At 28.0% G+C, this 284,957-nt stretch overlaps 35 protein-coding genes, 1 long non-coding RNA gene and 3 other non-coding genes across 79 annotated transcripts; 24 read left to right on the top strand and 15 right to left on the bottom strand.

Annotated features, from left to right (window-relative positions):
- Positions 1-4,391: 4,391 nt before the first annotated feature.
- Positions 4,392-12,440, top strand: LOC130669294 (U2 snRNP-associated SURP motif-containing protein). 4 transcript variants are annotated; one of them, XM_057472093.1, is made up of 17 exons: positions 4,392-4,690; positions 4,775-4,891; positions 5,004-5,418; positions 5,727-5,810; positions 5,910-5,974; positions 6,620-6,785; positions 6,869-7,032; positions 7,575-7,634; positions 8,278-8,321; positions 8,541-8,645; positions 9,335-9,562; positions 9,641-9,883; positions 10,424-10,797; positions 10,885-11,104; positions 11,192-11,348; positions 11,429-11,583; positions 11,667-12,440. In XM_057472093.1, the coding sequence occupies exons 1-17, from the start codon at positions 4,667-4,669 to the stop codon at positions 11,953-11,955; spliced, it is 2,910 nt and encodes a 969-aa protein (XP_057328076.1). In that variant the 5' UTR covers positions 4,392-4,666; the 3' UTR covers positions 11,956-12,440. The 4 variants fall into 4 exon arrangements, with proteins under 4 accessions (XP_057328076.1, XP_057328075.1, XP_057328078.1 ...); XM_057472092.1 differs by having other exon boundaries at positions 4,393-4,690; positions 11,189-11,348; XM_057472095.1 differs by lacking the exon at positions 5,727-5,810 and having other exon boundaries at positions 4,394-4,690.
- A 77-nt stretch (positions 12,441-12,517) lies between these two features.
- On the bottom strand, positions 12,518-18,200 carry LOC130669295 (glutamic acid-rich protein-like). 5 transcript variants are annotated; one of them, XM_057472096.1, is made up of 10 exons: positions 17,940-18,200; positions 17,357-17,398; positions 17,026-17,223; positions 16,196-16,935; positions 16,050-16,116; positions 15,727-15,801; positions 15,114-15,311; positions 14,699-15,046; positions 14,347-14,534; positions 12,518-12,826 (listed from the first exon to the last, which is right to left on the bottom strand). In XM_057472096.1, exons 1-10 carry the CDS (start codon positions 17,989-17,991, stop codon positions 12,812-12,814), a joined length of 1,923 nt encoding a protein of 640 aa, XP_057328079.1. In that variant the 5' UTR covers positions 17,992-18,200; the 3' UTR covers positions 12,518-12,811. The 5 variants fall into 5 exon arrangements, with proteins under 5 accessions (XP_057328079.1, XP_057328081.1, XP_057328080.1 ...); XM_057472098.1 differs by having other exon boundaries at positions 15,114-15,308; XM_057472097.1 differs by having other exon boundaries at positions 12,519-12,826; positions 14,347-14,531.
- Positions 18,201-19,334: 1,134 nt separating this feature from the next.
- On the bottom strand, positions 19,335-31,193 carry LOC130669540 (ras GTPase-activating protein 3). Of its 2 annotated transcripts, XM_057472493.1 has the most exons (13): positions 31,043-31,193; positions 28,086-28,206; positions 27,356-27,970; positions 26,942-27,277; positions 26,668-26,869; positions 25,587-25,805; positions 25,385-25,509; positions 24,211-24,342; positions 24,108-24,149; positions 23,865-23,971; positions 23,525-23,768; positions 23,072-23,413; positions 19,335-22,497 (listed from the first exon to the last, which is right to left on the bottom strand). In XM_057472493.1, exons 1-13 carry the CDS (start codon positions 31,095-31,097, stop codon positions 21,948-21,950), a joined length of 3,090 nt encoding a protein of 1,029 aa, XP_057328476.1. In that variant the 5' UTR covers positions 31,098-31,193; the 3' UTR covers positions 19,335-21,947. The 2 variants fall into 2 exon arrangements, with proteins under 2 accessions (XP_057328476.1, XP_057328477.1); XM_057472494.1 differs by lacking the exon at positions 24,108-24,149.
- A 9,633-nt stretch (positions 31,194-40,826) lies between these two features.
- Positions 40,827-44,775, top strand: LOC130670117 (tetratricopeptide repeat protein 27). Its single transcript, XM_057473326.1, has 5 exons — positions 40,827-40,979; positions 41,049-41,910; positions 41,990-42,056; positions 43,290-43,622; positions 43,717-44,775. The coding sequence occupies exons 1-5, from the start codon at positions 40,925-40,927 to the stop codon at positions 44,773-44,775; spliced, it is 2,376 nt and encodes a 791-aa protein (XP_057329309.1). The 5' UTR covers positions 40,827-40,924.
- Positions 44,776-44,876: 101 nt separating this feature from the next.
- Positions 44,877-46,030, bottom strand: LOC130670126 (uncharacterized). Its single transcript, XM_057473337.1, has 4 exons — positions 45,878-46,030; positions 45,650-45,794; positions 45,161-45,232; positions 44,877-45,017 (listed from the first exon to the last, which is right to left on the bottom strand). The coding sequence occupies exons 1-4, from the start codon at positions 45,934-45,936 to the stop codon at positions 44,898-44,900; spliced, it is 396 nt and encodes a 131-aa protein (XP_057329320.1). The 5' UTR covers positions 45,937-46,030; the 3' UTR covers positions 44,877-44,897.
- Positions 46,031-49,794: 3,764 nt separating this feature from the next.
- LOC130670119 (uncharacterized) lies at positions 49,795-60,250 on the bottom strand. 3 transcript variants are annotated; one of them, XM_057473328.1, is made up of 5 exons: positions 58,624-60,250; positions 57,177-57,491; positions 56,670-56,884; positions 51,667-51,880; positions 49,795-50,450 (listed from the first exon to the last, which is right to left on the bottom strand). In XM_057473328.1, exons 2-5 carry the CDS (start codon positions 57,223-57,225, stop codon positions 50,035-50,037), a joined length of 894 nt encoding a protein of 297 aa, XP_057329311.1. In that variant the 5' UTR covers positions 57,226-57,491; positions 58,624-60,250; the 3' UTR covers positions 49,795-50,034. The 3 variants fall into 3 exon arrangements, with proteins under 3 accessions (XP_057329311.1, XP_057329312.1, XP_057329313.1); XM_057473329.1 differs by having other exon boundaries at positions 59,696-60,250; XM_057473330.1 differs by lacking the exon at positions 58,624-60,250 and adding an exon at positions 58,267-58,602.
- Positions 60,251-60,697: 447 nt separating this feature from the next.
- LOC130670121 (NADH dehydrogenase [ubiquinone] flavoprotein 2, mitochondrial) lies at positions 60,698-61,938 on the bottom strand. Its single transcript, XM_057473331.1, has 4 exons — positions 61,778-61,938; positions 61,607-61,669; positions 61,033-61,491; positions 60,698-60,961 (listed from the first exon to the last, which is right to left on the bottom strand). The coding sequence occupies exons 1-4, from the start codon at positions 61,811-61,813 to the stop codon at positions 60,788-60,790; spliced, it is 732 nt and encodes a 243-aa protein (XP_057329314.1). The 5' UTR covers positions 61,814-61,938; the 3' UTR covers positions 60,698-60,787.
- A 3,472-nt stretch (positions 61,939-65,410) lies between these two features.
- LOC130670116 (protein sprint) lies at positions 65,411-93,398 on the bottom strand. 4 transcript variants are annotated; one of them, XM_057473322.1, is made up of 12 exons: positions 92,910-93,398; positions 81,005-81,191; positions 80,828-80,901; positions 76,680-76,806; positions 76,373-76,579; positions 75,659-75,843; positions 72,214-74,180; positions 71,760-72,078; positions 70,753-70,988; positions 66,733-67,568; positions 65,682-65,877; positions 65,411-65,597 (listed from the first exon to the last, which is right to left on the bottom strand). In XM_057473322.1, the coding sequence occupies exons 2-12, from the start codon at positions 81,089-81,091 to the stop codon at positions 65,494-65,496; spliced, it is 4,338 nt and encodes a 1,445-aa protein (XP_057329305.1). In that variant the 5' UTR covers positions 81,092-81,191; positions 92,910-93,398; the 3' UTR covers positions 65,411-65,493. The 4 variants fall into 4 exon arrangements, with proteins under 4 accessions (XP_057329305.1, XP_057329306.1, XP_057329307.1 ...); XM_057473323.1 differs by having other exon boundaries at positions 72,214-74,177; positions 92,910-93,397; XM_057473324.1 differs by lacking the exons at positions 80,828-80,901; positions 81,005-81,191; positions 92,910-93,398 and adding an exon at positions 77,524-78,561.
- On the top strand, positions 83,160-88,073 carry LOC130670123 (uncharacterized). Its single transcript, XM_057473334.1, has 7 exons — positions 83,160-83,311; positions 83,405-83,486; positions 85,629-85,717; positions 85,790-85,904; positions 87,421-87,444; positions 87,554-87,621; positions 87,690-88,073. The coding sequence occupies exons 1-7, from the start codon at positions 83,243-83,245 to the stop codon at positions 87,705-87,707; spliced, it is 465 nt and encodes a 154-aa protein (XP_057329317.1). The 5' UTR covers positions 83,160-83,242; the 3' UTR covers positions 87,708-88,073.
- Positions 88,031-90,349, top strand: LOC130670122 (uncharacterized). The gene is made up of 5 exons (XM_057473332.1): positions 88,031-88,223; positions 88,298-88,388; positions 88,555-88,643; positions 89,891-90,029; positions 90,116-90,349. The coding sequence occupies exons 1-5, from the start codon at positions 88,170-88,172 to the stop codon at positions 90,208-90,210; spliced, it is 468 nt and encodes a 155-aa protein (XP_057329315.1). The 5' UTR covers positions 88,031-88,169; the 3' UTR covers positions 90,211-90,349.
- Positions 93,399-95,121: 1,723 nt separating the features above from the next.
- On the top strand, positions 95,122-96,789 carry LOC130670124 (general odorant-binding protein 83a-like). The gene is made up of 6 exons (XM_057473335.1): positions 95,122-95,327; positions 95,906-95,984; positions 96,059-96,147; positions 96,259-96,373; positions 96,466-96,533; positions 96,605-96,789. The coding sequence occupies exons 1-6, from the start codon at positions 95,247-95,249 to the stop codon at positions 96,620-96,622; spliced, it is 450 nt and encodes a 149-aa protein (XP_057329318.1). The 5' UTR covers positions 95,122-95,246; the 3' UTR covers positions 96,623-96,789.
- Positions 96,790-98,586: 1,797 nt separating this feature from the next.
- Positions 98,587-103,357, top strand: LOC130670553 (uncharacterized). The gene is made up of 12 exons (XM_057473971.1): positions 98,587-98,746; positions 98,824-98,902; positions 98,958-99,046; positions 99,336-99,450; positions 99,542-99,609; positions 100,819-100,826; positions 101,477-101,642; positions 101,736-101,814; positions 101,883-101,971; positions 102,043-102,157; positions 103,055-103,122; positions 103,200-103,357. Exons 1-12 carry the CDS (start codon positions 98,675-98,677, stop codon positions 103,215-103,217), a joined length of 966 nt encoding a protein of 321 aa, XP_057329954.1. The 5' UTR covers positions 98,587-98,674; the 3' UTR covers positions 103,218-103,357.
- Positions 103,358-103,598: 241 nt separating this feature from the next.
- LOC130670125 (uncharacterized) lies at positions 103,599-105,591 on the top strand. Its single transcript, XM_057473336.1, has 5 exons — positions 103,599-103,755; positions 103,868-103,961; positions 104,089-104,177; positions 105,091-105,211; positions 105,296-105,591. The coding sequence occupies exons 1-5, from the start codon at positions 103,702-103,704 to the stop codon at positions 105,379-105,381; spliced, it is 444 nt and encodes a 147-aa protein (XP_057329319.1). The 5' UTR covers positions 103,599-103,701; the 3' UTR covers positions 105,382-105,591.
- Positions 105,476-109,723, bottom strand: LOC130670118 (mitochondrial ribonuclease P catalytic subunit). Its single transcript, XM_057473327.1, has 5 exons — positions 109,573-109,723; positions 108,657-109,505; positions 108,293-108,542; positions 106,622-106,758; positions 105,476-106,553 (listed from the first exon to the last, which is right to left on the bottom strand). The coding sequence occupies exons 2-5, from the start codon at positions 109,502-109,504 to the stop codon at positions 106,211-106,213; spliced, it is 1,578 nt and encodes a 525-aa protein (XP_057329310.1). The 5' UTR covers position 109,505; positions 109,573-109,723; the 3' UTR covers positions 105,476-106,210.
- A 2,350-nt stretch (positions 109,724-112,073) lies between these two features.
- LOC130669325 (signal recognition particle receptor subunit alpha homolog) lies at positions 112,074-118,947 on the top strand. Its single transcript, XM_057472133.1, has 6 exons — positions 112,074-112,350; positions 112,806-113,184; positions 114,390-114,431; positions 114,503-115,331; positions 116,609-117,023; positions 118,812-118,947. Exons 1-6 carry the CDS (start codon positions 112,234-112,236, stop codon positions 118,935-118,937), a joined length of 1,908 nt encoding a protein of 635 aa, XP_057328116.1. The 5' UTR covers positions 112,074-112,233; the 3' UTR covers positions 118,938-118,947.
- Positions 118,948-119,055: 108 nt separating this feature from the next.
- LOC130669327 (ammonium transporter Rh type B-B) lies at positions 119,056-125,630 on the bottom strand. 2 transcript variants are annotated; one of them, XM_057472138.1, is made up of 10 exons: positions 125,005-125,630; positions 124,580-124,802; positions 123,688-123,874; positions 122,239-122,389; positions 121,961-122,108; positions 121,496-121,714; positions 119,864-119,946; positions 119,650-119,793; positions 119,400-119,565; positions 119,056-119,302 (listed from the first exon to the last, which is right to left on the bottom strand). In XM_057472138.1, the coding sequence occupies exons 2-10, from the start codon at positions 124,773-124,775 to the stop codon at positions 119,139-119,141; spliced, it is 1,458 nt and encodes a 485-aa protein (XP_057328121.1). In that variant the 5' UTR covers positions 124,776-124,802; positions 125,005-125,630; the 3' UTR covers positions 119,056-119,138. The 2 variants fall into 2 exon arrangements, with proteins under 2 accessions (XP_057328121.1, XP_057328122.1); XM_057472139.1 differs by lacking the exons at positions 124,580-124,802; positions 125,005-125,630 and adding an exon at positions 124,023-124,227.
- An 89-nt stretch (positions 125,631-125,719) lies between these two features.
- LOC130669326 (connectin-like) lies at positions 125,720-134,880 on the bottom strand. 3 transcript variants are annotated; one of them, XM_057472135.1, is made up of 7 exons: positions 134,621-134,880; positions 133,977-134,210; positions 131,857-132,455; positions 131,213-131,706; positions 127,543-127,731; positions 127,290-127,423; positions 125,722-126,598 (listed from the first exon to the last, which is right to left on the bottom strand). In XM_057472135.1, the coding sequence occupies exons 3-7, from the start codon at positions 132,435-132,437 to the stop codon at positions 126,359-126,361; spliced, it is 1,638 nt and encodes a 545-aa protein (XP_057328118.1). In that variant the 5' UTR covers positions 132,438-132,455; positions 133,977-134,210; positions 134,621-134,880; the 3' UTR covers positions 125,722-126,358. The 3 variants fall into 3 exon arrangements, with proteins under 3 accessions (XP_057328120.1, XP_057328118.1, XP_057328117.1); XM_057472137.1 differs by lacking the exon at positions 134,621-134,880 and having other exon boundaries at positions 125,720-126,598; positions 133,977-134,205; XM_057472134.1 differs by lacking the exon at positions 133,977-134,210 and having other exon boundaries at positions 125,723-126,598.
- Positions 134,881-135,515: 635 nt separating this feature from the next.
- Positions 135,516-149,334, top strand: LOC130670374 (glycogen synthase kinase-3 beta-like). 13 transcript variants are annotated; one of them, XM_057473770.1, is made up of 10 exons: positions 135,516-136,730; positions 136,919-137,663; positions 141,211-141,419; positions 141,870-141,953; positions 142,308-142,346; positions 143,352-143,462; positions 143,578-143,815; positions 146,199-146,392; positions 146,621-146,677; positions 148,320-149,334. In XM_057473770.1, the coding sequence occupies exons 2-10, from the start codon at positions 137,576-137,578 to the stop codon at positions 148,707-148,709; spliced, it is 1,410 nt and encodes a 469-aa protein (XP_057329753.1). In that variant the 5' UTR covers positions 135,516-136,730; positions 136,919-137,575; the 3' UTR covers positions 148,710-149,334. The 13 variants fall into 13 exon arrangements, with proteins under 13 accessions (XP_057329753.1, XP_057329752.1, XP_057329754.1 ...); XM_057473769.1 differs by having other exon boundaries at positions 135,516-137,057; positions 137,129-137,663; XM_057473771.1 differs by having other exon boundaries at positions 135,517-137,660; positions 141,229-141,419.
- A 7,782-nt stretch (positions 149,335-157,116) lies between these two features.
- Positions 157,117-159,129, top strand: LOC130669479 (proteasome subunit alpha type-3). The gene is made up of 4 exons (XM_057472417.1): positions 157,117-157,274; positions 157,374-157,456; positions 157,670-158,061; positions 158,735-159,129. The coding sequence occupies exons 1-4, from the start codon at positions 157,254-157,256 to the stop codon at positions 159,001-159,003; spliced, it is 765 nt and encodes a 254-aa protein (XP_057328400.1). The 5' UTR covers positions 157,117-157,253; the 3' UTR covers positions 159,004-159,129.
- A 142-nt stretch (positions 159,130-159,271) lies between these two features.
- Positions 159,272-171,333, top strand: LOC130669478 (blue-sensitive opsin-like). Its single transcript, XM_057472416.1, has 6 exons — positions 159,272-160,694; positions 160,780-160,874; positions 167,709-167,819; positions 167,879-168,138; positions 168,418-168,536; positions 169,580-171,333. Exons 1-6 carry the CDS (start codon positions 160,518-160,520, stop codon positions 169,781-169,783), a joined length of 966 nt encoding a protein of 321 aa, XP_057328399.1. The 5' UTR covers positions 159,272-160,517; the 3' UTR covers positions 169,784-171,333.
- A 192-nt stretch (positions 171,334-171,525) lies between these two features.
- Positions 171,526-176,023, top strand: LOC130669477 (UDP-glycosyltransferase UGT5-like). Its single transcript, XM_057472415.1, has 7 exons — positions 171,526-172,130; positions 172,196-172,471; positions 173,090-173,288; positions 173,734-173,910; positions 174,220-174,537; positions 174,769-174,997; positions 175,782-176,023. Exons 1-7 carry the CDS (start codon positions 171,903-171,905, stop codon positions 175,924-175,926), a joined length of 1,572 nt encoding a protein of 523 aa, XP_057328398.1. The 5' UTR covers positions 171,526-171,902; the 3' UTR covers positions 175,927-176,023.
- A 728-nt stretch (positions 176,024-176,751) lies between these two features.
- Positions 176,752-183,175, top strand: LOC130670552 (dynein axonemal intermediate chain 2). Its single transcript, XM_057473969.1, has 8 exons — positions 176,752-176,946; positions 178,517-178,678; positions 178,750-179,008; positions 179,473-180,079; positions 180,176-180,311; positions 181,564-181,710; positions 181,805-181,999; positions 183,035-183,175. Exons 1-8 carry the CDS (start codon positions 176,752-176,754, stop codon positions 183,101-183,103), a joined length of 1,770 nt encoding a protein of 589 aa, XP_057329952.1. The 3' UTR covers positions 183,104-183,175.
- Positions 177,334-177,452, bottom strand: LOC130670652 (5S ribosomal RNA). The gene has a single exon (XR_008990374.1). It is a non-coding gene; the product is annotated as a 5S ribosomal RNA (ribosomal RNA).
- Positions 183,176-183,241: 66 nt separating the features above from the next.
- Positions 183,242-188,513, top strand: LOC130669906 (jouberin-like). Its single transcript, XM_057473056.1, has 3 exons — positions 183,242-185,124; positions 185,190-186,285; positions 187,230-188,513. Exons 1-3 carry the CDS (start codon positions 183,363-183,365, stop codon positions 188,428-188,430), a joined length of 4,059 nt encoding a protein of 1,352 aa, XP_057329039.1. The 5' UTR covers positions 183,242-183,362; the 3' UTR covers positions 188,431-188,513.
- A 235-nt stretch (positions 188,514-188,748) lies between these two features.
- On the top strand, positions 188,749-194,057 carry LOC130669463 (protein disulfide-isomerase TMX3). The gene is made up of 9 exons (XM_057472390.1): positions 188,749-189,004; positions 189,374-189,462; positions 189,602-189,765; positions 189,879-190,062; positions 190,725-190,869; positions 190,945-191,185; positions 191,266-191,458; positions 193,314-193,521; positions 193,600-194,057. Exons 1-9 carry the CDS (start codon positions 188,962-188,964, stop codon positions 193,629-193,631), a joined length of 1,299 nt encoding a protein of 432 aa, XP_057328373.1. The 5' UTR covers positions 188,749-188,961; the 3' UTR covers positions 193,632-194,057.
- A 20-nt stretch (positions 194,058-194,077) lies between these two features.
- On the bottom strand, positions 194,078-196,898 carry LOC130669467 (programmed cell death protein 5). Its single transcript, XM_057472399.1, has 4 exons — positions 196,686-196,898; positions 195,451-195,559; positions 195,195-195,358; positions 194,078-194,282 (listed from the first exon to the last, which is right to left on the bottom strand). Exons 1-4 carry the CDS (start codon positions 196,749-196,751, stop codon positions 194,238-194,240), a joined length of 384 nt encoding a protein of 127 aa, XP_057328382.1. The 5' UTR covers positions 196,752-196,898; the 3' UTR covers positions 194,078-194,237.
- A 78-nt stretch (positions 196,899-196,976) lies between these two features.
- Positions 196,977-205,030, top strand: LOC130669468 (uncharacterized). Its single transcript, XR_008990193.1, has 5 exons — positions 196,977-197,226; positions 200,097-200,433; positions 200,515-200,625; positions 202,120-202,310; positions 204,912-205,030. It is a non-coding gene; the product is annotated as an uncharacterized LOC130669468 (long non-coding RNA).
- LOC130669461 (uncharacterized) lies at positions 197,710-207,966 on the bottom strand. Its single transcript, XM_057472385.1, has 6 exons — positions 207,201-207,966; positions 199,991-200,431; positions 199,535-199,917; positions 199,206-199,468; positions 198,538-199,133; positions 197,710-198,475 (listed from the first exon to the last, which is right to left on the bottom strand). The coding sequence occupies exons 1-6, from the start codon at positions 207,233-207,235 to the stop codon at positions 198,025-198,027; spliced, it is 2,169 nt and encodes a 722-aa protein (XP_057328368.1). The 5' UTR covers positions 207,236-207,966; the 3' UTR covers positions 197,710-198,024.
- On the top strand, positions 201,037-201,118 carry Trnal-aag (transfer RNA leucine (anticodon AAG)). The gene has a single exon. It is a non-coding gene; the product is annotated as a tRNA-Leu (tRNA).
- Trnaa-ugc (transfer RNA alanine (anticodon UGC)) lies at positions 207,053-207,124 on the top strand. The gene has a single exon. It is a non-coding gene; the product is annotated as a tRNA-Ala (tRNA).
- Positions 207,887-211,896, top strand: LOC130669464 (uncharacterized). Of its 2 annotated transcripts, XM_057472391.1 has the most exons (9): positions 207,887-208,185; positions 208,936-208,983; positions 209,115-209,432; positions 209,512-209,601; positions 209,749-209,892; positions 210,234-210,428; positions 210,547-210,729; positions 211,154-211,261; positions 211,758-211,896. In XM_057472391.1, the coding sequence occupies exons 2-8, from the start codon at positions 208,960-208,962 to the stop codon at positions 211,217-211,219; spliced, it is 1,020 nt and encodes a 339-aa protein (XP_057328374.1). In that variant the 5' UTR covers positions 207,887-208,185; positions 208,936-208,959; the 3' UTR covers positions 211,220-211,261; positions 211,758-211,896. The 2 variants fall into 2 exon arrangements, with proteins under 2 accessions (XP_057328374.1, XP_057328375.1); XM_057472392.1 differs by lacking the exons at positions 211,154-211,261; positions 211,758-211,896 and adding an exon at positions 210,886-210,990.
- A 1,038-nt stretch (positions 211,897-212,934) lies between these two features.
- LOC130669462 (probable beta-hexosaminidase fdl) lies at positions 212,935-233,323 on the top strand. 4 transcript variants are annotated; one of them, XM_057472388.1, is made up of 7 exons: positions 212,935-213,305; positions 213,484-213,536; positions 222,918-222,966; positions 225,803-225,946; positions 226,393-226,655; positions 227,311-228,652; positions 229,510-233,323. In XM_057472388.1, exons 4-7 carry the CDS (start codon positions 225,813-225,815, stop codon positions 229,655-229,657), a joined length of 1,887 nt encoding a protein of 628 aa, XP_057328371.1. In that variant the 5' UTR covers positions 212,935-213,305; positions 213,484-213,536; positions 222,918-222,966; positions 225,803-225,812; the 3' UTR covers positions 229,658-233,323. The 4 variants fall into 4 exon arrangements, with proteins under 4 accessions (XP_057328371.1, XP_057328370.1, XP_057328372.1 ...); XM_057472387.1 differs by having other exon boundaries at positions 212,935-213,536; XM_057472389.1 differs by lacking the exons at positions 212,935-213,305; positions 213,484-213,536 and adding an exon at positions 217,408-217,917.
- Positions 219,229-224,005, bottom strand: LOC130669466 (uncharacterized). Of its 5 annotated transcripts, none has more exons than XM_057472398.1 (5): positions 223,353-224,005; positions 222,207-222,330; positions 222,017-222,089; positions 221,646-221,799; positions 219,229-219,945 (listed from the first exon to the last, which is right to left on the bottom strand). In XM_057472398.1, the coding sequence occupies exons 3-5, from the start codon at positions 222,079-222,081 to the stop codon at positions 219,652-219,654; spliced, it is 513 nt and encodes a 170-aa protein (XP_057328381.1). In that variant the 5' UTR covers positions 222,082-222,089; positions 222,207-222,330; positions 223,353-224,005; the 3' UTR covers positions 219,229-219,651. The 5 variants fall into 5 exon arrangements, with proteins under 5 accessions (XP_057328381.1, XP_057328378.1, XP_057328379.1 ...); XM_057472395.1 differs by having other exon boundaries at positions 222,224-222,330; positions 223,353-224,001; XM_057472396.1 differs by lacking the exon at positions 223,353-224,005 and adding an exon at positions 222,887-222,985 and having other exon boundaries at positions 222,224-222,330.
- Positions 233,324-234,492: 1,169 nt separating the features above from the next.
- On the top strand, positions 234,493-240,389 carry LOC130669455 (vasoactive intestinal polypeptide receptor 2-like). The gene is made up of 6 exons (XM_057472375.1): positions 234,493-234,960; positions 237,179-237,495; positions 237,566-237,826; positions 239,503-239,787; positions 239,867-240,097; positions 240,195-240,389. Exons 1-6 carry the CDS (start codon positions 234,891-234,893, stop codon positions 240,387-240,389), a joined length of 1,359 nt encoding a protein of 452 aa, XP_057328358.1. The 5' UTR covers positions 234,493-234,890.
- A 15-nt stretch (positions 240,390-240,404) lies between these two features.
- LOC130669453 (chitooligosaccharidolytic beta-N-acetylglucosaminidase-like) lies at positions 240,405-243,623 on the bottom strand. Its single transcript, XM_057472370.1, has 4 exons — positions 242,802-243,623; positions 241,177-242,544; positions 240,954-241,084; positions 240,405-240,874 (listed from the first exon to the last, which is right to left on the bottom strand). The coding sequence occupies exons 1-4, from the start codon at positions 242,954-242,956 to the stop codon at positions 240,642-240,644; spliced, it is 1,887 nt and encodes a 628-aa protein (XP_057328353.1). The 5' UTR covers positions 242,957-243,623; the 3' UTR covers positions 240,405-240,641.
- A 278-nt stretch (positions 243,624-243,901) lies between these two features.
- On the bottom strand, positions 243,902-244,902 carry LOC130669460 (mediator of RNA polymerase II transcription subunit 10). The gene is made up of 3 exons (XM_057472383.1): positions 244,744-244,902; positions 244,357-244,440; positions 243,902-244,216 (listed from the first exon to the last, which is right to left on the bottom strand). Exons 1-3 carry the CDS (start codon positions 244,863-244,865, stop codon positions 244,027-244,029), a joined length of 396 nt encoding a protein of 131 aa, XP_057328366.1. The 5' UTR covers positions 244,866-244,902; the 3' UTR covers positions 243,902-244,026.
- Positions 244,903-244,933: 31 nt separating this feature from the next.
- LOC130669457 (epimerase family protein SDR39U1) lies at positions 244,934-251,095 on the top strand. The gene is made up of 6 exons (XM_057472377.1): positions 244,934-245,103; positions 245,219-245,328; positions 246,901-247,177; positions 249,870-250,135; positions 250,218-250,331; positions 250,691-251,095. The coding sequence occupies exons 1-6, from the start codon at positions 245,082-245,084 to the stop codon at positions 250,814-250,816; spliced, it is 915 nt and encodes a 304-aa protein (XP_057328360.1). The 5' UTR covers positions 244,934-245,081; the 3' UTR covers positions 250,817-251,095.
- Positions 251,096-252,032: 937 nt separating this feature from the next.
- LOC130669458 (autophagy-related protein 101) lies at positions 252,033-254,835 on the top strand. Of its 5 annotated transcripts, XM_057472379.1 has the most exons (3): positions 252,033-252,122; positions 252,197-252,636; positions 253,199-254,835. In XM_057472379.1, exon 3 carries the CDS (start codon positions 253,207-253,209, stop codon positions 253,861-253,863), a length of 657 nt encoding a protein of 218 aa, XP_057328362.1. In that variant the 5' UTR covers positions 252,033-252,122; positions 252,197-252,636; positions 253,199-253,206; the 3' UTR covers positions 253,864-254,835. The 5 variants fall into 5 exon arrangements, with proteins under 5 accessions (XP_057328362.1, XP_057328365.1, XP_057328361.1 ...); XM_057472382.1 differs by lacking the exon at positions 252,197-252,636 and having other exon boundaries at positions 252,039-252,122; XM_057472378.1 differs by lacking the exon at positions 252,033-252,122 and having other exon boundaries at positions 252,129-252,636.
- Positions 254,836-257,441: 2,606 nt separating this feature from the next.
- LOC130669456 (prolactin-releasing peptide receptor-like) lies at positions 257,442-261,175 on the top strand. Its single transcript, XM_057472376.1, has 3 exons — positions 257,442-259,526; positions 259,658-259,931; positions 260,125-261,175. The coding sequence occupies exons 1-2, from the start codon at positions 258,555-258,557 to the stop codon at positions 259,901-259,903; spliced, it is 1,218 nt and encodes a 405-aa protein (XP_057328359.1). The 5' UTR covers positions 257,442-258,554; the 3' UTR covers positions 259,904-259,931; positions 260,125-261,175.
- Positions 261,176-284,957: the final 23,782 nt, after the last annotated feature.

The raw sequence follows: 284,957 nt of genomic DNA, 5'->3' as shown, positions 1-284,957 counted from the left end.
TTGACTTGCAAATTTCGTCGGATGACGATATTCATCCGACGAAATTCGCAAGTCAATGGGCTATAAGAATGGAAAACTTTTGAAAACAATGGTTCGCAAACAGCCGAAAAAATTACATGTAGAAGGATTTCATGCTCTATATATTAATAGAAAAACTATAATTGTAATGAAAGACAACAAGCCCATACGGCTACTCCCGCGCCTCCCCGAGTCGAAAAATAATACCGGATTTTGGCCTCAACGGTGGATTTTGGACTCATTTAGGTCTCATTCGGCAGTTTTTGTCGGACATGTCTCAATTAAGCCTCAACAGCTTAACTAATTGGTTAAGCCTCATCTTGGTCTCACCTATCAGAAATATATATGTGAGGTTAACCTCATCTTGGTCTCATCCATAAGAACTATATGTGAGATAAACCTCATATTGGTCTCATCGATAAGAAATATATACATGAGGTTAACCTCATATACTTCTGAAAGTTGCAAAAGTCACACAAAATGAGACTAACCTTATCTCAGATTTATATGAATTTTAAATGGTGAGGACAAACTGAGGCAAACCTCAAAATCTTGCATTTGAGGTCTAAAACCGGAATTATTTTTCGACTCGGGTATACCTCGTACCTCGTCGATATACTGGATAAAAATAATATTCACACCGACAATCTACGAGAATGGCTTACATGGCGATCAAAAATAGTGGTCGTAGGAAAAATGCGGCGTATTAGCGAATCAAGGCTTATATTTGTTAAACGTAATAACATTATCAAAGAAAATAATTATCACTCAACGAACATACGGTTGGCAAATCTAGTTAAAAGAGGCCGGTCACATTTACGAGAATCAGTAGAGGAAATGGCTGACGTAGTTAAAAGTAGTCAAAAAAAAATATTATAGAATATTAAAGAAATAGATATTTCCAGACTTTACTGAGGATGATTCCCCTTATAAACAAAGGAGAATTAAAACCTGAATTCGAACCAATTTGATTTAATCCGATTTCTCAATTCTTTTTCGGATCGAGAAGAATTCGAATCCTCCCATGCTACGGATTCAATGAGATTCAATATTACGCTTTTTTTATTTTTAACAATTTTATTATTCAATAAATTAATTTTATTTTTAATCAACGAATTCCTATATTTTACACTAATCAAAAAATTTTTTTTTTTATTAAATGTTTAAATCTTTTGCAATATTGTGAATTAATATAACTTTGTAGTCGGAAGTTTAGAAAATTTGAAAATTAAATAAAAACAAGTTTGTATTATTAATGTGGCTCATTTTGCGTAATATTTACTTTGAAATAAATGCTTTTATTTAACAGACAAAAAGGTATCAACATCAAAATAAAATAAGTCAGCAAAATGATAATCTTGATAAGCTAAACTTTTCATCATAAATTATATAAAAACATTAATAAAAGTTCAGTTTTACATAATACATACATGTTTATAAGCTTTTTAAATCATTTTCTACATTTAAAGAATTAGTTCTTATGTTAATTAATACCAGAGTTTTTAATTAGAGATAGCTTGTAAATTTTCGTCACTTTCTGCGTCAACAATATTTGTAAATGGACTTATTACATGATTATGTAATCATGTAATGTCCATTTACAAATATCATTTGAACGATTTATCATTGTACTAATATCATCTTTATTTTTTTTTTCTTATTCATGTTAATTCCATCTTTCAAATCGGTTATTTTTTTAGAAATTTATGTTAATATATTCTTCCCTGATTAAGAAATCTAATTTGGAATGATTTAAGATTACGTAACTCTTGATTATTTTGGAAAAATTCCAAATCGACTAAATTATTTTGCTTTCGAGTATAAATTCGGAGTGAATCATTTTAAATCATTTTGAATTACAAAATAAGGAAATATTATTTTATGATTTAAAATAATTTAAAATGATTTTAATTGTTGAATCAGTTTGAATTGAATTGAATAAAAAAAAATTTAATGTGAGTGAATGAGTCAAAAAAATAGATCGATCAAAAAGCACCCTCAGCGCTTTCGCGCTTGAATATAAAGATACCTATACGTTTAATCTATACACTATTCAGTATTAATATTTGCGGCGTTGCCACATTTATTATACTCAGCAATGTGATTGTATGTGAGTGTGTATCTGTATATTCAAAGCTAAGATGTATTGGATACAGTCGCTCACAAAAATAAAATATTCTGGCAATCTTTTTTTGTAGTTACGATAACGCTATATTTTGAGCTCGAAAATAGCGGGAAGTTTTAGGGCTGGCCTGCAGTAGGGTCAGGTGGTTTTTAGATTTTTTTTTTTTTTAATTAATTGATAAAATTTTGATACGTTTATGACAAAAAGTTTTAAAAATAATAAAATTTGAATTCTTTTCAATACCCAAGTAGCACACTCGCTTTTGTGTCATCCATAAAAAAAATCAGTTTTTTGACAGATCGATAAGCCACTGTCATGTTGACAAAATAATCAGAAATTTATGTCACCGAAAAAATATCTACTGAAAAGACTTGACACAAGTGACGACAGAAAGTAAATTACAAATAACTGTAAAATAAGTCATCTAAACGACTTTTTAATTGACATGTCTTTTTTACGACAGGAAAAACGAAAATTTTCTGTCTCCTAGGACCAAGATCCACGTGTCTTATTTATACCAAAAAAAATGACTGAGACAAAAAAAAAATTTGTTTTATCCTTTGAAAAGACATCTTAAAGTTGTCTGTGTGTTACCAACCCAAGTCTAAATACTTTTAATACTTTTCAATTCCTTCTCTTATGGAGCTTTAACATTAGTTAACATCGTTTTCAAATCTTTTTTTAAATCTGGGACAGTTGAAAATTTTTAAAAAGTGGGGGGCACTGTCTGAGAATGACCTTAACAGCCATCCATTTGTTTTGGAAAATCTATAGATTGCTTCAAGCTACTGCCGCATTCTAAAGCCAATTTAAAAGAAAGTGTTAGAGAGCAAGCAGTTACGGGCAGAACAAACCGAATTTTCGAATTTTACTTTTCTACCTACGTTTGGAATAATTACGTCACTCGAGTGATGAAAACCTTCCGAAAAAGTTTGTCTTACACATTTTTTCGGAAGCTATAAAAATTCCTGTAATAACAATTGATTAATAAATTAAATGAAAAGTAAAATTCAAAAAATCGTTTAATACGGCCCAGCCTTAAGTTGACAGTAAATTGTCTGATTTGAATTCAATTTGACTACAAGTATTACTGCCAGACAATGACGTTAAGTTGATTTCAAGTTTCATTTCAAATTGACAGCAAGTTTTTATATCAAATTACATCCAGATGACGGCAATAGATTTGCATCAACTTGCACGCAAGTATTATCCAGCCGAGGCTTACCAGAAACTCGTCGTTAAGGCTGGGCCGCACCTAACGAAATCTCGAATTTAAGAATTCTAATTATTTATTAAATAATTATCATAACAGCAATTTTCTTAGCGTTTCAAAGCAGAAGACGAACTTCCTCGAAAGATTTTCATCATCCGAGTCTCATAAATATTCAAAAAGTAATTAGAATTTTTAAATTCGAGATTTCGTTAGGTACGGCCGAGCCTTAAGGGGTAACGGTAACCGATTTTTAATTCAATTTAATTCACAGACAAATACTAGAAACCTAAAATAGAGAGTCTTTAGCGTTTTTTAAACCCTTAACAAAGAACTAGAAATTTCGGCAGATTGCCATGTCTACTCAGAACCTAACTACCTCGTACCAACTTTATTCAAAAATCGTTAGCCCTAATAGCTCAGCTCAAAAATTTCTTGATTCTAAGATTTCTTTACTCCACTAAAACATTATTCCAAGACAACTCTACCCAAATTTCTGAGAAGAAGAAAGCATTTTCCTGCTTACTGAATTGTTTACTTTTTTTCAAAAGTTTAGGTAGAGATGTCTTAGAATAATGATGTAATGTAATAAAGAAATCTTGGAATCAAGAAATTTTTGAGCTAAGCTATTAGGGCTAACGATTTTTGAATAAAGTTGGTACAAGGTAGTTAGGTTCTGAGTAGACATGGGAAATCTGCCGAAATTTCGTATTTTCAAAAATTCTAATTCGTCTCCGAGAAAAATTGTTTTAAAATTCTCATTTACTTTACGAGTGCAACAAAGACAGTCAGCCGTAAATGTTTCACTGCAGAACTTGCTGAGTAATTATATTTAAAGTGTAGCTATCAGGGAATTCTCATCTTTTCATCAACATCGACGCTACGTTACCATCATGGCGCCACGTATCCTCTTCCTGAGCCAGTGATCCTCAAATTTTCCTATAAACATTCGACATTTTTTAATTTTTCTAAAATTTTAGTGTTGGTAGCAATGATTACATGAAAGTAACTAGCTTCACGATCAATTGAAAAACATAAAGAGTAAATAGCGATGAAAAAAAAAGTATAAAAAGAGTGTCTTCAAGTCAAGTGTCTTAGTAAAAATATATAATTTTTTGTAACATCATAATTTTTCGTTTATCAAATGTGATTTTAAATTGATGTTTAGACTTATAATACAATTAAATTTTTTAAGTATTGATTTTAAAAACAACACTTGCTGTATATTCGTCTTAACTTCCATAATTAATTGTTAAATTTAATGTTTTATCATGATGCTCACATTGTAGGTTAGCTTTTTAGATTCACCGAGAATGGCGGAAAAAGCAATAATGAAGGTACTGATTTTATTTTATATTTCAACTAAATTTATTATTTTAAACATAGTGTTAATTAATTAAAACTTTAAATTTTATTAACAGCAAATAAATGAGCAAAAATTAAAAGCCTTTTCCATTGGCACAATGGGGAAGCGACCGCAAAGTAAAAAAGAATTAGAAGAGCAAAAAAAAAAAGAACAGGAACAAGCAGCAGCCCAAGTAAATATTTTTTCAAAATTTTTATTGTTATTTTATATAATTAATTCGTTAGTAATTAATATTTTCATTTATTTATAATGATTAATTGTTTGAATCGCTTTTGAATTTAAAGGCCTTCGAAGAATTCGTAGCAACATTTCAAGAAACCCCAAATAAGACGACTAGTAAAATATGGATAAAAGCTGGTACATATGATGCTGGAAAAAGACAAGAGGACACTAAAGACAAAGGAAAATTGTATAAACCACAGTCTAAAATATCTGAATTAGTTGATAGTCGTTCGTCAGCTGAGCAAGCGCAGGAATATGCTAAATTACTTGGTTCGAATGAACGTAAATTAGATAGACTTGGAAAGAAAAAGAAAGAGGGTGAAAAAAAGAAAAGTAATTTAGAATTATTTAAAGAAGAATTGAAAATGATTCAGGAAGAAAGAGAAGAAAGGCATAAGTATAAAGGTGTTGTTAAAAGTGTTGTTATGTCACAGTCAGCTGAAGATCCTATGATGGCTGCATTAAAATCTGTTGAGGGTATGATATTATTAATATTGTTAATTTATTTTATTTTCTTTTTTTTTTTTTTTTCATTATCGAAATAAGAAATGCAATTTTTTCTTACGAGTGTGAATGTAGCAGGCATCAGACGAATTTAAAATTATAAATAAATAGAGTAAATAATTTAAAAAATAGGATTTATAAAAAATGCACTTATTAATTTCAAAATTTTTTAAATGCGCTTTTTTTAAATTTAATTTTACTAATTATTTACTCCATTTATTAATAATTTTGAATTTGTCTGATGTCTGCTCCACTCACACTGATTTTTTTCTTTACATCAGGCACTAGTCCTAATTTTCATGATTCACGAAAAGCTCTACGAAATTATGTCGATGATCCTCGCCTTTTATCTATGATTTTTGAGGGTAATCCATTTTATCCTTAATCCCTTTTCATTATTACCCTTTTTTTTATATTTAAATAAATATAAAAAAACAATATTCATTTTTATAAATTATTTTTAGATGGTTCTTTTGACAATGGCGACCCAAATACAACAAATTTATACTTGGGCAATTTAAATCCTAAAGTAAGATTTACTATTTTAATTATTTAATTATTACAGTCGACTATCTGTCATAAGTCTGGTCTAAGGAATGTAGGGGAAATTTTTCTTGAAATTTCAGTCTTCCCACTAGCGTGCGTTTAGTTTTGTTCCCGACAACTCGTTATAAGCCTGTTTTATTTTATATGATTTCAAAGGTCATATTTACGTTTTGTTACTTACGTCACTATCTCGATTTGTCTAGTGCTTACAGCACTAAAATTAATACTTATCTTTTTACACTAATAACAATTGTCATGCTCAAAAAACTTTTAAATTGTAACAGAAGCTGTTATTGTAATTAATGATTACAATTATGAACAATTAATTATATTTTACTTAATATTTATTACATTATTATCCGCGAAACATTGATAGTAAATTTTCATCATTAATTTGATATTTTTTCCTGTTGTTAGTTTATAATTTAGACAATTTTGACGGAGGCTTATAACGGGATGTCAGGTAAGAAACTCCTTAGAGTGATTAAGTAGGGAAGAGCTGTTCGGACTCAGTATCTGCCGGTTGCGGGGAAGAGGTTTATAAAGGGCAGGCTTATGGAGGGTAGTCGACTGTAATTTAAAAATATTATTATTTATTAATTTACTAATTATGAATGTAATTAATTAGATAACAGAGCAACAATTGATGGAAATCTTTGGTAAATTTGGTCCATTAGCAAGTATTAAAATAATGTGGCCAAGAAGTGATGAGGAAAAAGCTCGTCAACGAAATTGTGGATTTGTTGCATTTATGAGTCGTAAAGACGGTGAACGAGCATTGAAAAATTTGAATGGTAAATTTTAATACAAATATTTAAAAATTTTTTCTATCTGGTTAATTGATTTGATTATTAAAATTAAAAAATAATTTATACAGGACGTGATATAATGCAGTACGAAATGAAGTTGGGTTGGGGCAAAAGTGTACCAATACCACCATATCCAATATACATTCCACCAGCACTGATGGAGATAACGCAGCCACCACCACCTTCTGGTTTGCCGTTCAACGCACAACCTCATCGTCGTGACAGACACAAGGTACCCCAGTCAAACCACTCCCAGCGCGTAATTAATAAAACGCTCAATCACTTCTTCAATCAAATATCGTTTTATTACTATTTAATATTTTACCCCTTATACATTAATTAGATTTATAAATGTTTTGATTTTTTTAACATCAAACACCTTCAGTATTAAATACAGTTGTGTCTATTATTTTTCAAATAATATTAGGAAATTAAAATGTCCTTTTTCGTTTAGTAACTGATAATTTACTAGGATTTAAAAGATAAAAAAAAAATTGCGGCAATTGCTGTAATTTAAATAATTTATCATAATTACCAGCGATCCCTCCTTGGATTTTTTTGCTATAAATTTTTTTTAGTGCGACATTTAGCACTAAAATATAATTTTAACTTTAATATTTATAATATTTTAATTACTATAAGTCATCATCAACATATTTATTATTTTTAAATATCGTTGTTAATTATCATTTATATTTATTCATTTTTTTTTTATTTTTTTTTTTATTTAAAATTTTTGAACCGTATAACCATGTTTTTGAAACGTAATCTCAGATACCACGTATCCGCAACCTCCAGAGCGCGGACCCCCAGGAAAAGGAAAACTTCGAAAAGGTAAAATTAATTTACTTCTGTTAGAAAAAAAAATATATAAATTTATTTATATACAAAACAAACCGGTTAATCATTCAAACGAAACAAAGTATACAAAAAAAAAGTCTTAACTTTTTTTTTAATAATTAACTACATCGTGAGCTCATCAAAGGTCGATATATAAAATTTAATTGCTTGGTTTTATTACACGTTTAAATTATTTTGGATAAAGTGAACAAGTTAATTAAAAGTATAAAAAAAATTAAAAATTAATAAATAAGATAAATTAAATAAAATTTAAATGATACTAGACTTTAGGTCTATACAATAACTCGGTAAGTGTGAGACTGATGTGCTGAAAAAAAAGTAAATGAGTAACAAAGTAATATAAAATGAAATAATAAATAATAAAAGCTACTAAGTGGCAATGAAGATGTTAAATCCTTGACTATTTAATTGTCAAATGACAAATCTAATCCACGTTTACAAATTGTGTTGTTGTAATGACTTCTTGTTGGCGTACGTTCTTGGGGGCACACGAACGAATTTTGGCATACGAAACGGGCTGGCACAACACCAACCCCAAACTCAATACTGTGTCTATCAACTTTACCAAATCTGTCTGACAAACTCTCTTGCACACTGTGATCTTGGACCTTGACAGATTTTGCAGAATGCCGTTGTCAAAGTGGTTATTCCAACGGAAAGGTATTTGTTGATTTTTTTAGTTATGTACTGAAACATTTTGTAAGTATTAAACGCTGTATTATCCTTTCCATCAACACGTGTCCACTGGATGGAGATTGACGTGTGAAGGAATTTTATATTTAAAAAAAAATGATAATAATTAATACTAAAAAAAAAAAACACAGTTTTTTTTCTACAAGTTTTATGGGCACATCTTTCAATTTTCATTGTGCGTTATAGGAACTTAGTCATGTTGATACATAGAATGGTGGAATTTGTAATCCGTGAAGGCCCTATGTTCGAGGCAATGATTATGAATCGTGAATTGAATAATCCAATGTTTAGGTAAATATATTTATTTATTATTTTAAATTTTTATTTTAATTTTATTTATATTTTGTTGTTTAATTGACTGGCAAACATCCGATCTCTTAAAGTTTTTTATTTATTTTTTGGTGATACAATCTAAAAAATTTGCAGAGTGAACGCGGAGTACATGACTTTTTATTTATTTAATTCCTTCGGGGTGAATTTTACTCCGAAGGAAAGTTCCGGAAAATATGAATTATAAAAAAAATCAATAATACATAGTGAACTTAGGTCTTTGATATTTTGACATTTATATTGAGTACGATAATAATTAGGAGCTCTCTTTCCATATATTCACGCTGAATGATTTTTAAAAATTATAAGCAGCTGATAATAAAATAATAAAAAGTCAAAAACTCAGTTTAATTATTAAAATCTGAATGAATTATTTATTAAAATAATTATGTTTCTAATTAACAGCTGTTTCTATAAAATATAAATTTTTTAAGTATTAAAACTCCGGACCGGAGTGAGTGCGGATTGAAATAAAATCCGCGTCACTCCGAAATCACTCCGCCTACGAAAAAATCCCTATTCACTTCGGATAGACATTTAAAAATTTAAACTTAAAAATTGTTTTATAATTTCGTTACTATTAACATTTTTTACAACTTTTTTGTACTTACATTTACTTTCGATATAAATAATTTATTTATTATCAACAGATTTCTATTTGAAAATTATTCACCTGCACATACGTATTATCGTTGGAAATTATATTCAATATTACAAGGAGACGGACAAAAAGAATGGCATACAGAAGATTTTAGGATGTTTAAAGGAGGTAGTGTTTGGAGACCACCGCCTATGAATCCTTGGACTCAAGGGATGCCTGAAGAATTAGTTGAAATTGAAGAAAGACAAGAACCAAGAAGAGGGAGTCTATCTAATAGGTAAGAAAATTATTTTATTGTACTTTTTGAATAATTATTTATAATTTTATTTAATCTAATTTTATATTTTTTATTTAGTCAACGTGATAGATTAGAAGATTTACTGAGAAACATTTCACCAGAACGTTTAAAAGTCGCAGAAGTAATGGTATTTTGCATTGAACACGCAGAAGCTGCTGAAGAAATATGTGACTGTATTTATGAATCATTGTCAATATTACAAACACCAGCTAATAAAAAAATAGCTAGATTATATCTTATTTCTGATATACTTCATAATTGCGGTGTTAAAATAACAAACGCTACAATCTATAGAAAAGCGTAAGTATATTTAATTTTTATTAAAAATATAGTTTCACAGACCTCAAGAACATTATTATTGGTAAACTTTTGAGCTCTTCGAGATCAACAAACAATTGGACCGAAAAGTAATTTTGTTCGACGATATCTTTGGAATTGAGACTTAGATTTGATCAAACTTAGAAATAAATCGGCCAAGCGATTTACGAGTCATGTTTTATTTTTATTTTTCGTATAACTTGTAAACTACTCGACGAATCGACTCCAAAATTTAATCAATTCTAAGTCTGTGTTTTGAAATTAGGCAGCCGCCCTTTCGATTGCCGCCAAAAACGTTCAAATCGATTGATTCGTTCCAAAGATAACGTCGGACAAAAAAAGTTAACACACATCCGCGACCGGACGTCCATCCGGAAGTAGTCAGAGTAGCTTTCTAGGATCTCAAGATCTGATAAGAACTCGATTTTCGAAAATCGGACCGAAACCAATAATTTTTCTTTTTTGAAAATTTAAATTTTCATAGCGGGAAGTTAAAAATCTATAATTGATTTTTTTTTATAGATTCGAGGCACGGTTATTAGAAATATTTACTGAAGTTCATCAAGCCTACACGCACTTCGAAAGTAGATTAAAAGCAGAAGGTTTTAAAATTCGTGTAATGCGAGTATTTAAAGCATGGGAAGACTGGGCAGTTTATCCACGAGAGTTTTTACTTAAATTACAAAATACATTTCTTGGCCTCGCGATTAATACTGAGCCAGAACCAATCAACGATGATGATATTGATGGCGCTCCGTTGTCTGATGTCGACGGAGATGTTGGTGAGGATTTAGATGGCGTACCTCTAGACGGCGCAGCACTTTTAAAAGGCGCTATGAAGCTTGGACTTACTCCTCAGCTCAGTAGTAATTACGATGACATCGACGGTGTTCCAAGTAATTTATTATACTTATTAATTAAAATACTTTATATTAAATTAAATTAATTTTATTTAGTATACTATATTTATTTTATTTCTATAGTGGATGATGATATTGACGGCATTCCGATGGAAGACAGTCGTACACAGACTAAAAATAAAATGAATGATAAAAAACCCATAATGCCCGCGGGTTTTGTACCATCCCGATGGGAAACTGTTGATCCCGATCAAGTTGAAGCACAAGCTATGACTACCAGTAAATGGGAAGAGTTGGAACAAAATGATGACTCAAATTCACAAGACGCTAGTATGGATTCTAGGTAATAATTATTTATTAAATTATTATTTTAAAAGAAAAATATAAATTATTATTATTGTTAATTTATTGAATCATTTATTGATAGCAGTCGAGATTATAACGAAGAGAGACGCACAAGATTACGAGAAATAGAAGTTAAAATAATGCAGTATCAAGATGAATTGGAGAGTGGAAGGAGATCGTTGAAATCAGGGATGACTATTCAATCGCAGGTCGAACATTACAGAAAAAAACTTATAAGAAAGGTAATTATTTATTTTGATAAAAAAAAATTATCTTATTTTGTATGAATTTAAATTCTAAAATTTTTATTTATATTTTTAAGAGTGAGAAAGAATCAAAAGAATCAAAAAATGAAGAAAGAGACGACGATAGACGAAGAGAACGAAGACGTAGTACGTCAACGGATTCACCTGTTCACTATAGAGATAGACGAAGAGTTTCACCGAGCCCTCCACCAAAAAGTAGTAGTCGATACAGGTAAATAAAAAATATTTTTTATTACAAATTATAAAACATTTTATTTTTGATGATAAATTATTTTTATGAAAAATATTATACAGGTCGCGTAGTAGATCGCCAAGAAGTAAACGAAGATCACGATCGCCTTATAAAAAACGTGCTCTCATAACTCCATCACCCCCGCGAATACGTACAACCCCATCCCCGGTATTTTCGAGCGCCCGATCTTCACGAAGATCATCACCACAAAGTGAAAGAAGCGAACGTAAAAAACGCGTACGTTCGCCTTCAATGTCACCACCACCCCCACCGAGAAGTTCTGCTAAACATCGACTTAGCAGCCCGCCCTCGCCGTCACCCAGAAAACACAGACATAAACATAAATATTAAATAAAATCTTAGTTATTTTTTTTTTTTTTGTTTTTGTTTTCTACATCTATCTTATTTTTTCTTATTAATTATTGACACTTGAAATAATTTTATTTTGTAATGCCAATCAAGACAACTTAATTCTGTTATTATTATCCTATAATATGTAAAATTAATTTGAGATTCTACTTAAAAAAATCAATAATTGTAAAGAATCATTAGTTAACAGTGTCAGTAAAGTCAATTATGTTTAATTTATATTTAATATTGTATATGCTCTTCCAATACAAAGAGCAAAAATTAATAAAAGGCTAATACTAGTATGTAAATATTTAAAGCAAAAAAAATTTGTTTATTATCAATTGAATCAAATAATTTGATGATCACAATTAAATTGATGCGTTATAAATAATCTTTTTTTTTATTGTATCAAATAAAACATGTAAGTTTTAATCATTCATCATTGTATAAATAATAAATTTAAATAAATGACCTCATTAATTACATTTTTAAATTGTTAGATATTTATTTATTAAAATATATTTATTTTTTACTTATATTACAAATATTTTTTTTATTAACAACAAAAAAAAACTTTCCTCTTATGAAAATATTCATTATACAGTACATAAACTATATTTATTTAATTATACAACATATTTTTCTTTATATTACTGAGCAATATCTGAGCATTTTATTTTTAAATATTTGTTAATTATTTTAAAAAAATAAAATCAATGCTAAAAGCAATTATCTAAAAATAATTTTTGTATTTAATAAAATTTAATCATGCATAATTAAAAGAAAAATATATTTTCATAAACATATAACGTTTTTTTATATATTTAAACAATTTTAAAAAATTATAATAATAATATTAATTATCTAAATCCTGTAAAAAAAAGATAAGTATTATTGCTTATTTATTTTCAAAATATCCCGCGTCAAAAAAATTCGTTCCAAAAATGTTCCTGACACTGAACTTTCAAAATTGAGACAATGGGTGCATTTCGAAATGCACTGCGAGCAGCTTAGCGTAGCGCAGCTTAGCAGCAGACCGTGCAAGTGCAGCGTAGTAGCAGCACGATTTTTGCGCAAAACACTTGCGTGTTTTTTTTTAACTATTTTAAATATTTCTATCATATTCTGCCGCCATTTCATTTTGATTCACGATTTTTAATTTTTCTCCCATTTCTAATAAGTTATTTTTCGAATATCAAAATTTACCGCGCAAGTAATCAGGATAATTAATAAATTATTCATGAAAATAAAAAAATTCGAGTAGACTTTTAGTCTAATTAATATAATTATTGACACAAATAAATTTCAATAAAAATAGTAAATTTCAATTTTGACATTTCGCGCCAAGTTGGCGCTACTGCGTGTCAATGTATTCAACGTTCAAATTTTTGCTAAAGCGGGGGCGATCGAATAATTGCAAAATCGATTGCTTTGTATCAACTGGCGGTCCAATAGCGTCAGTCAGTATCATCGACAAGGGCAGTAGTAGTCCAAATCTTTCTTTACGTTTAAATTGAAACACAGTATTGCAGTTAATTCGCGGAGTTATCCATAAATTTTTTTGCTCATAGTCATTGTTTAATTAAAATGTGCGGTGTTTGTAAAATTTAAATTGTGCAAAGTGACTGTGGTGTCGTTAAGTGTTGAGTATTCGGTGCTAGTGTAAAGTGTTGCGAATTGCTGATGCTGATGACTTCCAAGTTTCTGAGCAAAATCATCTGGCATCGTCTGGTGGGAAATAGCAGTCAAGTGCAATGGACTTGGAGCAATTTAAATTAAATCTCCAAGTGTATTAGGACACCCTTCTGCATATTATTTCCCCACCAAGGTTTGTTCGAACACTTGCGTATTTTTTTTTAATTTTTTAAATATTTTTCTATCATATTCTACCGCCATTTTATTTTTACGTACGATTATTAGTTTTCTCCAATTTCTAATTAATTTATTTTTCAAGTAATAAGAATAATAAATAAGGGTGCATTTCGAAATGAGCTACACTACATCTGCTCGCAGCGCATTTCGGAATGCACCCAATTCCGAACTTTGTTACAAGGATATATTAGTTGTTATTAATTAATGTTTATTATGACCATCATACTTTGGTACTTGAAAAAGTTGGGAAACCAACGAAACGTTGTATGATGGCTATAATAAACATTCATTCATAACAACTAATATATCCTTGTAACTGTGATTGAATTTATAATCATTTTTTTTAACTTTAAAATAATTAAAAGTGTGAAAAACACACAGAAAAAGCCGACATCAATTGCAAATTATTCACTTTATAATTTTTTCCAAGTTTTGGAAGTTCACTGTCATGAACGTTTCTGGAACAGATTTTTTTTTAACACGGAATACTAATTTAAAAGTTAATTGGTAAATTCTTACCCGCGCTAACCAGTGTTCAATTTCATCTTGGATATTCACATTATCATAATCTCCAGGATGAATGGATTCAAAAGCTTGACGACCACCTCGAGGAGGCGGATGAACTTGACGTTCTCTCGCAGATTCTTTTTCTTTTAATTTTTTATCTTCAACACTAGAATACACTGCCTTCGGAGCATTTATACCTGCTGACATAAAAAAGTATATTATTAAAAAAAAAAATTGTTAATTAAATTTAATAAAAATGATTTTAAAAAAGATCCTCCATGCTGATTATAGATAACATACAAAAAACTTAAAATTTATAATTAACTAAATCACCTCTAAAATTCACAAATAATTTATTATTTACGTTTCCAATCTCCTTCGTCGTCTTCCTCTTCTTCTTCTTCATCTTCGATTTCTTCTTCATCCTCCTCCTCTTCCTCTTCTTCGTCTTCTTCTTCTTCTTCACTCTGACTCGGAGTAGGCAGTTTTCCATACTTAGCTTCCAATTTAGCAACCAATTCGGTGTCATCAACTTCTTCAGCTTCAATGTCTTCCTCATCATCCAGTTCTTCTTCGTCTTCCAAATCTTCTTCAGCTTCTAAATCATCATCCAAATAATCTGACTCGATTTCAGTCCCAGAAAATCGTTCACTTTCCGAAGTATAAATTTCTTGTGGTTCATTTTTTGTTTTTGAAACATTTTTTTCCACATCTACCATAATAATTTTAAATCAATAATTATTATTTAATTACAAAATAAAAATTATTATTTTTGTTACCTCGTAAATTTTCAACTGAACTCAATGGTTTATTAACCCTCTTAATATCTTGTTGCAAATTTGTATATTTAGATTTTAAATCTTGATAAGTTTTTGCTTGTTGTTGTTTTTTATTACTATCCCCAGTTACAATTAATTTTTTTGGTATTGTTGGCGGTACAATACTATTTCTTCTTTTTAATTCCATTGTTTCTTCTGCTTTTAATAAAAGAAAAAAAAATTAATATGTAATATTTTATTTATTATTAATTTTAAAAATTAAAATTTAAATTTACAACACAATGACGTAAAAAAATTACAATTGATTATTTTTGTATGTTCCATTTTATATACTTACGTTTTCGGTTAGTTGATGATCACATAAAACATGCTAACATGTATATATTATTTGCTCAAGCACACTAATTAATAAATTATTAAAGAGCAAAATGACGTGATATTTCTTTAAAAAAAAATTCCCCGAGCTTTGTTTTTGTTTGCAATTAATTTATAATGAAGATCATAATTAATAAAATGATAATTGTTAATACGCTTGCGACAAAGATATGAATTAACATTTACAGGAGCTTGTAAAATAACTTAAAAACGAAAAAAAAAAAAAAATTACAATTACCATTTTTCCACCTTCTAACCAGAACAATATGAGCGGCAATGACTAGTGCAACACCAACTCCAAATTTCACTGGCACTGCAATCACCATATTATATTTTCCGCAATTTATTTATTTTATTAAATACATTCTATTTTTATATATTATTATATTTATTTGTTTATCATATTTATTAACAATAATAATAATTTCCTACTTTATTTAACAATACAGTGATTTGTAATAAAATAAATTTTTTTAAATTAAATACTATCTAAAGCATGGAGGACCTTTTAATTATTCTTAAAAAGTTTTTTATCTAAGGTATAAAAAAAAAGTGACTCACCACTTGTTTCGTCTAATACGTCTTCGTTTTCTTCTTTAGGTACTTCGATACCTTCAACTATTTCCATCTATTAACAATACAAAATAATAAATTATCACACATAATTAACTCGTGGCAATCTCATATGCAATAAAAATTAAATTTACTTTTTCAAAATCCTCTTTCTCATGAATTCCTGGCATTCCCATAAATTCATAATCTGTTTCTTCATCTTCTTTAGAGGGCGAGTGTACGCCCTCTACACTAACATCTACATCAGGCGCTGATATATTAGTTATATCATCTTCATCTTCTTCATTATTCTCATCTTCTTCCTCATTTTCATCATTATCATCATTTTCTTTATCTGCAGATTCATTTTCATCTTCTAATTCATCAGTTTCATCAAGATTTTCATAAGTTTCATTATCATCATCTTCAAAACCTTCATCTTCATCATTTTCAACTTTAGATACATCGACTTCATTATCATCTTCTTCTTCTTCCTCCTCTTCTTCTTCCTCTTCATCATCCTGAATATCTTCTGAATTTTCTTCTTCATCATCTTCAATATCTTCTGAATTTTCTTCTTCGTCGTCTTCAATGTCTTCTGAATTTTCCTCTTCATCATCTTCATCCTCTATATCTACAGCTTCTGATTCATTTACTTCATCATCATCTTCTTCATCTTCCTCGTTATCCTCTTCTTCAGATCCAATACCTTCATCTTCATCTTCATCATCATGATCTTCTTCATGACTTTCTTTATCATGATCATCTTCGTCCTCATGCTCAACTTCTTTACTATTTTCTTCTTCATGCGGTTCATTATCATGACTCGGAAGAATATCATCTACCCATCCATCAAAAATCATCGCCCATTTTGATGAACTTATTGGCGTATCCACTACATAAAGAAACACTCCATTAATACCAACAAATCAATTAAAATAAAAAGTTTGTTAAATTAATTTTATAAATAAAAATAGCTTCTTACCGTCAGTAGTACCTCGATGCTCTAAAATAATGACTCCAACAAGACCAATCAATACTGAAAATAATGCAAAAAATATAATCTTCGCACACCAATGACCTCCTGTTGATCCTTCTTTGTAGACATGTATCGTAACATTATCCATTGCATGCTCAGCTGGATTTACTAATTGCGGGGGTGGAGTTCCTGAATCTTCGTCTTCTATATCAAAGAAAAAATAATAATCCATTTTTACTACTACACATTTTTAAAAATAAACTCAACAATAATAATATAATATATTGAGCTAAAGATTATTTCTTCAATGAAAAAAAAAAAAAAAAAAAAATCATACCAACGAGAATTTGTATCCTTTGTATGTGGTACTCTCCCTCAACTAAAAATTAACGAATATATTCAAATATTTAAAACTTTTTTTTTGTTAAATTTTTCTTCAGTACTTTTATAATTTTTAAAGATAAATGCTTTTGAAGCGGCTCATACAAATTATTCTATTTTTGTAGCTGAAAGTTTCGTCTGACAAAGTATCGAAATGCATTATTTTTTCTATTCTTAACTTTGCTTTCATTAATAATATTAATTAATTAATTGAAACTCAATAAAAAAAAAAATATAATAAATAATCAATTTATTTATTTTTTTCTTTTTAATAATAAAGCTTTCAAAAATATTTAATGAATTTTGAAGAAAGTTGCGTTTTTGCAATAAATAGTTAAAAATTTTAAAAATAAAAATATATTTAAATATATTGCAAAAAAATCTAAGTATTAATTATTTATTTAATAATTAGAGTTAGTAAAATATAAAAAAAAAACTTTTTCTTCTATTTTCTGTAAAGATAAAAATAAAAAAATAGTTATTGCTAAAAATATCTTACCGCAGTGAGAGCGTGTTACGAAAGATAATCATTTACTTGCCTCTTTTACGTCTTTTTTCTTTACGTTTTCTCGGTTGTACATCACCAGACATTATTAAGTAATTAATTAATTAAATAATTATATAAAAAAATATAAAGCTAAGAATGATTAATTAACAAATAATTATCTTTGCTTAAAGTTACTAGTTTGAATAAGAAAAAAAAATTAAAAAGATTTACTTAATGATAAAAACACAAACTTAGAGAAGAAATTTTATTTTACGACTGCTGAACATTCTGATGAAGAACTGCGTAAAGCAGTGCAACCTATTTCAAATTTGAAATCCCTACTGTAATCTAGAGTCACTAGTAAACTATAAATAATAATAATAATTATAGGAGAGAGGAGGGCAAAACGGGGTACCGTCAAAATTTTATAAAAATTTTTATTTTTTTTAAATATTTTTCAAATATTCCAAATTCACTTTTGAAAATATGATTGAACATAATTTTCAATTTTTTTTCAGTTTTGGAAAAATTTTGTTTTTGTAAAAAAGTAGTATGAAATCAATTTGATTTTTTTTTCTTATCAATTACAATAAAATAACTCCCAGGGTCAAATTACTTTAGATGTATTCAATAATCAACTCGAAAATATTTACAATTTTTTACATTTAATTAACTTTTAATAATTTTTTGATCTATTACTTTAAGCAGTATATAAGTGCTTCTTTAAAAATATCTTCTTTGGAATTGAAACTATTTAAATCTTTAACTTTGAAGTTAATAATAAATAGTGATTAACAAATAAAAAATTAATAATTTAAAGTAGGTAGTTAAACTTTTTTAAAAATCAAAAGTGTCAGTAGAAAAATGTTAATGACTTTTGTTTTATGGTAAAAACTATTAAAAATTTTTTTTTCTTCCTTTGCATCCAATAATTATGTGAAATTGAATTTTTCTTTATGTCAATCCTTTACAAGAAAATTTAATTTAATCAAATTTATTTAATATTCAGAAATTTTTTTTTTCACCTTTTTCATGAGTGTGAATGCAGCAGACATCCGACAAATTTAAAATCATTAATAAATAGAGTAAACAATTAATAAAATAATATTTACAAAAAATGCACTTATTAATTTAAAAATTTTTTAAATGCGCATTTTTAAAAAATTCTATTTTGTTAATTATTTACTCTATTGATTAATAGTTTTAAATTTGTTTGATTGTTACATTCACACTCATCTTTTTTCAGGGGGTGACCCAATTTGCCCGCAAAAAACGAAATTTTTTTTTTAACGGCAGCTGAAACTTTTTTCTATTTACTTTGAATATCATTAGAAAAAAAGATTTAATGTATTTGAGTCCCCGAAAACTTAGTACCCCGTTTTACCCCCTGTATATAAATATCCATATTATATTAAAAAACATTTTAAATAAATAATAACAAAATAAGTAGAGAAAACATTTGTTTTTTATTGCGTTTATGGTATGTACAATATTATGATTCCAAAAAGAAATAATGTTTAATAATAATCGAGTATTATTTTACAATATTTTAAAAAATAAATAATTCGAGATTATCTACGTGTAAAACAAAATTTATTAACTTTTTTCGTTTTACATATTTTATTTTTTTTTTTAATTTTCGGTCATTTGATTGATTCCTTAATGTGGGTTTTATTTTTCAAGGCACAATCTATCCTAAGAATTTACTAAGAGACACAACAATAGTAATTTCATGAACACAACAAAAAAGATGATGTACAAAATCATTACTAAATTATTAATACATAATATATATATTTTAATATAAATAATACCGTTGATAAGTAGAATTATTTTTTAATTATTAATTATTATCATACATGTATATTATATATGTCTAGTCGCATTTTATTTTTTGTTAGTCTTGTTCAATTAATGATTTAAAAAAACAAATTAAATATATTACGGAAGTTTCTTTTTTAATTTTCTTAAATACAAAAATTGTAAATCAAGTTTGTTTTTATTTTTAATAATTTAATCTCTTGGGTTCATAAATTTAAATACAGATGTATAAATAGTTAAAGTATCGAAAAAAAAGTAAATTGGACCTCATTGTTAATAAACAATCAATTCAATATAATTAATAAAATCAAGTAATTTATTTAAACGCAATAGCGTAATGTAGATATGTGCATTAAGATTTTTGTCAAGACTAAATTTAAATAATTTATATTATTAGTTTTTTTGTAAATTTTTATCAATTATCTTATAATTATATAAATCTGTACACTAAATAATATTTAAACACTAACGGACAATAAAAATTATTACTTATAATTTTTTTTTAATTTAATTCTACAATATTAATAATAATTAAAATAATCATAAAGAGAGACAACGAAATAATTTGTTTAGATCTATATAATAAATCTATATATCTGGACATAGATGAATTCTGTACACTGTACATTTATTGGATCAATCTTATAAGTTTTTCTTTTTTTTTTTTTTTAATATCCAATAAGTTATAATAAGATTTATATTAATTAATAATATATTGAAAATTAACGACAACTTTTTTTCTTGGTATTATTAATTGGTGTTTTACAATTCACAATTAACTTATTTAATATCTCAAGGCTAATTATTAATTAACGCTTACTACAATGGAGGGATTCTACACCGATTTTTTAAAAAATATTTTTCTAACGACACAAAATTTATAATTTTCATTTTAATTTATAATTACAATTATCAAGCCTCTTTTTTTATTTCACTTTACGTCAACTACTGCTTCAACGTATTCTCAATCTTCATTATTAAAGATTTATTGTTATACTTTTTTTAAATTAAATTTTATAAAAATAATAAATGCAAATATTTTTCAAATTTTTTAATTAAAAAAAAAATATCTGCAATTATAATCATAATTACAAAGAAAATATATAAATAAATAATTAGTCTAGATTTTATGTCATTTAAAAATTTTTGTTATCTACTTTTATAGTCGAAAAAAAATAATAATAATAAATTAGACTACATTAGAGACAATTTGTAACAGCTGTTCATAAATTGTTTATCTTTGTGCTCAGTAATAAAAAAAAAAAATTGCGCGACGTATCGTAAAAAAATTATCAGATCCTAATACCTACAATCAGTTCAAAATTAGATCTTTTTATTTAATTTAAATGTAATTAGAATTAATGAATAAAAACAACTTATCAATTCAAGAGATCGAGCTTGATTATGTAGTAGCAAATAAATTGTATGAATTTTATTTGCTATTTATTATTATTTTTTTAAATTTATTTGGTCTTATCGTTAAATAAACGAAATCATTTACTTAAAAATGAATTTTTTTTTTTTAATGACTCATTAACTCCAGTAAAAAACTTCAATGAATGAATGATTGAAAGAAAAATATAAATTGATGATATTTAATTTTTTTTATCAAAGTTAACGTTGCGTTAAACTCATTAATTAGTTTAATTGAGCACCATTATTATCGTGATCATATAAAAGATAAACTTTGATAAATTGAGATTACGTTTCTTTTTTTTTTTTTTTTTTTTTTTATGTAGTCCATTGACACTTTAATAATCATCAGCATTATTGAATTTACAGTTTCTTACACTTGTCACGTTTTTAGAAGTAATAATAATTAATAGTTAAAAATAATAATAATAATAATAATAATAATAATAAATCGTGACAACTTTTAAAATAAATAAAAATAAATAAATAGTAAAAGATTTTTTTATAAATAACATTCGTTATGTTTTGTTTGTTTTTCCTAACACTTAAATTAATTAATAAAGTAATTAATATCAATTATACAAATGTGCGTATTAATAATAATTATAATATTAATAATAAAATAATTAACGTAATAATAACAATAATTGTAAGGGATGAAAATGAACAGATGAGTTATTAATAATTGATGATTTAACGTATAAATTTAAACAATTAGCATTCAAGTGCGACATACATTAATTCCATGGAAGAGAAGAATATTATTTTCACTGGTTTTTGTTATATTATTAATTAATAATAATTAAATAATGAATAAAAAAAAATTTCAATTATTTCCACGACCACTCATAGAACTAGATGATATATCAGACGCATCATCTCTTATTCTCCACGATAATGAACTGTCATTATTTAATTTTTTAACATTATCATAATTACTCAATTTCCTAGACAATGAACCCGATAAACTGACACCCTCAATGCATAATAAATTATTCATTTCCATTCGCCTATGATTTTCTAAATTTTCATTACCATTTCTTTCAACAACTCTATCTGACTTTAATGTATTATTCAAACTACGGTCAAATTTATTGAGATCATTTCGTTCTGTATTACTCTCATAGAGTTTTAATGTATTATTTTCATTTTCGTACCTACGATTTATTGAATCTGAATCCAAACACTTTCGTAATGACTCATCGTATCTACGATCCGTCTCAATACGACGTGTAAAACCGTCATAGAATCCCGCTTCTATGCATCGTTGATTGAGGCCATCAGAGTCTGTATAGGCAGAACGTTTCGTAAGCTGATTATCAAATCCGGCTCTTGCAGCTAAGTGGAGGTAGTTGTCATCACCAATTGGTGCTTGTCTATGTAACACAAAAGTTAATTATCACTATTTAAATAATCATAAATAAACTGAATCGGGATGGCCACAAAGAAATGATTTCAAAATTCCCTGATATTTCCCGGTTTTCCAGTAAAGTTTTTCACATTTTTCTCTGATTCCGAAATTTTATTCGTATCTGGAGTATCTGGAGTAATCAAAAATCAATTATAATTATCGAAAAATTTTATTTAAGCCCGAAGACCGTTTTTAAGACGAGCAAAAATTTTGAAAATTTTTTTAGGATTACTTCAGGACCGTGCATAATAAAAAATTTCAAGATCAGATCTAAAAACTAGACACTTGAAGCTACAATTTGTTTTTTTTTTTTTTGTACGACCATTTTCCTTCTAACATCCTGTCGAAAATCACTTAGAAATTTTCAATTTTCTCAATACCCCTTAATTTTTGTGACTAGTGTATTATTGAAAAAATTTTAAATTTTTAACTGTGCCAATTAAAGTCCCGGATACTTTTCGAAATTTCCTGACGTTTCCCAATATTCCTGGTTTGTGGCCACTCTGTAAATGATAAAAATAAAATAACAATATACTCACTTGCTCCCATATTTGGTGTCACGAGCTAATTTCCTAAAGTAAGCACGATGTTCATGTTGCAATGCAAATGCAGCCTCTCTTAATGCAGTGAGAGTTTTAAAACACGAAGGTACATCTTCAATGGGTGAACCACCGCCTGGTAAAACACACATTTCACTGGCACCATAGACTGCTTGACATTCACATGCACTCATCAGTGTCTCTAATCTCGGCATATTCGTGAAGATAAGTGAATGAATCCTCTGAAGATCGCGGTCTGGATCCAGGACCATTCTCAAACCTGCTTCAATGCCTGGAGACACTTCACTGCAGCCTGGAGCTACTTCAGAAATTGCTCGACAGCTAGAGAAATTAAAATTATTACTTAATATATTTGTATACCCAATTTATTCTAATATGTCTATATAAATATATATAGCAGTTATTTATGGTAAGAAATAAAGCACTTCTTACCACAGCCAGTGGCCGTTGATGTAAGCGCTCGGATGATACCTCTCTAGTCTGTTACTGTTTGTATGACAGATTTTAGTAAGTATGTCAATCCATTCTTTTTCCTCAACGCAATTACCAGCTTGTACATATAATGCACGTTGTGGTTGTACTATTTGAAACATATTTTTCATTTTAAATGAGTCTTCATGTAATCTCTCCACAGCCAATATTTCTTCCAATAATATTCTACACAATGGCTCCTTCCCTATTTGATTATTTTTAAAATATTTTAATTTAACAGTTGTAATTATCATAATTAATTTATTGATAATTAAATAAATAAATAAATAAATATGATTACCTTTTGTTTTTGAGTAGGTCAAATCTTGCGTAGTCAGTCTAAAATATCTTTGTTTAAAATTCTTACGTCCAAAACGTTTACGACCTTGTGCTCTTTTGATCATTACTCTAAAAATAATATTTATCATTTAATAAATAATTCAATCAAATAAAATTTATTGGATTTTCATTTAATCTAATTAATCAATTGATTGATTTATCAAAAAATTATATTAAGAGACACAGGCGATATTTGAGTACCAACCTCTTGCCACAATTTGTAGAATGCGTAAAGAGAAAATTTATACTATTAAGAATACATAATTTAATATAAATAATAGTTATGATAAATGATTACAGAAACTCACCCTTCTTTTAAAACTACTGGTTGTTCTTGAAGAATTGTCGGTCGTTGCCGAGTCATGCCACTACTACTACTAGTTGAAATTAATTCTAAAAATTGTTTTACAGCTTGTATATGTTTTTCTGTATAAAATTCTCTGTAATTCAATTTATAAATATTTAATAAATAATTATAATTAAATTTACGGACAATTAACAATTTTCAGATTTTTTCTTCAAAAAATCAATTACAAAAAATATGCACATTAGGGTGGTCGTTAAAAATTAAAACTTCTCAGACGTCCCATAAAAAGCTTCTTTTTAGTGAAAAATACCCGGGGAATTTGGTTTTTTCTTTTTAAGTAAAAAAAACACGTGCCTCAGGACGATCAAAGTTCATTTCTCGATACAATCGCGGTTTTTTTTAAATATCTCATGAAATATGTATGCAGATTAAAGAAAAAAATCATAGGGACAATTTTGTAGGAAATTAAATTCTTGAAAAAAAATGTCACGTTCATTTTTTTAATAAAATGTGTATTTATGAAGATATTTTTAAAAACTTTTATTAGATCTTATGAATTGAGCGCTTTAAGGATTAGAAATATTGAAAATAACATTTTTCCAAGTATATAGAAATTATAACAAGCATTAATAAATGATATGTTACGAGTTACGAAGTTGTCTATATTTAAGAAAAAACGTTATTTTTAACATTCGTAATCCTTAAAATGCTCAATTGATAAGATCTAAAAAAGTTTTTTTAAAATATCTTCATAAATTCACATTCTATAAGAGAAAATGAATACGATCTTTTTTGTCAAGAATTTAATTTCCTACAAAATTGTTCCTATGATTTTTTTCTTTAATCTGCGTATTTCATAAGATATTTAAAAAAAGCCGCGATTGAATCGAAAAATGAACTTTGATCGTTCTGAGGCACGTGTTCTTTTTACTTAAAAAGAAAAAACCAAATTCTCCATGTATTTTTTCACTAAAAAGAAGCTTTTTATTAGGCGTCTGAGAAAATTTAATTTTTAACGACCACCCTAATGCACATGTAGAAAAAAAAAATAGGCGCAATTTTTTTAAATATTTTTTTTTTTATAAGTTATCGTTTTAAAAAAAATCTAAAAATTATTAAACGTCGGCTAACTTGAGTATAATTTACAATTATACTTAAATAATATTTATAATTACCTATACACGCCTTCCATGTACTCTTCTTTACAGACACTTCCAGCACCACCTCGACAACTAACCAAATTTCCTAAGCTCTGGATTGTCTTTGAAATAAGCGTTAATGTTCTATTTGTTTGAGAATCCTAAATAAAAAATATATAATTAAATTTAAATCTTTAATCGATTTAAAAATACAATAATGATAATTAAAAAAACGTACAATTTGTTCAGTTGTTATGTCAAATAATCTTGGGCCTAGTATCGCAGGAGCGAAAAACCTGAGAAATATAAATCCACTGATAACCGAGTATCGCACTTCTTTATTCTTTGGGAAATAAGTAGCAGCAAGTTCTCTCAAGCACCAAAACATTTCACACATTAATGGTGGACACCTTACGCCTGATGTCGTTATTGCTGTAAATACACGTTCTACGTACTCCTAAATTTAAAAAATAAATAAATAAATCAACAATACTCATCCAAATAGTAAAAACAATTAACCCTTCGTCCGTCGCGCTATAGGCGCAGCGCTGCAATTTTTATTTAATGACTATTCAAAAAGAAAATAAATTTCCTAGTCTTTTGAAATTTAATGAGTTCTTCTATACTTTTTAGTATCGAATCAGTGAATGATAATTTTTTTATCGTATATTTTAAATATTTAAACAAAGCGGTAATTTGCCGCTGACGCGAGTAAACGGGCGTTGAATTTGTACGGATATTTTAGTAAAAAAATTCTAAAAAAAAATACAATAGAGAAATTGCATGTTTTGTAATTAAAATTTTTAAAGGTTTTATAATAATTGATTACTCGGTTAATTTTTAAACTAAAAATTGTTTCTTAAAAATGTAAATTCAAACGCTAGTGACGTCATTATATCGGTTCCGCGCCATATTCCATATTTACCCTATCAGAATCACAACAAAAAGAAAAGCGTAACTTTCATTGGTTCTCATCTCCAACAGAGGTAATGACGTCATAATCAATTACAAGCCGTTTATTTTGCGCCAAAATTTATTCTTTTTTTATAATTAATTTATAAAAAAAATGAAAATTTTGTCTTTAAAAAAAATGATTAAAACATATTCTAAAAAAGTTGCTCTTTCATCGACAAATTTGTAATGATAAAAAATTCAATTCATGCAACGTCTGTATTGTCTAGTCGTATAAGCTTGTGGTTTGAATTTTGAAAAATCATAATTATGATTCATGGCAACACCACAATATTAAATACATGGCGGCGCGACGGACGGAGGGTTAAAATTAAAAATAAATTCCAAAATAATTACAATAGAAATACCTTTAAATTAGCCAAATTAGTTTGAATTGTATTGGCATCTTTAACTCGCGTAGGATCTATTTCACATGGTTTTTTTTCGAGAAAAACCTGCTCCATAGCTGGCCTCAAGGTACTATGAAGATAATGAAGTCCAGCTAATCGCATACCTTCATCCATCATCTTACTGACCAGCGTATTGCCACGGAAAATTGTCGTGGGATCCCTAAATATAAATATTAAATAATAAAATTCATACCATAAATTAAAACTACTAATTAAATAAATATAAACTCACGTTAATTTTGAGATTTCATGACTAGCTAACGCTCTCATAACAGATACTAGTTGCCCATGATGTACCAAGACCCTAACCAAAGGTTGAGCAGCTTCCATTTTACTGGCAACTATTTCGCCAAGTATATAAACCGCTGACGACGTTATCGGTTGAATGTTAACACTTTGTAACAATAAACTACGTAATCTATCATACATTTCAGACGGAAATACATGGTCTGCTGTGTAATGTATCTTCAAACGTAACGACCCAAGATCTGGTAGCGTTCCCGGTGGTGTTGAATTCTGTGTTATTTTACTTGGACGGTGTTTGGCTGCCCGCGGTTGCAGGAAATACCTGCAGAAATCCACAGTAAATTATTTAATTGAAGCCCTATGCTAAGTGTAAATAATAATTTTCTTTTTCTCAACTTACCAAGCAGTTGTTGTGCTAGTGGGTTGTTTTTTCAATCCTCTTAAAGTAACGCGAACTTCACCAAGAAATGCTGATTGCTCACCCATTCCTGGCGAAGCGTGCCAAAGCCCTACAACAACTTCACCAACTTCTCCACCGTCAATAGAGTAGTGGGAAACATCTTTGTCTTTTGGTTCAATCAATTCCGGTTCAAATATAAATATTTCATTAAAGTACGGCGACACAGTCTTTTTTTTAACTTTTGTACGTTTACTTATTTGTTTACCATTACTGTAAATCACCGTAACAATTGCAAATGGATCACAACCACCATTTTTAATAGTCAATTCACTACACTCAATAACTCGTACTGTTAATTTAGGCTGTGCGTGATTAACTTGGGGCTGTAGTGCAAGCTCCAGATGTGCTTTACCCTGTACTTCTGAGTCAGCATCAACTGGCCTCAATGGAAACCAATGCTCTTTGTTATGGTACGTTGCTAAATCTTCACGTTTAATCGCCACTTTTCCCAGGATCTTATCTTGTTTCAAGTGTCTGTCACGGTCATAAACGTAAATACCGAGGTAGCGGAACTTTCGCGGCACCTCAAACTGGAACTCTTCACCAAAGAATGGACTGAAATAAAAAAAAAAAGGTTTAAAGTTCATGGATTGTAAATAGGCTTTTTAACGTCACCCATTATTCATAATTTATTGACTTGTTTATTAGATAGTAAGATTATAATAATTACTTGAGAGTTCGTTCCATCGTACTAGTGCGAAAGATTTCCTCCTGATCAAGTGACAGTGCACAATAGACATCTCGTGTTCCTGGGGATCCATGGCCTCGACTTAAAAGATTTTTTACCTCACCTACAAACAAAATACCCGACATTAAAACTTGTACTCTTTGATAATTAAAATCCTACTAATTATACATATTAATGTTTTTTCTATACTTAAAACTCATTAGCATACATTAGCAATTAATAATAATAATTGTAACGATAATTACTAAAAAATAAATGTCTTTTTCCTCATAACGTTATCGTTAATTACGACCAATTTAACTTTGTTAACAAACAAAAAACCAAGAATATCTTTTGCTACTAAGTTCTCATTCATTTATTGATAAAAAATATAAGCTTTTATTCAAATCTTATTTTTTTGTAAATTTCAATTCAATTATTTTGTTCATTCTCATTACTATCTAATCTTACTACTATTGTTTATTATTATTTTATTTGTTTATAGTTTCAAAATATATATGTTTGTTAAAACATTTATATTTGTTTTGATCGCTAATTAAAATTTACAAATAATTAAAGGCACATCCAATCCATATCAATAAAAATTATTTATCAGTAATATTTCACTGGTATTATGCACCAGCATCTTCAGAAATCTACAATATTTAGTATTTTATTTTAAAAATGCGTTCAACTTATATAAAAGATTTTTTCTTTCGATTTAAGGGTATTCTCAAACAGTGTCCCCACTTTTTAAAAATTTTCAATGACTTTCAACTGTCATAAGCGTATCAAAATTTTATTACTAATTGAAAAAGAGTCAAAGCATTAATTGAAAAAATGACAATTTTGCTAAGATGTAGAATTTTAAAAAAATTACTTACGATTGATATCAATTGGGAATTAAACGAAATTTGGAAAATGAATTTCAGTAAATCTTGATGTCAATTTTATAATTCGAATTTTTAAATTTTGCGGGCTAAAATTTATTCAATTAATTTCGTTTATCTTCTAATGGATATCGACTGTAAGTAATTTTTTTTTTAATCTACACCTCGGCGAAATTGTCCGTTTTTCAATGAAAGTTATAGTTTGTATTTAATTAATTGATAAAATTTTAATACGCTTCTGACAGTTGTCATTGAAAATTTTTAAAAAGTTGGGGGCACTGTCTGAGAATGCCCTTAAAAATTGTAAGTAGAATATTTATAAACAACTTAGTATTACAATTTAATATTTAATACATACATTAAAAACATAAATTATGTAAAATTTGTCAAAAATTTAAAAAAATAAAATACTAATATTGTAGATTTGGTCTGAAGATGCTGGTGCATATAAACCAGCGAAATATTACCAATAATTTAAATAATTTCTATCAATTTGGATCGGATGTGTCTTTAATTATTCTCAAATTATAATTATTATTATTTTGTTTATTTTTATTGCGACACGAATAATCTTGCATTCTTAAACGTTCCAATTTGAAATTCGAATAGCATTCATTGATTGAGCTATTGACAAGTCTCGACACTGAGTCACAGTTCACAGATGCTCCAAACGTGCGTTCATGAATGAAATTATAATCATATATAATAATGTGCATCAAGAATACTCAGTGTCATAAAAGTAATATCAATAATATATACAAATATTTTCTTTTTCACCTGTCAATATTATAATCTCCAATCATTCTGTTTTACTAATAATCAATCGTCAATCATTCATTATCATTATCATTCAAGTAATAAAAAAACAATTAATACAAAAATAATTATTCATTGTTACTCAAATCTATACATTCATAAAATTGTAATTCACGTTAATATTAAATGAAACAAAAAAAAAACCCAAACCACAGAGTAAATCCCTAACTTTTTTCCGTCTTCCACATAATTTTATACATTTACAATTATTATATATAACATATATGTATATATTTTTTTTATAATAAATTTTTTCACACTATCAATCATTGTACTTTAATTCTTTTGATATTATAAATACGTTATACAAGTTGAGAGGAAAAAAAAAAATGAGCACATGCTCGATTAAATATCCTGTGGGCATGCACTACACCGTAATATATACATATATACATATATATTTATGTGTAAAGGTGGAGTATAGTTTAGTTGTATCGAGACGATGACGAGGGCGAAGAGAAGACGTAAGAGGGAAGTGAGTGCGATCCACGACGACGCGTGGGAGTGTAGAATCAAGAGAATGTACGTTTACGCATTTTATTCTGCACGTCTTGCAACATTTTTATATTTATATAAATATACTTTTTTCATCACCGCCATAACAAAATTCATCTATTAACATTTAAAATAATAATTACTAATATTTTAAATCACCAGTCGTAAAGTTTAAATTCAAACAAATTCATCACGAGACCTTTAACCGTAACTACAAAAAATATTTATTAATTAATATAAAATATAATTTAAAAAAAAACAGTAACAATAAAAATTTATATATATGTTATATTTATAAATGTAATATAAAAGTCAAAATATTTTTGAGTCTTCCGCCCAGGCAGCACAATCGAGAGAGGAAGAATGAGAGAGGATGAGAGCGTGTGAGTGAAAGAGAGAATGATAAAAAGAGTGAGAGAACCTCTGAGACTCCATTGAACTCGCGTGAACACTTTTTTTAATTTTTAAATTAAATTTATATATATGTATATTTGTAAATGCATGCGTACATACGTATATCTGTGTATAATGTATATATATATATATGTGTGTCTGAGTATGTATGTATAATATTTATATACTTCTAAATATGTATATGCATGTATACATATATGTATATATATTTGGGGTATGTATATGAAGATAGAACATTGATAAAAAACACTTAATAACACAGTGATATAGATACACAAGTACACAAATAAATAAACTATAATATTGTATTGATAAATGAAACACAATAGTGAGTAAAATTCGTACCGATTTTAATTTTTAGCCTCTCCTCAACGCGAACTAGGCGCGTCTCCTCGGCCATGTTACCTCCATGACACTACTGAGTGACTACACGAACAGAACGCAAGCAACCAGCGGTTCGTTCATTCTGTGAATGGGTTTCGTACAGGGACGTAGTATTAAATTGTCTGTACCCAACGACAAATTGTGTGTGGGGACTGGATAGTTCCCACTAGCTCTTTGTAAATATATATATATATACAGTAATACACCTATATTTATATATATGTATATATTGAAACACCGCTTATTCTACACTACTCTTACTCTATTTCCTCTTTGCCTCTCGCTCTGTCTTCCTTTAAAATTATCAACTTCCGTATAAACTGGCAAAAAATTAAACAATCCCACTCACGAAAATTTCATATTTTTTAAAATTATAAATTGTAATATAAGTTATATCCTATTTTAGTTACTATGTTATTTTTATTTTACGTAATATCATTGTTTTAATAACTTCCACATATTTTTTAAATAATTAATAAATTAAATTAAATTATATTATTAGAGAAAGCGTTGAATTTTTACATGATCATTGCGGTAGAAATAATTTTAAATAAATATATTTTAATTTACTTTTTTAGTATGACATTTTTGGAGTTTTTATTTTGAACGTTAGGATAAAAATTAGCGGGGAGCTTAAAATTGTATGATCTCGCGCGAATTCTCGCGCGGTTTACCGATGCCAATAACTACTGCTAAATTAACAAATATACCTTATGTATTGTTAATATTCATATATATACATAAATATATATATAAATGTATGTATGTAGTATTAGAATTTATTGTTGTCTTAAAAAAATAGGTAAATTCATTTGTCGGCGGACACAACCTGTAAGAGTGGTCGTATAACCATCATATATATATAAATATATGTATGGATACATGTATACATATATATCCACAAACTTATACATAGCACAAGCCATTTCCTGATGGCGCAATGGTCCGCTTCCTCTCCTAACTCACTCGCTCGTTCGCTATCTTTTCTCTTTCTCATATTTTACGCGACTCTCTCTCATATTTTATATATACGATAAATGTTAAATTATTTAATTCCATAATAAATTTTTTAAAAAACCCCTAAATGGCATTATACATACATAAATTTAATAAATATATCATATACAATAATAATAATAATAATAAATGAAATGATACAACTGAATCAATATATAATAAATGAATTTTTTTTCAATTACAGACTACAGGTGAAACAAATATATTTTTAGAATAATAATGTTTTAAATTTAAAAAATTTAATTGATAGTCGTAAAAGAACGAGGTGAAACAGCTGCATTGACCTAATGCAGGAGTAGTTAGACGTAGTAAAGTAGTAATGTAAAATGTAAGATTATTATGTATGTATGTAGTTAATAATGTAAGTCGCGTGAATGGAGCAGTCAACAGTAACAGAGTGACGAAGATGACGGGTACGACGGCGACAACTACTGACGAACGACGACGGCGATGTACAACAGCAGTGTGGCCGAAAGGGGAAAAAAATATGAATGAAATTGCGGCGTGTTTGTGCGACAGTTGGGCGCCAACGAGAGAGTGTGGTATATATGTATATATATATTGAGCATATATATTGAACATATAAAAGGTAAAGAGAGTGAACAGGAGAGAGTGAGATGTATATATGTATATATATGTATACATGTAAAGATGGTACACATAGGAGTGTGTCTTAATATATGTGCGCATGCGTTACATATATGAGCACGTGTGCATTACTTTCGTGCCATTCAACGTAAAATGTAACAGCCGATGTGTATAGATGATGGACGGACGGTTGACGAGAGTCAATAATATGTGGCGTGTCTAGACCCCACTGGGATTAAATTTATAGCTAACTCCAATATATACATACGTTGCACACATATATTATGTACGTTAGTACATATGAATACGACTTACTGCAAGTTTATTATTTATGACATACGACAAACCTTTTTTAAACCTGTTTGTTGATAAAAATTTCATTGTTTTTTTTTATTAACCACATTTAAGTGTCTTATTGTGATTACTGATAATTAATGTTTTCGAATAAATATAATTAAATTTATAAATGAGGTATATTTTAGCCTTCAAATAGCGGCATTTACATTTTAAACTTCCTCACATCTCTTTTTCTAACGTGCACTACTTTTCCGGCTTGATTCTAAATATAAGAGCTATAAACATTAAGCAGAACGTAATGCAAACTTGTGTGGGTCATTTGATCCAAGTTAAATTGAAAATACTTTTTTTTTTAAACAAATTTATATTATTACTTTTTTTGTCATTAATGATATGATTAGAAGAAACATTTTAATATTTTGTTTACACTCGTAATTGATGTAGTGATTTTGAATACTAATATTTTGTGTGTTGAGTTGAAACGGAAGCCCAAAGTTGATATGTGTGTTACCGTATACTACGATCAAGTCAGTATAGATATTTATTGTACGGTACACATGTAATATTGACTGGTAACGTTTTATGTTATGAATAAGAGGGGGAGAGAGGGGGGTAAAGAGAGTATAGTACACATATGTATACTGGGTGTAGAATATGCGTGGGCTTGCATTACCACCTCAGGGAACACGTGGGTGTCACTGAAACGCATGACTGTCCGATTGGTTTACGGTTTTACGTTTGCGTTTAGTTGTGTTCCAAGGGATACGAGAAGGACGCGTCCTCGTAGGCGGTTCACGGCGACCAACACTACGAGAGAGAGTTATCTTCAATGCCTAGTTTGACTTCTTTACATTTAACATTTTTTTATCTTTATTATTTTTAATTTGTTTTTTTATATTTTATTCTTCTTCTTATGCTTTACACATTATAGCTTCTGCTTGGCTTAACGCGTTGACAAAGTTCTTATTTGGAAGTTTAAAACAAGTAAAGGGACCGGAAATTGTGTAGGTGCTGCTTCTTACGGTTGATGATGGGCGTTTAAAAAGAAATCTGGAATGTATAATACATGAAATTAAAAATAAAATAAGTATGTAAGAAGATATAGAAGACGTTAATTTATTAAATTATTTAGGTGTGTATAGTGATAACAATAAGGCTGTAGCCTCTTCGTTGAGGTTAATTGGCATGACCAATTTTTATTTTAAAAAAAAGGGCAATGAGAAAAAAATAACATTACATACAAACGATGTACGAAGAAGTTAATTAGCTGCCCGAGTTTGGATTTTCCTACGACATGTAAAACAATAGAAGATTATTGTCCTACTTACGCAATTCTCAGATGACGTTCTTTACTGTTTTCTTTTTTTACGCTAAAATAACGTGTGTATGTACACACGTAGGTTTTGATTATACTCCCCAAGTTGTGGAGTAAAAGAGAGTCAAGAAGGAAGAGAATCAACGCACAATTACTGCTTTGTCTTTACCACTGTTTCCTCCGACCTCTATTGCTCCATGCTACATTATTATTATTGTTATTATATGCTCTCTTTTTCGTTATCCACCTCAAAAACTCTCACAATTTCTCGATGTTTTGTAATTTTCATCCATTATAATAAAATTATTATTTGAGTAATGGATCGGTTGCAATTGTGAGAAGAAAATTGAATATACATTTTTTGTTGGATTGTATCTTCTTATTATATGTATATATTTTAAATAATTTATCAAAATTTTAATTTATTTGAAACTAGTTACAAAAATTAAGGGATATTAGAAAAATTCCAAATTTTTAAGTGATTGTCAACATGCTGTAAATTAGAGGAAAATGGTCATCCCATGCGAAAAAAGTATATCCGGGCAAATCTGCATGTATGTGACATATATAAAAACATGTCTCATATATGCAGATTTGCCCGGAAATATACGGATATGTATTTTTTTGTATGGGATACAGCCAAAAAAAAGCAAGTTGTAGCTTCAATTATCTAGTTTTCAGATCTGGAGTTGAAAAATTTTTGTTATGCACAGTTTCGGAGTAAAAATTTTTGGTCCCCTTAAAAACGATCGATGGGTTTCAATAATTTTTTTTTTTGATAATCTTACTTTAAAGTTTTTTTTAGATAATTTAACGCTCTTTAATTTGCCGCCCTTTAAAAATCGCTGCGACAATTTGGCGGGGACTTATTGCCGATCAAAGCAAAAAAGTCCAACTTGAATTTGACAACCAATAACTCGGAAATATTAACCGTGCAGGGAATAGAAGTGGGGTTTTGAAAACTGCCAAACATTCTCTATAAGACACGATTCGTAGCTTTTAATGAAAAATTTTTTTTCGAAGTGACAATGTTGATTGAAAATAAGGTAAAAATTCGCATCAATATGTTAACCGTGAATTACAAATTTATGTCAAGATATTATTAAAAATTAGCAATTAACAAATTACCTGAATCATTGGTATAAAAATATACAACGAGAGTAATTTAAATTTTGATCGTAAACCAATAATGACACTTAATTGTATAACAATTATTGGAAATCTAGTAATCTTCTATTATACCGCATGTGTTGATAGATATTCGTGTGGAATGTACAATTAAAGAATTAAGCAATTGTGGTTTAAATACTGAAGGATCATTTATATTAGTTGCCGTAAATTATTTGTAATGAAACCACCAGTCTATTTAGATGATTTATCAGATGTTATTGACGGTAAATTTTTATATGAGTCATTATGTGTCATAACTCAAATAAGAAATATTGTAATTAGTGACATTACATCAAACTTATTTTTGTTGAAATGCTGTACAGTGTTTGGTAATTTATACGATTTTATGTATTTAAAAAATATATACCCCAAAAATTTGATTAAAAAATTAAATTTTATTTGACTACCAAATTTTTATAAAATTCACAAAAACTCCAAGTTTCAGAGCAATACGAAATACCCGGGGCAAAATAGGGCATCTGAAGAAGTAGGTGTGGAAAAAAATTAATTTGTTTTTATCAATAAAAATTTATTTAAATAATTTTTTAGAGATATTCCATTATGAAAAAAGCAAAAAAAAAAACTTTTTGATTCGAGTTATTGTACACTGTAAAAAAATTGCGCAAGAGGAGTTTATTTTAATATTGAAACTTCGGTTTGAAGTGAAATTAACACCTAAAAAAGTATATTTTAATATTAAAATTCAAAATCAGCATGAACGCGGATTTGAAAAAAAAAAAACCCAGATCACTCCGAAATCACTCCCGGTTTTTTTACAGTGTAAAACCATTACACATTTGTTTGAAATGTGTTATGAAGATGAAAACGAATTGCATTAGAACCAGTAACTTGGTATCCTCAATAAATAAATTTGATAAAAAATTTATTTATTTCTTCTATCTAATATAGTAGAGTTAGTTTCGTCGACTCTAACAAAAAAAAATATGAGTATATTTTTCTCATTATTCATACAATTGTGTAAAGAAGCATTTGAAATTTGAAAAAAAGTTTAATAATGACTTCATTAAGATTCATTGATTTTACTGGTTATTATTATAATGATAAATTTGTAATAAAAGAAATTTCTAGATGCAAAGTATCCAGTAATAATCATTATCGACGACCTATTCTCTTAATAACAAAACCACCGAGCGAAAATATCTCGGATGAAAATTTTGAATCTTATCAACAGTATTATAACGAATATGGAATTGAATGGAATACTGGGTTCTTCGAAATAGATAGACTGCGTCATGGATTAAATGATATGATAAACAATAGTCAATATTTTTATGTAAAAAATAGTATTAAAGCTCAACAATTAATGAATTTTCTGGATCTACCAGGAATGCATGACAATATCAAAATGTTAGATGATATAGGTTTTAATGAAAATTCTCTACTCACTAACGGATGTCGTTATCATAATAATCAACGATTTAATTACTGTGCACGAGATAACGTTATAGAAATGACATTTTGGTTTTTAAGAATGCAAACAATTTCATATATTGTTATAGATTTTAGTGGGTATTACTTGAGCAACAACAAATTTATCCTAAAAGAATTGAGTATTAATGGTTTAGATATCGGTGGATCAACAGCGTACCAAAATTTATTTGTAATATTTCCACCGACAGAACTAAGTAATTCATCGGACGTGATTGACGAGTATAATAGAAACTATTTTAATAAATATGGTATAGAATGGACAAAAGGTTCTTATGAATTATCATATATTAGAATGTTATTAAACAACTTTATAAAAATATCTACTTCCAATATAATTTATGTATTCGTTAAAAATGAAATTTATAAAAATATTTTAATAAGGATTATTGGTAATTCACATGATATTTTATGTTTAAATAAATTTAATTACAATGAAAGAGAATTATTATCAACTACGAATTGTTCTTATCATACACATGAAGATGTTAATAAAAATATATGTGCCGGTGATAATGTTGAGAGGATGGTTGATTGGATTGTGGAAAAAGAATATTATAAAATCGAAAAAATACTTGCGAAACTAGCAATAAATAAAATATTACAGCAATCTCGCTACTTAAATAAGACTAAATATTAATCATAAATTCACAAAACCAACTCCCTGATTGAAGATTCTGGTTAAATCTAATGGAATCTAATTGAAACTCAATCGGATTTCTATATCAGATTCAATCGGATTCAAAGATTCAATCGAAATTGCTCGAGAGCTTTCCACAACTCTCATTGAATTTTACACTGTGAAAAATTGGAAATGAACTCGGAGTGATTACAGATTTTATTTTAATCCGAATTTATAAATTCGTAGTGTCCCTGGTAACATACTTATTTCAGAAGTTATATATTCTGATTTTGAAGCATTCATGGAACGTGTTACACGCTGAATGTCAGCAGAGAGATGATAATCCATTTTTGATAGTAATATAGGGATATCCTGTATTACACTATGACATTAATGTTTTCTTGAACAATTTTTGTCAAAGTTCAAAAAAAAATATGTGTTAAGGAAATCAATTATTTATTTTTCTAAAAAACTCTAAATGACTCTTTTGACAACGGCACAAATTTTCTACTGAGAGTTTTAATAAGTCAGAAAAACTCAAAAAAATTCTTCTTATAGTAGCACAAATTTTTATAAGAAACTATTTTAAAGTATTAAGAAGTCTTAGTAACTCTTCAAGTAAGTTCTATTAACTCAGAATAACTCTTCTGGAAGAATTCAAAATCTTTGAACTGCTTTGACTTTATACGTCAAATTAAAAGTTATTCCGAATTTATAAGACTTTTTCAAACTTTTTAAAAAAAAGTAAAAATTTAAGAACTGTTATTCGGACTTATAAATCATTATTTTCAGTTCTTACAGATAAATTTTTCCACAAGGGTACTCCGTTACTCGGAGCTCCAGAGTTTAAAAAAAAATCACTCCGCATACGGAGTAAATAGGGAGATTGTTTTCTTAACGGATTGATTTTGGAGTAATCTGGATTTTATATCAAAATCTGCATTCTTTTAGGAGTAAATTTTACTCCGTACCGGATTTTCAATATTAAATTAAACTCCACTTCCGAGTGAATTTTACTTTGAGGGTATTAAATAAATAAGCAATCATTCACTCCGCATTCATACCAAATTTACTTCCCGTTTACTCCCCTAATTTTTTACAGTGTAATCGGAAAATAGTATATTTTAGCTTAGATTAATATTTTACATATAGTAAAAGTCGAAGCTTTAATTGAAAATACACAATATTGATTTTTCGATTTTTTACTGTCAAAGATATCGTTGAACTATGAAACATATTGTTGTTAAAAAAAAATTAAAACATTTATTTATGTTCTATTTTTCATAAATAAATAACTGATTGCAAAAATATATGCACATGTTTATAACATTATTTTTACATACTCTCTCGAATAAATAAAATTAAAAAAATATTTTTTTTTTAACAAGAAATATTACTTTTCGTTTTTTATCATTAATAAATGTACAGATAATTTATAATTTTTTATTTACATTTGAAATAAATTTTTAATATTGATTTAGAAATCCGAATTTCGGAATCTAATCGGAAATCGAAAAATGATAAATTTGTTTGGCACTACCACTAGGTGGCCAAAATTTCAGTTTTCTCGCAAGTACTCCTTCTCATGGTTGAAGAGTATATATAAAAGTTTTTACCTTCACTTTTCGTCAAATCATGTTCACAGCCAGGCAAATGTAGAAGTGTAGCTACGACTGAAGGAACAGCACAGCGTTGTGTTGATGTCCACTACACAGTGAGACTTCAGTCTCACAAAATTTTTTGAACATCCTATGATTCTTAGAGTAGGCATACTTATATTATTTAATTTATATAATTAAAAAATTTTTTTTTATTTTTTTCAATTGTCACGCTATCTATATTATTATTATTATTTTTTCTATAAATATTAATACGCTTCTTATTCAATGATTTATGACGTTAATCGTGATCATCATTCAATGAAAAAACACGATCATTTATATATTCATTATAAATAAATATATATCAATAAATGAGGGGACGAAATTTTTTTGATAAATATTATTTATTGCATTGTTATATTTATCAACACTTTTATTGAATATTTAATTTAAATAATACTAATCTATAATTTTCAAGTTCAAAATATCAAATGTTTGATTGAAACATTCAGGCTGTTGGTATTAGCCAAGAATTTCCTTTACTATCTATTTAAAATCTTCCCGCCAATATTCGAATTTAAAGAAAACACGGTTTTTAATTTACCGATATAACTGATGGCCCTTCAAAATAAATTAGCAATAATAATAATAATAATAATAATAATAATAATAATAATAATAATAATAATAATAATAATTATAATAATAATAACAATAGTACAATATTACAAATCCCTCCCTGATAGCCAGTTGAGCTCAACCAGCAATCAAATTGATCGTAAATTTGACGTCAGATTAAAGCCGCTACTTGACGTACTCGAGACATCAAATGAATCGTTTATTTGAGAAACCCCATAAGTCATGTTTTTTACGAAATTGGGTTTTTTGCATTTTTGGGTTCTTTGGATGTCCCTCCATAGAAATCAATCAAAATATGCATCAAATCAGCGTTTAAAAAAAAAATCTAACCGGGTGACAGCAATTTCATTAAATTGAGAAATCCCATAAGTCAATGACTCAAATGAATATATGCAGTTTCAGTTTTACAGAAATAATTTTTTTTTATTTTTTATTTAAAATTCGCGCTTTTTTGGGAAATTAATTTCAAATGTTGTTTTATTGTTGACTGATATATGACTAATTAAAATGTTTAAATTAATTATAATTTTTTGTAATTTCTGAGTCTCAGAGTTCAAATACATGTTTAACACTTCACTTTATCAGTGTAATAAATGATTTGAGTGGAAACATTTAAAAAAACAATGATTTTATAACTTTTTTTTCCGTTTGGTTGAGAAATCCCATAAGTCAATCAACTTTAAATAATTTTTTTAAGTAGTTTCAGTTAAAAAATTAAATTTTTCTTGTTGAAATCTTTTTCAGAAACGCTAACATTATTATATTCAATTATTTATTTATTATTTTAATGTCAAGCTTTTTCAAAAAAATGTCTTTTGTGTTTCCTGAAAAATTTTGTTTTCTTGACTTATGGGGTTTCTCAAATAAACGATTCAAATATTGAGTAGCAAAATTTTTGATGTCTCGTATACGTCAAAGAGCGGCTTCAATTTGACGTCAAATTTACGCTCAATTTGACGTAGGTTGAGCTCAACTGGCTATCAAGAAAATTTTTTATGTCTACTTCAGTAGTTAAGTTCAATCCTCTTATTACCGACAGCTTAAAACAATAAGTTTTTTTTTACTCCATAAAAAAGCTATAACCTAATTTTTATATCACGCATTCCATACGTTTTACAAAAATATTTTATGTTAAAAAAAAGTAAATGAATAAAATGGATTTAAAAACTCTGTACTCTCCAGAATTTATTTTTTTAAACTGTAAGTTTTTTTACTCTAATTTACAATTTATCATTTATTTAATTCATAATTATTTTTTATTTCCTGCAGCTTCAATAGACAAAGCCGACGTTTCAGACTACAGTAATTTATTAATTAATTTGTGTAATCAACTCGATTTAAAAAATCGATTGGAAGATGACAATCTGCGTACAACAGTAGATAAAATAATAAATAATGATCCAAATAATTATACTGATTGGTTACGTCTAGGTATTGTTGCTCTGCATTTATTTATTCAACACAATTGGACTGGGCCAGCAATAAGTTTTGATGAAAATATTGACTGGTTAGTTAACAATAAAAATGAGGAAGCATATCGAGAACTTACACTCGGTGATCAATGTAACGATAATGCCGAGTATTTAGAGCTCTTATATTTATCAAAAATAATATTTACGAGTCAAAAACTCCAGCAAATTTTACCAACATCACTGTGGTGGGCAATACGGTCAAACTACGTCCATCAAATGATTTTAGATGAGGAATCAGATGTTCTACTCAATGAAACAGAATTACTTATTGATAAAATGAGCAAGCTTGATGATTGGAATAACGATGAATATAAAAGTTTTGAAACTTTATTTTATATTGAAGCATTACAATTTACATTATTATACAGGAGAATTAATGACTCGGAAAAGTATTTGAAGCAAGCGCAAACTATTGCCAAGTTAACTTTAGAACTCGGTGGAGCACAAGGAAAACGTACAAAGTATCAGCAAGAAGAAAAACCACAACTTTTTCTAGACATTAAAAGGGAAAAAGAAATATTCCCTTTTGAAGTATGTCCTGATTTACCTCATTCCGTTCATGTAATGGATGATTTGAGACTAGACTCAGTTAAATTTTCAGAAGAAATAAAACCAGTTGAACTGGGATCTGTTGAAGAAGCTGTTGTTTTAGCTAAATGGTAATAATTTATTATCATAATTGCAATCAAAACTTTTATTTAAGTACTTAAGCTCATTAGTATTCATTTTATTTTTTAGTAATCACCTTCAAATTAGTCTACCGACAGATGACTTTGCGATGGAAGAAACGATGCCGTATTTAAATGTAAAATTACTTAGATTTAATACTCATTTTTTTTTTTAATTGGAATTATTAAGGAATATTAAAAAATTGCAAATTTTTAAGTGATTTTCGACAGGATGTAAGAAGGGAAATGGCCGTACAAAAAAAAAAGACAAATTGTAGTTTCAAGTGTCTACTTTTATAATCTGATCTTGAAATTTTTATTATGCACGATCCGGAGTAATCCTAAGAAAACCATCGAAAAAAAATTTTCAAAACTTCTGCTCGTCCTAAAAACGGTCTGCGGGCTTCAATAAATTTTTTTCGATAATTATGATTGATTTTTTATTACTCCGGAACCGTGGATAATAAAAAAATTTCAAGACCAGATCAGAAAACCAGACACTTGAAACTACAATTTGTCTTTTTTGTTTTTGTTGTACGACCATTTTCCTTCGCGTTACATCCTACTGAAAATCACTTAAAAATTTGAAATTTTTTTAATATCCCTTAATTTTTGTGACTAGTGTATTTTGAATTTATTTTTATCATAAAATTTCTTATTTAATATTTTAACTTACATATTTTTAAAATCGAGTAATCAAAAGTAGGCCATATTAATTTATTTTATTGACTTTTTTTTGGTTTCTCACATGATTTAATCATCAGATTTAGTTACCGACAATGAAAATATAATCAAAACTTTGAATGTCTTAATGATACGAACGAAATTTCTAAATCAGGGAAAAATGTGAAAACATTTACTGGAAAACCGGGAAATATCAGGGAATTTTGAAATAATTTCTTTGTTGCCACCCTGAACAGGAAGTTGAATCGTCAAAAAATTATTATGCTGCACTATAATTATTATCGTGAGCCTCCAAAAATTTTTTACTTTTTACTATAATTCCTAATTTAGACAAACAATATTCATTAGAATGTATCAATAAATTTTAAGTGTAAGGTAAAAGACCTAGTACTTGATCAGAGAACTAATACCCGATCACTCCACGTATCCGTATAAATATATATTTAGCAAATATAGATATACAAATACATGGGTGATCGGGTACTGGGTCTTTTACCTTGTAATATTTTTTTTAGTATAGCATAATAATTTTTGGCAACTGAATTTCCCATTTCCAGTTTGCCCGACAGCATAATAAAAATTCATAAATTTCTTAAGCCCATTTTCCTCCGTCTATTAAGATAATAATAATATAATTAACAACTAAAGAAATTAAAATTGATTAATGAGTAAAACAATAATTACAGACAATAATTGGCGGTACTAAAAATTGGGCATTGAAAATGGAAGCATTACGACAACGCAGTATATTCGAGATGAAAGATAAGCGAGGAATAGAGCGAGCTTTATCCCAGTCTGAAAGCCTCGTGGGACAATACAGCCAATCAAAACCAAGTGTCTTTCATAGAACAAATCTTCTTTTTGCAAGTGGTATGAAGCCCATCTGGATATTCAAACAAAACTTGGCAGACGCTATGTTAAATTTAGGACTGGTAAAAGGCGCTCTGGATCTTTATCTAAATCTAAAACTGTGGGAGGAAGTTATTGTTTGTTACACAATACTAGATCTACGTCACAAGGTAAAATTTAAAAAAATTCTCATTGGTTAACTAGGCTTAATTACTATTAATTACTACAACAGTGAGTATACTTTTATTTTTAATTTAAAAACAGGCTGCAGAAGTTATTCGACAAGAATTGTCAAAGAAACCAACGGTAAAATTATGGTGTCTTCTTGGTGATGCTGAACAGGATACTAGTCACTATGAAACCGCTTGGGAATTGTCTAATAGAAGTAGCAGTCGTGCACAGAAACATTGGGGATTTTATTACTTCGAGAGAAAAAGATATTCCGAAGCGATACCACATTTAGAATTGTCTGTTAAATTGAATAATATACAAGAAAATGTATGGATTCGTTTGGGTTTCGCTGCATTGCAAAGTGAAAATTGGGAGCTTGCAGCTCATGCATATCGACGTTACTGCGAACTTGAACAAAAAAATTTCGAAGCTTGGAATAATTTAGCTAAAGTTTATATCAAATTAGGAAATAAACCACGTGCTTGGCATTCTCTTAAAAATGCTGTTAAATGTGATTTCAATATATGGCAAGTTTGGGATAATTTGATGGTCGTTAGTATTGATTTAGGATATTTTTCAGATGTTATTGAATGTTATCACCGTATTTTAGATTTTAAAAAGTCTCCACATATTGATCATCAAGTATTAAGAATATTAACCAATGCTATTTGCAATAATATCAATGATAATGAAGGACAGCCAGCTAAAAATAATTACGACAAAGCTCTGGCGCTCTTTGGACGTATAAATGCGTCAGTACCAAACGATCCTGAATTACTGCAACTTTACGCAGAACTGACTGTTATTCAAGACACAGACACGGCTATTAAAAAAGCCTCTGAATATTTACAGAGAGCTTATCGTTCATTTGTCGTCGATTCACGGTGGCACCAAAACATTTCAACTACTAAAAATGTTTTACAATTGTGTTCAAATCTTGCAGATACTTATTTACGTTGCTGCGAAAATACTGATGATATTAAAAAAAAATCAATGCTAGGAAGTGCTAAATTATCTCTGCAGTCTGTTATAACGAAAGTAAAACAAGAAAATTTAACAGATTACCAAGACATCATGCAAGCTATTGGAGAACTTGAAAGTAAATGGGAAATTATAAACAATGAGTTGATGAAAATTAATAGCAGTGGATAAAAAAAAATATTAATGGTACTCGTAAGCCGGTTTTTATTGCCTGGTTTCTTTTTTACATGTGATACTATCTTAGTCTTTGACAATATTCACAAAAAAACATCTATTGAATTAAATTTATTGAATTATTCTTGAGTATCACCGCATTGAGTTGGTTTACCTTCGTGACAACAAATTGGATTAGGAATTTTGAGTCCTGAGAATTTCCATGCATTTGCGTCGCAAATTCGTGTATAAAGACCCACCTGCAATTTCATTTCGTATTGATTTTATACATAAGACTTAAATAGAAAACTCATAAAAGATCAATATATTATTGAATGTTTTTTTTTTATACATATTTTAATAATATAACAATAAATAAACGATGAAAAATATTTTTACTTACATGCATATTTGATACATGACCCATTAATTTATCACAAATCAATTCCGGACCTTTATCTTTGGCAGCGCTTACCTATAATATATCAATAAAAATGCATCATAAATATATATATGTATTTATAAATTTATACTTTTTTACGCTTTTTCAAAAAAGTTAATGTATGGCAGAAAAACAATTTTCACCAAGTTTTACATCAAGAATAAAAGTATAAGAGATCGCTCAGTAATTTCCAATACTTGGAAAAGTTTAAAATTTTTATTGGCCTTTAAAATTCATAAAGTGAAATTTTCAAATCATTAATTTTCTGTTATAAAATTTTCCTTAGTGAGAAAAAAAACTATGGAAAAAAGTAAAAAGTCGATTTTCTTTTTAAATTACAAATTTTCAAAATTTTTAATTGACTTATTAAATTTAAGTTTTTTAGTTCAAACTTGCTGAGCTTTTTTTACCATATATATATACTAAAGATTATAAAGTTTGAAGACTTACGAGAGCAATGCATAGACGTTCACATTTATCAATGCCTTCCTCATTGCACACAACATTAAACTGAAGAGATTGTTCTAAAATGGGTTCAAAACCTGATACTTCAATAGCTGCACAACTACAATTACCTTCTAACTCCAATTTACGCCTAGAATGTTTGATGTAAGTGTTAATAATATATATAAAACAATACTTGTTACTAATTAAATTAAAATAATTGAAATTTCTTACCCTAAAGCTGTTGATGAGACGATCATCATAAGTACAATTCTTACGAATTTATAATTCATTTTCAATTTTAAAAGAAAACTTAAGATTGCCAATAAAATAATATTTGAATTATTGAATCAGGAAGACGATTGTCATAAATGAATGATAGGTAATGATCGATGATCTTTATATAGAGGCAATCCCTACCACCCACGAAGAGTCTTATTACTTTTATTTATTCATGTACAGTCTCAATTTTACTGTCGCATACACAACTCGGATCTCGGATGTCAAATATTTAAAGAGGAAACATCCGGTAGCTTTTACATATTTTTTAAAACAAAGTCAAGAAAATAAAAAACTTAATCTTTAAATTTGTTATGATATTCAAAGCTTTAAATTTAATAATTAATTTTTTAAATAAAACAATAAAATAAATTTACAATATTTAATTTAAAGTTGATATTTCTTAGTAGATATCAGAGGTGTGCGAATCGAATAATTCGAATTTTCTAATTATTCGAATGAATCCGAAACTTTTCGAACAACTCGTAACTTTTCGAATTTTTGTAACTTTTCAAATTATTCGTAAATTTTAAAATTATTTGTGACCTTTTAAGGGTGCATTCGTATTTAAGCTCTATTTACCTCTGACAAAGATTTGAATTATTCGAAAAAATACAGTTGACTACCCGTCATAAGTTTCTTCCCCGCAATCGGCACGTACTGAGTCCAAACAGCTTCCTCCGCTTAACCACTTTTTTGAGTTTCGTACCCAAAATATCAAAATTAATGATGAGAATTTACTATCGATGTTTCGCGGATAATAATTTAATGAATATTAAGTAAAATATAAATTATTGTTCATACACTGTAAAAAGAGCGGTGTTAAAAATGGACTCATTTTAACTCCGCCCGGCGTTAAAATAAAATTACACCGGTGTAGGAGGAGTAATTCACCGGTGTTAAAAATACAGGTGTTAAATCAGGGTAACCGGTGTAAAAGCGGAGTAAAATCGGTGTAAAAGCGGGGTAACTGGTGTAAAAACGGAGTAATATCGGTGTAAAAGCGGGGTTACCGGTGTAAAAGCGGAGTAATACCGGTGTAAAAGCTGGGTGACTGCGTCCGCTTGGAGTATAAACTTTAAAGATTATAAAACACAAAAAATGTCAGTTCTTTATGAAAATTAATAAAAAATATCATTTATTAACAATTATAGTGATCGAGTAAGTACAAATATTCACAAAGTAAAATATTTTGACACCGGTCTAGAATATTTACACCGACAGCGGTGTTATTTTAACACCGGAGAATTTTAACACCTACACCGCTTGGACTTACCCCGGTGATTTTTTACAGTGTAATTGTAATCATTAATTACGATTACAGCTTCTGTTACAATTTAAAAGTTATATTGAGCATTATGTTCATCAATTAAATTATTATTCTCATTACTATAATTAATACCGTTGTCATTATAACTTTTTGCATTACAATGATTATTAGTGTAAAAAGATAAGTATTAATTTTAGTGCTATGAGCACTAGACAAATCGGGATAGTAACGTATGTAACAAAACGTAAATATGACGTTTGAAATCATATAAAATAAAATAGGCTTATAACGAGTAGTCGAGAATAAAACTAAACGCACGCTAGTAGAAGACTGAAATTTAAAGAAAAATTTACCCTACATCCCCTAGACCAGGCTTATGACAGGTAGTCAACTGTATTACAATTTTATGTCGCTCGAAAGCAAATTTTGGAATTATCTGTAAATTTTCAAATAATTAGAGAATTTACGAATAATTCAAAAAATTCGAATTAGTCAAAAGTTTGAATTATTTGATATTCGAAGTTCAAATTTAATAATTTGATTCGATTCGATACGAATAATTCGTAAGTTCGAACTATTCACACAATCCTAGTAGATATATTTAATATGATTAAATATTGTTCGGAGTATCAGTTGGATTAGCCGCTAACATGAGCACCGCGATCGATAAGTAGCGCAACGAAATGTTTTATATAAAAAAATAAATATAAGAAACAAACAAATAAAATGATTGACACAGGTATTGAGTATTGGAAAAATTTAATATCCGGCTTCGAAATCTTTCAATCTGTTATTTTTAATATTTTTATTTTGTTCTCCTGTCTTCAATCGTGAATTTCGCGTTGTCATTTTCGTTTACTTTTTTTTTTTATTTCATTTATTCTTATCGATTAAAGTCAACAGATATTGATTAATTACCAAAATAAATAAACTGTCAAATAATCAAATGAGTTATCTCAATTATAATTTAATATTATCAATCACTCAAGCAAATTAACAGTCAACTTATTTATTGGATCAGTAAATCTTAAGCTTTTGTTGCAAACTAATTGAATAATAAAATAATTCTCGTGATATTAATAACTGTAATTATTAAACAATTTAATCAAAATTTATTTTCGTAAAACGTCATCTAAAGAAGACAAGAAGATTAGTATGGAATTATATTGACAGCAATATAATAAACCAATTAATGATTTTATCGGTTATCGGATATATTTCTTATTTAACTGGTTCAATTATATTGACATTAAATATTCTCGTTGGATTTTGTTCCGTCGGGGCAAATTTTTAATTAATATATATCATTTTTTATTATAAAGTCTTTGAATCAAACAATAGAATTAATATTGAAGAAATTAAACAAAGAGGTTGAAATATTTAAAAAAAAAATGAAGTCATTTTTTAATGTGAATTCCAATGTCTTGCAGAGATTAAAATATAGTTGATAAAAAAAAATTTAATTTAGCTTTGCATCATACGCTTTCAATTTAAAGACTTAAATCCATGAAATATCATACCTGACATATCATAGTTTTTTATCACCTCATATATCTTAAAAAAAAAAAATTTAATATTAATATAGGTATATATTTTTTACTTCCCGCCATGAAAATTCAAATTTTCAAAAAATGGGAAGTTATTGGTTTCGGTCCGATTTTGGAAAATCGAGTTTACCGATTTCGACGTTTTTAAGTCCTAGGAAGTTATTCTGACTATTTCCGGATGGACATCCGACCGCACGTATGTCTAAACTTTTTTTGTCCGACGATATCTTTGGAACAAATCAATCGATTTGAATTTACTTTGCAGTAATCGAAAAGGCTCATTAAGACCTAGAACTGATTAAATTTTAAAGTGATCGGTCAAGTAGTTTACGAGTTATACGAAAAATAAAAATTGAAAAAAAAAATTTTTTTGGTTTTTGTTGCATAACTTGAAATTTCCTCGACCAATCGTTCAAATCAACAAACAGCGGGAAGTTTTGGAGTTGGCCCGCAGGGTCAATCTTTTTTCAGATTTTTTTTCATCAGTACGTTTTATTAATGCCCGAAGTAATGGTCATGACAGAAGATAATGTTTTGTCACGTCGATTTTCACGACGCGGAATCCACAATATAAATAGAAATTTACAACAACTTAGTGGTTGTTTTAGTATTGCTGGGTAATTGTTATGTTTAAAAACAAAGATAACCATTTTAAATCTACTCATGCAATCTTAGAAATAACGTCAATTGTGCTTACGTGCATTATCCCTTTGTCGGGGATCACAGTATTCTCAGCCGTTAAATTGAACAGTTTTATACGAGCTGTTATCTGAAAATTTATTCACAATTTTCTCGGAATTGCTTGTTTCTTCAGTGGCATGCTTGCACAATTCTATGGTTATAATAAAAATTGGTTTATTAAAAATGCCGAGAAGGAAATAGCAACTTTGTGCATCGTGTTCACTGGCGTAATATCATTTATCAATATAATACGGCCTCTGAAATCACTTTACGGCTAAATCAAATCAATTTTATATTAAAAGTAAAAATAACATTAGCATAAAAAAATCAGTATTTTTAAAAATTAAAAACGTTATTACAATTATTTAATTAATTATTTATTAATATAGTACATACGTGCGAGATAGTGGTTTAAAATTAGCATTTAATTATTATATATTTACATAACACGTTTAAGTAGAGGTTGCGGTATTATTATTTAGCTGTTGTGTCGGGAAATAAAATGAAATTAAATAAAAAAGGGCTTAGCTAAATTTAAAAAAATTAAATGCAGATGAGTCGAGCAGAATATATGTAGAAAATAATAGAGCTGTGGGTGGATGTATGTGTGGTCATTAAAAAATTCTTAGTCGCGAGTAAATAGTAGTTTGGACGGCGGAAATGATGAGCCAGGCAAGTGTGGCAAGAAAAGTTGATCGTCCTGACGCAAGACTGTGTTGCATCGCCGCTGGATTGTCACCATTAAATATGTGAACATAAACACGTGCTTTCTCGGCGTTACTTGCCTCGCAGGTGTAATTTCCGGAGTGTCTGTCTAATGCTCTTGGTACTTCGAGCCAGCTTTCACGATTCGTCAGATCCGTACTGACATTTACTCCTTGATCGACGTCATAGTTTATCATTCGGAAGTTGTGGTACCAAAAAAAATATGATGGCACTTCCGTTGATTTTTTAACTTGACAATGTAGTTGAAGGGTACTGCCTGGACGAACAAATTTTTCTGCCGGACCGTCTATTTCAGCTCTTGCTTCTGTAAATTATTTGTTTGTCTAGTTAGTACAAATTGGTATTTACTCAAGAGAATATTTGTTTGATACACTGAAAAAAATTAACTTTTGGAAAACAACATTTTCGAAAGTAGTAAATCAATAAAAATTGTTACATTATTAATTCTATAATTAAGTTGAAGAATGATTTTTTTGAGAGAAGAAAATCGGAATTTATTTACAATACTTAAAAAAAAAGATCAGGATATCTCGAGCTGAGCTCAGATTTCTTCGATTAAGAAAATAATTTTTAATGAAATCTTCAAATTTTTGCATTAAAAATATATTGGATTGAAAATTTTCAATAGCATAATTTCTTGTAAGAAGTATATACAATATCTCTAAAAGTTATTTTTTCTCTCAGTGTAATGGGGATGTTTGAATTGAATCGAATCGGACGTAACTATTTGATTTGAAATTCGAATTTTCGAATGAATCGATAAAACCGAATATTGAGAAATTTTTTGAATTATTTGTAACTTTTCAAATTACTTGATTCGAATCGAGAAAATTCTGATCAGATTTCAAATTTCAAATATTAAATTTTTAATTAATGGAGAGTTTAGTTATTAAAGTAAACAAAATTAATTTTTCCGTAGATTCGCGTCTATATATCTCTGACAAAAATTTGAATTATTGGAAAAAATATTACAATATTAAGGCGTTCAAAAAAAAATTTACAAATGACTTGAAAACTTACGAATAATTCGAAAGTTTGAATTATTCAATCCGAAATTCTATTTATCTCTGACAGAAATTTAAATTATTGGAAAAAATATTACAATATTAAGTCGCTCGAAAGAAAATTTTGCGCTATTCGTAAAATTTCAAATAATTTTGGAATTTACGAATAATTCCGAGTTTCAAATAATTTAAAAACTTACGAATAATTTGAAAAGCTTTGAATCATTTGAAAACTTACAAATAATTCGAATTTTTTAATCCGAAGTTCGATTAGATTTAATACGAATAATTCGTAAGTTCAAACTATTCGCATCCCCTATTTAAAAATTTTATATAAGTAATAGTTAAGATAAACGTTATACAAAAAAAAAATGATTAAGTAAGGATTATTTTGTAAGCGTATATACTTGTATAAAACATATAAATATGATTTTTATGACTTTATATGAGAGAAGATACGTAAAGCAAGGGTAGACAAACAGCCATCAGCCGTAGAGTCCATTAATAAATTCTTACCAACGACCTCGAGAAACAGAAATACACTTGCGGGTGGATGAGTGGACACTTGGCACTCATACATCCCAGCATCTCTAGACTGTACGTATTTTATTTGAAGAGTCCAATCTTCACTGTGATGAAAGTGGATCGCCTGAAAACGTCCGTCGCTTGCATATGTCGTCAGGCCAACTGTTAACAATTGCTGTACTGCTTTCCTTCTTATCCAGCTTACCTAAAAAGCATAATAAAAACAAAAATAAAAATAATAATAAATAAAGTTCAAGAGGAATATTAAAATTATCATATTACATTAAACGTACAATAGTTAAATTTGTTTGAATGCATTTTTTTTTAACTTTTCTACTCAGAAAGTTTGAAAGTTGTTGAGTTTAACATTCATTTTCTAGTTTTTTTTATCTGTTTTAATCAGTTTGCAACGATTTCCATGAGTTTTTTTTTTAATACTCATGAATTTACTGATGAAAAAAAAAAAAAAAAAAAAAGTTTTAGTTTGATTTTTTTGATAAAATTTTGTATAATTGAATTAAATATGAGAGTAAATGGCTCTGTGGTTAAATTAAAAATTAATCGTTTAATTGAAACTGTTGAAAATGAGAGCTCTCATTTATTGCGTTAAATGATTTTTAATAAATGAATTTAATTATTTGTGAAATAATAGTTTTAATTAAAAAAATTTTTTCAGATCAATATAAAATTAATATTTTAAAATTTAATATATTTTAAAGTAACAGTTAATAACTCAATAAATTTGAATAAAATATGAATATAATTATACTTTCAAATTATTAAATTCATTACTAGTTTTATTATTAATCTTCTTATTTTCTTCGATAAAACTTGATCTATAAGTATTCTTATAGATAAACTTTAAATTTAATTCTATTCTTATGATTTATTTTAACATTAAAATCTTTTGTTGAAAGTTTAAGTTCAAGTTTTAATAAAATTTGATAAATAATGTTACAGCTATTAAGAAAGGATTATAAAAAAAATTATCCAAGAAATAATAGAGACCGGAAAAAAAAAACTACTAAATTTATATTAAAATTTTTTAAAAAATTATTTATATCGTCCAAGTTTTTAGCTTTTTAAAAAAAACTTTACTATTATTCGCGCCGGGGAGTGACTGGCGACTCTTAATAACAGAATTTTTACCCATGGTGGATTGGCCTGGGGGTAAAACTAGTTAAAACACGGTTGAGTTTATTACCTCGCGAAACACTCAAGCCATAAGGTACAATAGTAACTCAATTTTCATGGCTGGGCAGATGGGGTACTGCTATTCCGCTCTTTACTTGTTACATTGTAATATACGTCTAAACTTTATCTACCTCTGGTACTCCATTTGGTAGTTGCTCATTTCATTAATCTTCGCATACCATAATTTAAGTATTAATTCAAATTTAAATTCAAAAACAATAAATTTCTATTTAATAAATAATTAAATACATAAATTATTTTATATTAACACAAATTTAATATAATAATAAAATATTATCTTTCATATATATATATGTATATATATATATATAGGTACATAAACTTTGTAGACTTTCAAGGTAATATGTATCATATGCGTATAATACTTGGTAATTTTCACGAGTATTAAATTTCGCGGCACTCGATGTGTTCAAGCTAAAATTGTTTAAATCATTATCGTATATATTTATATATATGTATATATACGATACAACCACTACACAACTACTGAAAGTACCGCAATAGTTTAAATGAAATCAAACTATCGCTTTTAAATTTCTACTCTCGGTTAACGCAAAAAAAAATTTAAAAAAAATACAACAGAATTTCTACTCAGTGAAACGATTTATTAATTAACGCAATGAATGTTTTCCCATTGAAATACCGGGCAATATTTTATTCCATCATTTATTAAATAGTGAAAAATGAAAATATAAAAATTTTATTGTGTTACACAAAGAAATTTAAATTTTAATATTTTATCTCAGATATGCATAATTAAATTTTTTTATGCTGATATTTTTTTTTTAATTAAAGGTACACCCTAAATTAATATTAAAGTGTGTAACAATGGTTTTTTTAATTATTAACCAACGATTATGAATATTAATTTGAATTATTTAACGCGCTATTTGATGTTAGATAAATATGTCAAAACTGTTGTTGTTGTTATTAACAATATTATTATTATTATTAATATCATTATTGTTATTATTATCATGTAAATTTTGACCTAGAAATATGTAACTCCAATTATTTTTATTATAACGATTCATATCAGCCTGCAATTTTTCATAACGTCAAATAAATTACCGACGCTACATAGTACACATTCTCAAATGAATATTTTATTTTATTAACAAATTTTAATAATTATTTATTTGATATTAAATATAGATTATATTTCAATACGAATTATTGTAAATTAAAATCGCAAGGCAGTAATAATTTAAATATGAAATATATATGATTTAATTATAAATGATTAAAATGTATTATTGCGACGACTGTAAGGAGCTTATCATAAAACCAGGAGATTTTCGTAGTTGTTCTGTTCTTTTATGGGAAACCTTAAACACTTTACATTTTTTTTTATCACTCATTTTAAAATGTATACTTTTTTTAACAATATATTAAATCGTAAATTTTTTTATTCCAAGTGATTATTTGCCATAATAGGTCTCCGAACTGACGCGTTTTGTGAAATTAAAATTAAAAAATGTACTTTTGTGATCCGCATTAGTAAGGAATATTACATTTTAATTTAAAAATCATAAATTAATAACTAAGATAATAAAGGGAGATTATATTTTTTATTTCATGTTATTGATAATCACAAAAAAAGTTTGAAAAAGTATTTTTTGATTAAATCGGTAGGCAAAATAAATTTTTAAATTGTTGGTACGATTATTTAATTGATAATTCCACAGTAATCTCATTTAATCTTTTTAAAAATTAATAAAAATCATTGAAAAATCGCAATTCCTAAAAATCATTTTGCGATAATTAAAAAATTAATTAACCAATTTTCATAAGTCACACAAATAATTACTGTTAGTTTATTAATGAGTACAACTACAATAAGCTCAATAAAAGACGATAAGTTAAAGTTTTCCGGCTACAGAATTTTCAGACGTTCACTGACTCATTTCAACGCAAACAAGAGTATACTCTTTCAAGGGTTTACTGGTTTTCTTCCAGATTCATCAAATATCAAAAGCATTTACTTCGAAATTTATCTAATGTTTCTGATGTCGTAACTTGGAGCGGAAGCGAGTTCCCAAAACTGCAACCCTTTGATAAGTTGTTGTGTCAGCAAATGAAACTAGAAGAGTATCCGTTTGAGTGAAATCACGACGAGATACAACATTGGGCCTAAGTACTAACTGATGTTTAGAAAAACTGATCGCATAAGACAGAGCTTTAAAATTCACACGCAACAAGGTGTGAATAATTGGATGATGCTTTTACTTTCTGAATGATCTTTAAATTGGAAAAAGTTCGATTTTGTCATATTATTTTGATAATAAAAACTTTCCACAAATTTTTTACTTCCCGCCATGAAAATTCAAATTTTCAAAAAAAAGGGAAGTTATTGGTTTCGGTCCGATTTTCGAAAATCGAATTTTCATCAGATGTCGACGTTTTGAAATCCTAGGAAGCTATTCTGACTATTCCCGGATGGACGTCCGTGTGTATGTGTGTGTGTGTGTGTGATCTTTTTTTTGTCCGACGATATCTTTGGAACGAATCAACCAATTTGAACGTTTTTTGTGGCAATCGAAAGAGTTCTCCGAAACTTAGAATTGATTAGATTTTGGGGTAGATCGATTATGTAGTTTACAAGTTATACGATGAATAAAAATGAAAAATTTTTTTTTGTTTTTGGTTTTTTGCGTATAACTTATAAACCACTTGCCTGATTCACCTCAAAATGTAGTCAGTTGTAAGTCTTGTTGAGTTCTTTCGATTGCCACTAAGAACGTTCAAATCGGTTCATTCGTTCCAAAGATATCGTCGGACAAAAATTATAATATTTCAGTGAAGGTATGGTTTACCGGCCTAACAAGCTCGAGGAGCTCAAAAATTTACAAGTAATGAGCTCCCTGAGCTCGGAAACAGCGGAAAGTTTTGGGGCTGGCCCGCAGGGTCAGGCGGTTTTCAGATTTTTTTTTTCACGAACTAAAATTTTGAAAAAAACTTTTTTGTCGTCAGTTTAGTAAAAAATACCTTTAAAAAAAAAGTAAAACAATGACCACAATTCGGTAACTGTGATTTTAAAAACTAATAATTTAGTACTTTAAATATTACACTGAAAAAAAAAAAGTAAATAAAACTTCAAGTAGTAAATCAATAAAAATTATAATATTGATTTCATATCTATTAGATGAAGAATAATTTTCTTGGCAGAAGAAAATCAAAATTTATTTACAACGATCCCAAAAAAATGAATATCAGCAAATCTCGAGTTGAATTCAGAATTCTTCAATAGATACTTAAAATGTTTTCAAGTGAAATCGTAAAATTTTTTCACTATAAAATAAATTAGATTGGAAATTTCTAACAGCATAAAGCACGAAGAAAATATAATACTTATAAAAGTTATTTTTTCTTTCAGTGTAATAAAACAAATGGTTACTTAATTAACTACTATAAATATCAAGTTTCATTCCTTTAAAATAATAATTTATAATTTATAAAAAATATTTACTCACAACGAAATTCTGAAACGAGAAATTTTTTTTACCGTGAATCCATTAGGTTTTACCCTAAATTGAGTTTGAAAAGTCTTTTTCTACCTCACGTATAAAAAATAAAAATATAAATATATATATAATAACTTTCGATTTAAAATGAAAATTTCTAGTCTCAATTTTTAGCTCCCCTTTTATATTTAATAAAAAGAAAGTATATATGTAAGTGAAGAAAACTTTTAAAAAGTTATTTAAAGTAGTAATAATCGATCCGAAAAAATATGAGTATTCATATAAAAGAATAAAACCACAAAAACTAAAACTTACTGTTCCGTCGCCAAGATTGTGTATAATACATGGTAGTAATGCCGTCGAACCCGATTGTGCATAAATAATAGTTGAATTTTCGGTGCCAAAGATCATTGGTAAAGTTGGTGGTAAGTCAATATCTGATATAGGTTTTGAAGTTGGACTTTTATCGATAGAATTGACACCCAATCGTTGCTGAAGCATTTCAGCGGTAACTGTAGCCGACGGGTAGTCTGAAAAGTAATAATGACAAAAAAAAAACGAAAAAGGTATAAAAAAATATATAAAGTTGGATTAACTTGTTGTAATTTATAATAGAATAAGAAACTGATGAAAAGATAAGAAGAATTTCCGATAAACTTAAAGTCAACTAAAAGTTATATTTAATAATAATAATTATGTTGGCTTAAATCAGTGAGCAGTTAGAATTACGTCTATAAATTTAATTATCACATTGTAACATAAATTGTATAACTATACAAAATAATATATATCTATATATATATGTATGCACAATTAACTTACTGGTTTGTATTGCGATGTTTAGTAGTAATGAAAACACTAAGATCTTCATTGTACAATTAAATAGTACAATAGTAGGAGTTAAATTGTATGATGATTACTATTTGTTCATATCTTTATGTTTTATTGTGTGTTAAATATAAAGTATCTTCATTTGGAGTAACTTCTATTTTAATTTCTTCTTTAATCATCTTCACTATCATCTTCTTTTAAATAAAATAATACTCGACTCTAGAGATTGAGATTAATACTCCGGCGTTAACACGACAGTTATCTACTACTCTTTCACTTGACGACTAATTAAAAAGCTAATTAAATCTGCAACATAATTGTAAATAACTCCAGATTCATACTTGATTACATTACAATGTTAATTGTTCCATGCATTTAATATCATTAAATTTGTAGCTCATAATTAATTCAATAATAATATAATAATTTATTCCATGATCGAATAAAATTCAATTGCAAGCATCAATCAATCATTTAATAATTAAACGAGGTGATAACGATAACTACGCTTTCATTATAATAAAATAGTTAGTTAATTTCACAGCTATAAATTTTAATGATTTATGTAAAAGTAAAATATTATACAAAAACTAATAGAATAAAATTAAATGTAATCTGTGATATATCTTTCGATATCATTCAATATTCGCTGAAATTTAGTCAACGCTGATGAATACAAATTACAACTCAATATCAATCTACCGCAATTGCATTGGGAAATTTTTATGGCAAAACGATCTCTGCATCAGCAAATAAAAAATAATTTATACTTAAATATAAAACAGGTAAAAGTACATAAATCCACAGAAGAAGAAGAAGAAGAAGAAAAGGAAGAAAAAAACAAATAATTGTATATAATTATTATTAAATAAAACGAATAAAATAAAGCGCTCTTTTCATTCTCTCTATCATTCGTCTAAAGTGCTTTCATCGCTTTTAACGCCCATTGCCTTTTCATTCTCAACACTCAACACATCTATCATTCCATTTCTCGTGTACTCTACAACTCTTGATCATTCTCTCATGACTTTACATTAGCTTTTACCCCTTTTTTTTTGTATGTTAACGTTTTTTTTATTACCCGATGATACGAACTGAAACAAGTACTCGGCTATTGTAGGTCTTGACCGTAAATCAACCGCTAAAATTGTCACGGATCTAGTGAGTTAAATTTAATGGTTTAGTATTAACATGACAAAAAAAAATATATATAAAAAAATAAACCGTATAAATTTTATCTCAATGCCGAAATCAGGGAATTAGTTTTCCGAGTGATTAACTAATAGGGTATATGTATGTATGTATATATTTATTTACATGTGTGCAAGTATACAGGTGTGGTTTTTAGGCAACACACGACCTCAATTTCGTATCAAGATAAACGATCAATTTTATTACGGGCAATTGCAATTACTACACAGATGAGGCTATACATTACCCTGATAAACATCCTGAGATTAGGCAGATCGCTTGACTCCAGTATGTAAACAAATTATGTATTCTATACTAAATTTCACTTAATATTTTTTAAATTTAAATTTGAATAATAATCAATTTTATTCTCTACTCTATTTGTTAATTAAATATTTAAATAAATAAAGTAAAATAATTAGCTAAGTAAATAAATTAAAAATTATTAAAATAAGATTGCGTGTAAAGTGATGAATGATCGTCAGTTTATGTACGAGGGTGTGTTATCATAGTGATAATTTAACGGAGCGGTTGACATCAATCTGGGTAGACGATGTACCGCGAACTAACGCCTCAGTATTGGATGCTGTGCTCTCTCCCTACGACGGGGGTTGAAAACTAGAGGACTTGTACAGGGAGAAAATGAGAACGTTATAGTGGGAGGAATTGTCTATATATATGTATACGTACATATATATGCAAAAGAGATAGACAGAGAAAAATGAAAGAAGACGATACATTAAAGCGCCTGCGTTCTCTTTTAAAATATATATTTTCTTACTCTTTTTATTTAGTATTTAGTAAACTTTTGAGCCACAAGTAAAGACAAAATTCACCTCTTAATTACTATTCTTAAAACTTTAACTATTTATCATGCTTGTTCATGTTTATCACGTACTTATTTATCATCTTTTTACTTTATTATTAAACTTTTTCATATTCTTCTTCTTTTACGTCATATTCATTTTTATATTTATTTATTATTTTGTTTTTAAAGTCATACTTATTATATACAAGAAGTAATACGATACTCGATGATAATTTCAATGGTAAAATGATCACAAGTCGATTCGAATTTCATGAGTAATACCGTAGTTATTCCGTGACAGAAATATATTTTAAAAAGATGTACCTCATGAGAATACTACTCATACGTTTTTTTTTTTTTTATTTTACATCAACGACATGGATATGTATACACATATATGTATATAAACAGTTTGTAGGATAACGCAAGCGCGAGAAATTCGAATAAATAAGAGAGCCACAACCCCGCCCAATAAAATCCAGGGGATCAAAAGCTGTGCGTAAGATCTCACCTGAAAAAAGTCTTGTGTAATTCTTTTACTGGAGTTGTTTCTTACTTTTTTCTGTATTTGTATTTATTTATTTTCATTGGCTTTTTTTATTTGTTTTGTTTTCTTACTTAGGATTAATGTAACAGATGTTTTCACCCTACATGTGTATTTTTTATTTATTTGATTTTATATTTTTTTCCCCTCATTCTTCATTGCGATATTTATCTTGTAAAAATTGTCGCTGGTATGAAACCCTCCTTAGAGAAATAAATCCGCGACATTTATGACCCTTAGAGACTTTATTGCTCGCTATGGTGTTTCCCGTCAAAGAAAAAAAAACACAAATCCACTTGGTCGTATGTATTATCATAAATCTTTCGAGCCTTTTTTTATCCTATAATTTTCTATTAAATATTTTTTATTATCTATTTTTTTTATTTATTATTATTACCGATAATTAAAATTCCCGCAGTTTTTATGAGTGTGAATGTAGCAGACATTAGACGAATTTAAAATTATAAATAAATAGAGTAAATAATTTAGAAAAATGCGCTTATTAATTTTTTAAATGCGCATTTATTTTTAATTTTATTTTATCAATCATCTACTCTATTTATTAATAATTTTAAATTCGTCTGTCTGCTACATTCACACTCGTCAGTTTTTCCATATGTTTGGTAATTTAATATTTTAATGTATGATATATTAAATATAAAATTTTACATCCGCGGCACATTCGGACGTGATAAATAAATAATTATTTACTTCTAGTATTAATAAATTCGGGATTACTGCATTTGAAAGGAATATGTCAACGTTCTAATTAGCAAATTTTTTTTTTCATCGAAAAATTAATTCCATATCTAGTATATGTACAGTATTTTTGTCTAGGTTACTCAAATAATATTTTTTCTTACTATTGTTATCTGAAAATTGAACAGAATCACCTTCTAAAAAATATGAAGTTACATAATTTGCTAATTAGAACATCGATATATAATTAATAAATGTGTACACTGATAATAAATATTCATAAATGTTATTTTTTATAGATACCTATATATGTAATATAATAAAGAAGACTAACTTTTTTATAATCTAATTGATTATTTATTACAAATCACTTCGTACAAAATCACCAGGTCCAGGTGGTGGTGCTGTTAATGACGTAAGCCCACCAGCTGGATCTGCTGCAAATCGTTGAGATTTTTGTGGACCTGGTGGTGGTCGTTCACCAGCTTTTAATTTATTTATGATTTCTTTTGTTGTTTCTGTTGTTAAATCCTCCTAAAAAAAAAAACAATTATTAAATGATGAGTAATAGTTAAAATTAATTAAAAAAAAAATAATTAACATACATAGTAGTCATCATTAACTTGTAGCATTGGAGCATTAGCACAAGCTCCAAGACATTCAACTTCGGAAAGAGTAAATAATTTATCAGCAGATGTACCACCAAGTTTACAGTTTGTTGCTGCTTCAACAGCTTCAACGATTGAATCAGAATCACGTAGCCAGCATGGAGTACATGTGCAAATTTGTACGTGATATTTTCCCATTGGTCGACGATTGAACATTGTATAGAATGTTGCAACTTCATAGACTCTCATGTTTGATACATTTAAAATCTCAGCAACTTTGTGCATAGCAGATATTGGTAACCATCCATGTTGACGCTGAGCTAGATCTAGCAGAGGAATCATTGCGCCGCGTTTATGACCTTCTGGATAAATTCCAAGAATGGCTTCCACTCGTTTTTTATTTGCATCATTAAATTCAAATGGGATGTTTGGATTATCTTGCTCTGAGTCACGATGCTGTAATTTTTTGACAATCATCAGATGTCAGATAAGACTGTCATCAATCAATAACTACTAAATTGGACTGGTTACTTCATCTAAATGTTTGATTGTTTTTTTTAAATATACTTACGACAAAAAGATGATCGGATGCACGAAGAGCTGAGGTTTGAATCTGTCTAATATTTCTCAGTGCCTGTCAAATAAAAAACAATTTGTAATTTATATTTATTACATAAGATTTTAGGTTAAAATTATTTATGTAGTTTTGAAATGATGTAATTTTTGAAATTTCAATACTTACGGTTGCATTGCATATTTTTCCTAATGTAACAAACATTTTTATATTAATAATTGTATTTAAATTATGTTGTAAACAAGAATTTTGTTAAACAACAATATGCAATCTCTTCAACAATCAACATAACACTGATTATTTTATTCGGATAGAGGGCGGTCTTTTTCGCGCATGTTTTTTTTTAAATGACGCGGGTTTTTTAAATTTATTGAAAGCCTGTGTAATAAAAATTCGTTCCGAAAATGTTCATGACTGAACTTCCAAAATTGAGACAATTCTGAATAAGTTGAACTTTTTTGGAACTGAAAAAATTTGAAAGTGAAAAATTATAAACGTGTAGGCTTTTCTTGTGCGTTTTTTTTTATTTTTTGAGCAAAAATAATTTGATTTGACAATTTATTAATAATTTTTTGATTTTTTTTAAACGATAAATTATAAAAAAAAAAAAGATATTTGAAAAAATTGCACCTGTAGTTTTTTAAATTTTCTACAAGTGCATAATTTTAGTTTTTTTTTTCTTCAAATTTAATTATTGAAAAAAATCCAAAAATTGTTAATTGTCAGCTAACTTCTCAGAATCATAATCAAAAGGAATTAATTAGGAATTACGAATATTTACAACTCTTACGAGAATTATTCAGGTAGGAGGTAAAAGAAATACAAATGGTTTGAAAATATTTGTGAACATTTTTTTACTTTTATGAGAAATTGTTGGGGATAAATTTTTTTCATTTTTCGTGCTCATTCAAATATAGTTCAAAAAATGAGTGATTGGAACTAATTATGAACAGACAAATTTGTCAATTCAAATCACTTTTGCTTAAAAAATTAAAAAAAAAAATCTGTCTATCGGTTGATCCTGCGGGCCAGCCCGAAAACTTCCCGCTATTTTCGAGTTCCTTGAGCTCGAAAACATTGTTGTGAATACGTTTTCGAGCTCGAAAATACTTTTGGATGCTGTTGTTTTAAAAAAAAACGCTTTTTACCATTTTTTCTCCAACGATATCTCTCAAACGAATTGATCGAGTGAGACGATTAAGGTTGCAATCGACGCGTTTTATTGAGTTCTAGAGCTGAGTAGATTTTGAAATCGATTGATTCAATTTTTTTGTAAATATTCGTAAAAAAACGTTTTTCACTGTTTCTTTCGTCAACATATCTCTCAAACGAATTGACCGATTAAGACGGTTGAAGTGGCAATCGACGCGTTTTATCAAGTTCTAAAGCTTATCAAATTTTGAAATTGACTTATCCAGTCGTTTTTGAGAAATTTCAAAAAAACTAAAAAAAAATTTTTTTTGAATTCTTTCGTCAACGGTTTCTCTTGAACGAATGAACCGATTTTGATGGTTGAGGTGACATTCGACGCGGCTTATAAAGTTTTAGAGCTGATTAGATTTTGGAACCAATCCATTAAGAGAATTAAAAGTTATCAAAAAAAAACATTTTTGAAAAAATTTTATTTTTTAAATATCTCCGAACGCACCCTATTGATTAAGCTCAACTTTTTACAGCTTCTAGATATCAAGAAGCCGCGCCGAATGACACCTCAATGATCGGTCTATCCGTTTAAGAGTTACAGATATTTACATACATACACTCGGACATCATCTTGAAATTAGTCAGAATAGCTTCCTAGAATCTCAAAACGTCGAGATCTGATAGAAATTAGATTTTCGAAAATCGGACCAAAACCAATAACTTCCCGAATTTTTGAAAATTTGCAATTTTCTCAGCGGAAAGTTAAAAAAATAGAAACCCTCAACACAAGTCCACACTAGTTGAAAATATTTCACACTTCTAAATATTTCTAAGTTCAGAATTGTCTCGATTTTTTATGTTCACTGTCAGGAACGTCTTTAGAACGAATTTTTTTCACATGGGAGGGTAAAATTACATTATTTTATTTTTTTTATAATTGTGACGAGAAAAAAAAATGTACTTTTGCATAATTATAATAAAATAAATATAAATAAAAATATGATAAGGTAAAAGATCTAGTATCCGATCACTCCATGTATTTGTATATCTATATTTAGTAAACTTAACTAAATATAGATATACAAATACATGAGTGATCGGATACTGGGTCTCTTATCTTACTGAAATAAGCCAACGTCTAATAATTTTTGGTTTGTCTTTGAAAATGATACATTTCGAAAAAAAAAGTTTTTAAAAAATTGCACCTATCGTTTTTTTAATTTTACACACATGCATTTTTTTTTTTTTTTTCAAATTAAATTTTTAATCATCTGCTAACTTAAGGATCATCTAAAAATATATGAATAAAAATGTACATCTATTAATTTTTTTTTTTTTTTTTTATATGACTTAATAAAGTAAAAGTTTTCTTTTATAATTAATTTAAAAATATGAATTAATAATGAAGGTTTTAAATATATTAATAATCAGGTGACAGGTGATTAATTTATTTATAAACATCATCAATAACGAGCTCTTAAAGTAAACTTCGACGTCGCAAGTAAGCTATAAATAAAGTATTATTTCTAAAAATAAAAATAGAACGGTCTTGACTTTTTTTTTATAGTAGAAAATGTTTATTGAGCATTGTTACATATAATTATCGTAATAGTAGTGACGATGACAGCGATAAATAATTAACAATTTGATAATAACTCAACAGATAATAATTGATGTGGTTATAAAAAATTTTTTATTAAAAAAAAATCTTCTCTTTCGTGTCTGGTTGACTAGCATATTAAAAGCAAATTAATTAATAACAATAATAATAATAGTAATTAAGTCAATTAGTATTGTCATAATACGTGAATAAAACTCTTACGTTTTATATTAAATTAATAACGAAATTTTACAAATAAATTAATTTTCTTTTATCCATTAGTCGGGTGATTTTATAAATCGATAAATCACAATTATTAATATTATTATTATTTTATAGTTTTAATTATACGAACAATAATAAATCTAGTTATTGATGAGATAAATGATACGAAATCGTCATAAAACTAACAGTACAATTTTATAATCGTTATTATAGAGAAATATATGTTTTTATAAACTTCAATAAATATGTTAATTTTATCTGACAGATACATTGCTTATACATTTCATACTCTATTATTTTTATTTTATTTTGATTATATAAAATAATTAAAAATAGATCGTGTAATTTGAAAAATTTTAAATACCTAATTAATTTAAAAAATTTAATGTTAATATTATAATTATTACGTTTGATTAAAAGTTTAATTGCTTTTAATGTTATTTTGACACGTTAAATAAATAATTTTATAATTAATTAAAATAATACATAATGAAAAATATAAATGAACGATAAAATAAAAAATTTTACGTATTTATGGGTTAATTTTTAGTGATAATTAAATTTTATATTTAAAACTTAAAAATATCGCAGTCATTTGATCTGAATGGATAAAAAAACAGCCATAAAATAATTTTTTTTTGTTAAAGATCGAGTATACTGCATGCTCTGCATTCAAATAATTGTTTATAACAATTATGTTTTTTTAAATACAATATATATATGTATAAATCGATTATATCATTATCAAATATTCTGTGTGAAAAGTTAAAAAAATTTTGGTCTCTCCAAAGTCTTGATGAAATTATTGTTTATAATTTCATGCGATAAATTGCTTATTTTAGTTTTTTTTACTTTTAAAAATATGCATTTGAGCACTTGGTATTAAATACCACTCATGTTTTATTTATTCAATTATTTAAGATGTCGTTTTTGGCCAAGCTATTTTAGCGTCAATTCTTTTAAAAGCAAAAAGGCAGTGTGATAGCTCTTGAGGGCACTCGTGATCTCCCAATAATGTTTCTAAAGACAGAAATAAATATATATCATTATAATTTATAATCAGGTAAACTTAAAGTGTTTAAATTTATAATTATTGCTATTTACCTTCGCCTTGTACTAGTTTATATAAACCATAGTCTTGTGGATTTGTGCATCGTGTTTTATGCGCAAGTATACGGCAAATCTCACGGGTGTTCATGTTTGGTCTGACGGGTAGTGTTCTAGTATTTAACGATCCATGAATTTCGTCTGGTACAAGTACCCGAAGTACTGAAGAACAACATTCAGGAGTTCCACAACCCTTTAATTAAATATAATTATTATTACTACACTGTAAAAAATTGGGAGCAAATTGGTAGTCATTACGGATTCTATTTGAATTCAAATTCACTCGGAGTTCTGGAGTTTTCAAAAAAAATCTTAATATTAAAATCTTAATGTCAAAATATACTTTTTTTAGGAGTGAATTTTATTTCGAACCGGAAACTCAACATTAAAAGGAACTCCCGTTCGGAGTGAATTCAACTCGGAGGGAATTAAATAAATATATGGTTTATTTATTTAATTCTCTCCGAGTTGAATTCATTCCGTCACTCAGAGTTCTGGAGTTTAAAAAAAAATCACTGCACATAGAGTAAATAGGGAGTGATCTAGATTTTATTTAAATCCGCATTCACTTTGATTCGGAATCTTACTATTAAAATAAATTATTTTTAGCCGTGAATTTGACTCCGAACCGGTTCAGTTCAATATTAAAATGAACTCCTCTTGGGAGTGAATTTCACTTCAAGGGAATTCACTCCGTTACTCGGAGTTTTGAAGTTTTGAAAAAAAACTCACTCTACATACGGAGTAAATAGGAAGTTTTTTCAACAGAGAGATTTCGGAATGATCTAGATTTTATTTGAATCCACATTCACTCTGATTTAAAGTCTTAATATTAAAATAAACTTCTTTTAGGAGTGAATTTGACTCTGAACCGGAGTTTCGATATTAAAATGAACTTCCCTTCAGAGGAGATTAAAAAAAATAAATATTAATCTGCTTCGCATTCACTCCGGATTTACTCCGCTAATTTTTTAGTGTATAAATAAGTAAATAATAATTAAAAATAACAAAAATTATTTTAATAAAATGAATATATAATTATATTTACATTTGTAGTTGACATAGTTCCTTGACTAGTCTTGAATGTTTTTAATACATGAACGGCACTTGATAGCGTAGTTAAATAATATCCACCCTCGCCAGTAAGAAGAGACGGATGAAGTAGACCCCACATAAATTCAGCTTCTATTTCAGCATCGACCACTTTACCACGTACCAGAACCCACACAAGTAGCGGCAATAAATCATCAGCGCCCAGAGTTACGTGTTTATCGCAATTAGAATGTTTAACAGAATTAAAAATAGTCGATATGGCAGACAATAAATTCTCCAATTTGTCCAATGGTGAATCTGATTTTTGCAAACGTTCAATGTATTTTAATATCAGGTTCAAATTATTATCTGACGGCGGTATTATAGTCGCTCGTACGCCTAATTCTTGTATATGTTTACCATGAGCATATTGAATACTGTCAGCAAGGGTATTAAGTGACCCAGTTGCACCGTAATGTTCAACAAATAGTTTGTATACATGTTCACGTAATGGACGGACAACAAGCCTCATCATTACGCCCTCAAGTATTGCATCTAAATTAAGAAACTCATTGGCTTTTAATTTAAGACGTTCTTTTTCAACTTCTTTTTCAAATTCACGCTCGCCGTGTTTGACTAAATAATTTTTCATTCCCGACATAAATTGTCGAATATTTCTCATTACAACATGAGGACTCGCTTCTTTACCTTCCATTGTACATTGAATGAAATTATCAATATTTTGTGAAAATACAGTCGTTTTATCAGCCGCTAATAGTAATGCGTAAGCCCTTATACTTGATCCAGTTCCACTGGCATCACGATTTTTCAAGGCTTGAAGTCGTGGGGGAGCTATCAGACAAAGAAATATATATATTTTTATAAATTTTATCATATTTATATTTATCTAGTATAATCTGTTTATATTATATTATCATTGGTGTTTCAAGTATCATTATTATTTGACTTAAATTGTACACGAGTGTTATCACGTGTAATCATTATCAGAAAAAGAGATTTTGTAATTTAAAAAAGAGAAAAAAAAATTTATATCAAATAATTATTTTACTATAAAAACTATATATCTTTGAATATAAATATTAGGGTGTGACATTTAAGGGCAATTTTCTTTTTTCAACGCACCACCAGTTTCTATACTGGCAGGAAGGTAAAATAAACTGCCTGTTAAAGGTAGAGCCCTTAATATTAATATCAGCAGGTGGCTCATCGCGATTTTCTATTTCCCATTTAAATAACATGGGAAAAAACTTGAAGTTTGAATTTTATACCTCGGCAATGGCTCATTGTACAGATAAACCCAGGATACATTTTCGGAGGAAATTTGACGCACTACAAAAAAAGGCTCTCATCATTTTTTGATAAATTCATCTGTTAAAAAATTATTGGAGCTTGAAGTCAAATTTATAGTAAATTTCGAGATCTTTTTACTTTTCCGGCGAAACTATCAGACTTATCACAAAATGTCTTAGAATCTTTTTTGTAGACAATTTTATTTCCTACAAATTATCTCGAATAAAAATTTTTCGGATTCCGCATAATTTCTAGTTATTTCCAATTTAATGTCAAGATCTTGAAATCAATCGACTTTTTTTGTAACACGTTAAATTTCCTACGAAAATGTATCCTGGGTTTATCAGTACAATGAGCCATTGCCGAGGTATAAAATTCCATACTTAAAATTTTTTTTTCTATGTTATTTTAATGAGAAATAGGAAATCACAATAAGACATCCTAATATTTATTATTAGGGGCTTTAATTTTAACAGGCATCTTATTTTACCTTTTGCAAGTATAGTAGCTGGTGGTGCGTTGAAAAAAAGTTGCCCTAAAATGGCACACCCTAGTAAATATATAAAATTTTAAAAAATTCTTTTTAATTCTTACATTTAAATATAACAGTAGTACGTTGTACTTTTCGACAAAAGCATCGGAACCATAATCTTATTTTTCTAAACATTTTTTTAGTATAAAAGGTAAATTTTTTGCACTCTTTATCAACACCCACTGAATTATCAATCATTATAATTAAAATAATTTCAAGTATCACAATTACTCACAAATGATAATAATTAAATCTTTAATTTTGAAGTTACTTTTAAATAATTTAATCATTGTAGATTTTCAATGTTAAATATCGTACGATTATCAATATACTAAGACTATAAATACACTGAATCTCTTCGGTTAGTTTTAGCTAGTACTTTATCTCTGATAGAGAGAGGAGAAGTAAGAGGGAGAGATGAAGCTAAAGATAAGCGCGTCTGTCAAGAGGATGAGTTAAGTAATATACAAGACAAACTTGGACAATACCGAGTGACAATCATTGATAATCCCACGAATGAACCATTGTCTCGAGTGCATATGATATTCATAGATACAGATTAATCATTGCGCATAGTCATTATTTTTTTTTTGTTTCAAGTATTTTCAAACTAATTATCATTATCATCAGATTGCGATATATTATGCTATTATAATCTATAAATTTATCATATAATTTATAACTCTTTCTTTCCGTGTCTATAATTTATAAGGATTAATTATACATAAATTATAATGAAAAAAATAATAAAAAGAAAATAAAAATAATAAGACTATTAGTATTATAATACGACACATTTATATAAAAGAAAAAAATTTTTTAAGTGTTACAATTATTTTTAAAATGAATTTAATTTGTTTGAATTAGATTTAGCCTGATAATAATGTTGTGCTGGCGATAAAAACGTCAGGGTTGTTAATAATAAAAAGTTGTGTGAAAAATAAATAAAAATAATTCGACTTAAATATTCTAGAGATATATTTTTAAGATAAATAATAATTTATTATTTATATTTGTTTCAATATATGTATGTATATTTTTTTTGATAAGTGATAATTATTTTAAATTTTAATTACAGGCAAATCTGATTTCTCTTACAGTTATATTAAGAGAGTGAACTCAGTGATTTTTCAATGAAATGTTTTCATAGATCCAAAGACCCAAATCATTAAATAAAATATTTCATTTGATGCGTAAAGTTATTATTTATTGAATGAAATACTTCTCGTTTGGGAATTTCAGTTTATATCTGAGAATGGCTCATTTGAATTTTCCATTTGCTAATGCAAGTGTCACAAGAACCGTTTCGTTTGTTCAAATGTGTGAGAAGGAGAATAGATGTCAAATTCTCTTAAATAAATTACGTGAACACGGAATTAAATTTTTAGAGGTGTGCGAATAATTCGAACTTACGAATCATTCGGATCGAATAATTCGAGTTTTTCGAGCCTTTTGAATTATTCGTAAACTTTCAAATAATTTTAAACTTTCCGAATTAGTCGTAAATTCTCAAATTATTTGAAAATATACGAATAATTCCACAATTTTATTTTAAACGACTTACTATTGTAACATTTTTTTGAATAATTCAAATTTTTGTCAGAGGCAAATGGAGCTCAAACACGAATCTACGAAGAAATTATTTTTGTTACTTTAACAACTAAACTCTTTATTAAATAAAAATTTAAAATTTGAAAGCTGATCAGAATTTTCTTGATACGAATCGAGTAATTGGAAGTTACAAATAAATCAAAAACTTTCGGATAATTCAAAAATTTTCTAATTATTCGATTTTATCAATTTATTTGAAAATTAGAATTTCAAATCGAATAGTTATATCCGATTCGATTCCATTTGAATACGATTCGCACACTCCTATCAATTTTAAATTGAATTTTCTATAAAATCAATAAAATTTTTTTTCCATTTCCGCGGTCCATCTCGTAGCAATAAATAAATTTGATTATTATTATTTTAAATGTAATAAAGACAATGACATCTAGTTTTACCCTTGCAAGTATTTATTATGCATTGTTTGAGTTAAATTGCGTAGTTGTCAAAGTAATTATTTAAAACACTTTCGTTCTATTGTACATTTAAATCTCATCAGTATTGCTTGTGTACACCTGCCATAGACTCTTCCGTACTAGTACTTTACTATAATAATATTTATTAAAAAAACTTAACACTTACACAGAAGAGGATCCAATCGTTCTTTGAAACTAGCTTTTCGTTTTAGTCTCTCATGATCACTGTCATCTGTATCAACATTAGTTTCCCATTCGGATGGTTCATACGTACGATCAGCTTCCCAATCTGACGGTGTTGTTTCTCGGATTTTTCTTTTTTCAATATTACTAAGCGTCGAATTATTATAATTACTTTGTAATGTATCTGTTGCATTTGTTGTTTTTATTAACTCTGGGTACCTGTTGAATAAATAATTATTTTATTGGTAAAGTTATACATCAGTAATAAATCCATTTAATGACATTATAATCAAAGTCTTTTATGATCACAATTTATTGACATGAAAAAAAAATTTAATTCAAATGTAGACATATTTGTGGTGTCAAGACTAAATATCCTGTTTGAACGCTCTATATATTTATATTGGATAAGATATTTTTGGACGGGTTATTTAGTCATATATTCTCTAAAGTATTGTAGCAAAAATAATACTTAGTTTTAAGTTTACACTGTAAAAAATCGGAAGTGATTACGAATTCTATTTAAATCCGCTTACTTCGTTACTCGAAGTCCTGGATTTTTAGAAAAAAAATCACTCCGAATACGGAGTAAATAGGGGTGATCTGGATTTTTTTTAAATTCGCATTCACTCCAGTTCGGTGTTTTAATATTAAAATAAACTCCCCTTCGGAGTAAATTTCACTCCGAACCAGAGTTTCAATAATAAAATAAACCCCCTGGAGTAAATTTTACTCCAAGGGAATTCAATAAATACACCGCTACCCGCTCCGCATTTACTCCGAAAATTTTTTACAGTGTAATTAATTTATTTAATTATAAAAAAAATAGTTGGCTTAATTTATATTATTGATAAAAGAAAATTAAATACATAAATTAGCGATAGCCAATAAATAGTGATCGTCAAAAATTAGATTATAATATGTATCATTAAATGATTTTAATATTATTATTTAAGGAATATATTAAGTATATATTTATATTAAAATTACCGTTGAAAAATGATACTCTGAACCGTAAGAGAATTAGTTCCATCATCTTTGTTATAGCTATCACGTGGAAATTGTCGTAATAAAATATCACTCATAAATTCAGGACTATCCTCAAAGTCAGTTTCATTTTCCGTCTTAATAACATCACTCTTATTATCACTTCCGTGTCTGTTACCATTACCATTTAGCTTTGGGCTTTTGTGTTTACCCTGACTACGGTCACTTTCACTACTATATTTATCCTTCTTGTCATCTTCATTTTCATTCTCTCCTCCTCTGCGCTCAGCTTCACTACCGCCTGTATCATCTCCTTCATTTCCTGTTATTAATAAAATCAATATTACCAAAATTAATTTAATAAAAACATATCTAAATAAATTGAATTAATAAAGTGAATTGCTGTTGACTGTGGGTTGAATAAATCCCAGCAGCATAAATAAAATAATAAAATTACCAATAAATTCCCAGCTTGAGTCGACTGTCCAGGAAGTATCATTTGATATTTTAGGTTTAACTTTTGGTGGCTGAACTGGTTTAGCACGTGGATATATTTTTTTATTTTCTTTACCACCAAGACGATTTGAAGTAAGATTATCTACGGAAGACGATATAAGTGGTATTTTATCTTCTATTTCTTCAGACTCAGTCCAATCAATAGGATGCATTTGATGAGGATTATTACCACCCGGCATTTGAAACCAACCAGGTTCACTGTGACGATATTTACTCGTTATTCCACTGTTATTACGATTTTTTCTCCGAGGTACAAGTGGTTGAATTTGTTGTATAGCGTCAGCAGGTTCAGCATAAAATGGACTGCTCTGTTTAGATTCAGGAGTCATTGGGCTATTACTCTCAGACTTAGTGAACATCAAAGCTAGTTTATTTTTAACGGGAGTTATGGCAGTGACGTTTGGACTATTTAAAGAATTTGCGCTACAAACTCTCGACAGTAGATCTGGACGTTTTGGTATTCCACCAATATCTTCAGGCGAAGTTGAACCTCTTGGACTCTTTGAGCAAGACTCGGCGATTGGTTTAAAGCTACTGAATTCCGGACTTGCTATTTCCATGTAACTTAATTTTTCCCGTGATCGTGATGATCTGTCATTGCGCAACAGCATTACACGATCAGTACCAGCAAATGGATCTTTTATTAAATTTTCACTCGGCTGACTTGGACTGAGAGTATTTTCACTACGATCATGTGGCGACCAACTAGAATTAGATCTGTCAGTTGTATTCCAAATGTCTTCGTAGTCGGAAATTTTGTCAGCTGGCGAACTACGGCAGTAAGATTCGAGTATATCTGATTCTTGGTAATGTTGAGAATTTTTTCTCGCTTCACGATCACGACGTCGACGTGATTTATTTGTGCTTGATGGGGTCGTTGGTGACAAGAGATTCGGCGTTTTCCTTCCATTTGAGACTAGTTTTGATGAAGGTGATAGTAATGTTGGTGTACTGGGCGATAAAGTAGATCTGCTTGTAAAATTTGATGAAAATGATTTATTTGATGTTATACTTTGTGGGCTCAACATTGTCACGCTTTTATCTGATGATGTGACAACTTGTTGAAATGAATCACCAGTACCATTACCAATTTGATTAACATTCAATGAAATAACAGTAGTTGTAGTTGTAACAGTGACGTTGCTATTTTGACATTGACTTGCTCCTGGTTTAGCCCAACGTGGCGGTGGTGTAGGCGGTGTTTTAATATTATTTATTTGTATAACACCAGCACTTTCTTGACTTTCAAATATAATATTTCGTGTAATATCTCCTGACTGACTGTTTGGTGAATTAGCATTTGTTAAATTTGGGGAATTACTATTTATATTTTTAATTAAATTTTGTGACTCATTATTTAGTTTAGATTCGGTGGGTATAAGTACATTACTCTCGACATTATGAACAACAGGTGAACGACAACGAATACTTTGAACGAGATTTGGTGAGATTAATTTTTGACTGGGTTTTTCACATGGCAAGATACTATCTTCAATCCGCTCGTTCTTTTCATCAAGAGGTTCGTTAAATCTTTTTAAATTGAGAGTATTTGGCGGAGTAGGTCGTGGCAGTCTTGGCTGTTGTGATGTAACGAATGTACTAGTAGTTACGGATTTTATTGAGTGAGATGAATCTTGTGATGTGATCGGAATTAAATTTAGTATTATACTCTTGTCTCTAGATGATATTATATTATTGTCATCGTGTGCTATTGGATCATTTCCAGTATTAAAACTACCTAAGCTTGATGCATTACTACTACTGCCACCACTTTCTGGTGGTTTTGGATTTGCCATTGGGTATCTCCAAAATTCCTGACCCAAAAGAGCAAGTGAGGAAAGCTGCTGTCGATTTTTAGCCTCACGCATTGCTCGTGGTAACGTCAATTGGACAGGTAATTCGTCGCTGCTTGACAAAATAAAACAGACAATTTTTTTTTTCAATAATATAATTATAAGTATAATTTTATTATTTATTTTTGATTGATACACTGTAAAAAATTTGCGGAGTGAAGGCGGAGGGGATGACTTTTTATTTATTTAATTCCTTCAGGGTGAATTTCACTCCGAAGTAGAGTTTCGGAAAATATTAATTATAAAAAAAATTACTAATACATAGTGAGCTTAGGTCTGATATTTTGATATTTGAATACAAAAATAATTACGAACTCCCTTTCCATATACAGTCGACTACCTGTCATAAGCCTGGTCTAGGGAATGTAGGGGAAATTTTTCTTGGAATTTCAGTCTTCCCACTAACGTGCGTTTATTTTTGTTCTCAACTAGCCCATTTTATTTTATGTGATTTCAAACGTCATATTTACGTTTTGTTACATACGTCACTATCTCGATTTGTCTAGTGCTTATAGCACTAAAATTAATACTTATCTTTTTACACTAATAATAATTGTAATGCAAAAAATTATAATGACAACGGTATTAATTATAGTAATAAGAATAATAATTTAATTGATGAACATAATGCTCAATAAAACTTTTAAATTGTAACAGAAGCTGTAATTGTAATTAATGATTACAATTATGAACAATTAATTACATTTTATTTAATATTTATTAAATTATTATCCGCGAAACATCGATAGTAAATGTTCATCATTAATTTTGATATTTTGTTCCTATTGTCAGTTTATAATTTAGACAATTTTAACAGAGGCTTCTAAAGGGGTGTCTGGTATTAAACTCAAAAAAGTGGTTAAGAGGGGGAAGCTGTTTGGACTCAGTACGTGCCGATTGCAGGGAATAGGCTTATGAAGGGCAAGCTTGTGACGGGTAGTCGACTGTATTCATGCGAAATTTATAAAAAAAATTTTAAACAGCTGATAATAAAACTTGAACAAGTATAATTCTACTGAGTCACAAACTGCCGTATGACTTACATCGATCATACCACGAGATATTTCATATTGTAACGAAATATAAAATATTCCCATAAAAACTATGTCACTATAGCTATTCAATAATTTAATATCTTCACTATGTATTATATATATAAAACTATAATTTAGTGAGTTACTAAAACATTTTATAAATTAAAAACATTATATTTTAAGTTTAATTATTAATATCTGAATTAATTATTTATCGAAATAATTATGTTTCTAATTGACAACTGTTTCTATTAAATATAAATTTATTTAAGTATTAAAATTCCGGACCGGAGTGAATGCGGATTGAAATAAAATCCGCGTTACTCCGAAATCACTCCGCCCATAAAAAATCTCTATTGACTCCACATGCGAAGTGATTTTTTTTTAAACTCCGGAACTCCGAGTGAAGGAGTGAATTTAGATTGAAATAAAACCCGTATTCACTCCCTATTTTTTACAGTGTAAATAAATTAGAACTAATAAATTTTTTTATACTCACCAACACTGAGAATAGTGAGCAATAAGTGAGGGAATGTTGTCAAATCGATTGTCACTAGTTTCTAAGCTCAGTTTACCCTTATTTGCTTGAATTAGATAGTGCTCAATGTACGGCCCTTTTCCTGCGGGCAATCTCACTGACAATGCCATTGTATCACTTTGACTCGACTGTCGTACCACAAAATTCTAAAAATATAATTTATTATTATACACTAGTCTATATATTTTATATAAATTGATCGTTCATTAACAGTTTAATTAACTCGTTAAAAATAAAAATAGTCGATGAAAAATTCATTATTTACAATTTATAAAAAGATTGTCAAATAAAAAAATGTATAAAAAATAAATGACGTTTGAATTTTTTTAAAGATATTTATAAATCAATTAATAATGACAGTGTCAGATTTAATAAGTATGAAACTTTCTTTTTAGCAAGACAGCAAAAAAAAAATTAAGCTTACTAAAATAAAAATAGTTAAAAATAGCAAAACTCGCGAGTCGTTGGTCAAATGTACAATTTTTAATTTAATCTAAATGCAGAGTTGATGTTTCTAAGAGAATTTCAATCACTGGCAATATTTTTAAATTTCAGTAATCAGATTTTGAAATAAAATTTTTATAAAACTCTTTATAAAAATAATTTCAAAATATTTTTTCCATTTTATAATAGTATTATAAAAAAATATATTAATATTTTATATTAAATACTAACCCCTTCTTCTTTGCCTTGCAAGAGATGAAAGGCGCCGGCTCTTTGTATACCCGGAAGGAACCATATCGGATGGGAACGTATGAGTCGTTCTATAAGGGTAATGTCGCAAGCAACTTCACTCCCCGAATCAGAATGTGATGCTGAAGATTCTGCAGCCGATGTACCATGAGCTGAGGATTCTCCTTCTGACGAAAGCGATTCCGAGCTCTAAAAAAAAAAAATATTTAAATCTTGTGATAAAAATTTTTCCAATCACTCAAAAGAAAATATTACATATATTTTTTATATAATAAATAAAATAACTGACCTGGACATGATGTAAGTGAGCAAGCTGATGCTGCATGAGTGGGTTCGGGGGAGGTGTGTCCGGTGAACCATCAACTTCACTAACAGTTCCATGCTGCTGGAGATACGGTTCCAGGAAGACGTCACTCCTAAAAAAAAATACAAAATTTTCGTCATTATCAATATTTTTTATCATTATCATTGTCACTATTATTCAAAATAATTTTAAGTTCCACAGTCTAGATGCTCATATCAGGATAAATACTAGTCTAGTAGTCTACTAGTGTGTCTATAGGGATATAAAAGGTGTGATAAAGAAGAAGGAGATAACGATAACGAGAATGAGAGAGATAAACGATTAGAGTATGGATGGCTTCCCTGTCTTTGTACGGGGGTTGCTATGGCAATTGGAGGTTCTCAACACGTGCTCGGTATTTTCTCATTTCCTTGCTACAACTGCTGCTCCTATTCAACCACCTACGACCGGCTTTTTTTTACCCACATTATTTTCAATGGGTTTTTATACCAGCTTTAGATTTTCCAGCTTTTGCCAATTTAACCCGGAAATGAATAGAGTTAATGTGTACTATACGTGAATCGTACCTTTTTATTTAACTCAACTCACATAAAATTACTCTCTAGTTATTGGAGCAAGAAGTACAGGAGTAGCGAAATCGAAGCCGAATAACGTCGCTTGAATTTCACGATGGGAGTCAGACCGAGACAAGATTAAGTTACCATCTCATACAGTACAATTTACTAGACTACATGGGACATGAGTTTTAAACTTCTTTATTTAATTATACTAGTACAAGAACTAGTAAAGAAAAAATATAAAACAGCAACTAAATTCGTTTATCATTTACCTTCTGATAGATATTTCAGCATATCGACCTCGTGTTGCTGGACTTGGTGCATTTCTCTCATGCGTTGGGCTCGCATAAAATGTCAAAACACCACCATTTATATTTGTCAAAAATGGTGGCAACATTTTACTATTTTTTTATTTATCTTTTATTATTTATAACTTTAATTTAAATTAATTTTAGTAGATTTATATATATTTTTTTAAATTTTATTACATTGTCATATGTAAAAAATTTATTTTTAATACTGTATTGGGTGGAGTTTTAATGCTTGTTAAACATTATTATATTATCAGTAGTTTAATAGATGGTCTCTTCGGTTAAATGCACAAACTAAGAGAAAAACATTACGCAACGTTATCATGTTCCAAGAAGAATTGAAGCGTGACAGTGAACTTAATAACAATTCTTGTTTATATCAATTAATCAGTTCTTATTATTTTTAAATATAAATGCATATATATTTTATCCTTCGATTTATAAAACAAGTTATTAATATAAATATGGTGTAATAAAAAAAATAATAAATATATATTATATGACAATTGCACGTATGATGACTAGTAAAATGTTTTGTTATGCCTTAGCAACCGTCGAGGACAACAAATAAAAGTAAATGGTGAATCTCAGCGAGTATAATTTTTCGATAAACCTTTGACACAATTAATATATTTATATTTATACTCAATATTATATTTATTTATAACATTTTATGAGTTAATTAAAGTCTTCGGTAAACCCACTGACACACTTGTTCACTCTCTAATGCAAAGAAATCACTATCGTATCCGTCCTATCCATACTATGCCAGGATAATTAAAAATAAATAAATTTTTTACATAAATAATTACTGTCCTTTAAATAATAAATAAATAAAAAATATATTATCAACAATTTTTATATTATTATGTATATATATTACTTTTTTTTTTTTGATAAATACTTAAAACTATTATTTGATAAGCGCGAGAAAAAAAAAATAAATAAAGTAAGCTAGTGCACAAGGAAGAGAACGATTCTAGACACCGGTCGACGGCGCACTGACTAGCGTCCAAGGCGTCGGTGGCGACGACGGTGACGTAGGGGGCGTCGCGACGCTCTGCACTTTTACTTGAACCCACACACACACAAATTATAGGATATCAATGTAACCGTGTGTTAAGCAAAACGGCATTTTTAATCTTTCATCTTTACTTTGCGTTTCGTCTGAAAAGCATCAGCGATTCTGCGTCTCACAATCACTCGTCAAGGTCTGGGGTCAAAGTCTCCCCAAACTTAGCAGCTTTTATTCATGTTTATACATGCTTATAATATACATATATATTTTTTTATTACACGAGATGTAAAAATTAGTAGTAGTAGACTAAATTATCAAGTGGAGAGACATGTGGTTTCTTGACGTTTTGATCCACTGTCGTATCCAACAAGACTGTGTACTACTTAAATATATATTTAATTGCCACGTGTATTTTAAACACATATATGATTTAATTAAACATTTCCTTGACATAAAATCAATTTATATTAACTAATTACTTTATAATTTTTATAGCTTTGTTTATCACTTTGTATTTTCCGTTTGTCCATTTATACATTTATATATTTAGACATATTTCGACTAGACATAGACATTTATCAGTTCATTTTAATCATTTATTATTTTTTTTTTTTTTTTTAATAAAAAAATTGATTTAAGAAAGTAATAAGCTATGATTGAAGTCTTTTCATTAAACCTGTACCCGAGGGCAATTGATATGATTTGTAGGTTCTAGTAAAGTTTCTAATAACACTTGCTCATCATCAAAGTACTGTCAAGTGCAATAATCATAATAATAAAAAAATACAGGCACAGAGTGTCAGCGGGTGTGCGGTATCGCGGGTAGAGAAATATACCCGCGAGAAACGAGATGATAAAATTTTTAAAAATAATGTTTTTAATATTATAATGGATGTGGCGAAAGTTTAAGATATTGTATATTTATATTTATGTAAAAGAATACTATAAAGTGAAATGATGTTTCACCAACGGTTCTTAATACTTGTATCGCTCTCATCAGCGATTCTGGCAAGGAAAATTCTTGTCCTTTCTATATTTAGAGCTCATATTTCGTTGGTTGGCATTCTACTTATACTTTAGCGAGGGCAAACTCGTACAGCAACTGTGTACTATATAGCGTACATATATATATATACATATAAGAAAAAGGGGAACACAGAATGAAAATGCTTCTCGAGCCTATTTGACAGTATAAATTTTTTTTTATCTTGTTCTTCATTCTCATTTTGTTTTTTATTCTCAAACTTTTTTCTTTATTTATTTGCCTTTTGCTAACAATATTTATATTTTCTTTTTTTTTACGATCTACTATGGAAGTAAAAGTCAACAGTTTCATAACTCTCTGATTTTTCACATGATCAGACGTCGACAGTGGTGTCGACAACAACAACCAGGAGGATATGAGCCATACTAGCAACGGGGTAGAATTTTAGTTTGACCCCTCCGCAGCATTTTCAGAGGGATACACCCCATACACTAGCTGGTGGCTGGTAGCTGGCAGCCATTGTCTGGCACCGCTTTTACCTCATCCTCTTTACTGGTGATATTGTACAGTCTGTCAGCGGGTAAGCTTTTATCTTCTCGCAAGCGTTACCGTAATACTTTTCTTTATGCACCTTAAAAGTTACACATACATATATGTATAAAAAATATATACATATATTTATACCTATACATTGTATATGTATGAATAAAAAAATATTTTCAGTGTAAAAATAAATGAGCAAGATAGATTACAATGTATATGACAATCTCCTTGTGCACCTGCTCACTTAACCGAAAAAAAAAAAAAAAATAATAAAAATAGCTCCGAGGCAATGTTAGTAAAGCCAAGCGAATCAATTCAATTTTTCCGAGGATCATGACCCTTGAATTTTTATATATTTCATTTTACGCTTCCCCATTCTTATTTTTATTACTCATATCATTTTATTTATTAAATATAATTTTTTTAAAATAATTCATTGTATTATTTATTGTTGGCACGTGTCGCTGAGGAGGTTCTGTTGGTTGTTCTTGTTTATTTATGCGTAATCGTTAGCATGGTGTCCGCGTGACTTTAAACGACAGCTGCGAACACACATAATCGTTGGTCGTTTGGTTTGCTTAATAAAACATTTGTTTCTCTTTCTCTCGTTCTCGTTATTTTTTTATCGATCTAGTTTGCTATACTTTTATTTTAAATTACATAGATAGCTGGACGTTAATTTGGCTGTGTCCTGTACTGTACATAAATATTTAACGTACCTCTGATAATCATCGGCTGGACTACACAACTCATTCAACATACAGTCCAAATCGTTGGCCAGTGAATTAAGTAACTGGAATTAAATAAATTTAATTATAAATATATTTATGTATGAGGGCTTTTTTATTTGTTTTACTTTATTTTTTTCGTTCGAGATGAAATAGTTAAGTACTTACGAGTAAGTAGCTGGACGCATTACTGCTCGTTGATTCTCTCTTCTTCTGATTATGAGACACACAGTCCCCACTGAGAAGTGACATCATCCAGTTCGCATGTTAGTCACCGCTTCCTAACTACTATTTGTATTATAAGTGAAGTTTATCATCCCACTCTACTCGGCAATCCAATTCAGCAACTTCATTCCTGTAATCACATAAATAAACTTCGATATAATACTTTATTGTCACAAGTTTTACAAATATATCATTATTCTATTACAATCTTTGTTGATGCTGAAGATTTTATGTATTTATTACTTTCCAACTCTTAGTAATTAATATTATTATTATTATTATTATTATTATTATTATTATTATTATTAATAATTTGTAAACGAAAGTTTTGATCAATTATTGTATTTGTCATTTTTTATTAATGACACTTCTTAAATATATAAATATAAATACAGACTATTTGGATTACTGATATAGAGTAAGATTGCGTAATATTTGTAAAACAATATATTAATGTTAAATAGGGGAGGGGGGGTCAAAATAGGATAGGGTAGGCAAAACGGGGTACTCCCAAAATTTTATAAAAAAAAATTTTATTATTTAAACGTTTTTTAAACATTCGAAAATCACTTTTGTAAATATAATTGAGCATTATTTAAAATTTTTTTTGTTAAACTTTTTCAAAAATCGATTGTCAGTCGAAAAATATTAATGACTTTTGTTTTATGATAAAAACTATTTAAAAAATTTTTTTCTTCCTTTGCATCCAATAATTGTGTAAAATGTAATTTTTCTTTATATTAATTACTTACAAAAAAATTTAATTTAATCAAACTTATTTAATATCCAACATTTTTTTTTTTAGCTTTTTTAGGGGGTACCCCATTTTGCCTGCAAAAATGATCATTGTTTTTTTAATCGCAACTGAAAATTTTTTTAGTTTAAATTTTAGAGTAAATTATTAAAATGTAAGCAGAGTAAAAATTAAAAAATGCGTATTTAGATGAATACAAAATCCGTACGTGGATTTTGTTAAATTTCATTATTTCATTAATTTATTCATTTATTTGAAATTTGTAAATTTGGTATCAATGAAAAAAAATAGATTAGACGACTAATAATAAAAAATTTACGGTGTGTAGATTTTTTTTTAAATCCCTTGATTATACAATCATCAAAATCATAAATTTTGGGAGTTAATGATGAGATTTGTTTTATTAAATTTCAATGATAATAAAAATAAACAATAAATTGTTGAGTAGAGATTTTAATAAACAGTTAAATTCAAATTATATTTTATAAATTTGGCAGTAATATTAGTGCAGTTACGTAGGGGCTGCGGTTGTTTGTTTTAAATTATTTAATCAATTTAAAAATCGAAAATTTGTTGAAAAAATATTGTATTGATTTCAAATTAATTATTTTACTGTACAGTGTATGAATATAATAAAGTTTAGTATGAAAATGCTTTAAGAGCAGTTGAATGGATTTTAATTAAATTTATTTTACTTGATTAGTCTGTGATGAAATTGAGTCCTTATTTAATTTGATTTAATTAAATTTTTTATTGTAACGAATAATGAAATATTATTTTTAAATAAATTTATTAAATGCATCATAATTATATATAGGGTTATATCACTCAGGTCTGATAAGATCTAATTATTTTTAGGACTATATATATAACTACATATGTATATGCTATTACCAATCAAACACGAGGTGATCCAATTCTATACAACAGTATATATAATTATATATAGGATTATATCACTCAGGTTTGATCAGATTTAATAATATATAAGACTATATGTGACTACATATAAGCTGATATCAGTCAAACATGATCGGATCCAATTAAATACGAATTTATGTGTATATATAATCATATATAATTATATATGACCAGACAAAATTATTTTTTCCTGAAGTATTCATAAAGATTTTTTTTTTTTTTTTTTTTTTTTTTCAATTCTTACGATATTATATGATCTGTAATAATACAGAATTTATTGAAATACGTTGATTTTAAGGAAGTTAGGTAATTTATTGGGTATATTGATTATAATGCGATGAAATAATAAATAGTTGAATAGTATAAACTTACAGATTATAGGTAAGCAAAAATATAAAAGGAAATTTATAGTATTCTTGTGAAGTTGTTTTTTATTTGGCTGCGTACGGCGCACAAATCTCGAATTTTCCTTGTTATATTAAATATATGAATAAATATTGTACAAAATGAGAACAATTATTAATTTAACTTTCGCTGCGGCTATTTTTATGACATTTGATATCGATTATATTGAGGTTTAAGCATTATTTCTAATTTAATACTAATTATAAAAACTGTATAAATAAAAAATTTTAATTCTAATTAAAAAAATTTTTTTATAAAAAAAGGGAGGAATGACTGTCGACCAAATTAAATCTTTTATGAAACCAATAGGTAAAAAATGTCGTGAAAAAATTGGGCTTGATCCAGGTATGGAATAAATATTTTTACATTGTTTTACACTGTTCAGCAGCAACGTGGGTTGTTTAGGGCACAGATAAATTTTTTGTACTCAGTAATTTTACAATGCAACCATAAATAGTGATCGCTAGTCATTGTAAAAGATTTTAAGGTAAAAGGATCTTTGTGTCCAAAAGGCGTTAGACTATCTTATCATATTTTAAAACAGGAACCTAATATAAGTGCTGATATTTAAAAAATGCAAGCTGTTGACCCTGTAAAATCTTTCAAGTTTCACAATCATTGAAAAATGTTGTTCTTTTTTTTATTAAAACATTTAGTAAAATAGAGTAAAACATTAAAGGTTACGATAAGAAATCGGACAATGAAATAGATCATGAGATGACTAAAATCAAAGTTTATATAACTGACTGCTGTAGTTTGTTCAGACATTAAACGAACTATAATTCACGTCTTCCATATTATTATAGACAATAAAAATTTATAATTTATGATTAAATTCATTTTAAATCAATTTCAATTAATTATCAAATTTTTAATGCATTTTTTAATTCAATTTTATTGACCAACAGAAAATATTTTTTAGTATGAACAAAACGCCCGAAAATTACTCAAGACTGTTTAAATAATTAAAACATAAAAAGAGTATTGAGTAAATTTGAAAGAAGATATAGGGGAAGGGGGGGGGGGGCAAAAAAGGGTAGGGTGGGTAAAACGGGGTACCCCCAAAATTTTATGAAAAAAAAAAATTTTTTTTTTTTCGTCTGATTAGTATAAATCCGATATATTTGCGCACTTTTAGCCCTACGCATGACACCTGAGGCAAAATAGACCAGCCGAAAATCCTGAAAAAATGATCCTTTCAAATTTTTATCGTTAAATTACAAAAAATTTGATATATTTCCGCATTTTTAGCCCTACCCATAACACCTAGGGCAAAATGGACCAGTCGAAAATTTTTAAAAAATGATTCTTTCATATTTTTATCGTCAAATTGAAAAAAATATAATACACTAATCCATTTTTCGGCTGATTTGTTATAGCTGGGGCAAATTTGGCCACTAAAAATATTCGAAAATAATATTTTATTTTTTTATTGATAAAATATTTTAAATAATGCAAAATAATCTGCAATCTAAAAAATCAAAAAACACGTTTTTTGGGTTCGAAATAATGACAAATAAGAAATACAGAATTGTTTTTTTTTATTAAATAGCAATTAGTAATTCAGCTAATCGAGGGGAAACGATTTATTACACTTAAAAAAATTTTTCTTGAGTATTATATAACCAAAAATAGTTGTCAAGAGAAAGAAATACATTCTTAACAATGAAAACAATTTAAAAAAAAAAAAAAAAAAAATATTATTTTTTGGAGGGAGGCCTCTCTGCCCCACAAAAACTTTTTTTTTTGCCTTCGTGTCCACCAATGATGTGAAATGTAATTTTTCTTTATGTATATTACATATAAAAGATTCAAGTAATAAAATTTGATCAATTTTCAGAAATTTTTTTTTTCAACTTTTTATAAGGGTACCCCGTTCTGGCCGCCAAAAATAAAAATTTGATTTTTTAACGGCAGCTAAAAATTTAGCGTATTTTAGTCCTCGAAAACTTAGTATTTCCTTAGGTACCCCCTTTTGCCCCCCCCCCCCCCCCTATGTCTTAATAAATACAAATTCTGATATTTCATTATCTTTAATTTTGTTAAATTTATGTAATTACAGCACCGCATATTTTTATTATAAAACAGTTTTTTAAACGTTAGTGGTTAAAAAACTGTGTCAATTGTTACCTTAAACGTCAAAATCGGTTCATTATTTCAGAAGACATTGGTGATATAAAACGAAAAAAACAATGATTTACATCAATTTTTTTTTTTGTTAATTATTATTTATTACTTAAATTTTCGCAATAGAAAGTGCAACATCATTATTTTCGAGCTTGAAGAGCTAAAAAATGTGTTAACAATACAGCTCTTGAGCTCGAAAATAGCGGGAAATTTTGGGGTTGGCCCGCAGGGTCAGGTGGTTTTCAGTTTTCTTTTTTAAAATTGACAAAAAAATGCCAATTACTCGATTGTTTATTGTCAGAAATAAATGTAGCCGTGACTTTATATGTTTACCTTAATTTTTTTTTTTAAATTGTTTAGAGCTACAGGCAGGGCAACATAGAGGAGAGTTCCCAGAAGATGAAAAATTAATGTGTTACCATGCTTGTCTTTATGACACAGTAAAAGTTGTAGGTACTTTCGTTTTTATAAGAATACTTATTTTATGTCAATTGACAACATATAATTAATAATTATTTCAGACTGATAAAAACGGTGTAGCTAATGCTGATGTGGTAATTAGACAAATGGAGATAATGTTTCCAGAAGGTATTAAACAAATAGGAATAGCAGGAGTCAAAAAATGTAATGAGCAATGTAAGTATTCAATTTTTTGTTATTATGAGCTTATCATAAGGACGTTCTTGCGTGAGGCTCACTCAATCAATAATTGTCGTTCTTGAAAATTTCAGTGTATATTATCAATAATTTGAAAAAGTTATAATCGATTAAAAATCAAAGTTTTAACACAGAGGTTTATGGGAAACTATAACTTTTTATCTTTCAACTTTATAAAAAAAAATACTATTCGAATAGACAAAGGGACAAAAAATGTTTCAAAATATTCTTTAATTTATGCAAATGAAGTAGTCGTTGTAAAAAAATAGTACTATCGATCATTTGAATTATTTATTAATAGATATAGTTAGTAAAACTGAAAATAGTACGTCACGTCATTGGGCATTTTAAAAACCGACAACGGCGCACGATAAAAAAAAATACGTTTGTAAACATAGAGAAAGGATTTCAGAAAATTATTAGAGATTATTTATAAATTTTCAAAGTCTTTAAGTTATTTGTTTAATCACAAGTGATTAAACAAATTAGTTTTTAAAATATTCATCATCATTTCTCATATTATAATAATTATTCTTATTATCATTCACGATGTGGGTTAATCGTATATTGACATATTTATTTATTTATTAGTTTTTATTTATTTAAATATACTTGTTTAGATCTTTGATCTTTTACAAGTGACCTGAAGGTCCTTTTACGAAGTACATACTATATATTTTATTAAGTTACATTAGATTTTGGTTAAGACTAGATCAACGTATTCATTGACTACAGCGGGTTTTGAACTCATTCAAACAACAATACGAATTACAGCGGCAATCAGTAGGGTTACAAAATTCTTTAGGATTATTCTAACACATGACTGTTAAGTTAGATCGGGTTGCTTTAAACGTTAATTTTCAGATAGCATGAATGCACGCAAGGTCAAGCAGTTCTTGATGAAGTAGCACAGATTTGTAGCTTCTTGAGTCGTCTTAATCATAAGGATATCGGGGAAGAGTAGCGGATTAAAAGCCGTTCTGAAGTCCGTGTACCTTAGGCATCTACAGAAAATGGGTTCGAAGGTTTCTCCCTCCTCAAGGTTGCAGATCATACATAGGTTTTGGTGCCGATTTCATATTTTATGTTTTTTATTCTAATTGAGATTCGTTCCTGCCCAGCCAGTCTTAGTTGTGCAATGATTCTTATTTTGTATACGTATAGTGACATATATATGTATATATTGAGATTTAAAAATTGCGATATTGCCGGATTTATTATGACAAAAAAATCTAAGTCAAAGTAATGTCTAATTAAGAAATTTACATTTTTTACAATAACTATTATATAAATATTTTCGATAGTTCAAAAAAATTGATAAATTATTTAAAAATTATTGAGATATTATCAAAAATTTAATAGCCTCGGAATTAAATTTGAAACAGTTAACCCTCACTTGACTCACGAGTCGCTCAAGAACGTCCTTATATAGCTTTACTTTTTGCAAATTGTATTGTAAAAAGTGCAATTGAGTAATTAAAAAAATTTTTTTTAGTTCATGTTGACGACACTTCTGTCCGTAAGTAATTTTTTATTCCTTCTTCTTTAATTTAGAGAATTTTAGAGTTTTTCTCTCCTTGTTTTTTTTTTAATATAAGTAATTAAAATAATGATTTTTACTTTTCTAGTGACCCCTCAAGAAGTTTGCAGAGCTAATTATAATTACATGAAATGCTATTACATGGAAGCACATGAAGTAATTTGAATAATTCAAAAAAATTTTATTTTTTCTGATAAATTATTAAAACTTTTTTTTTTTTACAGGCATTCTTCTTTCCATAAGAAGACAAAATTAATATTATTAAATAAATATAAAAATTATTATAACAAATAACATATAATTATATTGTATTAATTAATTTTGAGGGAAACTGATAAGATTTTTTAGAATAATAGATTATTGTTACTGATAACGTTTGTTATTGCGATTACGTAATAATAATAAAAAAATCTAACGACATTAAATTGTATTAAAAATATATGTATATGTATACATAAACAAAATAATAATTGTAATGATAATAAAATAGTAACGTAACATTTATATCAAATGTAATTATCAAGGAAACACATCCTGTCATGTATAAAATCATCTAAAAGACATCAAGTAATTAACATCTGCAAGTGCATAAATCTATATAAATATAAGGCGTAATTCCATTTTATTTAATTCCATGAGCAAAATTCATCATTGCTATACTCGCGTTAGAACAGTGTTATAATTTTTATAATTATAAAATAAAAATGAGGTACTTAGTATTCGTTTTCGTAGGAATACTTTTTACATTTGTCATCACTGTAAGTTATTAAAATAATAATATTTTATTTAAATTATTGTAATTAATTAATTGATTAAATAAATAATTATTTAGTCTGATGCTGAATCAAGTGCAGAAAAAGAATGTCCACTAAAAAAAGCTTTTCAAGAAAGTATCGACGCGTGCAAGGATAAATTATCAGAAGGTTAGTACGTATTAATAAAATGAAATGATAAATTATAATCAATAGTAATAAATTACTGTTATTAATATAAAAATGTTGAAAGTACTTTGTGATCTTGTTACTCATCATACATTTTTGTATAACGATTGGATTCTTTGAAACTTTTATCGTTTGCTTACTCATTCAGAAAACCTGGCTCTTCTGGAGAAAGATGAGAACGCTGACAATGAGGATATCCGATGTTTCAAGGCATGCATTTTGAACGACGGTGGTGTGGTATGTAAACAATCCATAAATTTTAATATTTAAATTTATTTTTTTTCCCATATTTTATTATTTTGAATTTTAATTTAACTCTGATAGAAATAAATGTTATTGCTTTGAAAATATGTTCTTGGCTCGATAATCAATTATAATTTACTGTTTACACTGTAATAAATTTTCGGAGTGAACGCGGATTAAATCCGGAGTGAATTGGAAACGGATGACTGTTTATTTATTTAATGCCCTTGGAGTAAATTTTACCCCGAAGGGGAGTTTATTATAATTTTGAAACTCTGGTTTGAAATCAAATTATCTTCTAAAGGTAGTTTATTTTAATACTAAAACTCCGAATCGGAGTGAATGTGGATTTAAATAAAATCCAGACCACTCTGAAATCACTGCGCTGAAAAGATAAACTCCCTATCTACTCCATATGCCGAGTAATTTTTTTTCAAACTCCGAGTGACGGAGTAAATTCAGATTTAAATAAAATCCGTAATCACTCCGAATTTACTCCCGACTTTTTACAGCGTACATACATAGAAAAAAAGTATTTCTTGGTACAGGAAATATTTCGCATCATTAATTGAATACAAAAATTTTCGTACACTGTAAAAAATTGGGAGTGAATTCGGAGTGATTACGGATTTTTTTCAAATCTGAATTCACTTTGTCACTTGGAGTTTTTGAAAAAAATCACTCGGCATACGGAGTAAAGAGGGAGTTTATCTTTTCAGCGGAGTGATTTCAGAGTGGTCTGGATTTTATTTAAATCCGCATTCACTCCGATTCGGAGTTTTAATATTAAAATAAACTTCTCTTCGAAGTAAATTTCACTCCGAGGGAATTAAATAAATAAACAGTCATTCGCTCCGAATTCACTCCGGATTTAATCCGCGTTCACTCAGCAAATTTTTTACAGTGTAAGACTAAAGAAAATTTCTTAGCTCAATAATTTTTTTCTTGCCCCAAAAAATTTATGTTTTCAATTTATAGTGCAAAAGTTTTCTTGAAGCAATTAAAAATTTTTTGCGCCAAGAAATTATTTTTTTCTGTGTACGTTCAGACTAAACTCGAAATAAATAAATAATTTTGGCCCGTGTCAATGAATTCTTGAGACTAAAATATATATTGTAATAAAGTTGTCAAGAAATTAATTGCTTCAATTGATAAATATTTCTTAGTAAACGTATTATTTTTTTTCAGTGGATATTTAATATGATTTTATTATATTTTTTTTTATTTTTATGCTGGTATAGATGAGTAATGGTAAAATACAGATTAATAAAATTGAAGAAGCAATCAATGCTGCTATTGAAAATGTAAAAGAAGACGAAGATAAAGCTAAAGAAATTGCAGAATCTATGATTAACGGTGCTAAAAATTGCGCTGGACCAGGTAAATATAATTTTTTAATTAAAAGCTTTTCAACAATAAAATAAGTTGAATTGTACTTATTGTTCTTTTTTCTATTTCAAATAAAGCTGAAGAAGGTGAAAATGAATGTGAAGTAGCACACCGTTTTATTACATGTCTTAAGGAACATGCAGATGAAGAGAAGAAAAAGTATAATAAATAATAATTTTGTGAAACAAATAGATAAAATATCATTTTGACGACTACTGAGTTTAACGGACATGTATTTTATTAAATATTTTAATTAAATATTATTTTTATTGCCATGTCAACAATATTTAATAAATATTTTATTTATTTTATTTTTTTTTTGAAATATCATGTCATTTATCTTGAAGCTTCAAGTTGACAAACAATCGTATCTCTATTTAAAATTTTTCTATACCTAAATAATAGATTTCAATCATAAAAATTCCGACTTCAGATTTATCTCCATTACAGAAATATCTTTATACCCTATCATATGATATATTTATATAAATATATAATATGATAGAATATATATCTCTAATACCAAATATTTTTATTTCTTCATTCCTTTCATAGCATCATATCTCCGTAAAAAAAATATATATTTGAATTGTTATTACATTTAAAATAATAAAATACCATTCAAAAATTCCCGGCATATTTTTTATAAAAACGTGAATGAATAATGTGGTATTAGAGCACGATTAAAACTTTTAATTTATCAGTTATTGACTTTATAAAAATAACCGTATTAAGTATATTTATATATTTTATCGATAAGAGCTATTATTGATATATAGGTATATATATATAAGAGCAATGTACTCCTTTAGAGCAATGACAATATATATATAGGGCATTTACCCTCGCGTCTGTGTCTCAGCAGCCGTCGAATCGATTTTAAGCATGGGAGCATGGACCATCGGATCTTGCTGCCGCAAAGCTTCATAGTTTATATATATGTGTATAAATTTACGCCCGTATCAAAACCTCTTGGTTAATTTATTCCAATTTATTCATCGTACAACACAATAGACGATACTTGTGATCCTAACAATGAGTTTACTCTTCACACTTTATACATTAGTTGACTTGTTAGTAATTTAAACAACCAACTCATGTAAACTAACAAACCATTGTTTCAATATATTATCCACTATAAATATACGTTTTTTTTTTTTTCTCATTGTTGTGTATACAGATACAAGTACATAAAATATGTACACACTGTTTCACTACGTGTACTCTTTAATGTATATGTATATATTTATGAATACACGTATGTAGTAAAAATATTGAAGGAAAAGAGTAAGGGAAATCCATGGTCAATCGAGATGCCGACCAAATACGTAAAGTGCGTGGGTTTGTTAATACTTTTATTTTAAAAAATTTTGTTCACTGCACCTACACGAGTTTAAAACGAAACCAAACGGGTTTTAAGAATATATATAAAGCCGATCCCACTTGATGAACCGAATGAGTATCGTACATTGGTCCAGTATAGAAACAGCAAATTGTATGTTAAATATAACACACAACCGTTCACTTTCGCTGAATAATTAAATTAATTGGCGCATTCATCTCAAGGACTTATTTTTTAAAATTTATATTGTTATTGTATTATACTTCAATCAATCATGATTCATTAGCCCACAATAAAACTTTTTTTTTCGTTTAAAATTGTCGTATAAATTAACATAAATCGTATCATTGATATCATTCATATATATTTGATAAATATCATTTGTATTTTGATTCAAGTCCCGTATAATCTTTTTTTTGTCATTCTAATTTATTTAATTTCTCTTGGGTAAACTTTATGCCGGATATTTTTATATTTTTTATTATTCTTATCCTTCGTCTTTTCATTCTGTATAACTTTCATTGTTATTATTCCCTCGGCTGTACTCTTATTCTTTACTTCAATGATCTTTATTATTATATATATTACTTTTTATTATTATTACTTTTAATAATTTTAAATGCGTGAGCATATTTACTCAATATGGCGTATTTTAATCCAAGATACAAAAGTATCTTCTGTATATTTATAGTATCTTAATTATATTTATAGAATTTATATAGACGTAAAAAATAATATATTATCTATTTATTTATTTACAATCCAATAAATATAATGGAGATTATTTAGATCTAACGATGTTATGAGTGTGAATGTAGCAAACATGAGACACATTTAAAATTATAAATAATTAAAAAAATAATATTTATAAAAAATGCACTTATTAATTTTTAAATTTTTTAAATACACAATTTTTTAACATTTCATTTTATTAATTATTTATAATTTTAAATTTGTCTTATATCTGCTACATTCACACTCATAAATAATTGATAAAATGAAATTTTAAGAAATTGCGCATTTAAAAAATTTAAAAATTAATAAGTGCATTTTTTGAATTATTTACTCTATTCATGTATAATTTTAAATTTGTCTGATGTCTGATACATTCACACTCATAACGATGTTTCGTAAATAACGACATATTTTTTTTTTTTTTAAATTAATGAAAGATCTTGGGGTTAATGGAGCTAATGAAAAAGAATTGTCGCAATTGCATAAAGAATTTATGCTGGAGATGTGTATTCATATGTATGTACTACATATATGTAGGAATACATGACATGAGATCGTGACTCAGAGAATATATTATCTGACAAGATGCACACATGGTTACTGAGAATTTTTTTTTTAAGCAACGCGTGAATCAACAGCTTCATGATCTTTAAAACTATTAATACTTACATACAAATATATAGATATATAGATATTTATCCTTATATTTAAATCACTTATATTTGTTCAATCATACCTGTAGTGACAATGAAATTAAATTTTTTAAAAATAGATTGTAATAAAATAAAATTTACCTTTGAGTTTTTTGTTTTTATAAAAGTCCAATATTGTAATTTTGATTCGCTCTTTGTTTGTTATCACACATTTCTTGAGACACACAAATAAAGGCACTTTATTGACATACGTAAAGATTATGATTAAATATATTTATAGTATGAAAATTATAAGTAAAACAAAAATTCGTCACGGTTTTAGTCCGTTACAATCGACAGGAAGTTTAAATTTCCGGCTCGAAAAACAAAAATAAAGAGAACCAACAAAAGACTACACTGCACACTTAGTAGTAGTAGTAGTTGTTCTTTATCACATAAAGAAAATAAGGTAAAACGTGAAAGAGAATTTAAAAAAGTTAATGTAGAGAGACACACAGAAGCACATCACCTGTTGCCCCTTTCTCTCGTTTGTGAGATTGACAAAGACAACACGAGTCAATATACACAAGACACAATATACTAGTGGAGATATCAAATGAAATGGAATGCGCGTGGAGGTACACGCGAAACCAGCGGCGCGGGGTCTACTGCATGCCGCCATATTAAACGCCAGCTTGTGGAAAAAATTTCAAACTTTCGGCGGGAATTTTGAATTGCGTTTATAGAAAATTTTTTTGTTAAAAATATAATTTTTAACTATTGAAAATGCATTTATAATTTAAAATAAAATTAGGGTAAGAGCACCAATACTCAGTCCCAAACCACCCGGGTCACAATATCAAGCCTCAATCCAGCCTCACTGAGTGAGAAAAGCATTTTGAGCCTCAAATAATGCTCACAGAGCCTCAATGAGCCTCAAATGGTGATCAAAGAGCCTCAAATAATACTAATCGAATTTAAATTACATTGTCGAGACTAGGTTCATTTGAGGTTCATCGAGGCTTATTGAGGATCTTTGAGCATCATTTAAGGCTCTGTGAGCATTATTTGAGGCTCAAAATGCTTTTTTTACTCAGTGAGGCTGGATTGAAGCTTACTTGGGTTCGATGAGGCTAAATTGAGGCTAGATATTATGACCCGGGCAGTAGCCAGCCACTTCTAATGTTAAATTATATCTATATATATTTTGAGCCAATGTTAAAATATATAACCGGCTGGATACTGGTTAGGGGCTGGGTGCTGTGCTCTTACCCTATATCTTTTTTTTTGTTCTGATTACAAAAAGAGAAATTAAATAAAATTAACATTTAAACAAACTTATTTAATTAGTTCTGGAATTTAATGTTTTTACAAGTATATTGTATGTTATATTATGTTTATTGTTTGAACGATTAAGTTAAATACAGTCAGACCCCGTTAAAAGACTTTTCCCTTCAAAACTCGCTCAGAAAGCTTCCCCCACCAACAACTCAATGAAAATTTTTTTTGAACTTGTTACGCGGCGAGGTCCGTCTGTTTAACCAATTCTACATAAAATTCCCTTTAAATTGATATATTTAATTGGTGCCGTAAGATGGACGGTGGTGGTTGCTTAGGGTCATCTAAGTCATAAAGTAGGGTCATAAGGTCGGCTACTTTATGCACCGTCAAAGTATCGGTCTTTAAGAGCTTGGGTTGAACTTGACGGGGTCCGTCTGTTTAACCGATTCTACATAGAATTCCCTTTAAATTGATATATATTTTTTTTCTTTTTCGAACGCAAACTAATTTTTAAATATAGCGAAACCTAAACTTACAATTAACCTTCTCAATAAGACAATTTATAGATAAATTGAGAAAAATATAGATAGCCCAAATTGGGATTCGAACCCAGACCATGTCGGTATCGTGCGTTTCCGATTTCGCGATCGATTTTCGAAGTTCGAACGCGATTTCAAAATCATATCGTGAAACTTGAAAAACTGGTAACGATTAGGGTTTGAATTTTAATAGTCTGAAATTTCGATAAAAATTTTAAGATGTTTTTGGAGATTTAAAAGGCACGACATTCTAGCAGTCTATGGATCGTATATCTATTTATCAAATGAAACAATAAATCGCTTTTAATAATAAATAATTTTCTTGATTTTTTTATTACATCTATTGACATTTCCTGCACCTGTATTGTATAACAGACGATAGTTACCTGTTGACACATTGCTTGAACTCTATGTTTTAATATTACGTAAAATTGTCGATGAATTGACAATTATTAGAAAAATAGGATAAAATTCATTCAGATATTGATTATACAGAATGAGATAGTATTAAAACTTCGAATAATCATTGTATATAAGCTGATGGACAAATGTTGTTTCCCTTAATTCATCATACCGAATACTATAATGCAAATCGAGTAGTTGCATCCGCGTTTCATTAAAAGTACAAAAAATAAATATATATATATATATATATATAAATAGATTAGTAATTGTAAAAATGAAAGGCATAAATAGTATCCCTTCAATAGCAATTGTCGCTTTTTGTTGTATCTCATTAAATTTTTTGAATACTGAAGCTGTAAGTGTTACTATTATGATTTTACAACAAAAGAGTAAACCAACCAACGATGAGAACTTTAAAATCCAGTCATTAGATCTAATTTTGGTCGATTGCTTTTTTACTTAAAGTTCTGATCGTTGGAAGCTGCTAAAAATCAGTGTGCACTGTGAAAAATTGGGAGTGAATTCGGAGTAATTACGGATTTTATTTAAATCCGAATTCACTCCGTCACTCAGAATTTTGAAGTTTTAAAAAATCACTCTGCATATGCGGAGTAAATAGGGAGTTTGTTTTTTCAGCGGAGTGATTTCGGAGTGATCTGGATTTTATTCAAATTTGCATTCACTTCGATTCAGAGTTTTAATATTAAAATATACTCCTTTTAGGAGTGAATTTTATTCCGAACTGGACTTTCAATTTAAATTAAATTTCCCTCCAGAGTAAATTTCACTCCGAGGGGATTGAATAAATAAACAGTCATCCGCTCCGCATTCACTCCGGATTTATTCCTTGTCCACTCAGCTAATTTTTTACAGTGTGTTTATTTAAGTTTTGTGAAAAAAAAAATGTATTTAAAAAAAATTTTCCATTGATAGACTATGACTGTCGACCAAATCAATAATATGATGAAACCACTGGGTAAAACGTGTGTATCAAAAGTAGGGCTCAGTCCAGGTACACTTTTTTATAATATTTTTTGACTCGATTATTACGATATGTATTTAATTAATAATGTAATTACTTTTCAGAGTTACAGGAGCGACATAGAAATAGAGAATTTCCAGAGGATAGAACTTTCATGTGTTATATGCATTGTATGGCAAAAATGACAAAAGTTGTATGTATTTAACAATTTAATTTATTATTAATTATTTATATGCTTTGTTAAAATCATTTCTAGTTGAGTTAAAAAAAAGTAGATCAATTTTCGCGTAATTTATTTTTCCAGTTCGACAAAAATAATAATTTCAATTTAGAAGGTACATTCAAACAATCAAAATTAGTATTGCCAGAAGAGTTATTAGAAGATTCATTAAATGCCTATACAACTTGTTATCCTAAAGGTGAATTTGAAATTTTTTTCTGTTAAATTCGATTGTTTTTAAAATTTTTTAATAATATTAATAACAATTATTAAATTTAATTCTTTTAATAGCCACAAGTGATGATCCTTGTGAAAAGGCTTATCAATTTGGGAAATGTTATTATGAAACGGATGGAAAGGTATAATATTATTTTCTTATTTTGAGTTACATTGATTAATAAATAGCTACTAATTAATTTATGGATTACAGAGTTACTTTTACCCATAAAAATCGAATTATTGGTAATTATAAACTAAGGCTGAGTTGGATACATTGCTGTCTATACACTTTATTTCACTTGCACTATCTTAAGTATAACAAGAAATAAGAACTTATTGTAAAGACAAATGTGTGTATAATAATAATGATGATAATAAATTTATTTTATTACATTCCCACTTATATTGATAGTTGCGATTTACTTATATCTTAATTCATATTGTTTTTGTTTCAATTATTTTTTCATGTTTTATTTTTGGGTAATTAAGCCTAAATCCGTTTTGAATTTTCATCTACTTTTCTTGGAAAGTTACAAATTTATTTGCTTTTAACTTCTTCTCTCATCATCATATGAGCCAATGTCGCTTGGCCTAAAGTTCCACATTTTGATGGTGCTCATATTTCCTTATTCTTTTTCTAATCGTAATCAGCTCCATTCGGCGGACAGTGTAATATATATTATATACTAGTCACAAAAATTAAAGGATATTTACAAAATTCCAAATTCTCAAGGATTTTTAACGGGCTGTAACTTGGAGGAAATAAGGATTATCGCTGAATAAACACGTTTTGAAATTGAAAAAATGAATTAAAACTGAAGAATTGCTTATTACGCAATTTTTGGCGAAACTGATAAATTTAAAGCTTCAGGGCACTAAGAAAAAAAGATCGCCTCGCTTCGAAATTTTCTAGGATCCTTCGGAACACTTTGGTGTTGAAAATTACCGAGGATATTCTTAGTTCATCCGTTATATCCAAAGTTATACTAAGTTATCCAAATATCCTTAAATACGCGAATTTTTACTTTTTTTTCAGTCAACTTGTCGTATTGAAAAAAATTTTTACATCAAAAGCCACTAATTTTATCTTATAGAAAGTGTTTCCCACTTTTCAAAACCCCACTTCTATTTCGCGGACGATGATTTTTTTGTTTTAATCAGCGATAATTCCGCGCTAAATCATCGTACAAAATTTAATTACGGCAAATTAAAGGGCATTGAATTACTTAAAAGAGCATCATGATAAAATTATTAAAAAAAATTAATTGAAGATTGTTTTTTTGGTGGTTTTCTTAGGATTACTCCGGAACCGCGGATGATAAAATTTTTAACACCAGATATAAAAACTAGATACTTGAAGCTACAATTTGCTTTTTTTTTCTGTACGACCATTTTTCTTCAAGTTACAGCCTGTTGAAAATCACTTAAAAATTTACAATTTTTTTAATATCCCTTAATTTTTGTGACTAGCATATATATTTTGAACCAATGGTATTTTTCGGTATTACGCGACAAAAGAAAGCACATGGAAAAATTTGATAAAAGTTGCGACATGAGACCTTTTACAATAGTTATATTTTCGAAATAAATATGCTGTAGAGATACCGATTTTGGCCTAGTTTTGGACATGTCAAAAAATAATGTGCGCTACGACATAATTAATTTTTCAAATGTGTTCATAGATACTTTTATCACACTATTACAATGTCAGTTTTTTATACTTTTCCGTCGATTCAAATAAAGTATTAAACGTCTAAAAATGGAGCACTGGCCACAAATTGTAGATTTACCCTACATAAAAACGAATTTTACAAATAGAATATTGATAAGATTATATTTGAACACTTTTTTCAAATCATCCTGAATCTTATGTTATGGATTCCATTTAACTTTATTTCGTAAGCAAGATGAATGAGTTCGTTTTAATGCAAAAAAAAATAAAGTTTATTTGATGAATATATTATTTTTTATTTCTAATATCAATATTACGTAACAAACAATAGCTGTACGTACTAAGACAATTAATAATTAGTGATTTGATAATACGTAAATATAAGTTGCTGAATATTTGACAGCTGTAGGTGTATAACATAAATTTTGTACCGATTATGCTGTCACTTATGACAAGATGTTATTAAAAGTACAGATGATAGAGAAGCAAAAGTATATAAGATGATGTGAATCTAGTTTTTTTTTTCATTAAATATTTAAACTGGATAGAGTACACCAAAGTAGTGAGTGTATTTAATTGTCGTATCAAATATAATAATAAATATACAAAATGAAGAATATTATTATCTTTACAACTGCTATAGCTATATTTACTTTTATAAATTTTTCTCCAACTGAGGCTGTAAGAAAAATACTTTTATTTAATCTATTACTTATTACTACAAATATAAAATATTTTTTCATAATAAATGTTGACAGAGAATGACTATGACACAAATTAGAAATGCTATGAAACCACTGGGTAAAACATGTCTAGGAAAAACTGGTCTTAGCAAAGGTAATTTTTTTGGTTAGATAATTTAAATATTAAATTAATAATAAATAATTTTTAGAGGTACAAGCCGGACAACACAATGGAGAATTTCCAGAAGATGAAGCTCTAATGTGTTATCATTCGTGTCTTCTTAAACTGGCAAAAATCGTAAGAATAAATTCTCTAGTAATGATAATTTATTAATTAAATGCTTTAAGAGAATATAGGGTAGAAGTACCGTTTTTGGCCACTTAGAAATTTTGAATAAAATAATTTGTAAAATACGCAACAACGTAATTAATTTTTTTAAATGTGTTTGAAGATATTTTTATCACACTATTGCAATGAAATTTTTTTTTAATACGGTTTCATTATTTAAAATAAAGTATTAAATGTCCAAAAATGGAGCAGTGGCCACAAATGGTACTTCTACCCTAGTAAACATTTTCTTTTTCAGTCTGATAAAAGTGGTAACATTAATTTGGATACTATAAACAAGCAAATAGATTTAATGATGCCCGAAGATTTAATAGCTCGTGCAAAAGCTGTAACTGCAGATTGTTTTGGTGAAAGTAAATATATTTTTTTATTGAAGTATTATTTATTATCCATAGCCGATTAGTATTAATTGATACAATTAATGATCAAATAATTATCTTTTAGTTAAATCTACGGAAATTTGTAGAATGAGTTTTGAATTTGTCAAATGCTATTTCTTAAATGGTCCAGAGGTAATCTTATAAAAACATTAATTTTTATTAATATATATATATATATTATATATATATATATATATATATATATATATATATATATATATATATATACACTGAAAAAAATTAGCGGAGTTAATCTGGATTAAATCCGGAGTGAATGCGGAGCGGATGACTGTTAATTTATTGAATCCCCTCAAAGTGAAATTTACTCCGAAGAAAAATTTTATTTAATAATGAAAATCTGGTTTGAAGTGAAATTCATTCCTAAAAGAAGTTCATTTTAATATTAAAACTCTGAATTGGAGTAAATGCGGATTTAAATAAAATCCAGACTACTCCGAAATCACTCCGTTGAAAAGACAAACTCCCGATTTACTCCCCATGCGAAGTGATTTTTTCTAAATCTCCGAAACTCCGAACGACGGAGTGAATTCGGATTTAAATAAAATCCGTAATCACTCCGAATTCACTCCCAATGTTTTACAGTGTATACATATGTTTTTTTTCTTTTACAGATTGTTTTCTTCCCATAAAAATATAACTATTCAATCTCCAACAACAGCAAAATAAATATGATATATATTTTCAATTTGAATATATTAATTATTATCTTTTGCCGTAATTTTTTCTCACATTGATATTCACACAAATATATTTTACAAATGTATATTTATGTTATTTGAAAATATAAAAATACTGAACATATTTTGCGTTACGTTAATTTTAAAAAGTCGTAGCCCGAAAATTTTCTAATATTATTTTTTTTTACAGTTAAATTTATAGAAAATTTTTCAGCAGAACGTTTAATATATTGAGTAGAATTTAATTCCATACATGTTTTCTAAGTATTGTTATTTTCTATTGTTCTGTATATTTATCTGCCATCATATTTTCCAACAGTTATCAGTATTTTCTTAAAAATTTTCAAGATAATAAGACTCTACTTTACAAACTGAGGTAACGTTTCACAATTCTAGTAATTGATATAAAAATACATTTTCCATTATCAAAATTTATTATTTACTTAACTAATGTACTTATAGAATATATTACTGATTTCCTTCGAAAAAAAAAAAAAAAAAAACAATAATAATAGATAACGAGATTAATAAGTTAATTATGAAGGAAACGCTTCCTTTTGTGTCGACGTCACATCTGAGATGAGAGGGTATAATTTATGTCTGACATTGAATTGTTTTGATGTACTTCCAGTCAATCCAATAGGCAAAATCGTAACTCGAATTATGGTTAAAAAAATAAACACAATTTAATTACTACAATTAATAAAATAATGTTGAAAATATTTGATCTTTTAAATTTATTTTACGCTATTGCATAACAGAATTTTTTTCAATTTTAATTTTTTTGCTTACTCATTTAGAAAATATGATTCCTTCATAACAAAATCAAATCACCCGATGACAAAAAAAATTCACATTTTTTAAAATTTCATATAATCCATAAAATGTTAATTTTTTTAATTTTTCAGACTAATAAATGTTGAATAAAAAAAATTTGTTGAATAAATTGCATTTATAGATATATATTATTTCCTATTAGTTTGTAAAATAACAATATTTCTTTCGAAAGTGCACTAACGGAGCGCAATAATTATTGTGACCATTAAATTTTAAAATTTTTACTAATAAATAAAAAAAAGGAAATTTTTGATTTTTTGATTTTAACACCTTCTGTATTACATAACTACCTAATAAAGTAATATACATATAGTATATGACCGATGTTTTAATGTTACATAAATACGTCGTTAATTTTGAGGAAGCAGATGAATAGGGTAATTTGTAATTTGCATTTAAGTATTGATTATACTGTAGTAAGTAATGAGATATAATGTTGAGAATAAAAAACAGAGTTGCTAAAGTATAAAAGATGTAAAAATATTTTTACGCAACTCATTATGCCAAATAGTGATTGACAGTCATCAAGTGAGTGTGTTAAGTGCAAGGAAATACAAAATGAAAAATACCCTTTTCTTCATCCTTGCTGCGGCTTTTTTATTAGGATATAATATCCCACATGTTGAATCTGTAAGCTTCAATGTTTTTATTCTAATAATGATTAGTATACGGGCTGTAGAAAATTTACACCTATGTAATTTTTTTTTTTTTTTTAATAAATAGAGAATGAGTATGGCACAAATAATAAACACTATGAAACCATTGGGCAAAACTTGTGCAGCCAAAACTGGACTTAGCAAAGGTAATTTTTAAAAATATAATTATATATTTAAAATAATTAAATTTTTTATTTATTTTCAAATTTATCAGAGTTACAAGACGGACAACACGAAGGACAATTTCCAGAAGAGGAAGCTCTTATGTGTTATCATACATGTTTGCTTAAGATGGCTAAAGTTGTAAGTGTTTAATTATTTATTTTAATATTAATGAGAAAATTTACTAAAATAAATGTACGTTTTTTCTGAAGGCTGACAAAACTGGAAAATTAAATATAGATGCGATGGTTAAACAAATCGATATGTTGCTGCCCGAAGAATTGGTAGACAAAGCAAAAACAGCTTGTTCAGGTTGCGCCGATGAAGGTAAATGTCTAAATTGATTTTATTTTAATACATAGGGGAGAGGGGGACAGAACGGGGTACCCCAAAAATTTTATAAAAAAATCTTTTTTTTTAAATATTATTTAAACATTTCAAAATCACTTTTGTAAATATAATTGAGCATTATTTTGAATTTTTTTTTTTCAGTTTGCGAAAAATTTTGTTTTTCTAAAAAAATAGTATGAAATCAATTTGATATTTTTTCTTATCAATTTACAATAAAAAAACTCCCAGTGTCGAATTACTTTAGATGTATTTCAATAATCAACTGGAAAATATTTACAATTTTTTAAATTTAATCAACTTTTAAAAATTTTTTTATTTATTACTTTAAGCAATCTATAATTGCATTTTTAAAAATATGTTCTTTGGAATTGAAACTAACTTAAATCTTTTACTTTAAAGTTAATAATCAATAGTGATTAACAAATAAAAAATTACCAATATAAAGTAGGTAGTTAAACATTTTCAAAAATCGAAAGTGTCAGTCGAAAAATGTTAATGACTTTTGTTTCATGATAAAAACTATCAAAAATTTCTTTTTCTTCCTTTGCATCCAATAATTATGTGAAATGAAATTTTTCTTTATGTAAATTACTTGCGAGCAATTTAATTTAATCAAATTTATTTGATATCCACAAATTTTTTCACCTTTTTTAGGGGCTGGCCCATTTTGACCGCAAAAAATGAAATTTTTTTTTAACGACAGTTGAAAATTCTTGCTATTTACTTTGAATATCATTAGAAAAAACAAAATTTAACGTATTTGAGCCTCCAAAAATTTAGTATTTCCTTAAGTAGTCCGTTTTGCCTTTTCTATCCCCTATAATTATAAGTTTTATTAAAATTAACACTATTTATTTTCAATAATTTATTTAGTTACAGCTACTGAGGGTTGTAGACCGAGTTGGGAATTCATGAAGTGCTGGTACGGTAGAGCACCAGAGGTAATATTATAGTTTAATATTTACTTTTTTTAAAAATTGAATGTAAATTTTATTTATGTAACTTTTCTTATTTACAGTTATACTTCTTCCCGTAAAACAAAATCATATAAAAAAATGTAATCTATCAGTAATGACATGAAATTAAAAAAAAATTGTATGATATTCTATAGCATAAAGACAAAAAAATATGTATTTATTTTTACATAAGTATGATAATAAATAAATTTTAAAGTAACACTGTAATTTAATTTAAAGTAATTGATTTTTCAGAAAAGTCGGTAAGATTTATTTCAGTGATAAATGATTATTGTTAATTATTGTAATTATTTGATAATTATTCAAGTTTTAATAATAAATAAATAGTGATAACGAATGTATCAATAGTGATGATCAAGGAAATGCTTCCTTTCGTGTACGAAATTGTTTCAAAGACACAGTAATTGGTACTTACCATTGAATTTTTTTCATATAAATACAGAGCGTACGTATGTTAATTTAAGTCATTCTAATTCTAACAGAAAATACATCAATAACTTTTTTTAAAATTTCAAATAGTGCTTCAAAAAACAAACAACCAAAATGAAGTGCTTCACATTAACTGCTGCAGGAATTTTATTCACTATCCTCATTACTGTAATTATTTTTTAAATATTTCATTACATTTTCTGTTAAATTTATACTTTTCAATTATATATATATTTTTTTTCACGATTTAATTTTTATATTTATTGAATTAATGATGTAGGTAAATAACGCTAGGTCGGATTTAAATATAGAGGAACTTATGAAAAAATCAATGGAAGAAACTTTTAAGGCATGCAAAGATAAATTAACACCAGGTAAGTACAAATATAAACCTATATTAAAAAAATTGGGACAAAAAATATGAGAAGTAATTTGAAATTTATGTAAAAAGTATTGGTTGTTATACTTTCAATTTATAAATATTTTTTTTTAATAATTTAGAAAATTTCGCGCTTCTTAACAAGGATCCACATGCTGATAATCAAGAAATTAAATGTTTCAAAGCATGCGGTATGAATCATGCAGGTGTTGTAAGTAAAAAATATATTAATTCTACTTGGTATTTAAAGGTATATATTTCTTATGGAAATATAGATGTTATAGAAGATCTCATTTCGCAATTTTCAAATAATTTTACTGTAATATGTTTTATTTTGCCGAGAAATTCCGAAAAATGCTATTGGTTCACAAGTTTAAATATGTATGTACGTATGTATATGACGCGCCATGTCAGATTGATACTGGCTACAATTTTTATTGGATCTTAATGAAACTTGGTACACTTGTTCTTTGAGAAATTACCTTGATCAAGTTCGAAGATGAGCAAAATCGATCAAATAGCTTAGAAGATGCGGGTGTTTTAAATTTTTTTGATTGTTGTAAAAATATCATTGTTTGCTTTATCCTTAAATAACTTTTGAACCGAAAGCGATAACTTAATTTCGTAAAATGCATCTTGACGTTCGTGAAATTAGTTTTGATTTTCACTACATAACTTGTGTTTTATAAAAATTTCTTCTAACAAATTGATGACCTCGAATATTTAAAAAAAATTGAAATAATTTACTTTCGCAGCTTCATCTTCTCATAACTTCTGAATGATAAGACATAAGTGAAATTCGTAAATTTTATAGAGTAGCTTATGAAATGAACATCAATTGAAACTATTATGAATTTATTTTTTATTTATTAGTTCATTTTCTGTGGCGTTTCGAAGGTACCAGAATCAATATTATGAGATTGAAATTAAGCCTACACAATTATTTTAATTTTTTGAAATGCATGTTATATTTTATGGAAGAAGCTTTAATTAATGATTTTAGAACTTCATATTTAATTGATTTAAATAAGAAATATACCTTTACATTCCGGGTATGGCCACATGGCCCTTTTTTATATTTCATTGAATTTATGTCTATTTTTTTATTTTTTTATTTACTGTAGATGGCTGACGGTAAATTACAAATTGATAAAATGGAAGAGAAATTAGTTTCTTTGTTGGGAGAAGATAAAAAAGACTTTGCAAAAGTTTTAATTGGAGGTGCAAAAGCATGCGTCGAAGAAGGTAAAATTAATAAATATTAATTATTTAAGTAAAGAAATATATAAAAAAAATGAAATTAATGAAAAATATTTTCAATGTTTAAAGCTAATAAGGGTGAGAATGAATGTGACGTAGCAGCCGCTTTCGAGGCATGTTCACAAAAAGCTATAGCCGCTAAATCCGGTAATTAAGAGAAAAAGTTGTATGGAAAATAAATTTAGGATAAAAATATAAAACGACTACGGAATTCCATGGATTTGTATATTGAACAATTATCTTCGAAAGTTTTATATTATTTTAATTTAATGGTCAGCAACACATGAGCATTTTTTATTTTTTTTTTTAACATTTTGTAATTATTAAAACTGTAAATCGATTAATAAAATAGCAAATTTTACCTACTTCATTATTTTTATTTTCATTTACCACTTTCAATAAATAAAAAAAATGTATATCACAGTATAGTGACAGGACAGTGTTACAATTCTACTCACATCATCTCTACTCAAGGGAAGGTAGCTACAACTTTACTCACTTACAACTTTACTCAGCCTCAACTCTACTCATAGTTTTTTTTACTCAGGTTTAACTCTACTCATAATAGGGTAAAATACGTGAGTACAGTTGTAACTGAGTAAAGTTATCGCTGAGTAAAGATATAGCTGAGTAGAGTTAAAACTGTGAATAGAATTGAGGCTGAGTAAAGTTGTGAGTGAGTAGAGTTGTAGTTACTTCCCTTAAGTAGAGATGTTGTGAGTAGAATTGTAACACTGTCTAGATACTGAACATTTAATTTTTACCACTAATTTTTTGGATCAATTTACAATAAAGCTTTGGTAGATATTTATAATTTTTAATCCAATTGATTTATTATCATTATTAAAAATATAAAACAAAAATAATTAACGACATTTTTACAATTTTAATAAAAAAAAAAAAATGTTTTGTAAGAAAGAATACAGCAGAAGTAAATTATTTTTTTTCTTTGTACTTTTAACTAAAAATATGGACGATTATCAGTTAATTTCTTCTAAGGCAAATCCAGGTCTGAGGTGGTTTCGGAATATGAAGATCGGGTGATTTTAGATCTGGATCATCAGAACATGGTAGATGCCAGCCATGTGAATTTTTTTGGGCAACTGGAAGATATTTGGGAGGATAAATAAGTAATAATGTTCTATGGAAATTTGTTCCAACGTATGTAGGAAAGATCTGCCGGCTTATCTGCCAGTGGCGAAATAATTGTCTAGTTTTATCATCCTGTAGGTCGAATTTATGCCGACGCATTAAGTCTCGAGATACGAAATATGAATTTATACCACTGGCAAGAGTTGCGTAGAGTAAGAATGGGTCATCTTGTGATCTAAATAAATTAAGAACAAAAAAAAATCAATAAAAACTCAGTATTAATACATGAGAATTTATACTTACAAATTATTTGCAAAAAATAAGTAGCAGTGTTTTCGTATGTAACTCATATGTTTGGCCGACCATTTATTCATATGCTTGCGTCCTAATATGAATACTTTTTTGTTTTGTGAAACGAATTTTTCAACAACTGTCGCTAGCTATAAAATTAATTTAATTATTTGAGTTTCATTAGACAAAAATTTAAAAATAATCACACTGTTCTCTTTATAATTTAAGTTCTTAATTAGAAATTATTTCCATCTGAAAACTCTAGAATCTTTTGAGACATTAAAAAAAATTCTAAAACTTTATAAAACATCCGTTAAATTTTTAAAAATGATTAAAACATTTCAAAAAGTTTCAGAGCTGTCTAGAGTGAAATAAAAATCTGAAAACCAGTTGACCCTGCGGGCAAACCCCAAAACTTCCTGCTGTTTTCGAGCTCACAGCTCAAACGTTATTATTTGTTCGACGTTATCTCTGGAACAAATCGATCAATTTGCTCGTGATTTGTGGCAAACGAAAGAGCTTATTGAGACTTAGATTTGATCAAACTTAGAAACAAATCGGTTAAGCGATTGAAAAAAATTTTATTCTTCGTATAATTTGTAAGCTAATCAGTTTTAAGTCTTAATGAGCCCTTTCGATTGCCGCAAAGTAAATTTAGATCGATTGATTCGTTCTAAATATATCTTTGGACTAAAAAAGTTTATATACACACGTTCACCCACATAGACAGACGGACGTCCATCTGACAGTGATGAGAAGCTTCTTAGGACCTCAAAACATCGAAATTGGAAAAAAACTCGATTTTTGATAATCGGACCGAAACCAATAACTTCTACCGGGAAGTTAAAAAAATTATGAATCACCAGCGAATTAACATCTCTACCAGAAACAGGTTCACCGAAATTAAAACTCCATCCGAGTGAACTCTACTGAATAAAATTAAAAAAAAAACTCTCAACAATAACCTATTTATGACAGAGATATAAATTTGCCAGAACTATCAGACGGTGGTATAAAACCCACACGGGAAAAATCGAAGTAAGGTAAAAGACCCAGTGCCTGATTAGAGAATCAGTATCCGATCATTCCGTGTATTTGTATAGATATATTTAGTAAATATCGATATACAAATACATGAGTGATCGAGTACTGGGTCTCTTATTTTATATAAATTGAAGAACGACAAATAATATAATGATAAAGTGATCCGTACCTACTATCATTCTAAATAGTAATTCTTTCATTTATGATTAAAACGTGAAGAATTATAAAATAAGTATTAAAATTTATTGTCTATGCAAGAAAAATAAATATTTAAACTTTAAAAATCGCAACTGGAACTTAAAAAATTCATGATACGTATTATAAAATTTGTTTGGAATCTTAAAGTTTCCTGTGTTAATATCCAGGTTCCGGGTTATAATTTCAGACACGAATTTTTAAAGTTTATTTTTTCGGTGCAAATATGAATTAATAATAATATAACTAAACTTTTAACTGAATAAACACGTGAATTTCCATGTTAACTAACATGTTTTCTCAGTTAGAGATGTTTTGGAGCAATCAGTTCAAGGATAGTTTTATTTTACGATAGACATATTTTAGGTAGAGACATACTATAGAGTTGTCTGAACATAGAGAGATATTGGAGCGACTTGTTATAATGCTAAACTTTTCAATTACCTCTTGGCCTAATGACGATTTTTGAGTTCGACTGAGGGTATAGGCCGCGTTAAGTCCATCAATACAAACATCATAAGGTTTTGTTGAGTCAACAAATTTTTTAAACTGCTTCAACTCCTCAGGAGTCGTTTTCCCGTAAACATCTCCACCAATTAAATTTTTCGATAACACAAGATCTGACAAAGCTTGAAAATCTTCTGGCTTAAGATCTAAAGGCTTCAGTGCTTGACTACAATGTTCACATGTACCACTGTTGAATAATTGTAAAAATATGTCATTAGCTGTTACACATTCAATTAAAACTATTGAGTATAGAATAATTTATAAAGTCACTCATTAAAAATTAATTATACAACATATTTACTCTTTTCCAATCGATGTTTTTCTAGCAACCCATTCGCCGGTACTAACAAGAAGATCAACTATTGCCGTTATAACATCTGAAGGCGCTAATACGTCATTTGCTTTCCATAATTCAAATAATTTATTAATAACATACTCCAATTCTCGTGAATTATTGGACGTTCTCGTGCAATATTTTAAAAAAGAATCATAGGCACGTTGACTTGGTTGTAATCGTGGGAACATTTGTGATAAAAGCTCCCAACCAAATTTAAATTCGTCATGATCAAAAGCTGCTGATATAATTGACGAAAAAGAAGCACTATGTGACGAACTTGTTATTGTAATCATATCTAATAATTCAACACATTCTCTCCATCTTTCAGTCAATGACAAACCCAAGATTAAATATTCTGCAGTAATTGCATCGACAATTGGATACTTTGTCCTTATTTCATCATACAGACGATAAACCTCTTCAATTTCTTGTGAATCCAATACTTTTTTACTGTCATACAGCAATTTAAAATATTTACCAACAGTAGCAAGATTTAAATTTTTATTTTCATTTCGTATTAAATGTTGGACGTAATTTAATCCCAAATTTTTGTTGTCTGATTCTCTGCATGTATCAATAATAATACAGTCAACATTGGCTTCATTGATGCCTGCACCACTGTCAAATAATTCTTTGCGTATTAATGACCATTGGTCATCAGCAAATTTTAATTCTCCATCGAGTAATTTATTTATTGTCAACTCTTTAAAACTTCTTACTTGGTGTATATATGTTCTTTTATTAATTATTAATTTCTTAGGTGTCAACATCAACCGACATATATTAATCCAAGGGAATTTAATAATAGACATGCTGAAATATAAAATTAATTTTTATTCTATAATTTAGTGTAAATATTATTATAATCAATTATTATTACTTGAAAATTAACCGCAGATATAATGATATTTTTTTATAAGTATTTTAAATATTACTATTAAATGATATATCCAATTCCATTATTTAATGTCTATTTTGTTTAACGCACATGGTTATCATGGATCTGTTTTTTTTTTTTTTTTTTTATTAACAGCAAGTTTCTGTTGACTGTAGAGGCGTCAGTTTAAAGTTCTGACATTTTCCCGCCATTTATTGAACATGAAAATGAAAGCAAAAAATATCTGTCAGTTTTATATTTTTTTATATAAATAAATTACATTATTATTAATAATTATTCGAAATCATGTACTTACATATATGAAGATTTCATATACATTTTCAAAAATATTTTTGTTAATTTTTATTTTTGACATTTAGAAACAAAAAAATTTTTCGAGTCTGCTGCTTTAATTATTCTTAGAGTTAATTACATCAAATTGTTTTATTTTTCTTCAAAATATATTTCACCAGCTACAAATATATATCGCGGTACATGAGTGTGAATGTACCAGACAATTTGCGCTTTTTTTTCAATTTCATTATTTAGAATTTATGAATTGGTTCATATTTGCACATTCACACTCATTCCCGTTACTAATTCCGAAAAGGTGTATAATTTTTTTTTTCATTGCCAACCGTCTTGTAGACTTATTTTATAGCTAAAAATTGAAAAAAAAACATTTTCAGTCTTAGAATAAGTCTTCATATGATTAACAATTGAATAAAAAAATTATACGCCTTTTTGGGTTTAAATTGAGTGACTAAAGCCAAAAAAACATATAAAAATATAAGTCCTTTTGGAATGAAGACATAAGTGTGAATGTAATAGACATGAAACAGTTCATAAATTTTGAATAAACAAATTAATGAATTCAAATAATGGAGGGTGGATTCCGAAATGTGCTGCGAGCAGCTGTACCGAATATTTCAAAAATAAATTACAAGATATTGGAGAAAAATTTTAAATCGTACGTGAAAATAAAATGGCGGCAGAATATGATAGAAAAATATGTAAAAAATAAAAAAAAAACACGCAAGTGTTTGAACAAACCTTGGTGGGGAAATAATATGCAGAAGGGTGTCCTAATATACTTGGAGATTTAATTTAAATTGCTCCAAGTGTATTGCAGCTAAAATAACGTCACTTAACTGCTATTTCCCACCAGACGATGCCAGATGATTTTGCTCAGGAACTTAGAAGACACCAGCATCAGCCATCAGCAACACTTCACGCTAGCACTGAACACTCAACACTTAACTACACCACAGACACTTTGCACAATTTGAACTATACAAACACTGCACATTTTAATTAAAGAATGACTATGAGCAATAAATTTTATGGATAATTCTGCGAATTAACTGCAATACTGTGTCTCAATTCAAACGTAAAGAACAAAGATATGGACTACTACTGCCGTTGTCGATGATACTGACTGAAGCTATCGAACCGTCAGTTGATACAAAGCAATCGGATTTGCGATTATTCGACCGCCCCCCACTTTAGCAAAAATTTGAACGTTGAATACATTGACACGCAGTAGCGCCAACTTGGCGCGAAATGTCAAAATTCAAATTTAATAATTTTATTAAAATTTATTTGTGTCAATAATTATATTAATTAGACTGAAAAGTATACTCGAAATTTGTTATTTTCATAAATAATTTATTAATTATTCTTATTACTTGCGCGGTAAATTTAAATATTCGGAAAATAACTGATTAGAAATGGGAGAAAAATTTAAAATCTTAAATCAAAATAAAACGGCGGCAGAATATGATAGAAATATTTAAAATATAAAAAAAAAAACACGTTTTGGGCAAAAAATCGTGCAGTTACTACGCTGCACTTGCAGAGTCTGCTACTGAGCTGTGCTACGTTACAGCTGCTCGCATCGAATTTCGGAATGCACTCTGATTATTTTAATTATTTAATTTTTTTTATATGTAACAGGAGTTATTAGATATTTTCGGCTGAGTTTTTTTCGGAAACAAAATCTCTAAATACAAAATGCAGACCGCACATTGATGCACTACTGTCTAATGTAGCGAAGTGCGCTTAAATTGTTTGACAATATTCGTTTGTTTAAGAGAAAAACTCGACCAAAGTTTCCATTTACTGCACAAGTGCAACAAAAATAGTACCGTTCGTGGACTTGAGTGTAATAGAGAGAAAAGTGCGAACCCCTGGTAATTGTCTTATGTCCTCTACATTTATACTGATTTTGAAATTAGTGACGCGATATATATTTAATAATAAACATATTGACAGTATTGTGATAAAAAACAAAAGCAATTTTTCAGTTTTTATTTTATAAAAATACTGAATTTTTATAAAATAAAAAAAAAATTTATTTTAAAAATGTCGATAAAGAAAATGGTTTTAAAATCAACGCCATCTTTTGATTATAAAACGAAATAATTTTCTTTTGATAAGAAAAATTAAAGAAATCCTTTCTCTCTCTTCTTTTTACAGTGACAACTTTATTTCCGGTAATCTGACGTGTACAAAAAAAAACATATGGTTATACACAACACACATTTATTGTGAACAGCTGTAGGTTAGCTACATTTATTAGACATTTAAATATATATATATAAATAGATAAACAGAAAAAATATATAATTATTAGTTAAAAAATATAAAATAATATATTTAAAAATGTTGGATTTATTTACAATATTTAGTAAGGGTGGAATTGTTCTTTGGTGCTTCCAAAGTACATCACAAATATTTACTCCAACTGTTAATGCACTTATAAGAAGTGTCATATTGCAGGTAAATATTTTCATATTTTTATTAAATCAATAACATATAAATAAAAATAAATTTAATCAGTTTAATTTGTTAAATAAATGACATAAAAAATGAGTGTGTGTAGCAGACATCAGACATTTTATAAATTTTAAGCAAATAAATAAATAAATTAAAATAACAAAATTTTAAAAAATGCGCGTAATGATTTTTCATTGATCTAAATACACATTTTTTTTATTTTTATCCTGCTTTCATTTTATTTATTCAAAAATTTTAAAAATTCCTACTTGTCAGTGACATTCACACTCATCATAAAAAAAACATGTATGCAAATAAAATACGATAATTTAAAATACTCATTATTTACATAATTCATTAGAAGTTAGAATTGATAAGAAATTGACTTGTCATATCGTATAATTATTACATAATCACAATAACAACCAATTAATGATAATTTATTATTATTATTCTAGGAACGTACTGGAGTTAATTCGTACGAACATGAATCTCTACGTTTGCAATATAAATTGGATAATGAATTTGAATTGATATTTGTTGTTGCGTATCAAAAAATATTGCAATTATCTTATGTTGATAAATTTTTAAACGATATCCACTTAGAATTTCGTGATAAGTTTAAAAATCAATTGAATAACTCTGATTGGTTTTATAATTATAAATTCATTGATGATTTTAAATATATATTAACAAACGCGGAGCAATGGGGTAAACAACAAGCTAAATTACCTAAGCAAATGCGTACTTTCGATGAAAGTTTTAAATCGAAAAAAACTGTAGCTAGTATGATTGAAAGAAAAGATGATAAAGATAATAATAAGAAACAACAGCAAGGTAAAAATTTAACTTTTATATATCGCGCCACTAATCAGTTGCCCAGTTTCAAAGCACAGTAAGAGAAAACTTTTTTTAAATCGATTTTTTAGTTCTTATCACCATACCTGCGCCGAAAGTTTAAATTCCTGTCCTGTTTAGAGGGAAGAAAGTCGTACAAGAAAATAAATGATAAAAAGTAGCGCATGTGCCACTATTCCTATAAACAGAAGCAAAAATTTAAACTTTCAGGTGAAGGTCTGATGAAAAATTGTATACTCATCACAGAGGGACGGACGTCCCAATCCCAATTATACACGTGGGTTGGAATGTCCTACTTTCCTCCTTAGGTTTGTAATATACTATTTTGTTACAGTGGAGTCTTGTGAACATGATTCAATTCATATTTCAAAAATTCAACTTTTGTCAGTTACTGTGTTTTGAAAATGAGCAGCCATAATTCCAAAAGGACATATTTTTATACGTCCCTTTGGGTTTAGTCACTGAGTTTAAAACCAAAAGGGCGGGTAATTTTTTTTTTTAATTGCAAATCATATTGTAGACTTATTCTGTAGCTGAATATTTGTAAAATGAATTTTGAAAATCTAAAGGGCATATAATGTAAACTGTACGCCCTTTTGGCTTTCAAATTTTTTTTTTTTTTTTTAATTTTTAGCAATAATATAAGTCTACAAGATGGTTGACAATGAAACAAAAATTTTACGCTCTTTAGAGAGTTTTCTAAAACCAAAAGGGTGTAAAAAATTTAAGTCCTCTTGAAATTAGGAACGCGATGTAGAGTACAAGTACCGGTTTTGGACACTACTTAATTCGTAGACATTTTATATTTTATTTTGATAAAAATTTAAATTAATAAAAATTTTATTGCATTTCTATTAAATAATGTCACCTTAGTCTGAAATGGACGTAACCCACAAATTAAAAAAATTAAGTCAGTATATTTTAAAAAATTTCACGCTTCTTTTAAAATTTTTTAAATATGGGTCACATCTTTCAAAACTGAGGTATCGATATGAAAGTAATAAAAGATATTGATACTGTAATAAGTGAAATTAAAAATTTTTTTAATATGATCAAAAATCTGTCATATTTTTAAGTATCTTATAAATCACTATCAGAATTTTTTAAATATCCAGAACTGGTAGTTTTAGCCTGCCCATATATTATTTAATTTGTACTGATAAATAATGAAATTATTTTTAAAGGAAAGAAGAAAAAACCTAATGCAGGAAGTGATGAAGTTCCAGGTAAAGAAACTTTTATTTATTTTTCTGCTTAAAATTTACGATGTAATTAAATTTATTACTTAAAATTTTAGCTAAAATTCAAGAAATTTTAAAAGAAAATAATGATGTCAATTCAAATGTAAATAATGAAGAAGATATGGGAGATGATCCATTGGCTATAAATCGTATAAAGTTGGCGCAAAGATTCAACAGTCAAAAGAAAAAACCGGAGAAACAAAAAAGCCCGAAAGAAGAGAAAGCAGGAAAGAAACCACGTGTATGGGATCTTGGTGGTACCAATAAAGATTTACCAAATCTTGAACGCACTAGAGATAAAATATCCGACACGCCAGTTTCTGTCCAAGCTAATACTGCTCTTGTTGGTCAGATGAAAGGTGCGATTCGTGATTTAGAAGTCGAAAGCGATTCTGAAGATGAAATAAACAATAAAACTGCAGCAATGAGCAACAACAATAAATCACAAGCAAATAAATCATCTGGAGGAATGTTTTCAATGTTTAAAGGTCTTGTTGGTAATAAATCATTGACCCAAGAAAATTTAGATCCGGTTTTAGAGAAAATGAAGGATCATTTGATTATGAAAAATGTTGCTGCTGATATTTCAATGAGTCTTTGTAATTCTGTACGCGCTAAGCTCGAAGGGAAAGTATTGGGAACATTTGAAAGTGTTGCAAGTACTGTTAAAAATACATTGACTGATTCACTTGTACAAATATTATCACCTAAACGTAGAGTTGATATACTCCGTGATGCTTATGAAGCAAAAAAGAATGGACGGCCATATGTTATGTCTTTTTGTGGAGTTAATGGTGTTGGGAAATCAACAAATTTAGCTAAAATATGTTTTTGGTTGATTGAAAATAACTTCCGTGTATTAATTGCTGCATGTGATACATTCCGGTAAATAATATATATCTATATTTTATATTAAAGGGGGAAATAGGTGTAGGAAGGCATATTTTTAGAGATTTTCATCAATTTTTTAACACAAAAAATATATACATTTTATTTATACCTCGGGGTCATTTTATACATATATTTATTTATTTACTTTACATAGACTCAACAGCTCACGTCATTAACAGGCTCACTTAATATAATACATTAATCAGGTGTCAGAGCGTGTAGTTACAGTGATGTTATAATACATAGAAGTATAATTTTATTATTCGTATGATATGTATCAATTACTTATATATTGATTTATTGATGTTAATTGTCAGAGCTATTATAGAAAAAAATTGAATATTTTACATGGAAAATAAGAGTAAAATCTATGCTCTTAAAGATATAATGGACGCTAAGTGATTAGCCGATATAGGCTGGTTAAACCCAAACAAATCAAGTACAAGGTCACTGTTGTTTATTAAGATATTACATATATTCATCAATCTGTATAAATATATAATATCTATAATATCTCTTGAATATAATATTCAAGAGTATATTCTAAAATTTCCTAACATTTTCCAAAGTCAAGTTTTTTTATATAAATAAGACATACGGATGTTGGCTCTCGGAGTCACAGGAAATTTGTTTTTTTTTCCGTCTTAAAAAAGTCATTTCAATTAAAAAATCGTTTAGATGACTTATTTGACAGTTATTTGTAATTTACTTTTTGTCGTCACTTGCGTCAAATCGTTTAAGCAGATATTTTTTCGGTGACATAAATTTCTGATTATATTGTCAATATATTGGTGCCTTATCGATTGATCAGAAAACAGTTTCAAAACTTTTGTCTTATAGATCCCAAGTAGCAGACGTGACTTTGCGACATCTATGGTGACAAAACGATCAGAAATTTATCACCGAAAAAATATCTGCTTAAAAGACTTGATACAAGTGACGACAAAAAGTTAATTACAAATAACTGTCAAATCACAAAAAAAAACTCTACTTTAAGACACAAAAAAATTTGTCTTGTCCTTTTAAAAGACATCTTTATGACATCTTAAAGTTGTCTCTGTGCTACTTGGGATGTCAAAAAGCCAAGTGTGCTACTTGGGTAACTTTTAAACAGCTTGGAAATTTGTTTTTAAATTTTCAGAATATATTTTTCAATAGTTCTACAATCGACTTATGAAAAAAAAAAAAAATTGAATTCTTTGAAGCCTTTACATCTATTTCCTCCCTCCAAAAATAAAAAAAATATACTTATTAATAAAATAAAATTACAGAGCTGGAGCTGTTGAGCAATTACGTACGCACATGCGTCACTTGAATGCTTTACATCCACCAGAGAAACACGGCAACGTTACAATGGTTGAATTGTACGAAAAAGGATATGGTAAAGATGCTGCTGGAATAGCTGCTGAGGCTATTCGTCATGCTAGAGATACAAGAATTGACATCGTGCTGATTGACACTGCCGGAAGAATGCAAGACAACGAACCGCTGATGCGTGCACTTGCTAAATTAATTAAGGTCAATCAGCCGGATCTTGTATTATTTGTTGGTGAAGCACTTGTTGGTAATGAAGCTGTTGATCAATTAGTTAAATTTAATCGTGCACTCGAAGATTACAGTAATTCGGAAAATCCACGTACTATTGATGGAATTGTTCTCACCAAATTTGATACTATTGATGATAAAGTAAGTTTTAAATATAACAATATAAAGGTTTTTATATAGAAGTGGGGCTGCACAAATTTTTCAGTGTTCCAAGTGCTCGCACTTTAAATTTCTATAATTAAACTTTTTCTACGTGTTTGGTTACACGGCGGATTAAATTTTCTGTGTGTCATTTCGCCTTTAACACAAGATAACTATCCGGATCTTGCACCTCAAGGGGAAAAAATGATGAAAATAACATGAAATCTTACAAATCTTCCAAAATAAATTTTTAAATATATAATTGTAATGGGGTTCTGTTTTGCCAAACTCCTCCGTTTGAGAGCAGCATAATAGCGAATTTGGTCGAGCGCACATTTTTAAATGTCAAATTTAGGAAAAAAAACCCAAGAAATTTTCAAATTTATAATCAATTATATGATGATTTCCATAAATAATATAAATGTCAAACCATAATAAATATACAGTATATTTGTCAGTTACATATCTGTTTTGGAGTAGCTACAAGACTCGCATGATTATCATATATATTCGATATCAGAAAAATTAAAAAATTATACAGAATATGGGTAAGTGTTGTGTTCCATTTTGTAAAGGAAAAGCAACTTTCACTTTTCCCAAAGATTAAAAACGTCAGGCCCTTTGGGAAAAGACTATAATTGTAAATTTTCGGTTTTCGAAATCGTCGAGGTCCCTATATTCGGCAACATCTGGTGTCCAAAATACTTCATCAGGGTTTTGCGCATGCAACTGGAAAACATCTTTATTTTCATCGCAAAATATCAAGCTAAATCACGAATAATAATTATTTAAATTACTAAAATAAAAGCTTCAATTAATTTTTCTTCATCGAATGAGTTATGATGCTGCCTCCTGGGCCTAGTTTGACAAAAACGGAACCCCATTTTTATATAATACCGTAAGATGGATGGTGAAGTTTTGAAGGTCGATCTAAGAGCTACAATAATTTTGGAGCTCTTGTAATACTTGAAAATTGGCATATTTTTGTTATTTCATCACTGTTACGATGTACAACAGCTCACCTAAAATTGAGATGCAAGTAATTTGGACGGTATCCGCCTCCCTCTACTAGTATAGTGTCGAGCGAAGCCCGCGATACGGTTTTAGCTCGTTTCGTACTAGTATAAGACGTAGTCCAAGGCAAGAGTACGTTAGCATAGCCCTGCTGATGAGACTCTCAAAGCTGTGCCATACCTAACAAATTTTCGTATTTTAGATTTATAATTACATTTTATATATTTATGGGATTCGAATGATGAAAATCTTCCGAGGAAGTTCGTCTGATGCTTTTTGTCGGCGCTAAAAAAATCACTGTAACGATAATCAATTAATGAGTTAATAGAAATCTTAAATTCGAAAATTTGTTAGGTACGGTCCAGCCTTAACGTACTCAGGAAGAAACAACTACCCATGATGGCACATAGACATATAATTTAAATTTTGGCGTTGACTTACGAGTCAATGCATAGAAAAATAAGGAAATTATGTTAAATAGTAGTGTGGCACAGAACTATAAAATTTCAAAGACAACCTTGATATTAATCATAAATTATACCCTTTGTATAAACTTATAGAACATTGATTCTTATATGACATCTAATTAAGCAAATATATTATCAATGTGCCGACAAATGTTAGCTGGTAAAACTGGATTCAAAGCAATATGTAAAGAATTTGTTCTTTGATTATCAAAAGTGCTAGCAGCCACACTTCTATATATAATTAATTACCCAATAATAATAGTACCCTAGTAATAATAATAATAATAATTTATTTTTATTGTCATAGGTTGGTGCAGCTATTTCCATGACTTACATTACTGGTCAACCAATTGTTTTTGTTGGCACAGGTCAAACTTATACAGATCTAAAGACATTGAATGCCAAGGCTGTGGTTCATGCTCTCATGAAATAAATTTTTTTTTTACAAAATTTATAAAAAAACAAAAGAAAAAAAATATATAAATATATTAACTAGCCTTGAATTAACTAATTTGTATATTTATATAAGAGAAAATGAATAATGCTGTTGATTAAAATTATTTAAAAAAGTTTAAACTAATTTTTAGCAAAGATATAAATATAATTAAAATCATATTTAATTATTGATAGTCATCTATATATGACTCATGGGAACTTGCTCGACTACTCTAGAATTATTTTCTCGTGCTTTTCGTGGTATCTCTTGTTCATTATCATCTTCAAGTTCCCAATTTAATGCATCATTAAATTTATTTACTTCAGATACGGTACCACAAATATCAATACGTAAAAAAATTCCTAAAAATAAATAATTAATTTTGTTAATTAAAGATTAATATATTTAACACGAACAAAATGTGATGCAAAAATTAAAAATGTTAAATAATTGCATTACCAGTAATTACTCCAGAAACAATAGCAGTTATAAATGTGACAGCTAGTGCGAGTAACTGATACGCGGCTTGTTGACCAGCAGTTCTATCAATGCCTGCGTTTATTCCTAATTCACTTTTCAATTCAGCGAGTCTTTCACCAGAACTAGGAGCTCTTGCCGGGAATATCTTATGAATTATATAAACAAATTTATAAAAAAAATAATATATTGATTGTATTTTGACAATGAAGATAAATAAATAAATTTTTACCTGATAAAGTGAGTCACTGTACATATCTTCTGAAGCAATTCCAGCCATTAAAGCACCAAATATTCCTGCAACCATACCAGGCATCCCATGGAGATTATGAACACCACAAGTATCATGAATTCTTAATTTTTTTTGGATCAATGGCTGAAATAAAAAGACATTCGTAAATTGGTTTTATAAGTAATTTGTTATTGGTGATGATAAATTTTAATACAGATAAATATTTATATCCCAAGACACTTAGACTCCCAGCAAAACCACCGACAATTAATGCTCCGAATGGTTCGCACATCATTCCTGGACAAAAATCAAAAACATTTTCATGATCTTAGTTAGTAGACAATTAGCAATTATCGGGTTTTTTTTCAACAAAATTACAAAAAAAAAAAAAATACTAAACTATGCACATTAGGGTGTGCCATTTTGAGGTGACTTTTTTTTTCAACAAAAAAACAGGCTGAAAACTTTAGAGAAGGTGAGAAAAGAAGCCTGTTAAAAGCGGAGCTCTTAATATTAATATTTAAAGGTGCCTATTTCTAATTTTCCATTTTCCATTTAAATAACATGGGAAAAAATTTTTTTTATTTTTTTATTTTTCTAGCTCGGCATTCGCACCTCATATAAATAAGCCCATAGCATAATCTTGTAGAGAATTTAACGCTCTACAAAAAAGGTCACTTATCATTTTTTGACAAATCCATCCATTCGAAAGCTGTTGGAGCTGGAAGTCAAATCTATAATAAATTTCCAGATCTTTTTACTTTTCCAGCAAAACTATCTGACTTATCAAAAAATGTCATAGGATCTTTTTTATAGACAATTTTATTCCCTACAAATTATTCTCAGTAAAGTTTTTTGAAATTTCGCATTGTTTTCTCGTTATTTTCATTTTAATGTTCAGTTCTCAGAATAGATTAGAAGACTATTATTTTTACGAGCTTGGCATTAAAATGAAAATAACTAGAAAACAATGCAGAATTTCAAAAAACTTTACTGAGAATAATTTTTAGGGAATAAAATTGTCTATAAAAAAGATTCTATGACATTTTTTGATAAGTCAGATAGTTTTGCTGGAAAAGTAAAAAGATCTGGAAATTTATTATAGATTTGACTTCCAGCTCCAATAGCTTTCGAATGGATGGATTTATCAAAAAATGATAGAAGACCTTTTTTGTAGAGCGTTAAATTCTCTACAAGATTATGCTATGGACTTATTTATATGAGGTGCGAATGCCGAGCTAGAAAAATAAAAAGTGAAAAAATTTTTTTCCTGTGTTATTTAAATGGAAAATGGAAAATTATAAATAGGCACCTCTAAATATTAATATTAAGAGCTTCGCTTTTAACAGGCTTCTTTTCTCACCTTCCCTAAAGTTTTCAGCCTGTTTTTTTTGTTGAAAAAAAAAGTCGTCTTAAAATGGCACACCCTAATGCACATGTAGGAAATTTAAAAATCTATAGGTGTAATTTTGTATATTTTTTTTTCTATACTTCATCGTTTTTAAAAAAACCCAAAAATTTTTCAGACGTCAGCGAACTTCAGTATCATAAAATTTTTAGTGAATGTAAATGTAGCTGACAATTGGCAATTAAAAAAATTTTTGAATTAATAAATAAAATGTAAATGGATTAAAAATAAAAAAATGCGTATTTAGATAATTAAAAAATCAGTACGCGCATTTTTTTAATTTCATTAATTTGTTTATTTAAAATTTATAAACTGTCTCAAATCTGATACATTTACATTTATAAATTTTTAAACAATTTTGAAATTTTATTATCATTTATATTGTATTTTTATAATTAAAATAAATGATCACAAGCTTGACATCATATGGTATCTTACCTGCAGCTGTTCCAATAGCAACCCCACCAGCAAGCGTTGAATTCTGTATATGAACCATATTAAATTTACTTTCATCCGAGACTAAAGCAGAAACTGCAAAAGCAGCCACGCAGCTTGCTGATATTGCAAGCAAAGTATTTATAATTGCTCGTTGTTGATCATCATCTTGGAGCAAAGCGCTATTGAAGGAAGGCCAGAAGAGCCAGAGAAAAATTGTACCTGCATAAAAAAACATCTCCAGCACTACTGTTCATAATTTTGAAGTCAGCAGACAATTAAAAATTTTCCGATTTATTTTTCAAAGGCTCAATTAGAAAAAAAAAAAAAAAATATGCAGATGTAGAAAATTAAAAAATTTATCGTTTTTAAAAAATTAAAAAATTATTAGACGCTGGCTAACTTCAATATCATGTTGTCACTCATTTAAATAAATCGGATGATTTAAAATTGATGAAAAAATTTTACCAATCATAGCAAATATATCTGATTGATATGTTGATCCCTCTAGATTATGCTCCTTAGGTTTATCTTTTATACCAAAAGCGAAGCTTACAGCCAAGCCAAAGTAAGCACCAAATACATGAACGAACATACTTCCTCCAGCATCGATTGCCTATAATTCAATAACGAATATAAAAAGGAAATCGTTTTTTATTATTATTATTTTTTTTCTTTAGTGTCAGAATTAAAATTTAAAAGTAATAAAAAAAAAAAAATGGATATAAAAGAAAAAGGAAATAAACCATAAAATAATGTTCTCCGATATATTTGTTGGCAGTGTAAATGGCCAGCTCAATAATCCCCATTACGATAAGCTGCATGTACGTAGTCTTCCCTAGAACAGCCCCCATTGAAATTAGTGGAGCGGCAACAGCAACATCGGCATTCAAAAGTCTGCAAAGGTTTTGTAAATATAACTTTATTTGTCATCTGTTCTATATCTTAAGGGGGACCACTGGTGTGAAATTTTGAAAAAAACATTTTTTTTTCATAGTTCGATAGTCTATAGCTTCAAAAATAACATAATAAAATTTAAAGTGCATTTCTCAAATAGTTTTTTTGAGTTACAGCCATTTAGAGCAGCCGCTCGTCGGCATTCGAAAATACATTTTTAAAAATTGCTGCAATTATAACTCGAAGACAAATCATCCGATCGATTTGATTCTTTTTGCAACTTCTTTATGTTTCTCCATACCATGAACCTCCAGTTTTCCGATCAAATAGAAAATGTAATTTTGGTAGGCCAAAAATCATCAAATTTTCGCAGGAAATTTGATACTTGTTTTAAAAAGTCCACCATTTTTTTTAATTTTAATTTTTCCTTCCGATCGAGGGCCATGGTACAGACAATACCTTCTAGTTTAATAAATTTTTTGGTTTTTTTTTATTCCAAACACTATGACGGTCGCTATCCCTGGACTGGGGAGACTTTTTTTTGAAACCTTGAGAAATTGCGAATAATTCGCTGAATTTTCAATTTGTTGGTCCAAAAATTTTATCATGTATTTATTATATATCCACAAATATATCATTAGACATTCAAAAATTCCATGCATTAGTTTTCGTTAAAAAACATCCAAAAATCATCTTTTTTCAGGTGGTCACACTAGTGGACCCCCTTAAGTTGATAATACATATTTTTTATTATTTAGTTATTATTAAAATTACAAAGTTAAATTTTAGAAATTTTTATAATTATATTGTAGTTATGGTCTGAGGATTCGAGTAATGGCCTCACGAAATATCACCAAATAAAAAACTTTGAAAGAGATCGGATGTTGTCAATTAAATAAATAACAATAATTATAACCGATCAAAAAGATATATATCGCGTCACTAATTTCAAAAGGATTTATATTTTTATACGCCCTTTTGACTTTTGTCACTAAGTTTAAAACCAAAAAGGCGTATCATTTTTTTTTTATAATAATTCATATTGTAGACTTATGCTAAAGCTGAAAATTTGTGAAAAAAATTTTCACCGATAAATTAAGTCCACAAAACGATTGACAATGAAATAAAAATTATACGCCCTTTTGGCTTCAGAGTTTCCTAAAGCTAAAAGGGCGTATAAAAACATGTCCTTTCGGAATTAGTAACGCGATATATTGAAAATTTCTTAGAAATAAAAAATCTATATTTAAAAAAAAAATCAAAATTTTAAATATTTATTATTTCCAAATATTTTTTACCCCATTAAAGAAAGCGGTACTTTGCCATTCTCGCCGATGTTAATGACTCCGTCGAAGAGTAAAGCCACTTGAAGAAGAACAGCTCCCACAAGGAATGTCAACCCAACGGCACTGTATCCATAACGTTTCAGAAATGTCATCAAGAAACCAAAACCAATCCATATCATGACGTGAACATCTTGGTACACTTAATAAATTAAATTTAAAAAAAACGATCATTTATTTATATATTTTTATCCATCATACAGAATAAATATATTTACTATTGTGTTTATTTATTTTTAGAGACTCAATTGTACAGAATGAAGTTGAATGAAAATAGTGTGATAACTCACGTGAATAATTGTAAGGTAATGAAACGTTTTTTCCAAACGAATAAACCGAAAGACTATGGGCGGCATTTGCTTCGGGTGCATATTCGAATGTCGCTAAAAAACCGCAGATTAAAAATGCTTGAAGGAAACAAAGAGCAATCCCGAGAGCAAAACTCGTCGTCATTGTATTTATATTTTTTTCAAAAAAAGTCAATAGCAAAAGGGGTAAGTTGATATTAAAAATATTTAATTAAACGTATAAAATATAAGTACTTCTAATATACTTGGAGTTTTATAAAAGACTACAGAATTCAGCGCACAAGTCGTTCATGACCTCAACGCAGGACAATAAAATTAGCATTAGTTTTCATATCTCATCTGACAATCTCTATTTAAAAACCCACAACTGTCACCGTATGTATGTACAAACCCAGTCTATATACATATAAATGCTACATATATCATGTTACATTAAGTTTTGTATACAATTTTACAGTTATTTATGATGATCATGATCTTATTTATTTCCCTCAAAAAAAAAAAACTGTCTGGATGTATATAAGCCATATGAAACTTACTCGCATAGACAGATGTGTCTTTTTGTAAAATATTAGACTTGCTCGTAGTGGACACTTGGTCGCCCTTGACCGATGATCTACTAGCTGACGGCACCGCCTCGGGTCCGTAGGCTGTGAAGAATCCCATCAGCACCATCAGGATGATTTCAATGGCGATAAGACGCAGCACCTGGTACTTTTTTGACCACTCGTACATTGTCACCAGCAATCGTTGAATTAAAAACTTTAATAATTGTTATAAAAAAAAAAAATATTTTATGATGGAAACTCTACCGGAAGACTTGACGTTTAAATGGTATTTTTAATGATACGATAAAAATAAAATAATAAATAGTAATTCAATCGGTTTTATTAAAGTTTCGATTGAATATGGACTTTTATTTTTTTTTTCTATTATATTAGGTAGAATAATATAGAAAACCTACGCGTCTATCAAAGAACTCTCTTATAAAATCACTCGAGCGGATATACGCGATTCAGTTAATGCCGATACTTCCGATGCACGATCAAGCTCGTTGTCCCTCGCTAATGCACTGAGCTTGTCGCATGTCATGTATGCATAACTATTTATCTATTCCTCTTCTCTATACTGTTCTTATAATATATGTACACATGTACTTTAATATATAATATATATATTCTTATACTTGCATCCCGATCACTCTGCACATAAATTTATGTCCTTGTGACATATAAATTTTATAAATAACAATTCATCAATCAATCCGATATGCTCATTTGTATATACGTGAAAAGTGTCAGATTTTTACATTTATATGAATGTAAATATATACATATATATAGAATATAAATAAATTGATAAACGATGAACTGAAGAATATTCTAGGTCATATTGATTATTAACTGATTTTGTTTTCCTTTATGTGGACCTAGAGGTTGTTTTATATGACACGCGATGACCAATGACTGTTCAAATACGTACATTTAATAAAACAGTTACTTTCAAATAAAATTGATATCGACATTTGGTTAAAACTTTGACAAGACATTTATCAATTATTTACATTAAAACAATTGATATTGAGCTTTATACCACTTTGATGACTTGGACTTTTATATAAAACTATTTTTTAAAAAAATAAAGGGTAAATTTTCTTTCTTGTTCAAGTGTTAATATAATTTATTTTGTTACAATTGAATTATAAAAACATTATATATTATATGTATAAGTAATACATTAATTAAACAGCGAATCAATCCGCATGATAAATTATCAATTAGGATTATCTTTTAATCCTAGTAATGGACATTGTACTGGTTTTTGTGAATTAATATTAATTAATTAATTAATAAATAATTATTATTATTATTGATTATCGTGAAATAATTATAAAATAATGTCCTTATATATATACTTATAAATTACAAGTGAAATGAAGTTTGTGAAAATTGAATTCTTTATAATTATTATAAAGTTCAATTAATCAATGATCTTATTAAATAAAAATATGACACAAGCCAAGTGAAAAATATAACTATAAATATACTGAGTACAACTAAACATATACAATGTCAATTTAAATACATACTTAATAACATTCTTACTTATAGTATGTATCAATTTTTTTTCAATTGAGCAAAAAAAAAAAACATTAAGTAAAAAAAAAATTGCTCTTACAATTTTGTTAATGTGTTTACTTGTAGTTCTTTTATCATACTTTTTTTTTTTTTTTTTTATATATAATATTTTTGGTATTATATGTGCGCGAAGATTGATTGAGGATTGATGATCCTTTGAGGATGATGAAACAGCACATTTTAGACGACTATGATGACGAGTAACAACGATGTTAGATAGTAAAGGCATTGACCCATCGTGGTTATGTGTTGTACATAAGTAGTAGAAGCCTTGGAGGTTGCGACAGCTGCATTTTCCCGTCGATTTGAGGGCTCCTCGGATGCCATTGGATCATCCCTAGAATGTTCAGGACACGGTTTTTCTACTTTCACCTCAAAGAGATGCTTTATGTAGCCCATTCTTCCGTCTACTAACTGGAGCTATTGAGAAACAATCGAAAAATGTTTCAATACACATATAGATTTTTATAACTGTACACGGAAAAAAATAAACTTTAAAAATTAGTGTGTGAAATTATAATCCGGAACCTGGGTGTCAATATGGGGATTTTTAACATTCAAAACAATAAATTTTATAATACGTGTCGTCAATTTTTCAAGTATCCGTTGCGACTTTAGTTCAAATAGTAATTTTTCTTGTATAGACAATAAATTTTCATACTTATCCTGTAATTATTTACGTTTTAATTATAAATGAAGAAATTACTATTTAGAATGATAGTATTTACTGATCATTTTATCAAGATATTATTTGTCGTTTTCAATTTATATAGTTCATTTTTTTCCGTGTATATATTAATCGAGGTTCTAATTAGCAAATTGTCTGACTTAATGTTTTTAGTAGGTGATTCTGTGCAATTTACAGATAGTAATAGTCAGATAAAATATTATTTGAGCAACTTAGACAAAAATATTATACATATACTAGATATAGAATTAATTTTTAGATAAAAAACAAATTTTTAAATCAATTTTTTTCTCGTATAAAAGGAGGAATATTTGAAATGAAGTTATTTGAAGTCTCCTAGGAGAATTTTATTTAAAAATAGAGTTGAAAAAATATGTGTTTATATATATATAAAAATATAAAGACAATTTATCTATACAATACCTTTCCATTGAAAAATTTAGATGTAGAATCGGAATAGTCGCGATCATAATCATTATCATTATCATTCATGTAGTTGTTGTTGGCATCATGTATATTATGCTTTCCCCTCGACTTATTGACGTCGAGAATTTCCCCTGAAAAGCGAATATACATGAATTATTTCATCGTTAATCACTACTGTGCCTGTAATGCTGATATATATACAGTAGTGTGTAAGTCTAATATAACAATAATGATAAAATTTCTCACTCACCAGTCTTGAATTTTCCTGACGCTACACGAGCTTTATTATTTTCAATAGCCTGGCTTGCGTGATGGGTATCATTCTGTACTTCAAGGAAACACGTCAACAAGTCAAGCGAGTCTTTAAGTTTTTGATTGATTGTTTCATTTCTCAAGCCTTGTATCCATGCCAAATTACAGTCACAAACCAATTTGTTATCTAAAACAAAATTATTGTTTATTACACTGTAAAAAATTGGGAGTAATTACGGATTTTATTTCAATCCAAATTCACTCCGTCAGATTTAAAAAAAAAACCCCTTTGCATACAGAGTAAATAAGGAGTTTGTTTTTTCAGCGGAGTGATGTAGATTTTATTTGAATCCGCATTGACTCTGACTCAGAGTCAATAGTAAAATAAATTCTTTTTAGGAGTGAATTCTATTCCGACGGGATTAAATAAATAGACAGTCATCTGCTCAAAATTCACTCCAGATTTACTCCGCTAATTTTTTACATGTAGTAAGCACATGATACAGTATATATGCGATATATGTATAAAATTAAAGGGGTTGATTCGATAGAAACACACAATTGTGAGGTCATTGTACTTAATATCTACTTCCATCATCATAGAGTATTAGTTTAATATTTTTAGAACACTCACTGGTATTCTAAAAATACTATTAACTAATTAATAATTACTAAAGCGTCACTGGATACTAGGGGTGCTAATTTTAAAAAGCGGCAAGTGATTGTATTAAAAAAAAAAAATATTATAAAAAGAGTATTATTATTATTATTAATGAATGAGGAATGAAATACAATATTTTAGCCGAATTGTAATTGGTGTAAATAAAAATCGATAAGAGAAAAAAAATGTATATACACAAACTGAAAACGATATATATCTATCCTTTTCAGTTTATGTAAATATGTGATATATAATATGAATTTAAACAGTTTATTATTGATAAAAAAATATAACAGATTAATTTATACGTTATGATTATCATTATTTAGTGAGTGAGAATCATAATATATATTAAATGAGTACGCTTTGATGCCTTGTTAATGAGACTTCAGAGTTTAAAACATTAAAAGCATTCATTAAATTAAAATAGTAATATATTCTCCGATATTTCTCTATTTCATATATCTACAGACAAAGCGATCCAAATAATAATTAAAATTATTTGCATAGCAAGTAAATATTTTAAAAAGTAAAAAAACATTGAAGGAAAGTTCGTGGGAATAAATTAAAAAATAATATTTAAAAAGATAATTAAATTTATAAAAATGTAAATATGAAAGGTCGAATAAGCATGTAATGTTAAAAAAAAATTTGTTTGATATAATTGGCAATTGCTTGAACGAATCCTATTTATTATATATGTATGTAGGTAATGCTTTGCGCCCTTGCGGCCTAGGTATTTCCTGCGTAAGCCTCCCTGCCTATGTAATACTGCCCTCAGGCTCTTAGAAATTTATATGGCGAGTGGCAGAGCGTTGACGCATCGAAGCTCGCCGACCGCCAAGCAAAAGGAATATATGTATAGTACAGAAGCAAGGGAGAGAACGGTAAAGTAAAAGCGAAAAAGAAAAAAAAATATATAATATAAAAATAAAATCCCGAGAGAAACCTTCATCTCTTCTTGAATCTTTTCCAGGTAAATGGCAACGGTGGACAAGTATTGTCCCTTGAAAAAATGTGTCCAGGTGGTCTTTTTTTATTTTTCTTTCCAGGTTCCTTTCTAATGCTCAAATCATGCAGCATTAAAGTCTTTTATATATTTTTCTATTTTAAGAAAAAAAAATTTTTTTTTTCATGTTTACGGTGAGTTGTATACGACATGAGCAAGAGAATAATACATAAATGTATACATATAACAATAATAATAACAGGAAAAAAAAAACAATCCGGTGTAACGGTTAAGATGAGACACATACCAAAAGTCCATTGAATTATTAAATGAGAAAGATAAAATGATACAGCAATGCCTTTGGCATCAACTTGGGACTTTGCTTTTGGGTATACACTATACACTGTACAGACTTATCCTCGAAGTAGCTGATGCTGCGGGGGTTGCAAAAAGATAGACAGGACCAAGCTTTGCAGACAGGAAGGGGTGTTCCCGGTAGGGCTGTAGACTACCACGCCTACGACCCTGAAATTTCATCCCCTAAATGATTAAAACCTAATATACGGGGCACGCCTACAAAGCGATGGAGCTTGCTGAAAAGTTCACCCTATCTCGCGTTATTCCGAAAACAAGTTCACTTTCTGTCAAATTATATCCTACAGAATCAACAAGCAGATTGACAGAATTATCAACAAAAAAAAATAAAAAATAACAACACAACACTGTCTAGAAATTTTAATGGAAATTTAATAACCAAGAGATAGCCGGCTAAGCGGTTCTTTAAAATAATTTATTTAAAAATAATGTCATATATCATAGCAACTCATAAATATTTTGATTATATGCGTTTATTAATGTTTGTCAAACTACAAAAGGCAGAAGATTCAATTGGGTGTGGTTGGGTACAAGGTCGAGAGTACTTGTGTGTATGAATCGTAAACGAAATAAAATAAAATAAAATTATGTACACACACGTATATGTGTATGTATAATATAAAAGTGAGTGTATATAAATAAAAAGAGAATAAGCGAAAGAGAAAGATAATAAATAAAAAAATTAAAAAAAAAAAAAATGCGGAAAGAAATGAAGGGTTAGTGAATTCGATCCCCCTTGGCGAATGCAAAATCAACGGGTTATTGTTCTTCTATACTGCATGCATCGTATGGGGTCTTACAGGGTTCTACTCTAGTCTTTAGAGACCGGTTTGTGTACCAATGATAATTCTATATGCACAGTTATGAATAAAAACATATGTGAATGAGAATAAACATAAGATATTAAAGTATAGATTGCTATCAATAGTAATAAGAGTACATAATAATATATAATACGTATACACAGAAAAAAATAATATCGTGGCGCAAGAAATTTTTTTTACTATAAATTGAAAACAAAAATTTTCTCAAGACGAGAAAGAATTTCTTGGTTCAAAAAAGTTTTTCTTACTCTATGAAAATTTATTCTCGCTTCAAGAAATTTTTAATTTTCAATTTATAATACGAAAAATTTTTTGAGGCAAGTAAAAATTTGTGACAAGTAAAAATTTCTTGCATTGAGAAATCATTTATTTCTGAGTATCTAGGGGAGAGTGGGTGGGGGGCAAAACGGGGTACTTAAAAAAATACCAAGTTTCGAGGACTCAAATACGCTAAATCTTTTTTTTTAATGATATTCAAAGTAAATAGAAAAAATTTTCATTTTTGCGGGCAAAATGGGGTACCCCCTAAAAAAATTGAAAAAAAAAAAAAAAAAAAAAAAAAAAAAAAAAAAAATTTCTGGATATTAAATAAATTTGAATTAATTAAATTTTTTTAAAATACTGAATGCAAAGGAAGAAAAAAAATTTTGAATAGTTTTATCATAAAACAAAAGTAATTGACATTTTTCGACTGACACTTGATTTTTGAAAAACTTTAACAAAAAAAATTCAAAATAATGCTTTTGGAATGTTTAAAAAAAAATTCATTTTTTTTATAAAACTTTGGGGGTATCCCATTTTGCTTCCCGTCCCCTTAATTTGAATAAATTTATCAAATAAAAAAAATAAAAAAACTTACCATCGAGAGATAAGTAACCAGAATCACCGTACAAGTTTGTAACAATTGGTTTGACAGTGTCAAATGTAACTCTTACGAGTGAGTTGTTTTGTAGATCAAGATAATTAATAGATTGGGCGCCGGTAAAAATATCTGATGCTAAATGTGTTATTTTATTGTTGCTCAAAACTAGTTTACGTAAATTGCGCATTTTTTCAAATGCATTGACATTTATGTAAGAAATTACATTATTATCAAGATCAAGCTCTTGTAATTCTGGCATTTCAATGAATGTCCGTTCACCGAGGGCTGATATTTTATTTGAACGTAGTATCAAACGAACGAGTGATTTTAATCCCATAAAGTGTTCAGTTGTTATCACTTGTAAATTATTGTCACTTAGTCCAAGTTCCTGAAGTGATGTTAAATGCTTGAATGCCCGATCGTGAAGAGTTGTAATATTGTTATGGTTCATAAAGAGCTTCTTTAACACCGGAAGATTGACAAAGACCTCCCTAAAAAACAAATTCATTCAACCATTAATCTCTATCCTCTAGTTATTTTTATTTTTTATTTATTATTTATTCAAGTGTAAAAATTTTATTTTTTTATGGATCATAAAAAATATCGCAAGTAAATGAATGGAGAAAAAAAAAATTTCTTACCTATTGATCTCGACGATTTGATTGTCGTCGAGATTGATAAAATCTAGCTGAGTCATGTTTACAAATGAATGTTTTTTCAATTGCATGATACCGCACTCAGCAATGTCAACAACAGTAACGCTTGGTTGGTTAGCAAATGCACCCTCACTTATTTCGTCAAAATTAGCATATCTAACATTTATCATTTTCAATTTTGTCAACGATTTAATTATTTTACTCGGTACATAAGACATGAGACCACCAATTCTGACTTTCATTGACAACTTTTCAAGTGATACTTGTGACATAAAATAATCCCATATTGTGTCATCGGGTTTTGTTGCATCCAATACAACACAATTAGCCTCAGTGGCATTACCAATTTTGCTGACATCGCAATTACAAATAATCGGTTCTTCAAGTTGTTCAAGATTACAAATATTTATTTGTGGGCTTTTTTTTCCTTTAATATTATTATTATTTTTTATTGTCGATGAACTGCTGTGGCTTATTGTTTGCACAGACAATTGACTAGATGGCATAGAGTAACAGCCATAAGCAAGTAATTGTATCATAAATATCAATTCCATCAGTTTCCTCATTTTTATCTCTTTTATTGTCTGCAACAAAAAACAGTAAAAAAAAAAAAATAATGTTAGACTTTTTAATCTCTTTTTTCTCGCATAAACGAGTATGCGTCGGAGAGAAAGATACAGAAAAAAATGATAACATAAAAAAAAAGTAAATAAATAAAAAGTAAAGGGTAGACACAAAGACGGTAATTGAGTCGTTGTTGGTGGCGCTAGATGGAAAAAAAGTAGTCCTAAAGGTGGTGAGCTTTGAAAGATTACCCACAAACTGGAAAGCTCGAGGATGTGTCTCTACAACAAAAGACTTGGATATTTCGAGCAAAGTTTAATATGCACTGAATCAATGTCTATGAATAATTAATATTGAAAGTACCGTCTGCGCATTTATGTGCTCGTAATGCGCACCTATATACATATACATATTGTCTTTCTTTATTTCTTAGTACGCGATATCAGGTATTATAATATACATTATACATCTATTTATATATTTACAATACTGATACTTTTTTTGTGTGTTTAAATAGAGCGAATAGATACAGCCCCTCAGCATTTACCCTCTTACGATCTGGCGCGTTGATTCGTCATCCCGCATTAACCGTATGACTGAAATGCCCATTGGATTTAAAATAATTCATGTGTGTTTACTGAGTGAGTGAATGAGTGAGTAAGTGAGATTCAGATGGCCCGCACGAGCGAAGAGAATCATCATCATCCCCTAACACTACTAATGTATTATATATAAATACATTCACATATATACATATATACGTAGATATGTAACTATTCTCACGATGTCACTCGCTCTCTCTGACCCATGTCTTTGATTTGAATGAAAAGCCGCTCATACAATTGTCCCCTTTTTGCCTTTTACTTCTGCCCGCTTAGCTCTCATTACATTAGAATAGTGATCACTGCATCATCACCATTATCAACAGCCTAATAAATAATTAACGTCAGAGATTACACGTTCTTTTATTATTATTATTACTACTATTTTTTTTTTATTACAGTTATTGTAAGGATGAGAAGTCAATGCACGAGATGACGAGATTGTTACATATATTTATACAAAAAATTTATACTAAGTATACAGTATAGTATTACTGATGTGTATACATCGAGGAGGAGCCAAGATTCAGCATAGGGTCACTCAGTGGGCTCATTCGATCAACTCAACGGGGTGCTTGACAAAAACCATTGTTGTTTCAACACAGCTGTCGAAATGAGCATGTAGGTACTACATACTATATATGTTCACCCTTATAAAGTAAAGATTCGAGGCAAGCGCCAGTAACCAGTAACCAGACCAGGATGAGAGTGTGTACCAGTTGAGTACATACTTGAGTAAATTTAATTCTGATTTTGCACATGCTTAATACTCATGTTTATTACATACTTCAATGAGCATTAACTTTTTGAGGACAATTAATCAAAGGATTAAGCTTTGGACACATTCTGTATTATATTTAGAAATAAATGTATTTATGTATATAGATATAGTAGTAGTAGTAGTAATAATAATAATAAAAATAAAGGACGCGGATGTACCTGTCTCAGATATTTTTCGAAAGACTCAGCACTTAATGGATTTACACAGCGGCATACTATTGAAAGTTTACTTTTGACGTGACGGAACCTGACATTTCCAGGATAATTTAAATAAAATGCAGGTGCAAAAATGTCAGGCACAAAGTATGACGCGGTAAATTTTCTTGGATCTGTCCTTGTTGGATGTAGTCGTTTCAGGTAGTAGTAGTAGTGACAACAGTGTAAGGTTTGAGGCTGCAAGGTATAAGTGTGTTAAGAAATTTTAAAAAAGAAGAGTATATAAGTATAGTCTGTACGCGTCTTTTAGTCTGTATTTTAACGAATATGAATAACTGCCTACCGGTCTTCTGCCCAAGACCAACATCCAAAATCATTCAGGTAGTTTTTGTACCTGCGGTATTTCTTACAATCCCTCGCGCGTCCTTCTACCGTTTTTTTAGCATTCATAAATCTCGAATATTTTAAGCGCAATAAATTTACTTTTTTTATATTTTCGTTGTTTGGTTTTGCAAAATTTTCGGTATTTACAACTTTCACTTTTCCCTACGATGCATTCATTATGTACTAAACTTTCTATCATTTTCCTTAATATTTTTTATTGGAAATAACTATTGATATTTTTTTTAAAAGATAAAAATACTTACGTATTATTTTATTTAAAGACGTAGATAATAATAGAAAAAAATTCACACTAACACTTTGGCACAGTCTATAAAAACACAATAATTATTATAAAGTTTAATTATTAATTAACACATTAACAATTGTAGTATTAGTATTTTAAAATATTTGTAATTTAATAAATAATTTTATTAAAAAAAAATCCGCCGCGATAAAAGGAAGCTTCTTCTCTCAGGATACATGCGCAGCGCGTGGCTTCCAAACTGCAACTTAAACAAGATCCCGCGTTTCAAAACGACGAACCCCGCGGTCATAAAAAAAAAAAAATTCCAATAGACATTCCTTCTCGTCTTCCAGATGTCACTCATTATCAGTCATTATATTGCATGTTTTTTTTTATTTTCAATCGATATTTAAACTTCCTAAAATACCGACGTCACTCTATCGATAACTTATCAATTACATGCGCAAAAAAAATGTCAGTCAAAATTTTATAAGCAAAAAAAAAATTTTAATATAAAAATTATATGAATTATCGATTTATTTATTAATCCGCAAAAATAAAAAAAAAATTAAATATAAGAATTTGAATTTACCGCGAAAAGTTTGAATGTAATGCATATTACATTCAAACTTATCAATTAGATGCGCAAAAAAAAATATTTTGTAAGCAAAAAAATTTTAATATAAAAATTATATAAATAAATTATCTGTTTATTTATAAATCCACGAAAATAAAAACAAATTTGAATTTAGCGCGAAAAATTTGAATGTAATATGCTGCCGCCATTAGGCCACTAAAGGAAATGAAATTGAAGATGATCCTTTTACGTGGAAGGGATAAAGTAATCGTTGACGTCATAGTCGTGTAATCTCGTGGAAGTTCGAGTGGCCCGATATCGCCCGAACGGGTCAATGTCTGAGAAGGCTTCGAAAAATCGGTGACTGTAGTGTGTGGTGTTCCCGAGGACTAGAATAAAGACATATAAATAACGACGAGGAGTTTTAATACCGCGTTTAAATAACGCGGCCAATACGTCCATTAATTGTGTAACGACTTACTACATATATATTTAAATAATAATAATAATATTAATATATAAAAATATAATTGACAGTGTGAATGACAAAAACGGTCGTGACGCCGCCCACACGTCGTCGTCGTCGTCGTTAACGCGAGCTTGGCTTTCGTCGTCGCCCCCGCGGGAAAATGGTCTGCACGACGACTAATTATTAAGTTTTAACTGATGATAATATTTTATTTTAAATAATAATTATTATTATTTTAATAATTATTATTAATATTTATTACAGAATTAATATTAACCCCAAAATGATAATCATAAAACAATTATTTCTCTATCAGTGAGTACCGTTTAGTTTGACAATTATAATACGAGATTTAACGTGACGTGAAAGACGAGCGGAAGAGAGTGCGAGTGGTGTTGAGGTAGGAGAGTAAGTCTCCAATCGTGCGTAAGCTAGTGATAGAGAGAGATATCATATACTTATACAGTTAAAAAACTGGTGTTTAAAAATTTAACAGATAAAAATTTGAAAATTTTAAGTCAATGTGAAAAAATTGAGTGGGAAATTTTATATGGTACTCGGAATGGAGTAAAAAAACGGTTATCATGTCAATTTAGGTGCAACGTCGTAGTACATTAATTTGAAAATAAGTAAAATCGAAAAACCGAAGTAGTGTATTGCGTTACTTCGAGAGAAAGAAGTAGGGAAAAGGTGCGACGTGGGCGATCAGAATTGAGTACGTCTGTATAATCTTTTTGATACAGTCTATTAGAACACGACAGTTGTATTGAGTTAACGCACCATCATAGTCACGGTTAAGTGTTTCAGTGCCCTAGAATTCTAATGTATCGGAGAAATTTTTAGAGGAAAAATAAAAGAGAAAATAAAAAAAGAAAAAAAAAAGTTGAGGAAAAGCAGAAGAAGAAGAAGAAGAAGGCAATCTTCATTGAGTGTGTGTGGCTATATAATTGTCGTCGTTATCATCGTATAGTAGGTTGTCCGTGCGCGGCGCGTTACTATAAACCATTCTAAAAACGTTGATTCATTCTGCTGGTCTTCTTTTTGGTATCTACTGCAGCACCCTCTTGCCCGCTGGTTCTCTATGTATGTGTAGTTTCTTGATTATTAGCAAGTGCGCTGTACCGCGGTTTATTATTTTTATCGTTGTCAAGTACCGATGATTATAAAAAACGTACGACAACGAAAACAACCACGACAGAAATTAAATATACAATAAAAAAAATTTTTGGTATCTGCAAGGAAATTTAATTTTAAAAATATTATTTTTAAAGACTATCAGGACGAGTGCTACGAGGATAAAAAAACCAGAGGTATTTTTGCCTCAGTACTGTAAGACTAGATTATCAATAATAACCAGCAGGTACAACAGAAACTGATCGCGGAAATACAAATCCTCAATTGCAGAGAAAAGTAATTTTATTTTATTGTTTTAAAATTAGTTAAAAATAAAGATTTAGTAAATTTATAGTTTCTGTGTTTAGGAGTTGACGTTATATTTAATTCGTCGTTGCTGTTTTACGTACGACTAAATTAACTGAAGTACTACTCTACCGATTGAGTAAAGAAGAGCGTGTCAACGGAGAGACAGAGGCTATATCATAATAATAATTTTCATCAGCAGTTATCATTGGTAAAATAGCTGATGGGTACGCGATGTGATATTGGCTGTCATTGATGTACGTGATATTTAATACAACAAGTTGGATTAATAATTATTATTGTAATAATAATAATAACGATAATAGTAACAATAATACTATTAAAATTACTACGAAAGAGTTTGAATCATTAACATCAAAAGTTAAAGAACTAGTGTTGTGTTTTTTAATAAAATTGTCATTGTCAAGAGGAAGATATCACAGGTCGTACGAATTTGATTTAGTAAAAGCGGAAGAGACAAAGGTGGAGGTGGTGGGTTGCAATTCAGAATGAGCGGCCGTCCAAGGACCACCTCTTTTGCTGAGGGGACTAAACCCCCCGCGAATCCGCCCCTGGGCGGCATGAAGATCAGCAGTGAGTAGTTTTACCACGCCATTCCATAACCTAACCTTTCTTTTCTTCTTTTTTTATTTTTTATACCTTTTCCTGCTCACATAATCACTTTTTTTTCCTAGTCCCGTTCATACTTTGTTTTTTTTCTTCTTTTTTTTTTAAATTCATTTCTATTTTATTTGTTTTTTATTTTTCTTAAAAATTTTTCAATGTGTCATGTTCACGTCATTGGTAATTTTTTATTTCAAATTTAAAATATACTTAAATAATTTTTTTATTCTGACGTATATTAATAAATTAAACTCGATGATAAAGTAGCTGCAGATAAATGAGGTATAAATTTAATTTAAGGATTAGAGTTTGAAATTTAAAAAGTAGCCCATTAAATAAATTTTATTTTCGGCCCTGAATGGCCTTAAACGTCAGCAGCACTCGTTTTTCTTGCGACATTTTATAAATAAATCATTTTTATTTTTGTTAACAGATTGATGTATATATTTATAGATCATTATTAATTTTGAGTATTGATATAGATCATAGTTGAATGATTTTTCAAGTTCATATGCTCCATGTTCAACTATTGTCTATCTCATGTTAATATCATTCTATTTCTCCATTTTTTTTTTTAAATATTTTTCTGTCATTTCGCGGTTAATTTAAATTTTTAAATTTATCATTACCGTCTGCGGCTTATTTATCACGAATAATTTCAGTTGCTAATTATTTAATTGATGATAAATGGAAGTAAAATCGACGTTATTATCATATATTAGGCTTAATTTAATTTTTTTTTTTTGTTCGCTTGACGATAATGAATAATGTGGTGCGCCCGCGCTCGCGCCAGCGCATTTGATAACTTTATACCCACCTGACGACTGAGGTAAAGGTTGTTCATTAAAATTTGTCTATTGTATTGTAACCATTGGCTTCTTGATTAGATTACATATTTCCCACCTTAATTTTTTCGATCCAGACGATGAGTAAACTAAAAAAAATATATCCAACAGCCAACAAAAAATAAGAGAAAAAATATTTAGATTTGGTCTATTGATTCAACAAACTTTAAATATTAATATCTTTTTTGTATATGTTAGGACTCTTACGCTAAAAAAAATACACATATATTCATGAATAATTTTCTAAATAAATAATATTTATTTATTTACGCCAATGGGCTTTATACATCTTATTTAACTATAACAAAGTAGTGTTTAATCAAAAACTCTACAGAACAAGAATATAATATAATATACTATTTTATATTAGTGACGTGGTACAATATTTTTTATTTTTGTTTAAAAATATGATAAAGAATCAACTAAAAAATTTATGGAAGCACAATAATCGTTAACTGAATTCACTATCCTGTTCCTCGGTCCATAGTGCAGATGATTTTTGATAATTGAGTTGTACTCAACAACCTGTATGATCTTATACCTGGTTTACAGACAAGACCAAATTATAATATTTCTGGGGAGCCCATGTGGCCATTAATGGTTTTGTAGAAAAATATAAAATCAGTAACTTCTCTACTGTAGGAGAGTTTGTTGATCTTAAATATAAATATAATTTTTCATTCAAGATGGAGATAAAATTTAAAAATTTTGATAATTTACTGTTATATATATTTGAAATCTATTTATTTGTTGACAAAATGATAAAATATATGTTCATAATATGAACTTAACTTTGTAACTGGACACGACAGTCATTGTACGGATATATCTATATTTATATTTACTTATTTATATATAATAAATGATAGGAAAATCTAATTGTTACGCATCATTGAACTTGATAACATTCGTAAGACTATTGAAGGACGCAATGCGACATTGATGACGACAGTGTCGATGAGTTGTCGACGACACTCTATTGTAATGTAACATTTACTTTACAATAGACTTTGACGTATGTTTGTTATCATTTAAATCTTCGGTTATCGGTTAAATATTTTTTTAAAAATTATATAAGTCATAATTCCGGTAGTTGAGTAAAAATATTCCGCTGTCAATATGCAAATCATGAAGAAAAAAAAAAGATATTTATTAATGTGGGATTTAAAGAAATGACAGGTGTATTTTTTTAATTTGATTTAAAAATATATATACGTATATATTTTTTTAAAATTTAAATTCTATATTTAGTTTAGAAGGTACGATAATTTTAATTAGTAAACAATTGTTAGATATGATAAGGCCGAAAAAAAAAAATTAAAAAAACCAATTAATGTATAGATGTATATAAATTAATATGTATTAAGATTTGCTGGAGTACGTGACTGATATTCAAAACAAGTTAGAGAGTTGACATAAAGTGTGAGATCGCTTATCCGTTTGATTGGTGCGCTGGCGCACTACACTAGTTAACTTTGTTAGTGCGTTATCTTCTTACGTTGACTAAATATAGCGCGAAACATTCGACGAGTTAACGTACAAGTAAACGCACCGAGTTATCGTATTTAAGTATATGTAGTTAATAATTTATAATATATTATTACAATTTATATTACATTTTTATAAAAGTCAATTAACAGTTTCATTATTTTTTTAAATATTCGAATCCATATTTTTTATATTTTTTTTATACTAATGATTTTTGTTTAAAAAATCTAAATAAAACGACAACTATTTACGTTAACGAAAAATAACTGAGGGTACAGAGAAATAATTGAAATTATTTTTCAAAAGGTCTTTGTGTGCTTAAGTGTTATCACTTATTATCGTGGTTAGTATGATGATTAGTAATCATATCATTATAATATAAAATTACTGAAAATAATTTTATTCCATCGTGTTTTATTGAGCTTTTACTTTACTTTTATATTTATGTGTTAAAAAAAAAAAATTAATAAGTGATTAAATATTTTTACACATTAATAGTGTTATAAGTTACTTGTTCACTTACTTGTAGTTAAATACAAGTAAAAGATTAACATTGAACAATTTATTTAGTAATAAATTTAAGTTAAAAATTAAATTTAAAAATAAAAATGACTTCGTTGACTGCTCTGAATTGGTCAGAACCACGTCAGAATTGGAGATATCCAAAAACAAGTTTACGAAATATTAATAGCAATAATGACATTAAATTAAGTAGTTTTATTATTGATAGTGATAAAAATAATCGTATCAGCGATAGAAATAATAATAGTAATGGTAATAATACTAAAGTGGGTGATAAAAATAGAAAAATGTCATTCAAAAATTATAAAGGAATTCGTAACTTATTTACGAGGTTAACAGCAACTAAATGTGAGTAATTACTAATTACCAACAATGTGATATGTTATAAGATTAACAAAACAATCAACTGATTAATGTAAAGAATAACACCATTGACGTGATATATTTCCATTGTCTAACATTTTTTTTCTTTCCAAGTAATTGAGACTATAATTGCTGTAATACATTTGAAATTTTATAATTACAGTAGTCAATTATTTATTTATTATTTTGTTTACTCATTTTACTTTTCTTTTATCCTTGTTACATTTTTTTTTCCTTTTTTCACTTTTTACGTTCACATAGCACTGTAGCGTTTTCGTATTTTTCGCTTGTTTCTATGGGTGGTGCAATGTGCAATTCAGGCAAGGATGGCAGTAAAGTGACCACTGTGGTAGCAACACCTGGTGCTGGTCCAGATCATCCACAGGAGGTATCATACACTGACACTAAAGTTATTGGCAATGGGAGTTTTGGAGTCGTATATCAGGCTAAACTCTGCGACAATGGTGAAATGGTAGCAATCAAGAAAGTACTTCAAGATAAAAGGTTCAAGGTTAGTTGATAATCACAGCATACTATTTATTTTAAATGATCCTGAAATTAACAAGATTGTGAATGCAGCAGACGTCAGAAAAATTTTAAATTATTAATAAATAGAGTAAATAATTGGTAAACTAAAATTAAAAAAAAATGCGCATTTAAAAAATTGAAAAATTAATAAGTGCATTTTTTATAAATATTATTTTTTCAATTATTTACTCTATTTATTTATAGTTTTAAATTTGTCTGATGTTTGCTACATTTATACTCATAAATTAGCAGACAGTAGAAAATTTTAAAAACTACAGGTGCAATTTTCTGAAATATATTTTTTTTTTATATTTATGGTTTTAATAAAAATCCAAAAATTATTAGACGTCGGCTAATTTCAGTATCATTCATTTTAATATTTATTTATTTATTTATTACAATATTAATTATGTTGTTTTTTTTTTTCTTACAGAATAGAGAACTCCAAATAATGCGACGACTGGAGCATTGTAATATTGTTAAACTTAAATATTTCTTCTACTCTAGTGGTGATAAGGTAATTTATTATTATATTTTTTTGTGATAAATTATTATTAATATTAATAAATAGAACATGTTATTAAAATAAATATTTTATTTAATAATTAAAATCAAACAGCACACAATGAATTTTATTGTTTATAGATAAAATTTTATCTTTAAAATTTTAAATATGATATAAATATTTTATTATTCATTAAATTTAGTTTATTGACATGTTCTTATAAAGAGGAATGTCAAAATTGAGCATTTAAAAGATAAAGTGATTACAAATGGAAATTAATTTAAAATTGAAATTAAAAAAAAAAGTTGCATTAAAATGTCTTTAGATGAATGCATGCACTATTGTTGTTCCTCTATTATTTTGTAGAACGTCTTAAACTCAACTAATCCAGTTTTTCATGTGTCCGTAAGTTACAAGCGAACCCAAATGTAGATTTTTGTTGAGTGATTTCTCTTACGGAGTTTTAGGCTAAACATGCTTTCATTTTATTCCCCCAATATATATCTATATTTATATAAGGAATAGTGGGGCAGGATGGGATATATAAGATAGTAAATACATTAGTCGAAAATTTCATGTCAAAAAATGTCTGAAAATTTATTTTCTTTTACCAGTGTCTTAACTAAATAGATTTTTTTCTTAAAGAATTTTTCAAATATCAACAACGTCAAATTTACTGTCATATCGGTTTCGTTTATCGTGAAAAAAGTTTTTTTTTGTTCACTTGAAAACTAGTTTAGATAAGAGTTCAAAACTATCAGGATTTGAGCTTTTCAATGATAACCTTCACACCCTGAATTTAAAAAAAATTCTAGCGTCCTGTCATACCCCACCTTTCCTTATATTAATTATAATTTAATACAACAAATATATTCTCTTCACTCTATCGATTTTTTTTTTTTAATTTTTATAAAGATTTTATCACGATTGCTAATGTGTTTACATTTAAATAAATGTTCAATAAATAAAATTAATTGTTAGTGTGACATGTAAAAGAAATCATCTAATAAATTAAAAGCTTGCAGAATAAAAAAAAAATTATAATAAAAATTATGTAGAAAAGGCAGCTTGATTAGTTTATTTATAGTCATAGTTATTTATATGTGGAAATTGTTTCGTGTCAGTTGATAAACGTTCACGATACAACAGCCACAGTGTCATTTATTCGTGATGGTATTTTTTGCAAATTATAACGTGGCAAAAAAAATGAATGTCATAATCATTTAAATGTTTTAGAAATAATTTTTTTTTGCTAACAAATTATTTTGAAATTTTTAAATCTTTATTTTGTAACTATTATTATTACTAGTAACGTTGATTATCTTTCATAATATTAATTATAGTTATCCCATTTTGGGATATTTTTTTTTTTATTTTATTTTATGTTTTTGTTTTCATCACTATCTTTAGAAGGATGAAGTTTATCTCAATCTTGTGCTGGAATATATACCGGAAACAGTGTATAAAGTTGCGCGGCATTACAGCAAGAGTAAACAAACGATACCTATGAGTTTCATTAAGGTAAATAATTTATTTATAATAATTTTAAATTCAAAATTTACTTAATTATTTAATTTAATTTTTTTTATCTTCAATTTAATTTAATTGTATTGATAATAATTTATTAATATTTCAGCTTTATATGTATCAACTGTTCCGATCGTTGGCATATATTCATTCATTAGGAATTTGTCACAGAGACATTAAACCACAAAATTTACTACTTGATCCAGAGAGTGGTGTATTAAAACTCTGTGACTTTGGTTCAGCAAAACATCTCATTAGAGGAGAGCCTAACGTGTCTTACATCTGTAGTCGTTATTATCGAGCACCAGAACTCATTTTTGGCGCTATCGATTATACTACAAAAATCGGTAAGAAATTAAAGAGTTTATTATTTAAGGTAGTTGTCGGGTGATAAGCATAGTGTCAGAAAATTATAAAATTTTGTATACTTATTAAGGGTATTAAGATACGATTACCATTAAAATTTGAAGTCGATTGACCATCGCTAATTCGAGATATTTATAATCAAAGCTTAGATCATTAATATTGCGAGCTATGGAGAGTATGCGTTTTAAGTCGCGTTCGTGATTCTAATAAAAAACTTATAGTTAGAAATTTTTAAAAAACTAACAGGAAATTAATGAATTTGTCGTGATTTAAAAAAAAAAAAAAGTATTCACCGTATCATTATTGAGATACAGCAATACAAAGCAATACAAAGGTAAACAATAAATGAAAAAATATACTTCGGTGAGTAGGACAGAAACAATAAATCTTACTACGCCGTACGCGAGTATGGACAGTACTATTTGAGCGGTAAATTTAAATAGATGCTCAGTACACTATCCAGCAACTGGTAGATCATATGTGACGTTGTCAAATTATAATTTAAGAAAATGTTTAATAGTATTTGCGTACACTGTAAAAAAATTCTGAGTCAGCGGTGTGGTGTGAAAGTTACACAACGCACAGTTAAATTTTTAGCTGTGTGAATTAGAACGATCACATTATCAAAGGTTAATGATTTTTTTTCGTTTGCTTTGTTAATTAGGTACCGTCACTTATTATCCGAAGACAAAATATTTGCGACAAAATATCCGAAGAACAAAATATCCCCGGACTAAATACTCGATAGATAAAATATTCCCGACAAAATATCTTATAATATAAATAGTACGGTACCCTTTTATCAAAAATGTTTAATATATTTGCACATAAAATTTGAGTGTGTGATATTAAAAATAGATCAACACATATGCTTGATATCGTACTGTGCCCTTTTTTCACAGATTTTGGGTGGGTATTATTTTGGAAATAGGTCAACACATATGTTCGGAATGGTACGGTACCCGTTTATCGGAAACCATTAATTATTTTTTCACTTGAAATATATTTTTATGAATAAGATTTATCGACAGGATATTTTGTCACGAATTTTTGTCTCTTGAATATTTAGTCCGGGGATGTTTTGTCTATCGGATATTTTATCGCGGATATTTTGTCGGGGATATTTTATCCGCGAACTACAAGTCGTGCTACCGTTAATTATATATCATTTGTTTTTAGTAAAAAAAATCTGTCATTTTCGGTTTTAAAACTGGTGAAAAATGATCAGAACACGATTTTTCTCAAGAGAGTTTTGCACTTTTTTCTCTATTACACTCAAGTCCACGAACGGTGATATCTTTGTTGCACTTGCGCAGTAAATGGAAAATTTTGTCTGAGTTTTTTTTTAAAACAAACGAATATTATAAAAAGAAAAAGCACACTTCGCTAGATTAGACAGTATTGCATCAATGTGCAGTCTGTAGTTAGTATTTAGAGATTTTGTTTAAAAAAAAAACTCAGCCAAAAATATCTGATTACCCCTAATAAGAAATTGACATTAAAATCCAAATAACTAAAGAGCATTGCCGGATTTCAAAAACCTGGTAGAGGACAATTTATTGGAAATAAAATGGTCTATCAAAAAAGTCCTACAACATTTTGTGATAAAACTGATATTTTCGTCGGGAATAACTTTTGAAAGAGTAAATTTATCGAAAAATTATGAGAGACCCTTTTTGTAGGACTTTAAATTTTTAGCAAGAATATGGATTGACCTATCCGGTACAATAATTAACTGGTGAGTTATAAAATTCCAAATTAAAAAAAAAAATCCGTGTTATTTGAATGGGAAATAGAAAATTGCAATCAGGGAGTACTTAATTTTAATACTAAGGGTTCAAATTTTAACAGGCGTCTTCATTTATCCTACTGAAACTTTTGAGTGTGTCCTTGAAAAAAAACAGTTGATTTTCTTGAATCGGTCTAATATATATTCATTTTAATAATAAAAACAGTAATTAGGTCATCTTTAACTACAGATTATATACATGACCGGACAATATTTGAGCTAATAACACCGAAGGGTGTGAAAAATAACACTCACACCATGTTAAAAGTCCATCTCTTGATAATTCACATCGAGGACACCCTGTAGTCCTCGAAAACCATTTTCACACCAAAAATTTTTTACAGTCCACGTATATATGAGTACTGTGTAGGTAAACCTCTCACGGGTACAGTATCAATCAAACGAAAGCAATGTATCGTTTTAACTACCACCTAGCCTACTTTTAGCGCGCATATGGCTCATAAATTTTTGACAATATTATAGCTGGACAACTGCCTTAAATCGTTGATTTGTATTTGAAATTTTATTACTTTAATATTAAACATATATCTTAATTATTGATATATTATTCACAGATGTATGGAGTGCTGGTTGTGTATTAGCAGAATTATTACTCGGTCAACCAATATTTCCAGGTGACAGTGGTGTTGATCAGCTTGTGGAAATAATTAAAGTTCTCGGTACACCGACACGCGATCAAATTCGTGAAATGAATCCGAATTACACAGAATTCAAGTTTCCACAGATTAAATCACATCCTTGGCAAAAGGTATGCTATTTATTGATTATTAATCAATCACTTCATTGCGAGCTTGTTTATATTAGATTTACTTTAAATAATTTCCAGAAATTTGAATTTAAATATTTACCAGTAACGGATTTTATTTTTAATCCTCTATCGGAATTTATTTTTATTTGTTTATTTTCTTATTTATTTATTTTTTTTTTTATACCTCGTAAATCATTCAACAAATCAGGTTTATTCTCGTCATTACAGTTCATGCTCCAACGAATGAGCGCTCCAAAGTGTACGACAAAGCATCAAAAAATTAGAGTAAGTGGTTTCTCTTGAAAGAATACGTGAAAATTGTTGCCACGAATTTGCGTTGATTTTTTTATTTTTATCTCCATATTCTTGACCAATTCAAACTAACAAAAAAAATCAAACAATCAAATGAATTATGTCTAAAAAAAAAAAAAAAAAAAAAATGTTTTCTTTAAATTTCCTCAGTTTATTTTATTTTTAGAAATTTTTTTTAATTAAATAAATTAAAAAAAACATATGAAAATAAAATAATAAATCGTGTGTCGTGTGATATCTACTTTAATTTATTTTTTTTCTCTCATTCTTTTTTTTTCTCTTTTTCTCGAGTCATCTCCATTTTTTTGCTCGCTGATTCATCAGACAGTTAACAACACTAACGTAAATTCCATCGTCTTGCCGAAGATAATATTAAAGTTGCAGGGAAAAATCACTTACTCTAATAATATGTCATATAAAAATATAATTATTAATAAAAATTACTTTTATTAATAATAAATAATTATCAAAATTTTTTTATAAATTATATCGCTTTCAATTATTGATAATAATTCAAATTTTCATCATAAATTATAACTATCGTCATAATTATCATATTTGGCTTTATTTTACACTTTATATCGCATTTTAAATGCCTTATTTACGGTACTCCGTATCCTATTCTTTTTTTTCTTCATTCCACAAAATTTTATAATTTATATATTTAATTACAGACATTTGTATATCAACGTCTTATTTTTATTCCCTTTTATTTATAAGATTTATCACTAGAATAATAACTATTATTATCAGTTAATTTTTTATGATCCTGAAGGTAGACGACAATTCAAAATTTCCGCATTTTTTCTAACAAATCAATTACAGAAAAAAAAAAGTAAAAATGTGCACATGTAAAAAATTTAAAAAACTACAGGTGCAATTTTTTTAAATATTTTTTTTTTTATAATTTATCGTTTTGAAAAGAAATTCAAAAATTATTAGACGTTGGCTAACTTCAGTATCATTTTTTTCTGATCCTCGTTAACGGACAATCAACAATTTTCGTATTTTTTTCAATACATTAATTAAAAAGAAAAAAAATGCATACGTAAAAAATTAAAAGAACTAGTGCAATTTTTTTAAATATTTTTTTTTATAATTTATCGTTTTGAAATAAAATTCAAAAATTTATTAAACCTCAGCTACAGTATCATAATTTTTTTCGTTCATAAAAATTAATTAAAGCAATTATTTAAAAACAATATATTCTTATTATACAAATGTATGAAAAATAATTTATTTCAATGATGCTACAAGTAGTAAACTTACAATAAATTATTCAACATGACAATACAATATCTGAAAAATATCGATATTTTTTTTACATAAACACTATTCTTGATTCAATAGCCAGTTTGCTTATTATAATTATTTTTATTGTCAATCATTAAATAATATAGACAAATAGACACGTAAGAATAATCGATAACAATAAATATTTAATGTAACCATTGGATACAAAGTATTAAAAATAAGGTAACAATAGATTAAATATTTTTAAATATATATAAAAAAAACCAATCAATAGGAGTTTTAATTAAAAACAAAATGAAGATTCTTGAAGTAAAATATTTTATATATTATAATTAATTGATTTTTTAATTTTTTTTTTTAGGTATTCCGAGCACGTACACCACCAGAAGCAATGGATTTAGTATCTCGACTTCTTGAATACACACCACCATTACGAATAACACCACTAGCTGCATGTGCTCATCAGTTCTTCAATGAATTACGAGAGCAAGGAACATCATTGCCAAATGGCCGTGAATTACCACCTTTATTTAATTTTACTGAACATGAATTACGAATTCAACCAAATTTAAATTCACAATTAATACCTAAATATATGCGATCGTCGGAAACGAGTACCGATGGTGGACAGCCAGCCGAAACTACGACAACCACTGCATCTGCTAGTGGTAATTCAACTGATAGTAATGTTAACACAACAACACCTTCCGTCACACAAAATTCAGATGCTAATCAATCGACCATGGCTTGAATAAAAGCTAACTAAAACATTAAATAAATAAATAATAAATTTAAAAATAAAAATAAATAAAAAAATTATTTTTCATCGTTACGACTTTGGAGATTTATCATTTAGAAAGAAAAAAGAAAAAAAAAAGTACACATCCTTATTGAACGGATAAATCAATAAAATTTATTATTTATTATATCTCATAGACTGTGAGATATGGATGCCCCGTTGTAAATTGAACTCAATTCAAACTATAAATGATTTAAAACTGATGTAAAATTACTTTTATTTACATTTGAGACTTTTATTATTACAAAGGTATATCTATATCTAAAATCTTTTTTTTTTTTTTTTTAAATAATTAGTTATAGTAAAATGAGCAATTACTTAATTCACGTAGCAATTAATTTAAAGTAATTATTACATCAGTTTTATCAAGTGGATTGAATTCAGTGTATATATAATAGGAAGAACTGGTATGAGGCCTCTTAAAAAAAGGGTTTATATATGCAAATATAATACTTGGTTAAAGAGAGATGTGTTAACGTAAATAATGTGGTGGTAGTACGTTAGAATCGTTTGCGTCGTCTTTTTATCGAGTTTTGTTTGGACAATTTAAATAAAAAGTAAATTAATTTAAAAAAAATATATTAAATGCAGGTCAATATTCAAATGAGGCAGCATCACTACACACATACTTTTTTTTTTGTTTTTTTAACAAGTCGACGAAAATTAATTAAAATAAATGCAAATACAATACTGATTAAATATTAATATAGCGAATATTGATACAAGTGCTGTTCTTATATGTTCGATTGATTATTGTTATTGTCGAGTGGTTTTATTATTATTGATATTGTCATTATTTTTAATTATTAATATTATAATTATTACTATTAGTCTTCTTTTTTTGTAATAAATGTGAGACTTTATTAATTATTACTCGATAATTAGTCCCATTAAAATCGTTCGCATTTGACGTGAAAATAAAAAAATAGATATTTCGATAAAATATAAAATTGACTGGCGACTAATTTAAATTATTAAGACGAATAAAAATTTTTAGTATAATAATAAAGTTTGTTTGAATAATAATATAGTGTACAGTGGGTCTCACATGTTAATATATACGAGTGATTGTCTAAATTTGCTTGTTTATTTTTTTCATACTTTCGACGAATACTGTAGCATTGTATAATACATAAGATATGTGTACGTTTATTAGCTCGATTCAAATTAAACGTTTATTATTATTATTATTAATATTATTATTATTATTATTATTATTAAATTAAATATATAAATAAATAAATATAAATATATTTAAATTATAAGAATGGATTATTAAGATCAAATAATACTCTCTATATAATATAATTCATAATTAATGTATCTGGAATAAAAATAAAATACATTTGTTGATGTATTTTTTAACATAACTAAAGAGAAAAAGAAATAGAAACAAACAGTGCCTGCTATTATTGGTTTTTTCTTATTATTTCATTACACCATTTAACCCTTTAGGGATACTGTAAACAATGTAATAATAATTATTTATTATCTGATTTACTTGTTTTAATTTTCACTTAAACCATATGATATTTATATTTAAATAAATTAATAATAATTATCTTGATAAGAAATAAAATTATTTTAATTGATGGATGTGTTGGATTGATATTAGTTCCTGAAGGGTTGAATAAATTTATTAATTTTACATAATATTCATCGCACATCATTCATAAACATATCATTGTATACTGATAAATAGTGTGAAAAATTTAAAAGTAACGATAGAAAAGTGGAATGAATAAAAGATTTTAACACTATTTTTTTATTAATAAAATCAATTATTGTTTGCAATATTTATAGGGCCCACTGTCTTTTGATTATTTTATTTAAAATATAGTGAATATTTATATTAATCAACTAAAAGTATATACTAACAATAACATTTAAGGCCATGCTCAGACAGTGCCCCGCACTTTTTTAAAATTTGAAATTAATTTTAAATGTCAAGCGTAGCAAAATTTTATCATTAATTCAAAATAAATTAAAACTTTAATTGAAATAAAGAACAATTTCACTGAGATGTAGAATTTAAAAAGAATTACTTACGATTGTTATCAAATAGGAATTGAACGAAATTTGTTGAATGAATTTAAGCCCACAGAATTTGGAAATTCAAATTTGAAAATAGGCATGAAAATTTTACTGAAATTCATTCAAAAATTTCATTTAACTCCCAGTTGATATAAACTGTAAGTAATTTTTTTTAACGTAGTGTCTAAAGACACAGAAAAAAACCTGTGTTCGGAATAGCCTACCGTGTGGCACGTTATTGTGCCGCACGCTTATCCCTTATTCTATCCCACCTATTTCTGTACACTTCTCCACGTTGTTTTTTTAAATTCTACATCTCAGCGAAATTGTCCTTTTGTCAATTAATGCTGTAGTTTTTTTTTAATTGATTGATAAAAATTTTGATACGCTTATGACAGTTGAAAATTTTTAAAAAGTGAGGGGGACTGTCTGAGAATACTCTTAATATTTTTCATTTTATATCATCTGACATTGTAGCAATTTAAATTTGTATATTGAATGTCTTGCTCTTTTTTATTTATTTATTATTTTTTTTTAACTGTCTCATACTATATTTATTTAAATGTCAATATCTTTCATTAGTTTCCATACAGTCTTATTTAATTGGTTTATCATAACAATAATATTTTAACGCATGTACAAAGTTTGAAATTATAAAAAGCTCATGCCAATGCTATCAGAATTTTTTTTTATCATTATTTGAAGCTTAAAAAAACTAAAGTAGATTTGAAACATTCAATTTTTTGTCTTAAATAATAAAATTTTTTTTTTTTCTTTTCATTAATTAATTAATTATTATTTAAGTATTGGTAACCCGAGCCGCGCTAACTATACTAGTAATAAATTATCAATATTACGTATAATTATTTTTTATATAAATAATTTATAAATGATTAGTTTATATATATTTTTTTTCCTGAAAAAGTTGAATTAATTGTTCTGTTAAAGTCGCATTAATAAAATATATTTAGATTGCTTGATGTCAAATAACTTCAAATAATGAAGGCCAGTTTTTTAAACCAGATTTAAATTATTATTGCTGGTATATATACTATTAATACATAGATATACCAGCGATATTAATTTAAACCCGGGTAAAAATAAACCCGGTTTGAAAAACTGGCCCTGTGTGTATAAATAAAGATATAACTTGTGTGCGTAAATGTATATATATATAATATTCAATAATTTTTTTTTTTTTTAAATTAAAAATTAATAAATTTTTGGTCTTAGTTCATTTAAACGCTTGAGTAATTCATTTATAAATGAATAATTGTATTATAATAAAATGCCATCTCATATTTATATCTGTCAAATTTCAATAACAATTTTTTTTTCTGTTTTTTTTTAAATTTATTTATAATTTAAGTTGTAATGGAAAATGTGTGTGCATATATATATTTATATTTATATATATAAGATAAAAGGACGATGCAATGATATACAAAAAGTACTATTATAAAATAGTGTACAAAATAATGCCAGATAAAATCAATATGCTACCACTTAAATAAAAACGTTAATATTTAAATGTTACAATTAAATTAAAGATAATTAATAATAATAATAATGATAAAACATAATAATTATGATTAATGTGCCCGTAAATGTCTAAAAATTTTGGCACACAAATATATAGTAATATAAAAATTGTTTTCTTGTATAATTAAGTAGCTTAAAGAAGAAATAATGTAAAGAATAAAAAAAAACTAAAAACATGACAAGTAATCGAGTGAGTAAAATGAATACGAAAAGAAAAAAAAATTATAAAAGATAAAAATAAGCTTATTTATATTAATATCATTAGGCCAAAACTTTGAAGACACGATCGCTTAAATAATCAAAGCGTATAAAAGATGAAAAAAATTTAAATCTGTATTATTTATGCTAATACCGGGAAAGATAAATAATATTTAAAATAATGTGTAGTAGACATCGATGTTCTGAAACAACAAAAGTAATAATTATTTTTCTTTTTGAATTTAAAATCTTCCTTCATTACGAAAAAATATCGAGAGCACGTGCTTTTCATGTTACACAATAAAACTGACAAAATAGAAGAAGAATATAAATTCATTAATTGTTTAAACGGATGAGTGACTCAATTCTAAAAAAAAAAAATTGAATTATACTTAAAGTGCGTTTTTACACCATAGGGAGCAAAAATGAAATTTGCTGAAAGCACGCTTTGATAGTTTCCACTTTTTCATAAAAAATAAAATAATATTGAATACCAAAAAAAAAAAAAAAGAACAATTGTTTATACGATACATTCAATCTCTTGTATATTTGGCAATTTATAGCCTCTATATGCTACAACTAATAGTATAAAAATAAAATGTAATAAATAAATGAAAAGTTTAAATCAAGTTTGTCAAGTAAACAATGGAAAATAAAAATGCATAAATGCTCATTTCGTAATAATTTAATAAAAATTAATAATAATAATTATAATAATAATAATAGTAATAATAATGATGAAATGATAAATAAATAGTATATTGTGTGACGAGGGATGAAGCAAAACGATTTCAGACCAGGGTAAAGTTGGCTGCCATCACCCGCAGTCTGAAATCGTGTTTCATTCTGAGTTACACACTAGATTTTTCATGATTACCTGGATTGGAACTTAAAGTTTCAGTGTCAGCAGCCAGTTAGAAACAAGTTAATTTAAGACCAATGGTATCATCAACTATTAAATTGTCATTTGCAATTTATAATTAAGCAGAAACTATAAATCCTATTTATTATTGACATTAATTTTTATAAAACTTAATCACAGTCAGAACTGTCATTTACGTAATAGTATGTTACACACCTAGGGAGGAAAGTAAGACATTTTAAACCGGGTGTAGAATTGCCTACTTGAGCCGAAGGTGATCTGTACCTGAAAGTTCAAATTTTTGCCATAAGTTTTCCCATGAAAGAAATAAACGACTTTCTTCTCTTTAAGTAGGGTATAAATTTAAACTTTCGGTGTAGGTATGTTAAGAAAGTTTGTTTCTGCCCGTTGACTGAAGGCACTCACAATTTACGCGTTTGCTAATATTAATTATCGGCATTGGACTGAAATTTTATCTTCTTTCGACTGACTGTAGAGACACTGAAACTTCAAGTTTCGATGCTGGTATTATGAAAATAATATTTATTAATAAAATAACAAAAACAATGTCGTTAATCACAAAAGATTGCTTGTCGTAGAGTGCATAATAAATTTGTGCGCTTGTTTATTATTTTGTTGTTTGTCAAAACAACTGTTTTTTTCTTCAATAGAAATTTGTATTTAATAAAAATCTGAGAAATGACATGAAACGAATCATTTGTAATGTAATTAAACATTCATTACTAATTGAAACCATCTCAGATGAAAACTAAATTTAGTGTAATTAATATTTTCTCTGATGAGAGTAAATAGGTGATAAAAATAAAGAAAAAAATGATGAATAAAAAGTTGCTGATGAAAAATAAGAAATAAATATTATTATTAATGAACAGTAATAAAATAATGTGGGATATTAAATCGTGATATAAATAATATCACTCGTGTAAAACCTTATGAACTGTACGATATTAGTTTAAAAAAATGCGTTGCACGGCACACTATAATTTTAACGCAATTTAAAAACAATAAATAACAAATAAAATAATAAAATTCATTACTCAACAGACTATGGAATAATAAATATTTAATTAATTAATTAATTAATTAATAAATAAATGATTTATTAGACGTACATGTTACTTATCACGTAAGTCTAATAATTAACCAATTAAATTTAACTAATAAATCGTGTGTAACAATTTTTTTGGTGCATTAAAGTAGACGAAAATAAAATTTAATTAAATAAAATAATGCAAGTGAATGATAGATAATTATTGCGAGAACAAGAGTTAAATAATTGTGGGCGTATGTGAATTTTAAAAAATAAAATAAATATCTGTATGAATGTAAGAAGACAATGAAAAAAAAAAGTATATATATATATAATAAAAAATGAAGAGTACATTTATTAGCGCAAGTTGAAACTAAATATATTAAAATTACAGCGCATACATACATATATGTATGTAATATATGCAAACAGTAAAAAAAAATCCACATGTATATGAATATGTATATGTATGTATAATTATATGATTAACTTTCATGATAATTGTAGCTAATTATTGTTATCATTGTCATTTAAATTCTCATCGTTATTTTATTATTATTATTATTATTGTTAATTAACTAATTATTCAATATCAATATATATTGTATTATTATCATTGTCTTTAAAATATTTACCATTTTTGTTTCTTCTAGGGTATTTATATTTTTATTATTAATTATCATCGTTCATTTTATTTTATTTTTTTTTCATATGTATAAATAATTGTTTTTGTAGATTCATTTCTTCATTTTACATTAATGCATTATATTTATCATCTTAAATGTATCGACACACAGAATTGGTTGTCTTAAATTTATTTAAGACTTACCTATATAATATTACTGTACATTTAACAATAAAATATTAACAATAATCTTGATGAGTATAATTATTTATCATTACTTCAATTAGAGAGGGTAAATTGCCCAGCATCCAGATGCTGTAAGTAGTAGACATCTGACAATTTTTGTTTTTATTTATCAATTATGAACCAAAAGATTTATAAAACTTTTTCAGATGTATTTTTAATAACTTTTCTGACAGAATTTAATTTTTTCATTTAAAAAAAAAATAATGAATTTTTTTAATATCTGCTGTTTTCAGCATCATGTCTAAAAAACTCTTTTAATATGAGGGTCTAAAATGAGTATGAATGTAAAAAAAACAATTAGCAATTTTTTAAATTTTTGAATAAATAAACAAAATTAGAGTAGAATAAAAATTAAAAAATGAGAATGCATTCCGAAATGCGCTGCGTGCAGCTCAGCAGCAGACCGTGCAAGTGCAGGGTGGTAGCAGCACAATTTTTGCGCGAAACAATTGCGGATTTTTTTTTAAATATTTGAAATATTTATGATACTGAAGTTAGCAGACGTCTAATAATTTTTTGATTTTTTTTTAGACGATAAACCATAAAAAAAAAAATTACTTGAAAAATTGCACCTGTAGTTTTTAAAGTTTTCTAGATGTAAATATTTTTAGTTTATTTTTTTTGCAATTGATTTGTTGAAAAACAAAAATTCAAAAATTTTCAAATGTCTGCTATGTTCAGGATCATAAATATTTCTATCATATTTTGTCGCCATTTTGTTTTTATTTCCGATTTCTAATTTTTCTCCCTTTCTAATCAGTTATTTTTCGAATATCCAAATTTGCCGTGCAATTAATAAGAATAATTAATAAATTATTGATGAAAATAAAAAATTTCGAGTATACCTTTTAGTCTAATTTAAATAATTATTGACACAAATAAATTTTAATAAAATTATTGAATTTCAATTTTGAAATTTCGCGCCAAATTAGCGCTACTGCGCGTTACTGTATTCAACGTTCAAATTTTTACTAAAGTGGGGGTGGTCGATGAATCGTAAAGTCGATTGCTTTGTATCAACTGGCGGTTCGATAGCGTCAGTCAGTATCATCGACAAGGGCAGTAGTAGTCCAGATCCTTCTTTACGTTTAAATTACGCAGAATTGCAGTTAATTCGCAGAATTATCCATTAAATTTATTGCTCATAGTCATTGTTTAATTAAAATGTTCAGTGTTTGTAAAGTTTAAACTGTGCAAAGTGTTTGTGGTATTCTTAAGTGTTGAGTGTTCAGTGCTAAAGTAAAGTGTTGCGAATTGCTGATGCTGATGACTTCCAAGTTCCTGAGTAAAATCATCTGGCATCGTCTGGTGGGAAATAGCAGTTAAGTGACGTTTTTTAGCTGCAATACACTTGGAGCAATTTAAATTAAATCTCCAAGTGTATTAGGACACCCTTCTGCATATTATTTCTCCACCAAGGTTTGTTCAAACACTTGCGTGCTTTTTTTCAATTTTTTAAATATTTTTCTATCATATTCTGCCGCTATTTCATTTCAGCGTACGGTTTTTAATTTTTCTCCAATATCTTATAATTTATTTTTCAAATATACGCTACGGCTGCTCGCAGCGCATTCCGGAATGCACCCTCACACACATGAAAATTCAGTACTCGTATTTTTTTAAATTTCATTATTTCAATTTATTTATTTATTTAAAATTTATAAATTGTCTCATATCTGGTACGTTTACGCTCATATAATTTTAGTACTGTGCCACCTGGACAGTAAATTTTAATTCAAATTGTAGATGTCTCTTGATGTCACCGACCAATTTGTAATTTTTTATATGATACCAGTAGACAGAGAATAGTGACAATGGTGTATAGATATAGTCTATAGTGTGTGTGATTTTTCGCTAATTCACGATTTTGTTTGGGTGACTTGACTTGTAATTATTGCAAACTACAATAAAATATTAAGTTTTAAATAAAATATCACAATGAGTTCTATTGGTACCGGAGTAAGTCAATAATATTACAATTGTTTATTTATTATTTTATACATTTAAGTAAAAATACTTAGTCATTTTTAACTAACCTAAAAATTTATGTTTTCTTAGTATGATTTATCGGCTTCACAATTTTCACCTGACGGACGAGTTTTCCAAGTCGAATATGCTCAGAAAGCCGTCGAAAATAGTGGGTATGTATTTATTTATATATTTTTTTTCACTAATTGTTACTTATTAATTATTAACACAAAAGTCCTTTTCAAACTCGTCAGCATTCATATTTAAACTCCAGTCACGAGAACTTACAATTAAACTTTACACTGAATTATTTACAACAATTGATTATTAACAATCGTTGAATTATCAAATAATCTACTAATATTTAATGACAATTTTATTTTTAGAACAGTAATAAGTCTCCGAGGAAAAGACGGAGTTGTATTTGCAGTAGAAAAATTAGTAACATCAAAATTATATGAAGCTGGAGCAAATAAAAGAATATTTAATATTGATGAGCATGTTGGTATGGCTGTAGCTGGATTAATATCTGATGCCCGACAAATTGTTGAGACCGCACGATCAGAGGCAGCGAGTTATCGTGCACAATATGGAGTTGGAATCCCGGTTAAATATTTAAATGAACGTGTTGCGATGTATATGCATGCCTATACATTGTACTCAGCTGTACGACCCTACGGTTGTTCAGTTATTTTGAGTGCCTATGAGGCCGATGGACCCGCAATGTACATGATCGATCCATCTGGAGTTTCTTATGGATACTTTGGGTGTGCCGTTGGTAAATAAAATATCATTTCACCATTATATTTACTCTATATTATTGCTTATCAGTTTTAAAATTGTTTTCATGATACCAGCATCGAAACTTGAAGTTTCAGCGTCTCTACAGCCAGTCAAAAGAAGATAATTTTAGTCCAATGCCACGAATTGATATTAGTAAACGCGTAAATTGTGAATGCCAGTCAGCGGGCAGAAACAAACTTGTTTCGTCCCTTGGGAACAAAAAGAATGTTTCTGCCAGCTGACTGAAGGCTTTCGCAATTTAAACTCTGATGCTTGTCATTTGTTCAATAGTAATTTCAAACCATTAATTTTATTTACATAAATGACAGTTCTGATTGTGATTAAGTTTTATCAAAATTAGTTTGAATAATAAATAGTATTTATAGTTTCTGCTTAATTATAAATTGCAAATGACAATTTAATAGTTGATGACACCATTGGTCTTAAATTATCTTGTTTCTGACTGGCTGCTGACACTGAAACTTTAAGTTCCAATGCAGGTTATCATGAAGAATCTAGCGTGTAACTCAGGATGAAACACGATTTCAGACTGCAGATGACGGCAGCCAACTTCATCCTGGTCTGAAATCGTTTTGTTCCATCCCTTGTCACACAATTCACTATTAATCTTGTTAATAAAAATTTTTGTTTGCTTACTCTTTTTTTAGGCAAAGCAAAACAATCAGCCAAAACCGAAATCGAAAAATTAAAACTCTCTGACATGTCATGCAAGGAATTAGTTAAAGAAGCTGCCCGAATTATTTATCTAGTTCATGATGAACTCAAAGATAAACAGTTTGAACTAGAGATGAGCTGGGTTGGTGCGCACACGAAAGGTAGACACGAGCGTATTCCACATGAAATAAAATCTGAAGCTGAAGCTAAAGCCCGCCAAGCTATGGCTGAGGATTCTGATAGTGACACTGAAGATATGTGAAAATAATAACGATACTAATAATAAATGCGTTAATATTAAGTAAAAAAAAATTTTTTTCACTCAAGGTACATTTATTATATTTCAATTAATTTTTAAATCAACAATAAAGGTAATTACTCTAACAAATTTTTTGGTCTTATATATAATTCGATAATGAAACAATAATTTATTTTCTTTATTATCGTCATTGATGATAACGTAATCTATATTATTAAGAGAATAAAGAAAGGTTTGTTCCAGCCAATCTATACGATAGAATTAGTTAATGTTATTAAATTTGGTATTGTTAGAAAGGTCGACTTGAATTTGTGTCTTTTCGTGGTTTAAACTTTTTTTTATTGCCAAGTATCGAGATAAATAAATTTATCTATATCATTCGAATTCCTTTTAAATTACGCGGGAAAAAAGACGATCGTATTTATTTTCTTTAAATAAATTAATATTTTAATTTTTCTGTCACTGAATATGACTGAATATATATAACTATTATATATATAATTAAGAGAAAATAAAAAAAATTTAGTCTGCCACGTCTTCTATGATAATAAAAATTAAACAAATTTAATTTGGTATCAGTGAAAAAAAATATATTAGATGACTAATAAAAAAAAATTTGACCGTGTGTAGATTTTTTTTGAAGAATCCCATGATTATACAATCATCGAAATCAATAAGTTTGCGAGTTAATGATGAGATTTGTCATATTAAATTTCAATAATAATATAAATAAACAAAAGGTTCTACAGTTAATTTTAGAGCAGAGATTGTAATAAACAGTTCAATTCAAATCACATTTAATAAATTTGGTAGTAATACTCGGGAAGTCACGTAGTGACTGTAGCTTGCTCGTAACTGATATAAAAAGTTAATTATTAATTAAATGCAGCTCAAAACGGTTGGTTATATTTTATAATCCCTAAATAACGAGTACAATATATATGTAAAAATCCTATCATTAGTAAAAACAATGATACGGGAGGTCTTTTCTACTCGTAATATCTTTTACGAAATAATTTTTATCACAAAGGAAAAGTTTTTTAATGATTTTGTTTTAATTACACATATGTGACAATTTATCATCCAATGGAAAAATGCTGGATCAGATGTTTATAGCGAAAGAGGTCATTTTAAATAATTTATTTAAAATTATACATAAGTGCTTATATAATTTTATTTTGTTTATTTATTTTTATTTGGCATCAGAAGGGTGAGAAATTAAGAACCTAAATTATTTTATCAAATTAATTAAAATTATTTTTATTCCGTTCTTTAAATTTTACGCAAAGACAATAAGTTGGATTGAAAAATATTAATTTTATTTTTCAAAAATTTGTTTAGCGGTAAAAATTTGTGGTTGTTAAAATATCCGCTCCTTGAAAATCGTAATGCGCAGCTTCATACTCACCCTCTGTACTCGTTCTCTCGTATATAATAGATATAAATGTTATATATTTGTGGCAGTTTCAATTTAAACGACGCGCTTGAAGTACTGGAGTGTATATAATTATTAAAAAATGGGTATAAATATTTTTGAAGGCCAAAATAGTAACATTATTTATGCAATAATAACAGTGATACTAGGAATTATTGGATTTTTTGGAATAATATTAAATTTTTTTGTTATTCTTGTTGTCATGAAAGACTCAAAATCACTTCAGTCTCCCATAAACATAACATTAATAAATCTCGCAGTATGTTTTTTCAATTAAAATATTTTAATTTTTACTTTAATAGCAATATATATATTTATTAATATATATTCATTATTTTATTAAGTTCGGGGATTTTTTAGTTGGTCTTTTCGGAGATCCTTTCGCATTAGTATCGGCTTATAATCGCGGATGGTACTGGAGTCATGGGACTTGTATATGGTAATTAATTATTTATTTTTAATTTATATAGTCAACGCAAGTATGTATTTTTTAGATAAATTTCATAGAAATCTTTCTATTACATTTGTTCTCACGGTGGATTTTTCAAAAAATTTTATCATGAGTAGTTGAGTAGCTTCCGAAAATACCATTGGTTCAAAAATTTATTTATATATTAGGGTGTTTAAAAAAAAACATTTTTTTTTTTTCAAACATTATAGTCTTAAAAGTTAGTCTTAGATATAAAAACAAAATTCTTTTAAAAGGACAGCTTGAAATCTCAATCTTGCTAAGAGCTCAACAAATATTCATTTTTCCATTTGAGTACATGTGAACAAATTTTCTTTTTGTTTTTTATAAATAAAAGTAGTGAAAAGATTGTTTTTTTAAATCGAAGTCGTAGTCTTGTAAGAAATTTAATGCTCTACAAAAAAGTTCCAGAATATTTTCTTCGTACCACTGATAAAATAAAATTTATGAAGCTTGAAACAATAGTGAATTGGAAAACTTAACGCATATACAGTTTTAAAGCTTATTTCCGAATTTTATTGCATGTAAATGTTAAACGGTAAATCTATACATTATGTGTAGTCAGTCAGATGTTTTAAAATGATTTCTGAGATCTTGCTTATTTTCCGTATAAATTTCGAAAGTGAAATATTGTTATTTAAGAAAAATTGTAAATTAATTGTTGATAATATAATAAATAAAATGAATTAAACAAGTGATTTCAAAATACATCAGTTTAAAATTGAGATGAATTGCATATTTAAGCAAAAAAAAACCTAAATTTCTGTCAAAAAACTGTTTAATCTAATAAAAATACGAGGGAACACTATTTATTACAGTTAGAGCTTCATTACTTTTTTTTGTTAGTTGTACGAAGAAAACACTCGGGAACTTTTTTATAGAGAATTTAATTTCCTATAAGATCGTGTACTTCGATTTTCGACAAAAAAATGATTTTTATACTTTTATTTTTAAAGAACAAAATGACAAATTTTTTACATGCAATTTAATTGGGAAAATGAATGTTCGTTGAGCTCTTAATAGGATACCGATCAGAAAAAAAATTTTTTTTTTGAAACACCTCAATATACATATACAATAGAATCGGTTTTGTCATCAGGTTTAAAGTTCATATCACTTTAAAACTAAAACTAATAGAAAATTTTAATTGAACGTATTTTATAGCAGGATTAATAAGCTTTCATTCTTTACCTTAAATTTCACATTTTGATTATTCCTTCTCGTAATTTCAATGATTTGATAATTTGAATAAATAAAGAAAAAATCCGAAAGTTTAAATTCCTGCCCTGTTTAGAGGGAAGAAAGTCGTTTTTTTCTTTTATGAGAAAACAAATAATAAAAATTAGCGCACGCGCCATTCTTCCAATAAACAGAGGCCAAAATTTAAACTTTTACGTGCAGATCCGGTGAAAAAATGAAGGAAGAGCATCCCAATTCGCGTGTTTGCCACCCTCGCCCTCGGCCCGGGTAGGCAATTATACACGCGGGTTGGAATGTCCTTTCCTCCGTAGGTGTGTAATATTCTATTATGGCGAGTCTTTAATTTATTCTGATATTCATTTTATAATGACTTTTACTGCTTTTATGAGGGTTCAAAATGTTTGAAACTTTTTTTGAGAAATCTACCTTCTATTCTGGCTGTCAGATGGAATTTTTTTTTTAAATTGTTTTCTTTTGCTAATATTAAGATTTTATAAAATTTTTAAATCAATTTATTGAGTAATTTTTGTGATTCTGAAATAAGAGGACAATTACCGATTTTCGGATTTTTTTTCAACAAATCAGTTACAAAAAAAAAAAAATGCATATGTAGAAAATTAAAAGAGCCATAGGTGGAATTTTTAGAAATATTTTTTTTATAGTTGATCATTTCTAAAAAAGAAATCCAAAAATTATTACATGTCGGCTAACTTTAGTATCATTAATTATTTAATTACTTGATCAAATCAAAAATTTTTTAAGTAATTTATAAAACAAATGTTTAATTCATTTAAAAATGCAATTAATTTTTAAATTTAATAAATCTGATTATAAGTAAATCGTTCAAACTGATATCAGTATTGATAAATTACATTAGATTAAATTTGAAATAAAATTGTTATATTTATTGTACGATATCTCACGAACAAATTTACTTATTTAATTTATTCAAAATTTATCTTTGTTTTTTATTATGAAAGCATAATTTTATTAACATGCATGCATACATACTAGGGTGGTTCAAAAAAAACAATTTAATTTTTTTTTTCGATCTTACCCCCTGAAACGTTAGTGGTTACCGAGAAAAAAATCTTCCCAAAAGATGGGCTCTCTAGCTCAACTCTAAGAGGTCGCTATTTTAATTTTAATTTTCTATCTAATTAACATGTAAAAATTTACTTTTTCACTAAAAAGGTAATTTACTTGTAACCTGCTCAATATTTTTCAAATTTATACAAATATTTTCAAAGCTGATTCCTCAAGCTTTCCAAAACCCTATGATGAGTCCAAATTATCCCCAATTGAAGCTAGCAAAAAAAAAAAAAATTGAAAATTAACAATTTCATTTTGAAATACAAAATCGATACTATTCAGATCGCTTCAATTGGCGTTTTAGTTATGATAATTATGACTCATCATAGGGTTTCGAAAATTTTGATGAATCAGCTTTGAAGATCTTTGTATAAATCTGAAAAATATTGAGCAGCTTACGAGTAATTACGCTTTTTGTGAAAAAGTAAATTTTTACATGTTAATTAGATGGAAAATTTAAATTAAAATAGCGACCTCTTAGAGTTGAGCTAGAGAGCCCATCTTTTGGGACGATTTTTTTCTCGACAGTCACTAACGTTTCAGGGGGTAAGAGCGAAAAAAAAAAATTAAATTTTTTTTTTGAAGCACCCTATAACATACTCAATATTTTTTTAAAAACAATAATCTAGATTTATGAGATACTAATAATTATAAAACTATCGAATCTTTTATTTATTTTCTTTTTTAGAAATTTTTTTATTTTCTCAACGACAGTTCAAATAATTTTTAATTTTACGTTTTTATTAAGTTTATTTCAGGTTGACCATTTTAGAACATTAAATTAATTTTTGAAACAAAATATTATTCGCACACTCATAACATTCTCATAATATCAATAGATCCCTTGTTTGTCAGTTAATTGATTAATTTTATTTGTTTCGAGTTAATTTCTGTAATTGTTTTTTATGTTCTTATTAATAGTTATTACCTTTAACGGACCCCATGCCAGTTTTAATTGATAAAATAATTTACGGAATATATCATACCAGCCTGTGCAGTTACGAACATATGGGGTAACTTATTGTACGAACCTTAAATATGTAGCATCTGATTTTAATGATTATTGCCTCAAGTGATTAGCACTTTTCAACATCATTTTTGTTGACACAACATTCGCGACAAAAAAAAATTTATTTCAAACTCTTTCTTATGCATGTAACGTCGAAGCTAAAGTATTTTATGCAGAAATCTATACGAAGATGACTACATAGAAGTTACGGAAATCTTTAAGTCATGTCTGTGTTTTATCAACAATATTTCTGGTTTTGAAAAAATGTATAATGCGTCCGATTAATTGGCTAATTAGATTTCGAATTACATCCGTCGTGAGTAATCGCAATCAAAAAGTTTGAAAAATGAATAATGATTACTTTTTGTTCGGTTCTAATTTATTTGACCATCATTTTTAGGTAAATTTCTTTAGAAATCAGACTATCGCAATGGGTCTCATGATGCAATTATCAAAGAATTTTGCCATCATATATCTTATTTTACCTAGTAGAGTCAAAAAATACCATTCAAAAGTTTATATATAGATATGAGATATAACGCGCTTTGTCATCACGATAATGCCCGCAATTCTTAACGGTTCTTCGTTAAATTTTATACACTTATTCAATGGACAATTACTTTGATCAAGTTCGAAGATGAGTCCAATCGGTCAATTAATTTAGAAGTTGTGGGTGTTTGAATTTTGTTTTATTTTCATAAAAATGAATTTTCTGGCAATATCTTTAAATAATTTTCGAACCAAAAATAAAAGTTTAATTTTTAAAAATGTATCTTAAAATTCGTACGTAAGCTTAAATTTTCACTGCTTTTCCGCTCGACATGAATGTCAGAAAGATATATTTTTGATGTCAGAAATATGACGTAATTTTTTAGACACTAATAAGATGTCTTTCTGACATTCATGCCGAACGATTTATTTAAAATATAAAGTATAATTTTTTGTTTAACATGGATAGAAATTTTACAGTAAAAAATAATTATTTTCAATTACAACATGATAATTTTCAATGTTAAGAAATTTTTTTAAATAATAATAATGAATCATTAAGATAAAAAAATTAATTTTGTTGGTAATCAGTAATTAAGTAAATTCCTGAATCATGAATATTTCTCCTATTAAAAATATGAGAATAATTAGCACGTGGCATATATGGTAAATCTAATAATTTCGAATGAATTTAAATTAAGTATCACACAAACTTATAGAGTTCACGGACATGTTATTTTGATTACTATCTTGATCAAGGCTATAAAAAATTATTGATATCGAAAAAAATAATATCTGTATTTTTAATTTCACAATAAATAACTCAAAGCATATACATATAATTAAGATGTTTTTATATTCGACATTATAATGATATACTGTCTAATAGTATTTTTTTTTCGATAAAATAAATTTGTTTTAAAAGAATTTTAAATATTAAAGAAAAAAAAAAACATATCTATTTTACAATTAATAAGGCAATTTTATTTCTGCTTAATTTAATTAATGTAAAATTTTTTTAAAATTAGAGTAACTCTCAATGACAGAAGAAAGTAAATTCTCAGCTTAAAAAAACAAAAAATTATATCTATAACAACATATTTTATGATATTTTTACATTACAAAATAGTACTCTGTTAGTCAACGTTTCAATCTTAAAATTTAATCCACAATAAAAAATATAATAACAAAGACAGACTGAGATTTAGAGTGGTTTCTAATAAATCAAATATGATATTCAAGTACAGACGGGATAATTTCCCTGGAGAAAATATGAGAACATAGTATCCTTAAAATAACATACGTACTGATATTATTACTTTTCTGCAGTTCACTATATCCACAGTCCAAATAAAAGTGATAGTTTTTTCTTTTCGGCTTCATACGAAAATTACGTTGAATATAAAAAAAATTGATTACTAAGTGGGCCCTGCAACTCAATTACAAAATTTAAAAATCGACTATTTCTTTTTCTCAAAACCCCCTATTAGATAGTTGCAAGGAGGTGAAATAAGTTGATATTTAGAGGTCGCTCTACGACAAAAGTCTCTTATCATTTCTTGATAAATTCATCTGTACAAAAGTTATTGGAGCTTGAAGTCAAATTTATAGTAAATTTCGAGATCTTTTTACTTTTCCGGCGAAACTATCCGAATTATCTTTACATAAAAATGAAAATAACTAGAAAGCGGGGTAGAATTTCAAAAAACTATGAAAGATAATTTGTGAGGAATAAAATTGTCTACAAAAAAGATCAATTTGACTTCAAGCTCCAATAACTTTTGAACAGATGAATTTAATCAAAAAATGATAAGAGCTTTCTTTTGAAGAACGTTTAATTCCCAACGAAATTACATCCTGAGCTTCTCTGTACAATGAGCCATTGCCAAGATATAAAATTTCAAACTTAAAAATTTTTTTCTCCACGTTATTTAAATGGGAAATAGAAAATTGCGATGAGCGACCTCTAAATATTAATATTAAGAGCTCACCTTTTAACAGGCATCTTATTTTACCTCCTTGCAACTATTTAATAGGGGGTTTCGAGAAAAAAAATAGTCAATTTTTTTGAACTAGCCTCTAAATAATAATGCAATTCGATACTATGACCGACAATATTTTATAAGATATTAATTTTGGTAAATCATTATTCTCATGATAGTATTGCATCAAAAACTATTATCTTACAACAAATAAAAATTATTACAGTAATTATATTAAAAAAGAGTTTGAAATTTTTACGCTGAATGATTCAATATTACATACTTGAATATAATTTTTCAGTCTTTACTATACATATATACATACATTATTGCGCATTCTTGCCAATTCATACATTTAAAGTATAAAAAATGATGTACATATTTATAGTACTGAACTTTAGTACATCAAATAGGAAACCAAACAGTCGGACCTCGTTATAAGACTATTATTCTGTCTTTTTTATAAGCCACCTGCAGGCATCGCGATAGTTTGAGAGAGGAACTAATAGTCTTATAACGAGGTCCTACTGTATGTATGATAGTTGACAAATGTCGAATAATAAAATTTTATTTTTATATTATTTATAGATATATACAGTTGCGTGTTTTAAACACTTTTAGAACTAGTAAGGTTTTAAAAGTATGTTACTATATCTTACACGGAAAAAAAATAACTGTTGCTGCATCAGGAACAGGTCCTGTAGCATAAGCTTGTTGTTGCAACAGAAATAACCTGTGGCTGCAACAGGACCCGCCTTATTACAGCTACAAGATCAGTCCAATTACAGCTACAGGTTATTCCCGCTGCAGCCACACGTTATTCCTGTTGCCGCCACAGGAATAGTCTTGAATTCGTAATAAGTATAATAATGTGAATTATTAGAGTTGAGAATCAACGCTGATAAAAAATGGTTTTTTACGATAACACATCCACTGCAGGGCCATACCCTGTTGTAGCAACTGTTCTTTTTTTTCCGTGTAGTCATAAATAATTGTAATATTTGACATTATTAACACGTTAAGTTATTGAAGGTATGCATGGTTTATGTGTACCGTCGGTCTATCTAGCATCGGCAACTTGACAATAATGTCAATTGAGAGATGGCTTATGATTGTCAAGCCAATGTGGTCGTTAACAATTAGGTGAGTAATATAAAGTAATTTTTCTATGCTAATAATTATTTAAATTAAAATATAATTAGATCATCAATAATCCTATCTGTTGGAGCATGGATTTATGCATTAATTTTGAGTTTACCGCCTCTTATTGGATGGGGTAAATACGGTTTTGAAGCTGCCAATATATCGTGCAGTGTTTTATGGGAAGTTCATGATCCATCAACACATATGGACTCTTATATCGCATTTCTTTTCTTCTTTGGATTTGTTGTACCCGTTATTATTATTATATCTGCATATACTGGTATCATCAACACGTTGAAAAGAGTTAAAAAACAAGCAAGTACGTAATTTAATTACAACGCGGAAATTATTGTTACTTCCTTAATACTCTTTTTTTGTAATAATTATTGAGAATAATATTTATCTGTATTAAATAATATAAATACACAAGTATCACTTAATAAAATACTCGGTAAAGTTATTCTTAGAAGAATAATTATTTTTTTTTTAATAATTAACATTTATTGTGAGAAAGTAAACTACCCGCAAGAATTTCTCGGTGTTATTATTAAACGTTTAATAAAATAAATAGTAAAATTTATTATTATTTCATACTAAGGCGGAGCGGTTGGAAAAAGGGAAAGAAAAGTCACTATTATGGTTGCACTTATGGTTATTGCTTTTCTGATTGCTTGGACACCGTACGCAACATTTTCATTAGCTGCGCAATATTTTTCTGTGAGTTTTTTTTTTGTATTTAATATTCATATTTATTTATTAATTATTACTTTATAATTCGATATTTATTATTACTATTGTAGAAGAGTTTAATATTTTTGGGCTACAAAATTTAAACACCAAAGTCAACTCTTATTTTGTTTTAAATTCGTCTTGACAAAAAAAAAAAAAAAAAAAAAATCATACACAGAAAAAATAATTTCGTGGCGCAAGAAATTTTTTCTCGCCTCAAAAATTTTTTTTTTCTGTGTAGAAAATAAATTTAGTTTTCAATAAAAAAAAAAAACTTTAATAAGACAATAATGAGATAGTTTAAAAAAAAAAGAGTTTGAAGATGTTTTTAAAAAATTTGGTTCTTTCTGGGTTTAGAAAATGGGCAGTCATCTTAAGTTCAATTCTTAATAACTTTTATAAAAATATATTTTTCGGCATGCAATAAATTTTTTTGGCAGTAAAGGACCGTTCATAAAATACGTCACGCAAAATTTTACCTTTTCAGACCCCTCCCCCCCTCCATTCGTCACATTTTCTGCGACCCCCTATCAATATTGCGTCACAAATGATAGACCCCCCACCCCCGTACATAATTTATAGCAATTAATAGTATACAAATTTCTATATTTTAAAATATTTATAAGGTAAGAGACCCAGTACCCGATCACTCATGTATTTGTATGTTTATATTTAGCTAAATTCTGTAAATATAGATGTACAAATACATGGTGTGTGGGTATTAGGTCTTTTACCTTATATTTATAAATATGAAACGAATATGATTTTCTATCGTTACAAAAAAATGAAATTTGAAAAAACCGAGAGAAAAATTTGCAAAATTGTTTGATGAGCTGCGAACGTCTCGTTTGCTTAGACCCCCCAACCCCTCTCGTCACTTCTTGTTACAGTAAGCGATACCTCATATGAATGCGAACGTATTTTATAAACGGCCCTTTAATAGCTTCTATAAAAATGTATTTTTGTGCATGGAAAATTTTTTTGTATGACAGTACAGAACTCAAAAAATATAGCGAGTTAATAATTTTCAGTATCAATTAACTGGATTAATAGCAGCCATACCGAGTCTTTTGGCAAAATCATCAATTTGCTATAATCCGATTATATATGCAGGTTTGAATCCCCAGTTTCGTAAGTCTATTAAAAAAATGTTCGGATTGAAAGGTAATCAACAAACAACGGCCAGAACCAGAAAATCAAGCACTATCCAAGTACACATGACAACTAACTTTTAAAAGTTTAAAAATTTATAATTACTCTTATAATAAATTCACAATTCTCTAATTATTGTTTTATATTATAAAATTTATTGTACTATTTTTCTACGACTGTAAAACTCAATTTGAATCATACATTTATTCATATACATATTTACGATGTGAAAATTATTGATAAGATATTTTTATTCAAATCATGTAGTTGTCGTGTATCTTGCATCATTCCAGTCTAAAGGGAAAGTACAAAAAAAAAAAATTGCATCAATTAAATTAGCATATTACTAAAGCTTATTAGCTGACAATATAATTTGACATTATTGTCATGTTGATATGCCAACACCTGTAAGCCAATAAAGTATATATTTTTATTTATAAAATCAATACAATTTTCCACAGTTTAAATATTTTAAATAATTATTATTTTTATCACTCATTTAAAAAAAAATTATTTTTTTTATTTTGCGTAATAACTTCTAATTAAAATGGGAACAAAGTATAAAGGTGGTTGACCTCTATTTCACGACATTCCTAGTTTCCATCTCTTGTCCGCAATTTCACTTGACTTGATTCTTAATAAATATATTTATATATATATATATATATATATACATACATACATATAGAACTTGTATATTTGTGTATATAACATATCCTATCGTTAGGTCCTGTAAATAAATAATTTATTGCATGTAAACACTTAAACGTCAATGATTTAAAATAATTTACACAACTAAATATCGAAATGTAGACATATAAAAATACTATTGCATACATAGCGACAAGTATTATGTCCGCTTGTTGGTACGCAATGTAATAAATAAAATCAATTCATGTTCAGTTTACATGATAAACATAACTAATTAACGAAATAAATTTTTTTTATTTAGATGGGACCATGATTGAAGATTAAACTCTCTCATATATTTGTATACTTTGTATCAATATCCCTTTCTCTCATAATTTCTTCTTTCACTTTGATCCCCACTTTATTTTTAAGTTCCATACCTTGATGTACCTCTCGTTTTTATTTATGTTCTATATCTATATTTACTTTTACTCTTTCACCTGTTTGTTTATTGAAAATATTTTTTGTTTTTCATTTTTTAATACACGAAATTTTTTAGTTATATTTTACTGTAGTTAATAAACGTGTGTAATAGTAATTGATTTAAACCTGTGGTTAAGTAGTAGATTGAGTTTTTTCTTCTTTTATTTTATTTTTTTTTTTTTAAATAAATATAAGTCAGTAGGTGGGAGACGTTAAAATTCTTGTTCTTTCTCTTTCTAACTCTCTTAAAGTATCCATCAATGATTTTAACTTGGCGGTATACCTGGTCAGTCAAACTTTCACGCTCAGTGTGAATATTACTAAGTCGTTTTCACGCTATCGTTTTCTCGTTACTTTATTGTATAAAAAGTTATAATAAAATAAAATAAAAAATAAAATTTACCGTGCAAATAATATATGAATAAATGTATTTTAATTGTTACTAAATATATAAATAATTGTTAAAAAATTTATATTAGTAAAAATGATTATTGTAAAATAATAAATAGTCAACTAAATTTCAAAATATCTTAATACAGTTTTCAAAAATTTATTTAAAAATGCGTTAAAAAAAATCTGCTCGTAAAAATTAATTTTTTAAATTTTATTTATGTGATTATTTTATTTTTATTAATTTATTTGGTTTATTTGACAAACGCGAAGTAGCGAAAATGTCTTACTCGAGGGTATTGTGTGCTGAGTGAATAACAAAAAAATAATTAAAAAAATGATAACAAGCCAGTGGGAATGGTATGACAATTTACATAATTGTCACAATGTACACAAATTATTTTGACTAATGGTATGTTAAAGAGTAATCACAAATAAAAAATATCTTTTATGTTTTTTAAAAATGACAAGGTATTATTTAACATAATAACAAAGATTGTTTTAATTAAAAACAAAAAAATAAAGAAGAAGAAGAAAAAAAAAAGAAAAAAAAATATATAATAAGGAAGGAGAATATATTTTGAAATCGGAAAGACGTCAAAGTTACTAAAGAAGACTAGTCGGATTATCACAATTGACGAGACAAGTCTTAGTTATTTAATACAAGAAGAAGAAGAAGAAGAAATTTTTTTATTTAAAATGATGGGGAAAAAATTGATTTTTATATTTACCTTTTTTTTTTTTAATTATTGTACTGCTTATAATGTATTATTAGCAACAATGGGTGGTACTAAATCTCACACAGTTCCCTTTGTTGCTTTGGGAACGGCCTTGAGAATTAGAGGTCATAATGTAACATTAGTTAGTGCATTTCCTGGACCGGCAGCAAACAACGGATTGCGTGAATTAATACCACCGATATTTGAGGTAATTAAAATATAATAATAAATTCAAATAATTATGCAATAAATATTATAAATTGACGGTTAAAGGCTTATGTGGGTAATTATACATCTGAATGGGATCTCGTTGGTTCGAGATTTCGTAACGAATTACCACTTTCGCCATGGGATGCTATGAGATATGGCTGGGAATCATGTGAAGCTTTGCTCCGTGATGAGAGCTCTGTCGCGGCTCTCAGACGACCGGATATAAGTGAAAATTACGAATCGAACAGTTGGGATGTTGCTATTCTTGATGGAGCATTTCCAGAATGTCTTCTAGGAATTTTACATGGAGAAAATATTCCTACGATGATGTTGAATACAGTACGATTTTCTTTTATAAAAATTATAAATTAATACACTGTAAAAAAAACCGGGGTAAATCCGGACGGTGTAGGTGTTAAAATTTTCGGTGTTAAATTTCAATACCGAAAGCGGTGTTAAAATAACATCGCCGCCAATGTAAATATTCTTTACCGGTATTAAAAAAATTTCCCGGTGTTGAAATATTTTTCGGAGTTGAAGATATTTTACTTGGTGAATATTTTTACTTACTCAATCACGAAATTTAAACATTATTTTTATTAATTAATTAAATTATTGGTAATTGAAATTGTGGGTGTAAAATTATGTAATTTTTAAATAAATTACGTCCAACATAAATAATTATTTAAATAAATTAATAGCGAAATTTGAATTTCTCCAGATAATATTCATTTAATTTTTATGTTTTTTTCTAATTTCTATACGTGGAATTTTTTTTTTACACCGATTTAAGACCGGTATTTTAACACCGCCAAATTACACCGCCTACACCAGCGTTATTTCATTTTAACACCGCGTGATGTTAAATTGAGTCCATTTTTAACACCGCTCTTTTTACAGTGTAATTATTATTATTATTATTATTATTTAAAAAAATTAATTAAAAATATTAATAAGGTTGCACTTTACGGTGGATCGATGTCTCGTCAGGGTAATCCAACCCTCTGGTCATTAACGCCGTACTTTGGCAAGGGATATACTCAAGATATGAATTTCTTTCAACGTATCACTAATGTTGCATGTTTAGTTACCTTAGAAGTTATGCATTGGATTATGACTACTGGATTTATTCAGCCTACATTGAGAAAGTATTTAGGTAATAATTTTTAAAAACAATAAAACACTCAATTACTGAGTTGATGATTCATTATTTAAATGAGCGGCAGTTTAATGATAGTAAAAAATAAATAAAATTTAAATATTATTATCATTATAATTACAAGCATTATTACCCATCATCGTCATCATCTTCATACATCATTTTTTAATTTTGACAGCTAACGATTATATAACTAAAATAAATTTACTAAGTTGTAAACTTCAGTACACGGTCAATGTCAGTAATTATATAATTTATTGCTTTGCTCGGAATTTTTTCTTATTTTAAACAGTTTCATTTCTTTTGTGTTGTGATGAAATTTAAACTTCCGTATAACGAAACTCAGTTTATTTACATTTTTTGATCGTTACTCTTAATCATGTTGATGTTTTTCTGATTCATTAGTTAATTAATTTATTTATTTAATAATTTTTTATTAAAGGTGATCAAGTACCGGATGTTAGAGAATTGGTATCCGAAGTGTCTTTGACTTTACAAAATAGTCATTATTCAGTAGCCGAATCAATGCCTTATTTACCAAATGTAGTGAACGTTGCTTGCCTTCACTGTCGCCCGGCAATGGAATTAAGTCCCGATTTAGAATCATTTCTTCGCAAAGGTATTTATGTATATTTATATATGTAACATTATTGATTACATAACTATACTAAGGCAATTTATTTTTATTTTTCTCTTGTTATTTATTATTATTATTGTTCATTTAATTTATTTTATCTTTTATTTAAATACGTCTTTTAAATTAACACTTTACGCTTACTAATTATATTTAACATCTAAATAATAATCCATTAAGACATAATGCCCATAAAAAAAATTGTTTAGAATATACACATTTTAATTTAAATGGCTGTAATTTGTAATGCTAATTTACAATGTAATAATAGTAATTTAAATTTATTATCTTAAGGTTTCATATTTGTTTCAATGGGTTCATCAGTACGTGCTTCTGGTATGCCAGATACGTTGCGTGAAATATTTATAGCTGCATTTTCAACTTTACCATTTAATATTATTTGGAAATGGGAAGGTAGTAAAATAAATAATTTACCAAGTAATATTAGAACGGGTGCTTGGTGGCCACAACAAGAATTACTTGGGCATCCACAATTACGCGCCTTTGTGTCACACGGCGGATTATTATCGCTTCATGAAGCTGCGTATCATGCAGCACCTACGCTAGTACTTCCTGTTTTTTGTGATCATGATGGGAATGCTGCTCAGGCTGGTAAAAAAAAGTTTTATTAATAATAAATTAAATAATTCACCTAAGGTAAGACCTAGTACCCGATCAAGGAACTAGTACCTGATCGCTCATGTATTTGTATATCTACATTTAGTAAAATTTAGTAAATATAGATATACAAACATATGAAGTGATCGGGTACTAGTTCCCTGATCGGGTGCTAGGTCTTTTCCCTTACGTTGTTTAATTTTTAATTTTTTTTATTTTTAATAGAAAAATTGGGTTACGCACTTGTTATGAATCTCGCTAGTCTATCTATCAATGATTTACGTGAAGCTATACTTAAAGTTACTGCTAAACGTAGTAATCCTTACAAAGAGGCTGCAAGACGAAGGAGTATTTTGTTAAAGGATCAACCGCTAGGATCTAATGAAGTAGCAACTTGGTGGGTTGAACACGTTGCTAAACATCAAGGAGCTGAACATCTTAAAAGTCCTACAAGGTTCATATTATTTTTTATAATTAATCTGAAGTGAAAAAATTGATTTTTAATGTCGAATTCAAATAATAATAATATCCCTGGTGGATCCGAATTACGGTAATTACCGTAATTTACGATATTCAAAAGAATTACGGCCTTTTACGGTAAAATACCGCAACTTACGATAAAATTCCGTGATTTACGGTAAATTACGGTATTTTCCGGTGAGCGTACGGTATTTTACGGCCAACACACAGTAGTTTTACCATAAAATTGCTGTAAGAGAGCGGTAATTTACCGTAAAATTGCAACAAGCCTGCGGTATTTTACCGTAAAGTGAAGTATTGCACTATAAAAACTGTAAAAATAAAAAAAACATACGGTGCTTACGGTAAAAACGCCGCAAATTACGGAAAATTGCTGTATTTAACCATAATTCACTGTAATAAATACCGCAAATTGTGGCAAATCTGCCGTAGAAACACCGTATTTTATGGTAAAATGCGGTGAATTACCGTAATTCGGACTCGCCAGGGTATAGTAATTATTATTATTATTTTCTTTAATTAGATAGTTATTTTTACATCATTAATAACAACTTTCTTCCTCTCATTATTAAGATCTTTCGTGTCCTCGATAAATTATTTTAATAATGTCACGTTGCAATTAACGGTAATGTCTAATTAATTCAATCTTCTATTCAATTTCCGCAGGGTTAAAAAAAAATAAAATAATACATCAAAGCAAAATAATTTAAATAAAATTCAAAAATATATTTTTATATTTATGTTTTTATTATTTACAGACTTATGGGTGTCGTGCGATATTATTCAGTCGATGTACTTGCTTTTTATGCAGCTGTTACATTTATATTTATTCAAGTACTTCACAAATTACTGCGAAGAAGTTTTACAAAGCACACGTTAATTGTAAAAGGAAAAATTGATTGATTCAGTCATTTATGTACATATATTCTTTAAAAATTAATATTATTTTTTTTTTATAATTATAAAGTGTTTATTTATTAGTCATATTTTATAACTAATGTATTTTTAATGTTAAATAAAACAATAGTTTAAATTTATACTTAAAAAACAAAAATATTATTTATTTCATGCAATTTTAAATTATAAAACCTTTCAGCGAAAGCTCACAGAAATTATTTTGTAATGTAATCGAGTTGTTATCTCACAAACTCCTTATAATTATAAAATATATAGTAATTTATAATATGAAAAGTATGTGGCAATACAACGTGTAAAATTGGATATAAAATCATTCACAAATTAGTTTATAAACTTGACATACATACATATATAAAATATGTATATAAATGCTTATAACGTTGAATAAATAAAAAATAATTATGAAAGTCATTGAGAGATGGAATTAAATATTTTTATGTTTTGTTAGTTTATGACGTATAGAAATAAAAATAAAAATACTTTCACCGTATTTATAACCAATCGAATATCGAATAGGAAGTTTAAAATAAATAACAAACTCAGTGAAATTTTTTTCATTACAATTTTATTTGACTTTTACTTCACATTATTTTACTTCGCTTGTTTTTCTTACAATGTTTATATTTAATAATAACTAGAAATTTTTTCTTGTTTAACAAACGTTATTTAAATTTAATGTAAATATTGTAAGCAAGTTTCCATGGATGTTAGACTTATTGATTTAATATAAGATTTCAAGTACTGAATACCAGTAGAATTCATTTCAAACAACAATAGATGTAATATTCATTTAAAAATTAAAAAACAATAATGGATTCGAAAATAGAAAATACTCAGTTTGCATATTTGAAAACACGTGCGCAATTTGGAAAATGGTACAATTTTTCGGAGTATAATAAAGTAGAAGTGGATATTAAATCTGATAAGTCATTAATGCATGATTATATTAGATTAGATCCAGTAACGAGTGCTACTCAATGCAGTAAAAATTATAGTGTACATGAGGTATTTATTTTTAAATAATTACTATTAGAGGTTTGTAGCTAGTGTTAGATTTGAATCGAATCAAACCCGTGTAAAAAAAAAAAAATTGGACAAAGTTTAAAAAAGTGTTGATTATTCGGATTTTATTCAAATCTGAATTCACTCCGTCACTTGAAATTTCGAAGTTTTTAAAAGGAATCACTGGATACGGAGTGAATAAGGGAGTGATTAGGGAGCTATAAAATAAAAGTTTTGAGGCTGTTTCTTGACCTGTCAATAAGACATCAAAATTTTGACAAAGCGATCAGAAATTTGTCACCAAAAAATATCTGCTCAAAAGACGACACAAAAATAACTTTTACTTAAAAACTATTGAGTTCTAGTTTGAAGAAAAAGAAAAAAAAAAGATGCTAACAGCACGTGGTGTTCCCAAGCGGTCACCCATCCAAGTACTAACCACGCTCAATGATGCTTAACTTCGGTGATCAGACGAGAACCGGTGTGTTCATCGTGATATGGGCGTTAGCTGTTAAAATTAATTTGTCTTGTACTTTATGTACATTTGCTATCGAATTATAAAACGTGGTGTAGAAATACTATTTGTGGTCACTGCTCCATTTTTGAACATTTAATACTTTAATTTAATCAATGAAAAAGTATAAAAAAAAAGCTTCCAATGTAATAGTGTGATAAAAGAATCTCCGAACACATTAAAAAAATGATTTTATTTAAATTTTTATCTTATCATCGGAGTGATTTAGATTTCATTTAAATCCGCATTCACTCGTATTCAGAGCTTCAATATTTAAATAAACTCCCCTTCGGAGTAAATTTCACTCCTAAGGGATTAAATGCAACGAAAAAATAATATAGTAGTGGCAACTCTCTGGGATAATACTGAGTACTTTCTGTAAAAAAAAAATTTCAAAAAGTACTCAGTACTATCCCATTGCCACTACCATATTGTTTTTTCCGTGTAAATAAACAGTAATCTAATCCGCATTCACTCCAAATCGACTCCAGATTTAATCCACGTTCACTTCGCAAAATTTTTGCAATGTAGACTCTTTTGTAAACTTTTTTGACTCTAAATTAAAAGTGATATGTTTCATGATTCTTTTCAGTGTAGAAAACGTTCAGAAAAAGCTGATTTTGAACTATTTCTGAACGTTTTTTTCAGCATATCTTAAATGATATTAAGGTATTCATTAATTTTTTTCTTGAATTTTAAAAAGTTTGAATAACGTTCAAAAAAGTTGATCGTTGTGTCACGTTTTGAATTTTAGAATAGTCAACACATATTCAACCTTTTCCCATCAATTTTTTTTACACGAGAATATTCCGTTTGACTCTAAAGCCTAATCAAAAATTAAAAAAGCCTTTATATTTATCCCTGATAAGAATCTGAGATTATTTAAAAAAATTATATTTTTTTCTAACTTGCAAATGACTATAATTTTTCAAATTAAAAATAAAAAACAAATTATTATATTTGATACAAACAATTCATAAGTAGGAATTATTCGCGCATCCTCATTCGAAAAGAAAAATCCATTCAAAGAAATTTAAAAATAAAATAATAATTGCAAAGGTAAACACAACAACTGCGACATTCAAAGATGCGGGACTACATCATGTCGAAGGTGGATGGCCTAAGGATATAAATATGCATGATATAGAGCAGACTGTTCGTTATAGACGTAAAATTGAAAAGGATGAACTTTATATTCATACAATGCTACAATTATTACCTGTAATTACATTAGCTTACAAAGAAAGCTAAAATTATTATTGCTTTGTATTTAAAACACATATACATTTTAGGCAATGGAACATTGTATCCTTCAGAATAACGCTTGCAATATTTATCAGCAGTATTTTAATGACACAGAAGCAGTACCATTAGTCCAAAGGACATATTCACGTACTGTTAATGTTTACCGAGATGTTATACCGGTAAAACGTCCTATTACTCATCTCTCGTGGTCACCAGATCAAGGTACACGTATGGTTGTTAGTTATTGCAATAGAGATTTTAAAAAGTCAACAATTCATAGCAATTTTTCTTACATTTGGGATATTGGTAAGTTTTAATAATTAAATTAGGGGCCGTTCATAAAATACGTTCGCACTTATGGGGGAGTAAAGGGTGTCGCTTACTGTGATCAAACGTAACAAAGGGGGGTCGGGAGGTCTAAGGAAACCTGACCTTCGCAGTTCATCAAACAATTTTTTTGCAAATTTTTCTCTGTTTTTTTTTGTTACGATAGAAAGTCATTCGTTTCATATATGTACATATATAAATATTTCCGCCCTAATGCCCGTACAAAAAAAAATATACGGACATATACCTTTTTCGTATGGGTGGGGGGGAGTCTATCATTTGTGACGCAATATTGATAGGGGGGTCACAGAAAATGTGACACTCAGCGCGACGAAGGGGGGGGAGTGGATCTAAAAGTAAAATTTTGACGTATTTTATGAACGGCCCCGTACTCAAAAATTACATATAAGTAGTCATTTTAATTTATCATTTTTAAATTGTAGAAAATCCAAATAATCCATTGATGACTCTTAAACCATTATGTCCAATAGTTGCGACAGAATATAATCCTAAAGACAGTAACACATTGATAAGTGGTTTAATATCAGGTCAAGTTGCAAGTTGGGATTTACGACGTGGATATGAACCCGTTGATGTAAGCGTTGTTGAGAACAGCCATCGTGACGCTTGCAATAAAGTTTTATGGATAAATTCTAAAACTGGTACTGAGTTTTTTAGCTCATCAAGAGATGGTCAAATAAAATGGTGGGATACAAGAAAACTTCAAACGCCGATGGATACTTTAGTTATTGATCTAGTTAAACCAGAAGAACAGGATATTGATCGTGCTACTGGAGTAACAACATTGCAATTTGAATCATCACTTGGTACAAGATTTATGTGCGGTCTTGAAAATGGTATTGTTATATCGGGTAATCGCAAAGGTAAAACACCTGGTGAAAAAATAGCAACACGTTTTCATGCGCAGTATGGACCAGTTATCACTGTATTGAGAAATCCAACTTTTGTTAAAAATTTTTTAACTATCGGTGATTGGGCTGCTAGGATTTGGTCTGAAGATTGTCGTGAATCTTGTATTACTTGGACTCCGTATGTTTTGATAATTGTTTTTTTTTTTTTTTTTTTTTTTTTTTTTTCAAAATTTAATATATTTTATGCTGATAATATTTTTTTTATGATTTAAAGAGGACATCGAGAACTTCTTACGGGTGGCGCATGGAGTACAACACGTTTTTCTGTATTTTTTTTAACTAAAACAGATGGTACACTAGATGTATGGGATTTACTAGTTCAACAAGACTCACCTGTTCTCAGTGTTAAGGTATTTCTACTGTAATAATAAAAAAAACATTAAATTTTAGTGTAAAAAAAAAAGTTAAAAAATAACAGCTCAATCCTTTAGCGCTTATCAAGAATCTTTTTATCCCTTTATAAATTTTTTTATTTTTCTAACATCACATTATTAAAAATAGTATATTGTGTAACAAGGGATGAAAGAAAACGATTTCAGACCAGGGTGAAGTAGACTGACATCACCCGCAGTCTGAAATCGTGTTTCATCCTGAGTTACACATTAGATTTTTCATGATTACCTGCATTGGAACTTAAAGTTTTAGTGTCAGCAGTCAGTCAGAAACAAATTAATTTAAGACCAATGGTGTCATCAACTATTAGCGTAAGCGTAAATTGTCATCTGAAATTTATAATCAAGCAGAAGCTAAAAATACTATTTATTATTCACACTAAATAAAATTAATGGTTTGAAATTACTATTAAACAGATGCCAAGTATCAGAGTTTAAATTGCGAAAGCCTTCAGTCAGCGGGCAGAAACATTATTTGTTTGTTTCCAAGGGATGAAACAAGATTGTTTCTGCCCGCTGACTGGCATTCACAATTTACGCGTTTGCTAATATCAATTCGTGGCATTGGACTAAAATTAGCTCTTTTTGACTGGCTGTAGAACACTGAAACTTTAAGTTTCGATGCTGTATCATGAAAAATTTTTTTCAATTTAAAAAAAATGCTTTTCTAGGAAATTAACTTCTCCACAAAAACAAATTTTTATTCATTATATAAATAGAAAAATTGGTCAAAAATATTTTTTTGTTTTATAAATAATTTGCGGAGACCACAAAAATAAGTTGTTTTTATTTTCATCGCACCCTAATAATATATATGAAATTTAATTGACTCAATTATACTATTTATAGCTTTTGAAAATAACTATACAATTACAATCGTATTGTATAGAAATAAATTGATGCTCTGCAACAGAAATTTTCGGGTATCAAATCAATCATTAAATGTCAGAAATTGATTATTATATTTCGTCTATATTGGAAACATATTCACAATTTCATAACTCTCTCTAATTTAATTCTCAGTATAGTATTAAAAGATTATTCAATTAGCCCAAAATAATATATCATCTATTTAAAGATGCATGCATGATTAATTTTGACAAAGGATAGGTCATAAATAATGATTATATTGGTGTTAAATTAAAATAGTAATTAGATAATGCTTGAAACAAATTTATGAATGATAATGAATACATTCATATTACTTTAGGTATGCGATGATGGTTTAACGTGTGTAAATCCACATGAACAAGGTCAACTAGCAGCAGTAGCTGGCAAAAATGGGACAACTTATTTATTAGAATTTTCAGAAACACTAACTGTCAATCAGAAAAACGATAAACTTTTATTTACAGCTGTAATTATTATTTTTTTTTTTCTAAATACTTATAAGACTATGCATATATGTATGTATTAAGTATTGTTATTATATATTTAAATGCGTTTTTAAGCTCATAGATCGAGAAACTCGACGTGAAAAAGTTATTGAAGCAAAAAATCGTGAAATTCGTTTAAAAATGAAATCAGTTCGTGTTGAAATAGATTCAGATGGTACGAGAAGTTCGAGAAAAAATTCTAAAACTGCTGATGCTAATAATCCTGCTATTGTACAATGTGAACAGGAATACGAAACAGCAATTGAAGCAGTATGAATAAGCTTATTTATTTATTATTATTATTAAAATTAAATTAAATATTTCAATGAAAAAATAATTAAACGTTGAAATTTTATTAAAAACTAAATCATTTATCAATATGTTTTATGAAGTATAAAAATAATAATCTAATATAACACAGGTGGCATAATTTTAATTATTTAATCATTGGAAAATTTATTTTATAACTAAAGGCCAGTTTTTCAAACCGGGTTTATTTTTAGTCCAGGTTTAAATTATTATTAGTGGTATATCTATATACTATTAATGTATAAGATACACTACAATATTAATTAAAACCCAGATAAAAATAAATAATACTGGAGTAAGCCGACGTCTAATAATTTTTTGAATTTTTTCAAAACGATAAATTATAAAAAAAAAATATTTGAAAAATTACAACTGTGGTTTTTTAAATTTTCTACGTGTGTCTTTAATTTATTGAAAAATAAATCTAAAAATTGTTAATTGTCTGTTCATTTATGATACTGAAATCAGCCGACGTCTAAGAATTTAGGTAATTATATAGAAGTGGTGAAAAAAAATGTGATAATAACCCAGACAATAGTTTTGAGTGAAAAATCATTGAAAAACTAAAAAAAACTACAAAATTTTCAATAAAAAAGTGAAAAAAAAGATGTTATCCCAGTTTTTTGGATAAATATCACTGGGCTCTCATAAATCCGCCGAAAAGCTGAAAAAAATGGCACCAAAACGAAGTCCGTATCTCAAATACTTTTTTTTTTATCGCAAAAAATGTAGGCAGCCCCACTTCTATATAATTACCAAAATTTTTTGTTTCTTTCAAAAACGATACATTTAAAAAAAAATATTTACAAAAATTGCACTCATAGTTTTTTAAATTTTCTATATGTGCATATCTTTATTTTTTTAATTTAATTGTTGAAAAGAAAAATCCGAAAATTATTAATTGTCTGGTAACGGCAGGATCACGTAAATTTCAGGATCATAAAAATAGACCCGGTTTGAAAAACTGGCCCTAAATATTTTTTATTTATATTCTAGGAGTCAGCACGATTTGCAATGATGGATGATAATGACAATAATAATTTCACAAACGGAACTGCTGCATAAATTTTATATTATTTTTTGTAAATAAATAACTTTGCTAAATAAATATATGTTTAATTTTTTAAAATAATAATATCACAATTTTTATTATTATTCACATGTAAATATATATGTATGTATATAACAGAAAAATATCGATTATTCGTCGCATGGTTACCGGGTTTGTATTGTAGCAGTAAACAGCTGTAATAACACCTGTCAGTGTTGTTAAAAAACAACGTTCATACAAATAACTATTTTGTAGTTTACAAATAGAGTCACAATGTTAAAAAGAACGAGAAATACTAGTGAAGATATAATAGAAGAAGTAAGTACTGGTGTCGGTTTGAGTGGTAAATTGAGTGGAATTGGTACCAAAATGGAGAAAATATTTCGCGCTGCATTTCGTAAAGATCTGAGTCAATCAACACAAGAATTAAATGCAGACGTTGATAATAATTTGCAACGAATGGAAGATAAAAGTGACAGTAAAGATATTAATAATAGAAAAAAATTAGTACGGGGTAAAATGAAACGTACTAAAGCTCTCGGTAGTTCCGATTGGTCCTCAGATGTTGATTTTGGATCAAAAAAAAATTTAGTCGAAGAAAATAAAATAACAGATGATGAAATTCATGAAATCATTGATAAAAATGACAGCAGTAATAGTAAAAATAATATTAAAAAAAGCGGAAAAAAATTACGAAAATTAAAAAGATCCGAACGTATACGTTCGAATGAATTAGAATCAAATTCCGATGTCGTAGTGGTGGATATTCATCGTGAAAATATTAGCAAGTCACCGAAAAAAATTGAACAAACTGTTATTGATGTAACGGAATTCGAAGATAATGAGATCGAACAGGAAGTTATTCATCATTCTAATAGTAATCAAAAGTCATTGGATATTACGCAAGATAGTTTAGTTGATTCGATGAGAAAACAACGCAAACGTTGGTCTAAAGATGCTAATATTGTTATCCCACGAAAAGAATCAACATCTTCATCTAGTGTTTCAGATAAAAGTAATTCGTGGGTTAAAAAATCTAGTGGTACCACGACCGCTACGAAACCTGTACCGGCACCACGGCTTAATAAAATTATTATCGAAGAAAGTAGCTTACGTGACCATAAAAAATTAGGACAAGACAATCAAGGATTTGAATCGGATCATGATTATGTAGAACAGGTTTTGACGATTGAAACGGAATTTGGAGTTGTTGAGAAGACTAAAATTGAAATGAATTCCGCTGACAGTGAATGTGAAGAAATTGAAGAAATAGAAGAGATTGAAACTGAACAGGTCATAAAATCCGTGGAAAGACTGGCAGATATATCGGATATTGAAGAAATAAATCAAGAGACAGTTGTACAAAAAATTAAAATATCCGACAGAGAACGCGATTCTGAAAGTCAGACAAAAAACTCAAGTAGTTCATCGCGAGAAAATGAAAAACGCGCGAAACATTTGCGGCAAAAAAATCAGTCAGCTGAAGACTCGACAAGCTCTGATATTCAGAAGATTTCTGAAGTTGCAACTGCAATAAAAGAAGATAAAAAGTATAAAAAAAAAATAAGAGAACGTTCTAAATCTAAATCTAAATCATCATCAAGCCGATCACAGTCCGGAACAGTTAGTTCACAGTCCGTAGATGTTAAGCCTCCGCACCGTAAAAATAGAAAAACCAGAAAAAAAGAAGATGTAGAACATGATTTTAAATTCGTTTCAATTACTATCCACAGAGCGGATATGTTAGTTGCTGATTACATGACTAAACATCCAATGGTAATTGTTCATATCGTTGAAGAAAGTACAGGAAACTATTTGAAGACAGGCAAAGAATCTAAGAATCATTTGCAGCCATTGATGACCGGGACATTTGATTTTCGCGAAAATAAATCTATGATTCCTTGCTGGGAGGAAGAATTAATTTTTGAGCATGATTTTGATTCTATTGTCAATCAGGATAATAAAACTTTAATTCTCTTCGAGATTGTTGACCTTCCAAGTTTTGCTGATGCTTCTTATACATACGATCATTTTGGTAACATTATAAAAATTATTAAACGTTAGAATCTTTTTTTAGTAAACATTTAAAATATTTTTCAGGTGGTGAAAACTGTTGGTATAAAATAGCTTGGGGATTTTTGAAACCTGTCGGGAGAAATGGTGTTGCTCATATTGAAAAATTCGTACGACTTCAGTTATATAAGCCAAAAAAAAATTCTCGAAGATCTATTAGACATAAATGTGAACCCTACAGTTGGTGGAAATCCGGTTCTCGTGACAAGTACCCCAGTACTTTATTTGTGACTGTTACTTCAGTAGAACCGCCGAAACTAGAACCTGTATTTTATAGTCAATTAACACTAGATGAATTATCTGATGAGCAAACAGAGCCAGCTAAGTCAATACCACATACGGAAATGATTAATGTCTCGAGGTGGAGCCGTCTAGCAGCTCAATCATGTAAAATACCTAATGAATTATTTTTAAAAACTGAAGTTTCCGATAATGGATGTTTTTATGTTTGCTTTAGTAATAATGGAAAGTATTTAGCATGCGTAAACTGCGAAGAATACGATTATCCAATCACTGTATGGAAGATTGATGATGAAAAAATATTTGTTAAATTTTCTGGCCACAAGAGTTTTATTTACGCTCTTGATTGGTCCAAAACGGACAATCATCTGCTGTCAGTTTCGTCAGATCAGACAGCAAGAGTTTGGGATGTTGAAAATAAATTAATTAATGAAATAAATATGTTACCTCATCCATCTTATGTCTATTGTGGTAAATTTGAACCATCGAACCCTCAAACTATCATAACAGGTTGTTACGACCGTGTTTCAAGAGTTTGGTCACGTAAAAATAAAAATAATAATTATGAATTATCACAAGAACTAGAGGGACATGATGGTTTTGTTAATTCTATTTGCTTTTTAAATGATGGTGGTCTTTTAACAGCCGACAGTGTTGGTATTATTATTCATTGGAGCGTAAAAAAGAAAAAAGGAAGTTCAAGAGACTGGCAAATATCACGAAAAATAAAAATACGTGAAATAGTTAACGTAGCAATTAATACTATTGTATTACATCCATTGGGATCGAGATTGTTGGTACATTCACGGGATAATGGTTTGAGAATGCTTGATTTGGCTACTGCTGTTGTTTTACAAAGATATTCAGGTTTAAAAAATTCAAGGTAACTCTAATATTATTATTATTAAAAAACTAATAGTTATTAGAGGTGTGCGAATAGGGTTCGAATCGGATCGACCATATCTATCGAATAATTCGAAATTATTTGTATAATAAAAATCTTTTCGAATTATTCGAATCTTTACAAATTCCCAAGTAGCATTGACTTTGTAACATCTATAAGATTTCAGTTTTTAGGCTGTTTTTTGACAGATCGATAAGGCACGAAAATGTTGACAAAACGATCAGAAATTTATGCCGCGAAAAAAATATCTGCTTAAAAGATTTAATACAAGAGACAAAAGTCATCTAAATGATTTTTTTATTGAAATTTCTTTTTTAAGACAGGAAAAATTACACGAATTTTCTATGACTCCTATGACCAACATCCGTATGTCTTCTTTATGTAAAAAAAACTTGACTTTGAGACAAAAAAAAATTTGTCTTGTCTTTTTAAAAGACATCTTTATGACATCTTAAAGTTTTCTCTGTGCTACTTGGGCTATTCGTAACTTTTCAAATTACTCGTAAATTTTAGAACTATCCGAAAGTTTTTGAATTATTTGTAACGTTTCAAATTACTCGATTCGAATCGAGAAAATTCTGGTCAGCTTTGAAATATTCAATTTTTATTTAATGGAGAGCTTAGTTTTCAAAGTAACCAAAAATAATTTTTTCGTAGATTCGTGTCTAAACTCTAATTACCTCTGAGAAAAATTTGAATTATTCGAAAAATTACGAATCGTAAGTTTTCGAATAATTTGAATAATTCGATTCGAAGTTCAAATCAAATAGTTCAATTCGATTCGATACGAATAATTCGTAAATTCGAACTATTCGTACACCCCTCCCATACGGAAAAAATATATATCCGGATATATATTTTTTTCGTATGGGCTAATAGTTGTGATTAATAAAATAAAATAAATTTATTTAATATTATTATAGAGTACAAACAACTGCAAGAATATCACCATGCGGTAGTCTTATTCTCTGTGGTGGTGAAGATGCAACATTAAATATATGGAATACTGATTCTGGTAAACACATCGCCATTTACCAAACAAATTTAGTGGATGCTATTGTCACCGGTGTTGATTATCATCCGTATGATCATGCATTAGTTTATTCAATATTTGGTTTTGCAACAGAAGCATGTATCTTACGTTTCAATAAACAGTCAACCGGTGAATCTGTTGGATTAAAATTACTTGATACAAATTATGAAAAAAATGTAAATGATACGGAAGTTAAATTAATTAATTCAAGTGCTAGATTATCAACACAAAGACTTTCACACAGAAAATCTTATGATTCAATGAAATTAGAAAGCAAAGAAAATTTAGGGATAATGAATAGTGATAGCCGTGAAGATTTACGGTCTAGATTAAAATTGTTTAACGATTCAGAACAACAATTAAAATCACGAAGTACTAATAGGCTGAGTAGTATTATTGCTAAAATAGATAAAATTCTTTCCAATAGCAATAGTCACAGTGCTGTGACACGGACACTGTATGACATTGAAGCCAATAGAACTGAAGATTTAGGACTAGAGAGTCCCCATTATTCAGATTATCATAATCCCAATCATCATCAAGAGAAAGTGATGCCTTATGTCCCACCTCTATTCTCAACATTAGAAGATAATTCGACATCCGGCTCTAGATCAGAGACATTTGAAATGATAGATCTACATAACAGCCGTCGTCACAGCGGTAAAAAAAATGTAAAAAAAATTAAATCAAAAAGTGCGAGAAGTCAAACAAGACATTCATTGACGCACCATGATGACGATATTGATAATAAGACGATGTCAGATGGTGCTGCATATAATCGAAGATTAAAAACCGTTTCTGAAAAAGTGGAAACTCGATCTTGGACTAATATTCGTGTCAAGGATTTAAAAGGAAACAGGAATAGAGATGAAGATAAAGATAGTAATGATGTAGAGTTAGGTCAAGGTATTTGTAGAGATGAACGACATGAAAGTAGTCCAGAAAGTGGAGGTACATACGTAGTTGATAAAAATGATGATGTTAACATTGAAAGTGAAAGCTCTGTGAGAAGTGATGTTACTTTTGTTATTGAAAGTGAAAAACCGGTACCGAAACCGAGAAAAAAACGTGCGCGTAAGCAAAATGTGTAAAATATATTAACATCAAATTTATGTATTATTATTAATTATTTTATAAGTTTTTTTATACTTTTGTTATTGAATTTAAATAAATATTGATGAATTATTTTTTAATCAAATATATTTTAATTGCTCAGTTAAAAAATAATATTTATTTACCTTCTTTCCATTCATTTAAAATTTAAAAATATTTTATACTGTAATTTTAAAAATTTAAATAAAGAAATTTCAAAAATTTTTGTAGTTCGCGCCATTGATTAGTCGAGCTACCAAACTTACAAACAATAAAATCTATAATTATTTTATTGAGTTGGTAATTCTCATTAACATAAAATCATAATTTGCTGTATGTTTTTAATTTAGAAATGCATTCGAATCCCAAGTGTAATTCATACAAATTTTGACAATTTATTTGTCTGATGATGCAGTTTAATAATTTGCACAGATGGTGACTAAATAAATCTAAAAAGTGTGACGTCTTGTTCGGAGTCGTTTACATTTTATCAACCAAATTATTTAAATAATAACCTAGTCATTATAATTATGGTCTCTTTACTAAAATTAATTTTTTTTACATTTTTTTGTGGTAAGTACTTGCATTTAAAATTATTTTTTAATTAACACTTTGTAAACTTATATCATTGTTATTATTTTTATTATCTTATATATATATAAATATATATATACTACATTTACTTTTATATCTTTAAAGCCTAGTAAAGACGATCGATAAACAGCTGTCGTTTTTAATTAAATTAAGTGTTTGTTTATGATCTTAAAGTTAACAGACAATTAGCAATTTTCGGATTTTTTTTCAAAATTTAAAAAACTAGAAGTGCAATTTTTTAAAATATTTTTTTTACAATTTATCGTTTTGAAAAAACATCCAAAAGTTATTAGACGTCAGTTAACTTCAGTAACTTGTTTATTTTTAAAATAACAATTTTTTTTGTAGCATTTGTTGCTAATACAGCAGCATCACGTGTCATTGAATTGAGTGATAGATTTCTAGATATTTACAAGGATGGACATTGGCTAGTTATGGTAAGTTTGGATGTCGAAATTTATTTGAATAAAATAACGATGATGATGATGATGATAATTATGAATGAAAAATATATCGGAGAATATTATTTATTGGGTAATAAGATTGAATAATTTTTATAAATTTTAAATTAACCAGATGTACGCGCCTTGGTGTGCTCATTGCAAAAGACTGGATCCTGTTTGGGCACATGTGGCTCAACATCTTTATGCAACTTCTATAAAAGTTGGCCGAGTTGACTGTACAAGATTTACAAATGTGGCTCAAAATTTCAAAATACGGGGATTTCCTACTATTTTATTGTATGTTTATTATTTTTATTTAAGAATAATTAGCTGGCCTAGTTCTTAATGACCTTGATAATTTAATGTTCTGACAATATTTTTTGTATAATTAAAAATTTTTATTTCAACAGTTTAAAAGGTGATCAGCATTTTATATATAATGGTGATAGAACAAAAGAAGAAATAGTCAAATTTGCATTAAGATTAAGTGGTCCCCCTGTTCAAGAAATAACAAAACATCAAAGTTTTGATACTATTAAAAATCAGCACGATTTATACTTTTTGTATGTTGGAGAAAAATTTGGACCACTATGGGTATTTTTATATTTATTTTATTATAATTAATTTATCACATTATTAATTTCAAAACGACTTATATTTTTATACGCCTTTGTAGTTTTAGGAAACTCTTTAAAACCAAAAGGGCGTATAATTTTTTTCGTTACCACTTGTTTTGTAGACTTATTTTATAGCTAAAAATTGAAAAAAAAAATTTCTATTTTTAGAATAAGTCTCCATATGCTTAGGAATTAAAAAAAAAAATTCTACCCTCTTTTGGTTTTACACTTAGCGACTAAAGTCAAAAGGACGTACACTGGAAAAAATCAGGAGCGATTACGGATTTTATTTAAATCCGAATTCACTCGTAGTTTCGGAATTTAAAAAAAAATCACTCCGCATACGGAGTAAATAGAGAGTTTGTCTTTTCATCGAAGTGATTTGGATTTTATTTAAATTCACGTTCACTCGGATTCGGAGTTTTTACATTAAAATAAACTCCACTTTGGAGTAAATTTCACTCCTAGAGGACTAAATAAATAAACAGTCATCCGCTCCGCATTCACTTCAAATCCACTCCGAATTTAATCCACATTCACTCCCCAAATTTTTTACAGTGTATAAAAAAGTATGTCTTTTTGGAATTAATGACGTGATATCTTAAATATTGATATTATTATTATTATTATTTTTTTTAGAATTTATATCATAAAACGGCTGATTCATTTCAACCGTACGCATTTTTTTATGAATCTCATCCAGTTGTTGTTGGTAAACATGCACCAGTAGAAAGTACACCAGTTATTTTTGTTTATAAAGAAAATTCTCATTACAACTTTACGGGTAAAAATTTTTTAATTACTTACATAAAAATTTACATTATTAAAAAGTTATAAAACTACATTATTTTAATTGCAGCTCATAATGAAAGTGAAATTGAAGCATTAAATGAGACACTATTTTATTGGGTGAATGCTGAACGTTTTCCAACATTCCCAAAAGTAACACGTGGTAATCTTCATCAGTTATTTAAAACTAATAAAAATCTCGTACTGGCTGTAGTGGAAGAGAATGCCGTTGAAGATGTTTCACCAGACATGTTAGAATTTAGAGACATGGTGGAATCAGTAATTAAAAAAAAACGTGAAAAATATCACGAGTAAGTAACAATTGACTAATTAGTTACAAGTCTAATGTAATCCAAATACTTGTATTAATTAATTGACTAATAATTTTTAGTCACTTCCAATTTGGGTGGGTAGCAAACAATGAACTGATAAACAGTATTGCTATGACAGAAATGCCTTCCCCAAGCTTAATAGTAATTAATACAAGAACGAATCATCATCATATACCCGATGATGAGCCAGGGGAATTAACACCTCAAGCTATTGAAATGTTTTTGGAGCATATTCGCAATGACAGTGCACCAGTAAGACACTTTGATATTTATTTTATTAGTTAATTAATTAAAATGGTTATTTTTTTCTAATACCAGCATTTAAACTCAAAGTTTCAGTGTTCTACAGCCAGTCAAAAGAAGCTAATTTCAGTCCAATGCCGCGAATTAATATTAGCTAACGCGTGAATTGTAAATGCCAGTCAGCGGGCAGAAACAAACTTGTTTCGTCCCTTGGGAACAAGCAATAGTACACTAATGCAAAAAATTAAAGGAGCAGAAAAATTTTATAAATTTTTTAGTGATTTTTGGATGGCTGTAACTTAGTGAGAAAAAATCGTATCGAAAATTTAAAAAAAGCATTTTATAGCTTCAAATCTCTAGTTTAGGTGTATTTTTTTCAAAATTTTTTAAAAGCTCCAATTAATGCGCAAACATGAGAAATACCGCGAGCCAAAAAATTTTAAAAATTTTTTTTTTTTTCCGAAGAGCCCACGGACCGCGGAAAAATTCTTTCAACTAAACGAATGCATACATCGTTTAGCAAATTTATTTAGCTTCAATTTGGTTTTTTTTTTAACCTCGTAGGACGATTTGTCGCAGAGATATCAGCCTTCAAACAGAAAATGATCCTTTTGGCTTTGATCTTCGATATTTCAGGTAGCAATGATCGCACAGAAAGTTGACGGGTGGCGTTGAAAACTTGAATAAATCCCCTACAAGACCCTGTCATCATTTTTTGAAAAAAAAAATTTTTTTTATTTTTAACATCCGTTAGAAGAAAGTACAAAAAAATGACTTTTTTTGGTTTTTTAGTAAATCAACCGCTACTCTGCAAATATCGAAAAAAATAATAACGTTGCCAGGGACTTTTTTAGCTTAATGTACCCCCAAGACCCCTGTAAATTTTTAAATTGATCTATCGAACCGTTTTTTGGGAATCATCGATCAAAGTTTAGCTAAACAATTAAAGGAGCAAGTTTTGTTCCTTTAATTGTGTAATCATAATCAAAATGAAAAAATTTTTTTTTTCGACTTTTCTCAAATTTTTGCGTTGGTAACTCAGCAAATGCAAGGAAATGACAAAAAAAAATAAAAAATTTCCAAAAAATGTCAAAAAAAATCGAAGAAAAAAAAAAAATTGAAACTTGTTTTTTGTGTTCTAAATTTTTTTTTTGACATTTTTAGGACATTTTTTATTTTTTTGTCATTTCCTTGCATTTGCTGAGTTACCGACGCAAAAATTTGAGAAAAGTCGAAAAAAAAAAATTTATAAAATTTTTCTGCTCCTTTAATTTTTTGCATTAGTGTATATTACACACCTAGGGAAGTAAAGTAAGAAATGTCTCAGATCACATGTAATTGTTGGCCGAGGCGAAGCCGAGGTCAACAAACATGTGATCTGAGGCTTTCTTATTTACTTCCCGAGGAGTGTAATATACTATTCTGCCCGCTGACTGAAGGCTTTCGCAATTTAAACTCTGATACTTGTCATTTGTTCAATAGTAATTTCAAACCATTTATTTTATTTATGTACATGACAGTTCTGATTGTGATTAAGTTTTATAAAAATTAGCGTCAATAGTAAATAGTATTTATAGTTTCTGCTTAATTATAAATTACAAATGACAATTTACGCTTACGCTAATAGTTGATGACACCATTGGTCTTAAATTATCTTGTTTCTGACTGGCTGCTGACACTGAAACTTTAAGTTCCAATGCAGGTTATCATGAAGAATCTAGCGTGTAACTCAGGATGAAACACGATTTCAGACTGCGGGTGATGGCAGCCAACTTCACCCTGGTCTGAAATCCTTTTATTTCATCCCTTGTCACACAATATACTATTTTTTTTTTTAAATTCATATTTTCATAATTAAATTTAGAGATACGGAGGAAATAGTATTCTAGTACAAATATATCGATCATGGTATGAAACGAAATCGACATTAATGTCCATGTGGAAAGGCAATCCCATATTGACGATGGTGGTATTCGGACTTCCAGCATTATTTTTTTCGTTAATTATTTATGGAATTTGTTGTCCAGATATTTTAGACGCTGGAGATGATGAAGAAGAAGAAGAGGATGAAGGTAATGTAGTTTAAATATTTTTATTATTTTTAAACTTGTAAATAAAATAAAACATAATGTTTTTTTTTGTATTTACAGAAGATAGCAAGAGTCATATGAAAAAAGATTAAAGACAATTAGAATGAATTTAAAAGCTATTATGTTAATGCCATGTACATTAATGACAAATTACTATGAATTTGTTTTGTATAGAATTTAAAATAATATTATAATTTAAAATTACCAATAGATGCGGCATTAGTTTAGTGTTTGTTAATAATTGTGGCGTTTGATCGGGTGATGCATCTTTGGTATGGAATTTTTACAGGACAATACAAACGATACTATAATAACATTAATACTAAATATATTAATATAACGTCATTATTAATGTCGTTTATATTAATAAATGAGCCATATATTAATAGTAACAAATAAATATTCATTATATGCGTAAGTGAAATTATGAAGAAGTATTATTTATTATTAAAAAAAAAAGCTTATTTTGTCATGTCATATATATATAAATATAAAAAAAAAATGATTTATTTGATGAGCATTCCAATCAATGTAATTTTGGAATTTTATAGACATACAAAAGCATTTAAAAATAATAATAATTATTAAATAAATATATAAAATTTGAAAATATTTAATGTTTTGTGAATTTTATTAACATAAAATGTGTTATGAAATAAATTGAATAAAAAAAAAGTCAGATATTCAATTAATTAATGCTACAAATCATCATCGGAATCCAAAGCAGCTCGCCTTCTGTCAAACTGAAAAAAAAAAATAACAATACAATGATTTTTTATCAGTTGTCAGGATATGAGTGTGAATGTAGCAGACATCAGACGAATTCAAAATTATTAACAAATCGAGTAAATAATTAATGAAATAAAATTTTTTTTAAATCCGCATTTAAAAAATTTTAAATTTTATAAGTGCATTTTTTTATAAATATTATTTTTTAAATTATTTACCCTATTTATTTATAATTTTAAATTTGTCTGATGTCTGCTACATTCACACTCATGTCAGGATAAATAAATAAAGACAATAAAGTTAGCGGACATCTGAAAATTTTTAAAACTTTGAAATAATAAAATAAAATGTTTATAAAATAAAAATAAAAAATGCACGTTTAGACAATTCAAAAATCAGTACATGCATTTTTTCAAATTTTATTATTTTAATAATTTAATTTCTTTTATATGTAATTAAAAAATTATCTTATGCCTGCTACATTTTCACTCATGAAATTTGTAGATAATTAACACAAATCGGATTTTTTTTTTCAACAGATCAATTACAAAAAGAAAAATCTAAACATATGCACGTGTAGAAAATTGCAATATCTATAGGTGCAATTTTTTAAAAATATTAATTTTTTATAATTTATCGTTTTGAAAAAAATTCCAAAATTAATAATTCTGAAGTTAGCAGACAATTAAAAATTTTATGATTTTATTTTGAACAATTAAATTTGAAGAAAAAAAGAAACTGAAAAAATGCACGTATAGAAAATAAAAAAGACGATAAGTGCAATTTTTTTAAATATTTTTTTTTTATAATTTATCGTTTTTTAAAAATTTCAAAAATTATTAGACGTCGGCTAACTTCAGTATCATCAAAAATTATGAAACGTCGGCTAACTTGAGTATCATAAATAAATAAATAATAATTAATACCTTAACAGTAGTTGTTTTTTGTGTTTGTTGATTAACACTCTCTAATATACTGATCAGTTCTTTTTCCCCTAGTTTACCAGTTAATTGTCGTCTCTGTGCCATACTGACAAGCATTTCTTCAACCATTTTCGCTTTCTCCGGTTTGCCCAATGACAAAGTATTTACTGTTAAATAATAAGAGTTAATCAATCGCAACTATAAATAGTTTATATAAATAACTAAGAAATAATTGTTATTAAAATGTAATGTTACTTACGTCGTGCTCTAGCTGATTGATCCAGTACTTGAGTTAATATCGAGTGTTTCATATCTTGTTGTTGTTGTCTCTGTTCTTCAGCAGCTTTTTGTTTTGATTCATCACCACCCTGAAAAAATAATTAATAATTATAATTATTTATACATAAAATATATTGATCTCCTAAAAAGATAATTTTAGTACTTGCTCATAACAGTAAATAAATTTTCAATTTTACTATAAATTTAAATAAATGAGTACGAAAAATAATATGAGTGTGAATGTAGCAGATACGAGACAAATTTTAAATTACAAATAAACGAATAAAATAATAAAAAATATATGAATAAAAAAAATACACATACTGATTTTCAAATTTCATGAATGCGCATTTCTGAAATTTTATTCGATTTACATTTAATTCACTTATTTCAAAATTTTTTAAATTTTAAATCGTCAGCTACATTCACACTCATAAAATAATACTGTAGTTAGCGGAAGTCTAATAATTTTTGGATTTTTTTAGGAAATGATAAATTGTAAAAAAAATAATTTGAAAAATTGCACTTACAATGCTTTTAGTTTTCTACACGTGATATTTTTTTTTTTTTTTTTTTTTTTTTCATGTAAACAATTCGTTGAAAACAAATTTGAAAATTTTGAATTGTCTGCTAACTTCAGTCATTTTTTAAAAATGAGTAAGAATGTAGCAGACATCAGACAATTTTTAATTTATAAATAAATAATTAAACAAATAAAATTAGTAAAAATTGCAATTATTAATTTAAAAATTTTTTAAATGCGCATTTTTTAAAAATTTGATTCTATCAATTATTCACTCTATTTATTATTAATTAAAAATTTGATGAGTGGGCAGACATCAGAAGAATTTTAATAAATAGAGTAAATCATTAATAAAATTAAATTTTTTAAAAATGCACATTTGAAAAATTTTAAAATTAATAAGTGCATTTTTCATAAATTTTATTTGTTTAATTATTTACTCTATTTATTTGTAATTTTAAATTTGTCTGATGTCTGCTACATTCACTCTCATAAAAATTTGTCTCATGTCTGCTACATTCACACTCATTTTAAAAAAAAAATCCGAAAATTTTAAATTGTCTACTAACTTCAGGATGATTACAAAAATAGATTTATTTACTTCGCAATTAAAAAAAAAACTTTAAATTTTTAAATAGTAACTAAAGTCAATTATTACTTGTCAATAAATTTAAAATATTTAATATCTTTACCTGATATTGTGAACGTAATTGAGCCATTCGTTGTTGTCGGATCATTTCAAGTTCAGGGTCTGCCATTATTACTGATATTATTATTAATTATTATTTGCCAATTAAAATTGAATTTATAAATAAATTGATTACACAAAAACACCGTAGTTTATAAGAAGGTTATGTTTTATTAGTGTATTCCAGAATGTCTATTTTTAGTTCTCCTCCCTTCCTTCACTTTTGGTGTTGATTCTGACTTGTGAGTTTTTGGTTAAAGTTCAGTTTCCAACGACATCACCCGGGATTTTTTTTAAATCACTTAAAAAACGGAAATCCGATGCGAAATATGATCCTCAATAATAAAGAAAGACAAAGACAATTGTTTTTGAGAAAGCCATTTTGAATTTGGTTCTTTGTTCTTTGTTAAGAAAAAGTTAAATCAGATTGATTTTATCTGTATGATAATAATTATTAAATTATTTTTGACATAAATAATGGCATGACAATAATTTTGAATAAAAAATTAACAAAAGAATGTTAATCTTCACGTAGATGATGAAAGGTAACAATTAAAATAATTCTATATACAAATAATATATCTGTATCTGCGTATATTCAATTATACATATGAGCTATAAGATTTTTATTTATTTTTTTTTTTATTATTATAAAATAAATTATTTTGGGCATAAATAATAATATTATAATAATTTTGAATAAAAATAATCAACAACAAAAATGTTAATCTTCATAATCTGAAAGTTACGAGTGTGACTGTAGCCGATGATTTTTAAATTGAAAAATTTTGAAATAAGTGAATTAAATGTAAATAGAATAAAATTAAAAAAATTCACATTCATGAAATTTGAAAATCAATATGTTTATTTTTTTATTTTTATATTTTTATTGTTTTATTCATTTATTTGTAATTTAAAATTTGTCTCGTATCTGCTAAATTCGCACTCGTAAAGTTACCAGGCAATCAACAATTTCGGATTTTTTTTTCACCAAATGAATGACAAAAAAAAAAAAACCTAAAAATATGCAGATGTAGAAAATTGAAAAAACTCTAAGTGGAATTTTTTTGAATATTTTTTTTTCAATAATTTATCGTTTTTAAAAAAATCCAATATCAGACGTCGGCTAACTTCAGTATTATTAATCTTTACGCAGATGATAAAAGGTAACAATTAAAATAATTCAATATATAAATAATATATCTGTATCTATATATTTAATTTTACATATGAGCCATAAGATATTTATCTATTTTTTATTTAAATTTGTTACAAATTAAATTGATAAGTATAAAGTAAATATCAATGACCAGATATATTTATAAGGCACTTCTAAAAGTTTTTTACATGGTACTGGTGTTATCGTACCACGGAGGCATCCAGTTGGACGGCGTTTTGTTCCTAGCTCTTCTTCTAGACTCACCAACATTACTTTCATAATTATAATTTCTGTTAAAACGTTTTCTACTGCTTTCTGTTGCTCGATTGGCTCTCGATGCCGCCGTAGTATTGTCAAGAACAACGAAAGCTTGATTATTGCTATCATTTGAATTTTTCGATTCCTTCCCGAAGCTCGGAGAGTAGGGTCGTGTGTCATCTAGCTCCGTAACTTGTGGTGGACTTGGGGGTTTGTGTTGAAGAGATGAACGTCGTCGTCGTCGAAACCCTCGCGGTTCGTCATCTACGTTGCAGACATGGAGACGATATGTAGGACTTGGTGATCGGTTTTCTGTTGCTGATGAATTAATGTCCAGTCCAGTTGGTCTCGAGATTTGTATTGATCCTCTAGATCCTCTGAAAAATAATAATTATTTTTATTTCATATTTTATACTCATTGTGAAGTTAATTGATGTACCTTCTGCCTCCTGGAGGTGGTTTATCAACGATACTTTCATCTTCGACTCGCGAGTTCAGCACTTGGAAGGCATTCTGATCATGTTCATTATACCCTACACCTAGTTGATCATCATTATTATTGCCAAGCCAATTATTTTCATGTCTACGAAAATCAGTGAGACTGCGATCACGATGCCGATGCTTGATATCAGTCACTGCATAGTCTCTTTTTGTACAATAGGCATCACGATATTCCGGTTGAAGATCCATATCACCCTCGGGACGTAAATTAACCGGCATTCTAAGGGTTTCTGTTCGCGGTATATTACCGTAAGACACATACTGGGATCTAACTTCACTTGTTGGATGGTATTGTCGTAAATCTGGGACTAAACGTCTGTTGAAACCTGACGAACCTATGGATGGTCGTCGGGATAAAGGTGGCTTACGATAAATTGGACGATCTCTGTCGATATACTTGGACTTGTATTCAGGATCCTGGTCAATTTTCGTTGGGAATTTTCCTGCACTATTTAGTGAATTGACTTTAGAACCATCTGCGCGACCAATTTCATCTTCGGGTTTTAATAATTTTGGTCGTTCTCTAGGAAAATCCTGTGACATTTTAATAATAGTGAGTATTTGATGTTTATTGTAATTAAATTAATTAATTAATTATTTATCTACCTTATAAGCATCTTTGTATTCAGGAACTCCAAGAGGTGGTCCTTTGAGATCCTCTAGCTTGGACACCAACATCTTTATGTCTTGTTCTTTCTTCCGTTCCAATTCTTGTTTCGACTCTTCAATATGATCGATAACATTATTGTGACTCTGTTCTATAGGAACAGCACCTCGCGGATCAACAAAATTTTGGTAGTTTTCAGTCCTTCCACTGAAGTCTCCTCCAGACTTTAAATGTGACTCGGGCACTTTTAAAGATCTTTTGGCTGCAAAAACAAAAATATTTTTGTAACTTTTAAAACACAAACAGAATAATGATTAAGTAAATCTACCTTGAGCAGCATGAGGTTTAAAAACAGCGGTGTACTCGGGAACAAAATTAGACTCTCCCTCGAGTTTTAGATGAGCTTTTTGACGAAGTATTTCCGGTCTTCTAGCCCCAACAAATGGCACATACTGGTCATGATTCTCCGTAGACGTTTCAAATTGTCCCTCCAGCTTTAGATTAGTTGGAATACGTGCGAGCTCAGGTCTACTGACGTTCAACCACTCGATGAACTTCTCACACTGCTCCGTGACAGTCCGCATGTCTCCCTCCATCTTCAAAGAAGTCGGCCGACGTGCCAGTTCCGCACGATGGATACCCTCATATATTTTGTAGTTTGCTGATTCCGTGTCCGTATAAAATGTACCGCCGGGTTTCAAACTAGTGTCTCTTTAAAATTTAAATAACAAATGTTACCATTGATGTTTATAAAATTATTTTTATTTAAATTATTGTCTATTACCTTCGAATCGGTGAAGGTCTTGACAGATCAGGAACCCTAGAAATATCAATAGCCTCCATGGACTTGTCATTGGCATTAATTTCCGGGTTTTTTATTGTCTCAATAGAGAAACCACCACCAAAATCTTGAGCACAAGTTCTCAAATCGTCGACTCTCAGCAGTGACTCTTCACTGGTAGCTCTAAAAGCTCTCCTGTACTCCGTAGAAAGATTTTCGAATTCATTGTCTTTATCTCCATGGTTACGAGATCCCAAGGTGTCCTTCGGACTATCTGGTACTCGCCTGCGTCTGTAGCGTGCGAGTTCGTCGACCGTGAGAGTCTCGAGAGCTTTTGGCCATGGCAGTAAATCTCGAGCCCTGGTCTTGCTGTCTTTGAATTTTGACGGGACTACCTCAGAGTCTGAGGAGGACTTTTGAGTCCCCCGCAATAAAGACCTACGTCTGTAAGTACAAAGCAATTTTATTTACTGTTAATTACTGTATGGTTTTTAAAAAATTTATCCATTAGTTGATTCTTGTTTTAGGTAAATAAACCGGGTGGTTGCCCAGTGCAAACTGAGATACCTGGTAAAGTTTTCCTAGAAGCAAACCAAGGTGGGGTCGAAGCATCCATGTCGAAGAACAGGAAGAGGGTGGTACGTACAGGCTCGGCATGCCTCTACATAAACGAGAAGACGAAGCAAGAGAGAGAAAGATATAAAGTGTGGGAGCCTTCCAGACAAGACGGATCGATCTAGCTTGTATACAAAAAGCTTTCACACCCTTTTTAGCCCATCGTGTACTTTCTCTTTCTTTCTTTTTTTTCAAACTCCTACAATTCTCTACTGCTTTTGTATCTATGGGCACGATGTTGGAAATAATTTTAAAGCTAACGACTGACATGCACGAACGAATTGTATTGATGCGAGATCCCCGCGACGTCGCTTAGATCTGGACCGCTATAAATGGATCACGCTAACGTGTCATCGAAGGTCAGTTGAATATAAATAATGTCATAAACAAGCAACAATCAATGACGGTCATGGGGCTTAGAAAAAAATAGGGGAGGTAGCGTGGCCGAGCGGTCTAAGGCGCTGGTTTAAGGCACCAGTCTCTTCGGAGGCGTGGGTTCGAATCCCACCGCTGCCAAATTACTTTTTGCTCTATTCGACTAGTTTTATCGCTTATTAATTAATTTTTATCATATTTTATACATTTTATAGACACTTAGTTCATTAAAGTTAAAAATAGTGTTAGGAATTTACGTATGGTAATCGTGAATGAAACAAATCAATTTATTAAACAAGTGAAAATTATTTCTTTTTATTAAAATACGCGCTGTAGGGTATGTCTTCACTCGTAAGAGATTTAGTTTAGACTAACTTCTTCTATTAATATTACTTAACACTGAGGTCTAACAATCTCTCCTCTTTTTGTGTAACAAAGATGTCTAAGTTCAATATATATATATATATATATATATATATATATATATATATATATATATATATATATATACATATATATATATATACATATATATGAGTGCAAATGAAGAGAAACATATTGCCTTGCATTTACTTGGAACATGGGTCTTAATCTCTCGTCAACCCAAGTACCTAAGGTCATAAAATTTGATCCATACTAGCTTTCTTTTCCTCAAGTAAACATATACATATTTTGAACTCAACTTAAATAATATATGGGTCATTCCATCTCAATTCAACAACATTGCGACGGTGACTCTTTTCGATTTTTTAATATGTTTTCATACATGTAGAAAGAAATCTTGAGCTAAATTTTTAGCTCTTTATCTCCACCCCCACTAAAAATGGCCGAAAAAGCATTACAAAATTTTGTGTTTTCGATTTTGAATTTTTTTTCGGAAAGAGCGTTAAAAATCCAACAAAATAACCCCCCAAGACGTGAGATAATCATAACTATAGTCAAAGTTATATCCTTTTTAAGCAAAAATTATAACTCTGGAAGGGGTGGAGATATATCGGAATAAAGATTGATTTTTGTACAGAGAATCCAACAAATAGTTTGAAATCAATCAATGATCAATCGATACAAGATATGAAGTTATGAATTAAAAAGCATCAAAGTTGGATATAAAATAATAAAATAACAATTAAATGTCTGGGTAGATTCGTGATCCATGTCAGTGACCAGAAGTCTGAGAAACGGAATCGTCATTCATCATGAGTTACGGTGCTGCACTAAGGTTCAGTTAGTAGGGTCAGAGAAAGACCTCCTGACCTCGATTCAAACAGCACCCAAATAAATTTACATATTTAGGGTAGGCGAAGATATCATTGGCCTATACATGACCGACCAAGTAAGTAAAACAGTTGTGTGTGACTACTAAAGTCTTGACACGCACAATCATCACCACACTTGTATAAATCCACCCGTACTATTATGATTCTACCACTATATTGCGTGATTAAATCTTGCATAAATGCGTCTACTACACTTTTATTATGGTGAGACTTCTTGAGACACGCGAGATTTCTTATCTCATTTACTCTTCTATTTTTATTTAAATACATTTTTCTTTATCATTTTTTTTACTTTATACAATGAATATTTATTACTTCGTTTATAGTATAATAAGTATGTGAATAACTATTTTTTTTAATGTAAAAAGAAAAAAATTATATAAAAAAAAGTGAATATTGTGTTAATATTTTTTGGAGTAAAAAATCAAATGTCAACAGATTTATAATATTATACTTGCGATAGAGATTTAATGCTAAGAATAGTAACATTTTGTTATTATCGCAATATCGCTCTACATAATAATTGAATTTAGGTCATGAGATAAATTTTAAGACATAATATCAAAAGTTAATTTTCGTCCGCAACGAATTGATTATTCTCTGGTTCATTTCAATCGCACTTAATGCTTGTAAATCACGTAACTATAGTGGCCCAGATTAGTATTTAAGTAATGAACGGGTGGATGCAGTCAATTTTCATTAAGAATATTAGTTATTATAATTAAATAAATAATGTATATAATAAAAACTTTTCCCAATATAATTTATTTCACAAATGGGGTAAATTATAGTACTTGACAAATTTTCAATTGAGATTACCTAAACAGGTACATTATCAGGTCAGAAAAAAATCATGTATACTAACAAACTATATTTAAATTCATCCTATTTATGTCCGTCAACATATAAGGGATCATTCTGGCTTATAGTTTTCCAAAAACTATTTTTTTTACACTTTTTATTGGAAATAAGGCTATGGAAATAATTTATTCACTCAGTTTTCTCAATAATTACTGTTACTTTATTTAATCGGAATCGGAAAGAATATCTTACTCATAAGACGTATGCTTTCAGACTAACTAACTTCAACCAACATCTTAGTGACTAACACCATTTATTTGGCCGCATAGGTTCACTTACGTATACCTAAAGAATAAACATTATCACCCATGCATGCATCATTCTTAGTATTTATTTTATGTGTTTTTCTTCTAAACATACTCTTAAACTTAGGATCAAATTTTATATAAGTTTATATAAGGGGCATTCCATACCAATTTGGCCACTTTTTGAGGTCACCCCCTCCGATATTTTTGAAAAATTTATCTTCATTTAGTATCACGAAATGAAGTTTAATAGAACAGCAATTACAAAAGGAACTCAAAAACTTCATTGTGTGATACAAATTGACAATGGAAGTTTACTTGTAAAACAATACTCAAATTCAACTGAATTTGAAATTCACAAATTGTTTAAGCGTCAAAAAAAATAAACTTCGTTTATTACTTTGGGGTTTAATTTCGGATCAATTTCATTTACTATCTTTTCCTGGGTATTTTTTGTTCCTTATTGGCTATCGTCCCAATAAGGCCACGTACCACTTCTCCCAGGTCATAAAGATAACTCATAAGTAGTTCTTAGTTGATTTTTAAAATTTATTTATTGAATGAGTAGAAAAACTTCCAAAAATAGTATACTCCGAACGGCACAGTATTTAAAAAAAAATCATAGCATCTAAATAGACCGATCTGAGAATGTTCATTGGTCAAATTAAATCGAAAAACAATCTTTAGGGAAAAAAACTTTTTTCGAATTAAGAAAAAAAATAGAACGAATTGTTTGTCCACGATCGGATTGGTCTCAAAATTTTCTAAATTCATCCAAGTTTTTTTGAGAATTTTTTCAAAAAAATCGAAAGGGGAATACATTTCCAAAAAACATTTTTTTTGCTTTAAACTTAAAATAAAAAATGAAGGAATTGATTAAGAATAAAAACGTGTTTTTTTCTTGAAAGAACATTCAAAAACGAAGATTTTGAAAAAAAAAAACTATCCGATTGGTGTACTTTTCGCGAAGTTATAACCGTTTCAAAAAAAACCTCGTATTTTGAAAAAAATCGGTATCTCGGAAACAAGTAGTCAGAAAAATTTGAAAAAATTCATGAGAGCGTTTTTTATCAGCCTCCAAAACATATAAATTTTTCAAAAATATCGGAGGGGGTGACCTCAAAAAGTGGCCGATTTGATATGGAATGCCCCATAAATAGTTAAAATATAAATATAAGAGATATAAAATAATATATATAAAAGATTAGTTTTTGTTTAAATAAATTCAGTTAAATAAACCAAAACTTTTCGAAAGTATACTTTATATATATGTATCTAAAAGTATTGTGTCAAAATTTTCAAACGACCAGGGTAGTTTAGCTGTATTATTCTGTGATTTATACGTTGCTACTAGGGGTGTGCGGATATTTCGAAATTACGAATTATTCACATTTTGAATGAAATTCATAATTTTTCGAATAATTCGGAAATTAGAATTATTCGATTCGAACCCGATTCACACATCCCTAATTGCTACCTTTACTACCTAAGCACGCTCGTCCGACCTGCCTTTTGTCTAATGTTTCTCCCTGTCTTTATTCATTCAAACAGATGCTTGCTCCAAAAAGGCCAGAACAAATCAGAAGAAAGCTATAGTGGAAGAAAATGAAATGTTTGAAGAAATAGAAGGCATTTTATTAGGTGCAGACATCGCCAATTAAGTTAAGGCAAGACTTTCATAATTTTTCATTAAAAAAAACTTTAAACACGTTTTTCTCGAAACTACGCTATTTCGGTCGGCAGCAGAGATTTTTCTGGAACCACTGAACTGATCTTTATGAAATTTTAACCACATATTCTACACACGAATAGATTCGGTGCATTTTGTAACCGTATTAAAATTTAAATTTCAACTATTTTTTTTTTACCAAAAGCAGTGAAAAAAAAATTTTTTAATTTTCTTAGCGGGAAGTTGAAAACTTGGTTTTTTTTTTATCCCTACCATTTTATTATTTATCAATAAATATTACTATCCAGATAATGGGCGGGAGCGACAGTCATACTAAATCTAAATATTTTCGATTTTTTCATTTTGAATAATTAAATAATTCCATTATTAAGATATCATCGCCGCCAGTGACACATCTACTTTTCAAGGGGTTACGTTTTCTAGTTATTTTTGTGTAGGGTAGAGGTACTGTTTTTGGCCACTTTAGGGTGAGTTTTAGATACTTGAAGAATTTAAATAAAATGATTTGTAAATGACGCAATGACATTATTAATTGCACGCCTCGAACGCGAAGCAGAGAGGTTGTGCTTTATAATGGACTTGTCAAGATCACGTGATTTTCTTTAAAATGTGTACAAAGATACTCTTATCACATTGTTATTGTGTAAATTTTATTTTATGCTTATTTATTCATTTAAATAAAGGATTAGATGTCCAAAAATTCAGCAGTGTCCACAAATGGTACTTCTACTCTAAAAATAGAATTTAAAAGGGATCTGAACTTATTTCTCTATCACACTCAAATCGACGAACGGTTTTATCCTTGTTGCACTTGCGCAGTAAATGGAAACTTTGTCCACGTTTTTCTCTTAAACAATTAAACATTTTTGAAAAAAGAAAATGTAGGTTGCAGGATTATAGAATAATGCATCGAGCCTCGTTCTTAATTTTGCATTTAGAGGATTTGCTTGAGAGAAAAGCTTTGACAAAAATAACTATAGACCCTCCTTAAAACAAATAAATGAAAATTATTTTATTTATCTATTTCGAGAGTGTATTCATTAAGCTAAACAAATTTTATATCAATATCTATCATAATAGATTATTTTAAAAATTTACAAAAATAGCCATTTTTTTTTTTTTGAGCATCTAAACCAGAATGATCCCTTAATAATAACAAAAATTTGAATGTTTATAAATTATTCAAACGTAATTATCTGTAATTATAAAATTTTAGCTATTAACGTTATTTTGCATCCAAAACAATAACGAGCTCAAATACTTGTTATTGACAATTCTAGAGTAGCCGTTATTTTGAGCCCTGAAGAAGTCATAAATTTTTGACGAAACGTTGGCAATAAATTAAAAAATATTCTACAACTGAAGAGTCCTTATTTCCCACTGACCTAAATTACTATACATTTAAATTAAAAAAGATGTTTTAATATATTTCGCAGTTTTTACATTAGCTCTTATGGTTAACTCGACTTAATTGTATAGATATTCCCGTAGAATATTATCATTAATATTCAGTAAATTTACTGAGACGAAATTACATTATAACAACATGTATTCGAAAGTTTATATCTAAAGTAACATAGCTCAACTGTTTGAAATAAATGATAAGCTGTCTTTAGATCAAACGAAAACTCTAAACGCAAAAAAAAGAACAAGACTCGATGCGTTAGTCTATTATCTAGCAATCTACGTTTCTATTTTTATTTTAATTTCATTGGTTTAAGAGAAAAATATGGGCTAAGTTTCCATTTACTGTGTAAGTGTAACAAGGATAGCACTATTCGTCCACTTGAAAACGGTAGAGAAAAAAAGAAAATACTTTTTTAATGTCTCAGATTGTGTCTTTGTTTTCACAATAGATATTAGTTGATACAATACAATAGAGAATCAACATATTAATTACATTATGTTTTTTAATACATAATTCATTAGAAAGGAAGAGTTTTAACATTTTTTTTTGCTCCAAAAACTTGTGTAGCACATTAAAGAGAATCGATCTCAACTTGGGGATGTAGCTCAGTGGTAGAGCGTTCGCTTTGCATGTGAAAGGCCCCGGGTTCGATCCCCGGCATCTCCAATTTTTTTTATTTTCTGACATGAATTTTTTTTTTTTAACACAAGAGATAAGACAGTGATATTAATTAATAATATACCTTTTTGGAATACGTTCGCGCTTTCTTTCACCCATAGCATAATCGCTGATGTAAAGTCAGTTTGCGTGAAATGAAATATTAGAAGACAAATTTTTAGCACTAATAAGTTACTTCTTTATTAAAGTACAGTATACACATGTATATTTATATATAATTTTTATGTTTTTGTTTTTTATTCTTTGAAGAACCTTTGCCGCGCGTTTATGTTAGCGTGACTGGACATAGCAAGTTCTAATAAGGAGCTAAGCAGACTAATAGAGACAACTAGGGGGAAATAAACCTGCGCAGCAGCAAAGAAAGACTCGAGACTTCTGCATAACAATCCAGTTAAAATTGTGTCACTCTACGATTGATGCTTTTAAAAATAACTCCAAAAATTTTTTTTCAAATTCACAAGTTATATAAATTTTTAAAATTATTTACATCATTAAATCAAATTAAATCAACAAAAACAAAATAAATCTTATAACACTAGTTTACAAAATACTATAAATTGCAGTTTTAAAAAATTGAATTTAAATTCACCCGCTTCCAGAAATCGTATGCCTTCGTTTCTTTTCGTAAGTTTTGGAATAATATTGGCGCGAATCGTGATATTAACTGCTGATCAAAGGTCTCCCCTCTTTTATTCTTTCTCACTTTAAATTCATTCGGCAAAATACCCTACTCGTTTTTATTTCTTACAGACAGTTATAGTCAGTGTGTCCTGTGTCTTCTTTATACATTGATACTGCCAACAAACTGAATTCTTGTGCGTCTTGGAGATTTCATCAGTCTTCGATATTGAATTCAAGTGAGCACACGCTGTAATCTCTGACGCAGTTACATCAACGTTGTACATATATCAATATCAATATAAGCCGGCTTTATTTCATTATTATGAATTAATAATTTTCGGCATCATCAGACAAGGCCTTGATGCTGATATCGATATAGATTTCAAATTGGTAAATAGATAACAGCAACAAAAAATAACACAAGATAAGTAAGTTATTGCTTTGATTTGTACATATATTTTTTATCATAAATTAAGATATTGAGTCAACGGTCAGCGATTTTTAGCCTCAACACCACCAAAAATTTCTGTGCCAACGCATGATCAACGGTCAGCGATCAGCAGGATTCAAAGAAAAACATGATAACCGCGTTATTCCAAACACGTTGATAACGATATTAATAAATTTTATATTTATACATATTTAGACATATATTAAAAAGTAAAATAGTATTTTATTTTATATGAAAAGTATATTTTTTTTTTTACGTAGACTTTAGCCAATTCCTTGAATCAACATAAATACAGTAGGATAATCCATTGACAGTAAAGATAAATATAAGTAGTCGGTAGACTTATTGATTGAAATCGCCGGAATGTTTTCGTAAATAATCATCGAACTTTGTACTCTGTTATTAGGTACATTATATATAAGATTATATGTTTATAAATAGATTTTTTTTTTTTCCAATGAGACAGTCTTGAAGATTCAGATAAACCGGAACTTTTAGTGGGTATTGTTTTTATTTTTATTAGATTGTGTTTATTGTAAAAATAAAAAACATACTTTAACTGCGTCATAAAGTATGTAATACAAAATAATAATAAAAAGCAATACTCTGATTGAGAGGTCGTCAAAGGCTATATATACTCATGATATCTTGTATAATTATTATTATTAATTTATCATTTATCCCTCATTATTAATTACTGTCTAAAGTATTTTGCCTGTTATTACAGAGTTCTCAGCCTAAAATAATAAAGATGTCATCATCGTGGTCATTAAATGTACGTACATCAAAATAATTTAATATTTAAACAAATAAATACATTTTTTTTTTACTGTGATTATTAATAAATAGATTGAAAATTTTAATTAACGTCTATGGGGATCGATAAATAATAAATTAATTTCACAGTTAACGAGAATGGTCGAGAGCGTTGGCGAGGGAATGTCCTGGTCTTTAGATCAAATATCGCATTTAAACGCAGGACAGGTACTGATAAAATTCATCGACCGGAGTCTTAATGTTGTCGAAAAAACAGCGCAGTGGAGTTTACCCTACAGTGAAATTGTTGCCGAGGAGAATGGAAAAGCATTCAAAATTATGGAGCTGGTTAGACCGTTACCTTGGATATTTTTTCTACCAAGTTTAGTAATTTTACGAAGCTTCAGGTTAACGTGGAATGTTGGAGCTTGGATTCTTGGATACCCTTCAATTCAACCTAGTGATATTGTAAGAATCATATTGTTTTTTTTTAAGCTGTGTTGAATTTTAGATTTTCATTTTTAAAAAAAATGCTATTTTATTACAGGTTAAATGTCTACAAAAAACAAGAAGACGTTTGCGAGTAATCAGACTAAATGGTAGCAAGAGAATGAGGAAAACGAATCCTACTTTACGGGTAAGTTGTTGATTTATTTTTTTGTGGTCGATGCATGATGTAGGATCAGTTGTCTAGACTAGACTTTTGTGTAGACTTTGTATTATTATAAATATATTTTAAAGTATTCCGAATGTAATAATATCAGAATGGTGGTGGGGGGTGTAGGACAAAAGTTCACGGATAAATGAAGCTAAAAGAAGTTTGTTAAAGTCTATTCAAATCACCTTGTCCAGTTTATCTTGTCTTGATGCTAGTAAGATGAAATCCTCGCCATCTACGAGGATTCGTCTGCATGACTATCAGGAGATTGTAAGTTTAATTGTATTGTTTAATTTTTTTTTATTGTCTTTAACACTGTCCGTTTTTGTTGATATTAATTAATTATGATCTTGAAGTTAACGGACAATTAACAATTTTCGGATTTTTTTTCAACAAGTCATTTACAAAAAAAAAATAAATCTAAAAATATACATATGCAAAAAATTAAAAGAACTATGAGTGCAATTTTTCTAAATATTTTTTTTTATAATTTATCGTTGTGAAAAAAAATCCAAAAATTATTAGACATTGGCTGACTTCAGCATCACAGGTCATTACTTTATTTATTTATTTATAAATAAGCCATCATATTAATTTGTTTTTCTTAACAGGAACCGGCACCGGTTACAGAGCCATTGACTGCTAACATGCACGGCGAACCGAAACGCAAGTACTCCGAAGTAAGTTCAGATTATTCTCAAACATCCGATGAATCTGATGCTGAATATGAACGTTTCAAATCTAAACTTGATCCAAATGTATCTGCGTACGAATCTGAAGATGAGGAAGACAAAAGCTTCAAAGTTGTAAGTATTTATTTGAATAATAATTATAAATAATACTGAATATTATAAATAATTATGAATAATAATTATAAAATAAACAACTTCTTTTTTAAATACATGAAAAATTTAACTATTTCAGAACGTAGATGATAATGGAAAATCAGATGGTTCTGATGAAGAGATACCATCGAATGACGAAGAAGAAGCTCAAAAAGAACTTGAAGAATTAATAGGAGAAGACGATTCGGCAAAGGGCATTGTATATGCTGTGGGAGACGATACTGAGCAAAAGTTTATGGCACAATATGAACTCATGATGAAAGTAAGAAATTAATTTTATTACTAAGCTAATTGGCTACTCGCATAACTCGCTTTTATTTTGCTTTTTTTAATTACATATATATAATAATTTAATTATAATAATAATTAACATTCATAATATAGTGAGTAAAACAAATATAATTATAAATATTGTAGAAAAAAAAAATAAATGGAAATGAAAGCGTAATTAGCAAAAATAGCGATGACTCACAAGATTATTACTCTCCAAAAAGTATTGAAGATAGAGAAACGGCCTTTTATTCACCATTAAGCTCTAAAAGCTCAAGTCCAGAGCCTTCTGTTAATGATGCTGACAGTAAGTGTTAATTAATTATTAGAATTATGCGAGTTGTTAATTAGTTTTGAGTACGTAAAATTAATTATTTAACTTTTTTTATTAAATTTTTATCCAATGTTTTGTGCAGGACAATTTTTCGGAACAAAAAACAGCAAAACAGCAGTCACCGAAACAAGAATCACCGAAACAATAAAATCATGCGAACAAATCGAAGAGAGTAATAAAAACATAGCAGGTATAAATATTACAATAAATTTAAATACTATAGTTTACTTTTAATGATAATTGAAAATTTAAGAGAACTTTCAGACAATACCTCTCTTTTTAAAAATTTTCAATTATTTCTCATTCTCGTAAACGTATCAAAATTTTGTCAATTGATTAAAAAAAAAAAAATTAAAGCATTAATTGAAAAAAGGGCAATTTCGCTGAGATATAGAATTTAAAAAAAAAATTACTTACAGTTGATATCAACTAGGAGTCAAAAGAAATTCCTTGAACGAATTTTAGTAATATCTTCATGTCAATTTTATAATTCGAATTTTCAAATTTTGTAGGCTAAAATTCATTCGAAAACTTTCGTTCAACTCCTAATTGATGACAATTTTTTTAAAATTAATTGATAGAATTTTGATATGCTTATGACAGTTAAAAGTAATTGAAAATTTTTAAAAAGTCGGGGGAATTGTCTGAGCATGGATTTAACAACCAATACAATTTATTGTCAACAGAATCAACTGATTCGCAAGAAGTTACACCAACTGCCAGTCCTCCGAAACTGATTCTTAACCATGGAAAAAATTATCGGCATAAAAGATCCACTGGATCTCAGAGTCGTTCATCAAATGAACGAGGAAAGAAAAAATAATTAATTATTCATCCCGATAATTATTTATCTTTTCATTGTTTACATCAATCATAATTTATGTGGTTATATTTCCTATTTTTATATGTATATCAAATGATCATTTATTTAATTTACGTTTTTTTTTTCAATAGAAATAATGACAATATTCAATTCTGAATAATCCACCGAATTAATTATTTACATATCCGTTTTTTTAATTTACTAATTATAAAGTTATTTCAATTTGCTAAAGAATAAATTTTAATTATTTAAATTTAAGTAAAAGTCGAAAACATTTTCAAATTTTTTCTCAAATAATCAACAAATTGTTAAAATGAAAAATTGTTATTCAAAATTAGCTTTTAATTTAAAGAGAAAAAAAATAAAAAATTTTTTCAAGCTCATGTTTAAAAAAAAATATAAATTAAAAATTTAAATTCTCGATCATTAAAATTTCTATATTCTAAACATTTTTTTAAATAAACGTCATAAAATTTATAACCTAACACTCAAGATCATTCATTTTCATTTTTATTATTGATTTAAAAAATGTCTAATGATTGTTAAAAATTTTTGTTCATCTATTTTTAAAATTAATAAATTTAAGCAACAAAAATAATTAAAAAACAAAGTTATTATTTAATTTTCCATTATTTATTCGCTAGATGGCATTTTAAAGCGATTTAAATATTTTTGTTTTTCCCGCGGAAGTGTACTACTGTGTGCGTAACTGTAAGCACTATAGGTGTGTATGTGTATTACAAACACCATTATAATTACTTGAATAAGAATGAGTGTGAATGTAGCAGACATCAGACAATTTATAAATTTAAAATAAGAGAATAAATAAATTTAAATAATGAAATTTTAAAAAACGCGCGCACTGATTTTCCAATTATCTAAATATGAAATCTTTATTCTCATATTTTGTTTATTTATTTAAAAATTTAAAAAATTCATATTTGTCAGTTACATTCACACTCATGAATAAGAACCAGTGTATATAGATGTATAGATGAATGTACAACACTCATACAAATAAACAGTTCAGTGAGACATTGGTCTGTCAAAGTGAAATGGAAGAGAAATCCTAGTGTGGTCTCATGGTCTGTGTCGGTGTCGGTGGTAGTGCCATAGTTAATTCTCAGAGACCAGAGACGCAGTCGGGTTAAGATCGAACACGATAAACTTTAAAAAAAAATCTTTTTATTCGTTAGTATTAATTTATATATTTATTTTATAGTATTTTTTTATTTGATGTAATTGTCAAGTGTGCGCGAGGTGAGTGTGCGCGACAATAAAATACTAGAGACGTCTCCTTTTTTTTTTTCACTCTGGTATGGAATAGCACCAGGATACCGTTGGATCGTTGACGTATACACTGAGAGTAAAATAATTACTACGACCGTTTACTTATATATTTAATTGTGTTGTGAGTTTACAATAATAATAATAATAATAATAATAATAGTATTTGTAGGATAGATATTTTATTGATAACATTTTACAAGACAGTACTTGATTTTGAATTTATACAAACGCATTGATAACGTGATGTCTTGATAACAAATTATAAAATTATTTTAAATAATTACTTAATAATTATACAGTTGAGATAAATAAATATTGGAGCATCAAAGCTGTATACAGAAGACATATTGAGGTGAGTGTTTTTGTTGTAACCAGAAGATGCTGGTTTTTTTTTATTTTTTATTTTATTGTAGGATCTTGTCCTTGAAAGTAAATTTCTTTGTACTCATTTGCATTTTTTGTTATAATAATTTAAAATTTTTTAAATTTATTTTTTTTTTTAAATTTAGTTTTTTGAAATTTAATCAACTGGTGGCAATAAACAATTATTAATATTCTTACAATTGTTTATTGTTGAAGTTGTGGTTGAGTATTTTGACGTCTATGAATTATTTTTAACAAACATTTGATCCTTGTAAGGATAACCTCAATATTTAATTTCCTTTGCGCTGTACGCTGAAAAATTTTTATTTTATTTTTTAATTTAAATTTAATTATAATTCGATGCACCAATCATATTGATTTATTAACGAGTGACGTAATTTTATTACCTTGAGCATGTAAATTTAATTAATAATTATTAATAATGAATTAATGGTTTATTTTTTAATTAATAATTAAATTCGTATTTCATTGTATGGTTTAATATTACTGTGTGTGTACTTTTGTTTTTTTTTTTACAGTATTATCTAAGAGTAATTATAGCAGTAAGGTGTGTTACTTAACATTGTTAGCTTTTATTTGTCGTTATATATAAGAGTATTAACGATGAATAAACGGATTACTGCTTGTTTTTCTACATGAAGCCAGAGTTTTAAATAATAATAATAATAATAATAAAGAATACGTATTACCTTTTGTTGTCATCGGTGTCTTCACTATTTATGTAAGACTTTTATAATTGAAAAAAAAGCGATAAAAGATTATTTTCTATTGAAGAAAAATATTACGGATTTTTTTTATCAAACATGATAAAGTTTTTTTTCTTTACATGTTAAAAGTCTTGAAGCAGTAGGAAATGTAAATGTTGTATTAATTACCCGGCTATTAGAGTGATTATTTTTATTACTAGACGTATTTTCAAAGAATCTTATTAAATATTAGGTAGTTTGTTTTCATAATTATTTATTTTATTTGTTTGTTTGTTTATATTTTATTATCAAGTATTATATTTTATTTTAGAATATATATTAGTTGACTATCATGAATTTTAAATTGTCAACATCCTGTTTCTTTTTCTCGCCCACGTGACTCTACAAAAGATAGTGATAATTGTCGTCTTGTTATCATACATATATATATCTATATATATATTAATATATTATACATGTAGGGTGTTTCAAAAAAAACTTTTTTTTTCAGGTCTTGTGGTCTTAAAAGTTAGTCTGAGATATAAAAAAATTCTCCTAAAAGAGCAGCTCGAAATCTCAATCCTACTAAGAGCCCAACGAATATTCATCTTCCTATTTGAGTTACACGTGAAAAAATTTGTTTTTTTGTTTTTTATAAATAAAAGTATTGAAAAAATTTTGTTTCAAAATCGAAGTACATGGTCTTGTAGGAAATTTAATACTCTACAAAAAAGTTCCTGAGTGTTTTCTTTGTACAACTAAAAAAAAATTTATGAAGCTTGAAACAATAGTGAATTGAAAAACTTAACGTATACACAGTTTTAAAGCTTATTACCGGATTTTGTTGCATGTACATGTTTAAACGGTGAATCTATATATTATGTATTGTCAGTCAGGTGTTTTAAAAAGATTTCTGAGATCTTACTTATTTTCCGTATAAACTTCGAAAGTAAAATATTATTTCTTAAGAAAAATTGTAAAGTAATTGTTGATAATACAATAAGTAAAATGAATTAAACAAGTTATTGCAAAATATATCAGTTTAAAATTAAGATGCATTGCACATTCAAGCAAGAAAAAATCTAAATTTCTGTCAAAAAACTGTTTAATATATAATAAAAATACGAGGGAATACTATTTATTATAGTTTAAAGCTCCATAACTTTTTTTTTGTTAGTTGTACGAATAAGAAAACACTCGGAAACTTTTTTGTAGAGAATTTAATTTCCTACAAGACCATGTACTTGTATTTTTTTTTTTTAATTTTTTCAATACTTTTATTTTTAAAAAACAAAAAAAAATATTTTTACATGTAATTTATATGGGAAAATGAATATTCGTTGAGTTCTTAGTAATATTGAGATTTTGAGCTGCTCTTTGGGAGGATTTTTTTGATACTTCAAACCAGCTTGTAACACCCTAATGTATATATATATATATATATATATATATATATATATATATATATATATATATATTGTAAATTTATGTTTGTATGAATATATATATTGTAAATTTATGTTTGTATGAATATAATTAGTTTTAGAAAATAATTACTTTAGTACTTCGTTCAAATTAGTAATCATGAAGTTAGTTTATTTATACAGTTGACCGAGTGACCGGGCAAATAAGTATTAGTGTCTGTATCGAAACTTGGCACTAAGAAACTATGATTCATCTATAAAACTATTCAAGAATCTTCATTTATCTTATTTAATATATTTATAAATTATTTAGTACATTACTTGCAATACGCAGCCACTAGGTGAATGCTCGAGTATTATTAGAAAATTTATTTAATATCTTTTAAATTAAATTATTTCCTGAATCAAGTGACCATTAAATATTAAATAAAAAATTGTTTAAAAAAATCAGCTGCTCAACTTCAAAATCCAATAAAAGTCAATTCTTATTGTGTTTTAAATTTGATTTATAAAAGAACAGGTCATACGGAGCTTAAAAAAGAATTTTTATTTTTCGATAAAGGGTATTTTAATAACCCGATGAAAAAAGATTTTATACAACTGTATAAAATTATATGCAAAAAATGGCCCGATCCAATTGCAATATATAGAATTGTATATAATTATATAGAATTGTATACAATTTGTATAGAATTGTATACAATTTCTATACAATTTGCATACAATTGGATCGGGCCATTTTTTCCATCCAATTTATATATAATTATATATAGTCTATATATAATTGTATAAAATCTTTTTTCATCGGGAATTTAAAAAAGGGGAGAGACAATACGCAAAAGACGTTTTATTGTAAAAAATAAGAAGCTTTAAAAAATTTTGTTTTTTCTACTCTCTTAAAACGAATCAGTGAAAAGTACTTCAATCAGTGAATGTTTACTGCATAAATAGTCCCAAGTATATCACTGATTCAATTAGTGATATACTTGGGACTGATTTGCAGTGAGTATTCTCTGATTTGTGGTATTTTTCATTGATTCATTTTAAGAGAGTAGGTTTTGAAATAAAGCAAATGAAATGCATGGGCATTTTTCATTACACAGTAAAAAATATTGTGTATTTGTGTCGAAAACGGTTTGTGTTACATAAAAAATGTGTTATACACTCTTTATTAACACATTTTGTGTGTTACTGTAGAATTCTTTGCGCCCTCTTGTGGCGATATTTCAACATAATCTTTGTGTTAAAAAGGGGTTACACAAAGTTTGTGTCGAAATTTCAACACAAATTTTGTGTCAACCGTTTTTAACACACAAACTGTGTTGATTTTACACAATATTTTTTACTGTGTAATCATTTAAAATTATTAAAATAATGTTTACGGTATTTTGTCCACTCTGCATTTTTTAAAAACTTATTATTATTATTATTATTATTATTAATTGCCAAATTTTGCTAAAAAGTAAACAGCCGACACCTCTTTCGTAAAATTGCAAAAACGCAGCGAAGCACGGACCTACATTTGCCTTAACGCGACCCAAGATATTGCCAAAATGACCGACCAATGACTAGGCTACACAGGAAATCAAACGTCATTTTCCACCAATGATATTAATTAATTATTCTTTATCAAAAGTTTTATTACACATATAAAAACACCTGAGCACTATAGCTCAGGGTCTTAGTCATCATTGAGCAAAGCCATTAACTCTGTATCCTTTGAACCGCGTGAACTGGTCGTTGTCAAGTCCGTATATCGTTTGCATATATCCGTCTTAAAACGCGAGGCAAAGGGTAGGTTGTACTACGATAGTTGTACTAGGGAAGTAATCTGTACCTTTGGGTCATTTTACTTTGAAGTGGTATTTATCTGTCGTATTACAACTTCTAGATCCAGTAACTTTTATTATTTAAGATAATATTTTACAGTAAGTGCTAGGCTGACCAATTTTTCCCGTTGTGTCATAAATAGTCGTGTAGTCGAAACAATTAAAGACACATAACTTTGCTGAACCGGAAAATTTCATTGATTATAATCATGTGTATAAAAATTACTATATAATATAGTGTATCAAACGTAATTATATAAAGGATTTAACTGACCTACTGGTGAATTCTTCATTCAAAAATAGTATAAGTCTCCATCCAACCTCACTCTAAGTCAACTTCGTAATAGAAGTAGGGAGAACACCGGAGTTAAGGAAAAGATCGAGTCTCCAAACGAGGGAGATCGACTAAGGTAAAGTGAGTGATAGACCATCTTATCTAAGCGAATCCTTAATAAAAACTATAAATCTCTTCGAAGATTTGTGGAACATCTCTTCGAAACGAACCCATTAAATAAGTAAACGAAAAAAGATTCATTTTCTTCTCGTGATTTTTCATATCGTTAGTCCGGACCTCCCTCCGATCGACCTTTTATCGCTACAAAAAAGATCTTATCTCTATTCTATTTCCGGACTTAACAACGATAAAATTTTTAAATGTATCAAAAATATTTAATACACACATGTATATAAAAAAAATATATAGTCGGATTATAACCATGGCGCGAAATTCAACTTTGTTTATAAATTTGAATTAAATTTAATTCTTAACAATGATACAGTTAAAAAAATTAAAACTGTAAAAAAAAAAGTTCGAGTAAAAACCTTTTTTTTAAACTAAATTTACAAAATAATAATTTCAATTCATAATAAAGATACGACTGTCACCAACTTTTTTTAATAATTTTAATAATCATTTATTTAAAATATTTTTTTAACTTTGTTGATGATTTATAAGTGAAACAAATATACATAAAACATAATAAACATTTAAAAATGTTTTATTTTTTATTATTTAATAATTAAAATAAAGTTTGAGGTCTCTATAATGTCTGATAAGTCAAACTTTTCTGATCGAATTAAATAACTTAATTATAATGTAATGTAATCGAAATTTATGTACAATAACGTATTAGCACATGCGTTGTGTGTACACATACACCTTTAATATATATATACAGACATAATGATTTATATATGTGTGATTGATTACACACGTGGGAGGTTTACATTCAATAAAGACAATGCTCGCGATTATGTCATGTCAGAAGTAATATATATCTTACTCATGTGTGAAAAAAAAAAAAGTATAAATAAATAAAATATCAGTATATTTTATCAGTTCCGTAACGTCATGTGAAAGTATTTTCATTCATTACTTTACAGAAATTTACGATAGATATTTTTGATTAAATTTTTTTTATAATCTAATTAGATTTATTTCATTAAATTAATATTAATTATAAATTAATATTTGTACACATTAAATTTATTTATAAAATTTTTTTATATCGTTATTGTGTAAGATATTTTTTATTAACAAAATTATAATAACAAATTAAAATTTATACTTATTAATTAAAATTAATAACAATTTTTATGAATTATTGATAAATAATTATTTTATATGTATTTACAAAAAAATTACTCATTTAAAAATGTAAAAACTAAAATAAGTGTCGTATTTATAGTCCGATGACATTCGAACACTTTAACAATAGACGTTTTTGTTATTATTTTATTTATTTTATATTTAAATCCAGTAATTATTTAACTTTAATTAATTAGTCAATACATATTTTAGCAGGCGTAATTAAAATATTATTTATAAACAGCTTTAAATTATTTTTATATCACTGAGGTATATTTTTATTCGTTAGCATTAAATCAAATACTTGAATATCTGTTAATTAATAATTGTAGCATCAATTATTCGTTAATTATAATGAATAATTTAAATAATAATGTTCATTAGCACGAGTAATATCTATTCAATATTGAGTAAGTTTTATCCCCGAGTTAATATTTAGTTAAATTATTAATTATCATATCACGAAATTTAATTTCATAGATATATAATTTTTTAAATATTCAAAAGTCAAGTGCCTGATAATTTAAATATTTATTTTGTTATTTAAATTGTATTTTCAAACATATCCATCACCCGCGAGTTTTATCGCAGCTTCATAAGGCGGCAATCCATCATCTTCTTTATCATCTTTATCATTTTCATTTTTTTCTTTTTCAACTTGATAAATAGTATCGTCTGGTATTACAGGATCATCTTTCTGACTTGGTGACGGTAAATTTTGTAAATTAAATATAAGACTCTCATATGCTGGTGGTGGCCCAGGTGTTCCTGGGCATGTTGGTAGTGATGTTAATTCTTCATTCATACGATCGATCCAATCTTCATATCGTTGCTCGTCAAACTCTCGGTCCTTTTAAATAATATACATTATAAATATATAATTTAATAATTTATGATAAATAATTACACAGAGAAAAATGGGCTTAAGAAATGTACGAATTTTTATTATGCTGTCGACCAAACTTGAAACAGGAAGTTGACCCATATAACAATCTTTTTCAATTCTTGAGCAAGTCTGCTCTCAAGATTGATAGGTGCTAGTATCTTTTTCTACGTATGTCTTGCTGCAGATACTTATGACCAGATTTAAATTGCAAGTCTAGTGCAAGACTTACACAAGAAATTCGTGCCAGATTATAAATCAATTCTGGGGCAAGCCATGCGTAAGTACCTACGGTAAGTTACTGGTGCAAGAAATGCGTCAAACACTTTTTCATTGCATCGTGTTCAAGATGTCTTAAATATTCTTGCGTACGATACCATGAGCAAGACATACACAAATCTTGACATAGGTTTCTACATACACGATCTTGCGAAAGACACATACGTATATGGAAAAAAATGAACTATATAAATTGAGAATGACAAGTAATATAATGATAAAGTGATCAGTAAATACCACCATTCTAAATAGTTATTTTTTCATTTATGATTAAAACGTGAATACTTACAGGATAAGTATGAAAATTTATTGTCTATGCGAGAAAAATTATTATTTGAACTTTAAAAATCGTAACTGATACTTAGAAAATAGACGACACGTATTATAAAATTTACTATTTGAATGTTGAAATTCCCCATATTGACAACCGAGTTCCGGGTTACAATTTCAAATAGTAATTTTTAAAGTTTATTTTTTTCCGTGTAGAAAAAGACACTAGCAGCTAGGGGTCTTGCACAAGATACTTACTCCAGAATCTTGCTCAAACACGTGCTACTACACTCAGAAAATTAAGTGATTCTGTTTATTATGATAAATTTTTACTTCCACACTACGAAATTTTTAATTCCAATCATTTAGAAAGATTGAAACTTTTTTCAATGCAACAATAGTTAGTGTTATAATTTTTTTTAATAAAATTAATAATTATTGGATGTTAACTGCTGCAATAAATTTCGTAACAGTTACTATCAGGATGGTTACAGTTACCATCAGGTTGATAACAGTTACTATCAGGATGGTAATATTTACTATCAGGATGAAAATATTTACTTCTGCAATAATTTTCGTAACAGTTACTATCAGGATGGTAACAATTATAATTTCTGATGGTAACTGTTATCATCTGGATTATAAATATAACTATTTAGCATAATAATAATAATAATAATAATTAACTCTAGTTAACATACAGGATTGTGACAATTATTATAAATATGGTGAATATTACAATCTAGATGATTTATACAATCATCTAGATAATATTCACTACTATCGGATTGATGGTAGAAATTTTACCATAACTAGATAAAAGTTTCTATTATTTAATTTTCTGAGTGTAGGGTGAGTATCCAAAAAATTATTATTCTACACTTCAAAAAATATTATACACTTAAAACTTATTGATAAATATTAATGAATATCATTCGTCTAAATTAGGAATTACAGTAGAAAATAAAAAATTTTTAGAGGCTCATAATAATAATTATAGTGCAGCATAATAATTTTTTGGCAACAGCTTCCTGTTTTAAGTTTGGTCGATAGCACAATAAAAATTCGTACATTTTTTGTCTCCATTTTTCTCCGTGTAGTATTAAAAAATTTATTACAGTATATGAGTTAGTTGTAAAAACTTGAAGACTTTGAACATCTGGTTCTGCTACAGCATATTCCGTGCGTTCTTGTTGACGAGTTTTTTCCGAATTTCTCAGACAGCAATAACATGCAAGCACTGCAGCCATCAAAGCTCCCATAAGGACTGCTCTAAAAAAATCAATTGAATGTTATTTCATTTTTGAAATTTATTTTATCAAAGGTCATTTTATAAACTGAACGTTAGTCAGTAACAGCTCAACAATTTAAAGTTAACTTTATTGTCAAAATTTTCTAATATTAATTTGTAAAATAATTTTGTAACTCTAAAGTAAAAAAATTCAAAAGTTTTGCTAAAATATTATTTTTATTTAATTAATAATAATACCCTTGGATAAAAACGTTGTTGTGTAAATCAACTCCAAACATTCCAACATCTCCGTTAGCCGACATATTATGTCCTAGAAGACATGGATCATTATCATTATTAGGAGTAGTACCATTTAATTGGTTTGATTTAATAGCTGCCAAAACAGCAAGCCTTCTTATTGTCATTCTATTCACTCTCAATTTATTACTTTTAAATATTTTTTACCAAATAAACGATCCTGCCGGTTTTTATATTCAGTTCGTTAAATCCTTCCGTCAGTCTATTTGACTTTACCAGAAGGATTTTTAGATTTTTTTACACCCGTCCGAGCACTGCAATCAAAAATAATTTTATTACTCAATTTGCTTTTACATAATTATTTATATACATATATATTAGGGTGCTTGAAAAAAAACAAATCGCTTTTTTCTATTTTCCAGAATAACATGGAAAAAAATTTTTGCTTCTGATTTTTATAACTAGTTAACGATGCGTCGTAGAAGAAATCCGCAGATACATTTTTTGTAGGGAATCGAATGCTCTACAAAAAAAGTATCTTATTATTTTTTGATAATTTCATCTGTTCAAAAGTTATTTGAGCTGCAAGTCAAATTTATGTAAATTTTGAGATATTTTTACTTGTCCAGCCAAACTATCAGACTTATCACAAAATGTCGTTGGATCTTTTTTGTAGGCAATTTTATTCTTTACAAATTATCATTTATAAAGTTTTTAAAAATTCCGCATTGTTTCATAATTATTTTCGTTTTAATGTCAAGCTCTTAAAATCGATCAGAACACTACTTTTTTTAAGAGCTTAACATTAAAATATATGTATATATATATATATAAATTTTGTTGTTGTAATTAAAAAATTGAATACTTTACTATTTTTTTAAATTTTTATTTCTAATTACAGAAGCCGAGGATCCTCGTGAATGATTTCGTTGACTAGGAACGATTGACAGGTGAATAATACTACTGTTACTGTCAGTATAAATGACATAAATGTAGTGCGTGAAAAAGCAAGTAAGAAATAAAGGAAGGAAAGAAAAAGAAAAATGATGAAATATTCAAAAGAAGACCCCTAGCTTTCATCGATTACACTTACATTATTATATTACTATTACTTCTATACACAACACACTAACTGTCATCAACACTCGCTCAACATACACTCTTTTTAAATCTAATGGCTCTGTACATCTAGCTTGTTTATCACTTATCATTCAAACACACGTTAATGTGATCAAAGCTATGAAAGTGTCACAAATAATATGGAGAAACTTTTTTACAAGGTAAATTTATTCTAACACATATTATTTTTTTTAAATTTAAAACAAAAACTACTTACTTTTATCATTAACAACATATTCATTTTTATCTACTGCACTATTTATTTGTTTTCATTATCATTTTTTATTATTATTGTTCTCTTTAACATTTAAAATTTATGTTTAACACCAGGACATTGTTAAATTAACACTTAAAAAAAAAAATAAAACACATTATCGGTGGATTTAAATGAGTGCATGTAAATTCAAGAGAATTCATCATCATCTTCCTCATTATACTTCATCATGTCAAGACAATTTCATCTAAAGATTTGTACACGAACTCATCATAATTAAATGTCAAATTAATATTAATTATTACTGTTTTCATTGTAATAACAATCTCTCATACAATAATATAACCACTAGTATATGACTTTGTTAGTTTTGCAATAGTGTTGATATTAAAAATATAAAAAAATAATAAAATTTCACTGACGCCTCTGAATTTAGTGTTAATGATTAACGGTGATGATAAAAATAAGGACACAACAAAAAAAAGTAAGAGGTCAAGTTCGGGTGATATATGTTGATAATATAAGTTAACTCTGGTCTCAACTACTGTGGTCATTGCGCGTTGCCTGGCTACAAGTAACACTACTTCATACAAAACATATATAAAAGTCATACAACAACCAACCAAACTTGTTCGTTTACTTGCGTCATTCTTACTTACTATTTCACATCATCCCCTCTTCTTGAATCAACCCTAATTATGTTTTATTTCATCCACCAATAATCATTACTTAATTAATTGATAATAATCATTTTTATTATCATCATTATCGGAATTTTATTTTTTAATTCAATCAACATTATTGTTTTTTTATTTCATTATATCAATAGTCTTAATTAAAATTATAGTAATGATAAGACGTAAATTTTATTACTTTAGTCTATTCTCAGATAATCGATTGTTTCTATAACGCAAACTTATGAATTTAATATTATTATTAAACTTGAACTATTTTATCATATGTTTATATAATTTTTTTATTTAATTGATCAGCTGTCATATAAAATAATTGTTATTTAAAATATATTTAATAAATTAATTTGCTTACATAGAACAATAAGAAAAAAAAAATATATATATATATAAATATATATATTAAAATAAGAACGATTTGAAAATTAATTTACTAGTAAGTAGAAATAATAAATAAAATCAAAGAATTGTTTTATATATCTAGTATTTAATAACATAGTTAACTACCGAGAGAGAAAAAAAATTGATCAATAATGAATCGACTAATGTTTACGAGGAAATATAGTCACGCAAGTTGAATAATATGCTTTTGTGCATAAAAAAGTGAGGGCTTGCGGGTTTAAATAAGAAAATATATTTTTAATTTTACTACATTACACTGTAAAAAATCAGGAGTGAATTCAGAGTGATTACGGATTTTATTTTAAGGGGGACCACTAGTGTGACCGCCTGAAAAAAAGATGATTTTTATGAATTTTTTTTAAAGAAAACTACTGCATGGAATGTATTAATATTTTAAAGATACATTTGTGGATACATAGTGAATACAAGATAAAATTTTTGGACGAACAATTTCAAAATTCAGCGAGTTATTCACAATCTCCCAATGCTAAAAAAAAAAGTTCTCCAACTGCTGCAGTTGTAGCGACCTTCACGGTGCTTGAAATTAAAAAAACCAAAAAGTTTATTAAACGAGAAGGTATTTCCCGTACCATGACCCTCGGGCCAAGAAAAAAATTGAAAATTAACAAAACGGAGTTGTAAAAAACAAATTCAATTTTCAAATTTCGCGAAAATTTCATGATTTTTGGCCTGCCAAAATTACATTTTTAATTCGATCGAAAAACTGGAGATTCATGGTACGTAGAAACATGTATAAAAGAAGCTGGATTTCAAATCAAATTGATCGGATGATTTGTCTTCGAATTATAGATGCAGCAAATTTGAAAAATGTATTTTCGAGAACCGATAAGCGGTAGCTCTTTAGATGGCTATAACTCAAAAAAACTATCCGAGATATCCCTGGTGGAAATTTTTCAGACTTTTCTCTGAAAAACTCTAAAAAAATCTTTAGAACTTTAGAACTGAGTTTTTCAGGGAAAATTCCAAAAAATTTTCACCAGGGATGCACTTGAAATGGTAGTATGTTAGTTTTTAAGGTATAGACTATCGAAATATGCAAAAAAAAGAAAACTGATTTTTTCAAAATTTCACAGTAGTGGTCCCCCTTAATCCGAATTCACTTCGTGTACGGAGTAAATAGGGAATTTGTTTTTTTACCGAAGTAATTTGAATTTTATTTAAATCCGCATTTACTCAAATTCGGAGTTTAAATTTAAAAATAAACAGCCGCCCGCTCCGCACTAACTCCGGATTTAATCTGCGTTTACCCCCAAATTTTTTTTAGTGTATTATTAATGAAATTTAGATTTATTTATTAATTAAGTAACACATTACTATTTTTGTTTTGTTAAAAAATAGATTGGGAAGAATGGTAGGGGGACTTCCTAGCGGATGGATGAGGAAAGTTCTTCTTTTCCTCGTCCTTATTACTGGAATCCTACTGATTGCAATGTATGCTCATGCACCACCACTGGTATCGCTTCAACCTTTTGCTCCCAGAAGGTAAATTAAATTAAAATATATTAATAATAAATAAATTGTTTAAATAATTATAAATTTATAAAATAATTATTCCGGAAAATTTCTAAGTATTTAAAAAAAAATTATTGTAAAAAAATTTTGCATGCCAACAATTTTATCTATTCATTCGACTACAATATAGTATGAAGCAGTTATCAATGCTATCAATTGTCAAACCGTTTGATAATTTAACAGTTCAATATTTGAGGTATGAATTACGAAATCATTTAAATAAAAACAGGTAAACAGTTAGAAAACAAAAACGGCTGTTGTTTTAAAAGCATTCGATAAATTATTTGTAGAAGTTTGTATTTTATTTATATAAATTAATGCTTGATATCGCTTTAAAATTATTATTTATTGTTTATTATTTTATCATTTATTGTTTCAATCATTTATTTTAATGATTACAAAATTTTATCGTGCAGAACCTTCAATACTCCGTGGTCGTGGGTCTGTGTAGCTGGAAGATGTGAAAGACGTGCAGTAAAAACATCCCAACGATCTTTAGGATCTTGCACAGCAACTTGCGGTGGAAATAGTAGATTGCTGTGGCCAAAACCAACAGGTGATGTGGTACTTGGTGAAGATAGTGTGATGTTAAGTTCTCAGCAAATCGAATTTGTTACTATCAGTACGAGTGACCATGATGTCAAAAATTCACTCGAACATGCCAAAGATATTTTTATTGGTAATTTTTTTTTTAAATAATTAATTTAACCCATAAAGGTTACAAAGGGTCCAAAAGACTCCAGGCAATTTTAAACTAAATTTGTGTATCTAATTTTTTTAATTTTAAACTTCAATATCTCAATAGCTATTCAGTTTAAAAAAAGAACCACAAAATAATTTTTGTCTCGAAAATTTAGCGCCACAGAAAAGATCTCTAGCAAATTTTTCGGATTACTAATTATTTGCAGGGATATTTGCAAAAAACCAACACATATTTTTTTTTTTTTAATAATTCTTAAAATTTCAATGGAAAATTTTTTACTTGATTTACTAAAATAAATTAATTTTTTTATATTAATTCCTTGCCAAAATAAATTTATTCCTCAATAATTCACTAAAAGCTTTAGTTAAAAATTAAAAAAGTTAAATCTATTTTTTAATTCAAATAAAAATTTATGATTAAAATCAATGCCAGCTTTTAAAAGAATATTTTAAAAATACATCTGTCGAATTTTACGTAAAAATATTGATCAGTTTTACTATTACAATTGACCAAAAGCACGGGGTCCAATGTGACTGATATTTGTACCGGAAGTGTGACCATTAAGGGTTAATAACTTAAAGAAATGATAAATTACTAGAATGTATTTAAAAATTTTCGTTATTATTTTTAGGAAACATTAGAAATTTAGAAAAAACTCCAACTTCAAAAGGACAATCGACCATCGATAGTTTTGTGATATATTTAAGTGCAGGTGACGGACGCGAAACAAAACTAATGTTAGATACCGATGAGTCATACAGACTTGAAGTTAAAATGAATAATAAAAATCTTGAGGGAAGAATAACAGCAAATAGTTATCACGGAGTACGACATGGTCTAGAAACGTTGAGTCAATTGTTCTGGTGGGACGAGATAGCGGGAAAACAAGGAGGACTTCGAGTTCTTTCAAACGTCTATGTCACCGACAAACCCGCATTTCACTATCGCGGATTGTTGATCGATACTGGTAGACAATTTTTTTCAATTGAACAATTAAAGCGAGTTGTCGATGGTATGGCAGCATCAAAACTTAATACTTTTCACTGGCATCTGACAGACTCACAAAGTTTTCCATTTGATTCAACAAATTTTCCCCAAATGGCACGATGGGGAGCTTACAGTGCTGAAGAAACTTATTCACCAGGTGATATTAAAGATCTTGTAGATTACGCAAGAATACGAGGAATAAGAATCATCGTCGAGATTGATAGTCCAGCTCACGCTGGTGCTGGATGGCAGTGGGGTCCAGAGCATGGGTTGGGCGAATTAGCTCTGTGCGTTGATCAGGAACCTTGGTCGTCTTATTGCGGTGAACCCAACTGCGGACAATTGAATCCTATCAACAAACACACTTATAAAATAATTGAAGAACTTTATAAAGAATTATTAGATATTACGGAAGTACGTGATATTATACATCTCGGTGGAGATGAAGTCAATCTTGATTGTTGGGCGCAGTACAGTAATATCACACAAGCAATGCAAGCACAAAATTTCACAGACCTTCATTCACTGTGGGCTGACTTTGAGGGTAAAATTTACCAACGAATCGTTCATGCTAATCATGACAAAACACCCAAAGCTGCTATTTATTGGAGTTCGCCGTTGACTAAACGTCCGTGGATTACTTCACAACCATTTGATCCGAAGTTACACGTCATACAGTCCTGGGGCGGCAGCACTTGGCCGGAGACTGGTGATCTTTTGGAAGATGGATTCAGGGTGATTTTGTCGCATGTCGATGCGTGGTATTTAGACTGTGGGTTCGGTAAATGGAGAGAAACTGGCGAAGCCGCGTGTGGAGAATATCGCACGTGGCAAACTGTTTACAATCATCGACCTTGGAGAGATTATCCGTCCTCGATACATTTAATAATGGGGGGTGAAGCGGCACTTTGGAGCGAACAAATTGGACAGGCTTCACTTGGACCTCGACTATGGCCCAGAGCTTCGGCGTTTGCTGAAAGATTATGGTAAATTTATTAATTATCATTTGATTTAATTTAATATTTTTTTCAACATACCTGCGACGAAAGTTTAAATTCTTGCCCTGTTTAGAGGGAAGAAAGTCGTTCTTTTTTTTTATAAGAATAATAAATGATAAAAATTAGCGCATGTGCCAGTTTTCCCACAAACAGAGGCAAAAATTTCAACTTTTAGGAGCAGATCTGCTGAAAAATTGTAGACACACCAAGAATGTCCTACTTTTCTCTCTTGGTGTGTAATATACTATTCACGATACCAGCATCGAAACATCGAGTTTCAATGTCTCTACAGCCAATTAAAAGAAGCTAATTTCAGTCCAATCCCGCAAATGAATATTAGCGAACGCGTAAATTGTGAATGCCTTCAGTCATCGGGCAGAAACAAACTTTTTTCGTCTCTTGGGAACAAACAAAAAATGTTTCTACCCACTGACTGAACGCTTTCGTAATTTAAACTGATACTTGTCATTTGTTTTAATAGTAATTTCAAACCATTAATTTTATTTACGTAAACGCCAGTTCTGACTGTGATTAAGTTTTATAAAAATTAGTGTGAATAATAAATAGTGTTTATAGTTTCTGCTTAATTATAAATTGCAAATGACAATTTACGCTTACGCTACTAGTTGATGACACCATTGATCTTAAATTAACTTGTTTCTGACTGGCTGCTGACACTGAAACTTTAAGTTCTAATGCAGGTAATCATGAAAAATCTAGTGCGTAACTCAGGATGAAACACCATTTCAGACTGCGGGTGATGGCAGCCAACCTTACCCTGGTCTGAAACTGTTTTGTTTTATTCAGTGTCACACAATATACTATTTATTTATTTTTTTTCTTAGGAGTGATCCACCGGGTTCAGGATATGTCACTGAAGAAACTGTTTACACAAGATTAGCTGCTCATATTGATCTCTTACAGACACGTGGTCTTAAAACTGAAGCAATGTGGCCGCAATGGTGCAGTCATAATCCTGGTAAATGTCTCTGACCGCGTTTAAAATAAAATAAATATCTTTTATGTAGAGTTATTGGTAATTTTAAGTGTAAAAAAAAACACTTAATGTAAAAAAAAAATTCGTAATTTCATAAGCGGTAAATTTTTTTAAACGATAATTGTAAATAGTGAAACATAATATGATAATTTTTTATAATTCAGGCTGTTCAATTTGTAAATTGTTAATATATATAGTAAATTTATTTGTCATCGTGTGCTTAAATTAGAAAATCGCATCGAAATTTAAGCTTTGGTACACGAATTTAAGTATATTAGATAAATTTAAATTTAAATCAAGAACAAAAGTAAAATAAATAGTTGATTAAATTATAAAAGACATTTTAAATTTATTGTTAGTTTCTGTCATTGAGTCTGAGAACAAAATTGTAGATTTTTATACATAAAAAAAATGAAAAAAAAAATGAAATTAATAGTTAGATTAGAAGTATGTGGCCACATAAAGTTTTTTATCAATAAATATTTAATAGGTATTTTCTTTTTTATTGATAAAGATCTTTATTTAAAGTACATTAAAGGACGTACATAATTTTCTTAATAGTTAAAGTTATTATTATTCAGATTTATAGTTGAAAATTTTTAAGTTTTTTTAAAAAAAAATCGAACACAATATATCAATGGTTGTTATTTACTATCAAATGTAAATGTTTTGGCGATAAATTCAGACTTTATCAAGTTCTAAAACAAATATTTATTTAGTTGTACATTAATAAAATATACGTCTTATACAAATATATGACGATAATACCTTGACTTGACACAGCCACTTGTTACACTAAAAAATTGGGAGTGATTACGGATTTTATTTAAATTCGAATTCACCGTCACTGAGAGTTCCGGAATTTAAAAAAAAATCACTCGACATACGGAGTAAATATGGGGTTTGTTTTTTTTAGCTGAGTGATTTCAGAGTGATTTCGATTTTATTTAAATCTGCATTCATTCCTAGCCGAGTTTTTAATATTAAATTAAACTCCCCTTCGGAGTGAATAAAAAAATCACAGTCATCTGCTCCGCATTCACTTCCGATTTACTCTACGTTCACTCTGCAAATTTTTGACAGTTTATCGAAGTATTAAATGCTAATTACTTATATGAAATTGCAGTCTGAAGTCAACGTTATTGTTATGATATATTTATATAAAATTTAGTATATTTTACTAATATATTGTCCTGTATTTTTTTTAAGAGCTTGATAAAATTTAAATTTGTAGATAAAATATTGCAACCTGACTTCCTGTGTTCAATTTTTCTTTAAAAGAAAAATTAAAAATTTTGAAATAGTATTATTTTGAGCGTGTGAAAGACAGTTTTTTTATATATAAATATAAATGATAATAAATAGCAAAAAAGTGAGATAATAAATTTTTTGCTCATAAATATTATATATCAAAACAAAGTATAAATATTAATTATTATTGTTGGCATTTTATTCTTAGTGCCTTTCCAAGACTAAGTTTTCTATTATTAAAATATAAATGAATTATGCAACAAAAATAATAATAAATATCAACGAAAAACTAATAATTTTAAAATGCCGTGAAAAAAATTAAAAGTTAAATTTGTAAAAAAAAAACAACAAAATGTAAAATTAAATTAATGTCAATAGTTAAATTTACGTGTGCAATTTTTCATGATAAAAAAATGCTGCTTAATTATTAAGTAAATGGAAAAACATAATAACCGAGTATTGATGAATGAACAAATCATAATAACAATTATAATAATTTAATAAGCAAAAATAAGTATTATAAAAAAAAAAGAAAAATTATATTAACTTACGATAAATTAAATTAATATTAATTAATAAATTGATTTTTTTTTTTAATTTATATTTGTTGAACTTAAAAGTGTAATATAGTGTATGATAAGATTACTTATGAGCGTTATTATAAAAATGTTATTTTAGATTTTTTTTTTGTTAATTTAATAATTATTTTTTGATAAATAAAATTTTTTTTATACAATAATTAAGGCCGAGATAACTTAATTTAAAAAATTCCATTACAAAGTAATGTATTAATTTATTAATTATTATTAAATAATTATTTGTTGTAAGTTTATATAATTATATTATTTAATTGAGTTGTATAATTGGGTTGTATTTTTCTGAATGAATTTTTTTTTCTTAAATAAATAGGGTAGAGGTAACTTTTATGGTCACTTGAGGCCCAGTTTTGGATACTCAAAAAAATTAACTAAAATAATTTGTAAGAAATGCAATGACAGTTAATGTTGAAAAAGTGTTGACTATTCTGAACATCAAAATGTGACACATTGATACATTTTTTTAAACGATTTTTAAACTTAAAAAAAATACCCAAGTAGCATAGAGAGAATTTTAAGATGTCATAAAGATTTCTTTCAAAAGGACAACAATTTTTTTTTGTCTCAAAGCCAAGTTTGTTTGTATAAATAAGACCTACAGATATTGGCCCTATAAGTCACAGGAAATTTGTCTTCTGTTTTCCGTCCTAAAAAAATCATTTCAATTAAAAAATCGTTTGAATGACTTATTTTACCATTATTTGTAATTTACTTTTTGTCGTCACTTTTGTAAAGTCTTTTAAGCAGATATTTTTTTGATGACATAAATTTCTGATCATTTTGTCAACATTTTGGTGCTTTATCGATAAGTCAAAAAACAGCCGCAAAACTTTTATCTTATAGTTATCACAAAGCCAAGCATGCTACTTGGGTACAAAGAAAAAAACTATTGACTTAATACTCTAAATTAACTTTTTTCGACTGTTTTGTAAACTTTTTTTAACTCTTCATTAAAAGTGCAAGGTTTAAAAAAAATTTTCAGTGCAACATACGTTCAGAAAAAGCTGATATTGAACTATTTCTGAACTTTTTTTTTTTATCATATCTTAATAATATTAGAATATTCATTGATTGCTCACTTGAATTTTCAAAAGTTTAAAAAATGTTCAAAGAAAATTCGTCGTGTCACGTTTTGAATTTTAGAATATTGTCCGGCTTTTTAACAATTTTTTTTACACGGGACGTTCAAAGATACTTGAATTACACTGTAGAGCAATGAAAATTTAAAAAAAATTTAATTTTTAATCAAAGCAAAGTACTAAGTGCCCATAAATGGTGCAGTGGCTTCAAACGGCACTTCTACCCCTTTATTAACAAATAAGTATAACAAAAAAAGATATACGTAGAATGTGATTAAGCTATTATTAAGCTACCTTTTATACCTGGATTAGACTTAGATAATTAAAAAAAAATGGCCTATTGATAATTATTATTAGATGATAAATAAATATTGTAATATAAATAATTATGAAGATGTGTACATTTGTATTTGTACATAAAATTCAAGAGTAACAATGACATGTACTTATGAATTTTTATTGATGTATTTATAGCACGTGGGAGAATAATAACAATTGATATTATTCATTATCGTGTTAATAATAGCAGTGATTAAATAAATATTATTAATTGCTGATTAATGCCATACGCCTGTCAATAAATAAAATTTATAATATAAAAGTACATTTAATTTAATAATAACTCTGAAAGAATCATAATAAGCGGTCATAATAAAAAAATTATTTGTACAAATTTTTTACTAACTTCGTAACACTAAATTATTTTATCATGCACGAAATAATTAATTATAATAATTCAATTATTAAATATGTTTATATTAGTTATATACAATTTTAAATTGCGGTGTTAAACATCGTACAGATATTATTGTAATCGTTAAAATTATAATTATCAATTAAAAATATCTGTTGAATCAAATAATTATGTGAATTATTAAAATTTTAAATTATAAATTGAATTTTAATAAAAAAAAATGTTTCTTAATGTATTAAATCCTTTATTATTTTTACCTTTTTTTATATTCATTATCTAATTCAATTTCATTTTTATTATTTTTCTTAGAATTTTATATATTTTTTGTAAAATTTTAAATTTGATAAACGGATTTTTTTCACGAGCCTGAAGTTAGCAGATAATTAACAATTTTCAGATTTTTTAACACATCAATTAAAAAATATTAAAATTAAAAATATGCGCATGTAGAAAATTAAAAAAGCCAAAGCTGAAATTTTTCGAATATGTTTTTTTATGTGTGAATGTAACAGACATCAGACAAATTAAAAATTATTAATAAATAGAGTAAAATAATTGATAAAATTTTTATAATTTATCTTTTTTAAAAAAATTCAAATATTATTTGACGTCGGTTAACTTAAGTATCACCTTTTGTATCATGGATTGGAATGCGTTAAAAAATTAAAATTCCAACTTTTTTTAAAATTAAATACAAAATTTTTGAAATATGATGTTACTGATTATTATTATAAATTATTTTGAAATACGCGCGCAAAGTTCTTTGAAAGTTTTTTGTGTTCGTTTTTTCATACTTTTTTTTAAATATGTAATTTGTTTATTTAGAAATAAAAAAAATTTAATCAATTATCTGCGGATTTAACCTTCACAAAATATATATACGCAGTTTATTGTATTTATAAAATTTAATTAATAGAGACTTATATTATATATGTAGATGAAATTTGAGAATTTTTTAAATATATTGCAATTATTATTTTTTTTTTTTATAGTTTTAAAACTGACAAAAAATAAACATGACCGTAAAAAAACAATTTTATACGTAATTTGATCTTATGTATCAAATCTGGTTAGCAATCATATTAATGTTTCCACATAATACACTTTATCAAATTGACGATACGATGAATTATTTTTCAAGGAATAGAGCCTAAATATATAAATATTTAGGTATCATAATGTCAAAAGATTATCAGAATATTTATATGAATATAAAAATAAATAAATAATTATTAAATAATCGTACTAATTAGGAAAATATATATTAAATCCTATTGAATTCTGTCATTTATTAATCAAATTCGTAGGCGTTGAAAGCTGTCGGTGAAATCAAAGAGGAATATTAAAATTGACATCTGGCTGACGCTTGCGCGATTTAATACGCGGAAAACTATTCAAGCCTCAAGATTTATTCCCGGGTAATGGGTTCAGATGCATCACAATCGCCGGCGAAAAAAGATGCGATATACTTTTTTGTTTTTCAAAATTTGGAAAAATTTGTTCGAGTTTTTCAAATCAGTTTTTATATCTTCTTAAATAAAATTAATATAATAAAATACAGTTTCAAAAAAAGTTTTTAAATTTTGAACCGAGACAATTGTTTTTGATAATGGGTGAAAATAATATCGATGAATTTTTACAAAATCAACAAAATTTGTGTCATCAATTGTTTAAAAATCGTGAGTTTAATATTTTTTAATTAAATTATTTATTTTTTAATTTAAAATTAATTAGTTACCATAAAAGTACACGTTTTTTTTTATTCTATTCAAAATTGATTAACACTTCGAATTTATCAATTGATATTAATCCTTATAATAGATATTTGTACATATTTATTTCCTCGTCTCGTCTATTCATAAAGTTTCCAGGAACGTTGAATACAAAAAAAAAAAAAAATTAAATAAAAATAAACCAATAAATAAATAAATACAAAAAAAAAGGAATAACTGTACTGCAGAGTATTGTCCTCATATATGATTTATGACCTCTCGACACCAACAATAATATGTTTTATTCATTATTATTTGCATTATTTTATTTGCAAGTATTTTTTTTTATTTATTTTTTGCCATCAGATATAAATATTTTGTCAATGCACTGGATTTTATGAGTAAAAGTAAAATAAAGAAACACGACACTGGACAAATAAATAGATTACTTAATAATTTAACTATAATTAAATGTTTTAAAAGTTTTAATTGAAAAAAAAACTATAAACGTACCGAAGAAATCGTTTGTATATAACTTTGATAATCAATTTAAAATATTTCGTAATACTGAAATTAGCAAACGTGACGATTATTTTTACAAATTTTTAACAAATAATTGATTAAAATAATTATGTTTTATTTTTCGCCCAAAAAACTTTCAAAGATCCTCGGTATTCATTTTTCAAATTTTATTTTTAAAAACTTCCCGCTAAGAAAATTAAAAGTTAAAAAAAAAAGGGAAAGTTATTGGTTTCGGTTCGATTTTCGAAAACTGAATTTTTAACAGATTTTGACGTTTTGAGTTCTTAGAATGATATTCTGACTAATTTCGAGATGATTTCTGAACATATTAACATTCTCTTTTGAACGGATAAACCGATTTAATGTTAACCGATTATCTGTGAATACTTAAAAAAAAATTAATATTTTAAACAAACAAATTAAATATTTACTGTTGCTAACAATGGTATGATGGTAGAGAATATAATCACAGAAAATCATATTCATTTTCATGATTATTTTCCACTATCGAAATTTAGGAAACCGCGAATAGCAAATAACAAATAGCAAGTAGCAAATATCAAATATCAAATTGAAGCACCACTGTCCATCTTACAGCATTAAGCTCAATCAGTACAGTATATTCGGAGTTATTTGAAAAAAATTTTTCCAAAAATCTTCTTACTTACTCTATGGATTAATTCCAAAATCTATTCAATTCTAAAACTCTATAAGCCGCGTCGAATATCACCTCAACCATAAAAATTGAATCATTTGTTCAAGAGATATCGTTACCAAAAAATTTCAAAAAAGTCTTTTTTGCTAATAAAATCGAAATCGTTTAATTGATTATTTTCAAAAAATTTTTCAGTATGAGACTAAAAACTGCGTCGGGTGCCACCTCAAAGTCAAAATCGGTCTATTAGTTCAAAAGATGTCAGCGACGAAATATTAAAAAAATAATAATTGTCCTCATTTGTTCTAGATAATTCACTATATAATTTATCAAATGTACCAAAAATTGAACCGAATCTACCATTTTTTTAGTCTTTTTCCATCACTACAGATTTTATTGCGCAATCGTTTCTTTAGCTTAAGTAATATTATCGGAAAATATAAGAAAAATCACTGTTTTTTTACCCGTTAATCAGATATTTCATATTTTAACACTCTAATCTGATTTAAAAACTCATTTAACTTTCTATTGTAATCGCATTTGTCGATTTTTATTCGAATTGATTGATTTCGTTAAGCAAAGTCGTGAATAAAAATTAAAAAACCACTTGTTGGAGCTCGAAGAACTCAAAAATACGAATGTATTAAAACATATTGTCGATCTCTTTGAGCTCGAAAACAGCGGGAAGTTCTGCGGCTGGTCTGCAGTCAATCGGTTTCCAGATTTTTTTTTAATTATAAATATTATCAATTGTCTGCTATTTTTAATATCATTTAAATGTTTTCGATTTAATTTGTCTCAAATTTCTTTCTATTTTTAGGGTTTTAAGAGAATAATTAAAAAGCTTTCGATACCGGACTTTTAAACTTATAATATAATTAATAGTTGCATCGCTCGTTATAATTAAATAGTGAAGCAAAATTTTAATTAACTCTTTGACGAGTTAATTTTGCGGTTAAAGTAATTATTTAATTATCAGATAGTACTAATAAAATTATATATCTATAGATATCAAAGCAAATATAACGAATCAATGTTCACCGTTTTTCGATGGACTTCTGTGTTGGCCGCCATCTAATTCAAATCAAACGATAAATCTTCCATGTCCACCGCACTTTGTACTCGGTTATAAAAGTCCTCGTGACAGTGCAGTTGCAACAAAATATTGTACTGTAAATAATGAGTGGTACAGAAATATTGAGGGGGTTTTTTGGAGCAATTACACAGAATGCACTCCTCCGCCAGGTCACTTTATTACTGCAATTAAAAATTTAGAATTTGCACACTCGGAATATGGAAAGTTTTGTAACGCAACTATTTTAGAAGTAAGTCCATATAATAGTTATAATATTTGTATTAAAAAAAAAAAAAAATAACAATAAATTTTTATTGTAGAAATGGTTGCCAATAATCAAGACTATTTCAAAAATTGGATATGCATCATCTTTAATAACATTAATAGTAGCTATGATAATATTTTTGTTTATAAGAAAATTACGAAATTCACGTAATCGACTTCATATGAATTTATTTTTGTCATTTATAATGAGAGCGTCGATGGCACTTTTAAAAGATTTCCTTTTTGTTGATGGACTCGGTTTGTCATGGGATGTAGTTTCAGTTGATGGAAAAAGTACTTTTATTAAAGAAAAAAATGTAATTTTATTTAAACAATAAACAGTAAATAAAATCTGTTTGTAAGCATAACTTTCATTTTATTTTTCACTTTCGTTTTTAAAAATTTTTTAATTTTATCTGGTTCTTCAAGAAGTTTATAGAAAAAAAAAGAATAGAACTATTGTACTTTCTTTGAGAAAAGAAAAAATACTTTTAACAATAGGATACTTTTCTATTAAAGAATTCTTTTTATAGATAATCAATAAACTACACATATTTTTGTCGGAATAATCTATCGACACTATAAAAAATATTTTTAAAAATAAAATATAGAGTTAATTTAAAAATTTATTTTCTGAGTAAGAGAGTTTTTATTTTCTAATAGTTATTTTTCTGCTCGGTGTACTAAAGCATTTTTTTAATTAAAACTCCTTCATAAAAACTTTTCATATAAATAAAGACAACTTTCATTTACTCATAAAAAATTTTTATTTTTATCTCAAGGTGGGTAACTAGATATTTTTTCTCAAATAGAAGCTCTGAACGTAAAGTAAAAATACGGGTATGATGAATTATATTATAATCTAACGAGTCCCTTTTTTTTAATTATTATTTATTTGAGAGTCAAATTTAGACAACGAAGAAAGTATCCCCCGTGTAAATAAAATTCGTTCCAAAAATGCTCCTGACAGTGAACTTCCAAAATTGAGACAATTCTGAACTTTGAGTTGGACATTTTTGAAACCTTAAAATAATTAGAAATGTGAAAAGTTTTTAACTTACTGTAGACTTTTCTTGCGTATGCGGGTTTCTAACTTTTTTTTTTAATTTTGTGAGCAAAAATGATTTAAATTGACAATTTTGTGAGTTCATAATAAGTTCATAATTCGAACAAGTCAAGAAGTGAAAAAAAACTGACCTTCCCAAAAAATTCTAATAAAAATAAAAAAATGTTCATAAATATAATTTTTAATCTCAGGAATTTGGACGAGGTTGAATAAAAAAATTAAATCATATTTGAATGAGTTCATATTTAACTCCAATTTTGATTGCCGCAAATTTACATAATAATATATTAATTAAATGGATTACTGTTACTTGATGAATTGTATCAAGTTTTGTTATTTTAACATGTGATATTTGGACACAAAGAATTTGTATTGTTTTGCTGATGAAGTGAAAACATAATTGACGAAACGTTCAAATAATTAATGATTTAATTCTTTTATTCAGCCTCGTCCCAATTCCTGAGATTAAAAATTATTGAGTATGTATCATGGACACGATTCAACAACAACATTCATTAATATTTTCAAATTATTTTAATTTTTTTTGTCTCATACCTGAATAACTCTGGTAAAAGTTGTAGTTCATAATTCCTAATTAATTCCTAGTTCTTCAAACCTAAAAAATTGTCAAATCAAATTATTTTCGCTCAAAAAATAAAAAAAAATGCGCAGGAAAAGCCTACACCAGTTGAAAATCATTCACTTTTAAATTTTTTAAAAGTTCCAAAAATTTTCAACTTAAAGTTCAGAATTGTCTAAATTTTGGAAGTTCACTGCCATGAATGTTTTTGAAACTATTTTTTTTACACGGGTCATTTAATCAAAAGAACGAAAAAAAACAATTAATCGACCTTAAATTTATTGCTTATAAACAGATATAATATACATTAGTGTACATAACATTAATATATGATTTTAATTACACAGAATTGGATATGCAAAGTAATTACAAGTTTATGGCAATACTCGATTGTCGCAAATTACACGTGGATTTTTATAGAAGGACTTTATCTCCATAATCTAATTTTTTTTTCATTTACCGATACATCAACAATTATATACTACATAATATTTGGATGGATTTTACCAGCAACGGTGGTTATTGTCTGGATTATTTTACGTATTATCGAAGAGGACACATTGTGCTGGACGACTCACAATAATCCATCATTTTTTCTAGTCATTCGTATTCCGATAATTGTTTCTATTATGGTAAATAAATTAAAAATTTATTTAAACGCAATATTAATATTAATAATAATAATTATTCAAATTTATTTACATTCTATAGTTCAACTTTGTTCTTTTCATTAATATTGTACGAGTGTTATTGGTAAAAATGAGAACCTCAGTATATTTACAGCGTAAAAAAATGAAATATGGAAAATGGGCTAAATCAACATTAATACTTGTGCCATTATTCGGCGCACATTACGCTATTTTTTTAGGTCTTTCTTATCACAAAGACTATCAACTCGAACTTATTTGGCTTTTCTGGGATCAATTTTTTGCTTCATTCCAAGTAAATATCACTTAATTGTCTTTATTCGTCATTTTATCTATAATGTTTATTTTATTATCAAATAAATGTTGTTTCTTCTTTTTTTTTCGTCTTTAAGGGATCCGTTGTAGCTCTTCTTTATTGTTTTCTCAATGGAGAAGTAAGAGCAGAGGTTAAAAAAGCATGGAGAATACGAAGATCACGACGTGGTGCCGATTCACTGAGTTTCTCTAATAGGTACTTAATTAAGTCGCCAGAACTTCGTAATCAACATCGATTCAATCATAATAAAAATAACGTGTCAATATTATAGAAATACGTATCTATATATTTATATATATATTTTATAAAAACGTTTTTACTATATTTAATTCACATATAAAATTAATACTTTTACCAGACTTTAATAATTTTTTATTTAGTAAAAAAATTAAAAATTAAAATTAAAAAAAAAATGCTTTAATTTTTTATTCCTTAGTGACTAAAATCGCTGATGGGCCACGTGCCAGAAAGAAAAGTATTATTGATATATTATTACAAATAAAGTAATAAATATTTATTAGTTTCACAAATAGCAGTGGCCTTGATTCTGAAGACACCATTCAGGTTCTAAGCTATCGGCAAAAATTCCTCGCTTGACTAAACGCTCGCGATGACGAAGCATCCGTTGTTCCGCATGCATCCAGTATGATTGTGGCTCGGCCCATAATCTTTCAGCCATTGCTGCTGATCGAGGCCACAAACGTGCATCTACTGAAGTACTGTCCACTTGTTCTGACCACAACGCTGCTTCTCCACCTGAATAAAAATAATTTATTGTCAATAAATTAAACTAATCAACGTGACTTAAAATAATAATCAAGTATACGTTAATTACCAAGAATTAAATGTTTCTTAGACTCAAATCCTTGGCTCCTGATAATTTGCAGGGGAGAATTTTCATAAACTTTTTGCCAACCTTTGTAGGGCGAGCACCAGTTCGCCCCTTCACCGACCCAAGCTCCAAAGCTAAAAATAAAAAGAAAATAAGAAAAGTTAAATTAATATTAATTGAACGTGTAATCAATTAATCAATAACTGTTAAACGGTTAATTACTCACCCGCAGTCGAGGTAGAGTGCGTCGTAGTTTGAAAAAATAACTTTGAAGTCATTTTTAATTAATCGATTTATTGTTAAATCAAGTCCTGTAGTCCATATTTGTATTATATATTTATTTGGGTCTAAACGTTTTAAATTTTCTTCATTGGTAAGTCCACTAGTCCACAAAATAACTGGTATATCTTTACCACCATTAGCTAATTTTAATTTTTCATACGCTCGTTCTTGAAAAATACCCCAAAGATCAATGAAACTAGATTCCGATAAATCCCATCCTTTAGTTTCCATCATCCACTTGCGAATCGGTTCAGAAGAGTTCCAACAATTAATATTGACTTCATCTCCACCCATATGAAAGATATCAGGCTTGAAGTCATACATCATGTCTTTATAAATACCCTCAAGTATTTCATAAACTCTTTCGCTAGCAGGATTTAGTTGACCACACGGTGGCTCAACGCAGTACTTTGACCAGGGTTCAGCGCGGAAACATACAGTAGCATTGTCGCCGACCCATTGCCAGCCTTCACCCACATGAGCTGGGGCATCGAACTCCGGAAGTACACGGACACCATTAAGAAAACCAAATTCAACAATTTCTTTGATGTCATGAGCGGTGTACACTTTACTAGGCGTGTAAGCTCCGTATCTTGACATATTTGGCCACGTCCGACTGACGTAAGGAAAACTATGGGAGTCTGTTATATGCCAATGGAAGGTATTTAGTTTTGACATTCCCATGGCTTCGATTGTCCTCAATATTGAAGCTTTGTCCATATAATTACGGCTGGTATCCAGTAGTATACCACGATATGGATAAACTGGACCATCAACAATATAAACATCGCGTACTACTTGAATTTCATTTATCAAATCATTATAAACAATCAATTGCGACAATGTCTCAATACCATGCCGTACTCCAAAATAATTATCTCCACTTATTGTCACACTTATTTCATCAATACTTTGTTGATATATTTGTAGTGTATAATTTTCTCTGGTATTTAATGTCAAAATAAAGTCATCATAATTTTTTAAACCTTTTATATTTATACTGAGATTTAAACCACCGGATCTTGCTGAACTACCGCTTGCTTTTTTAACATTTTTTTTAAGCTTCTCGACGTTGCGGTAAAGAAGATTTCCGACGTTTGATTTTGGATTTACTGAGCGTATTTGTATGTTATCGGGATTCAAATGTGCTACGAAATTGCCAAGTGATAAATGCCCGGTTGGTTTAGGCCACAATGCACCTCCTTGACCGCAAAATAATTGGCAAACTTCCAATGACAGCGGTGATGTTACATTCGGTGTTATCTCTTCCTTCTTGCAGTATCCACCAACGCATTTGTAGTGCCATGGTGAACTAGAATTATAATGATAATATATTATTATTATTATTATTATATTTTTATCAGAGACAACGGTAATACTTTCAAAGTGAAAGTTATAAATTAGTAGATTAAAATTAGTTCAACTATCAAATTCTTGATTTACTTCTTAAATTAATAAAAAAAGCAATTTAGTTTAATTTAAATTAAATGATAAACTTGATTTTAAAAAATATAATTATTTAAATTTAAATTTATAAATTATTAATATTTAAAAATAATGAAAAATTACCTGAAGAGTTGGGCTTCTGTACAATAACTTTGTAGAGCTAAGACGGTAATAAGAATACCGAACATTACAGTAAAAATGATTGTAGTTATGATCACCCAGCGACTTTTAAATTGTGATCGAGATCGCCGGTATAAGTAAAATTTAATTCTATCCATAGTTGGATTATATTTAACAAAGGAGGGGACTGATATTTTAAGTGGGGATTTATTTACACGGCTAGTATGTGAATGGAAACTTGAAATCTACTGTCATATATATTTTAACAATAAATATAAAGCCGATAAATTATCGATTTTATTTAAACCCGTCTAACTAGTAATAATATAATTTTCTTTACTTGTTTTTATTAAAAATCCTAAATTTTATTAACATTTAATGTTGTTTTTTTTTTGTCTATCTCTTGAGTTATCATTATAAAAAATCGACTTTAATTTACCATCATAAAATTACGTATCTATTTCTTGATAACAGTTTATACTATTAAATTTATTTATAAAATAATGTTATATTTTTTTTTAATAATAAGTTTATTGATCTTTGTTTTTATTTTTATCAGAGGGCGATAGATTATTTTAGTACACAAATACTTAAAGAGTATCACTGTTGTATGACGAACCGCGAATAACTAAATAATTAGTATGTTTATTACGTATCAAGTCGTCATTGAGTATTTTTTTTTTTTATCAATACTAAAGACCGTATAATTCTAGATATGAATTACGTATGATAATATTGTGTTTTTTTAAATAAAATAAAAACTATTAGATAAATTCTAGAGGTTTTTTTTCGTTATTAAAAAAAAAGTTAACTGTAATTATTAATGTTGTTTATTTATAAATTAAATTATTTGAAAAAATATCTTTACAAAGAAAAAAACAATTTTAAAATAAATAAATCATTAAACTTATTTTTAAAAAATATAACTATAATTTTAATTATAAATAAATCATAAATTTATTACTTTTTATGAAAATTAAATTTAAGAAAATTTTAAACTGAATTACAATATTAAATTGTGTTAAATATATGCCCTAATTTTAATTAGCTCCTTAAATTTAAACGGTTGTCGTAAATATAAATATAAATTTTTTAAATATTGATATTAATGTTTTTTTTTTTAAATTAGTACGTATCAGATTTAAAATGATCAGAAGTCTATTGTTTGCAAGATCATGAAATCGTTTGTGAGAGAAATTATGAACACATCTGGGACATGATAGATATTTTACTCATCACCACGTATGGCGCGATATTTAGCAAGTTCATTTGGGAAGACTCGATTCAATTCAACAAGCAAGTTAGCCTTGAATTTTCTATAAGCATCGATCTTTCCCTTGACCTGTTCATTTTTCGTTAAAGCCTTTTCGATACAATCCTTTGTGTAAAGCTGAGGATTTCTACCTTGATCAATGTAGCTGTAAAAATAAATAAAATAATATATTTATTATAACTATTAGTATCACAATAATCATTAACAATAAACCGGTTTATGGTGTTTGATTTTTTTAAAACTATTTTTAAAGATTTAAGATACAAAACCAGTTGGTTGACTTACTCGAATACTTCCAAAGGAACATGAACATCTTGAACTTGAGATTTTAATTTGTCTATTTCTTGTAATCCATTAACCAGAGATTGACTGAAAGTAAAAAAGTCATTTTAAATCAATTATATTTTCCCACACTTTTTTTTTAATTATTAAAACGCCATCTGTCATACATTTTATTATAAAATACCATGTAATTTAACAAATAAAAAAGATTTTTATTGATTAAATGTCAATTAATAAATAGGTATCATTTATTACTAACAATTTATTTGAATAATTTTTTAAGTGTTTAAATATTCAAATAATTAATTTACTGCGACGAAAATGACAGAAACATAAAAAAGTTAAAAAATAATAATTTAAATAAAAATAAAATGAATTTGAATTACTTACATTTTTTGATTAAGTACATTTTGTCCTTGTGGTTGAAAATCACTTACAATAATACGTATTTGCCGTACATTTTCAATAAATAATTCAAGTTGACCTTCTAAATTTTCTAGTGTTGACGCCATTTTTATTTTTATCTATAGCTATACATATCAAATATATGAGAATACTATAACGCCATCGGAATGTGGTAAAAAAGTAAACTAAATATTTTAGTGTAATTTACCAAAAATTGAAAAATTGTTTAAATATAAATTTTCAAGTAATTAGCTATTGGTAATTGTTATTGTACAATTATATTGTATGATAGTATTCATTACAACGAATTATATATCATTATTATGTTGAGACACGTGGTTATAGGTAAGTTAAATTATAAATTTGTAATTATTGTTAATTGTAAATATTGTATGATTTATGTTTCTATTTATTTATCAAAATTATGAAACTGTTATATAATTAAATAAAAATATTTCAGGTGGTGGTACCGGTGCCATTGGAAGAGCCCTTACATTTGCACTAAGAAATGAAGGTAACATTGTTACTGTTTTGTCTCGTCAGGAAACTGGTCCTGAATTTCTTTCATGGGTAAATTTTATTTAGATAAATTATTTTATGATGCGTGTAAATTTTGAGAATAACCGGGGATTTTTAAGTATTTGGAAGTAAAAAATATGTTTTAAAAATCGGAGGATTTAATTCGGAGTTAAATATCAATTTTTTGGAAAATTAGATCTATTGTCTGGTGCTGGAAGTACCGGCTTCTGACAGTTTTAGTATTTTTAATTATCGACCCTGATTACAAGAAACGATTCAAAACAATTCAATTTTACTACTATATAGATATACATTCATCATTGAGTGAATCGTTTTGTTTAATCAGAGAAGTCAATTGTCATCAAAAATTTTTTTTAAAAATGTACACAATAAAATTGTTGAAAATTCTTCACATGGATTTTTTTTTATTTTTGCCTGTCGGTATTTACTTTGTTTATTGACGACAAATCAATTTTTTTAATTACTACTTTCAGCATCATTTTTCTATGATATGATACTCAAGCTAGCTGACGTCTAATAATTTTTGGATTTTTTTTAGAAACAATAAATTATAAAAAAAAAAAAAAATTATAAAAAAAAATCGTACCTGTAGCTTTTTTATTTTTCTACGTGTGCATATTTTTAGTTTTTTTTTTTTGTCATTGATTTGTTGAAAAAAAAAAAATTTGAAAATTGTTAATTGTGTTTTAACTTCAGGATAATTTCTATGAGGCTGAAAGTAGCCAGCATCTGACAATTTCAGTATTTTTAAGTACCAAGTTAATTGTCATCAAAAAATTTTTTTAAAAATGTTCACAACAAAACTTTTGAAAATTCTTTACATGGATTTTTTAAAATTTTTGCATGTCAGTATTTGCTTTATTTATTGAAGAAAATTAATTTTTTTTAATGACTGCTACTTTCAGGATCATTTTTCTTCTTTCAAAATTTTGTTATTTAAATTTATTCAAATCTCATTAGAACTAAATAGGGCAGAGGTCATTTTTGGTCACTGCTCCATTTTGGAGAACCGAGTCACCTCAAGAAAAAAAGTATCCATGCCGTAGTCAGGATAACTCATGATTGCTTCATCTGAAATCAAAAAAACCAAAAAGATTTTTTTAGTACACAAGTTTATGTTAGATCTGAACGAAGGATTTTTTTCATTAACTACTTATTTTTTTATTAAATAAAAGGAACCATTTTTGGCAAAAATCAATTTTTTGATTGCACCTTTACCAAAAATTCAAAAATGAATATTTTGTTTATTCCTTTGTCACATCCAAGATAAACTTATGTACTAAAGAAATCTTTCTGGTTTTTTAATTTCAGATGAGGCAGTCATGAGTTATCCTGCCTGCGGCATGGAGACTTTTTTTTTGAGGTGACTCGGTTCTCCCCACTACCACTGGCTTATTTTCCAATATTTTTTTATGAAAATTTAGCAGAATATTCTTGGAATGATGCTTAATAATGTCACAAATTTTAAGAATTTCAATAACGAAGGTACTCTGAAAAAAAAAAAAATCACAAAAATATGCTCGTTTTTTCTTGTATCTCAAACCCGTTTCCCCCCTTGAATAAATAAATTCATAACTAATAAAGTATACATTATTTGTTTAGCAAAATTTAGCAATAAATGGTTTACCCAAAGATACAACAGACGTTATAAATGTTGCTGGACAAAATATACTAGACCCAATGAAAAGGTGGAATGAAGAATTCAAAAATGAAGTATGGGATAGTAGAATTAGGACGACAAAAGCACTAGCACAGGCTATCAATAAAAAACCTGATGTTAAATCATTTGTAACAATATCTGGTGTTGCTTATTACAAACCTGATGATACAAAAGAATATACTGAGTATGATAAATGTGAACCATATGATTATTTGTCAGGTGAATAGATAATATACAGGGTGATTCAGAATTACCTTCACAGCGGGAAAACTTGAATAGAGGAGACGATTCTAAGCATAAAGTTCCTTAGCCATTTTTCAAAATTCTCAATAGTTTTTGAGTTATTTAAAATCTAAATTGACCAATCAACGACATGCTTTGAGATTTAAAAAAAATTAAAAAGAATAATGAATAAGTTTGGCAACGCCGCAACAGTAAACTTCAAGTTATACACTATTTATTTAATTTAAAAAGTTCGATTTGTCACAGAAGAGAAACAAAACACACAATTACAACATAGAATATATTCGTATATTTTGTTTTATCTTTTCTCTTTTTATAGAAAAAATTATTAATGGAAAATAATGCTTTTATTGAAAATGAAGCTTTTGGAAATTCGAAAAAAAAAAAAAATTACAGATTTTTAATTATATGATGAGCAACCCAGATTAAAAAAAGAAATTTGAAAACTAATTGAATTGTGTTTTACCAGAATGAAAGCAATTTCAAATAGACAAATATATAGATATACACATCATTTTAAAATCTTTTATTTCGCTTGCTCTGTCTCGCTCAAGACTTTGCTAAGCGCTCATTGCACGTCATACTAAACATTTTTGTAAAGATCTCGCGGATTGTCTTGTGAAACATGTTCCAAGTGATCTTTCTCGGCGATTAGCTATCTGACTATCTCGCTAATGGTCTTGCTGGTGATCTTTCTTAGAATTTTGCTGGTGATCTTGCTGACCATCTGACTGATGGTCTCCTGGTGGTCTTGCTGACCATCTTGCAGGTGGTCTTGCTGGTGATCTTGCTGGTGGTCTTGCTGGTGGTCTTGCTGAAGGTCTTGCTGAAGGTCTTGCTGAAGGTTTCGCTGGTGATCTTGCTGATGGTCTTGCTGGTGGTCTTGCTGAAGGTCTTGCTGGTGGTTTTGCGGGTGGTCTCGCTGGTGATCTTGCTGATGGTCTTGCTGGTGGTCTTGCTGGTGGTCTTGCGGGTGGTCTCGCTGGTGATCTTGCTGATGGTCTTGCTGGTGGTCTTGCTGAAGGTCTTGCTGAAGGTCTTGCTGAAGGTTTCGCTGGTGATCTTGCTGAAGGTCTTGCTGATGGTCTTGCTGGTGGTCTTGCTGATGGTCTTGCTAGATGGTTAGCAAGACCACCAGCAGGACCACCAGATAGATCACCAGCAGGACCACAAGAAAGATCACCAGCAAGACCTTCAGCAAGACCACCAGCAAGACCACCAGCAAGATCACCAGCAAGACCACCAGCAAGATGGTCAGCAAGACCACCAGGAGACCATCAGCCAGATGGTCAGCAAGATCACCAGCAAAATTCTAAGAAAGACCACCAGCAAGACCTTCAGCAAGACCATCAGCAAGACCACCAGCAAGACCATCAGCAAGACCATCAGCAAGATCACCAGCGAAACCTTCAGCAAGACCTTCAGCAAGACCTTCAGCAAGACCACCAGCAGGACCACCAGATAGATCACCAGCAGGACCACAAGACAGATCACCAGCAAGACCACCAGCATGACCACCAGCAAGATCACCAGCAAGACCACCAGCAAGATGGTCAGCAAGACCACCAGGAGACCATCAGCCAGATGGTCAGCAAGATCACCAGCAAAATTCTAAGAAAGATCACCAGCAAGACCTTCAGCAAGACCATCAGCAAGACCACCAGCAAGACCATCAGCAAGACCATCAGCAAGACCATCAGCAAGATCACCAGCGAAACCTTCAGCAAGACCTTCAGCAAGACCTTCAGCAAGACCACCAGCAGGACCACCAGATAGATCACCAGCAGGACCACAAGACAGATCACCAGCAAGACCACCAGCATGATGGTCAGCAAGACCACCAGGAGACCATCAGCCAGATGGTCAGCAAGATCACCAGCAAAATTCTAAGAAAGATCACCAGCAAGACCATTAGCGAGATAGTCAGATAGCTAATCGCCGAGAAAGATCACTTGGAACATGTTTCACAAGACAATCCGCGAGATCTTTACAAATATGTTTAGTATGACGTGCAATGAGCGCTTAGCAAAGTCTTGAGCGAGACAGAGCAAGCGAAATAAAAGATTTTAAAATGATGTGTATATCTATATATTTGTCTATTTGAAATTGCTTTCATTCTGGTAAAACACAATTCAATTAGTTTTCAAATTTCTTTTTTTAATCTGGGTTGCTCATCATATAATTAAAAATCTGTAATTTTTTTTTTTTTTTCGAATTTCCAAAAGCTTTATTTTCAATAAAAGCATTATTTTCCATTAATAATTCTTTCTATAAAAAGAGAAAAGATAAAACAAAATATACGAATATATTCTATGTTGTAATTGTGTGTTTTGTTTCTCTTCTGTGACAAATCGAACTTTTTAAATTAAATAAATAGTGTATAACTTGAAGTTTACTGTTGCGGCGTTGCCAAACTTATTCATTATTCTTTTTAATTTTTTTTAAATCTCAAAGCATGTCGTTGATTGGTCAATTTAGATTTTAAATAACTCAAAAACTATTGAGAATTTTGAAAAATGGCTAAGGAACTTTATGCTTAGAATCGTCTCCTCTATTCAAGTTTTCCCGCTGTGAAGGTAATTCTGAATCACCCTGTATAGACAATAGATTATTATTTGCTTAACTTCTTCAGTAATTAATGAATCTATTTGTAGAATTTTATTTTCAGAATTAACTCATGCTTGGGAAGAAGCAACAGAACTTTCTCCAAATTCTACATGTAGACGAGTGACGATAAGATCTGGTGTAGTTTTGGGAAGATATACTGGAATGATTCAAAAAATTATCATGCCTTTCTTCCTAGGCCTCGGTGGCCCTATTGGCAGCGGAAAACAAATCATGCCTTGGATTCATATCAGTGATTTAGTTGACTTATTTATATTTGCAATTGAAGAAGAACGAGTTAAGGGAATTCTGAATGGTGTGTCACCACAGGTATTTTAAAATTCTATTTATTTATTTAAATTATTTACTGTAACTTTATATTATCGACTAATTTTTATGTTTTATGGGTTAGATAATAACGAATAAACAATTTACTAAAGCTTTTGCAAAAGCTATGTGGAGACCAGCGTTTATTCCACTGCCTGAATTTGCAGTTAATCTTATTTTTAGTTCAGAAAGAGCGAAGGTAAAAATTTATATTAATAATAAAAACATTACTCTAATTTTTACTCATAATTATAATAGTTTTTAATTATCATTAGTTACATTTTTCCATTTTACTGCAGTTTAAACATTATTATGTTAACAATTTAAACAAATGCATGTTAAATTAAACGATAAGGTAAAAGCCCTAATATCTGATCAAGGAACTAGTACCCGATCATTCCATGTATTTGTATAGATATATTCAGTAAAATTTAGTAAATATAGATATACAGATACATGAGTGATCGGGCATTAGCTCCCTGATCAGGTACCGAGTCTTTTACTTTACTCAAGAATTTTATAAGATTAAAAGATTAATTATTTACTTTTTTATTTTAGATTATGATAGAAGGTCAAAAAGTTATTCCTAAACGAGTACTAGAGTATGGTTTCGAGTATTCTTATTCAGATATTAATGAGGCATGCCAACAATTTGCTGATGTTTCATACTCACAACAATATTAATATTTACATTATTATTACTTTGTTTTTTTAATAAAAAGTAGTAAAAGTTGAAATACTTTTAAATTAAAAAAGTACTTAAGTAGTGATTTTTTTAAGTCCTTTGTCCTCCATAAAAGTTGTAAATCATTTAGATTATTTATTTAAATAATTAAAATATTTTTAAAAATAAATTATTTGTATCTGCGAGTATGAGTGTGAATGTGGCTGACAATTGTCAATTTTTTTAATTGTAGAATAAATATATAAAATGTAAGTAAGTTAAGAGATCTAGTTCCCTGATCGGGTACTAGGTCTCTTCCCTTAGAATAAAAATTAAGAAATGCGTGTCTACAAAAATGGAAAACCAGTACGCGCATTTTTTTCAATTTCAATATTTTATTTTATTTATTTAAAGCCATTCTCAGACAGTGCCCTCCTCCCCCATTTTTTTAAAACTTTCATTGACTTTCAACTGTCAAAAGTGTATAAAAATTTTATCAATTAATTAAAACAAATTAAAGCATTAATTGAAAAAAGGACAATTTCGCTGAGGTACAGATTTAAAAAAAAATGACTTACAGTTGATATCAATTGGGAGTTAAACGAAATTTGGAAAATAAATTTCAGTAAAATCTTCATGACAATTTTATAATTAGAATTTTTTTAATTTTGTAGACTAAAATTTATTCGAAAAATTTCGTTTAACTCCTAATTGATAAAAACTGTAAGTAATTTTTTTTAAATTCTATACCTCAGCGAAATTGTCTTTTTTTAATTACAGCTTCAATTTTTTGTTAATTAATTAATAAAATTTTTAATGATACTGTAGCGACATCAGACAATTTGTTAATTTTTATAAATTAGTTGTAAATAAAATACAATTTTTAGAATTTGCATACAAAGATTTTTTAAAGTTTCTCATGTGCAATTTTTCAAAGTTTTTCCTTGTTTATTTAAAAGAAATAAATTATTTTAGTGTCTGCTACTTTTAGTGTCATAATTTTTACACAGTTATGACAGTTGGGTCATTGCATATTTTTAAAAAATGGGGGACAATGTCTGAAAATGCCCTTAAAATTTATAAACTGTCTCATGTCTGCTACACATATTCTGCAAGTAAATATTTTAAAAACTACATAAACACAAACAAATATTCTTAGATTCAAAAACAAACTGTTTTACCGATCGAAAACAAAGTAAATCCTTACAATAAAAACTAAGTTACAAAAATCAAACATGGCTCACATGATGCGCGCGCTCAGCTGTTGTTTACCGACAAATGCGTGTCAAAGAAACTAAACGAAACATTGCAAGGCAGATTGGATTGGTGAGTAAGATTCAAAGTTTTTTTTTTCCACAACTCGTCGTCAACGATTATTATATTTTACATTGAACAAACAGTGCGCTCCATTATTATCGAAAAAAAAATCCTCAACGCTATGGAGACTCACAATAACAGTAACAATAATAATAACAACAACAATAATAACAACAGTCACCCATTAAATATAACTGTTAATTAATCCAAGAGTGTATAACACCATAAACCAGCCAATAATTATAATAAAAAAAAAAATAATAATAATAATAATTACAATAATAAGAGTAACAACAACAAAAACATAAACCTGAATGTGTGGTCAGTAAAATAATAAAAAATATAAATCGATGGGGAAAGTTATTAGAAGCAGGTCAACGATGATATTAAATATTAAAGGAACGAGTAACTGACCTGACTTTCCTTAAAAAAATAATAAAAGGATCTAGAGGAACAACGCATGCTACGTTATTTTATAACGCATTGAGGTTAACGTTTCACGTTTGGCCAAAGGGACACTAAGGTCAGCTTTTATTTTTTTTTATTATTTATATTTATATTTTTAACTCTTATTTAATTGCTTGCTCATAAATAATTAATTAATTATGTCGTGGTAATTTTTTATGCATTCATACTTGCAGATAGCTAATTTTTACAGACATAAATAATTAATTAGATTATGTAGTAATAAGTGATTACAGTTTATTGTACTGAATACTTAAAATTAACTAATAAGATTAAATAAAATGACATGACACATGACAGTAAATTAACTGGTCTTGTTAAATAAAATAAATCTGTGTTGTAATTAAATTTTACGAGAAAATGATGACGTAAACATTGTATGTAAGAACAAAGTATTTGTTTAGGATTGTATGTAGAGGTGAGTAGTATGTAATATATAAGGGGATGGAGCAATGAGTAAGCAAATTCAAGGCTTCTTTTTCATTTAAGTTTAAATTTTACTAGGTTAGGTTTATTTAATTATATGTTATATTTATTGCTAATTAAATATAACTGATGGTAAAATAAATTAATGGTGATTAATTTTAACTGATTTATTTATTTGTTTTGTTTAATTGCAGGGTGCACTATGAACGCAAGGACTCAGTTGTTTGAACTAAGCATGGAGGGTCGTCAAGTTGATGAAGCGGTCGCAAGTATATTTCATAGTGTGTTATTCCATCGTAGTCTTGGTAAATTTAAATATAAACAAGAAGGAAGTTACTCTGTGGGTACCCTGGGTTATCAGGATGTTGATTGTGATTTTATTGATTTTACATACGTGTGTTGCTCATCTGTCCATCTTGACCAGACGTTAAAAAGAGAAATTTCTGGTTTTTCGGAAGCGTTGAGATCAACAGACAGTCCGGGTTCGGGACAAATATCACTAGAATTTTTTCAAAAGAAAAAAAATCGTTGGCCTTTTCAACCTGAGTGTATACCGTGGGAAGTATGGACTGTTAGACTAGAACTTATTAAATTAGCAACTGAACATGAAAGACAAATATGCCGTGAAAAAGTTGGTGATTTATTGACAGATAAAATATTATATATTACTGAAGTTATGAATCGTCATGATTATTTACCGAAAATGCCGAATCAAGCTGAGTTAGATCTCATTTTTGATACCTCATATCCTGATGTTCAGCCTTATTTATTTAAATTGTCTTTTACTACATCCGGTCCACCGAGCACGACCATGGGTAACACCATGAAAAAACTCATTAAGGAAACTCTAGCTATTTAGTTATATATTAATTATTATTTATTATTATTATCATTATTATAATTATTTTGAATACGTTGTTACGTTTTTTTTAACGTCCACATTATTACGATTTAGTGTCAAATTATGACATATATTTTTTATCATAAATTGGTGTGCATTAAATAATTATAAATAATAATAATAATAAATAATAAAATTATTCTCAATATCCAACAGTCGTTAAAAAAACGATAAATCGTGTATATTTATCAACTGGTTAGTACAAATAATATATAAATATATGAATTGCTTAATTGTACTTGTTTTAATGCCGATTGCATAGAATACAGCAGAATAATTAATTTTTTTTTAATTTAACGAAACATTATTAATAATTATATCGTAGTTGTCTTCATATATGTCGAATTAATATTAATATATATTTATAGATCGACGGGTTGTGTATTTTAAATAAAAAATGCGGATTTTTACGGATAAGTAGAGGAAAAAAAAAGATTGAGATAAAATATCAGTGTAATAATTTTATTTTGTCAAATGTTTGTTAACCGGAAGTACTTTGTTTAAATCTAAAGTAAATATAATTCAGAAAATTGTATTGTATCCACTCAAGGATAAATGGAAAGTTTATAGTTAAACTTTGAGTTTGAGAATAAAGAGATAAAAGCCACGAGAAATATATATGTATAATATAGTACCTATATATGTACATACATACAATAATATATATATCTATATATATATATATTTGATTTTAAATACAAATACTAATGTTCAATATATCACGGAAATATTAGAAAAAATAATAAGTAAAGATAATATAATAAATTGCGTGGAATATAAATAATAGTTATAGTTTTACGTTAATTATAATCAAACAATTAATTATTTTATTAAATCATTGTCATAAATTATTAGTTTTAGGTAATAGCGGCTGTTTTTATATGTATGTTAAAGAGATATACGCAAGCTTAACGATTATTTAATTATAATGAACGTAATTTAATCTTGTATCTGCGACGTAGAGTTATTTTTATTAACAAATTGTTTGTTGCAATTAATTGTCTGTTAGTTAATTTTTTTTTACATCGTCAATCATGTAAATAGCAATACATTTTTAGTCGGTTAATTATAAAAAATGATTTATTAATGTACGATAATATTATAATATATTAGTAGTAATTTGTTAAAAAATTAATAATAATTAATTGAGTGCCCTAATGCTGATCAAAATTATCTTTTTCACTGTTTTAGTGTATGAAAGATTGCGTGGACTTTGTGCGTGAATAATATACATATATATAGATTAATATTATTATTAAATAATTGTGAACTTGTGACATATTTCGACGTCCTAGGATTTAAAATAAAATCGGGTGAAAATACATTAATTTAAAAGTAAATAAGAGAAAAATTTTTAATCAAATCGAATAAATAAAAATATACGAATGCTAATATATAAGTAAATTGTAAATGAATCGAAAAAAAAAAAATATGAATGATTAATATTAAAATACAGGCTAGTGTTTTATTAGAAGTGTTCATCGGTTTAAAATCAATTTAATTGTACAGATTAACAATAAATTTAAAAAGAAAATTTATTATTATATTAATTATAATATAAACTAATTATAGCGATTATTAATTAAAGTAACGAGTGATAATAATTATAATACAGATGTAATTACGTATTGTATTAAGTTACATAACAATAATAATAATAATAGTAATAATTGAATGAAAATAATTAAAATAAATTTTTGCAGTTTGTTATTTCTTTATATTTTTTTGCTGAGTAATTTTAATTCGAGTTATTTTTAAGAGCAAATAAAAATAACGTTCAATTGTTGATTTATGTACATTTTCTCTTTGCAAGTTTTTTTCATCGCTCTTTCCACTGAGTGAACTTTATTCAACTCGTACTTATTGAATTGAATGAATTCATCTGCTGAGACTGTTAAGCCCCAATCACTTTTAATGATTGATGTTGAAGAATTTATCAAAAAATTTCTTTTCAAACTCTTAATTAATTTTATTTTTTAATTATTAATTAACGATAACTGCAAGTTTTTTATGTAGATTGCTTTTGGAAATATAGATATTGTAGAAGGTCTCATATCGCAATTTTCAAAAAATTTTGCTGTAATATGTTTTATTTTGCCCAAAAATGCCATCGGCTCAAAAGTTTATATCTGTATGTACGTATGTATATAATGCGCCACGTCAGATAGATACTGGTTGCAATTTTTATCGGATATTAATGAAACTTGGTACATTTGTTCGTTGAGAAATTACCTTGATCAAGTTCGAAGATGAGCAAAATCGATCGAATAGTTTAGAAGATGCGGATGTTTGAAATTTTTTTGATTGTTGTAAAAATATAATTTCTTGCTTTGTGCTTAAATAACTTTTGAACCAAAAGCGATAACTTAATTCCGTAAAATGCATCGTGAAGTTCGTGATATTAGCTTTGATTTTCACTACACAACTTGTGATTTATAAAAATTCCTTCTAACAAATTGATGATCTCGAATATTTAAAAAAATTGAAATAATTTACTTTCGCAGCTTCATCTTCTCATAACTTCTGAATATTAAGACATAAGTGAAATTCATAAATTTTATAGTGTCGCTCATGAAATAAACATCAATTACACTATTATAAATTTATTTTTTATTTATTAGTTCATTTTCTGTGGCGTTTCAAAGGTACCAGAATCAAAATCATGCGATTGAAATTAAGCCTACACAATTATTTTATTTTTTTTGAAATGCATGTTGTAGTTTATGAACGAAGCTTTAATTAATGATTTTAGAACTTCATTTCATATTGATTTAATTAAGAAATATACCTTTCATTCTGGGTATGACTGGATGGCACTTTTTTTCTTTTATGGAAAGTAGGAGACGTGTAAATAGAGTTGCAACAACATCAAGATTGACCATTTGAACCGAAGGTTGGAATATTTAAATTTAGCAAAAACATTCAAATTAAAAAAAATCTTTGCTCATTCAATTGGATTATAAATAATATTTTCTGATATTTTTTTAAGTATAAAATAAAAAATCCTTCAATTTAATTATGATTCTGACGTTAGCTGACAATTCCAAATTTTCTGATTTTTTTTTTCAGCAAATTAATTACAAAAAAAAAAAAAAAAAAAAAAAAAAAAACTAAAAACACGCGCATGTAGAAAAATAAAAAAGCTATAAGTGCAATTAAACATTTTTTTTTTTATAATTTATTGTTTTTAAAAAAAATAAAAAATTATTAGACGTCGGCTAACATCAGTACCATTTTTAATTGAATATTTGCAAAATACTTTATTGAAATATATAAAATCTCATTTATTTAAAGAAAAGTATTAAGACGACAAAAAATCGAAATTTAATAATTGAAGTTTTTAAATGATTTATAGTTTTCTTTATTTATTAATTTTATAAAGGAAAAATAATGCATTAATTTTTGACGCATCAATGAATAATTTATTAGACAAATATAAATTTTATTTATAATTTTACACTTTTAGTATTGCATGTTTTTTTACGCTTGCGCGAGATACCGCAAGCTCATGAGCTTCGGCGTCCAGAAATTTCATAATCTAGTCTCAGTCGCGACCCGAAATCAACGCGATTCGCTATCATCCCTGGACCTTAACATTTAAATGTTTTTATTTACCGTAAAGTTTAAAAATAATTTTTATAATTAAATTTATTTAAATAAATGATGTTACTTTTTTAAAATAATGAATGCATTACATATTCAAAAAATATAAAAGTTTTGTATTGTTATAAAATAGTGAATACTAAATAATTTAAAAGCCGGTTAAAATTTAAAAAAACAAAATGAAATTTTTGACCCATATAAAATTAAAAGGAAAGACACAATGGATTTGTTGTTAAAAATTCTAGTGTTCTTAATTCGAATAAGTTAATTTATCTCGGAGTGGAAGTTTTCGATTCTCAAGTTTATCTTGTTAAACAACTAAACTAAAAGTTAAAACAACATCAAATCTGTTGTGGAGAAAACAGATTGTTGGAAATCAGGGAAAAGCGTAAAAGCGAGAGAAAACTTACTACTTCAACAGGTGGCCGGTAATACGCGTGACTATCATATTCACGAGCTTTAAAAACTTATTAAATGTAAGCCAAAAAAAATAAGTAAACCAAAACTAAGAATAAAAAATAGTAATAAAATACAAAAATACTATTTCGTTGTTTAAAAATATGTAAAGTTTTTTTTTTTTTTATTGTCGTTAACAATTTACGTTTTCGGAGTGGATTACATTTTCCTCCCGTCATTTTTCCTTGACTATAAAAATATGAAATAAAAAAAAAGCTTAATAAAAATGTGGTGGATTGAAAGTATGGGAAAAAGCTTTTTACAGCTCCTAAAATTCTCACAGTACTCCATTGAATTCAAAGGAATCCAAGTGTATGAAAAAAAAAAATCAAAAGCTTCATTCCATTACTGTGCAGTATAAATTTTCAAAATAAAGTATTTCATCTCGCAGAATATCAAAGGAATTAATAAAAATTTATTTATTTAAATAAGCAAGATTAAATATGCGCAACTCATAAATCTATTCAACAGCATAAAAGCTCGACTCCAATATTTGTATTTATACTTTTATTATACAACGCGTTAATACTTTAAAGCTGCATAAAAATAAATCCGTCGGATTCAACCGCAAATGAATAGAAAAATTCAAAATGAACATCACTCTTGCGTCATTAATATACAATTTGACAAGAAACAACAGTAAAATTAATTTCACTTTTGACAACAGTACTGCACAATTTGGCGACGATTTTACAACAAATTTGTACATTAAATTTATATTTTATTTTTTATATTCATTGATATTTATTTTGGGTGTATTCGGTAATATATTAGTGTGTTATGTTGTTGCCCGTAATAATGAAATGCAAACAGTTACTAATTTATTTATAACAAATTTAGCTGTGAGTGACATATTACTTTGTATGCTGGCAGTACCATTGACACCGTTGTATACATTTTTAGGCGGTTGGGTGTTTGGTGAAAGTTTGTGCCATCTATTACCCTATGCTCAAGGTGTAAGCATATATATAAGTACATTAACATTAACGAGTATTGCAATAGACCGTTTTTTAGTAATAATTTATCCATTTCACCCGCGTATGAAAGTGAGAACATGTAAAGGAATAATAGTAATAATATGGATAGCAGCATTAATGCTTACTCTGCCATATGGTATTTATATGGGCCTTGAAAAATATCAGTATTGTGAAGAAAATTGGCCGACAGATCAATTTCGTTTGCTATTCAGTGTAATAACTTGTATTTTTCAATTTGTAATACCATTTTTATTGATAGCTTTTTGCTATATATGTGTATCTATTAAATTAAATGACCGTGCTAAATCAAAACCGGGAAGTAAAACAAGTAGACGTGAAGAAGCTGATAGAGAAAGAAAAAAACGTACTAATCGTATGTTGATAGCAATGGTGACTATTTTTGGTGTTTGTTGGATGCCACTCAATATAAACAATATTTTGGATGACATCTATGATTTTTCAACAAACTGGTCATACTATTACTTGTGTTTCTTCATAGTACACTGTATTGCTATGAGTAGTACATGTTACAATCCATTTCTCTATGCTTGGCTCAATGAAAATTTTCGCAAGGAATTTAAAAAGGTAAGAAGTTGGTACTTAAAAAAAGAATTATTTTGGCTTGTTACCATTTTTTTGTAGCGAAACTTTTTAGCAGAGTAAACTGTGAAACAAAGTACTTTACTAATCAACGGCATTGAATTTTGTGTGCTTAGGTACTGCCTTGCTTTTCAAGAATTTCAACAAACTTTACGACACGGACAACGGATGCTTATAGAAGTGAAAGACTATGTAATGGCAATGAAGCTATACAAGAGAATTTACTGAACAGTTTGGGATCTAAATTCAATCCTAATGTCACTGAAGAGAGCATACAACTTGAATCGAGACCAGCGTCGCCATTGCAATCCAATCAACGTATTATCAATGAATTTACGGATGTTGAAGATGTACGTTTATAGAATTATAAATTTATCATCAAAATTCTGAGTAAGTTCTAGAGTATTATTACTTTTATTGTTATTTTTTTTTAATATTGCCCTTTATTGTTATATCGAAAAATCTTGTATGGCTTGCAATCCTTAAGAATATTTCCTTTGAATTTAAAAAAAAAAAATAAATAAAAAAATATATGGACATACTTGTGAGTATACAAGCGTATATATATTTACAATATGTGTAGACGGATGTATGGATGATGAAGTGGGAATATGGAGGAGTATAAAAGTCAAGAGGCGGTGAAGAGTCAGAAGGTTGATATGAAGGATGCAATTTTTCTTAAGTCCATTGAACAACTCAAAAAGACTCGGGAGTTTTATCACTATATATTATATATTATACAACTACTACTGTATGAGAAGATTCTTTTCATGTCATTTCTTTCACTTCGTGACAAAGTGAATTGAAGCACGTGCTTGCTTATATTTATAATAATAATCATAATATACACATACCAATCACAAGATTAGATTTGTCTTGTGCTTTTTTTTTTTTCATGTCTAATGTGAAGGGTGAAAAATACAGCCGATTTATTTTTTAGAAAAATGATAAGAAATATAAATGACCCTTATTGTTATATTTATATAGATATTATTGAAAAACTGAATATGATGTAAATGTATATATATATAGAGTAGCATGAAATAAATTTAGATTTTAGACTCATAAAAATATAGTAAAGATGCCAATAAAAGTACCTATATTGCAGTTCTATTTTTCAATTCATGCGTTAAAGTTTTATGAGACAAGTCATCTCTTTTAGCAGCATTGTAACCTTTTCATTCTTATTTATCTCGGCCCTTCCTTGTTTTACAAGTATGTTATTGTTATGAATTCCAATGAATATAGATTTTTTCTCGATATTGTACCATTATTATGCGGTTATAAAAATATAAACTTATGTTATTTTATTTTAAAAATGTTATAAATAAAGTTGTATGTTAAATAAAAATTATTAATGTTAATAAAATAATTGTTTTTATATTATAAATTATGAATAAAAATGCACTTTATTGATTGCAAGAGATGAACTTCTTTTTTTTTTACTCCATTATTTTAAGAATAATGATATTTTTTTTTTTTCATTTGAAATATGCTCAAACTCTCGGCTGTAGTTTCAAATGAGAGTCATAAAATAAAAATGCCGATAATTGGCGTGAAAAATTATTATCTTTATAATTTAGTCATTTTTTATCAGCTAATAGTTTTGAAAACTTTTTTTTTATTACCTGCTACACATTAAAATTCAGCCAATTATTCAATCGTTTAATTACAAAAAAAAGTAAATGTTAGATAACTTTTTGTTGTTCGGTGTTTTATTTGACTCATTGTTTTTAACTAACAAGTTTGTATTATAGTTTTACTATTGAAATAATTTTATATTTTATTATTATTGTTTTATTATTTCATGTTTTTTTTGAATAAATAAATAACTGATAAAATATTCATTAATTTTATTTATATATTTATCTATCTGCGCTTGTTTAGTTTTATTACTAATGTATAAACATTAATGTTCTAACGTAAATATTATCGCGTATATTAACGTACGTTATTAAACTGAAAATAATTAGTATGTATACACTATGTATGCTAATTTTGTAGTGCTTAATTATGTGATCAACAAAAACAAAAAAAATAAGGAAATATATAAAAAAAATATACACAGAAAAAAATGATTTCTTGAGGCAAGGAAAATTTTGCATCATGAAATGAAAATAAAAATTTTCTTAGGACTAGAAAAATTTTCTTGACGCAAGAATTTTTTTTCTCGCCCCATAAGTTTTTTTCTGGGCTCAAGAAAATTTTTTCTGGCGTTAAGAAAATTTTCGTTTTCAATTCATAATGCAAAAAATTTATTAGGGCAAGTAAAAATTTTCATGATATCAAATATGTACACTAGGGTGCTTTGTTTTCCATTGCTCATCAAGCAAAATATTGTTCTTTATGGTGAAAAAAAAATTCCTGAAAAGTTTGAGCTCTGAATTTCAATCCTAAGTACTTTCCATGCGATTTCAAAGATTTCCCATTTAAAATACACGTAAATTAAATTACTTTTTTTTTTAACTTTTTAATACTCAGCTGCATTTTATGATATCAAAGTGCCGTTTGTCGCAAATTGTAGGGAACTAAGTGTTCTTTAAAAGTGCCCATAGTAACTTTTTAGCTGTTATTCAAGCTGTTTCACTTGTGTCCGTTAGGGAAGTCATTTTTCCTATGTAATTGACCTTTATCGGCTTGCACAACGTAAACTAATGAAACTACACTAAAAATGTTAGCGAGAATATAATAGGAAATTTTATTCCTTTCAAAAAAACTCCTATGAATCAAGCCGCTAAAGTCCATAGTTTCCGAGTCATAGTAATTTTAATAATTCAAGAAATAAAATATCAAAAAAAAAATTACAGTTGAAATTACGAGCCCGGGAAAAAATGCTCAAATAGATCATATATGATCATGTATGAATACTCAGATCTGATCGGATCCGAAAAATGGCTCTGCATGATCATGTGCGAGCAGGCATGATCATGCAGGGCCATTTTTCGGATCTGATCCTGCATGATCATACATAATCATATATAACCATGTATGATCGACAGGATCTTTTTCGAATCTTATCAGATCTGAGTATTTATACCGTGTTTTTTTGAAAACATCAAATTCATGTACCCAAGAATGAAGAACATACACATGTTTGCAAGAATATTTGTATATATTATGAGCTAGCTCAAATTTGGCAGAAAGTTTTTTACCATAACGAACAATATTTTGCTTGATGAGCAACGAAAAACAAACACTCACCAGAAACGAAGCACTCTAGTGTACACTATAAAAAATTAGCGGAATAAATCTGGAGTGAATGCGAAGTGGATGACTATTTATTTAATGCTCTTGGAGTAAAATTCACTCCAAAAAGAAGTTTGTTATCATTTTGAAACTCCGGTTCAATGTGAAATTAATTCGTAAAGGGAGTTTATTTTGATATTAAAACACCGAATCGGAGTGAATACCGATTTAAATAAAATCTAGATCACTCCGAAATTACTCATCTGAAAAAGCAAACTTCTTATTTACTCATTATGCAGTGATTTTTTTTTAAATTCCGGAACTCTGAGTGACGGAGTGAATTTGTATTTAAATAAAATCCGTAATCACTTCGAGTTCACTCCAAATTTTTTACAGATTATCGCATATTATACACAGAAAAAAAAAAGGTTTTTCTTGCCCTAAGAAAATTTTTGTTTTCAATTCATAATGAAAAAAATTTCTTAGTACAAATAAAAATTTTCTAGGGCGAGTAAAAGTTTTTTTCGCCAAGAAATCCTTTTTTTCTGTATATAATATGTGATACATTTTTGATATCATACCATTTTTTGATCAACTTAATACATTAGTATTAGCATATACATATGTACACTTGAATAAATACACAATATGAACATATAGACTACATATATATGTTTTAATATGCTATTTATCATAGTTTCCGGGCGTTTTGATAGACTATTATTTATTCAGTGGTAAAAAATCAGTGGTAAAAAAATAATAGAGTTACGATTAAACTTAATCTATCAATGATAATAATATATATCGTGAGAAGAAAAAAAAGGGGATGTGGATGTGGATTATATAAAGAAGAAATGAGAAATAAAATAAAAAAAAGGGGGAATGAAGATGAGGGTAAAAGTTTGCTAGAAGGCAAAAATACTTTCGGTGTGTGTTTGAGTGGCAGTAGTTACTAAACTTTACGACACACCTAGAAAGTAGTAAAACCTTAATGCTTACTGACATTCGCATTATCAGCAGACTCGATAAATCCGTATACATCGTTATATAGAAAAACGGACAAGTTTATTTAATCCATATCAATTGGATTCTACTACTTGTTTTTCGGATATTTTTTTCCTGTTCTTAAACATTTCGTAGACAAATTTTAAAAAAATATTTGAAGCATTAAGCCCAATTGAACATGACAATTGTTTGAGTTTGTAATTAACAATCGTAGCAAATATTGAGATTACTATAATTATTAAATTTGACAGGGACAGCAGGTAGTAAATGTACTCAATTAGATCATGGAATGCATGTTAATCCCTTGTTACGAGGAATTACTGTATTTGAATGTATATATGTAGTAGTCATCCTATGAATTTCACATTACGTAATTGCTGAATTTAGTCATGTATAATTTAAATGTATATTGCTATACTTAACTTTTTAAATTTATAATTCATCATTATAAATTATACTAATTATATATTATTTATTATCTTTTAATTAAAAATTAAATGACTGTCGAAAATTATTATTTGTGAAGCTTTATTGCCGGATTTATGAGAATAAAAATTTCAATATACATCGTGGTATTTTTAATAAATTAATTATTTGTTATTGAATGGTTTTAATTAAGCGTTATCATGAAGTGATTGATTGATTTATTGAATTTGAATATATTACGATTTAAAAAAAATTTTGTTGGAATATTTTAATCAATTTAAATTAATTTTCGTGGTATTATGGTACACTGTAAATAATCGGGAGTGAATTCAGAGTGCACAGAGAGAATTTTATAGTACAAATCGTCTAGTTATAGTAAAATTTTTAAACTGAATTCGACACTAATTGATATCATTGAAATTATTTAACAAACAATCTGGATTGTATTGTCAACCAACTATTGGTAAAATCCACAAGTATTTATGATAATCAGAAATTATAACTTTTATTATCTTCACTAAATAATTAATGGTTAAAATATATCCTAATATGTTTACAATGTACAAATACTTCAGTTCAAATAAATGATTAGTAATTTGAAAATAAATTAATTTATTTAAATTTGAAGAAAAAAATATACTCGAGATAAACCTCATTTTGGTCTCACTCATAAGAAATATATGCGGGAGGTTAACCGCATTTATGCCTAAAAGTTGCAAAAGTCGCTCAAAATAAGACTTGTCCAAACTCTTATTTATATGAATTTTAAATGGTGAGGCCAAATTGAGGTAAACCTCAAAATCTTGTATTTGAGGTCTAAAACCGGATTCATTTTTCGACTCGGGAGCACAATAAAATTTTCTCCGTGTGATTACGGATTTTATTTAAATCCGAATTTAATCCGTCATTTAGAGTTTCGGAGTTTTAGAAAAAATCCCTCCGCGAACGGAGTGAAGGAAATTTCTCTTTTCATCGGAATGATTTGGATTTTATTTAAATCCGCAATCACTCCCATTTGGAGTTTTAATATTAAAAAAAAAATCCCCTTCGGAGTAAATTTCATTCTGAAGGGATTAAATAAATAAACAGTCATCTGCTCCACATTTACTCCGAATGCACTCGGGATTTAATCCGCGTTCCCTTTGCAAATTTTTTGCAGTTTAATTGAAGTAATTTAATTTTTTATTTCAGACAGTTCTATTTATTTTCTATTCTGTATTGTTTCTAAATTAAATTTAACTTTGTTCATTAATACATTAGACTTATAAATATATATATATATTCTAGGGATTTTTTTTAATCGGTTTATTTTTAAAATTACCTCGTTCACAGGCTATTGCAGTAAATTAAATAGAAAGTTAAAAGAATAATATAATGGCAAAAGGATGTTCCGGTAAATAAATTCTATACTATGGTTTTATCTGGTTTCAAAGCAGTGTAAAATTGCACAATTGTCGGGGACGTTTCAAAAAAAAAATAACAATAAAAAACAGAGGCAAATAATACAATGAAAGGAGACAAAAAAAGAATGAAATAAAAAGTAAAAAGCATATAGCAGATGTAAAACTTTTTTGGAAGCTGAGTTAATTCACTTTTTTTTAATTTCCGTTAAGCTAAAGTTAAATAATATAAATAAATAAAAAAAAAAAAATGTATAAATTATTCTAGAATAATTTTAGAATTTTTTTCGTTATTTGCATTCATGCAAATGATTCGTTTCATCGTAATCCCTATCACTGTTGTAACTTTAAAAAGAAAAAGCAAAGCTCTTTCTAACTGGTAAGAAAACAAGTTAAATAACAAGATTTGAATTATTTATAAAATTTAAAAGCTCATATAAAAAGATTATTTATTTAATGCGGAAATCAATTAGAAACAGAAGAATATAAAAATTAATAATAATAATAATAATAATAATAATAATAATAATAATAATAATAATAATAATAATAATAATAATAATAATAATAATAATCATAAAAAGTATATGAAATAAAACTGATAAAAGCTGAACGTAAAACTTAAAAATTTTTTAGGACGTAAAATTAAGACTAAAACTCTTATCATTACGGAAAAGTAAAAATCGATTCAAGAGAAAGCGATGTTAAGTTGTTAAGAATGGTTAAGGGAAGTTCCTTTTTTTTCTTATCCTCCGAAAAACGAGAAAAAGGTAAAGAACAAAAAAAAGGATATAACGATTCCTCATTCGAAGTATTACCACATCTTTTACTGTTATTAAGGCAGCAATCAAAAACAATTTTTTGTCTACATTGGTTCGTTAGTCTCGAGACTTTTATTTCCATTTATTGGAAAATATTTATTATTCGAGTAATTCAAGCTAAATTGAAATGCAAATGACAATCAATAAATAAATAATTTTCAATAACAAAAATGAAATATTGAGTTACAATTTAAAATAAAGAGAAAAAAAAAAATTTTTGAGTAAACAACTAAACCAAATAAAATATTGATAGTTCAATAAAACGATGAAATGAAAAATAAAAATGAATAATTTTGGTTTAGAGTTCATTGAAAATTTATTGAAGATTATGGGCAGCCTATAGTTCAAAAGTGGAATTTAATTTGGTACGTAATTTAAATCTCATAAGTTAACGGATTATTCGAATGAGCCGAGGTCAGTTGTCGGTCCTACATCCCTTTTACATTGATTATATCCGTTTATTCGAGAGAGAATCAAGATAAAATACTGGGAACCGCATCTCGTAGCTCGATTGTAGAACATGATGCTTTTATCGCACTCGTATCTTTCATTCTCTTGCGGTTCAATACCCATCGTCGTTTCTACCACCAAGTCCTGATAACCGTATCTCGACATTCACGTCGTCATTTTCCCCTTTCAATCCTCCTCTGACTACTACTCTTTCTCTCGCATAGCAGTCGATGTACATACAAACCCGTCGTTTTTATCGATAAATTTGAATGAGTAAAAGAAAAAAGAATTAAAAAATTCCTTTTTGTTTTTTCTTTTTAATAAAATGAAAAATAACGATTCTTGTGAAATGTCAAAAACAATGATGAATTTCACAAGATAATTATGTCAGAAATGAAAATTGGAAAATGCCAAAAGCAATTGTTATTGATATACATACAAATATATACATATATCATTGATAATGATTTGTATTGATACAATACCTCATACAAGTTTAATTGACCCACATGCATCTAAAGGTTAAAATACATATATGTATATATACATACATTAGAGTGTTCATTCGGAACAACTATTTTTTTTTACTCCCACTTCAAAATGCTGTTGTAAACATTGAAAAAAAAATCTCTGCAAATTCCAGCACTCAATTTTAATTTGAAGTACTTGACATTTGATTTTGAAGTTTTCCCATTTAAAATACAAAAAAAAGTTAGGATTTTTTTTTTCAATTCGCTACAGCTCAGTGGCATTTTAAGTTAACGAATCGTAGTTTGCAGAATTTTCTAGGCAATTTAATACTCTTCTAAAATCTACATATTTCACTGAGACTCTCATTGTTTCTTCTGTATTTGTTCTGAAAATCATTTTTTTAATAATAATTTGGGTTTTTTAGTTAATATTGACTAAAGAACGAAATTTACGGTAAAATTCAGTACTTGAGAATTTATATAATATTAAAAGTAAAATTTCAACAAATAAATTTATTGCATTACAGTTGAAATAAATTCACAAGAATATAAAAATAAATAAAAGAAACTCTTCTAGTTTTTTAACTCTGAAGGTAATATTGTCAAGAGATAACATTTAAAATGAAAAATAAAAAGTATAGAATGAAGTAAGTATGAAAAGTTTAAGTGTTTTTTTTTTTTTTTTTTTTTTTTTTCGGTTCGCCAAGTATAAAAGGATATTTTTCACTTTATATATGACCATATAGACAGATATTTATAAGAGTAAAAGAAAAGTATCAACACGAAGAAAACTGAAAAACTTTTATTTTCTGTCAATGTAAAAGAATGTTGAAATGAAAAGGCAGTGAAAATATAAAACTTAGAAAATTGCTTGGATATGTAAATTTATGATTATTAATATGTATGGAAAAATGTTTAAAGATTAAAAAATGAATAATAAAGAGAGTAAAAAAAAATGTGTGCAGAAAACATTAATTAAAAAAAGGGATCGTCAAGTTTGTTCATATATATAACGCTGTATTGTACTCTCGGTATTGCTTTTACCGATGAGCAAACAAACGCGTCATTATCACTTGGCTTCTATGTATACTTACTTATGTCTCCATTTTATATTGATGTGATATCTATCGCCTCCTCAATCGACACACATATCCGATATACATGAGGCTCTAAATTTTTATCTCTGATATTAATCACGAATAAAAATTTTAATCAACGTGAATTTTTGATAATAAAACTGTTTTTTTTTCTTTTTTTCTGGCATTTACTTTATAATACAAAAAATAATTCTAGCTTTATAAATGTATTTATTTATTATTAACGCCTTCGGCAGTTTTACAGTATAAATCAAATTATAAGTGTAAAGTGTTATGCTAAATTAATACTCTTTATGATATCATAAGAATAATTATTAATATTTGTATTCGGTAAAACAAACAAATTCAAAAAATAATTAAAAAACAAAAATAACAATAATATTATAAACGACATGATCACTAATTGTCACCAGAAATATCAGTTTAAAATTTTCTTTTGGCCTCTCTTTTGATCCTTTCCATAGTCACCCCATAGAGATCCACCTCCACAGCATATTTATTAATAACTTTGGATGTCCTAAATATCGGGACCCATGTGGAGTATCGTGATCTAACCAGTGGTATATCAATCACCCTAGTAGATCGTAAACTTATAGTAGTCGCAACAAAGTTGATGAGCTCCAGTAGTTTCGGGACATCCAAATTTCCAATTAGTATGTTAGCACCACAACAAAACTCCAAGTATTTTCTTCTTTCGGCCAGAGTATAGGGCAGCCAGTATAACTATATGCCTGACTTCGATCCGTAATTATATTTTTTCTATTATTACGAAATCTAATGTGTGTACTAAATTTTTTTTGTACCGATTCTAGCTTCTTAATCAGATAGTTATAGATTTGTTCATTAATTTTATTTGTAATTTGAAAAAAATTTGCTCAACTATATTTTAACCCATTGTTTAATTTAAATAATAAATTCCGATAACAAACGAACAGTTTTTTCCAATTATTTTTATTTTTGCTTTTTTTTCTATTTAAAAATTTCAGAGTAAAATATCTCTATAAAATAATCAAATGCTGTTTTTGTGTAAATAAAATATACGATTTCTATTTGGAACGGAAAGTTTTTTCATATTTTAAAAAACCTTTCAGATGCTTTTATATAAAAAAAAAAAAAAACTTTTGCATTTGTTATGAAATGTAAATGTTTCTTTTTTATTAATCTATACAGGACTATAATTTATGAGTTTTTAGTCAATTTTGAGATAAAATTATGAACTATATTTAGCGAATATAAGGATTAATAGTAAAAAAAAAGCAAAATTTATTATAATAATAAAAATTAATTATTTTTCTCTTTATAATTTCAAAAATTAAAAAAAGGGTGTAGGAAATAAAGAATATAATTTAAATATTAATATAATCACAAATAAATTATTACTAAGTAATATAATACTTCTCAACTTACCAAGATTAATTTTTGTAATTAATCTCGCACCAAGAAATTAGTGTCGGATATAAAAGGGAAAAATATAATTATGAATATCACAAGTTTTTAGTGGTTCTTTAATGTCTTATAATTTCGCAAAATATCATTAAACATAAATTTAATAATTATTTAAAATAACTAATTTATCATAAAAAAACTGTTCATTTTTCACAAAAAATCACACCTATAAACAAATTGTCTGTTATACATTTTACATATTAATATAAAAAACGGATACTTGAACTCGATAACGAATCGTGATAATCTTACAAATCCTTACCTCCGTTTAAAATATATACCATCTTTAGAATATATCTCATTATATTTATGCATAATCATTTTACAAGCTGAGTCGATTATAAAACATGAGTTTGAAATGAAAACGATTAGAAAAACCAAAAAACAACAGAGAAGCAAACTCAGCACTGTTCTCTACTGAATTATTCAATAAGTAGAGTCGTTTTGAATGAAAAAACACGAGAAAAGAGAAAAAAAAAGAAAAGCAAGAATAAGTATGAGAAGTAGAGCTAAAAAAAGATAAAAAAAAAAATAATAAGTAGAATATTTTTTGATCGAAAAACTTATATCGATTTTTACCCTCTTTTACTCTCGTTATGCGACAGACAAATTAATGTAACACGCCTTACAATTCTTTCCATCCCATGCTCCTTTTTTTTTTTTTTCAATGCTCGAGGCGCTATCAAACTACTTTATGAATAATTCACGTAGCTCTGTTCGTCTTCATATAGACGTAGACAATGTATTTATATTTAGTATATAGTATATATATATAAAGTTAAAAAAAAAACGTGTGCATAAATATCTACATACTATTCTTTCAGACATTGATGCATGTCAGTGAACAAACAGTTGGTATGTCACGCCTATCAATCGTTACTCAAAGTCCAGATTACCCAGATTGAATTGTGAGTTTTCGCCTGACAGCTAAACTTTAATATGTATACATAGTAGTGAACTGGGAATGAAATTCTAATCGATATACATATACATATACATCGATAACAACACAACCAACACATCGTAGCTTGGGTAAAATTAATTATTTGTTGGGGAAACTTTGTTTCTAATTTTATTTTGGATTTTTTTCTTGTCACTTAATTTAATCTCATTATTTGAAGAATAAAAAAACATTTTGTCCCGTGCTTTTGGATAATTTAGTGATTAAATTGCGTGCAATTAAATTGTGCAGAGTAATTTTGTTAATGACATTTTCCTGAGTAAAAAAAAATAAAGAAAAGTAATTTAGATCGGATTTAGTAAAATAATTTAGGTAATAACAGTTTTAGTAATTGATTTGAGCTCAATAATTGATATAAGGTACAGACAGGTGGCTGTTATTATGCATTTACTGTGAAACAGTTAGTATTTACGTCGAATTTAGTTTAACATGATACAAACTATATATAACTGTTGGATTGACGTGATGAGAGCTTGCATGACCGAGTACGTGCTCTCTATACTCTTCATTTTCGACTATATAAGTTATATGTGCCACGAGCTAATTACCATTGAACAACTTTCAATTAATGGACAGAAGCTGTTGTGTTATTATTTTATATATGTACATATTATATACGTAAGTGTTTACATTGATGTACATTCGTTATTATTTAAATATATAAAATCGATATTACAATAATAAATTTTTATCATTGAAATCATTTTGAATTGAATAAAATATGTTGTTATAAATCAAAATTTTTTAAGTACAAAAAAAAAATATATGTTTAGTGGTACGCAAAAATTTACAATAAAATTGTGTATCAAATCATCTTAGCAAAAAAAAAAAAAATTAGCTAGTACATGGAGAGAAATTTATAGTAACCGATCCTAGTATGTTTATGAAATATCATCCCATACCATTATGGTAATGATTATTTGGAATTATAGGATATTAGCCCATACTTTCTGGGAACAGTTCCCACATGGAGAAGAAGGGTTTCGTCATCATAACAAAAGACGGGATAACAAACAATTTCATTATAGTGACAAACATGATAAGCTTAGGTAACAAATGAAATTGTTATGATTATAAATATAATTGTGACGTAATTGAGGAGTCGATTGGTTACGAAAACACATGATATTTATTATAACAATATCATCTCACTTGAAAGGAGGAAACTAAATTTGGCGATTTAGTTGTAAGAAAAAAAATGGTGAAAGTAAAGTTATAGGGTGACAACTGCTCAGGGGAGTTAAATACGACCCCTTGCGCTAGAAATATCATAATAGCAATTAAAGGAAGCCGTGGAGTCTTAGTAGAAGAGCGTATTTGGCCTCGAAAATGGGCTAAAATGGGCCAAAATGCTCATTCTGGCCCCATAATCTTAGAAGAAAATATCAAAGAATGAAGTTATAGGACGACAACTGCTCAGTTGCGTTTAGGACGACCCCCTGCACAAAAAAAATATAACAGCGATTGCCTCCGAAAATGGGCCCCTAATGTGTATGGGATATATGATTACCATAATATATATGGGTGTCGTTTCTATAATCGACATCTCAAAAACAACCAGTTACCATGCGTTATGGTAACCATTCCTATAATATTTTGTAATTGTTACCATAAATTTCTTTCCGTGTACACGGAAAAAAAAATACTTGAAAAAATTACAGTTTAAATAGTGAAAACAATATTTTTGACTTTACAAGTATGAAAATTGCTGCTTATACTGCGATTTTTACAATATTTATTAATACTCATACACAAAGAGCTGCAATTTTCATACTTTTGAGTTCGGAAATATTGTTTTCAGTATTAAAATTGTAATTGCACGCCTCGAACGCGAAGCGGCGAGGTTGTGCTTTATAACGGACCTGTCAAGGTCACTTGACTTTTTTTTTTAAGTATTATTGTTTCCATGTACCTCTTACTTTTAATAAAAAAAAGATAAGTATGTTTGTTTAAAAAAAAAAAATTGAGATTGGTGAAATAATTTAATACTTTACGTAGAAAACGTAAAACTTCAAAGGCTTAAGCGTTTGAAGTAGTTTATTTCACATTACTGGTAGTTACGCTCCGACTTTATTGCTTTAGATTCACTAATAAATTTATGAAATTTCGCGGACTTGAAACTTTACAGCTTCATCTATGATGATAAGTACCCGAACAACTGAGCGGCTATGCATCTATCTATCGTTACAATATATACATATATATTTAAGACCTTCTCAAAATTATATTACGTAAATACTAATATATACTGACGTTATATATAGACATGTGTGTAAAATAAAGAGAAATGCATTTAAATATATTGACGTAAATTTATGTTTAATTAAATGCAGATTAAATTGAATTATTTATATATGTGTACAACATTGAATTTCAATATGTGAAAGACATTTGTATATATATAGTCCTTAAAACTTTCCTGAAATATAGAACTGTACTCCGATACAGTGTGACATTATAGTTATTTATATATTAGTTGATTACAATACATTTGAATTCATCTAAAAGTATTTCATATTATATATTTTTGTTTCGATCGCAGTTTGTTTGGCGATTAAATTATAAAAAAAAAAGTAATAATAGAATTTTCTCGCAGCGTTCTTCTGTAAATATACGGATATAAAGTCAATCAGAACGATAAAATTTTCAATACTTTTCTTTATATATTATTAAAAAAACTTGATATCGAGATGAAAATTAAAACCCAATACAAATATAATAAAAATAGAAATTGATTTGCATATTTAAATTAAATTTTTTCTAGAATTCGATACAAAGTCATGGGTATGATTGAATTTAAAATATCTAGAAACAATTACTAAAAATTAAAATTGAGAAAGAATGAAAAAAGTAATAATAAATCTTTTCTTAAATTTAAAATTTATTTTATTCAACACATGCATGATGGTTTGCTCGTAAGCTTAGTAAAAATAAGTTGAGATAAAAAGCGAAAACCACACATATGTTAAATAAAGTAATATGCTTAACACACAAGCAAAATTATTACCCGTCAATCATAATGTTTTATAAATTGCAAAAATAAATTAATAATAGCAAAAAAAAGAACAATACACGATAAAAAAAAACAAAAATATTCCTGCATGAGGAGAATAATGAATTACTCGGAAGTCATTTAAAATAATCGTCTTCATCAACTATATATATTCTACTTAAGTAATATAATTGTACCATTACACGGAGAGAAAAAAATTGTAATATTCACTATCGCAGCGTAATGTTATCTATTATATTGCAGGTTCTGCAAGTTTTTATTCTACTTCTTAGGACAGAAAGGCCTTGATTTGAATACTATACAGTATATGATTACCTTCGAATCAATTATTTAGTAAAAATAAGGCAAGTTAAAATTTCATTTTTCTATAAAGTGATCAACGGTCACATTGACTCACCAGAAATACTTGAATGCTTTGAATTGATCTGTCCTAAAACGGGCCTACGACATAGCCGACTGCTAAATACTATAAAATCTTCAAAAAACTATGTCCGTTCTGGGCCTATCAACGGAATTGCCAACTCAGTCAATGCTATCTGCTCAGACGTGAACTTCTTTGGTTGTCTCTATTCATATCCTTTCGTCCAATCGTTAAAAAGCTGGTACTGGATTACAACAACTAACCACGAACCCCTCATGTGCAATCTATTATTTCTTATAATCCACGCTTAAAGCGTAAATTGTTGTATAATTATTTCTTTTTTCTCTTTTTATTTCTTGTGTAATTTGTTGTAATGTATGTTGCCGATTGGCCTAAATAAATAAATAAATATGGATGTAATAAAAACTATTTTCACTGGGAACCAGCTATAAGTATATCACTGGTAGAATTATTGATATACTGATAGCTGTGAAAATAGTGATTATTCACTGATTCGCAGTGAATTTCACTAATTCATTTTTAGAGAGAAGATAGTCAGTTAAAAATTTTGCGATTGTAATAATTACGATTCGGAGATAATAGAAACTACAATACTTTTCTCTAAGTGTACAATAAAACTATAAAGTTTGAAATAGTAGCAAAAGAAATTTTTGATGTAAAAAAATTATCAACTAATTTGAAAATCTTGATCATAGATACAATCATTTTGCACGCCTCGGAAGCGAAGCGGAGAGGTTGTGCTTTATAACCGACCTGTCAAGGTCACACGATTTCCACTCATTAAAGTGCATATATTTTTTTTCTATTACTCTTACACATTATGAAAAGCACATCAATATAAAGCTGAAACACTAATAAATCATCCTGATACTTTTTTTATTTTGTCTAATATGTATTAATATAAAAAAAAGTTCATTAAAAAAAATTTATCGTGGACGTCCATTAGTCTGTGGTTCAAAAAAACGGCGTGGTACGGATATTTCGAGAACGACTTGACGAAACTACTTAATTTTTTTTTCAAAATTTTCAGAAATAAGCAAAGAAGGTTCCTTTCGAAAATCACTACTGTAGGCCTTCTCGTTTTTTTAAAAATAAATCATTACGGTTAAAACCGGCAATCTTACATATAAACAAACACACACTGCCGCCATTTTTAATTAGGAATGTTCTCCTTATTTATTTTTTTTTTTTACTTTTATTACCGTATATTTACCATGGAAATTTCTATGGGACAAGAGCGGGATATTCAATTTTATTCGAAATTTAACTTTTAAAAAAAAACATAACATGAGCGTTCGAGGCGTGCACTTTTGGATTTTCCAAATTTCTTTTTTTTTTTCATTTACTATCTTATTTATTACGTACAATCTATCAAGCCTCGTGTAGGTTAAAGCATTAGAAGGCTTTGTGCAAAATAAAGATCTAGCATCCGAGTCCGGGACTACGGTAGGCTTAAATAACAAAAAAACGGCTATAAACGAATAGGAAGTATATGATAAGGTAAAAGGCCAATAAAGCTGTATCTGAAACGATTAATACAATCGTAATACATGCAATATATCACAGCTTACGCCAATAGCCGGGCCGGTTAAAAAAAAATAGGTTTTATACAAGTCTGCGATAAATACATATATGCCTCGGAAGAAAATAAAGTGACAAAAACAGGGGCAATATTGATCAAAAAAGCCCTTTGAAAATAGTTAATAGGAGTAACGTTAGTGATGACAACACTGAGATTAATGATGAAACAACTTCATCAACACTGTAGTTGATATGAGTGACGTTGGTAGGAAAACCAGTTCCTCTAAAGTTTATGAAGACTATGATATAGGGTTGGAAGTTGATACAAACGAATCGGAGCCGTACAATGGTTCAGTGAGAAAGATAAGAGTATTGCACAAGAAAATGAGGTATTGTATCATTAAAAAACAGACTCAAGTATTTTTATCAAAGACGTAAAAAACAAACCTCCGACGTTGATAAAAATAGCACGCAAAACTTATAAATTTTAAATAATGTTTATTTATATTTATTTATTTACATAGTCATGAGGGGCAAGTGTGCTCAAACCCATTCATTTTGGACTGAAATGCACACACTTGCCCCACATAACTATAATTTAATTTGTAATAAAGTAAAAAAGTGTCTGTATTGTACTTTTATATTAATTACTTATTTATAATTATCAAATAAATTTGTATTTTAGTTGCATAATCTTTTGGTCTTTTACAACAATACTCCATGCCTGTCTTCCTTCTTCTATTATTAGGCAACGAATCCACACATTAATATAACAATCAATTCGATATTGTTCTTGAACTATAGATATGATGTCCATTATTAATGTAGGTGGCAGTTATTAGAGAAGTTTATTTATCATGATCTTTAAGAGATTTCTTGATTGATGGTCGTGATGAAAAAAAAATAAAACATGAATAAGAAATTTAAGCCACCGTTAAAGTTAGCTGAGGATAAAGTTCGATCTAGTCTCATCACACACTCGGATCAACTCCTTTTCTTATCAGAAAATAAATCACGGGGGTTAAGAACTCAATTTTAATATGCACAGCATATATAGGACGACGATCAGTTAACTGTTTTATATTCCAATCATGGCGATGCTACGGTGATAAACTACATGAATAATACCCATTGAAAATTATTTCCTAATTATGTAACCAATATTTTTGATAAATTTTTTTTTTTTTTTTATGTTCTTTAACAGGGCGTTCGTACTTTTCTCTCTCTTACACTCAAGTCCACGAACGGTACTATCTTTGTTGCACTTGTGCAGTAAATGGAAACTTTGGCCGAGTTTTTTTCTTAAACAAACGAATATTGTCAAACATTTTAAGCGCACTTCGCTAGATTAGACAGTAATGCATCAATGTGCGGTCTGTATTTTGTATTTAGAGATTTTGTTTCCGAAAAAACTCAGCCGAAAATATCTGATAATCCCTGTTGACAGATTCACTTTATTTTTTTAAAAATGGATCTCGAAAAATGTTCCAAGCTCTGACCATTAATTTATTTGCAAAATCACTATAAATATTTATTCATTTACCGGATATTTATACTATAAATACAGTTTTTCATGAGAACAATTAATCTTTATTTTCATTGTAATAAATGTACAAACAAATGACCAAGTCTCATATTTCAACCTACACCATACACAACCTCTGAACGGTATAGGGGGGGGGGGGGGGTAAACGGGGTACCCCCAACAGCTTATAAAAAAAATTTTTTTTTAAGTGTTTTTTGAACACTTCAAAGTTACTTTTGTAAATATAATTGAACATTGTTTTGAATTTTCTTTGTTAAACTTTTTTAAAAGTCAAGTGTCAGTCGAAAAATGTTAATGACTTGTTTTATGATAAAAACTATTATCCAGAAATTTATTTGTCTTCACCTTATTTAGGGGGTACCCCATTTTGCCCAAAAAAATTAAAAATTTTTCTATTTATTTTAAATATTATTAAAAAGAACAAAAAAAAATTAAAGTATATTCGAGATCCAGAAAACAAAGAATTTCCTTAAGCGCCCCATTTTCCCCCTCCCCTGTCTCTTTACTGAAACATTTATTTAGGCAATTTATAAAAAAATTTGTATTCTAGATACGAAAATTCAAAATTCATCACTGTACATTTGTTTGTTTACTATTTTTATCATTCGTTATGAATTTTAAAAATATAATAAATACTATCCACGTTCAATTATATTGGTAGATATTTGAATAATTTTGTAAATACATAGCTAAAGGCGTCATGTATGTTTAATTATGTATAGATGATACATGAATTTCAATTTCCACTCTCTTTTCGTCTTTTCCGTCATCGGAATTTCCTCTTTGTGCATATATGTAAAGAAAATACATAGATAGACACAACAGAAAACGCACATATGTGCGAGGAAGTCACTCGCCTGTCTAGTTCGATGGAATATGCAGAAAATGGCTGCTCAAGCGATATCTGTCTATCGCAACGGTGCCATCACGATCCGCTCCAAATAACACGTATTGCTATTACCTCGAAATTACCTTGAAATATTTCTCACAAGAGCTGTCGTTACTAAAATACGTCATTCAAAGTATGAAATACGTCTCATAAGTATGACTACTTTATATCTATAGATATACTCAAAAGTAACAGAAAAAATGTAAAAACTTCCATTTCATATTAATAGTAAATAATATAAAGCAGCAGAGCAATATTCGAAATAAATAATTACTTTATATAATCACAAGAATTTGAGTTTCATTAAATTTAAATCTACTGCCTTCTAAATTGACAGTTTCAGCGAGAATAAATTTTTATTACTGTTTAAAGGAAAAAAATTATTGACTAATGTATATTTTTATGATGATATTAGAACTTTATGCAAATCGATCTTTTATTTAAAGAAAAATACTTATAACATAAAGTTGGATATATAAATTTATTATAAAACTTTCTACATATTAATACGTAATAATTGCTGATTATAATAAGCTTTTATGTTATCGGATTCTATGTGGCATTAAAAAAGGCGTGATGGTAAAAAACTCTTGCAATTTTTTTTATTCAAATAATATATATGGTAGAAACCATCCGTTTTTTTTTAATTTCTCTTTTATCGGCTACGGAAATCCGATAAAATGGGCCATTAAATCCAGTTCAAACACTGCGCGAAAAAAAGGCGTGGTAAAAGCTGTTATATATTTTTTTTACAAATCCATTCACGGTGGAAAAAAAAATTAAGTAAAAAATTTTTGAATCGCTGATCACTAAGTGACAGTTTTATAAGATCTTATTATAATAAAAAAAAAAAACTATCGAATAAAATATGTAAATATTGAAAAAATATAATTTTGTTTATAACAGCACAATTATTATATTACACTGTAAAAAATTCGCGGAGTGAATGCGGAAAAATCCGGAGTGAATGCGGAGTGAATAAATTTTCAATAATTCACTCCCGTTTTCGCGGAGTAGATAATTTTTTATTAATTTAATCCCTCCGGAGTGAAATTCACTCCGGAGCGGAGTTTTGTAAATATTATTAATAAAAAATAACTTTCTATAAAATCGAAGTAAAAACTCGCGTATTACATAGTTGATCAGCTGATACGCACACACATATTTAGACACACACGCGCACTCGCACACACACACACGCACACATTTGCACACACGCCCACATTTGCGGAGTGATTTTTTTTAAAACTCCGGAACTCCGAGTGGCGGAGTGAATGCGGAGTGAATTCGGATTTAATTTCAATCCGAATTCACTCCGGATTTTTTACAGTGTACGTGTTGCAGTACTTTCCATCTAAAAATTACATCTTTTTCGAGTTTAATATCGTGAAAACGAAAAAATTAACATTTTAGATTTACAAATATTAAAATGTAAATTATTTTATACAAAAAAAAAAAAAAAAACCGAAAAAGGACTCTTTATGATCAAGAAAAATTACTTTACTTTATTAAATTAAGTTATAACATACACTGTAAAAAATTTGCGCAGTGAACGCGGATGGCTTTTTATTTATTCACTCTCCTTCGGAGTCAAATTCACTCCAAAAAGGTGCTCTCTTTCCAAATATTCGCGCGAAATGATTTTTAAAAATTATAAGCAGCTGATAATAAAACTTGATCAAATATGATTCCACTGAGATACAAACTGTCATACGACTCACATCAACAATACCACGAGATAAAATTTCATATTGTACCGAAGTATCGAGTATTCCCGTAAAAACTCTGTCACTATAACTATTCAATAATTTAATATTTTCACCATGAATTATATATAGTAGGGTGTTCCAAAAAATAACAAATTTTTTTGTTTCTCGGAAACAGGTTCAAAAGTTTCATTTAGATAAAAAAAGACACCGGTGAAAATTAGAGCTCTTGATATGAACATTAAGAGGTTCTTCATTGCACTTTTCTATTTTCCATAAGAATAACATGGAAAAATTTTTTTTTATGTCTTTTGATTTTTATAAGTAGCTAACGATGAGTCATAGGAATAATTTGCAGGTATATTTTTGTAGGTAATTGAATGCTCTACAAAAAAAGTTTCTTATCATTTTTTGATAAATCTGTGTTCAAAAGTATTTAAGGTTGCAGTCGAATTAATATTAACTTTTGAGATCTTTTTACTTTTCCGGCGAAACTATCAGACTTATTACAAAATATCATCAGACCTTTTTTGTAGACAATTTTATTCCCTAAAAGTTATTTCTAATAAAGTTTTTTCGAATTCCGCATTGTTTTCTAGTTATTTTTATTTTAATGTCATGCTCATAAAAAAATAGTCTTCTGATCGATTTTAAGAGCTTGACATTAAAATAAAAATAACTAGAAAACAATGCGGAATTCGAAAAAACTTTATTAGAAATAACTTTTAGGGAATAAAATTGTCTACAAAAAAGGTCTGATGATATTTTGTAATAAGTCTGATAGTTTCGCCGGAAAAGTAGAAAATCTCAAAATTTAATATGAATTCGACTTCAACCTCAAATAACTTTTGAACAAATAGATTCCTCAAAAAATGATAAGAATCTTTCTTTGTAGAACATTCAATTCCCTACAAAAATATGCCTGCCATTTATTCCTATGACGCATCGTTAGCTACTTATAAAAATCAGAAGACGTAAAAAAAATTTTTCCCATGTTATTCTTATGGGAAATAGAAAAGTGCGATGAGGAATCTCTTAATGTTAATATTAAGAGCTCTAATTTTCACAGGCGTCTTTTTTTATCTAAATGAAACTTTTGAACCTGTTTCCGGAAAAAAAAAAAAACAAATTTATTATTTTTTGCATCACCCTAACATATAGTGAGTTACTACAACTTTTTATAAATTAAAAACATAGTATTTTAAGTTTAATTATTAATATTTGAATCAATTATTCACTGAAATAATTATTTTTCTAATTAACACCTGTTTCTATTAAACATAAATTTATTCAAGTATTAAAACTCCGGACCGGAGTGTATGCGGTTTAAATAAAATCTGGATTCTCGGTTTTTTGAAATGTATACGCATATATTAATTAAAAGCGAGAGACATATACTTCTAGCTCATTTTAAAAGTCTGTCATGTGAAAAAATTGAATGACACGCTTTTATTCATATATTAAAATGTTGGTTTAACTTTTAATGACCAATGTAAAAATATTTTCACATATATTCATACTTTGCTTCAATCAAGCTTTTTCTAACAACGTAAAAATATTTTAAAAAATGTTTGGAAAATTCAACAGTGCACATCGAACGCTCATGCTATATTTCAAATAATCTAGTTCATCCTCCTCGTGTTCAGATGCTCGAAAAAAAAATTTCTACGGACTTTTTATAGTTTTTTATATTAAAAAACAATACAAAGAAAAAAATAATTCATCTCACGACTGACAACCAATCAGCTAAAAATTCAATATTTTTTTAATGTATCAACACTGATAATATTATTTTTAGAGGTTTTTCGGCTCGTAAATAAACTCTAAGACTGATTTTATTTCTATTTGCTAGTTTCTTATAAATATTTCGTCGTAGCTCACCCCACTTACACTGAAAAAAAAATAACTTTGGTAAAAACAATATTTTCTTAAGTAGTAAATCAATAAAAATTATTACATCATCAATTCCATATTGAAGCTGAAGAATAATTTTCTTGACAGAAAAAAATCGAAATTTATTTACAGTACTCAGAAAAAAAAAGATCAACAAATCTCGAGCTAAGCTCAGATTTCTTTAATTAAAAAAATGATTTTAAATAAAGTCGTCTAATTTGTTCACTAAAAATATATTAGATTGAACATTTTGAAGAAGAAAATACAATATTCCTCAAAGTTATTTTTCTCTCAGTGTAGAAAATTTCATAAAATCCGATAGATTCTCATTAATTCTCATCAAGATTTTATGAGAATAAATGCGTTCTATAAGAAAGTACTGCATCCATTAGAATCTATTGTTTTTTTAAGCAGAACACTCTCCTTCCTTGTGTGTTAATTTTTTTTATGATATTTTTCCTACAGCGACAGAAAATGTAAAGAAATGAAATATATAAAAAATAAATTGACTTGTCCTATGAAACATTTTCATTTTCTTTATACCTAATTATTAACATTAGCTAATTCATTCTGTGTAATACCTACCAATCCTTTTAATAACCCGCGCGTCGTTTCATTCGTCTATTTGCTGTGGTTCTATTTGCTGTAGTTCTACTTGCCTTAATTACCAGTTCTGTACTTTCAAAGTTATCTAACTTTTGTCATAAGCCCTTTGAATGTTATCTGTTAATTTTGATGACAATTATCCCCACATCCATTAATTCAAATAACTAACATTCCTTTATAACTACCGGTTAATTACATGCTATAAATAAATAGAAAATAATGTCCTAACTAGAGTAAAAAATAACTAATATAAACATGAAGATAAAAATAATTTTTTAATCAAAAAATGTTCATTACATCTGTAAAAAAATTTTTTGAGTGAACACGGATTAAATCCGGAGTGAATGCGGATTTAAATAAAATCCAAAATCACTCCGAATTTACTCCCGATTTTTTACAGTGTAGATGATTTTTTACCATGTTTACTATGAATTAAAATAGAGGGATACTTGTATTAATAACTGTAAAAACAAACATTATAAACATTAAGCATTTACTTGTTACATATATATATGCGAACAAATAACTCTGGTAGTGACATTAAAATTATATAACGCAAGTTTTGCTAAATGGTTTTGAGATTCTCAACGAGACACTTAAACAGTTGCCTACCTAAGCAACCAGTGAGAGAGAGGAACTTGAAGTTCACGGGAAATTAAACCTGAGTGAGATATGGCTGCTATAAGAGGGGTATAGAGGTACTACAGAGGGTGAACGAATCTTTATAGAGTAAGAGAAAAGGGGGATAACTGTTGAGAGAGAGTTACCAGAGGAGAGTGGAGAAATAGGTGGTTTGAGTCCAAATAGCTCGACCAAGTTAAATGGATCTCTGCGAATGTACTCTCTCTCTAGAAAGCGATTCGCACGACTCGACATCAAGGACCTTTTTCTCACTTTCTATACTCGTCTATTTTACTCTAGTGTATACTCACCAAAGACTTCACTTTTGTCCACACATTTATATGAATGTATATATATATATATATATATATAACAGCAAAAGTTATAAGTATACGACTGAAATAAATTCATCGTTGATAAATTCTTTGTCTTTGAATTTTCGTAAATAAAAATTATGTCTTAAAAAATATCTTAATTACTTTTTTATAAAAAGTAATTCTTTAAAGTACATTACAAAGTTATTTTAAATGTCAAAGTTTTTTGAAAAAGATGTATTATTTATTCAATAGTACCGGCAGATATTCATTTGATCTTTTTTATTAAAATTCATAAATCATACTTATGGACTTTTATACGCCTTTATCAAGGCACCAGAATATGAATTATATTAGTGACGTGATGTGTATTCACAAAGAGGTAATTTACACCTGATGTGACTTGGACGAGCAAATATTTCGCATGTCATTAAATTAACTTATTGAATTTTTTTAAAATTTTACTACCACTGTTATCTTTACTTTTTTTTAAATAATAATAATAATAATTAGGTAAATTTTTTTATTTCATAAACTTTAATTGATTACCATGCACTTATTGCGAAACAAGGTTTAATTCAATTATAAACATCATTAAAAATAATTAGTTGATCGATAAATTTGTTAATGCGACAAGGACAGTAATACTCTGAATGTGCATGAAGTGATTTCTTAATTCTAAAAATTAAATAACTACATGTTCGAAATAAATAATTTCATAATATTCATTATTTTCCAATCAATGAAATCAATATTTTCTAAAGTTCCTCGATTTTGAAAAATTATTATTTTCGAACTGATTACTTCAGTTGCATTCATAATTTTTAACTTCCTGCTAAGAAAATCGATGATTTTCGAAAAATTAGGGAAGTTATTGTTTTCACCTCGATTTTCGAAAATCGAGTTTTCATCAGATGTCGACGTTTTGAGATCCTAGGAAGCTATTCTGACTATTTTCAGAATGATGTCCGTGTCAGCGCGCGCGCGCGCGTGTGTGTGTGTGTGTGTGTGTGTGTGTGTGTGTGTGTGTGTGTGTGTGTGTGTGTGTGTGTGTGTGTGTGTGTGTGTGTGTGTGTGTGTGTGTGTGTGTGTGTGTGTGTGTGTGTGTGTGTAAACTCTTTGTAACTTTTTAACTAATAAACCGATTTGGATGGTTAAGGCGGCAATCGAAAGAGCTTGTTGGCCATCAACTGTCCTGGAACTTTCAGATTATTTGATGTAGTAAACTCGAAAATATTCACGAATTACCAAAAAAAAAATTTTTCTTTTTAGTTTTTTATTGATTTTTCAGAAACGAATTAAACGATCGACTCCAAAATCTAATCAGCACTAGAACTTAATCAAACGCGTCGATTACCGCCTTGGTCATCTCGATCGGTTAATTTGTTCGAGAGATATCGTGGGAGAGAGAAATGCTAAAAACCGTTTTTTTCGAAAACAATGGTATACAGAAATATTTTCGAGCTCAAGGAGCGCGAAAACAGCCGTAAGTTGTGGGGCTGGCCCGCAGGGTCAACCGATAGACAGATTTTTTTTTTATATACTCGTTGAATGTTTGCGCAGAAAAAATAAACAAACTGCATTTATGAATAAAAAGCAAATAAAAAAAAAAATAGATTAAAGTCTGTAATAGATTGCAATAAAGAAAGACAGAAAGAGAATG

This window comes from Microplitis mediator, chromosome 6, assembly GCF_029852145.1.
Source record: "Microplitis mediator isolate UGA2020A chromosome 6, iyMicMedi2.1, whole genome shotgun sequence".
Classification (NCBI taxonomy): domain Eukaryota; kingdom Metazoa; phylum Arthropoda; class Insecta; order Hymenoptera; family Braconidae; genus Microplitis; species Microplitis mediator.
The sequence above is the reverse complement of the archived record's forward strand: the minus strand, read 5'-3'. Positions and strand labels throughout refer to the sequence as shown.

Bases quoted from the DNA above. Each gene is read 5' to 3' on its own strand.
- LOC130670123 (XM_057473334.1), top strand. From the start codon at position 83,243: ATGAGAACAATTATTAATTTAACTTTCGCTGCGGCTATTTTTATGACA. The intron at 83,487-85,628 runs GTATGGAATAAA...TAAATTGTTTAG, and splicing joins AAAAATTGGGCTTGATCCAG to AGCTACAGGCAGGGCAACAT. The intron at 87,445-87,553 runs GTAAGTAATTTT...TTACTTTTCTAG, and splicing joins TGTTGACGACACTTCTGTCC to TGACCCCTCAAGAAGTTTGC.
- LOC130669325 (XM_057472133.1), top strand. From the start codon at position 112,234: ATGTTGGATTTATTTACAATATTTAGTAAGGGTGGAATTGTTCTTTGG. The intron at 112,351-112,805 runs GTAAATATTTTC...TTATTATTCTAG, and splicing joins TAAGAAGTGTCATATTGCAG to GAACGTACTGGAGTTAATTC. The intron at 115,332-116,608 runs GTAAATAATATA...ATAAAATTACAG, and splicing joins GCTGCATGTGATACATTCCG to AGCTGGAGCTGTTGAGCAAT.
- LOC130669455 (XM_057472375.1), top strand. From the start codon at position 234,891: ATGGGTGAAAATAATATCGATGAATTTTTACAAAATCAACAAAATTTG. The intron at 237,827-239,502 runs GTAATTTTATTT...TTAATTACACAG, and splicing joins CTTTTATTAAAGAAAAAAAT to AATTGGATATGCAAAGTAAT. The intron at 240,098-240,194 runs GTAAATATCACT...TTCGTCTTTAAG, and splicing joins AATTTTTTGCTTCATTCCAA to GGATCCGTTGTAGCTCTTCT.
- LOC130669478 (XM_057472416.1), top strand. From the start codon at position 160,518: ATGGGTATAAATATTTTTGAAGGCCAAAATAGTAACATTATTTATGCA. The intron at 160,875-167,708 runs GTAATTAATTAT...AAGTTATTGAAG, and splicing joins AGTCATGGGACTTGTATATG to GTATGCATGGTTTATGTGTA. The intron at 167,820-167,878 runs GTGAGTAATATA...AAATATAATTAG, and splicing joins ATGTGGTCGTTAACAATTAG to ATCATCAATAATCCTATCTG.
- LOC130669457 (XM_057472377.1), top strand. From the start codon at position 245,082: ATGTTGAGACACGTGGTTATAG. The intron at 245,104-245,218 runs GTAAGTTAAATT...AAAATATTTCAG, and splicing joins GTTGAGACACGTGGTTATAG to GTGGTGGTACCGGTGCCATT. The intron at 250,332-250,690 runs GTAAAAATTTAT...TTTTTATTTTAG, and splicing joins TTAGTTCAGAAAGAGCGAAG to ATTATGATAGAAGGTCAAAA.
- LOC130669479 (XM_057472417.1), top strand. From the start codon at position 157,254: ATGAGTTCTATTGGTACCGGA. The intron at 157,275-157,373 runs GTAAGTCAATAA...ATGTTTTCTTAG, and splicing joins TGAGTTCTATTGGTACCGGA to TATGATTTATCGGCTTCACA. The intron at 157,457-157,669 runs GTATGTATTTAT...TTTTATTTTTAG, and splicing joins AAAGCCGTCGAAAATAGTGG to AACAGTAATAAGTCTCCGAG.
- LOC130669464 (XM_057472391.1), top strand. From the start codon at position 208,960: ATGTCATCATCGTGGTCATTAAAT. The intron at 208,984-209,114 runs GTACGTACATCA...TTAATTTCACAG, and splicing joins CATCATCGTGGTCATTAAAT to TTAACGAGAATGGTCGAGAG. The intron at 209,433-209,511 runs GTAAGAATCATA...ATTTTATTACAG, and splicing joins CAATTCAACCTAGTGATATT to GTTAAATGTCTACAAAAAAC.
- LOC130670122 (XM_057473332.1), top strand. From the start codon at position 88,170: ATGAGGTACTTAGTATTCGTTTTCGTAGGAATACTTTTTACATTTGTC. The intron at 88,389-88,554 runs GTTAGTACGTAT...TTACTCATTCAG, and splicing joins CAAGGATAAATTATCAGAAG to AAAACCTGGCTCTTCTGGAG. The intron at 88,644-89,890 runs GTATGTAAACAA...ATGCTGGTATAG, and splicing joins TTTTGAACGACGGTGGTGTG to ATGAGTAATGGTAAAATACA.
- LOC130669453 (XM_057472370.1), bottom strand. From the start codon at position 242,956: ATGGATAGAATTAAATTTTACTTATACCGGCGATCTCGATCACAATTT. The intron at 242,545-242,801 runs GTAATTTTTCAT...TTATAATTCTAG, and splicing joins ACAGAAGCCCAACTCTTCAG to TTCACCATGGCACTACAAAT. The intron at 240,875-240,953 runs GTAATTAACGTA...ATTTTTATTCAG, and splicing joins TAAGAAACATTTAATTCTTG to GTGGAGAAGCAGCGTTGTGG.
- LOC130670116 (XM_057473322.1), bottom strand. From the start codon at position 81,091: ATGATGTCACTTCTCAGTGGGGACTGTGTGTCTCATAATCAGAAGAAG. The intron at 75,844-76,372 runs GTTAGTATTTAA...TTATATTTTTAG, and splicing joins TGCAAGGCAAAGAAGAAGGG to AATTTTGTGGTACGACAGTC. The intron at 74,181-75,658 runs GTGAGTATAAAA...TATTTTGTCAAG, and splicing joins GCTCACTATTCTCAGTGTTG to CAGCGACGAATTACCTGTCC.
- LOC130669461 (XM_057472385.1), bottom strand. From the start codon at position 207,235: ATGGGTGAAAGAAAGCGCGAACGTATTCCAAAAAG. The intron at 199,918-199,990 runs GTAATAGACAAT...TAAATTTTAAAG, and splicing joins AGACCTTCACCGATTCGAAG to AGACACTAGTTTGAAACCCG. The intron at 199,134-199,205 runs GTAGATAAATAA...AAAATGTCACAG, and splicing joins AATACAAAGATGCTTATAAG to GATTTTCCTAGAGAACGACC.
- LOC130669460 (XM_057472383.1), bottom strand. From the start codon at position 244,865: ATGGCGTCAACACTAGAAAATTTAGAAGGTCAACTTGAATTATTTATT. The intron at 244,441-244,743 runs GTAAGTAATTCA...TTTTACTTTCAG, and splicing joins AATGTACTTAATCAAAAAAT to TCAATCTCTGGTTAATGGAT. The intron at 244,217-244,356 runs GTAAGTCAACCA...TTATTTTTACAG, and splicing joins GTTCCTTTGGAAGTATTCGA to CTACATTGATCAAGGTAGAA.
- LOC130669462 (XM_057472386.1), top strand. From the start codon at position 223,256: ATGAAAGTGTCACAAATAATATGGAGAAACTTTTTTACAAG. The intron at 223,297-225,802 runs GTAAATTTATTC...GTTAAAAAATAG, and splicing joins TGGAGAAACTTTTTTACAAG to ATTGGGAAGAATGGTAGGGG. The intron at 228,653-229,509 runs GTAAATTTATTA...TTTTTTTCTTAG, and splicing joins GCGTTTGCTGAAAGATTATG to GAGTGATCCACCGGGTTCAG.
- LOC130670552 (XM_057473969.1), top strand. From the start codon at position 176,752: ATGGATTCGAAAATAGAAAATACTCAGTTTGCATATTTGAAAACACGT. The intron at 179,009-179,472 runs GTAAGTTTTAAT...TTTAAATTGTAG, and splicing joins TTCTTACATTTGGGATATTG to AAAATCCAAATAATCCATTG. The intron at 182,000-183,034 runs GTATGAATAAGC...TTTATATTCTAG, and splicing joins ACGAAACAGCAATTGAAGCA to GAGTCAGCACGATTTGCAAT.
- LOC130669327 (XM_057472138.1), bottom strand. From the start codon at position 124,775: ATGTACGAGTGGTCAAAAAAGTACCAGGTGCTGCGTCTTATCGCCATT. The intron at 123,875-124,579 runs GTAAGTTTCATA...TAATTTATTAAG, and splicing joins AGACACATCTGTCTATGCGA to TGTACCAAGATGTTCACGTC. The intron at 119,566-119,649 runs GTAAAAATTTAT...ATAATTCATAAG, and splicing joins ACAGTGACTCACTTTATCAG to ATATTCCCGGCAAGAGCTCC.
- LOC130670118 (XM_057473327.1), bottom strand. From the start codon at position 109,504: ATGTCTATTATTAAATTCCCTTGGATTAATATATGTCGGTTGATGTTG. The intron at 108,543-108,656 runs GTAAATATGTTG...ATTATTCAACAG, and splicing joins AAAACATCGATTGGAAAAGA to TGGTACATGTGAACATTGTA. The intron at 106,759-108,292 runs GTAATTGAAAAG...TTAATTTTATAG, and splicing joins AATCGTCATTAGGCCAAGAG to CTAGCGACAGTTGTTGAAAA.
- LOC130670553 (XM_057473971.1), top strand. From the start codon at position 98,675: ATGAAGAATATTATTATCTTTACAACTGCTATAGCTATATTTACTTTT. The intron at 98,747-98,823 runs GTAAGAAAAATA...AAATGTTGACAG, and splicing joins ATTTTTCTCCAACTGAGGCT to AGAATGACTATGACACAAAT. The intron at 99,047-99,335 runs GTAAGAATAAAT...TTTCTTTTTCAG, and splicing joins TTCTTAAACTGGCAAAAATC to TCTGATAAAAGTGGTAACAT.
- LOC130669456 (XM_057472376.1), top strand. From the start codon at position 258,555: ATGAACATCACTCTTGCGTCATTAATATACAATTTGACAAGAAACAAC. The intron at 259,527-259,657 runs GTAAGAAGTTGG...TTGTGTGCTTAG, and splicing joins TTCGCAAGGAATTTAAAAAG to GTACTGCCTTGCTTTTCAAG.
- LOC130669477 (XM_057472415.1), top strand. From the start codon at position 171,903: ATGATGGGGAAAAAATTGATTTTTATATTTACCTTTTTTTTTTTTAAT. The intron at 172,472-173,089 runs GTACGATTTTCT...AATATTAATAAG, and splicing joins CTACGATGATGTTGAATACA to GTTGCACTTTACGGTGGATC. The intron at 174,998-175,781 runs GTTCATATTATT...TATTATTTACAG, and splicing joins CATCTTAAAAGTCCTACAAG to ACTTATGGGTGTCGTGCGAT.
- LOC130669540 (XM_057472493.1), bottom strand. From the start codon at position 31,097: ATGGCCGAGGAGACGCGCCTAGTTCGCGTTGAGGAGAGGCTAAAAATT. The intron at 27,971-28,085 runs GTAATTATTATA...TTTTTATTTCAG, and splicing joins ACGATGGAACGAACTCTCAA to TCCATTCTTTGGTGAAGAGT. The intron at 25,510-25,586 runs GTACGTTTTTTT...TTTTTTATTTAG, and splicing joins ACATAACAACTGAACAAATT to GATTCTCAAACAAATAGAAC.
- LOC130670119 (XM_057473328.1), bottom strand. From the start codon at position 57,225: ATGAAGATCTTAGTGTTTTCATTACTACTAAACATCGCAATACAAACC. The intron at 56,885-57,176 runs GTAAGTTAATTG...ATTACTTTTCAG, and splicing joins AAACATCGCAATACAAACCA to ACTACCCGTCGGCTACAGTT. The intron at 50,451-51,666 runs GTAAGAATTTAT...AATAATTTACAG, and splicing joins TCTGTTTCTCGAGGTCGTTG to AAGCAAGAGCTGAAATAGAC.
- LOC130670126 (XM_057473337.1), bottom strand. From the start codon at position 45,936: ATGAATTATAAATTCGTAAGAATTGTACTTATGATGATCGTCTCATCA. The intron at 45,233-45,649 runs GTAAGTCTTCAA...GATATATTATAG, and splicing joins AACGTCTATGCATTGCTCTC to GTAAGCGCTGCCAAAGATAA. The intron at 45,018-45,160 runs GTAAGTAAAAAT...ATGAAATTGCAG, and splicing joins GTCATGTATCAAATATGCAT to GTGGGTCTTTATACACGAAT.
- LOC130670124 (XM_057473335.1), top strand. From the start codon at position 95,247: ATGAAAGGCATAAATAGTATCCCTTCAATAGCAATTGTCGCTTTTTGT. The intron at 95,985-96,058 runs GTACACTTTTTT...ATTACTTTTCAG, and splicing joins AAAAGTAGGGCTCAGTCCAG to AGTTACAGGAGCGACATAGA. The intron at 96,374-96,465 runs GTGAATTTGAAA...TTCTTTTAATAG, and splicing joins TACAACTTGTTATCCTAAAG to CCACAAGTGATGATCCTTGT.
- LOC130670117 (XM_057473326.1), top strand. From the start codon at position 40,925: ATGAATAAAATGGATTTAAAAACTCTGTACTCTCCAGAATTTATTTTT. The intron at 41,911-41,989 runs GTAATAATTTAT...TTTATTTTTTAG, and splicing joins GCTGTTGTTTTAGCTAAATG to TAATCACCTTCAAATTAGTC. The intron at 43,623-43,716 runs GTAAAATTTAAA...ATTTAAAAACAG, and splicing joins TACTAGATCTACGTCACAAG to GCTGCAGAAGTTATTCGACA.
- LOC130669326 (XM_057472135.1), bottom strand. From the start codon at position 132,437: ATGAGGAAACTGATGGAATTGATATTTATGATACAATTACTTGCTTAT. The intron at 127,732-131,212 runs GTAAGTTTTTTT...ATTTTGTTTTAG, and splicing joins TGGTTACTTATCTCTCGATG to ATAACAAATTGGTTTGTGAC. The intron at 126,599-127,289 runs GTATTGTATAGA...GTTTCTCAATAG, and splicing joins CTAAATTTTTCAATGGAAAG to CTCCAGTTAGTAGACGGAAG.
- LOC130669463 (XM_057472390.1), top strand. From the start codon at position 188,962: ATGGTCTCTTTACTAAAATTAATTTTTTTTACATTTTTTTGTG. The intron at 189,005-189,373 runs GTAAGTACTTGC...TTTTTTTTGTAG, and splicing joins TTTTTTTACATTTTTTTGTG to CATTTGTTGCTAATACAGCA. The intron at 191,459-193,313 runs GTAAGACACTTT...AATTAAATTTAG, and splicing joins TTCGCAATGACAGTGCACCA to AGATACGGAGGAAATAGTAT.
- LOC130670121 (XM_057473331.1), bottom strand. From the start codon at position 61,813: ATGTTTGTTACATTAGGAAAAATATGCAATGCAACC. The intron at 61,492-61,606 runs GTAAGTATATTT...AAAAAATTACAG, and splicing joins CATCCGATCATCTTTTTGTC to CATCGTGACTCAGAGCAAGA. The intron at 60,962-61,032 runs GTATGTTAATTA...TTTTTTTTTTAG, and splicing joins AAGTTAATGATGACTACTAT to GAGGATTTAACAACAGAAAC.
- LOC130669294 (XM_057472092.1), top strand. From the start codon at position 4,667: ATGGCGGAAAAAGCAATAATGAAG. The intron at 6,786-6,868 runs GTAAATTTTAAT...TAATTTATACAG, and splicing joins AGCATTGAAAAATTTGAATG to GACGTGATATAATGCAGTAC. The intron at 8,322-8,540 runs GTATTTGTTGAT...TGTGCGTTATAG, and splicing joins GTGGTTATTCCAACGGAAAG to GAACTTAGTCATGTTGATAC.
- LOC130669295 (XM_057472096.1), bottom strand. From the start codon at position 17,991: ATGTCTGGTGATGTACAACCGAGAAAACGTAAAGAAAAAAGACGTAAA. The intron at 17,399-17,939 runs GCAAGTAAATGA...GTTAATTTTTAG, and splicing joins AGAAAAAAGACGTAAAAGAG to TTGAGGGAGAGTACCACATA. The intron at 14,535-14,698 runs GTAAATAATAAA...TTTTTATGTCAG, and splicing joins CGACGAAGGAGATTGGAAAC to CAGGTATAAATGCTCCGAAG.
- LOC130669906 (XM_057473056.1), top strand. From the start codon at position 183,363: ATGTTAAAAAGAACGAGAAATACTAGTGAAGATATAATAGAAGAAGTA. The intron at 185,125-185,189 runs GTAACATTATAA...AATATTTTTCAG, and splicing joins TTATACATACGATCATTTTG to GTGGTGAAAACTGTTGGTAT. The intron at 186,286-187,229 runs GTAACTCTAATA...ATATTATTATAG, and splicing joins TCAGGTTTAAAAAATTCAAG to AGTACAAACAACTGCAAGAA.
- LOC130670125 (XM_057473336.1), top strand. From the start codon at position 103,702: ATGAAGTGCTTCACATTAACTGCTGCAGGAATTTTATTCACTATCCTC. The intron at 103,756-103,867 runs GTAATTATTTTT...TTAATGATGTAG, and splicing joins TATTCACTATCCTCATTACT to GTAAATAACGCTAGGTCGGA. The intron at 105,212-105,295 runs GTAAAATTAATA...CAATGTTTAAAG, and splicing joins AAAAGCATGCGTCGAAGAAG to CTAATAAGGGTGAGAATGAA.
- LOC130669466 (XM_057472393.1), bottom strand. From the start codon at position 222,183: ATGACAATAAGAAGGCTTGCTGTTTTGGCAGCTATTAAATCAAACCAA. The intron at 221,800-222,016 runs GTATTATTATTA...TGATTTTTTTAG, and splicing joins AACAACGTTTTTATCCAAGG to AGCAGTCCTTATGGGAGCTT. The intron at 219,946-221,645 runs GTAATAAATTTT...ATTATTTAAAAG, and splicing joins TTACAACTAACTCATATACT to GACCGAGAGTTTGACGAGCA.
- LOC130669467 (XM_057472399.1), bottom strand. From the start codon at position 196,751: ATGGCAGACCCTGAACTTGAAATGATCCGACAACAACGAATGGCTCAA. The intron at 195,359-195,450 runs GTAAGTAACATT...ATTATTTAACAG, and splicing joins TCAATCAGCTAGAGCACGAC to TAAATACTTTGTCATTGGGC. The intron at 194,283-195,194 runs GTATTAATTATT...TTTTTTTTTCAG, and splicing joins AAAAAACAACTACTGTTAAG to TTTGACAGAAGGCGAGCTGC.
- LOC130670374 (XM_057473765.1), top strand. From the start codon at position 140,632: ATGACTTCGTTGACTGCTCTGAATTGGTCAGAACCACGTCAGAATTGG. The intron at 143,816-146,198 runs GTAAGAAATTAA...TATTATTCACAG, and splicing joins CGATTATACTACAAAAATCG to ATGTATGGAGTGCTGGTTGT. The intron at 146,393-146,620 runs GTATGCTATTTA...TCGTCATTACAG, and splicing joins AATCACATCCTTGGCAAAAG to TTCATGCTCCAACGAATGAG.
- LOC130669458 (XM_057472379.1), top strand. From the start codon at position 253,207: ATGAACGCAAGGACTCAGTTGTTTGAACTAAGCATGGAGGGTCGTCAA.